Source organism: Podarcis gaigeae, assembly GCF_964106915.1.
Source record: "Podarcis gaigeae genome assembly, chromosome: 11".
Taxonomy (NCBI): domain Eukaryota; kingdom Metazoa; phylum Chordata; class Lepidosauria; order Squamata; family Lacertidae; genus Podarcis; species Podarcis gaigeae.
This window is the reverse complement of record NC_139687.1, coordinates 47,888,933-48,113,969: the sequence shown is the minus strand read 5'-3', so window position 1 is coordinate 48,113,969 and position 225,037 is coordinate 47,888,933. Positions and strand designations below refer to the sequence as shown.

The window sequence follows — 225,037 nt, the reverse complement described above, 5'->3', positions numbered from 1 at the left end:
TCGAAAGCACGTCAAAGTCAAGTAGATAACCTCTCCGGCGGGAAGGTAAACGGCGTTTCTGTGCACTGCTCTGATTCACCAGAAGCAGCTTAGTCATGCTGGCCACATGACCCGGAAGCTGTACGCCAGCTACCTCGGCCAATAAAGCGAGATGAGCGCCGCAACCCCAGTCGGTCATGACTGGACCTAATGGTCAGGGGTCCCTTTAACTTTACCTTTAAACAAACTACAGTCTCAGGAATAGAGTGGATCCTGAAAACACACCTCCCAGGGGTCAAAGGTTAGGGTGCATCTTTAGCATTCACTGAAAACCGTATAGCAAAGGTGGGAGAGAATTCTACAACTTTGGGGCTGCCCTAGAGAATGCATACCATCACGATTTCAGCTGGACATCCTGGAATTACAGAAGCCACCCCAGCTTCTGATTGGATGTCCCATTTCTTGGTCCGGCACTCTGGTGTGAGTCCCACAAGAATTCGGGAGCAAAAAACTAGCATCCCAATATCGATCAGTGGGATGTTGGAGGGTATGAGAATGCCAGCTCTTGGGCCACCCCTCTCTTGGAACTGCTGAGATGGTGGAACCTTCTGCATGCTAAGCAAAAGAACCTGGAACCTTCTGCATGCTAAGCAAAAGAACCTGGAACCTTCTGCATGCTAAGCAAATGCTATACCTGAGACACTGAGCTATGTCTCTTTCATACTATCCTATGGCCCATGGAATGCTCATAGGATTATAGCCTAAATATTTTATCATGTGTTAACTGGATGTTGTTTTATCTTCTTCTCTTTTTACCAGTTATGCATTTTACTGCTGTTGCAGTAAAATGCAACACCTCAAGTGCCACAATTAACTAACAATTACGCTAATTATCCTGCGATAAAGGGATATCCATTTTGGATCAAAACACAGGGACACTGGCAGAAGCGTTTTGAGGTAACAGGTTTCTGTTACAGAAGCTGTGACATTTCTTTCCCCATATTGCTGCTCAGGCATGACTATGAGCGCAGTAATTAGGCCCTGCTAGGATTCAAGATTTCTCTAAGCAAGTGCATCTGCCAAATCATAGAAAAGAAAAGGATGCAATGCATAGCACAAAAATAAATTGGAGCAACATGACAAAAATAGAGCAAATAATTACAGACAAATGACATCAAAGGTCATATGAACAAAAATATAATATTTCTAAAACTGTGGATAGGGAGAAAAAAATATCCATCTCTCATTATATTAAGGCCTGGCGGCTACCCAATGAAACTAATGGGCAGTAATCGATTCTGAACAGACACACATCCAGTGTAATCCACAGCCACAAGTCTTGATGGCAGCCACTTACTTGTTGTTGTTGTTTAGTCGTTTAATCATGTCCAACTCTTCGTGACCCCATGGACCAGAGCACGCCAGGCACTCCTGTCTTCCACTGCCTCCCGCAGTTTGGTCAGACTCATGTTGGTAGCTTCGAGAACACTGTCCAACCATCTCATCCTCTGTTGTCCCCTTTTTCTTGTGCCCTCCATCTTTCCCAACATCAGAGTCTTTTCCAGGTAGTCTTTTCTTCTCATGAGGTGGCCACAGTATTGGAGCCTCAGCTTCAGGATCTGTCCTTCCAGTGAGCACTCAGGGCTGATTTCCTTAAGAAAGGATAGGTTTGATCTTCTTGCAGTCCATGGGACTCTCAAGAGTCTCCTCCAGCACCATAATTCAAAAGCATCAATTCTTCGGCGATCAGCCTTCTTTATGGTCCAGCTCTCACTTCCATACATCACTACTGGTTGTGCATATCTACTCAGAAGTAAGTCTGTGGAAGTAATGCTCTGCCACCACAGTCAGAGGAAGTATGCTTCTGAAAACCGCAGAAAGGCGAGCATGGTGTTGCCCTCAGGTAGTGCCCTTGAGTTTGCCACAGGCATCCGGTTAGCAACTGTGAGAACAGGATGCTGTGGCTGGATGAGACTTTGGCCTGATTCAGCAAGTTCTTCTAAAGTCCAGCGGGGAAGGAGTGGTAATCTCAGCTAAGTGTATATAGTAGCCAAACTTGCAGTCTTTAAGCGGAAATTGTGTTTACAGAATCTGCATTCATTTCTGGCTTATCATTGGTCCAGGATTTAAATGTTATCTGAATGTGTTTTGCAGTATCCATATCGCCCTATTGTTAGCATCATCTCAAATGCCATGTGATCCAAGCCCCAAGTTGCAAGCATTTTCTCGTTACATTATCATATCCACAGCTTCCCCCCGTTGTCATTCCAAATTCAATTTCATTGCCCTAATTATACTTCATTGTAACAGCTCTCAAAACTAAAAGCATCAAATTAGAGATTGCCATTTATCCTTCTTATTTAGCACTGTTAGAAACACAGTCTAGGTTGATATTGTGTATGTCTGCTTTCCTTTTTCACCCAAAACCACTTTGATCAATTTCATTTATTTTTTTTAGTCACAACCAAATATGATTTTTATTTTTTTTTAATAATATTTTTTATTAGTTTTATATAATACAGAAAAAAGAATAAAGAACGTATTATAAAAGTAAAAAAGAAAGGTTACAAATTTTTCTTACTCCTTTTTCCAAATCTGTTGGACTTCCCCACGTCCTCCCAACCCTGCATTCTCTGTAATGTATAACGTCTGCAATTTGTTAACTTGTTTCAATACTTATTATATCTTCCTTTTTATCATGTTACCCAATTTCAAATGTATTATAACCCAAATCATGTACATTTTCATTTTAACACAATAAAGTTGTTTCATTATTCTATCTCTGACTCCTTGTACCTTAATTTCCATTTCTTTAATTTAACATTACTGAAGCTAGAGTTTCCTAGAGGGTGCGTTTTTTAACATTCATACAACTTATAATGTTTTTCCAAATAGTCTTTAAATTTTCTCCAATCCTCCTCGAATGTTTCTTCTCCCAAGTCTCAGATTCTGCCAGTCATTTCGGCCAGTTCCATATAGTCCATCAACTGTGTGTGCCATTCCTCCAGTGTGGGTAAATCTTGCGTCTTCCAATATTTTGCAATCAGAATCCTTGCTGCTGTAGTAGCATACATAAAAAAAGTTCTGTCCTTCTTAAACACTCTCCGGTCCACCATGCCCAGAAGGAAGGCCTCTGGTTTCTTAGGTAAGGTAAATCTCAGTACCTTTTTTAGTTCATTATGGATCATTTCCCAGAAGGCCTTCACTTTCGGGCAGGTCCACCAGAGGTGAAAGAATGTCCCTTCCGCCTCTTTACATTTCCAGCATTTATTATCAGACAGGTGATATATCTTAGCAAGCTTGACTGGGGTCATGTACCACCGGTATATCATTTTCATAATGTTTTCCTTCAAGGCACTACATGCCGTAAATTTCATTCCGGTGTTCCATAACCTTTCCCAGTCTTCAAACATAATGTTATGCCCCAAATCCTGCGCCCACTTTATCATGGCGGATTTGACTGTCTCATCCTGAGTATTCCATTTAAGCAGCAGGTTATACATTCTCGAAAGTAGTTTACTTTTTGGTTCTAACAATTCTGTCTCTAGTTTCGATTTTTCCACCTGGAATCCAACCTTCTTATCTACTTTGAAGACCTCTTGAATTTGTGCATAATGCAACCAATCTCGCACCTTGTTTTTTAGTTTTTCCAAGCTCTGCAACCTCCAATTGTCTCCAATCTTTTCAATGATTTCCCCATATTTAGGCCAATTGGCTTCCATATTAGGTCTCTTACGTGCCTTGGCCTCCACCGGTGAGAGCCACCTCGGAGTCTTACTCTCCAATAAGTCTTTATATTTTGTCCAGACCATTAAAATTGCTCTCCTGACAATGTGGTTTTTAAACAATTTGTGCACTTTAACCTTGTCATACCACAAATATGCATGCCACCCAAAAGCATTGTCAAACCCTTCCAGATCTAGGACGTCAGTGTTTTCCAGTAAAATCCAATCTTTCAACCAGCAGAAGGCTGCAGCTTCGTAATATAACCTCAAGTCTGGCAGGGCAAATCCCCCTCTTTCTTTCGCATCAGTTAGTATCTTAAACTTTATTCGGGGCTTTTTGCCCTGCCAAACAAACTTAGAAATATCCCTCTGCCACTTACCAAAACATTCCACCTTGTCCACGACCTGTAGGGTCTGAAACAAAAATAGCATTTTTGGCAATACATTCATCTTTATAGCTGCTATTCGGCCCAACAAGGAAAGTTTCAATCTTGACCATGTTTCCAAATCTCTTTTGATTTCTAACCAACATTTCTCGTAGTTATCCTTAAACAAATTCAAATTTTTGGAGGTCAGATACACCCCTAGGTATTTTACTTTTTTAACCACATTTAATTCTGTTTCCTTCACAAACTCATCTGTTTCTGTACTTGTCAAATTTTTTGCTATAACCTTAGTTTTTTGCTTGTTCAGCTTAAATCCCGCCACCCGACCAAAGTCCGAAATTAATTCTAACACTCTTTTAGTACTAGAGACAGGCTCCTGCAATGTTAATACCAGGTCATCTGCAAATGCTTTCAATTTATATTGTTTCACTCCAACCTCAATTCCCTGTACCAACCGGTCCTTTCTAATCATGTTCAATAGCACCTCCAGAACTGAAATAAACAATAGGGTGGATAGGGGGCACCCCTGCCGTGTCCCTTTTTCAATTTTAAACTCCTCTGTCACCACATTGTTTACTATCAATTTCGCTTTTTGTTCTGAATATATTGCTTCTATTCCATTTTCAAACCCCCGCCCCACTCCCATCCCTTCCAAATTTTTCTTCATAAACATCCAGGAAATATTATCAAAGGCTTTCTCCGCATCAATAAAAATTAACACCGCTCTAGTGTTTAGATTTGTTTGTAAAAGTTCCAAAATGTCGATAATGTTTCTTGTGTTGCCAAACAAATGCCTACCAGGGAGAAAGCCAGCCTGGTCTTTATGGATCACTTCATTAAGCACTTTTTTAAACCTACTTGCCAAAATGTCTGCAAAAATTTTGTAATCCACATTTAGGAGTGAGATGGGGCGGTAGTTCTTCAGCTGAGTCTTTTCAGTTTCTAGTTTGGGTATCAATGTGATGAAGGCTTCTTTCCACGTTTCCGGTGCCTTCCTCCCCTCCATAATCTGGTTACAAACCTCCAACAAAGGCTGTATCAAATAGTCTTTCAAAACCTTATAGTATTTGGAGGTAAGTCCGTCGGGGCCTGGAGATTTGCCTAATTGGAGGTTCTGAATGGCACTTTCAATTTCTTGCTGTGTGATATTACTATTCAGGGTTGTTCTCATTTCCTGAGGTATTTTCTGTAATCCGTTGGTTTTAAGAAATTGATCCACCTCCGAATCTTTCTGTGGCCCTTGTGAATAAAGTTCTTTGAAATATCTCTGGAAGCACTTTCTAATTTCCTCGGGTTTCTGAACCATTCTCCCTTCAATCTCTAGATTTGTAACAGTATTAAGTTTTTGTCTCTTTTTCAACTGCCATGCTAGCAGTTTCCCACACTTATTTGCTGATTCAAAGGATCTTTGTTTCATTTGTTTAATTTTCCATTCCACCTCTTGATTTATCAGTTTCAAATATTGTGCTTGGAAGAATTTCACTTCTCTCAGCACCCCCTTCGACTTTGGCCTAGATCTTAATTTTTTCTCTCCATCTCTTATTTTTTCCAATATCTTCTCCTTCTTTTCATTCCAGAATTTTTTCTTGATCGTATTTTGTTGTATTAGAAACCCTCTCATGACTGCTTTACTTGCGTCCCAGATTATTCTTTTTTCCACAGTAGTATTTAAATTTATCTCAAAATAGTCCTTTAAAGTTTTTTGGGCCTTCTTAACAATCTTCTCGTCCCTTAATAAGGTGTCATTCATTTTCCATCTGAAGGATCCGGTTGTATTTAGTCTCAATTCCATTTTCAAAGCATTATGGTCGGAGCAGGTTTTTGGGCAGATTTCCACCTTTCTAGTCTTGGGTGCCAGTCCTCTAGTTATCCATATTTGGTCGATTCATGTCCATGTCAGATGAGCTTCAGAAAAGAAAGTCCCTTCTTTTCCTAGGGGGTTCTTAACCCTCCATATGTCAATTAAGTCCACATTGTCAGTCATTTCAAAAAAAGTTTTAGGTAGTCTGCCATCTTTCGTTATGTTAGCACTTTGCGACTTATCCATATTTACAGACACAACCCCATTCATGTCACCCATCATGATGATGTTGTTATAGTCTAAGTAGTCCAGCATAATCTCATGCAGCTTCCTGAAAAATTCCGATTTTCCTTCATTTGGGGCGTATATTCCTAATATCAGAAATTTTTCTCCTTGTGTCTGAATTTCAATCGCCAAAATTCTGCCGTGTTCATCTTTAAATAAGAATTTCGGTGACAGGCTCTCCTTTGCATATATCACCACACCTCTTTTCTTCACTTTATCCGAAGAGATAAATTCTTGGCCTAGTCTTTTATTAATTAACACTTTTCTGTGGAGCCTTGTCACATGCGTTTCTTGCAGGCAAATAATGTCCAAATGTTCTTTTTTCAAAATATGAAATACTTTTCTTCTTTTTTCCAGAGAATTTCCGCCATTTATATTCCAACTAAGAAGCTGCAGCGACATCCTGGTCTAATTGGTGGGTCTACAATGGGGTGTCTAGGCTTCCCTCCGATCCCGGAGGTGGTAATGTTGGTCCAGATCCAGGCGGTGTAGGCTTTGGAGATGGTCCCGGTGGTGGTGGAGGCCAAGAAGCTGCAGCTCCTTTCTGGAGGTCCTCCTCGTGGTCGTGTAGGAACTTCTGTTGGTCCTCCGGTGTTTTAATTCTTACTTTCCTTCCTTTGTAAGTAAATGATAGTCCTTGCGGAAACTCCCACCTATAAGGGATTGTGTTATATCTCAACAATTTGGTCAAATCTATATAAGTAGTCCTAAGGTCCAAAAGGTGTTTAGGTATGTCTCTGTAAATTTCAGCCTTTTTTCCTTCTATCTCCAAAGATTTTTTGAAGTGTAGGCCTAGTATCTTGTCTCTTTCCTCTCTCGATCTCAAAATAACCAAACAGTCTCTGGACTTGTCCTTCTTTATCAATTTTCCCAGTCTAAAGGCAGTCACAATTTTAAAGTCCTTATCTTCCTCTATCCCCCAGAATTTGGAGAACAAAAGTGTTAAAAATCCCTGTAGGTTTCCTTCCTCCAATTCTGGGATAGCCCTTAATCTGAGATTATTTTCCTTACTTTTCAATTCAACCAATGACAGGTAGGCTTGTTGTTCCCCTACCTGTCTTTTCAGAGGCCTTACTTCCCCCCTAATCTCATCAACCTTTTTGTTCGCCTGTTCTGCTTTTTGACAAGCTTCCACCGCAAGCTTATAATTTTCAGTCGTTGCTCCTTGTAATTTTTCAATTGCCTGGGTATGATGGGAAACTTGCTCAGATAATTTAGTGATAGAGGATGTAGCTTGGTCAATTTTTGATGATTGGTTGTCCACTTTTTGATTTAAAATTCCAAGTTGTTCCAAGATTTGCTTCAGGACTATTTCAGATCCTCCAGTTGCCATATCTTCTGCAGCAGGCTCTGCAGCAGGCTCTTCAAATTCCACCTCCTGTGCTGTCAGCACAGTTGGGACGGATGATCTTCGTTGATGAGATAGGGTTGTTTGAACAAGTTGCCCTGGTTTCTTTTCTTTCTCTTTAGCTTTAGCTGCTCTTGTTCTCCCTGTGCCACTCATTCCACACCTGCCTCTGTTCAAGGTCAAATTTTCTTTTGTTTCATAAGTTAGACAAAGTCCAGAGTGTAAACAATTTAACCACAGAGAATCACAATAAAGTACAGTTCCCAGGCCTCTATATCTCCACAATCCTCTAGGTGGGGGTATTTCAAAGTTTCAAGGAGGGAGAGAACTCTTGTCCGCCATTGAAGTTCTTATATTCCCTATGTTAAGTCTTTGATAGTTCCAGAGCACAAAAGGAAGTTTCCACAGGCTTTCTTTGTCTTAAAGAGAAGCCACAAGGTGTCAAGAAGGGTCCCAGCAACAATGTTTAAACGTTAATGTCTCAGTCTGTGTTAAGCTCCAATAACAGTATCAGCAGTTTGACAGCTCTCCTTTGCACACTGACAGCCCGATCGCTGGGTTGTCTCTTTTAACTCCACATAGCTCAAAATTAGGAAGAAGGTCCCAAAAATAGAATCCACAACTTTTACAGAAATTTCCTGCTTGTCTTTTCGCTACAAAGTCTGTCAAATACACCCTCGTTTTACTTTTACAGTCCCCTTTCAGCGCTTCAGCACTCTTCTGCGCAATTGCTTTAATCTGGTTAGCAGGATCGGGAGACGGACTTCCTGTTACTCGCCTCCCGTTTTCAGCCGAATTTCAACCAAATTCCCAAATTTTCCGATGTTTAGTTCCCCTTACTCACGGGTATGTAGCAGCCAATTTTGATGTTTTCAAGAAGAAAGGTCGGCACTCATCAGCAGCAGCAGCGCGGCTTTGCATCCACGAAAAGAGCGATGAACTCACAGCGCCGCTCCCCCTTTCGCGTTCCGGAGCCCCTTACGGAGCCCCTTCTTCGTTTCCGGGGGGGCTTTGGGCGCCCGCCGAGTCCCACGGCCGCAGGCTCGCTCTGCCTGCGGTTTTTCTTAACGGGTCTCCGCTTTGCCGTAGCGGACGACCCTTTTTCGCGGAGCCCCTCTTCACCAGGTAAAGAGGACCGCCATTGCTATTTTGCGCCGCCTCCGGAAGTCCCACTTTGATCAATTTCAAACACTGCCTACTGCAACAAATCTGTTGAAGGCTGCCAGCTATAACATCCGAAGGTGCAAACTTCAATTTAGTTACAAAATAGGGGTGAGATTTATCAGCCAAAGCCCCACGCAGGAACTTCTGCTTGTGCAAAGGGGCTTTCTCCCCTCTCCCCCCTGCATGCACCCCAAAATTGGCTTGGGGAGATTGGGAGAACCCCTGGAACTGTGTATGGGGGAAGAAGAGGGGAGGTTGTTCCATCTGGCAAGCCAAAAAATGCTACTCTTGATAGAATAAGCAGCACAGTGCAAATTTGAATCCACCCCTCTGTCGTATCGCTATCTATGGACTCAGCTACATTAGTAAAAAAATCAACACTTTGAATGCGTTATAAACATGCAACACCAGATGGCACCAGAGAGCAAAAAAAATTCTATGCAATTTTTACAAAGCTTTCCCCCCCTTTGTTATAACGATTTAATTTCTGACTTATTTATTGTGGCTTTTCATGTGTGTAGATCCATCCTATATCTATCTATATGTATAAATAAAGTATGATATTAAGGGTTGTATTCAACACTAGTCCACTGGAATTAATGAACCCAAGTTAGTCATATCCATTAACCTCAATGGGTCTACTCTGAGCAGGACAAGCATTGAATACTTCCTAAGTATGCTAATCGTTAGCAACATGGGTGTTACTCAAAACACGAAGGAAAGTGGGGTGTTCTAAGTGACACCCCGCATTACATTGGTACTTCTGGTTAAGTACTTAATTCATTCCGGAGGTCCATTCTTCACCTGAAACTGTCTTTACCTGAAGCACCACTTTAGCTAATGGGGCCTCCTGCTGCCGCCACACCGCTGGAGCCCGATTCTGTTCTTATCCTGAAGCAAAGTTCTTAACCTGAAGCACTATTTCTGGGTTAGTGGAGTGTGTAACCTGAAGCGTATGTAACCTGAAGCGTATGTAACCCAAGGTACCACTGTAAGTTCCAAAAGTCGCCATAGATGATATGCTGCTTATTCTGCTCCTTTTTCTTCAGCAGCTGAAAGTTGTTTCTAGCCTCTCCCACAGATATATTTACTTGTTCACGTCTCTAATTACCCACGTGACAGTGTGAAAAGGTAACACTGAAGTTTAAAAGGGAAAGAAGTAAACATATTGTGGATTGTTCACAATCCTGTCTTGATGTGTGTATTTATAACCAAAAGGTCAGCAGAAGAAACTGTAAGGTCCTCCCTCAGGTCCATGAGGACAGGCTTAGACCAACAACATGTACTCACCTTTCTGAGTGATCAATTTTTATATATACTATATTTTAGAAGATTCCTGTTCCATAAAACCAGCATTTCCAGTTTCATTAAAATCTACAAAAGAAACAAGCACTTCCTAGCTCCACGGAACTTTCTGTTCTTCCATTCAGCAAAAGACTTCATTCAGCAAAACATAGCCCCCAAGACGCTGGCTACAAAATATAACCTGACAGCATTAAATGCCTTGGGTGTGTTTTTAATTAAGCATACCAACTAATAAGACAGAATTGACACACAGGTTCTTGCTACCAGATTGGGATCAGATAAGGATCCTTAATATCTGGACAGTATCAGCCTAGCTCAGGATATAGTGAATATTTTCTCCAGTGTCACTATGGACTCATTGCTAAAACTGTGTTTATGGAAGACAATCTTACTCGGCTACGAGTGATCGCCAAATAAGAAGAAGATAGTGAATAACATTAGAGTCCCTTTACAACTCAAGCAGAAAGACAGACATAAGATAGGACCCTCTTCTAAGGTATAGATGCTGCGAGATCTCAGTCTCAGTTTGTAGGTTTAATAATAAAAACGGCAACTAGCTCACTGCCATGTTTTTAGAACCAGCTGTGTAAAATATGTGACAGCTTAAGTACCAGTTGTGTGGTTGCAAACAGGAGCCTGGAGTTTTGTAGGCTACAGGGCTTGGAAAGAATGTATGTATGGTAAGCATGGGGGCCTGATTTATAGCACAGAAAATCAAGCCAGCTGAGGATCATCATGTTTGCAGAACACTTTATGCCCACACAACGTAACACTTCAGAGAGAAACGAAATGCACTCACACCACCAGGACAAAGAAGTTGAGCTAAGGACTGAACTAGACATTCACTTAATCCATAGCATACACTTTGTTTTTCCTAAAGAAATTACAGGCAAGGCCTGGTTCTTACTGGGAGGGCAGTGGGCATTAGAAGCCTTTGAAAAAGTCCCTGTGGGGATTCTCCCCTGCCCCAAGACTCCTTGTGACAAAGGAGCAGGGCTGATCTCCAAATCATGATGGGGGAAAGAAGAGATAAGCCTTTCCTCCCTGCATATAGACTTCCCGTTGACTCCTTCTCTCCCACTCCTGTAATTGCTTATTCCTTTATTTAAAGTCCCCGTAGGCTAGTGGCCAGGGGACTTGTCAACCCTGAACCTACTGACAGTCAATCTCAGTCAAGATTTAAGGAAACTACAGCAGTCACGAAATTAAAAGACGCCTGCTTCTTGGGAGAAAAGCAATGACAAACTTAGCATCTTAAAAAGCAGAGACATCACCTTGCCAACAAAGGTCCGTATAGTTAAAGCTATGGTTTTCCCAAGTAATGATGCATGGAAGTGAGAGCTGGACCATAAAGAAGGCTGATTGCCGAAGAATTGATGCTTTTGAATTCTGGTGCTGGAGGAGACTCTTGAGTGTCCCATGGACTGCAAGAAGATCAAACCTCTCCATTCTGAAGGAAATCAGCCCTGAGTGCTCACTGGAAGGACAGATCCTGAAGCTGAGGCTCCAATACTTTGGCCACCTCACGAGAAGAGAAGACTCCCTGGAAAAGACCCTGATGTTGGGAAAGATTGAGGACACAAGGAGAAGGGGACGGCAGAGGACGAGATGGTTGGACAGTGTTCTCGAAGCTGCCAGCATGAGTCTGACCAAACTGCGGGAGGCAGTGGAAGACAGGAGTGCCTGGCGTGCTCTGGTCAAAGGGGTCACTAAGAGTCGGACATGACTAAACGACTAAACAACAACGACAGCAACAACCAATCTGGTGCCCTCTAGATTCCCACCAGCCCAATTCTTAGCAAAAGTATTTCCTGCTCAATGTGAGGTCAGGTGAGGGGCTGCCACAGGCGGCCCCATCCCAGTGACATAACCTAAGAGTGCCTGAAGAAGGCCCCTATTGTGTGCAAACAAGCCCCAGTGAATTCAGTACGACTGTTTAATTAAGCACAACAAAAACAGTACATGATAAATGTAGTCCAAAGCTGAATTGGGCTGTCTGAAGAAAAGCACATATAACCACGTCCTCTTAAAGCAGGCTGCATTTATGGAGTAGGTTTCTACTCCACACATAATGAGGTTTGGTCCAAGTGTGAAATCAAATATGAACGTGTTTGTGACTTACAATAATTTAATCCAATTCGTAGCTTGAACCTGAATAGATAAGCACGGCATTACAGAGCGAGAGCAAGGTATGGCATGACTAGCTACCCCATAATCTGCACCGAAGTTGCTGAAGGGCAGGATTAATGAATGTAGTCATTCCAGTTCTCCCCTTTGTTTTTCTGCTTCTAAATCCTTCCAGGGTAAGGCAAGATGTAATATGCAGATGTTCTGGAACCTGGAAAAGAATGGAACAAATATGACAAGATAATTTCCAGTAAGATATGCATTGAAAATAGATACTTCTCAGAAGATGTTTTTCTGAGAAAAACTGAGCATATTCTTTTTCTCACACCGATAGGAAAAGAAGGCCACTTCATAGAACTTTCTCCAAAGAATCTTCATCCTATTTTTTGTGACGGCCACAATCTCCCCTCCGCAATGCCCCATAATGATGTCCCATCCAGGTGAAGGATGAAAAATGGTGGCCAGGGTACCAACACAGGGCTGGTGAAATCCATCTGGGATATTCCAGGATGTGCCTCGTGCAATTCCATTGGAACTTTATGTCATCCATGAGGAGGAACCACAATTTCCATGCCCAAAAAAATGTAGTCATCAACTCTCTATGCCTGGGTCCAAAAGGAATGAAAGGTATCCTTCAGGATTATGTTCTAGTCAGCTCTATAACTTGTAATGCATATCCTAGACAGGATAGGATCCTGCCTAGTATATGTTCTAATCTGGAAAGTCTTCACTAGGGTCCACTCCAGATGTTCCAACAACCATACTCTTCCCCCAGTGCACTCTTCAATAGGGGCTGAGTCCAGGAGTGGTAGTCTGCTCAGAGCATCAGCACTGCCATATTGACGGCCCATCCTGTAACTCCATTGTTGTCATTGTGTAAGTACTGTACTATGCTTCACTCTTTCTGCAAAATATTTTTTGATTGGTCTCCTCCCTCCCCCCCCCCCCGTCTCTGAAATACTCTTGTGTAGAGAGGTGCTCTTCATCATTTCGATCTGTGTTGAGAGTGTCATCAATCCATGTCTTTCTTTAAGAGGTTTTTCACAGCCCTTGGAACTTTGCTGGGTGCTGATGAAACTCCACTGGACAATCTATTGCATTAGTACCACCCCCTTTGGGTATTTATGGGCTTATGGTCTTCCTTATCTGCTGGTAAACCTGGTACATGTCAAATTCACTCAGTTGTTGGCCTTCTCCCATCACTGTAAAATGGGGCGCTTGTCTGAACTTAAAGCCTTGATTGAATATGACTTTATAAATATGGATACAACCAAGAGGGCGAACTAGGGATACTATGCATGTTGCCCATTCAAAAACCACATCGGGGAGATGATGCGTTGCTATTCTAATTTCTCCAGCTCTGTTTTTGTTTTCTGTTGGAGGGCATATGGAATTCCTCTGGCTTTTTGAGGAAAATGTGGGCTGGCTGAGCTTCTGGATCTATATCCTGGCCTTCACTCCCCTCAAGGTACTCAAGCCCTCTTGGTAGGACCTGATAATTCCTGCTAGAGCTGGAACTTTCTGAGCATCTAATGTCAGGGCCTGGTTGGATGAGGAGGAGAGCTGGGAGCCACCAGCCCAAGAACCCCCCAGCGAGAGCTCCAAAGAGGACATCTTAGGGCCTGGAGTCTAGTGGTGGGACACTGAGGAGCAGTCAGCAGAAGAGACGAGCTGGGAGGTGACAGAAGCAGAAGACTTGAGCGATCAAGGACTGTCAGGAGGAGGGCCTTCCAGGACTGAATTAGAAGCTGAGAGTCACAGTGTGCGTGCAGACAATCTCAATCCTGTTTATCTCTTCCCCCTCTTGAGGAGGGTCCTACACTTTGCTGAGTAGAACGGTATGTCCCATTGCACAAATGGAAATCTTTGCACTAACAAAGCACAGTAGTTGAATACTGCCAGGATATTCTATACAGCTTCAGTTTTCTGAGTGCTTACACTGTACAATTATGCTCCATAAATAAATTAACCATGATTTCATTTTAAAACCTCACAAAGCTGGAGAAACAAAGATACCTCATTTTACCCTGACAAAATCCACTACATCTACTACTGCTAACAGGATTAAGAATCAGGTTTCAGAACATGGATTTCTGAAATTACACTGTGTAATTAAGCCCATATGTCATGTTCCTAATCTTTTCATCCTTGAGGTGGAGGACAAACATTTATGCAAAACAAAATTGCTCCATTAGGAAAGGCTGCCTGAAGTCCTAACCAGCCGTGATATTTTGTGACAAGGAGGGCTTGCTACATAAAACCTTCCAAATTGCTTGAAATTGGGTGATTAGCTCATCCTCTCCCAGCTTTCTTATTTGCTGGAAGAACAGATACAGCACAATAAAGGAAAATAATAGTATATGTGATCTACGTCGAACATGCATGTTTCTTGCAAGAGGCAGAGAAAGTGGAGCAGCTGGTTGCTAATCACTTTAATTCTGAGAACGACAGCCTGTTGGACTTACTAATCATTGCTTCAGAGATGCCAAGAGATCCAACAATGTTAGTAAAAAAAAACAAACAAAGGGAGAACTGGATGCACACAATGGACACATTAACACTACCTGGCCTCAGCCTAGACGGCAGTGCAAACACCACTTAGCTTCCGAGAATGAAGGCCTTCTGAGATTTCCATCCTCAAAGCTTTGTAACAAACACCTTGGGAACAGAATCGTTTTTATCAGAGGCGCAAGCTGAACGGATGAAGGCACAAGCTGAAATGTTTTACTATAAGAAATTAAAATTCCTGTTTTGTTAGTCTCTATGATAAATATATGATTTTAGTGCTTATCTGCATACGACCAGGATCTGGAAGAAACTTGCTTAAAGTGCTGCTTGATACCATCACCCCCCCCCCATTGAAGCTGAGCAATATATTTGCTAAAACCCTTGAATATCAACTTATTCCGCCATCTGGCAATGTTCCAGGAAAAACATATTTATCTGCATTGTAATTTCCTCTTTGAATCTAATTTTCCAGCTTGTCAAATTAAAAATGATAATTTTCCTTGTTTAGGTCAGAGGAACCCCCCCCCCCCACACACACACTTTAAGCCAGGAACTGATGGCTGATACTAAATATATAAGGAAATGTAAGTTTACATCAAGTTTCTTGTGAGAGTTGTGTGCAAGCTCAGGATTTGACCTGTTCATTTTCATAAACAGGCTATCTATATTATTCCACAGTCAGTCGTTTGGGTTTATGAAAAACAGACACTGGGCCTTCTGCCACCATCAAGTTTGGCAGTGGAAGCCTTTGAGTTCTAAGGGCCATAGGCATGCTCAGCCCAATCTGCAGGATTGGTGGCAGTTTCATGGCCGTTTCTGCTTTTGTGGGATTGGGGAGGCTAGATGAATTTGCTTCTCCTTTCCTCTAGGTCTAAGATCAGTTCCACAGTGGGCTAAGGCAGAAAGTGGAAGCCAGGCATTCTGGCTACAGCAGGCAAGGCTGAGAATATCCTTACGGCCATGATAAAATCAGCACAATAAGTTTGGCAGGAGGTCATCACCAGTTTTAGTGGGGCTAAGGAGATTTGCCTCGCACTTTCACTAGCCTCTGGGCTCAGACAGAAAAAATGTCTGAGATGCCAGTGCTGTAATTACAAAACTAGACATTACTTTAGACTTGGGGCAATTGCTGCAAACAGAAAACATGTGCCTAACTCCATCCCTTTTCCTCTGTGGAATGTACCCATACAACATAGCTTGACCTCAAGGCTGAAGCTCTATGAAGTAATGCAGAGGAGGAGGAGGAGGGAAGCAGATTGTGTGGTTACCACATAATGTCTTGTTTGTTTATTACATTCATATACCAGGCTTCCTCCGTGGAGCTGTCTCCATTTATGCTTGTATGGTAACTTCCAACCCAATATAATGAAAATAATAAAAAATGCATTATAGCAAGGGAAATTGCTTTGCAAAAATGTGTATAGTAGGGGGAACTGCTTGCTAAAGTGTGTATGTTAGGAGAAAGTAACCGGTGGATTTTTTTTATTTTAAATGCAAGCGGATATGGAAATGTGGTGAATCAAACTCAAGATTTAAGAAATGGAAAGAAACCCATGCCTAGCTCAGTAAGATTTTAAAAGATAAAGGTAAAAGACCCCTGACAGTTAAGTCCAGTGGTGAACAACTCTGGGGTTGCGGTGCTCATCTCACTTTACTGGCCAAGGGAGCCGGCGTTTGTCTGCAGACAGTTTTTCCAGGTCATGTGGCCAGCATGACTAAGCCACTTCTGGTGAAACCAGAGGAGTGCACGTAAACACCGTTTACCTTCCTGCCGGAGCAGTACCTATTTATCTACTTGCATGTTTATGTGCTTTTGAACTGCTAGGTTGGCAGGAGCTGGGACCGAGCAACGGGAGCTCACCCTGTCGCAGGGATTTGAACTGCCGACCTTCCGATCAGCAAGCCCTAAGCTCAGTGGTTTGGACCACAGCGCCATCCGTGTCCCCAATAAGATTTACTTCTGGCTAAATATGTATGGGACAGAAGACTTCATTCAGAGTAACATTCTAGCTCTGTACCACTTAGGGGAGTGGGAGACTTATAAGAAATAGGAACTGCAGTAAACCTTTCCAGTCTCATCATGAAGAAATATATTTTAGCTGTTTCTTGTAATGCTAACTGCTACACCCTGGGGTAAAATGGTTCTGTAAAGTAATGCATTTAGTGTTCAAAACTGAGTTCTCCTGCAATATAGTTTTAAGTGACAAATACACGAAATAAACTTGTTTCCCTGAACTAGTGTTTCACTAAAACTGTATGTTCTGGATCTAAAAGTTACTTGAGGTGAACTGCCCTGAGCTAATAACAAGAACTGCTGCATCAAGGACATTCATTATATAAGGTTAGGTTAGGTTTATTGACTTCCTGAAGCAATTTACAGGCAAGTAAAAAATACAATAATGAAACCACAGTAGCAGATTTAGCAGCACAATATAATGTCGGATTGGTGTTGCCCAACTGCCCAGGAAAATAACATTAAAACATATTTGCCTGGTAAACAATGCACTGGAATGTATACAGATCCAGCAGCTCAGGACACATGGAAGCAGTAGGGCAACACCACAACACCTTTGAATGGACTAAACCCAGGGTACATGCGCTTCAGGGTACATATGCTTCAGGTTACAGACTCCGCTAACCCAGAAATATTACCTCGGGTTAAGAACTTTACTTCAGGATGAGAACAGAAATCATGCAGCGGCAGTGAAGTGGCAGCGGGAGGCCTCATTAGCTAAAGTGGTGCTTCAGGTTAAGAACAGTTTCAGGTTAAGAACAGACCTCCAGAACGAATTAAGTTTTTAACCTAAGGTACCACTGTATGTGGATGTGAGCTGAATTTGTAACAAAATCCCCCCCCACATGATGCCATGTGGATGGCTGCATACAAGACTGTAATAATAATAATAATAATAATAATAATAATAATAATAATAATAATAATAATTTATTATTTATACCCCACCCATCTGGCTGGGTTTCCTCAGCCACTCTGGGCAGCTCCCAATCAAGTGTTAAAAACAATACAGCGTTAAATATTTAAAACTTCAGATGTCTTTTAAAGATAGGATAGCTGCTTATTTCCTTCACATCTGCAGGGAGGGTGTTCCACAGGGTGGGCACCACTACCGAGAAGGCCCTCTGCCTGGTTCCCTGTAACCTCACTTCTCGCAATGAGGGAACCGCCAGAAGGCCCTCGGCACTGGATCTCAGTGTTCGGGCTGAACGATGGGGGTGGAGACGCTCCTTCAGGTATCCAGGACCAAGGCCGTTTAGGGCTTTAAAGGTCAACATGAACACTTTGAATTGTGCTCGGAAACGTACTGGGAGCCAATGCAGATCTCTCAGGACCGGTGTTATGTGGTCCCGGTGGCCACTCCCAGTCTAGCTGCCGCATTCTGGATTAATTGCAGTTTCCGGGTCACCTTCAAAGGTAGCCCCACATGTGTACATGTGTTTGTCTCAGAAGACAACTTTCTGTTTGGTAACTGTATTAAAAAACGTATGTAAAGTTTATAGAAACCAACAAGAAGCCAGAGTAAATACAAGAAGTGCTAAGAGCTTTTTCAACCATGGTGATGACACTAGCTAAAGACACCTGAAGTCTGGTTGGTTGTAGAGACTGTAAAAAACTCCAGCAATTCATCTGTGTTGTTCCTTTTTCACATTGATCGTTACAGCCTTAATCAGGACTGCAATGGGGAAACCGGCTAGTCAGAGAATTATAAAGTAACACATTGATTTGCTATTTGCTCTCAGGAAGTAACTGGCTTCAAGTTTAAAGCAATTCCTATTGCCATATCTGAAGCAGAACCATCCATTATTGCATAAAGGTTATAGCAATGGGTTTTGGCACTCAAATGCTCCCCTGTTTCAGCTCCACTTGGTACTGCCAATGGATCTGATGAAACAGCATCCTTTAGAGGTTCACTGACCTTTTGTTTTAAAATCAAAGCAAAACTTGTACTAATTACTTGAGACATCAGCACTACCCTAAAGGAGTTTTCCATAATTATTCCAGATGACAGCGTCAAAACTTGAATGTTTAAGTTAATATTAATGAAAGCATAAAATGGTTAGCATCCACTGGAAGGTAGTGATTGGCATGCAAAAGTACTGAGTGATACCTCCAGTGAGAAGCTGTGTAGTATAGTGAGTGGACTAGGATCTGGGAGATCAGGGTTCAAATCTCTATCCAGCTATGAAGGTCACTGGGTGACCTTCAGCCAGACACAGTCTCTTAGCCTCATCTTCTGCACAGAATTGTTGCGAAGATAAAATGAGCAGAGAAAGAGCAGCTTACACCATCTTGAGCGCCCTGGAAGAAAGGTGAGATATAAAGGCCTTGTTTGACCCAAACAGTGTTAAGGTTTCTCTTCCTGGCTTGGATGATATTTATGACTCAATTTTGAAATCTAAAGGTATCTCCGCTGCAATTAAAGGAAGAAGAAGAGATAAGATCCCAAATCTTGATGCAAGTAATAAATTAATGGAGGACTGTTTTTTAAAATGATTAGCAAAATTATTTAGGGGATGAAACTAGAGAGAACAAATCAGAGAGTGTGGCTGATAAATTTGAAATTAGAAGGATTTTATATTAGGGAACACACAGAGAAGGTTCATTCTCTGGCTTGTTCTCTCTTTCTTACAAGCTTTAGTTGAAACTGGTTTTCCTTTGGCCCTTTCTTCCTCTATCCAGCAGCATCTTTCGAGAAGGCATGCTGGCTTGGTATTTTGGGGAGATAAATATATTCCTTCTAGTAAAAGTGTGACCATAGGTGCTAGAGGGCCGTGGAAATTTGTGTCCTGGGCTTTTCAGATTCAACTACCCATGTACTGGGACGTGGGTGGCACTGTGGGTTAAACCACAGAGCCTAGGGCTTGCCATTCAGAAGGTCGGCGGTTCAAATCCCCACGACGGGGTGCGCTCCCGTTGTTCGGTCCCTGCTCCTGCCAACCTAGCAGTCCAAAAGCACATAAACGTGCAAGTAGATAAATAGGTACCACTCCGGCGGGAAGGTAAACGGCGTTTCCGTGCGCTGCTCTGGTTCGCCAGAAGTGGCTTAGTCATGCTGGCCACATGACCCGGAAGCTCCACATTTCCATGTCAGTTTGCCAGGTTTTTGTAAAACAAATCCTCATGAAAATTCATCAGTATTTTAGTGTGAATTGCTCATAATGTACACAATTGTTATGCAATTCTGACAAATATGTTGTTGTTGTTTAGTCGTGTCCGACTCTTCGTGACCCCATGGACCAGAGAACGCCAGGCACCTCTGACCTCCACTGCCTCCCGCAGTTTGGTCTTACATTCCAGGTTCCTATGCAATATTTTTCTTTACAGCATTGGACTTTCCTTTCGCTTCCAGGCATATCCGCAACTGAGCGTCCTTTCGGCTTTGGCCCAGCCGCTTCATCAGCTCTGGATCTACTTGTACTTGCCCTCCGCTCTTCCCCAGTAGCATGTTGGACGCCTTCCGACCTGAGGGGCTCATCTTCCAGCGTCATAACTTTTATATGCCTGTTGTCCTGTTGTCTTTGTCCATGGAGTTTTCTTGGCAGGGATACTGGAGTGGCTTGCCGGTTCCTCCTCCAGGTGGATCACGTTTGGTCAAAACTCTCCACTATGACCTGTTCATCTTGGGTGCCCTGCTCGGCATAGTTCATAGCTTCTCTGAGTTCTTCAAGCCCCTTCGCCACGGCTTGAAGAACTCAGAGAAGCTATGAAATATGCCGAGCAGGGCACCCAAGATGAACAGGTCATAGTGGAGAGTTTTGACCAAACGTGATCCACCTGGAGGAGGAACCGGCAAGACATTTTTATATGCATTTTCACGGCTATATGCATTTATATGCACACTTTACCCTAGTGTATGCGGGGTTTTTTTTTCATATTACACATCTGCACTGAGAACTGCACTGCAAAATTCATTGAAGTGCAACTTTTTAAGAATGGCTGCCATTTGGTTGACGCATTGTTTCAGGAAGTGTGAATATATTCATTTTTGAATGTGAACTGAGTTGAATTTCTCCCGTTTCTCATGGGAAGTCATATAAACACTCCACAATGAAACCAGAATGGATGCAGGATGAAGGCTGATTGTCGTATGATCAGTGAAGACCAGATGTAGTCTTACCTTTGCGTAAGCTTTCTGGAAGCAAATAATAATAAATGCCCATCTGAAAGAGCCCAAAGTCACACTCGGAGCTTTATGGATCTGTTAAAGTGAACCTTTGTGGCAAATTTGGAGGTTTCATCTTCGGAGATGAAAGCTGAAGAAGGAAGCAAAACTAATTTCGGTAAGACTAATGATCTCTGGGGGATTCAGTCCATTCCCTCAAAAGCAATTTCACTTCCCAAGTCTGCGATGTTATGGGCATTGCTGCATTAGACTGCAAGGACTTACTATCCCTTGTTTTTAGAATGTGGAGCCAACCTTTCTACATAAAACAACTAAGGACAATTTAATAACAGACTCTGCCCACCCAGAACGCACACACAAAGCCAAAGTGAAGCTGCCACTGTGCCATTTCTTAGAACCCTTGAATCAAGTAAAGCAGGTCCTAAAGAAAAGCAAGGGAGGTAAATTGGGGCATTTTAACTATAAGTAGTTTCATAAATGCTAAATCGCCAATGGGGAGGGGGGACTGGGGCATAGCAAGACATAAAAGAGCACACAAATATTTTTCTGCATTGACAATTAATTTCTAAAATACTTATTGTGGTTATGCTGGTTTTAAAGTCTGCTAGCAAGATTAAAGGAGGCTTAAAGTAGCCCTTTGTCCATGCAGTTTTCTTGGCAGGGATACTGGAGTGGCTTGCCGGTTCCTGCTCCAGGTGGATCACGTTTGGTCAAAACTCTCCACTATGACCTGTCCATCTTGGGTGGCCCTGCACAGCAAAGCTCATAGCTCCTCTGAGTTATTCAAGCCCCTTCGCCATGGCAAGGCAGTGATCTGTGAAGGTGCTGGAGCAGACTCTTGAAAGTCCCATCGACTGCAAGAAGATCAAACCTATCCATGCTGAAGGAAATCAGCCCTGAGTGTTCACTGGAAGGACAGATCCTGAAGCCGAGGCTCCAATACTTTGGCCACTTCATGAGAAGAGAAGACTCCCTGGAAAAGACCCTGATGTTGGGAAAGATGGAGGGCACAAGAAGAAGGGGACAACAGAGGATGAGATGGTTGGACAGTGTTCTCAAAGCTACCAGCATGAGTTTGACCAAACTGCAGGAGGCAGTGGAAGACAGGAGTGCCTGGGATGCTCTGGTCCATGGGGCCAAGAAGAGTAGGACACAACTAAACGACTAAACAACAACAAAGTAGCCCTTGCTTGGTCAGTTAGAATGTCGAATCTGCACTGGGTCAGAATGCTCATCAGCATTATTCATCATCTTTCCTGAGCTTTGACAGCATTGCTAGATCTGTCAGCTGGGAAAGAGTGCAGTGCTGTCTGTAAACCAATTTGATTCCTTTGCCTCTAAGGGTCGACCATTCAAATAGAGGGCTACACCTCTCCTGTGGGCAGAGCCACCAGCTTGCAAGAGTGCCTCCTCCTGCCCCAGTGAGGAAATCTGTCCACTGCCGTTGCTTTGCACTGCTAAAATGGGCATGGACTTGGCACAGAGTCAGTGAAGAATTATAGCTGTCAAAACATTGATGAAATTATTCACTGCCTGTGAAGCAGCACTTTTTGTTTCTAGAGGAACATATGGGCTTTCATCCTGCCCAAGGGTGTTTCTGTGCCAAAGTAAAGGCGGTCCTTGGCTCGAGGCTGCAATTACGAAAGTAGCAAGGCTTTGTCACTGCCATTGTAAAATGGATCCACCCTAGGGGTGAAAGCACATTGTGGAGATCACACAAAGTTACAGAAAGAGGAGGTGTGTGAAGGTGGTATTGCATGCCTTCCAACTTTTGTCTGATGGAAATACGGACGTCCTAAGGAAAAATGGGACATTCTGGGATCAAATCAGGAACCAGGACGGCTTCTGTAAATGTCCCTGGAAAAGAGGGACACTTGGAGGTGCTGGTATTGTACCACTCAACCTCGCTGGTGCTTTGGTAAAGCACCAAAAACAGGTGCAGAGAGGCTTCTGTTCTTGAGGTTTCATTAAGAGGCTAAAGTATACATGGTCAGTTAAAGTGAATTCCATCTGGGTTGCAGTGCAAACATGAGCTGATAAGCTTAGCAGAGCCAAGCAGAGACAGGGACAAAGGTGTGTCCCTATCAGGCCAGTAGCTGGGTACCAAGACAGGAAGATGAGGCTCCAGTGAGCAGAGGCAGGAGATATGGTCAAGATCTAGGCAGCAACATGGCCAGAGGCATCTGGTGAGTTTACAGCCCCGACATACACTCTTACAAGGTGTATGTCAGAACCCACAAGTGTGTCCACAACCCACACATTTAGCTACGCCGTGCAAGAGGCTTAGGGCTTTTTACTGGTGTTAAATGTGCCTGTGTTGTGGCTATGGGTATCTTCCCTTGATGTTATATCCATAAGGTCAGGGATTAGAAATGAGCACCTTTCATATGAAAGTTAACAATACCTACAAGACTAACTGGTTGTCTTCCTTAATCATGACTTTTGGGAAGAAGTTTCCATTGTCTGTGCAGAACCCCATTGTTTCCTACAGGTGATAATTAAACTTGACTGGTAACGCAGGATTAGTGGACTGATTGTTACTTTAGGTACTAAGACGTCAGGATATTTACACATGTCTTCCAGCTCATGTTTAAGGTAAGAACCAGTACCAAGGTTAAAATAGGTCATAATGGGATAAAATAGATCATAATCATTTTATATACTCATGCCAGCTTCACTGAAGCCATGATTTACATCAATAAACCACACAAAAAGTTCAACTTGGCACCCATCATGACTGTGTTTGCAGCCACTGGTTGGCTAATGAGCTGTGCTGAGCAATTTGGAAGTGTGGGTGCCTGTTTTCTATTTTATTTTGATAATGTAATTTACTATTCTTAGCTCTCCCCCCCCTTACTTTTGTCATCTTTCAAGTGTTATTTTACCTTCTGCAAACAGCTCTGGGCTTACAGGAAAGCAGCCTATAAAAGAGGACAAGGTATATAAGCAACTTGAGCAGAGATCCCAAGCCATGTGAGTATTTGGGCAGGCAGCTCTGAGCCTTAGGAGCATGGCTTACCTGTGATGAATTGCACACGTAACCCAGGAAGAAATGCAAAGGATGGCAAGTCTTCCCTTAGGTTATAATCAGCCCATCAAAACTGTAACTAGGAGTTAGAAAAAGTCATTCATGTAAAATAATTAGTTTGGAAGGATTTTTTTAAAAACCTCATTACATTGTCTCTTATGACTAATGATGTATGTGTCTGATCCAAAAAGACAAAATAATTACAGGAGCTAATAGAAAATGTATTACTTTAGGTATAACACATTCCATTTTTGTGACTTGCAAGAGACAGGAAAATCCAGCATTTCATCGCTAGCGTGCTGGGCACAGAACATGGGCTAAACTTTCTTTTATGATCTACTTGGGCAACAAATACATTTTATAAACCATGGATGAGGAACATGTGGTCATTCAGATACTACTGGACTACAATTCCTATCATGCTGGCCATTGGCCATGCCACCTGGAGCTGATGGGAGATGGAGTCCAACAACCTTGTGGAGGGCCACAGATTCCCCCATCTTTGTTATAAATGTACAAATACGCAATCTCTTGCTGCAAGGAACAGCTTTTAAATACCACCGCTCCTTTGATTTCCCCCATGCATGCCGAAATGTTACTTGGGCTTCATGGGGAGATGTGGAGGAAGGCACTTGGAAGCAAGCTGGACTCACCAAATTGCTATTTGGCACTTAGTACCTACAACTTAGAGAGAGAACAAATGTCAAACAATGAACATTGTTTAAAAACTGGCACTGCTAACATTTCAGTGAACTGGTAACCTTTCCCTCCGCCATAAATCCCTCAAACTTTCCAATCTTAAACAGTGCTTTGGGATGGAACGCAAGTGAAAACTTGCAAAACTGTCATGGGAAGACATCAATTTTGTTTCATAATACTTTTGTTTGTAGGCATATGGAAAGCACGCTATTATTAGGTTTCTTTCTTCTGTGCCACTGCAGATTCCCCTAAATGGTTTCACAATTCTTTGCTCATCCTCTTATGCTTATGATCCCCTATTCCACTCAACACCCTACAAATGTGACACAAAAATTATTTTTCGAGCTCTGGCAGATGTTTGTATTTCTTCCGTATTTCAATTACCTTCAGAAGCTGTGGAAGGTCACAGCAGCAGTTATTTGTGGAGGTTAGCTTGATAGCAATATCTGGATTAGCTCTATGCCAAAAGGTGGGTAGAACTGAATCTTCTCATAATATATGTATTTAGCCCAGGGATGGGGAATCTGCAGCCCTCTAAATATACTTGGACTTCAGTTCCCATACTTCCTGACCCTTGGCCATGCTGACTGGGGCTGATGGGAGTTGGAGTTCCTGAAGGTCTCTGAACATCTCAGGAAAAGTTGTGCTTCTTAGAGTTCTGCAGCTGCCTACCAAAGTAGGATTTATGCTACACGGATGGCCCTGAAAGTTGTGCTGAAGCAAACACTGCCAGATTCTTGCCTGTTGCATTAACAAGTTAAATACGGTATATCAAAAGCTGCAGTTGTGCAATGTTCTGAAATACTTTTACGTTGGGATTGCATATAATCCTGCCTTGTACAGAGTCAGAGACCATTGGTCTAGCTAAGGAAATTCTAAAGGGCTTTGAGAAAGAAGCAGAAAAATGGAAGCCTCTTTCACAGGGGAAAAACTTTTGAAAAATTAGAGGACATTTATCATCAGAACACTACCATAAGCATCTAGCAGAAACTGGGATTTTCTACATGGGCTGGTTAACATTCATTGCCTCCAAGTGACTAATGAATAGAAATGGACCAGGCTCTGGGAAATGCTCCAGCCTTGAGCAAGAGACAGTTGTACCATTTCTGAGCCAAGCCCAAAACCTTGAGTGGAATTAGGCAAAAGCCCTATAAACACAAAGAAGTTACTATTGCAAAAGCCCTAACAAATTGAAAGTAGTTACTATTTGCATCATCTTCATCAAATTCTCTGCCCAACCCACCAACTTGCAAGAGTGAATTTATACTGGTTTTTGAAGCACCAAACTCTGTCTTCTGCTCTATCAGGCTAGAAGCTGAAAATAGTTCCCATGAAATAATCCTCAGGACCATTCAGTGTCTATAATGAACAATCTATTCCTGTGATGGAGGTCAGTAAGCGATTCACTTTTCATACCCAGGTCCCGTAGCCGCATTTTCAGGGAGAAGACCTAGGGGTACCAACAGTAAGTATTTAAAAAATAAACCATGCTCTGCCAGATAACCAATACAGTGAAGTAACACACACAGAGAGGCACACCAAATTTTGCCAGACCCAGGGCTTTACCCTTGAAACACTAGGTGCGACCTTAATTCCACACCCGAATCATCAATCTTCCCTAAGTTCATATCTGATTCACTAGGTTTTGTCCTGTTCCCACCTGCCTTGGATCTATCCCTGGCATAGCCCAGTAAGTCAATATTTGTTTTGTTTTAAACAACAACAGGCACGGCAATATTTCCAGCTACTTCTATTGTACCAGGACATAACACAAGACATAACACAAGCAAGCTGACATATGCCAGTAGGTCAGAATCCAGCCCTCAATGATGGTATTAACATCACTTCAACCCCCAGCCCCAGCCCATCCTTTCTATTATGTTTGTTACAACATAAATCCAATCTTAACCAAATTTACTCAGAGATAGTAAATTGACTTCAGTAATACTTATTTCCAGAAGTCTTTCAGACTGCAGATCATGCTTCTTAATGTCTATTGATTCTCTCCCCCATGAAGCTGTGTAGTGCACTTAGCAATAGTTACATGCAAGCAGGAATTTATTTATTTTTTAACCCCTCTCTCATCCCATTTCTTCAGAAAATGCAAAACAGTTAAATGGGATTTCCAGCAGCCCAGAATATAATAAACTCCACAAATACTTAGCTTCAACAATACTATAGATTCCAAGACATTTGATGAACCAAAATTTCTTCATGGCAACCCTGTAGGTAAAATTGCACACAAGATATAGAGCTACCATTAAAAACAACCTTATGTATTGATGTGCTCTCCTTCCCTGCAGCATCAAATTAACCTGTGCTGTGATGACATCATGTGGGACCTTTCCCCTTCCATGCTCCTCTACTGGTGGAGTAAGACACGGTGCAATGGCAGCATGCAACATACAGAGTGTATTGATACTACAGAGAATTTATCATACCCTTTATAGTTCCACCTATAACTACCAAGCTAAAAACACATTGTTAGAACACTTAGGACCCCTCCAGACTCTCTCTCTGCACGCGCGCGCACACACACACAGTATTATGCAACATGCCATTGATGTAATAATAGTGCAGATTTATCTACACACCATCCCACTTTATTAGTTGTTCCGAGATGCTTCCCCATTGTTAGGCCCTCCAGACAGCAAAAATGTGGCTCCTTGTAGCACAACAAAAGTGGTACAAAAAAACCCCAAAAAAATCCACCCAGAAGAAACATTTGTGGTACAAAAAGTGCCTGAGATACACCCCAAAGCTGCAGGGCATGCACCAATTAGATAGCCAACTTGATACCATCATAAGCACAATTTATCATACATGCACAATAAAGAGAATATTGAGGGGCCATTAATGCTGGTAGTATATTTAGATATATTTTAGCGAAGAGCCATCAGGATCCAGGATTCAAAATGCAAGTTGTTAGGCAATGCTTAAGCAAGAAAGTTATAGTCAATAGTTTCTCTTAACAAAACTGAATAAGATGCATTAAGCAAAATGATATGATTCACCCTCACCCATTAGTGATATATCTCTACATCTATATTTAGATGTAACACAGACACACACAAATCTTCTACAGAACAGTATAAGAGACGCTGCTTCTTTCTAGCCTTTTCTTTCCACCTGAGCAAAGTTTAACCATTCCTTACATGCTCCTAGAATCAAGTCTATCTGTACCCTCAAAACAACCTCTGATATCGGGGGAAGGATTGTGTGAGAGCAATATTCTCCTGAAAACATTTCTCAGCCTGGATATGCTTCTGCCTCCCAGCCAATTTCTATTATGTAGTTTCTGACATCAAGTACCGGAATATATTCCCAGGCGCCTGAGCAAATTACCATTCTCTTCGTTAAACCAACTTTGTTTGCATTCCCTTGGCAGTTGCAAATGCAAACATGGTTGCTCCCTAGACTCGTTCTTTCGGTTTGCTGTAGTCCAGGATTCTTCCTGCCGGCTCTGCACAGTCCAAGTCCATACCTGCTCACAGGTGGATAGATAGATAGATAGATAGATGTATGTGTGTGTATACTTTTATATTATATATGTGTGTGTGTATAAATATATATATATATATATATATATGCAGGTTTTGGTGTCCTCGGGTGTCTTCCCGTGTAAAAGTTGGGGTGTCTAGGCGACGTTTCGACGAGGTCTCACTCGTCATCTTCAACGACGAGTTGTGACCTCGTCGAAACGTCGCCTAGACACCCCAACTTTTACACGGGAAGACACCCGAGGACACCAAAACCTGCATTCCTGTACCCGTGAAAATCTACGAAAGCAAATATATATATATATATATATATATATATATATATATTACTGTATCGACTAATATATATTATAATATGTATTATAATATATATTAGGAAAGACTAATATTTTATATATATATATATGCGCAAAAGCAATTCGTGCTCTAGGACTGACCCCACCGCACTCAAAATTAAAGTAACTAAAGCAGAGACATCACCTTGTCAACAAAGGTCCGTATAGTTAAAGCTATGGTTTTCCCAGTAGTGATGTATGGAAGTGAGAGCTGGACCGTCAAGAAGGCTGATCGCCGAAGAATGGAGAGACCTGGTCTGAACATGGAGAGACCTGGTCTGAACAAAGACATTGGATTCTTATCTCATTATACATGACAAAGCCATTTTTGTCATTATACATGACAAAGCCATTTTTGTTATTATACATGACAAAGCCATTTTTCACCTTCTCACCCCTTGCTTTTTCCTGTAAGACCTATTGCAGTCGTTAAGAGTCGTCAACAGGCTCATCACAGCTATCTGCCAATCACCCATTCCCACCACCCTTCTGAGTAATACCCCTCCCCACCTTCTCACTATATAGAAGGGTCTGGAAACTTCTGTTTCAGTGTATCTGAAGAAGTGTGCATGCACACGAAAGTTCATACCAAGAACTAACTTAGTTGGTCTTTAAGGTGCTACTGGAAGGAATTTTTTTTGTTTTGACTATGGCAGACCAACACGGCTACCTATCTGTAGCCGAAGAATTGATGCTTTTGAATTCTGGTGCTGGAGGAGACTCTTGAGAGTGCCATGGACTGCAAGAAGATCAAACCTATCCATTCTGAAGGAAATCAGCCCTGAGTGCTCCCTGGAAGGACAGATCCTGAAGCTGATGCTCCAATACTTTGGCCACCTCATGAGAAGAAGAGACTCCCTGGAAAAGACCCTGATGTTGGGAAAGATGGGGGGCACAAGGAGAAGGGGACGACAGAGGACGAGATGGTTGGACGGTGTTCTCGAAGTTACCAGCATGAGTTTGACCAAACTGCGGGAGGCGGTGGAGGACAGGAATGCCTGGCGTGCTCTGGTCCATGGGGTCACGAAGAGTCGGACACGACTAAACAACTAAGCAACAACAACAAATATATATATAATATAAATATAAATTATAATAAATATACGCAAAAGCAATTCGTGCTCCAGAACTGACCCCACCGCACTCGAAAATAAAGTAACTAAATAAATAAATCAAGGAGCTTCACTCGTCCCGCCCTCGCGCACACATGCCATCAAATCGCGCATGCGCTCTCGGCCCAAAGGCTCGTCCCTTTAAACTGCCAGTTGGCGGGAAATGTTTTCGGCGCCGCTAAGCGACTCCTTTCCCGACTCCCCGCTGCGCACGCGCGCCCTCGCTCCTCCCGCCGCCTCCTCCCGGCCGAGCGGGTCGCCATGGTGACGGGACGCGGAGCTGCGCTCCAGGAGGCCTCGAGCCCAGTCGGGCGAGGAGCCGGGACTGCTCGCGGCCATGACGGACATCCTGTGCGATTGGCTGAACAGAGAAGTGAAGCTCTCGCGGGCAGTGAGTGAGTGCGGGAGCCTCCTTGCAGGGCTAAGGCGGGCGGGGAAGCCCCGGGAGGTGCGGGGCTCCGGCTTCCAGTGTTCCTCTCAGGCGGGCAGGCGCTTCGTTTCGGCTCGCCTGAGGGAACTTCGCCCCCCTCCATAAACCAGATTCCCCCCCCCCCCAACCCTAGACGCGTGGAGACTTTTCTTCTTGCTCTTGTTCTTGTTGTTTAGTCCCTCGTGAGAGAAATGGCCCCTTGCACATGCTCAGGAGCACGGTTTTGCTGCTGATTCATTTGCTTCCCCCACAGACATTTCATAGAAGGGGAGCCATGCGGGTCATCTAGTCCGACCTGCTGCAATGCAGGAGTTTACATCTAAACATGCCATTAACGCCTTGCCTCCCTAATGTAATGCCCAATGTGGGGCTCAAACCCACAAACCTGAAATGGGAGTCTCATGCGCTACTGGCTGAGCTACCCCTGGTTATTGCAGATTCTACATATTTCTCTGTCTCATGAAATCTGCTAACCGCTTGATTGTATGGGGTGGGTGGGTGGAAACCTCAAAGTGGTTTACAAGAGAGAGAAAACAATAAAATTGCCAATAAAAAAATTACCAATTAGTAATAAAAGGGGTGGGGGGAATGACAGACGCAATTAAAAAAAAACATGCATAGGTTAGACTAAAATGAATTAAAACTCACACCAGCTTTCTAAACATCTGGGTAGATGTGTATAAATAAAAATATTTTTGGCAGGCAGCAAAAAGCATACAGTACAGGGAAGGTGCCTGTTTGGTGTCTAGAGGCAGGGAGTTACAAAGTTTCAGCACTGTCGCACTAAACCATTGCATTCTTACAGATGTGGTGTGGGTATTTATATACCCAGGGCAGGTAGCAGAGTAGTAAGAAACAAACAAACAAACAAAAGTACTTCAGCAATAACAACAAAAGACTAATGCAGCATACAAACAAGCAAATTTAAACAGCATGAGCCCATTCAAAACAGACAGTATGATCAAACTGCTTTAAGTTTAAAGTGCTTGCATTAGTAGTTCTCATTTTTCCTTCACTGAAAAATAGGTACCAGGAGGACTCACCTTTCTGACTGCCTTTGCATGACAGAATTGCACAAGGAGCAGCTATTCTGTTGGTGGAAATAGCTTTCACCCAAGTAACAAAAAAGTTATTACTGATGTTAATAACTGTGCTAGAGTACCAATATGCCCAAGCAGGGTTGGTGGGAGTGGGATGGGTTTAGCCAGGGGAGGCAGTAATATTAAGTGTCAATAGTAATAACTAATAGTAGCAAATAACCTGTATGGCACTTGGAGGGATTCCATCCAGCTTGGTTGTCTTCCTTGATTTTGAAACGGGGGTCTTGAAACACTGGGGATTTTGAAATGTTTTGTGAGCATTTGTATCAATTCTGAGAGTCTAGAATGATCAGAGGGATTTGTTTTTAGATATGGTACATTTGGGGGAAAATGCAATGAAATCAAGGGAGACCAGGCTTTGGTTAAAAATGAAATGACAGTAATACTTTATGGAGAGCAGTAAGAGTTGTAATATGTCAACAAGCAGCTTCTCCTAATTTGAACTTGTAATGCCAGACAAGACATATAGAAGTTCCCTTGTTTCCATGTAACTATGATGCAGCCCAGGAAAGCCCCACTCCTGAATTGTACATTGGGTTGCATGAACAGAATGGCTGGTGTTTTCCACACCGTAATGATCGTTTGCTCATCCAGTATGTGCAAAAAGACATATCATGGCCTCAGTGTGGTTTTGTTAAAAGAACTAGAGCACCGTATTTGAGGGAGGGACTGTTTTCTAACCTAGGAATGGGTGGACCTGCAGCCCTCCAGATGTTGCTAGACTGCAATTCCCATCATCCCTGACCCTTGGCTGGGGTTGATGGGAATTGGACTCCAATAAATCTGGAGCACCATGGGTTTCCCATCACTGCAAATTATACTATTAACAGGTCCATAGAAGGTTGTAACTGCTTTGGTCATCTATCTCCCACTGCTCCCCCTCTTTGTTATCCTCCTGCTTCCGTGGCAAGTTGGGAAAGGCAGAGCAGCAGGGTGGGACGGGGAGCAGGGGCTATTTCTTTTCTTGTTTCCTTGGACCTTTTCTCTAGGTTGGCAATCCTACATTCCTGAGTGCTCTGTTCAAAATAAAGAAGGCTGCCAACTCAAGTTATTTGGCTCAAGAACCTTTTGACTGACTTATTGGGCAGAAGATAGCTGGAAAAATATTATTTAGTTATTTTAGTGCAGCCTTACAAAAACTGTGGGTAGCAGGTGTGATCTTCTCTTTGCTCATACACAAAGGAATTCCTCTTCCCCTGAGAGCACCTGCTGTGACGCATGCAAGCATTATCAAAAAAGAAGTTGCAAGTGTGTTTTCTTCTTCAGTTTGTTCATGTGCAAATCAATGCACTTCTGATTGATTGAATCAGTTCTAATTGATTCAAACTCATAACTATTATTATTTTTTTTAAAAAAATAGGTAGCAGCTTCCCAAATAACCTTGTGTTTTGTGACCTGTCTACTTTACATTACTACCTCCACATTTTTCGGCAGTCCTAGGAAAGCAGTGGATGGTGTTCATTCTGAGTTACACAACACACCTCTAAAGCTCCCATGTGGCAATGATTTCCATCACCAGAGACTCTTCTGCAGTTTCAAGGGACACAAATCTGTCAAATTTCCTCAATTAACAAGGACTCTGGAGTACAGACAGTCCTTGTAGATATATGTTTATCCCGTTGTTCCTACTATTTGATCTACAAATGGCTTTCCTCTAGAGAAAAATATCATCCACACAGAGAGATGAAATGCCTCTAATGAGAGGCTGAACTACCAGATTTCTAGAGCTCTTTAGGTTGTGGGAGAGGCGATTATAAACTCTCAAATTACCATTGTATCTCAAGGCTTCTTCATATTGCAAGTTGGGGTTGTCTTACTCTTCCCAGAAGAAGAAGCATCTTGAAACGCAGAGAATTTAAGAAATTATTACAGCTTACTTTTAAGTTAGAACTTAAAAGAGGCAATAGAGAACTGCTGCTGTTTTAATAATTTACTGTAGGTTGAAGCCAACTAAATAATACTCAAAGTAGACCCATTGAAATAATTGGTTGTGACTGAAGTCAATTGGCTTGAATGAGTACCGGTATATTTTATTTATTATTATTTATTAATTTTGTATACCACCCTTCATCTGAAGATCACAGGGTGGTTTACAACATAAAAATACAAAATGAGAACACAAAATACATAATAAAATAAAAACAAACCAATGAACCCTTCCCACAGACACATGCTGAATATTACTTAGTCAGGAGCAACTCTTCATTTTTAAAATTTGTTTCATTAGGGCCAATTCATGCATTAAGGCTTCTAGGGCAGGCCTGCACAAGTGTCAGTAATCCCCAGAGCATATCTGTGCAATCTGTGGTACACCAAGTCAGTGACCCATCAGGGGTTGATAACCACCCTATCCTTTATGCTGCCTGCCTGGGCCTGAAAAAAGCCCAGGCAGGCAGCATAAAGTGTCATTAAGTGCTTCACAGGCCACAATGTGTGGGTAATAGACTTGGTGGGTCATGCAGGTACAGGCCTGATTTTGATGGTGGAAGCACCTTGGTGAGGTGGATCATGTGGTTTCATCCCATGCTAGCTGAAACCTGGCTTGAGAAAAGGCAATGTTGACTTCTCTGTGTAGATCAGAGGTGGGAAACCTGTGGCCTTCCAGGTGTTGTTGGACTCCAACTCTGATATGTCCCCTTCCAGCATGGTCAATGGTCAGGGAAGATGGTAGTTGTAGCTCAGCAACATATTGAGGGTCACCGGTTAGCCGCTTCTGATCTGGATGTTACTGCAACTGCATGGGAGGAAGTCACAGGAAAGTTACTGGCACTTCATGGTGGTAACATATGAATCAGCCCTTAGGTCTGAACAAATGGAGGGGGAAAAACCTTTCCTTTTTCTCTTTAAAAATAAACCAGAAATGGAGTCTTTTGCCCAGGAGTTTTCTTCAGGGTACCTCATCGGAGAACTTCTCAACAAGTTTGAACTCCAGGATGACTTTGCTCAGTTTTCGCAAAGCAGGTTAGTAGATGGTACATGCACAACATCAAATGGTTAACATAGTAGGTTAAGTGGTGGCTCCAAGTCCTGGGGTAGGGGGCTTAAGCAAGGTGCCCTCAGAAGGGGAATCCTACCTCCTTGCCTGTTGCCACTGACGATGCATTAGCTTTCTCCCTCTGGGACCAATCTGCATCACTGCTCAATACAAGAGGGAGAGCCAGGGTTGTTGCTCCTCCACGTTCCTGCCTCTGCTTGCGTACTTGAAGATAGGTAGAGAGCAGGCAGTGGCAGAAAGGAGAAGGACCAGGAGGGCCAAGGGACCTTGGATGTTTGACATAAGACTTAGACATCTGCCTGACAACCCTGATTGCTGATGCCAGTCCAAATAGAGTAAGATGACAGCTGGTGTAAAATTCAGTCGTCCCCCCCCCCCCAACTCATCTTAGGAATACTGAAGGCATATGGGGGTCTGCAGGTATGCATGGGTTAGCCCCTCCCACTTGATGACAGCATGTGCCTCCCAGCTGACACGTGATTGACTCAATCTCAAGGCCATCTATTCACACAGAGTTTCCAATTCTGGAGATGGGAAGGTATGTTGCTGCCATACACTTTAGTGTAGAGGTGGTGGGGCCAGCATATTTCTGCAGGCCCCTTCATGCATTCAGAAACAAATGCCTGAATAGGGATATTGTTTATTGCTAAAAGGTAACTAATGATGTTTGGCCAACAGTCCTAGGCAACTACATTTCCCACTTGGAAAAGGAGAGGAAGGATGTAGCCATGTTTACATATTTCATCCAGCACTTCCCCGTGTGCCTGTTATATATACTTGTTGAATGATGATTTCCATGCTCCCAAGAAAGCTTATCAAAACCCAGACAGATACGATAAGAAACTGGGATGGGTTCCATAGCTCAGTGAGTGCATGCTTTCCATGTAGAAGGTCCTGGGGTCCAACTCAGGTATCTCTAATTTAAAAACCTATTTAATGTATCAGGGTTAGGCCACATCTCTGCCTTAGACCTTGGAGAATGGTGGCCAGAGTAATTAATGTTGGGGTAAGGCTGCAACCCTAATCCCACTTACCTGGGAGCAAGCCTCATTTGATTCAGTAGGACTTACTTCTGAGTAGACAAAATTGGATTACCTTGTAAATGGACCAATAGTTTGATTCAGTACAAGGCAGTTTCATATGCTCAAAATCTTTAGGTTTCAAAATGTGGTCACCCAAATGTTTTGATCTGTTCCTAATGATAATTTTGTTTAGCTCTATCTCTCTATAAATGAACATGCCTTTTGAAGAATGCTGGGCTTTGGGATCAGTTTTTGGGAAGATTTTCACATTTCAAAGGAAACAGAACCTTATATATAATTGCAGAGTCTGTTTACGTTTTCAGGCTTGCCAGTGCGAAACTTAACAACTTTTCTCGCATGGAGCCCACCCTTCAACTCCTGGGCGTGCAGTTTGACCAGAATGTGGCCCGAAACATCATGACAGAGCAGCATGGAGCTGCCACCAAACTGATCTACCAATTGTATGTGGCTCTAGAGAAAAAGAAAAAAGCAGGACTCACTGGAGTTGCCATGGATGCAATGAGACCCTCAGCTCCCGCAAAGCTCAAGAGCGTGGGAACTGAAATGTATCGAGAGGTGAGCTTGTTGAGATAAAAACACCTTTCCCAATAGAGAAGCAGAACATCACATGTGACTATACCTGTCAGATATATACCTATGACACGAGAGATCAAAATAGAATTCCTGTAAACTAAATTTCTGTTTTGTCTACTGAATACTGCAGGGACTTAATTGATGGGAGTTGTAGTCCAGCACCACTTTCAAGACACATATTGGCTACCTCTGCTCTAGAGGTTACTCTAAATTCGCTTTCACCAAACTAATAGCCACTTTAAGAACTCTCTGATCTCTTTGCTTCACATTGACCCATCAGGTATCTGCATAGTTCCTTGCATTTTCAGACTCACAACAAATAGCTTTGGCCATTCGTTCCTGGTTTCTATCTTGGCAAGCTGAAACTGGGCAAAAGGCCCAGAAGGCTAAATAAGGAGATCAGAGCTGTAAATCTTTCAGAACATATGTTCCATCCTCACACATACATCCTCACTCTGTATAAGCTGGCTGTACTACCATAAGGGCAAGAATAACTTTAAATTAGCTACATATTTCAGGCTAAATCTACACTGAGGTAGCTGGCATTCCTTTTCACTTGCAAACCTTCTCTTTGATTTAGTTTTGCTCAGAGTGGGTTTGATTTAAATCAAATCGATTTAAAATACGATTTAAACCACTAGTCAGTAAGACTTGATTTAAATCACTTTTTTTTTTTTTTTACAGAAAGGCATTCCTGCTGGTATAATCTTAATATTTACAATCAGATGAAGGTTTCATTTTTGGAATAATGAATCTTCAAAGTTGTTTTTACAGTTATGTCAAAAATTACTGATTTGTTTATACTATTAGAAATATATAGACAGATAATTATGAAATTATTGTGAGGTTTAGTAAGTTAACTGTTTATATTTGGACAACTTTTCTCCTGTACTTTATTGGAAGGAGAAAAATAATCATTTCCTTAATAACAATTTAAACAATTTTTTAAACTAAAACAATAACATTATAGCATATGTCTCCATGTTTGTTAACTGATGTGATTAAACTTTTTTTTAAAACTTAGACTGATTTCCAGCACACATGAAAACCAAAACAAATCCTTATTTCCTAATGGCCTTTGGACTATAATACAACTTAAATAGAAAACTATCTTTAGAAAGATTTTTTTCCTCCAAAAGCATTTTATTTTAAAAATCCAATTTAAATTAAAAAAAAAAAATTTAAATTAAAAAAAAAATCTGATTTAAATAATAAAAAATGATTTTTTAATTTTTTTAAAAAAATCATTGGCTTTTATGCTCCCTGGTTTTGCTTCATGAAGTATTTCATTTACGTTGATCTGAGCTGCTTCACTAAACAATAATTTAACAGATACTTTCATCAGATTGATGGATACTTGACAAAGCTTTCTGAAAAAATGTAGCCTTGAGCCAGCAAGGGAGAATTCATGTGTAGAAGCAGGCATTCATGCATGTGCCCCTCTCTGGAGCCATGTCCACAAATAGGTGTAGTGCTCAGGGTTTCTAACCTGATCCAACAGCTTTAGGTGTGTGTTAGCTAGTAGCTAAGCCGAAGCGCTGATCAGCAATCAGTGCTTACTTAACCACCCATTCCTGGTCAATGCACCACCATTAATTGAATTCTCTAATCATTTGCTCAATAGCATCCCAGGAAACAGATAAAAACTAGGATTGTAACTGAAGCAAATCAATCTGTTTGTTGGTGTACGGTGCTTCATTGGAGGAATATTATAATCTTCATATAGCAAATGGTGATATGAGGAAATAGGAATAAAATAAATCAGTGTAATGCAATATAGCAATGTAATACTTTTAGAAAAAACAGGTTTTAAATGTCCTAAGGATTTGGCCACCTTCTAACTTCCTCTAGCCCAACTAGTTGTGAAATTGAATTTCTAAATTCTCTCACATATTTACATTTTGGAAGAGCTACTCATCCAGGCCTGCAGCTGGGCAAAAGCATGCTAAGCAGAGTTGAATAGGGAGCAAGCAGAGAGTGAAAATGATTCCGTGAAGCACCTTTTATATTGAACAGGAACTGTATCTGGAAGATGGAATTTCTCATCTTTTATATCAATGTAATTACTTATGTAGGTGAGCTTACATAAAATGTCGATTGCAGATTACAATAATCTAAGCATAACTGGAAACCTTACTTCTTCTCCACCTAGAGTATGTGCGCCCTCATGCATTCCAGTGCTTGCTTTCCAAAACAGCTCAGTAATGCCATGATTCCATGTATGTTTGGGCACCAAGGCTGTCGTCTTCTTCACATTCCTTAACAGCACATTATGCTGATGGCATGAAATTTCCTTCTAATCATATTGTCATCCAAGATGTCAAAATCTCACACGGCTGTCACTGAGAAGCAGCAAATATTTCCAAGCACAGCTAATTTTTTTCCATTCCTGTCATCACCATGGCTGCCAGTTAAAAAAGAGTAAGACTTAGCAGATTCGCTGATTTAGCAGAAATCAAAGGTGGTGGCTACCACCTTTAGTTCTGCAGATTACAAACAATAGTGCTTGGACCATATTGGCTGGCAGTGGATGCTGTTAATCTGGACATTGCTAGCTCTGCAAAACTATGAAATACAGCAAACAGTATTAGGGATGGGGGAGAAATTTGACTTGATTCACATTTAAAGGTAAACCTACCCAGTTCACACTTTCTTAAACAATGTGGAGATGCAGCCATCCTTTACAAATTCCACTCCTCTGAATTTTTGCAGTACAGTTCTTAGGCAAAGTAATGTGTAAAAAAATGCAGATTTTAGGGTAGACTGTGTATTAAAAATGCATATATTAACTGCACATACTAAAAGGTGTTATATAATGGGAAATGTGTACATTTGGGGAAATTGCATACAAACATGCATATATTAGGAGAAATTTACACTAAGATGCTGGTGAATTTTCACAAGCCCTTCCCTTTTTTATTTAAAAAAAATGCAAACTGATGTGGAAATGTGGAGAACTGAAGTTTGGTAAAAGGAGAAACTGAAATCAGTGGATTCACTCATCCCTGTAGCTGTGAGTTAAGGGACGCGGGTGATGCTGTGGGTTAAACCACAGAGGCTAGGACTTGCTGACCAGAAGATCAGCGGTTCGAATCGCTGCGACGGGGTGAGCTCCCGTTGCTCGGTCCCTGCTCCTGCCCACCTAGCAGTTCGAAAGCACGTCAAAGTGCAAGTAGATAAATACCGGCGGGAAGGTAAACAGCGTTTCCCTCTGCTGCTCTGGTTCACCAGAAGCGGCTTGGTCATGCTGGCCACATGACCCGGAAGCTGTACGCCTGCTCCCTCAGCCAATAAAGTGAGATGAGCGCCGCAACCCCAGAGTCGGCCACAACTGGAACTAATGGTCAGGGGTCCCTTTACCTTTTATCCAAAACTAGGCCAAGATAAACTATGTTTCAGACATGTAAAAAGCTGTCCTAATTTGACCAGGGCTTAGAGGTAGAGCATTTGCCTTGCATGTAATTCAGGCCCTGGTATCTCTAGTTAAAAGAAGCTGGCAGGAGGGGATGTGAAGAACTTTTCTTTGCCTGAGAACTTAAGAGATCTGCTGCCAGTCAGAGTAGGCAATGCTTGGTTAGGTGGAGAAAAAGTTATGTCTAAGTATAAGGAGTTTACTATGACTCAATGCGGTATATAAAGATTTCTTCAAATCTTTTGGAAAATCTTCTCATTTCAGCGCCTTAAATGTCTAGTGCCACGTCAGGTAGATTTGACACTGCAGCAGATTTCAGACAACTTTCACAGCAAAGCCAAGGACCTCGAAAGTCAGATAGCCCGGATGCAGTTTGTGGAGCAACAGCAAGCAAAGAAAATTCAGGCGGAAAAAATCGTTGAACAATTTGAAAATGTGAGAAGCCTTTTTATAAAAACCTCAAAGCTGCAGGAAATGTTTGTGCATTGTTTTATGCTTAAGCCTATGAATTTTCCCGCCAGCTGCATCAAACACAATGGGAATTATTTCTAAGTAAATGAGGATTGTGTTGTATATATAATAGAAAGCTAATGGAGTTAAATAGTAGTGTTTTCATTTAATTCAGCTAGAACTGGTTCCGTTTGCCCCACAAAGCCTGTAGTATAGCGCTGAATCGGAGCGGAAAGCAATTGGGTTTTCGGAGGATTGCAGTTTGTTCCGATTTAGCACTAAAGAGTGTGTTTTCTAGGGGAAAGTAGTGGGTTAAAGGCAAAACCAATGGGGCTCTTGCCTAGAAAGCACGGGACAAGCATAAAACCTCTTGGACCCATGCTTTCCAGGCACAGGACAAGTAAAAGTGCGGACGATCCCTTAGTTTCATTTGTATATCACTGAAGGTGATGCTGGAGTGTCATTCCAGTGCTTGGGGATGGGATTCAGGTTGCTTTTGAAGTATATGAATCCTAGACTGCAGGGGGCTTTAATAGCAAGCACCAGTGCCTTGCATTTAGCCTGGCAGCAAATTGGCAACTAATGCAGTTCTTGCAAAGCTGGCTGAATAGGTTATTGTCTCCCAATAGGAGGGACACAAGCTGCAGCATGCAACACTGTTAACTTCCATTTTGCCTTCAAGAGCAGTCTCCTGCAGAACATATTAAAGCAACTGACTCCAGAACAGGGGTGGGCAAACCTTTTTCCACCCAAGGCCAACATTTCCTGGATAAATTTGCACTAAATCTTCTTGGCTATCACGTTGGCAGTGGCTGTAGGTAGACTTCAGTGGGAGGTCAAGAATGTGGTCTGTTGCCATTTTTGCAAAAGAAGCAAAATGTTATGCTGAATTCCATTGCGTTCCATTTTTGTTTGAAATCCAGTTATGTTCCTCAGCAAATGATCATATGGAACAACTAATTGCCCTGAGTGGGGATATGCATCTCTTTGGGTGTCAAAAGACACATTCAGTCAGTTTAATGGGGCACAAATGGCCAGTGGAGTGGAGATACATATCTGCAGTGGTTGCGAGTGTGGAAAGTTGCTTCTAGGCATAAGTCTTCTTCCTGAATTTGGGTGTTTTTTTTTTTACCTTTGGTCAAATACCATCCCCCCACACACTTTTCAAGCTTTGCACATCCATGCAAAAACTCTTTACCTACTCCCATTTTATTTGAATCATTTACTTAACAATATGCCTCAATAACAGTTTTATCTAGGGCATCATCATTTGGAATAAGACACCAGTCCAAAGCAATTGGGTTTAGGCTTTCAGTCGCTCCACCCCCCCCCACCCCTGCTACTTTGAACACTGACAGGGGAGGCTATTTCAAATGCAACATTTCACGATTCCTGAAATAGGTTTTAGCCTGAAGCTTGACTTCTGAACATTAGAAAATGAATCCTGCTGTGATAAATCATGTTATTTAGCTTCAGTTTCTATGGGAAATTTAAAAAGGTGTTTTTATAAATAGCAATTTTTCAACTTATGCTGAGTCACACTTCCAGTGCACTTGCATGAGGTGGCAGACTACTTTTCAATTACATCTTCATTATAGCTGTTCAGCTTGTTACTCTGTGATTATTAAAGTAAATAGGACCGGCACCAGGTTTTGAGGGGGCATGTGCCAAAGTGCTAGCTTGTGGGGCCCCCTGTGTAGGTATAGCTGCCATTATTATGGGTAGCTTAGAGCCACCATTTTCAGTTTTCTCCAAGCTGTCTCACCCGAGGAGTACAAAGTAGCTGTCAGCTAACAGTGGGCCCTGTGTTAAGACTAGGAACCCACTGGGGCACTCAGACCCTGGTGATTGCCTGAGGATGCTGCATATTGCCACCAAGTGTGAAAATCATGTATGTTGTGAGGAATGTGTCATCCCACATCCAGCAGCAAGTTCCTCCTGTGTGACATGGTAGGATGTCTTATCGCAGTCTGGGTAGCACTTGACAAACAGGAGGCAGGGCTCTGTGTGACTTGCACTACCCTGCGGCCCATCATTTGCTTGCAGAGAAGCCGCCCCTGGGGATGCTCATTAGTAAAACATCTGCTTTGCATTTAGAAGGTCCAAGGTTCCATTCCCAGCATCTCCAGGTAGGGCTGGGAGAGACTCCTGTCCCATATCCTAGAGAGCCACTGCCAGTCAGTGCAGATAGTACTGAGCTAGATAGACCAGTGGTCTGATTCCGTATAAGGGAGTTTCCTATGTTCTTATGTAACAAATAGGGACATGGGTGGCACTGTGGTCTAAACCACTGAGCCTCTTGGGCTTGCCGATCAGAAGGTCAGCGGTTTGAATCCCCATGATGGGGTCAGCTCCCGTTGCTTTGTTCCAGCTCCTGCCAACCTAGCAGTTTGAAAGCACACCAGTGCAAGCAGAAAAATAGGTACTGCAGTGGTGGGAAGGTAAACAGCGTTCCCATGCACTCTGGTTTCCGTCACGTTGTTCCATTGCACCAGAAGCGGTTTAGTCATGCTGGCCACATGACCCGGAAAGCTGTCTGCGGACAAATGCCAGCTCCCTTGGCCTGAAAGCAAGATGAACGTCACAACCCCATAGTCACCTTTGACTGGACTTAACTGTCCAGGGTTCCAACATGTAACAAATGCCAAATGGTAAGAAATGGCGAACTTATTTGAGATGCTGTTTATAGTGATTACAAGGCCTTTAACTTCTCATAATATCTCATTTTCTTTTTGCTTTGGTTTTTTTAAAAAAAACAAAAAAGCTCCCATTATTTACTCCTCCCAATTTTGTAATATGTTTGTGACCTTTGTGTGGGCAGAAAGTGACTCTAAAATGATAGTGCTTTGTGGGTAATTAATACTTACTTAACAGTCAGTAGCCAGTTTTAAATAGCTCATTACCTTCTCATTGGATATTTAGAAAATGGTAGAAAATCGAAGGCAGCATGAAATAATGGCTAAAATTCAAGCAGCAATTATCCAGATTCCCAAACCAGTACTGCAGCGCCCCGTCAAGGCAATTGAAGACCAAAAGATTATGAGAAGGAGGAAGGAAGCAGAGGTAAGTTCTGAACTTTTTAGAACTGGAAATTAAAAAATCATAGGCAGAGAAATGCACTAAGTATTCATTGCTCTGGCACTGCATCCCAAATGCCTCCACTTGGAAACAAAGTTTGCTTAATGAGATTCGGAGGGGGGAAAGTATTTGTAGAATTATCAGTTATGTATCTATGGAATCAATCATCCATTGTGTATCATGATGTCTGAAGAATGCGTGCATGTCTTTGTAAGTGGAATTCTGGTAGAATAGCTCCTGGGAAGGGGCTTGGGGACCCTGAAGGTGTGTGGCCTTTGAGCTGAAGAAAATGCCTCCCCTGTGTTGCAGGGTATTGAACAAAACGAAGGAGATTCAGATGTGCCTACTTATTTTTCAGATCACCTATGCAGAAATTAAGAAGTTTGAAAAGCAGATGAAGAAAGAGAGTGGTATGCCTACCAGGCTCACTGAGAGGTAATGTTTGGAACAAGTGACTTCTGGGTAGACTTGCTGTTCCATGTGGAAACTGAAGCAAGTGAGGGTCTCCCAGTCTTGAAGCTGCCAGTCACCTGGTTAATAAGCATTCTTTCTAGGCAAATAGCTTGTCATGCAGATGGGCAGATAAAATGTGTCGGAAGTTACTGCACTGACATTAAATTCTGCTTGCTGGAAACATTGCCTTCTTCGTTTTAATTTTTTGTTGGAAGTACTTTATATTGACTTGTGGTTTATTATACACATGCCTTTTCACGTGCTATTGGAGTGATATGTACAGTTTAAGAATCTTGGTATATATTTCCACTCCAGAGTGTCTTGGGGTTCCTAAAGCAATTGTAGGACTTCAAATGAAAACATTTCTGTCCACTTTCTCCACTCCAGATATCCTGCTACACCCCTTACTTGCATTTTTTGTAAATTAAAACTCCCAATTGCTGTTTCCTTTCTCAAAGGGGAGTTGTTCTAGCTTCATGATAATTTTGGTTGGCATTTTCTGAACCTTTTCCAGCCCAACAACATTTTTTTTTTGAGGTGTGTTGACCAGAACTGGATTCCAAGTGCACTAACTATAATTGGAAATATTATTTTCAGTTCCTTTCCTAATGATCACCGATGTGGAATTTGCATCTTTCAAAGCTGCCACACTCTGGTTCACCATTTTCAATTACCATTTTCACCAAGATCCTAATATTTTCTTCATGGCCAGTCTCTCACCAGTTCAGACCCCATTAGGATGTATGTGAAGTTAGGACAGTTTGTCCCAATGCATGGTACATCACATTACACTTGCTTACAGTGAATTGCATTTGGCATTTTACTGACCATTCACCCAGTTTGGAGAGAACCTTCTCGAGCTCTCTGCAATCCTTTTCTGTTCTTGTCACCCTGAGCAATTTATTATTATGAACAAAGTTAGTCGCTTAATTGCTCATCCCTTACTCCAGAGACCAATACTGAACACTGAGAGACCTCAGGTGTTACATCCTTCCACTGTGAGAACCTGCTCTCTAATTCCTGTTATTTAAGCATTTACTGATCCATAAGACGACCTGTCCTTTTATCCCATGACTATTAAACTTACTCAGGAGTCTTCAGCCAGCGATTTTATCAAAAGCTTTCTGAAAGTCATGTGTGCTCCATTGGATCACTCCATCCACTTTCATTGCCTAATCCTAACCCTCTCTTCCATTTGGAAGTCTGAACCATTTTCAGTAGCATCCCTTAGTGATGACTTATCCTGAACTTCAACAGTAAATGCCTTTCCCCCAAATATACTTTTTTAAAAGCTGTTCTGCCAATAGATTTTATGCACCAGCAGTTCAGGTTCTATACATGTTCAAGTGCAGCAAATGGATCATAGGGCAGCTATGCTGATCTTCTTTTTTATATACTGCCCTTTGGTCATATTCCCAGGACAATTTCCAAAAAGAATTAAACAATTAAAATTAAAATCCAAAACCCCCCTGAATCATCTATAAGAGCCAGAAACTGTATGAAATAGTCAAAGAGCTAAATACCCTCTCTTCTCTCCATCACCTACCTGCCCACTTCATGGTTGTTCCAATCTGGATTGTGTGTCCTCACCCCAGCACCCAGCACATCCCCTATATAGTAAACAAAAAACCCCAAGCGTGTAAAGGCCAGACACATGATTAGCATTGCATCTAGTTTCACGCTTGAGCACCATGGGACAGCAGCTGCCTCCTTTTTGTTGAATGTTCTCCTTTTAGCACTTTCGAAAGAGTGGTAGGGAAGTAAAATAGAGAGAGCCCAGGCTCCCAGTGTTGGGATACTGCCGGGGAGACGGGGGCATCAGGCAAGCCCCCAGCTGGCTCCAGCCACCGGCCGGCAGCCGGGCGATCACCGGTTCCCGGAACAGCATCAATCAATCAATCAATCAATCAATCAGTGACTCAAGCCTCAGTAGCCTTCTGAAGCTACCAAGCACGCTAATTAGCAATACAAAAGCCATATACAAAATGGAAGTTCCCAGTAGACTGTGCTGGAAGTAAACAGGCATGTGACACACAACAGTCATGCCTTTACCTTTTAAGGTGGAATGGAACTATGTCCTAACACCCAGAACTTTAAAGTCCTAAAGACTTTGGAGGAAGATAGAAGCATGTAAGTAAAAAACAGATGCTCCTCCTTTCTTTAAACAGTTTCTGCCACCATCGCAAAGTGGTTGCGGCATTCCTATAGGTCTCCTGGGTCTTCTCACCTCAAAGTGCCTCCCTTCTGAAGAAGGGCGCCACATCTGTGACATAGAACCCTTCCTCAGAGCAAGGCATTATGGGGGCAAGATGGCCCTGGAGAGCCATAGGAGGCTGAAGCTGCAAAAGTGGAGAGGTGCTTCCTGAAATGCTCTGATTCCACACACAAACACCATGCAACTCTATAAAGCTCCGTGAAAGGATTGACAGCACTGTGAAAATCATTGACAATAGTCACAACATTTGATGAGACAGATTGGTGGCAATTCCTTTGTGCCTTATATAACACCTGACGCCCCCAATTATTATTTTAGCATGGTGCATTCGGCAGTGCCTTCACAGGAACTGGATACAACTCCAGCCATCACTGACCTGTTGAACACCTACTCAGATGATGAATATATCAGGAAAATTCAGAAACGTCTTGAGGAGGATACCTTTGCCCGCGAACAACGAGAGAAAAGACGACGGAAGATGTTAAGGGAGCAATTAATAGCCCATGAAGCACAAGAAGTGAGTTAGATGTACTGCTTTCTCAGATTTTTGGGTTACACACTGACAAAGTGGCAGCGAGTTATCAGTTTGTGCTAAGATACACAACTATCATAGTGAGGCCCATTAGTGGAGGAAATTTTGTAGTTGGGCATTTTTAGGGAATGGCAGGACACTGACAAGTTTGCACCGGGAAAGGGGCTGGACTCTGACTTGGGAGTGGGGGTCAGTGATTTGCGGGGAACTGTACCAGCCAAGAGGCAAGAGTTGGAAGGAGGGGAAGCTTCAGAGCTGCATGGTGGAGCACAGGATGCATCAGAAGAGGAGGGAGAGGCAGGCCAGGCAAGTTGCTTCTCCACCCTCTCCTGCTCCACTGTCTCCCAGAACCAGGAGGGGATTGAAAAGGGATGAGCAGAGGAAGGTTGCACACAGGCATAGTCTCTGGCTGCTTGTGCGCAGCCGGTCGGGGGAAGATACATAAGCTGGTGGATGGGGACTAGCCCCCTGTTGCTGCCACTGCTCCATAGAGCGCAAACCTGGGAATAGTGTGTGTAAACACCCAGAGCTATAGAAGCAACGCTATATTTGACAATAAAGAGTTAACTACCTGCTGTGTGTATTCCTTTGGCTGGGAAGCATCCTTGACAGCCATAGTTTTTATGGAGTCCAACCAAAACTGCAAACAAGCCTTCTTGTTTTCAGAGCTCCTCATCAGGCTTGATGTTGAGCAAAATGGTAGCAAAAAAAAAAAGCTGACATGATGCTGAAACTTCAAAGGGCAGCAGTTGTAGCAGTTTTCAGACTACATGCAGGGGCTCCTACTTAGCACTTAGTAATCTAATGTGCAGTGCAAAGTCATGCGTGATTATTTGGAAGCAGGTCCCACTCAGTTCAATTGAGTTTACTCGCAAGTAAGTGAATTTAGGCCCTACCATGGATTTTCAGGTTGTTCTTTTGCTTTTTTCATACATAGCAAGGGGTGGAAGTAGTTAAACATACTACCGTAGGTTGCTTTTTAATTTTATTTCAGGAGGCATATAGAGAAGAGCAGCTCATCAACCGGCTAATGAGACAATCCCAGCAAGAGCGGAGGATCGCTGTGCAACTGCTGCACGTGCGGCACGAGAAAGAAGTGATGTGGCAGAACAGGATTTACAGAGAAAAGCAGTTTGAAGAGAGACGGCTCAAAGAATTCCAAGAAGCTCTTGACAGAGAGGAGGTAAACATTCATTATTTTCTCCTCCATCGTCGTCATCTTTTTTTTAAAAAAAGAAACCTCTTGGTCTGTCTTGTCTCTTACATTTGCCATTGCATTTATTCCGACTTGAATTTGCCTTCAAGATGCTTTGGAGGTATATGGTTAAAGGGCTCCAACTTGTTGCCAAAGAAACCCACGTAATCAGCAGAATAGAAGGACACAGAAAATGGCTGAATGTTAGTGCTTGGTGGAAGCGGAAGGTTATCAACTCCTCCAATATATACCAGTTTCCCTTAGGCTGGGAAGCAACTTTGTAAGCCTGGCCAGAACATTATTTTCTTAGTCTACTGCCATAATTAGAAGATGCAAGGCCGGAACAAAATAATAATAATAATAATAATAATAATAATAATAATAATAATAATACAGCAAAGCCGTTTATTTATCTTTTTTGCAAGCATGAGCTGTTGTAACATATATGCATACTAAGTGTTAGGTTTGGTTGCATTCTAATGCAGCTTGAAAGTGCTGAGAATGGTGTGCACTGTGGATGTGAATGCATTCATCTTGTGCTGCCAGGTGGAGATTTGTCCCATGTAGGGGTTACGGCTAATTTACAGAGTGCACATAGCAGTACAATGGTACCTTGGGTTACATACGCTTCAGGTTACATACGCTTCAGGTTACAGACTCCGCTAACCCAGAAATAGTTCTTCAGGTTAAGAACTTTGCTTCAGGATGAGAACAGAAATTGTGCTCCGGCAGCGCGGCGACAGCAGGAGGCCCCATTAGCTAAAGTGGTGCTTCAGGTTAAGAACGGACCTCCGGAACGAATTAAGTACATAACTAGAGTTTTCACTGTACTATGTTTGTATGTGTTGGCTTCTAGTCATCACTGTGCAGGCAAACAAACAGCCCAGGCTTCTCCCTGAGCTCCCTATTGGCTTGCTCCTCCCCTTTTCCCTAATAGTAATAAGCAGCAATGTGCAGTGTTGGGAAAACAGGTCAGCAATCCGGCCCCGCTGTGCTAGTCACTAATGCACCACACCAATCTTTGCCATCTCACAGTGATAAAGTAAGCTGCTCAAACCCACAGCCACTGAAATTCTGCAGCACTCCTCAAATTAGGCATTAAGAGAGAAAATGTTTGCAGTGGAAGGAAGTCACATGAGATCACATGGATCATGAAATTTGCATGACATTCTGCTTACTTTTTTTGCCCAACTCCTTTTAGGCTCTTGCGAAGCAAGAGAAAATTGAGCAGGAGGAACAGGCCCTGAAAGAAAGACAGCTGCATGCAATGCTTGCTGCCAAAAGAGCTGAAGATCGCTATAAGAAGCACTATTCAATTTGTTGGGAAGTGGTTGAGCAAATCATTGACTTATCAACTAAAATAGGAGAATATCGAACGCTGACAAACAAGTAAGTTGTTGTATCCTGGTGGGACTTGGTTTGGTTTACCCCCACTGAACTGGGGAAAGTAAATGTTTGACACTCATTCCAAAGCTGCAGAAATAGATTGTTCTTCATTAGGAGCCCCAAGAGTTTGGACAGTAAAGCAGCCAAGACACCACAGGCAGAACAATCTGCAACCAAGTCCAAACACTTACTAATTCAGGATGGGTAGCCCTCCAGATCCTTTTGGACTTCATCTCCCACCATCCCTCACCATTGGCCAAGCTGACTGGGGCAGGTGGGAGTTGGAGTCCAGCAACATCTGGAGGGCTACAGATTCGCCATCATTGACCTAGGTGATATCATTAGTCATTTAATTTTTTTAAAAGAAAAAAATATCCTGTACATTTAATTATGTAAGAAACCAGTATATTTGTAACTTTGTGATTTGCTCTTTCTTTGTTATGCAGTTCATGTTTCTCATAATAGTTTGGCTGTAAAAAGAAAGCCATTTTGCAAGTTTATCTCCTATTAATTAATTTATTTAAAAAATGTACATATCACAGAGGTTTACCACAGACATACATTGAACCATGTAATAAAGACCATATACACATTTTAAAATCAGCTGTTGCAGAAGGATAGTATGTTCATTGTCAGTGTAAGCATGGCAGCATAGGGAAGTTTTCAACAGGTTCTTTAAAGTTCAAACAGAAGGTTCCTTCTGAAACTTTATCGGCAGAGTCTTCCAGAAGACTAGGCCAATGACACTAGAGGCTCAGTTTCTTGTTGCTGTCAAATGAGTCTCGCCAATTTGGAGGACAGTGAATGACGCTCCTGCAGATGATCTCAGTGATCAAGGTGGGATATAATGGTTCATGCAGTCTGTAAGAGACCCTGAGTTGTTCAGGGCTTAAATTAATTAAAAGTCCTTAATGCACGTCGTTGAATCTTACTTGGCTGCAGTTGGGCCAGTGCAGATGTTTTCTACAATGGTGTCTCATGTTGTCAGCCATGTTCCCCCATCAGCACTTTTGCTTCTTCATTCTGCACCAACCAGAGCTTCCAAACCAGGCCCAAGGGCAGCCCCACATAGAGCCTTTTTAGAGTAATCCAGCCTCTAAGTTATCAACACATGAGCTACTCCTTTCTAGGAACTGGCAAACCAGACAGAACTGATAAGAAGCATTCCTAGCCACAGAACACACTTGGGTTTAGTTTAGCATTACATCTGAACCTGGGCTTGTGGTTTGTCTTGCTCCAGACAAACCATGAGCTACAGTCAAGGTTTGTTCTTGGCTTGCTGCCACTCATGGTTTGTCTGTGAAAGGCAGACCATGAGCCTAGATTCACATGTAATGCTAAGCCAAAGCATGGCTCAGCTCCAGGAAGCATTGGCAGCAGGAAAACTAAAGGAGGAGTGAAGTGTGTCAATGCATGCCTGTGCGTACTCACTTTGGCTTGGTAATAAATGGGAACCACGTTGAATTCTGTTCTCTTCAGAGTACAGTGGTATCTCGGGTTACATACGCTTCAGGTTACATACGCTTGAGGTTACAGACTCTGCTAACCCAGAAATAGTACCTCAGGTTAAGAACTTTGCTTCAGGATGAGAACAGAAATTGCGCGGTGGCAGCAGCGGGAGGCCCTATTAGCTAAAGTGGTGCTTCAGGTTAAGAACAGTTTCAGCTTAAGAACGGACCTCCGGAACAAATTAAGTACTTAACCCGAGGTACCACTGTAGTTCATATTTTAATTTATTCTTTCTTTGCGTTGCCTATTTGATGTTGCTATTGAGCCATGTAATTCTTAGAAAGCATGCTTTAATCGATCTGACCACAGATTTATTAATATATATGTATATATATTTGCTTGATTTCCTCAGCTTAATCCCAATAAAGCTGATGCGTGACTGGAAAGAGCTATTCTTAAAAGGAAAACCGATTTATGAGCAAGCTGAGATTGAAATGCCCTTGCCAGATGAACCAACTCCAGGACAATTAGTAGAACTGGACAAAATGAATTTACTAGATGAAAAAGATTATGATGAATATAAGGTACTCCCAACTGACATGGCCTAGTGGAAGAAAATGCAGCTCGTTAAAATCATTGCTCGTGACTGCCACCTTTTGTCCATGATGCTGCATAGATTTCATATAGTAGTTTATATTAGTTTAGCCCACGTAGTTAAATGTACTAAATAATCTGTCTTTCTGGGATTAGGCAATACTTTGAATTGTTGCCATTTTGGAAGGCTGTGCTGTCATCAACTGTTTTGCTGTTTGACACACAAATGCAGTAACCTCAATATGCAGGATCACCACACATTTGTGAGAAGTGAGTTACATAGCTGTTATTTCAGCAGAAGTTAAACTGTAGTACATTCCACTGTGCTAGAAAATGTAACATAAAGGAGTCCACAAAATCTAATGTGAAATAAACACCACGTCTGTCACAGAATGAGTAGTCTTATTTCATACAACAGAATTGGTATCTGATAAAAAGGTGGATTAGTTTTTTCTAGCCAGATTCCTGGTATTTTGAGATCAGCTTATTTCAATATCATTACTTTTTATATAAGGCAATTCTGAGAAAGAGCTTTTATCATTATCATCTCTATGCAGGAATCTTAAGAAGAGAAATTATAGCTAAGTACATAATGTTTCTTTCTCTCCTTAGTTTCAAAAGCGGACTATGATTATATAATTGAACTCTGAATATATGTATCTTATGATACAATTTTTTTTTCAAAATACAGTCAATCTCCAAATGCCATTGTTACCAATTTGGCTGCATTGAGGGAGAAAATAACCTTTTTTTCCCTGGGTTTGGATCTACTAGCTTATTTGAGTCTATGCAGTACCATCTTTGAAAATAGTCTCTGTGTGTAATAGAGGTTTTTTTAAAATCTTGTTTGGGAAACTAATACCACATTTAAATGTTCTCTTTGTGCCCACATCCTGAACCAATTTATTTTGGTACATTTTATTTTCTACTTAGTAAGTCTTCATTAGGAGTTTGTGTGATGGCTGCCTCAACAACACAAAGCATGTTAGTTCTTTCTTTTAGGTTTTAACACATGTAAGTGAAAGTTGTTGTTCATAATAGGTTGTATATCTGAAAAGGGATTTCCTTTGAAGAACAAAGACTGTTCTCTTCACTTAACATCAACACCACAGTAGTGTTGGCTATCATTAAATTGCCCCACAGAAATCAAGTGGTACATTTCCTTTATTTTCAGTGTGTTTGGCTTGTAGATTTAAGCTCAGTCCTTAGGATACCAGTACACTATGGTCATAGAATCATAAGGTGGCAATTGAGCTAAGTTTTACTCATAGCAGACCCATTGAAATTACTGAACACAACTAGGTTCAGCCTAATCCGTCTACTTTGAGTAAAACTTAGTTGAATACTACCCATAGAGTTGGGCTAGAGACCAAGCCCCTTATTGGTGTAAGAAATCCCAGGGTTTGAGCATCCTCAACAATCTCTGCTTAAAGATCTCCAGTGGTGGAGAGCCAACCACCCCTCTAGATAGCTGGTTCCACTGTGAAACCTCTCTTGTAGTCAAAGATGTTTCTCCAAATGTCTATTGAGGGAGGGATGGGGAACCTGTGGCCCTCTTGATGTTGTTTGACTACAACTATCATCATCCCTGGCTATTGGCCAAACCGTCTGGGGCTGATGGAAGTTGAAGGCCAACAACTCTTCCTATAAGTGGAGAAGGACTGTAGCTCAAGAGCTCATGCTTTGCATGGCAAAGGTTCCAGATTCCATCTTTGGCATCTCCGGGTGGGGAAGTCTGAAGTCTGAAGTCACAGAGAGCTGCTGCTCCTTAGCACAGAAAATTCTAAGTTACACTGGGTCAATAACCTAACTCTGTGTTTCTGTCCTGTTGTACAGCTGTGCTGTACATCACAGAATGTGTTTATAGCCCTTATCAAATAAGAGTGTTCTGCTGAAATAAAAGTGTGGTTTTGTGCCATGTGTAATCTTGATACCACAGACTCTATACTTAAAAATAGAGTTTTGAAGCCAAATTTTAGTGACCGAATCTGAAGAAAAAAGACTGCAAGAGGCACTCACACCTGGTGCCTAATTAATCTGCAGTTTTAAAAGAAAAAATTATGGTCTTAAACTGTTATTTAAACTTGATATTTTTTTAGTGCTGCTATTTTAGTTTTTGCTGCGCTTTAAATTTTGTATTCAGTTACATCTTTTTCTCCAAAAGCAGTTTCATAATGTAACATAAGAGGAGCTCTGCTGGATGGATCAATCCAAAGGCCCAGTTAGCATTCTGTTTCCATAGTGGACAACCAGAATTCCTGCAGGAAGCACACACTGGATATGCCTGCAAGAGCAACCTCCTATTTATGTTCCCCAGCAACTAGTTTTTACAGGCCTACTGCCCTGATTCATAATTTTGCTTAAGCTCCTAATCTGCAGGATGACCCTGGTGGCTGTGTTATTTTTTGCTGTATTATGCAGAGTTATTTCACTAAGATGTATATAAATCTCATTTTACATAGTCAGGCCAGTGGTACATTTAGTCTACAGTTAAGGGTAGCATATTGGACACAGACCAGCTGTCACCTCAAACACAGCTCTTGACTTTTTCTCTCCACCTCATCACCCTAGAACTTGGAATGCTGTAGATCAGGGATGGGAAACCTTGGCCCTCCAAATGTTGGTGGGTCTACAACTACTATCTCTGTCCATTGGCCATGCTTTCTGGGACTGATGAGAGATGGAGTCCAGCAACATCTGGAAGCTCACACGTTCCCCATCCCTGATGTAGTTCAGTCTTGGAGCTCTTATGCACTTTATGGCAGCTCTGCTATCCTTTTTATTGATTCTTTGTTTCCAAGGTAGATGTGCTTCTTCCATTCTTTCAGCTTGGGCAGCTGCTCTGAATGGAAATACCTCCTTTTTTAGAATTTTGGGGGAGTTCCATTCAATACCCTTGAAACATGCAAACTCCACAGTGACAGGGCACAGTCAACAATGTCTCATTGCCTCTTTGTATGACAGATGCAAGTAGGTATGGACTGCTCATCAGTTGTAGAGTTTCATGAAAGCATGTGATCTGGACATGGGAAGAACTCATTCCACATTATAGCATATTTCACCTCCAAAGTACTGGTTCCCATGCTTCCAGTTGTGTACTTAAGCACAAACTGGGAGCAGAGGAGATGTCCTATGAAAACACACCCTTGTCTGCCTCCCCCAAATGCTCCTTTCCATCATCCTCTGTCTCCAATAGCTCTTCTCCTTCCCTGGTCTCAGCCAAGGAGATAAGCGGTGAGTTCACTTATCTAAAACCTTGCCTTGAATTGCTTTGAGAAAATAAGTGGCTTTCTCAGGTTACGATAAGGCAAGCTACAACTCTGATGTGTGCAGAAGAAGAAACCACAGAGTTGTACAATATGGACAAGATAATGGCCCAGTGTGGAAGATCTCCATGCCATCTCAACCAGGAAACGGTGACTCAGTGCTGGTTGATATGCTTCTCCACACACTCTTCCTCCTTCTCCGGCTGTTGTGCACCAGCTTTGCCACAAAGATCCTGGCTTGTATTCAGCCAAAATTCCCAGTTACATCCAAACCTGGGAATTGTGGCATAACATAGGCTAACAGCCAAGAAAATAGGGTGTTACTTGGATTTGTTAACTGACATTAAGGTAGAGTTTCCCAGTTGAGATGCATTCTGGCATAATACAAGCCAGGTTTTTAGACCAGTATCAGCACACAGTGAGGGGAAGCAGGCTATGAAGAGGACTCTCTTTCCTCATACTCCCCCCCCCCCTCTTCTTTCCATATACTCAAAGTCAAATAGTTACTCCTGTTTTGGGTAAAATACAGTTTGCCTTTTCTTTAGAACCAGCAAACTCTGATTTTAAACTTACCTATCAAATCACTATTAGAAACTACAGTTTGAAGCTGGTTTCCAAATCCTGGCTTGAGGGGAAAGCACAACATTATAGTTTGTTGTTTAAGGCAAACAATGGTTTGGAGAATCAGAAATGTTATGGATGAACTGGTCAGGCATGAAAACTGAAAGTGGGGCCTTTTAGCCTGTGTATGCAGTTTAGTAAAATAAGCCTTCTAAGGGAACTGAAAAGCAACATACTGTCAATACGTGTCTTGAAGTTATAGTAGAGAGCTCACCCTCCATGTCTCTCCCCCCCCCCCCCCATTTCCAGAGGGGTGGCCATGTTAGTCTGTTCGGGGGGGGGAGTAACAATTATTATAGAATAAGCTATCATGGTTGAGATGGCCAACATGGTGCTCTCCAGATATTATTAAAGCCAACTTTAATCTGCCTAGATATTGTGGCCAATGGTCAGGGATGATGGGATATGTAATCCAAAAACATCAGTAGAGCACCACATAGACTACACTTTGATTAGAGTCTGCTTCAATAAATGCATGAACTAGTATCTTAAGTTGTTAGCTATGTAGATGTGTGTCTGGATGCAGAAAGAAAGAAAAATCAGTAAATTCAGAGGGGAAAGGAAATAATATTTTTCATTCATTTCTACTGACTTCACTGCTTGCATTTCCCTCCACCACACACATGTGAATATATGCCTGCCAGCTTAGACAACACTTTATACATTTCATGAAGTAGGGTTTATACTTTATTTCATGTTCACCCCCTGAAATGTGGTCTTGGATTGTAAAGTAATTTGCTTTCCTATGCTTGTTGAAATCAAAAATTGTATTCGTATTTACACGAGTTGAATCTTCATCAGTTTAGGTGTAGGAAACAGTAACTTCGTATTCACTATCTAGTATGTCTGAGTACATGTAGTTCATCCTTCAAAAGGAGTTACAATTAAAATAGATAGTTAGACAATCATACATCAGAGGCATCACTTGGGTTTTAGAGACAAAAGCATAAAACTATTTAGCTGTTGCCTGTAGTGTGTGTGTGTGCTAGTAACTCTAACAGGAAGAAAATCAGGCACATGATTTCAATTTGTAGTTGCAGGACCACATTTTTAATAGCCTGAGGGCCAACAACACATGAGGCAGAAATTCTGTGACTGGGTCTCCAAATTTTTATTTACAGACTTATTCAAAGAACCATGTTTCTGTCGAGGTTTGTGCTAATTTTATTAAGGAGGGAACAATGGGGAGTGAAGGGTTAAATCCTCCATTCCCAATTTTTCTATAATCTGTGTTACCTACCTGCACACCACAAAGATGCTATCAGTCCCACTGGAGGAGGCTACAAATTAGTCATGCATTACTGTAAACCATCATGATGATTTGCGTATAGAGAGACCTCAAAAACTTTATCAGCCCCAGCTTGTATATATTTACTCAGATGGAAGTTATCTCTGGTTCATTGGGTCTCATTTACACATAGGTGTGTCTAGAATTGCAATCTTAATTGGCACCCCACTTTTTTCTTTTACTGCAGCACTGGATGGAAAATGTGCACCGTTTTATTTTGTAATTTGTCTTGTTACAGAAAATGATTGAGGAGTGGTACCCACCTGAAGATATCAGAGCAAATAAACCTCCACCGGGTAACCCAATACTGGGCTATATCATTCATAGACTGTTGGGACTCTTCTATCCTCCGGAGCCGGAACCACCTCCACCTGTATTGTCCCCATTTCCAATCAAGGGGTGCATTTTGGGAAAACACTTCAGTGGGAAAACCACCTGCTTAAAGTTCTTGGAAGAAGGTATGGCTGTTGCTTGCTCCACATCCTTCTTCCTACTTTCTGACTTGATTCATTTTTGCGTTCATGCTTTCTTTGTGGCCAACTGAACTCCCAGCAAAAATTAGTGAGATGCAGTAAAGCATAATTTGACTTGGTAAGCACAGTCCAAGGAAAGTTAACTGCACTTAGGAGCCACTAAAAAGAGCAGAATTAAGTCATTGATGAGACAAATGAAACTACTATTACTCCCAAATCCAGTTTGCATATGAAAGGGCTGGGCTGTTCCCTGCTCACTTTGGGGAGAAGCAAGCCATAATCTGTGGCTTAGCATGATGTCCAAACCAGGGCTCATGGCTGGTTTTGTTCTAATGAAGCATAATCAGTAAGTCAAATATTGACTGTATACCACAGTTCCTTGGGAGCAAAGCAAACAATTATTCCTAGTTTGTGGTTTGTTTTCAGTAGGGATATGGGAGAAATGGTATTCCGTTTGCATTTAGAGGCAAATGTACGCCATTTGTACTTTCTGAAACAATGTGCGTATTGAAACACAGCCATCCTTTGAAATTTGCACTTCTCCAGATTTTGCTTGGCTTCGCCAGCCAAGAAATGCATATATACGTACAAGATTTAGTGAAATTAACATACAAAAATCACACACTAATGTTGAGAACTGAATTTAAGATGGGGAAAATAGTAAAAGGGAAGAAACCAAAGTTGCCAGATTTGTCTCTCCCTAGTTTCCACCCAGCATGAGCCAGGAGGAGCAGGGCAGCTCAGAGTGGAAATGATTTGTTCATGCATGGTAAGTCACAATTTGTGACTTATTATCATGACACGTAGATGTGCTTCAAATTTCCTAATAGCGCAGTATCCCAACAGTCGCATATGAACTGTTCTGGGTCTCCACAGCTGCCTTATACTGAACCAGACCTCTGGTTTATCTTTTTCTTGTTTCATCTGCACTGGCAGGAGCTCTCTAAGGAAGGGGCTTTGTATTTCCCCAACACCCTGACATTAAAATGGCAAGAGAGGCCAAGCTTTATATCCGAGACCTTGGTCATTCAAAGCATGTGCTCTACAACTCCCCATGGTATGTTTATAGGTTCAGGTCCATCAATGGAGAATAACTTAGAACACAGTGGCCAAGAATGTCTCCATCAGGAGTGAGTGAGGATTCCTTAAGAGAATATCTGTGCTGCTTTTGATAAAACCACATAGAATTCATGTGATACCGTTGAATAGTATGGATGTAAGAAAGCAGCAGTTTCTATTCTGGCCTGTAGTCATCACAACCTGCACTGTTTCCATTCTTTCCACCAAATGCTATGTTATCTGTCTTGTTGTCCGCTATCTAAAATGAGTCACCTAACTTATGTAACTATTTATGTAGCTTACATTCATTTCAGTGTAAAGGAAATGTCAAAACTGTGTTTAAAAGGGTTCATTGATTGCATATCCTTCGATGAAAAATCCTGATTGTATTTGCTTGACTGATTTTCATACCTGACCACAGACAAACACACTAACAGCAGCAGTTTCTGTTTCCTTCTCTGTCTGCATCAGAATTCTCTGGTGTCCTTATTCACTAGTATTCTCATCTGGTGTTCTAAAATCTAAGCCTATATCAGCTGGGTTCTCTCTGTGTCAGTTTGCAATATCCAGGTGATGTCAATTGATAAATTGATCACAGAGGCAATCCGGGCCTCCAATGAGAATGAGCCAGGAAATGATTTTAGTCCTCTTCAAGCCGAATTGGAAGTGCCTACTAGGAATCAGATTGAAGTAAGTCTTTATTTGTTGTGGAGCAATAAACTGCTGCCTAATTAAATTAGTGCTTCTTCCAAAAGGGTGTTTGCTGTATCAGTCTGTAGTGGCACCAATTCTCAGGAGGAGGTGGGAAGTTGGCATATGGCACTCTAAGGCAGGGATAAGGAATTTCTGACCCTTCAGATGTTTTTGCACTCCTACTCCCATCAGCCTTAGCCAGTATCACCAATGGTCAGGGATGATGGGATATATAGCAGGGCACATAGGTTCAGGTGACTTTAATGCATGGTGGCAGTATTTATTATTTATTTGCTTGTTAAAGTTATTACTCCCCCTCATAAACTAATTTTTCTGGGTGATTCACTGAGCAATAAAAATATAAAAATCCACCCACCCACCCACACTAATACTATACAATCAAATACAACACCAGAATCCAGTAAAACAAAATAGCTATAATCAGACACAGAATAAATTTAATGGCAACCGCTATTAAGTAACTTAATCATGCAGAGAAGCAAACAACTTCCTGGAGCTAAGGCACATTTCTAACAACCATACAAATCTTTGGTCCCTTCTTGTTCACATATGTCACTAAAGCAAGGGATGTTGAAGAAAAGGATCCAGTAGTTCTGTCTGACCAGCAACCTCTGCACTAAGACTAATGGCCAGCTTCCATCTATATAATGGGAGCATGATAGGTGGGAACTGCCTGGTTTCTCTGGGAAATGGAGAGGGATTCTCATTCACTTGCTTCTGCAAAATTATTTGTAATTCCTTTCCTTCTGAGGCTAAATGGCCTTTTGGAATAGAAATGTATCATGTGGTCCTGTTTTGAATTCTCCGTACAATAATTCTGTATGTAGTTCTCAACACAAGAAAGTTATTCATAGAATCCTATGATTGTAGAACTGGAAGGGACCCCAAAGGTCATCCAGTCCAACCCTCTGCAATGCAGGAATTGCTGCTTAAGAATCCCTGACGGATGAGCAACTAAGATGGGGTTTGCAGTACCTTCAATATGCAGCAAAGCTGAAGAGTATCAGACAAGCAAAGCAGGACACGGTAGAGATGTATAGAATTAAAAACAGCACCTAGAGACATTTGTCTCCTTATGCCAGGACTGATGGTCACCCTGCGATACTGATAAACAGAAGCTTCAGGATATCAGAAAAGAAGTGCTTTTTCACACAACACATAATGTATGGAACGGAACATAAAGTTCTTGATGCTGGTCACCTATTTAGGATTGAAGCCTAACTCCACTTAGGTGGGAATGAGCCCCGGTTGGTTTCAACAGGACTAATACTTCTGAGCACATATACAGTGGTACCTCAGTTTAAGTACTTAATTTGTTCCGGAGGTCCGTACTTAACCTGAAACTGTTCTTAACGTGAAGCACCACTTTAGCTAATGGGGCCTCCTGCTGCTGCCGCGCCGCTGGAACACAATTTCTGTTCTCATCCTGAAGCAAAGTACTTAACCTGAAGCACTATTTCTGAGGTAGCAGAGTCTGTAACCTGAAGCGTATGTAACCCGAGGTACCACTGTAGTTAGGATTGTGCTGCTTTGTAACGGAATGAGGCAAATTCTTGAAGTCAGTTCTACAGGCAGCTCTTAGTCATGGCAATTATGCCCCGAAACAGCATGCTTGATGCTCAGGACAAATACTGTAACAGGGGAGGTCTGCTACCTTTGTGCCCTGCTTGTGAGCTTCCCCCCTCTAGCCAGTGTGGGAAGCCAATTGCTGCACAAGATGGAATTTTGATCTGATCTGGCAGGTCTCTTGTTGTGTTTGTGGAGTCAGTGGTGTTGTCAGGGCAGGGCTTTGGGACAGAGGCCACATTTTGAAGTAAGTGAAATAATGTATGCAGTAATCTAAAGAGGGGCTCCATGTAAGTTCTTGAAGTCTGGTGCTTTCAGTTATCTATTTGTGCCTCCTGTTTAGAGCAGCCTTTCTCAACCTTGGGTCCCCAGATGTTGTTAGACTACAACTCCCATCATCCCTGACTGCTGGCCCTTCTCACTAGGGATGATGGGAGTTCTAGTTCAACAACATCTGGGGACCCATGGTAGAGAAAGTCTGGTTTAGAGTATTATATTAAATTTATTTATTTATTCCTTTTAATCACCCCCCCCCAAAAAAACCTACTCCTGTGTCACAATAGGAAAATAAAAAGCTAATGGAGAGTTTGCTTGTTTTATCAAAAAGGTCCTGAAAGCAGCTTCCAGGGCTTCAATAACATTAGCATATGACTTACTACAGGATGTGAAAGTCGATGAGACACCTGAGGTCGATGAAGGTAAAGGTAAAAATAAAAATCTCCATTAAAATTTAAATCATTGTTAAATCTCACTGAAATCAGAGGGCAAAAACAAAACAAGCTTGCCTTGCATTTTGCTCTGTACTTAACATTACAGTGCTTTTCATGGTTTTATATTTTTGTCTTATTTCTGGTTTGTTGATCACAAAAAAATGATGATAACGATAATGTCCCCCCCGCCTTTCAAACTGTTTCCTTTCACCTTAGAGTTCTGCCTTTGCAACAGCCCTTTTGGTGCAGAGCTGTTGCATGTTTTGTTTTGTTTTTTGTTTTGTTTATTATTGTTGTTGTTGTTGTTGTTGTTACTATTTTGTGCATGCATTTTTACAGCTTATATATGCATCATATAGTATTCATCATTATCTAGCATCCCTGGACTTGCCAATCCATCTCTCCATGGCATTCTAGGTAGTCTTTTTATTAAATTTATTTACAACATAAACACATAACAAAGAACAATTAACAGTGGTATATAATCAATGCCAGTTTGCAGTGGAAATAACATGCAACATGGGTGGACAAAAAACTACCTAGAATGCCACCGTTCTGGGTGGACAAAAGGCTACATAGAATGGTAGCGAGATGACTCTGTTTAGGGCTCCCATTATTATAACTTTTTCATCACTATAATCTAATAATTTATCTTCCAATTTTTGATAGAAGTCTGCCTTTTTTATCATTTGGTGTGTATATTCCCACCACCAATATCTTTTCTTGTTGATTATGTACCACTGTTAATAATTTCTGATGGCTTCCCTGTAAGAATTCTAGGAATGTGGTTTGTAAGTTGCTGAGAAAAGCTCTCAGTTTGAGAGTTATAGCATCAGCTCTTCAAGGAACTGCAAATCCCAGGCTCCCTGGGAAGAGACAATAACTGCCAACTGACTGAGACTGCAGTGTGGCAGGCACCCCCCAGGGCCCACTACCCTTTCTCTGACACTAGCATCTGGAGCACAGGGCAGAACGAAGAAAAGGAGCAGAACTGGGAACTCCCTAGAGTACATCTGAGTGGGCATAGTTCATGATGAATTACAGGTGCCAGACCCATTGCAATGGGCATGCTGACAGGGGTTGTTTGTCAGTACCTGGCAAAAAAGGAACAGCAAAACGTACAAGCGGGGGGGGGGGGGAATAGCTGCTATGTTGCTTAGATTCCCTGCTTTTCTTCTGAGTTTGTGGAGCTGTCCAGCACCATTGGCAAAACAGCAGGGAGCTGTCCAGCCATTAACTGGAACTGCTAGGCAGCAAGTCACAGTTTTTGTAGCTTACCTGGCTATGTTTGTGGATCTTCCTTCTGGGACCCATAGATGCAATGTCCCATGCTGCCAGACTTACATTGTACCTTCGGGTTTGGGCTTCAACTGGCAGTGATTGTGGAGGGTCTTGAGCAGGAATGTGAGATCCTTCATGATGCAACTGGTCACCCAGTTCTTCAGGCTTCCAAAGTAGGTTATCTTCCAGTGTGGTTGTCGCAGGACCAACCAAAACATTCTGCTGCCTGAGGAAGGAAAGAGGCTGTACCAATGATGCAGTAACTCAGTAATACAGTACACCAGGCATAAAAGTAAAACGAAAGAAAGATTGTAAAATAGTTAGGGTAGCTTATAATGAGTCATCACATAAGGACAGACTTGTGAGGTGAGGTATCAAAGGTGATTATGAGGGACTGCCCCAAACTGCAAATAGGCATCAATTCCACATTAATTGCTGGAAGATAAGGTCATGCAGAAGCAGGCTTTGGTTTTATAGCATACTTTGGAGAAATGGATTGATTTTGTTGGCAAAATTATTGAAGGGACCTTTTCCCATGGCTATTGTAAGGTTCTAGCACAGTGAATGCTTGTTTGACGGACTATTGCTAATACTATAAATGTCATCTAAAAATTGTACTCATTTTGCTGTTCCTAGAACCTGTGGAACAATCACCTTCCGTTCAAATGATTGAACAAGAGAAGATGAGTGATGTTGAGGATGACCTATCCAAAGTATGCACTTGATTTTTTTTAATTAAAAAAATCCTTTCTATATAGATAAAAAGGTTGAGCCTGACAAATCCATGACTTTAGATTTTTGCTGGCTCATTTCTGTGTTACATTTGTGCTGCTGGAATTTGTTGAATGATCGGGTATTGTTTATTTACAGTATTCATTTGAATCTGGAGTGGGGTTTTTTTTTTGGAGTAGTATGTTTGTTTTATGCTGTGTTTTATTACAGCATTAACTACTTCAATATTGTTGGAGAAATGGGGAGCAAAGAAATTGCCTGTGGTGTACACACAATTTGTTTTGGCTCATTCATTTGTCCCCCTGCAGGTTTTTGAGGTACTACAAATCCCTGCAAATTCTGTTTACTCAATTGTGGGATTGAGTGTGAACACCTCAGGAGGCAATACCTCTGCAAAAAGCACTCTCAAATAAAACTAGTTTTTTTAGTCTCAACAAGTGTTTTATTTATAAAACAAAAACCACCCAGCAATTTACCACTACCTTTCTTGGTTTTGCTGACTATGCTGGGGACTGTAGCTCAGCAATAGTGCACATAAATTTGTTTTCAGAAGCCTTTCCTAAAGTGCCCTGCATTTTGAAAGGGGCTTTACCTGTCCCACACATATATGACATCGGGTGCAGGATAGGAGGGTGCGGCCTGGAAGAAATGGCCTCATAGGCCAAGTGAGGATGCCCACAGGTTCGCTACCTCTGTGCCAAGTTCTCAGGTTGCATCCCTGGTAGAGCAAATTTACCCAGAATCTTTCCAAGAGTTTTCTGAATATCTGAACTCACCAGTATCTCATCCTTTAATTGTCCATTTCTCCAGGTCAGGGCTGGGCAACTTTTTTGGCTCATGGGCAAGATCTTTATCTGGTCCTACCCCCTTGGGCTAGCATGACTACCCACCTGTCAATCACATGGTGTCATTCTGTGACATGTGCTTAGCAGGTGGGTTGCCCTACCCACTTACATTTCAAAATCCCTCATGCACTATTTTCCTGCTCAATTATATTTTGCTGTCGCAAGCCATTTCAGCCTAAGTAGCAGTTTTGATCCCAGCCTTAATCATATGTTTCCATTGACAGTTTCATTGACGCTAATGGGAGCTTCTCCCCAGGTAAATAGTGGAGATTTAAATGGGGGAGATATGGATTTGAACTGCAGTGAGGGGCAAAAGGTTGAAGCCTGTCTACCCTCCTCCTCAGCCAGGGTTCCAGTGTGGGCCATTTGTAAAAGAAAAGTCCTGCACTCATGGGCAAAACATGTGATTGACCTCACATGTAGCTTGGCCCTTGGTTTTCATATAATTTTTGTTTTCAGGTGAGCTGGAGATGGTCATTGAATGGGTGCCAGAAGTTAAGCCAGGGGTAGGAACCAAACCAGGGGCGCTGAGCTAATGGTTCGGGACCAGGAAACAAGCAGAGAGCAATGAAAGACCTATCATTTCCTAGGCAAAGTTCCAGCCTTAACATGAAGTCTTTTTAGCCTTTCTTGTAGAGGATAGTCAGTGGCTGGCCTGGGAGAACATAGAGTTATACCAGGGGTAGGCAGCCTAAGGCCTGGGGGCCAGATGCAGCCCAATCGTTTTCTCAATCCAGCCCACGGATGGTGTGGGAATCAGCATGTTTTTACATGAGTAGAATGTGTCCTTTTATGTAAAATGCATCTCTGGGTTATTTGTGGGACCTGCCTGGTGTTTTTACATGAGTGGAATGTGTGCTTTTATTTAAAATGCATCTCTGGGTTATTTGTGGGGCATAGGAATTCATTCATTCCCCCCCCCAAAAAAATATAGTCTGGCCCCCCACAAGGTCTGAGGGACAGTGGGCCAGCCCATGACTGAAAAAGGTTGCTGACCCCTGATTTATATAGTCACTGGGGACATTTTTTCTGACTGGGAATAGAAAGAGCAGGGCAGGAACAATTCTGACTAGGAATCAAAACCGAGTCAAAGGGTCTAAGCTCCTCCCCATGCAATTTTCCTGCTTTGGCACCCCCACTCCACCTCACAAGCTATTTTCAAAAGGAAAACCAGTCATGCAAGTGCAAACCATAGAAATACATATAGTTTGGCCTTAAGTTGTTTAGAAATAACCTCAGTAACATCAGGTTGGCCTGTCTTAACCAAATGACTTGCTCTCCATTGAAGTTAGAGAACTTCAGTTACAAATAGGTGTGTTTCTATTCCTCTAATCAAATTAATGTACAATTGCCAAGGTTTCCTCTCCTTGTTTAAATTTCTCCCATAAAATTCCACAGCTTTCGATTCGCGCTCAGCTTGGTGGAGCAGCAGAGAGCTTATTAAAGAAAGGAAAAAGCATTCCAGATGAATTGCTAGTTGGCATCATGGTGGAGGCTATTAGGTATGGAATAGATGACTCTGCATGACTCTATTTGAATGTGGTTAAATGTGTCTGTTGTTAGGGTCAGCCTTTGCCATCATTACGATGAAGAGTAAATTGCTCTGGTAATAACCACTCATTAAAATAATTGAGCCTATTTCTAGAGGGAGATGCTATTCATCACCCCAGGAAGAGCAACCTTATTTGCCATGCACATATAGATCAGAAAGCATTACAGTTAATGCTCACTGAATAGCTTTCATCTTTCCCTATGCCCCTTAAAATAAAAGTTAGGAGCATGTATCCATGCAAAATTCTACATGATATTAAGCAGACCTGAAATACTTGGTGTAAATACCAGGGAAGGGTCTGTTGTATCCATGCAATTTATAATTTTTTCTTGATTTTCTCTTGGGGTTTTTCTTGTCTATTTAGACAGGGGTTTTTTTTCTGTGAAGAGGTTTCAGGGCATTGCAGACACCACAGCCAGTGATTTTTGAACAAGCTTGATTTATTAGATTTTTATTCCTATGTTATTTTTATTTTCTGATAGGCAAAAGCTGTAGTCGAGCCTATCTTGTGGAGTCTTTTTAGCACAGAGATGCACAATATGTGACCCACAAAGACAAATGCAATCCTTCAGCCCAATATTGCGGCCTTCTAGGTACCTGACAACACCCCTAGGGGCTTGCCATCCCTAGTAACCAGCAAAAGGTTTACTGAGTACCTAGAGGGATCCGTTCAGCTTTGCAGATCACAAGTTGTACAGGTACAAGACCTTTAAATACCCCTTTCAGTTTCTTGTACCTGTACAATGAAGCCAGTGTGCTTTATATATGTTCAGGGGTTAACTATTAGTGCACTTGGAGAAGCTATGTCATGGAATCATAGAGTTTGAAAGAACCATGCTAGCCGGTGTATGTAATGGGTTAAAAAGGCATTCTGAAAAGCAGTCATGGGAGGTTGCTAGTGGGTGTTGGTGGTAAGAGGCTGCTTAACCACCACCCCTGCCTCCAGCTTCTAGTCTACCTGCAAGGTGTGCAATGTCCATATGGGGATGGTCTATTTGTAACCCTAGTAACACCCCTTTTCAGGGAACAGGGTATAGCGTAGCCTTACTTCATTTGGGTTTAATGGTCATATTTCTAAAGAATACGAAGTATAAAATGTTATAGCCAATGGACTACAGTAAAAATAGCCTTTGCCACCTTCTCACGTTCAATTCCCTCACTTGGTGTGAGACACAAGAATATGTTTTCATCATCTTGTGAATGTAACTGAAGTGTATAGTTGATTGTACTCTTCAGTTATCTTGGCCTGGTGAAGAATCACCTGCTGACCATGCTGTACATGGGGAGCACAAGCCATAGCAGGCACCCTTGTTTGGGCTAGTTGGGCCAATAATCGGACCTGATAGAAGGCAGTTTTCTATGCACGAGATGTAATCTCCTCTGCCTTTGCATGTATACCAGCCATTCAAAAGACTTTGCTAGATTAGATTTCTTCTAATCTATTAGACTCCCCAAAAGAGAAATTTGGACTAGCACTACAAATGTGGCAATGCTGAGTCGACAAAGAAGTTGATTTGGGTGTTTGGCATCTGTGTTCATGGAATGAAAATCAGTTCAGGAGACCACACAGCAGAAAACAGTAGTCTTTCCATGTGGTTTGTTTTTAGCCTTGGCTCAGCTGAAATGTTCTTTCTCCTTCCCCACCTTTTCTTTTCAGACATCTTTATTTCAGTCCATATTCTTCTAGAACGCTTTTGAAATATTTAAATCTGCCCCTTCTAGGATCTAAGAACTGCAGAGGAAAATTATTTGAGTGCTGGAACAATGGTTATAATCTTCCGAATGTGCTTAACTTTGGTTCTGCTTTTCCTTTAGCCGACTGCCACCAGAAAGCGGCTGGATCTTGGATGGATTTCCGATGACACTGAATCAGGCCAAACTGCTTGAAAAGGCACTGACAAGGCGAGATCCTGACCAGACAGAAGCAATGGCTAAAAACTTTAAACCTGTGTTGGTTCCAGATCCATCAGCTCTAAAAGAGCCACCTGTGCACCCACCTGCTCTTGACTTTGCTATGTTGCTTGAAGTTTCAGACGACACTGTGCTGAACCGGGTGGCATTTGTCAAGCGTAAGTTTAAAGTTCAATGCATGCAATTAAGGCACAAACCCGTACTGACAGATTCACATAACTGTTAATTGCTGCTATTGCACAATGGCCTATTGCCTATGCATTTGTGGTTACGGCTTTGTCTGTAGATTTGTGGTTGAAGACCGGAGATGGCACATCCATGGCATTAGATATTCTTATGGATCCACCAAGACCCTCACCAATTTTCAAGTCATCTGTGGGCACTGGCAGAGGAAGGGGGGTGCGGTAAGTGCAGCCCGCGTCAGGTGTCATCCCGGGGTGGGTGTGTGACATCACTGCATCACTCCCCTGGGATGCTCAGCGCAGGTGGCACCCCCCGGGATGCTAGCCCCGTCCAGGTGCTGCAGCAGCTAGCTCCTCCTCTGTTTGTAGGGTGTGCGTGGGAAGTTTGTGAACCACTGGAACAGACAGCAAATGCACTCCAAAAATCTTACCTCCCAGTGGGACCTGTAACAAATGTTGCGGGGTATCCTCACATCTCAAAAAGAGTGTCCTGTTCATTGTGCCAGCCAGCCAGCCAGCCAGCCAGCCAGCCATGCATTCTTTCAATACACTCAATTTATCCCCACCTAGGGTCTCCCCCCCCCACCCCATTACACAGCTGGAACATAATCCAGGGGTCAGCAAGGTTTACTTTGCCTGGGCCAGATCGGTCCCGTGGAGATCCTTCGCGCCCATGATTTTCGGCGTCTACGCAGATGTGATTTCTGACGCTGTGGAAGCAAGTCCATGCACCGGTTTAGCACAGTGCGCTGGGACTCACTGAGCAGGCAGCTCAGTTCTGGGGTGGCTTGTGAGCCAGTTAAATGGCCTCCGTGGCTGACCCCTGACACAATCCATTCTAAGAGTCACATCTGTTGCTCCCACTTTTGTCTCTAGCCTCACGCACCACTGCTTGTGAGATATTGCTTACAAGGGAATGTTGCCCTTGAGGTAAATAAGGTTCCTCATTCCTGCTTTAAGCATTCTTTCTTTCTTTCTCTCCCCCCCCCCCCGCTCTTTTGTAAACACTGGTGTGTGTCGTCGTCCCCCCCCCCAGCATGCCAATACCTTGCTCATCAACGTTCCTCAGTAAGCTAGTTTTGTCTGAAAAAATTCCCCCACTCTTGCCTTAAACCGTGTACTATCAAAGCATTGTCCCTGGAAATTTCCTTCCCAAAATTGTTATTTTTTATATATTTTGCTGAACAGCCGACTCCCATCAAGGCAGGCCAAGAGAAGGTGATCAAGTTTCAGAAGTTCAATTCCATGACGCAGAAAAAGATGATTCTGTGAGGAGCCAGATGCAGCACAGGTGAGTCAGTTACAGTCAATATGAGAGTCCTGTCAGATTTAGACTAAAGGTCCATTTAGTGTAACATCCTGTTTTCACAGCTGCCAACTAGAGACCTGTGGGAAGCCTGAAGGCAGGACCTAAGTGCTGTAGGACCTCCTCAGTTATGAGTCTCCTCAACTGGTATACTGAGGCATATTTCCTTAGACACTAGTAGTGGAACATAGCCCTATCCTCCACTAATTTATACAGTCTTTTATAGCCACCTAAGATAATGGCCATCAGAGAACACATGGGAGTGGATCCTATAGTTCAGGGGTAGTCAACATAAAGGTAAAGGTAAAGGGACCCCTGACCATTAGGTCCAGTTGTGACCGACTCTGGGGTTGCGGCGCTCATCTCGAGGGAGCCGGCATACAGCTTCCAGGTCATGTGGCCAGCAGGTCATCTGGCGAACCAGAGCAGCGCACGGAAACGCTGTTTACCTTCCCACCGGAGTGGTACCTATTTATCTACTTGCACTTTGACGTGCTTTCGAACTGCAAGGTTGGCAGGAGCAGGGACCGAACAACAGGAGCTCACCCTGTTGCGGGGATTCGAACTGCCAACCTTCTGATCGGCAAGTCCTAGGCTCTGTGGTTTAACCCACAGCGCCACCCGCATCCCTGAAGTCAACATGGTGCCCTCCATAAGTTGTTGGACCACAGCTCCCATCAGTGCTAGTCAGCCCTTGCCATTATGGCCAGTAGCTGCAAATTATGGGAATTCTAGTCTGAAAACTTCTATCAGGCACCACAGTGACTATCCCTGCCATTATTTAACTGTGCTGTGTGAAGAAGCACTTACTTTTGCCTGTCCCAAATTGTCCAATATTCAGCTTCTACTTTCTCCACGGCAGACGTAATCCACCCTCGCCACCTTGCCCTTCTCCCAAATTTGCCCAGCTGCTTAAATTGCTTGTTATTTTGGCTTGACACTTTGCCTCCTCTCTTGCCCATGGAACAAAATGAGTAAACAGCCCCTGTGTGGTATAGTGAGCAAAGTATCAGACTAGGACTAGAGAGAACCAGCTTGAAGTCCACACTCAGCCGTGAAGCTCCCGGGCAGAGAAATTGTACTTGGCCCAACTTCCTGGATGAGCATCAGAATCCACAGAACTAGTAGATAAATACCAGATGAGGAATCTGATAATATGCCATTTCACCAGTGTTTTAGGGACATTCTGCTGGGACTATCAATAGGCATTAAGTCGTTTTTATTTATTTTTTATTTTGGGATTTTGAAAGCTTCTCTAAGACCTGATTTGTGTGTGATTCTGATTTCACAGAATTATAGGTTTCCTGGAGACATGGCCCAAGCTAGAAAACTGGTATTCTGAGCAGCAAAATATATTAATAAAGGTCAATGCAGAGACAGAGGAGAATCTGATGTGTCAAAGGGTAAAAGAAATTATAACGGAAGAAATTGTTAAAATCCAAAATAAAAGTAAGTAATGCTATTCCAGTGCTTAGATGAATGTTTACAAATACAAATATTTACATATTTAAAGGCTTCCAATAATCTGGCTGAATTTTTTTCATGTAATGGGATAAAGAAATAGTCCACAGTCTGGCAATGAATACCCTTCCCTCATATCTTTACTTCCCCAGACCTTTGGGATATAACTAGCTGGGGGCAGAGAAGAAATTCAATTCAGTTTGCATTTAAAGGCAAGCCCACCTAATTTGCTGTTTCTGAAACAGTAAGTGAACTGAAACACAGCTGCTTTTCTCTGAATTTTGCACCACAGTTCGCCAAGCAATATACACAAAAATGCATATCCTAGGATGGAGTGCACATAAAATAGATATATTAGTGAAAAGGAAACAAGGATGAATTATGCTAGGGAAGATTGCTTTGCCAAAATTATTAAGCAAAATTGCGTACAAAAATGTGTACGTTAGGAGAAATTCCCTGACAGAGTTTCATGAAGACTTTTTTAAAAATGCAAATTGATTTGGAGAATTTAACTTAAGATTAGAAGAATGGAGAAGTTAAGAAGAACTGAAATTGAAAGATTCACCCATCCCTATAAATAGTTCATAATCTGATTCAAGCAAGGTGTACCAAGATGATTGATTGATTGATTGATTGATTGATTAAAAAGTGTTAAATACACAATACCCATGCAGCAGGGAACCTCAACTGGTTATTCACACACCATTTCCCCCTCACCAAAGGCATGAATAAACAAGGGTGCTTTTAAATGTTGGTGGAACGATGTCAGTGCTGCAGACAAGCACAACTCCATCAAGAGGGAGTTCCATGAAGCCGCCACAAAGAAGGCCAAGTTTGTTACCATTGCAAATTGAGCAATGCTCCCCCCTGTATCTTAAAACTCAAGCCATCGGGTATTAGGGAAGGGGCTCTTGCAGGTAACTACACCTCAAGACACTCAGGGCTTTCAATATTAACCCCCAAAACTTGAATTGCCAGAGATCCCACAATGCATTCGGATTCAGTTTGATGCAATCCCACTCTGTTGCCCTGCTTAATGAATGGGCGGCTGCATTCCATCCCAGCTTCCAGACCATCTTCAAGGGCAGCCTTGTGGTGGAGTGCATTGCAGTAATCTAGCAGTGAGCAAATCCCTGGAGTTTATGCATTGTATCCATTGCCTTCGACATCCTGGGGAATAACTTTCTCAAGTTGCGTACCAACAATGTGGCAGAGAGATAAAGATGTACGGGTTTGTTGTTGATTTGTATGTGTTTTGCTGCTGAAGGAAAAGAAGAGGAAAAAAGAGAGGCTGAAAGACTGCAAGCGCTAGAAGCTGCCAAGCCTTTGCCACAAGAAGAGGTTCCAGCAGTCACGGTAGAAAAGGTGGAGGAACCAGCCCCTGCTCCTTCTCCAGAAGTGCTGGAGCCGCCACCTGCGGCACCTAAAGGTTGGTGGTGAATCATATAAATACACTGTAAATCAATCATGAATTCAGGAACCATAAAATGAGCTGAGAACTCTTTTTTTAAAAAAAAGTGACAAACTGTAACTTCTTTCTTTATACAGTGCTGCCTCGCAAGACGAAATTAATTCGTTCCGCGAGTTGCTTTGTCTTGCGATTTTTTCGTCTTGCGGAGCGCAGATTCCCTGGGTATTAACGGCTTTAAGAAAAAGGAAGCCAACCCGCAATACGTTTTCATCTTGCGAAGCAAGCCCAGGAACCATAAAATGAGCTGAGAACTCTTTTTTTTTAAAAAAGTGACAAACTGTAACTTCTTTCTTTATACAGTGCTGCCTCGCAAGACGAAATTAATTCGTTCCGCGAGTTGCTTTGTCTTGCGATTTTTTTGTCTTGCGGAGCGCAGATTCCCTGGGTATTAACGGCTTTAAGAAAAAGGAAGCCAACCCGCAATACGTTTTCATCTTGCGAAGCAAGCCCATAGGGAAATTCGTCTTGCGAAGCAACTCAAGAAATGAAAAGTCTTGCGCGTTTTTCGTCTAGCGAGGCATTCGTCTTGTGGAGCACCACTGTAGAACTTGCACACAAGCAAAAGAAATTCTGCTGGTCTTAACAGAAATCCTTTGGGCTTTTCTTCCTCAGCTATTTAGCCTACAGAATAACTTCCTTTCAGTTTGAATTTCACTCTAGGTGAAATCCAGGGGTGACATAGGGGTGGGGGAACCCTTTCTGAGCTATTTCACCCCTCGCTTTGAAACTATTTGGGACTGCCTCTGAAATTCTGCCTGCTGCTAAATTTGAAGCTCATCTGGGAGCTCCTTCCTAAGCAAAAGACTGTGAAGGATTTCATGGCAGATGAAAGTTTAGTGATCTCTACTTGAACTGATGTAATATTTTACCTCTACTGACCTTCTAGATCATGTGACTGGTCTGTTAATATCTTCTTGTATGTGCAACAAACAGGCTCTAAATGTCACAGATATAACAAGCACAGGTGCAAAATCTTAAGTCATGCTTGGAGTAGAAATCGATGAATTTTCAGGAAAACCAAAAAAGATTCTGTAAGTCTAGCGACGTTTATTCTGCAAGTGTTTTACATCGATTTCAGCAGCCTTACTCTCAGTATAAGTTAGTTGGGTATCTCTTTCTATAATTAAGCTGAGCAGAAACAAGCAGTTCACATGTAAGTAGCCATTGGACCAAATCCATGTGAATGACTTTCCCTGCTGTAGCCAAGTGTGTGATATGCTTGAGTATGGACAATGTTTTTTGTGGCCTGTTATGGCTGACACTTTCCTGATCTCTTACTGTGACTAAGAGGTTTGGAGTGAGCTGCCAATACATTTCCTCCTGCCCCCCCAACCCCTGCCTTCTCTTGTGCCTCTTCCCACTGGCCTTCCCTACCCCCACCCCAACAGCCTTAGTTAGGGGAATGGTGTGATTTTGTGGGAAATGCCTTCTCCATTATTAAGGGCGAAGGTTCTGCTGAGAACCTTTGGCTCAGCTCTAGAGCTACATCTGCACCAGCCCTGACAAGATTACCTCTTAACCAGGGTTTGCAAATTAGCATCACGCTCTGCTTTCAGACCCCGGTTATTGTTAACCCTTGTGAAAGTTGGGGCAGATGTAACCTCTAATTAAGGCATTGTGGGAAATTTAGGAGCAGATGATTGTGATAGAGGCAAAGGTGCCCTTAATCTCACAGCCTGCTCCTGATCTCATAACCATGTTTAGAGATCTGGAACGCTAAATGTGTGCCGGAGCTGTGAGTTGAAACAGCTGCATATGCACACACTTTCTCAAACACATCAAATTTCTGAAGTGGTGGCTGGGGAGGAGAAATGGTCTTACAGAAGACTTGCAAAAGCCTTCTGAGCATGCACAGACATTCCATTCTCAAAAGGAACTTTGGGGAGTGGAGTTTCAAAATAAAGACCTGCAATTTCCCAAGTTACTAATGCATGCTCTGAACATGCTCAGAAGTCTTCACTTCAGAGTGAGGAACTCCTTAGGACTGGTGGAAGTTGGGGACAACCTGTGGTCCTATGGAAAGGGCCATAACCCAGTGGTAGAGCATCTCCTTTGTATGCAGGAGATCCCAGATTGAATCCCTGGCATCTGCAGCTAGGGTTGGGCATGTCCCTTCCAGAACCCCTGGAGTCAGTGCAGACAATAATGAGCTGGATGGACCAGTTAGGAAGCTTCTTTTATTCCTATGTTCCTCCACATGCTGTTGGACTACAATTCCCACCATCCCTGGTCATTTACCATGTTGGCAGGGGCTGATGGGAATTGAGAGTTCAATAGCAGCTGAAAAGCCACATGTTCCCCACCCCTGGCTTAGGATTAACAGCCCTTGGGTTACCCTGGCGTGGGGGACTACAGCTTTCTATTCCTCTTGCTCAATGAGGAATAGGGGGAGGAGAGAGAAAGCCACACTTTTTAGAGTTCACATGTGCTGAAGTAGCTTAGAAGAAGCCTTCAACCTTAGCTGCAGTAGCTGCTGTCCCTCTGTCACCATCACCATCACCCTCCTGCAGTTTGTAAAAGTGTGAAAAGCAGGCAGTGGGAGGGAAGCAGGCAGGTGAGAGAAGCTGAGCATCACAAGCAAAGGTGAAATTTGAAGTTGGTCTTGGCTCATAATGGCTAGCAAGATGTTTTCAAAGCCAGAGCATGGGGGTTTCCACTTCCAAACAAACCCCTCTCCCATCCCTCTCCACCCCTGCAAAGAAGTGTGGTTCTGCACTGACGTGGCTCAGTTAACATGTGCCAGAATGTTTGTCTGATACATATGGATTTTCTCTACAGATTCCCCCCCAGGAGAGTCGCCTAAGAAGGGTAAAAAAGGAAAGAAAGATAAAGGAGACAAAGGAAAAGAAGGTAAACCAGGTAAAGCATGGATTTATTTAATTTTTACAGCACTCTTTTGCTGACAGCCACAAATGACAGCTGATTTCACTTTCACCTTCTCCTCTTCCTCCAAAAGCATCTTGGCAAGTTTTGATTAGGCAGGGGAAACATTTTGGTTGGCAAAGGGAAGACATTCTCAAACCTGAAGCCTGACCTTTCCCTGATATATACTGTAGGGCACCTTGAATGATATATAATATACTTATAAAATGTCCATCAGTCAAAGGCATTCAGGGAAATCAACCAATGTTTGTTACTCACAACCTATTAAAGTAGTCCTAGGTAAAATACGGTGTGTTTATATTTAAGGCACTCCACGAGGGAAAGAGAAAGGGAAGACCGCTCCAGCTTCAGCTGAAGATGTACCGCCTCCCCCTCCTATAGAGCTACCTCGAATTAAACCAGGATCAGATGAATGGGTTTACGTCGATGAGCCGCTTCCTCAAGTATGGCAGTCCAAAATCAGCATTGCATTATGGTGGTCTTCCTTCCTTCCTTCCCCACCCTCACCTTTGCCTTGATGTTTTGAATGGCTTCCAATGCCATGGTAAACATAAAATGGAAAAGTTTTTTTTGCAAAACTGGCTGGCCAATTCTTGAGATAGGGAGAGTCATATGCACTGCAGCCTCCCCACAGGTCGCTGTAGAAGGCAAGAAAAGTCTTAAAGCAAAGTTATTGGGTTGGATTTAATGTCATGCTACAACAGATGTTCTGTCAGCATAAACATTTCAGCTTGTCAGATGGAACAATTCCCCTTTCCTCCCCCTGTGTGCTTTTCTGGGGGTTCTCCTGGCTCCCCCTGGGCCAATTTGAGGGGGGGTGGAGAAAGCCCCATTGCACAAGATGAGGCTTGTTAGATGAATCCCATCCATGGTGGTTACGGATTTGAGTTAGGAGGAGGAATTTTAAAAGTGCAAAATAAGTAAAAGCATTTATTAGTATCCTCCTGCCCAATTTCCAAGGCGTTTAGACATATATCCTCCATAACACCATTTGAGATAGTTTACTGAAAGACAGAAATTGGCTGAAGGCCACCCAGTGAGCTTGGAGATTTGAAATGAGGGCGTTCCCTTCCCATTCATAACACTTTGCCTATAGCATGACACTGGCTCTAGCCAAGAGTGTGGCTGTGTCAAGCATAGGATCAGCAATGACATGGCAAGAAGGCATGGAAGTTGAGGTAAGAGAAGAAAATAAAATAAAAAGATAGAATATGGTGCAATCACTTAATATACCCCCTTCCTGACAGCATTTTAGTTAGGCAGCCCATTGGTTTGCACATAAAACCAATGTCTTTTAAACCTTAACAGGAGGTGCCTGAATTTTTAGTTCCTTATTGGGAAACGGTGGAGAAAACCTATAAGAATAACATCAAAGCCACACTTCGATGCCTCAGAGGTGAACAGCATGTCATCATTCATTATCTGTCACATGCTAGGTAAGCCAGGGGGATTTTATGACTCAATGATATGCACTGTTCCTGCCACCATCTTTCATTTATTGAACCTTTGGCTTCTTCTCATTTTGTTGTGCACAGAAATCATTTCAGGGAATTCTTAACACGCCCCGACCACAAGCAAGAGTTTGTGACTCAGTGGCAAGCCGATTATAACTCAGTGGCTGATGACCTGTGGGAAGACGATGAAACGAAAGAGGAGCTGCATCAAAGGGTTACTGTAAGTGGCATCTGAAAGTGTTGGATTACTTGCTGAGCTTTGTCAATCTGGATCTTGCCCTGAAGTAAACAAGAGTGCAGAGAAAACAGACTGTAATTCTCAAGTGCCTAACTCTTGAAGTCTCTGGTGTTTTATCAGATAGAGAACAGGCAAATCTGTCAATTTTGATTTTGCTCAGTTTCTCACTTTCCCTATCTGAATTTCAATTGGACACATTCCTGCATCAGTTTCTTTCTTTCTTTTTTTTGAGGATTGTAAAAACCAGTTTGCAAGCATTTTAGTGTGTATTTCTTCTAATGCATCCATTTTTGTATGCAATTTTGCTGAATACGATAATGCATTGCATAGTATAATTATTAGAATGCATTGTACATTATTTTTATTAATATATGCATTTTTATGTATACTTTCCCCACAATATGCACATTTTGGGAGGCTTCTTTTTGCCTGGAAAACTGCATGTGAATATCAAAGAATAGCTGCATTTGAGTTCACATATTGCTTTAGATGCCTGGGAAAGGTGTCCTACAATCAGAGGAGCACTGCGGCTCTCCAGTAGGAAGAGGAAATATTTGAGGCTCATCTCCTGACTTTGGTGTGATATATCTGGGATGCCTGTACACTGGGGTGGAGAACCTGTAGTACTCCAGCAGTTATTGGGCTCCAGCTCCTGTCAGCCCCAGCCAGAATGGAGAATGGTCAGAGATAATGGGAGTTGTAGTCCAATATCTGGAGGGCCACAGGTTTCCCACTCTTGCTGTGCACCTTTTGCCTAAGACCTACAGAGTCTGCATGCATAGATGCAAAAGTTCTTGTGGCACAAGAGCAAATGCCATTTTCAGTATACTTTTAGAAATTTTACTTGGCTGTGTCATTTCCATCAGTGCATTTTTGCTGTTTGCAAGACAGGCATGAAATCGTCACGTCAGATGATTAGACGTTAGGTGCATGAGAGCTTACATTGCAATACTGAGGAAGTATGAGACTTTAACTTGAAATTAAATAGCAAGAGAATCGGGACTAGAAATCCAGCCCTACCACATGACATACCCAAAGCTTATCTCCAAAGGCACATAGCTAATGTGGCTGCTGACCACAACACCTGTTTAAGTTACTGGGAAGAGAAATTTATGGTATCCTCTTCTCTGGCAGCTCAGTGACTCAGGCAATAGAGTAATGGAAAACTGAGTGGCATAAAAGGAGTAAAACCTGAAGCTTGGTTTGGTTCAGGGGGATATTTTTGCTTCTTGTGGTAGAAGGCACCTGCTTTTTCTTAAGAAAAAAAAAATTCTCAGCCCTCATTCATAAACCACTGAGATGAAAGCCATTAAGATAAAAGTCACATCCATCAATATCTGAATGGGAAACTAAGTTATACAAATGTGCAGTGATATGAAAATTTACAGGCTACATGTTTATGAAAGAAGAGAGACAACAGTATAATAATCTTATTCCAAACTGGCATAGCTTCATTATTTACTGAGAAAGTTTTCAATAGATCGCAACAAACTGCCATAGTAATGTCACTATTTATGGCAAGTGTGGGAAGCCTTTGGCCCTCCAGATGTTGCTAAACTACAACTCCCCCCACCCCTGACCATTGGCCATGCTTGCTGAGGCTGATGGGAGTTGTAGTTCAGCAACATCTGGAAGGCCAAAGACTGCCCATGACAACACCTGGAGGGCACCCTATTGGCTAACCCTGGTGTGGGGCTTCATTTAGAGACTCATGTGTGAACTGGAACTAAATATCAAAAATGTACTTAACTGACGTTTTTATTTGTGTTGTGTTTTGGCAAAGCATTTTTGATGTTTTGGTACTTTTCATTTTTCATCTTTTCAGGACCTAAGAGATCGTCTGTGGGATATCTGTGAAAACAGAAGAGATGAAGCTGAGCAAGAGCGTAATGATATCATGAGCGATGGCTGGCTGCCAGACCGATTGGCACTTCTGATGAACCACATCTTTTCACTTATGCAGGTCTAGCAATATTGTTGGTGTATTTTTTTTTATAGTCTAAATGGGGGAGGGGCTGACTTTTACACCGATGTGTGTTTTGAAGCTATAACCTAACTAGGCCATTAGCGAAACATATTTAGCTACTCTATGGCTACGAGCAGCATCCTCTGCTGTGCAAATTGAAGAGTTAAGGTCTGGTAAGCTGCTCATTGCTTGTATTCTCATTGTGCTGCTGGATCCAGATCTAGGGATGTAAGAAGGCATCTTCTCCCATTCTGCCTATGTTTGTCATATGCAGCATCGTTTCCATTCATCTGTAGTTTGTCTTCCTCCAAAACCTATGTTATTTGTCTCACCGTCCACTGTAGCAAAACATTACTATCTTATTCCACCCCATTCATTTTAGTGCAAAAGTGGGGGAAATGCAATCAGTTAGGTATTGTTTGGGGACTGAAAGCAACAACAGTGGCAAATACCAATTGCATTCACTGGATTATGGGAAGCAAACACCAGCAATTTCCGATGCCATTTCTGCTTTCATCAGAATTCCCTAGCATTTGTATTCATGCATCAGTGTTTATGCAGCTTGAGACTGGTTTGTTTATTTAACAAAATTTGTGTTGCACTTAGCTTATAAGTCTCCAAGCAGTTTACCAAAAAGGAAAAAAGTTGGGAAATGAAATTCAGATCATCATCGCTGTGCAAATCAGCTTGCATTCCAGAATTCATTCTATGTAGTGCAAGGCCAAACTGGTTGCTGGTTCGTAGCTTTTGGCTCAGTTCTTTCTCATTTTGCTCTGCCTTCCTTTGCTTTGCCCTTGTCTTGCTTTTGCTTCACTTTGTCTAGCCTTGCCATGATCCCAGGACTTGACCCTCTGGCTTGGCAGTAGATGGATCTGACAATAGAGCTAAAGAGCACGAGGCCTAAACCTTTGACCTGGTGTGCCTTTCCTCACAATTGGATAGCAACACTCATGTTGATTGGTTTGGGGTTCCCCCCTCCCGACACACACACCTTTGAGACTGTGGCTTGGTGAATTTTCCCATGAAAACACAGCACCGTTTTTGCTTTTCAGTTATATATTTAGAGGCTTCTGTTCTAATAATAAATCAAAAGTATGACAGGTGCATAATGCTTTTTGCCTGCACTTTGAAGGAAGAGATGCTCTGAACTTGCCAAAATCCGCCTGGCACAACTGTTCATTTATAGACTGAAAGTAAGGAGTTTGCATAAATGTGACGTAGGGCCAAAGCAGATCTTACAGGGCCACCATTCACATGTGAGACATAGAAAGCAGGAAAAAGAACATATTGGAAAAGGGAGCTGAACCTGCTTGCTGTGCTTTATCTCAATGGCTCTACATCCTCCTCCATTTCCAGCTGTGATAGCAGAAATAAACAAGGAAGGGAGAAAAAGTGGAGCAACAGGGAACATAAAACATAGGAGGAAGAAGGTTCAGCACCTCCCATTTGCTCTGCTTTTACAAGCAGATCCACCTCCTGCTTTATATGTGAATGGGACAGACACATATGTGAATGGGCCAGTATCACGTTTATATGTGGGGAAGATCATAGCTCAGTGGTAGAGCGTCTGCTTTGCATGCAGAAGGTCCTAGGTTCAATCCCCAGCATCTCCAGTTAAGACTGGGAGGGAGCTCTGCCTGAATTCCTGGAGAGCCCCTGGCAGTCAGTGTGGACAATACTGAGTTAGATGGACCAATGGTCAACTCAGCATAAGGCAGCTTCCTATATTCCTCTGTGTGAATGGGCCAGCATGGCGCATTGTTTGGCCCTTTTTTTCTGAGCAGAAGAGTGACTTCTAGGGCCATTGTAGTTATCCTTTGTTACCTGGCCCTTAACCTGAGGTAAGAGAATGGGAGCAGGCCAACGGATTGCACATGCTCTCCCCTTTCACATTCAGATTTGCCTCCCCACCCTCTGCTAAGTTCCAACCATGGCTAGTCATTAGGTTTCCCCCATGCCAACCTTGATTAGCACAAACTAGGGTTCATTCCTCACCAGGGTTTGAAGGTGGCTGCAAGTGGGGTTAGTAGCAAACCCTGGTTAGCAGTAACCCTGGTTAAAGTCAGTGCACAACAAGGCATGTTTTAGATTGATGGTGGGGAGAATTAACATGGGCAATGAGAAGCAAAGGGATAGGGATAGGAGAGTACAGTCTTTTGGAGAAACCCTCAACCACAGTTTCCAAAAGTTCCTCAAGTTTCTGGGGGAAGGAATGCAACAGTTACAACTGTATAGTTCTGGCATAGCGAAGGACTTTCTTGGTTGTTGTTAAAGAGAACATTAGGATTCTTTGGCTCAAGCTAGAGAAGGAAAAGCAATACCCCCATATCTCTTCCTCAAATTTGCCCCATAAAATCCAGTTGTGAAAAAACACATAATGGGATATCATTGCATCACATAACACTTTGAAGTTACAAGTGAAAGGGTGGAAATATGTGGCTGCTGCACACTCATGGTTTATCCTCAGTTGTGTCTTTAGTATGCTTGGTCCTAAAATTATTTAAATATTGGGTCCATTCTTAGAATCTATCCCCCTCCCCACTCCCCCCGCTATAGCATTTTGATGTTTTAGGAACTGCTTTGTGAATTATCCATGGAGATAAGGTGTCAGGAAATACTTGAATAATTTCTTGTTTTGTTTTCCTGGTATATCATGAAGAACGAACTGGACCGTTTCCAGGATACCAAGAGGCTTTTGCATGACTACTATAGAGGGATGGAAGGCAAAATTCCAACGGAGACCAGCAATGAGTTTGCCAGAATACCTTTGATAGATCTAATTGATAAAGAACAACCCACGGAAGAGGCCAAGACTAGAATGTACATTTAAAATTGTGGTATTGTAATAATCACTGAATTTGGGGGGAGGAGAAAGGAATGGAGAATATAACTGATTTGGGAATAGAGTAAGCTAGGCACATGAATGGGGAAGTGTAAATAGTCAACAGTAGTCAACCCCACACCTCTCATTCAAAAGATTCCAGGTTTAATCTCTTGGCATTTGCAGTTGCAAAAAGGGATCTTAGATAGCAGATATTGGTAAATACTTCTGGTCAAGACCTTGGAGAGCTGTTGTTGCTGGTCAAAGCAAGCAACAGTGAGCTAGATTGACCATTGGTCTGATCTTGTGTAAAGTGGCTTCTTATGTTCTGATAGTACACCTGTGAGAAAAATGAAAGGTGACAGCTTTAGGTATTATGGTTGTAGTGAAGTAAATAGTTACACTCTTTGTGTAATCAACATAACTGTGAATTCATAAGAATTAAAAGTCCGGAGAGAGGGCAGGCGCATGTATCCTATACTTACCCTCTCCACCTATCATGAATATATGCACACTGCACACTCATGCACAATGCAGTGAGGTGTGTGCACATTCACAAACACACAAAATACCTATGCTTTGCTCCTGGACACTCACCGGGTTGCTAAAGTGCAAATTCAAACCCGGATCCGATCACCAAATGAACACAGGTGCTTGTGCAAATGCTTGCATAAAGACAGAATACCAAGCAGACACCTTTCCCTAAGCTCAGATCTCTCACCTTGCAAGCCAAGGGTCAACACTCTCTTGCTGCCCTCTCTTTCTCCCCATGGCATGAGTTCCCTGGAAGGAGGGATTGGTTGTTATGCCACTCTGGGAACTGTAGCTTTGTGAGGGGCATAGGGAGTCTCCTAATACCTCTCAGAACCCTTACAGTTTCCAGGATTCTTTGGGGGAAGCCATGACTGTTTAACGCAGTATAAAACTTCTTTCTTTCAATGTAAGGTACAGATATGGCCTAGGTTTTACAAGTGCCATCAGGGAACGAGAGTAAGATTTGGGTTCCTTCCCAAATCACCTCCAACAGTACAGGCAGGATGTTGAGTGTACACCTTACATAGATGAGTATGGGTCACTATCCATCCACTTTAAAAAAAGAGGAAAGGGATAGATAATTTGGCAGGGACTTCACCCATCTATGTGCCTTGGTTTATACTAAATGTCCTACACATAATGGGAGAATGTTGAAACTTGAGGTTTGTCCCATGCACCATTTCTATGCAGAATGTAAACAAGAGGCCTGCATGGGAAACAGCTTGTAATTTTTTGTATGAGACCTTTATAATGAACAGAAATATTCTCTTACAGAGCAAATATACAAGTTTAAGTTTTGAGAAATGCAGAAGTAAATCTGTTGCCTCTCTCTCATTCTCTCTTTCTCTGTTTTAAGAATTCCTCTGAGTGTTCACAGAGCTGCTTCTCCAGAACCAAAGGACAAGATGAAAGCAATTCCAGTCAAGATCAAGGAGGATGTGTTTTCTGAAAGCATAATCTTTAATTTTGCCCCAGAAGAAAAACAGATTACTGAGATGTGGCACAATATTGTAGCCACAATATCCAACATGGTAAGAAAAGCCACAAGTATTAAAAGAGTTCAAACAGAGATCTGGATACAGCCATTAAGAATGTAAAAAGAGCTTGCTGGATCAGGCCTGTAGGAAACCCGCACTCAGGAAATTCTGCAATTTCCAACATTGGGCATCCTGCCTCCGACCATGGAGGCAATTGGGAAGCATCCTGATAAATGTTTTGCTGACTCCAGTGCAAGATTACTGCAGTGTTCTCTCTTTAAGGATTCCCCTGAAGACAGAAACTCTGATTTGTGCAAATTTTCACAGTTTTAATTGGGCATTCTTACCTATGATATAAATGTGCTAGCACTATTCAGAGAATCCCTTCAATATCTCAAAAAAGCATCTCTATAGAGAATTTGGTGATAAAAAAATTATTTGATATTTGATCAGTTACTTACATGATGAAACAGTGTGAAAGTCAAATTCATCACGGAACAGCTGTAGTTATCCCCCCCCCCCCCTAAATCATACATAAATGATTTTTTACTTGGCTGCAGAGATCCCATGAGTGGAATGCTGCTGAGAGGAAACTCTCACTGGCAGAAGGGGAAGGGGAGGCAATTTTCACTGATTCCCCTTGAAGCCCCATGCACCTCTTCGAAAATATGCAGAAGGTTGGTGAGCCTTTCAAAGCAGCGCAAGTATAAACAGCAAAAACCGGTCTTCTCTCCCCACTCTCACCATCAGCAGGAGCCCCCACTGGATTGAAGACGCTTCCATTCATGGAAGAGCAAGTCTGTATCCATGCCCTGTGCTGTATGTTTCTCTGTCTCTTATTTAGGTAAGGGATAGCCAAATATTCCCCAAATATTTATTGGACTCTGGCTCCCATCAGCCTCAGCCAACACTGCCAAAGGACAGAGATTATGGGAGTTGGAGTCCACAAAGCCTGCAGATCATCCATAATCTAGATAATGTGCATTTGTGACGGATGGTCTGTCTTATTTATTTTATTTATTTATTAGGTTCATATACCACCCTTCATCAAAAAAAGATAAAACCACAAATGTGTCGTTAAAACAAAAACAACAAAACAATAGCCCCCTCTCCCACAAACACATTTAAAAGGCTGTAGAATATTAATCAGCCAAAGGCCTGATTGAAGAGGAACGTTGTTGCCTAGCACTTAAATATATATAATGAAGGCGCCAGACGAACCTCCCTGAGGAGAGCATTACACAACGGGGAGCCACTGCAGAAAAGGCCCCGTTCTCGTGTTGCCACCCTCCGAACCTCACATGGAGGAGGCACATGAAGAAGGACCTCAGATTATGAACACAGAGTTGAGTTGGTTTATATGGGGAGAGGCAGTTCTTATATAAGCCCTATGGGTTTCATCCCTTACATGAGCAGAAGGCTCTTCTCTTATTTCAAGGGGGCGTCTCCAGTATCTGCCCATTCATTCTGTGGTTGAAGGCTTCATGCTACAGCCTGTGCCTTTCCAAAATGTTGTAAGAGCAGAAGAAGAGTATGGGAGCAGTTATATTAGATTCCCACCAACCACCTGGAGCAACTTGGGGACTGGAAGGAGAAAGTTCAGAAGCAACCGCATGATCTCTGGATCCCAACCTATAGAGAAGTAATAGTTTATAATGTTAAGTGGTCTGTTTCATAATGACATGCTGGTTATTGACAATCATGAAGCAACGATCGTTTTGTTCAAAATACTCTTGCTGCTTTTTTACTTAAGTGTGACCCTTTAAAATTAAGGTTACAGCTGAAATACAAGCAAAAGAGGCGGAGGAAGAAAAAGAACGGCTTCAGCAAGAAATGAAAGAAAAAGAGCGCCAAAAATCTTCCCAAGCAGAAAAGAAGGGGAAAGAAGGGAAAGGGAAAAAAGGGAAAGGAGGAAAGGAAGCCAAAGGTGGAAAGGATGCCAAAGGAGGGAAAGGAGGGAAAGATGCCAAAGGAAAGGAAGGCAAAGATGCCAAAGGCAAGAAAGGAAAAAAGAAAGGTAAATCAGATGCAAGGTAAAAGAGAGAGAGGGTTATGGATTAATACAATTGTGTTTGATCATTAAAAAAAAATTTTTTTTTTTACATGCCCAGCAAAACAGAGGAGGGGAGTTAAGGTATAACCCTTACTGGAGCCTATACACACATTGGTCCCCCTTTTCAGGAGTTAGTTCAGGGACAGGGAACCTGTGGCTGCTCACATGTTGCTGGACTACAACTCCCACAATCCCAGGGGTGTAGGAAAGGGGGTACAAGTGGTGTGGTCCACCGTGGGTGTCATCCTTGAGGGGGGTGACAAAATGGCACACCACAGGGGGAGGCACTCACCGTGGGGCCTGGCCTGCAGTGTGCCCGAGCCACGCGTCTCTCCTGGGAGTGATGCGGTGGCTTGGGGCCCCGCGCTGCCCGAAATGGCAGTGTGGGGCTTGCGTCTGCCAGGCGGCCTCTGTGGACAGCATGCCGCAGCACCCCATGCACGGATCACCCCGCCCCCGTGGGTGGATCACCCCATGGGTGGATCATCCTCTTGGGTGGATCGCCCCGCCCCCACCGCTCCAAGTGCCAGAGCAGCTAGCTGCGCCCCTGCACAATCCCCAACTATTTGCCATGCTGACAGGGACAGATGGGAGTTGGAGTCCAACAACTAAAGCAGTCAGGTTCTGGTCTAGAAACGACATCTAAAATTAAGGTAATCTACAAGCTCTAACTATGCTTCACTACTGTATTGGAATACAGTATACATAGGAGATGTATTGCTTAATGCATGGTTTTATTATGGCTGTCAATTTTCCCTGTGTATTATTAACAATTGGTTGCAAGCTCACTGTGGCTGAAAAACAGCATACAAATGTAATAAACAGTAACTTCTGAAGGGTCGCAGGTTCCCCACTCCTAAATTAGGCTGTACCCAAAGATCTTTCCTGGTCTGTTGTCAGAGAGAAGTCTTACAGTTCAAAAAGCAAAGCCAAAAAGGCAGCATTTGACACTTGATGCTATAGATGAACACTGTTTGGTATTTTGGCATTTTGTATCTTGTCATATTATGGGACGTGGGTGGTGCTGTGGGTTAAACCGCAGAGCCTAGGACTTGCCAATCAGAAGGTCAGCAGTACGAATCCCCGTGACGGGGTGAGCTCCCGTTGCTTGGTCCCTGCTCCTGCCAACCTAGCAGTTTGAAAGCACATCAATGTGCAACTAGATAAATAGGTACTGCTCCAGCGGGAAGGTAAACGGCATTTCCGTGCACTGCTCTGGTTCGCCAGAAGCGGCTTAGTCATGCTGGCCGCATGACCCGGAAGCTGTATGCCGGCTCCCTCAGCCAGTAAAGCGAGATGAGCGTCGCAACCCCAGAGTCGGTCACGACTGGACCTAATGGTCAGGGGTCCCTTTACCTTTACCTTATCTTGTCATGTTACACTGTTGTGGTATACAGAGTCAAACCATTTGTCCATCTAGCTCTTTACAATGTCAGACAGGGCCTATCTGGAGATGCCAGGGTTTGACCCTGGAACCTTTGGCATGGAAACCATTGAACTGTGCTGCTTCCCAAATGGGCATCCATGCCATCTGACCAAAGCAGCAGCAGTAAGGGCAGCTGGGGAATCAGGGAGAGAGGTTTGCCAAGGACCATTTCAAGGAAGAAGGGAAGCCCAGGACGATGGTGTATCGTTACCCCTCACCCTTCCTTTTATCCTCACCATCACCATGTGAGGGTGGGAGCCTGAGAAAGACCCTGGGCCACCCAGGAAGCCTCGTGGTTGGGTGGGGATTTGAACCCAGGTCTCCCCAGTCCCAGTCTGATGCTGCGATTGCTATGCCACACTACATAATGATCAAGTGAAGCTGTCTCTTGTTGCCTCTAATTTCAGATCCTGTTTCTGAAATGTTGAGAAGTTCAGTTTTACCTACATTTTGAGTTGCGTTCATTTTGTGAAATGCCCTGTAAGGCTAACAGTAGTGTAAGCATTATGCATACAGAAATTTGTAAAAATACGTGCTTCTCCTTGCAGCCTCTCATTCTCCACCAGAGCCAACGCCAACACCAATTCCTTTATCCCCGGAGGAACTGAAGAAGCTAGAACTGAGGCTTAAAATGAAGCAGGAATATTTTGCTGCGCTGGAGCATGAAGGTATGCATTAAATTTCAATCAGGTAAATTCAGAAACAGCTCCACATTTGCAATTTAGGGAATGCTTAAGCTGGAAAATAGTGGGAAAGAAAGACCTCGGATTGCTTTCAATATTCAAAATGCTACAGCAGTATTGGCTTGAACGTGTTGTGGGCATTACGCTTAACCATTTTTAACACTATCCATTATTTACTGCCAATAACCCTGGATAAGATTTGAAACCTAGTGAAACCATGTTGCAGGTTGGTAAACTAGGCCTTCCTCCAGGAAGGTGTATATAATATGACATTGGATAAACTTGCTTGTTATCGCCTTGTTACCTGAGAAACTGGGGGGGGGGGCGGGGAAAACCACCATAACCATGGTTTGCTTGCTGCAGCTGAAATATTTAAGCATCGATAATGAAATCCATGGTTTGCAAAACCATTTCAACCCATGATTTCACATCACACTTGCAACGTTTAAGTATTAAACGATATAATGCTAACTAATTAACTAACAACGGTTAAGGGAAACTAATTTTGGCAGTAGCTTCAAGGCAGACAACTAGTAGAAGTGAATGACCACAAATATATTTATCCAATTATTAAGACAATTTTAACCCACCATTCACTGGATGACCTCATGGTGGAATTATTTAAAGCAGCAGCAAGCCAACAAAATGAGAAGTAAAGTATATAGAATAATTAAAAAAAATACTCAAACATAAAGCCACAACCGTAAAGCAATGAAACTAGCATCCTGAGCAAGACCAGGCAAACTCATTTTAATCTGGCGCCAGAATGTCAGCCGTGTTGGTGCCTATCAAACTTATGGGGTGAGGCCATTACACAATTGTGGAGCAATTAGGTGACTTTAAAAGCAGATTAGTGGGGGGCCTGCTGGTCATGGAGTAAGCAGCAGAAACTGAGAGCTCCCAGATAAAATATTTTTAAAAAATTCTCGCTTTCTATTTATTTATTTATTATTATTACTTTGTTTAAAATAATATAATAAAATAATAATGCAGATTAGACAAATTCCTGGATGTTAAGGCTGTCCATGGCTGCTTGTCACTAATGGTGGATATATGCTATCTACATGATCCAAAGCATTGTGCCCTAGAATAGTGGGGAACAACTGTGGGAGACGGCTATGGTGTCCATGTCTTGCTTGAGGCTCACTGTAGGCATCTGGTTGGCTGCAGTGGAAATAGGCTGCTGGAAAAGATTAGCTTTTGGTCTCAACCAGCAAGTCTCTTCTGTTCTTCACACGGCTCTTACTTAGAGTAGCCCAGCTTTTGTAGACCCATCGGATCAGACTGCCAGTTTCCCAAATAATGCCTAAACCTAACGCTTGATTGCCAGACCTGTAAAACAGTGTTTGTATTCTTACTTGTTCTTAAACAATTTCTTAAAACAGCGGAGGCTGCAAAATCTCGGCTTGAGCTGTTGAAAGCCAAAGCACTCGCCTTCACTGAAGATCTGCAAACGAAAGCAGAAGTAACATACAGGAATATGGAAAAATGGCTTGGGGAGAGGTTCTTGGCTGAAATGGCAAGGTAATGGTTAATTTTGATGAAAGCATTAGAACAATGGAATCATTGAACTGTAGATTTGGAAGGGACCCCAAGGTAATGTGGGAGGCTTTAGGAGGAAAGAGGAATTTCACGCAAGCCTCTATAGGAGCAGGTGAGTTCAGGTTGGAGTTGCACAGAGGCGCACTCAAGGGCAATCTGGGTATTCTATTATATTCAAAAAATTCCTTATATTCTCCTTCATTTGTCTACATGGAAGAAACCCTGCCTGATCTTGATGTATATACTCATTTAGTATATTTTTCAATCTGTTAGCTAATACGTTTGCAAACAACTTGTAATCATTGTTTAACAGAGAAATAGGCCTATAGTTTTTAATTTGCAGCAAATCTGAATCTTGTTTTGGGATTACTGTAATATAGACCTCTTTCCATGTTTCTGGGATTTCACCTGTAATCAACTCAAGGCCAGTTTGGTGCCCTTGCCTGGCATCTGCCACCACCTCGCTGCTCCCCCTTCTTCTCTCAATAAGCAACATTTCTTCAGAGAAGCGATTACTGTGGCTCTGTGTCACACCAGACAAGCTGCTCCTGCTTAAGCTTTTTAACACCTCTGCCACTGTTTCTTAAATGTGTATCCTTACAGTGTCGACAAATTAACCGAGGTTGCCCGCCACCACATTGAAACCTCTACTAAGATCCAGTATGAATTAGTTCTGGAAGGGGTAGAGTTTTACATTAACGGTGATGTCAAAGTCTTTCCAGATCCTCTTCCTCCACCTCGCCCTCCATCGGTGGAAATGCCTACAAATGGTACTTTAACTATTTCGCAGCTTAGCACGCTTCATAAGCAGTTTCTGCAGGTGGCACCTAAAGGTAAGAAATCACCTTGTTTTCAAAAAGTTATTTATTTATCATTTATTTCCCCAAAGTATTTGTATCCTGTTCTTCACACACACACACACACAAACACCAAGGCTTACACACAGAGTGGCTTACAGCGATCAAAAACAAGATGATCTCTGCCATTAAATACTGACTTGAGATTTAAAGCTACTAACAGTTTTATATCCCTGCTAGCAGTAATTCTGGAACTTCTTTCAGTGGTGTGTTCCAGTATATGGAAATGCCTCTTTCAATTATAATTAAGTGCAGCATCAAAACACTCATGTGCCATGTAGGTTACCTCACACATTAACAGTCCTATCCTATACATCAGGCTTCCTCAAACTTGCCCTCCAGATGCTTTTGAGACTACAGTTCCCATCATCGCTGACCACTGGTCCTGCTAGCTAGGGATCATGGGAGTTGTAGGCCAAAAACATCTGGAGGGCCAAGTTTAAGGAAGCCTGCTATACATCATGGGTCACCAGTGTGGGGCTTTCCCCGGTGCCTACAATGCCCCATCCTCTGCCAATCCTCCTTCTTAAATTACTCTGGAAAGACGCCTTCCTTAGCCAATATAAGACTTCTTACAGTCGATTTGTGGCACTAGGAGCAATTGGGGCAGCAGTATTACAATTGATGAGGGGAGAGCTGTGGCCTGCATGTTGCACCCACATCAGTTTATTCACTTTGCAAGTGTGCCCACAGGACCAAGAAGTTTGGCAACCCCTGCTGTACATGTTTACTTGGGAGAAAGCCCTACTTTATCTTATCTAAATTTATCTTATCTTATCTTATCTTATCTTTAGCGCTTGCTCCCAGGAAAGTTTGAGTAGGATTCCTAGCTACATTTAGAACAGTAAATGCTTTTCAAAAAGGTTGTTAATTGAGCATTCTTCCTGATTTGCTTTGCACAGTGTGTGCAGGGAGGTTAGGCGACATCAGCCTGGAAGCAGGCTGTAAAATGTGCTTTTTCTGAACACGTAGTTATGCTCTTACATATTGCATTAGCATCAAAACATCTATCCCTGCCTTCTTCCCAAAGGAGGCTGTGGTCTATTAAATGGTTTCCTAACTCAGTGCCCTCCAGATGTTTTGGACCATAATTTCTATCATCCCTGATAGAAATATGGCTGGAGCTGACAAGATGAAACTAGTTGGGGAAGGCTGGTCTGTAGCAAGCTATCTAGAGTAAAGGTAAAGGGACCCCTGACCATTAGGTCCAGTCATGACCGACTCTGGGGTTGCAGTACTTATCTCGCTTTATTGGCTGAGGGAGCCGGCGTACAGTTTCCAGCTCATGTGGCCAGCATGACTAAGCCGCTTCTGGCGAACCAGAGCAGTGCATGGAAACACCGTTTACCTTCCCGCCGGAGCGGTACCTATTTACCTACTTGCACTTTTTGGTGTGCTTTCAAACTGCTAGGTTGGCAGGAGCAAGGACCGAGCAACGGGAGCTCACCCCGTCGCGGGGATTCGAACCACTGACCTTCTGATCTGCAAGTCCTAGGCTCTGTGGTTTAACCCACAGCGCCACCCGCGCTATCTGGAGTAGCCAGATGCAAAAGCGGGCAGGTGTCCTGCACCTTTTGATAGTTGTGAGGAAGGGAGAATTTCTGTAGCTATAGTTCACCATGCAAGCTGCACTTGCTGAAAATTCCCTCTTCCACTCAACTATTAAAAAGTTCAGGAGCCTTGTCCTTGTTTGTATCTGGCCCAGCCTAAAGCTATCAGGGGGTAGATATTTAGTATCGGTCAAAGACAGCCTTGCCACTCCCCACGCCAAGCCTTGTTGATATAATCTCAGCTCTAGATTTGTTTGCATAGAGGTCCTTCTCCTCCTTGTTTGCCTCCAACTTGATACAGGGTGTAATACACTGCTGTACCATCTGAACTAGGAATAAGAGATCTTCTGACATTTTTATATGTAAAAACACTATATGCCTTTGCAAACCCCTTCAAAAGTACTGCATGAACAAGCAGAAAGGATTTTTAGAGCTTTGCTCTACAAATTTGTAGTATCATATAGGAAGTCAGCAGAAAAAAGGGAAGCGGTAGAAGGAAACTTACATGCTGTATAACAAATAGTATTTTGACTCAGAATCAACCAATATCTGTGGCTTCAGAGTACTTTTAGCCACAAAAGGAAGATTAGATCATACAGAGAAGCTTAGCTAGCAACATGGAAAGCACCCAGATTTGCTTAAGAAGCCAACGGCCTTGTTACTGATTCTTCCTATAGGAAAGAAAATGGCATTAAGTGGAACATTGACTATCTTAATAACGTGTTTTTTTCCTCAGGACATTTCCATTGCCTAGGAAAGATAACCCTTCTGGCCTCTTACAGAGCACAGTTGCAGCAATCAATACTCTTGGGTTTTTTGCTTTGCCGTTGGTTTTCAGTTTGATACTGAACACACTTTTAATTAGAATTGGGTGGACTTGTTTGCAGTGGAGTCTATTAACTCCTCCTGCCCCCAGGATTGATTTGGATTGGAGTCGGTACTTATGAGCAAAAGTGGAGAGTGCTTGGGAAATTGTCTTTTTCTGAGAGTTTGAAATGGTGGAGACATTATGGTTGGACAAACCAATAGAGTGGCTAAGGTATTAAAGGAAATCCAGCCATGTGTTCAAAGGTGCATTGTCTGGTGCATTGTCTTAAAAAGGCGGCACTGAAGAGCACCAGCCACTCTCCTGCAGTCTTCAAACACCATTAACTGATGACTGCTGCTGCTTCAGAAATGGTGGAGGGAGTGCTCTCTCTCCCCTGCACCAACCTCCACCTACAGCAGCAAAATGGGGGGGGGGGGGGTTTCAGGGGGGGCTCTTGTTCTTCCTAGCCTCACCTCTTTTCCTTCCTTTCTTCTTCCCTACCATCCCTGACACCTGGAATGTTGGGGGAGGTAGTTCCTGTGAGCAACTAACGTTGTCTAGCACTCTGTGAAAATTGCACTCCCCAGTGTTCAAGGCACAGAGTAGGGATGAGGTGGAACAGAGATAGGAGGAGGGAAAGGGAGAGTTCCTGGCTGTGTTGCTTTTGCTGCTGGATCAGCAGTCATATGGGTAGAAGGGAATTCTACAGTTGAGGTTAAAACCTGAGCCGGAGAAGAATTTGGAGGTTTTAGGGCTTGCCTCATTTTTAAGGTGAACCTAATGAGTTGTTGAGGTTCATATTCATAGGTTTGGTAATGTGTCTGTCTGTGACTTACTTCCAAGTATGTGATCTTAGCCACTTAGGCTACTTATTCATGCCTATCTTTAGTTGTGTGCAACCACAATAATAATGCATCCTAATACTGAGTTATATTTAAAATATTTATAGCCATAGCAGCACTGAAACAATTTAAAAGCAAGAATATAACTCCAGGCATCCAAAAACAACCAGGAAAGAATCACCAGTTTCAACAAATATGGCTGTCAAAGTACCCTTGGCTAAAACATGATAGTGAGAGGGGCACCATGTACTGTGCTTTGTGTCGGAAACATAACGTGGATTTAGGGGAGAAAACACACAATTTTTGTTCTGGGACTGATGACTTTGTACTTGAATTAGTCAACGACCACCACAACAGTGAAGCTCATGCATGGGCTACCTGTATGGAAGCAGCCAGTGGCTCTGTCCCAGACACAGCTACCACCGAGCAGATGTTAAAGAGCATGAGCAAAACAACCTTAGGAAGAATAGAAAACCTTTTCAGAACATGCCACGCCATTGCCAAAACTGGACGCCCCATCACAGACCTGGACTGGATGTGTAAACTGGATGATATGAAAGGAGTGGATATTGGTTCCATATTTAGAAATGACAAGGCAGCAAGGATCTTTATTCATTTCATTGCTGAAGTGGAACGAAGAGCCTTGAAAGAGAAATTAGAAAAATGCAAGTTCTTCTCGCTCATTAGTGATGGCGTTACAGACAGCACAATAAGAGAAGCTGCCCTGGTGTACGTACGTTTTGCACTCCAAGGGAAGATCCACTGCCAGATTGTTGGAGTTCAGTCAGTAGACAAACGTGATGCAGCTGCTGTGAAGAATGCCATTGTGCAAACATTACAGACCAGTTTACAGCTCAATTTGCCAAGCCAAGACTGGGCAAGAAAACTTGTTGGCTTCGGAAGTGGTGGTGGAGACATTATGGTTGGACAAAGCAATGGGGTAGCTAAACTGTTAAAAGAAATCCAGCCATGTGTTCAGAGTGTGCATTGCCTCGTGCATCACCTTGAAATAGCTTACAAGGCAGCACTGAAAAGCACCCAACTATACACCATTCTAACAGAGCTCTTGCAAAACATGTACTACTATTATAACTCTCCACTGAACAAGAACGACCTCAAGCTAGTCTATGAAGATCTCAATCTGAGAACATCCATTCCTTCTCGAATTGGTGGTTCACGATGGCTTCTTCGCCTACAGGCAGCTCTTCAGATCCTTCTGAAAGGATACCCAGCATTTGTCCTACACATGAGTAAGGTAAAGGCTCTTTAAAACCAAGCATGATTTGAAGAAATAATAAGTGAAAACTTGTGTTTGGTCATTGCTCTACTGACTTGTTTTTCTTGCATCCAGGTAGAAGAAGAACCATGTTCCTCAAATCACCAGAAAGCCAAAGGCCTCTTAAAGCTTCTTCTGAAAACAGACATTGTCAAGTTTTCTCACTTTTTGCTTGATGTCATTAACGTCCTCAACATCCTCTCCCGCGTCGCCCAGGATCAGAACTCTTCCATCGCAGATGTGTTCGCAACAAGCCAGTCAACACTGGAAACACTCCAAATGTATCGAGCAAGGTTGTATATGCTTAACTAAAACTGTATATTAACTGGATGTATCCAGATCAAAGGCACACAGTACATTTGTTAAATGTAATATTTTTTCAGATCGGGGCCAAGGGAGCGTCTGGTGGAAGCCATCACACATTTTCATGGTCACCAGCTTGTAGGGGATGGTGACATATCAGCCATCCGGATAGAATTAATAAGCAATCTTTTGAAGCAGCTGCGTGATTGCTTCTGTGATGCTAGCGAAGATGTTTTGAGAGCAAGTGCTATTGGAAGTTTTAAGATGTGGCCAGACAAAATCGAACCAGGTACAGAAAACCAGACTACAGCCAAAGGGATTGTTTCTTTCCGAAATGCATGGGTGGTTTGTTTGCTCTTAAAATTAATATTCAACCTCTTGCAGAATTTGGTGAAGTGGAAGTGTCTGTCTTGACGAAGTATTATGAGCCGGTCCTGGAATGTGCCAGCGTGAAGGTTTATGAAGTAGAGACCGAATGGAACATGTTAAAAGCAGAGCTGTATAATAGGTAAAATAAATACCTATAAATAACAAGCAGGACATGAAATTCAAACAAATTTTCTGAATATGTCAGTGGGCAAAACACATTTAGTAACAGTTGTTATCCTTTTTAGATATCAGAGCATCCGGAGATTGACGTGGGAAGCAGTGAACACAGATTATTCTCATAAATATCCAAACATCTTGACGCTGGTAGATCTTGTCTTAACGCTACCTGCCAGTTCTGACGAGGCGGCACGAGGCTTCTCTCAGATGAAACTTACAATGATGAGGCTACGTTCTAAGCTGGTGTTTGAAAGCATGACCGATCGCATGGTCATTCTGATGAATTCTCCAGATATCAAGAAGTTTGACCCCCAAAAGGCTATCCAGTTGTGGAATATTTCCTCACAAAGGAATAGGAGACTACAGGCTGAGCAGGGTGTGGTCAACCCTGAGACACCAGATTGTTCATCTGACTCTGAATGGGAAAGGGAAAGGGAAAGCTCATTTGGAAGCTATTAGATGTGAAACACTCTCTCCAGCTGTCTCCTCAAATATTTTTAATAATGTGCGTTGACTTTTCCTTTCCTTTTTCTTTTTTCTTTGGTAACTATTTACTGGACAATTTTTATTTATTTATTCAACCAAAATTTATATACTGCTTGATTATAATGAAACATCTAAGAGCACATATAATGTGTCATGAAACTAACACATACATTGAGATGGGAAGGGAGAGAAATAAGAAGTATGTCTTTTGGAAAAGCTGTATATATTTCTTATCAAATTGCTAGCTATTGTCAGAATATGCTTATCGGGTATTTCTTTTGAAATATGTGGTATTGGATTGACATATGAAATTATCAAGTATCATTTTTGTCTATATATGTGTGTGTGTGTGTGTGTGTGTGTGTGTGTGTGTGTGTGTGGTTCGTTTTTATAAATTGAAGTGTACGCTCTTGACTCCTTGATGGAACTTCATAGTCTTCCTTCTTTCTGTTAAGCTGCAATTAAATTGATTTTAATTTATCACTGTCTTTCTAAGCGCTTGGAATTTTCCAATATATTTATAGCAAGTGTTTAGGAACATTATGATTCTGGCTAGATACTGAACAATGAAAACAATAATTTGAAATGACTGTTTATTATCCTGTATTGTATTACAGAAATTATTTTATCCCTGTTATGGTTATTATGGATAAGCAATTATTTGTACTGTTTTTTCCTGACATCTGATTTCCTGTTCATTTTCATTCTTCTGGAGATTTGACATGTAAAAATAATTGCCTGTGGGAGGGAAATAAGGGTTGATTCCCTCAATAATTTGGACTTCCAAAATTGTTCCAAAGAGTCACAGTATTCACTCATGCATTTCTTCATTCTTAATTGCTGCAACTGTTCTACTTAGTGTTTAACTGGATTAAAAACCAGCAATGGAAGAGAACACTTTTTATCAAACGCCTAACTACAAAGGATGCCAAGACACTTAATTTTTCTTATTTGCAAAATAACAAGAGAAAAGAAGAGATGAGACTTTCAGTGCCAGCAGAAACATGCAGAATGAAATATCTTTCTAGTAAAAATAAGTTGAGGATATTGCCTCCTTTACACATCAAGGATATCACCTGCGGATAAGACATCTTAAATGTTCCTGGTTCTAGAAGGTATCACAGCATCATCTCTTGTACCTTGATGCTTTCAGATTCAATACCTGCAGCCATAGATGTAGAACGCCACTACTTTTGAATGCATGCGTAGCTTGATTAACTGGTTGACCAATGTAGAGCTTGCTAAAAGTAGACATGGCCCAAGAGGTCATTGTGCATTATCTAGCAGCAGTAAAGGAACAAACCCATTTCCCTTTTCCCTCCATAGTCACTACTTGGCAGAGGTAGCTAAGAAGACAGAGAAGAATCCATGGGGCACAAATTGCATGGGTGCCCCCATACCTTTGTTTTTCAACTTGTTCCGCATAGTGAACGTCCAACAAATACTGGTTTCCACTTAGATGCACTGTAGTCAAATGACTGTAGAGAAATACATTCTTAAAATTTATGATTTTAAAAGCGCATACTTTTAACACATTTTAAAATCTATAACATTTTTGTGGATGACAGTAATAGTACCCAATTCATTATCATTTCTCTCACGAAATCATTGCATTGCTTTTTGCATTGGGTGGAAATCCACTATTATAATTCTTAAGTTGTTATTCTATAAACTGCTTGGCTCAAGAGTCTATCCGTAGTTTCTAAAAGCTGTGCTGCATGGGAGCTTCTCTTTTTAAAAAATAGAAATAAGTTTACATTATTTACTTGTAGCAGCTTGTATTCCTCTGCAGACATCTCATACTTCCTCTAAGGATCCACTGTACACATTGCCAGCTTTCAACTTTAATTATATGAAATGACAACTTGCCTAATTTGGATCAGATCTCCCCCAACTTTATTTCATGTATATCCCACTTTTCCTCCAAGGAGGTCAAGGCCTCCTTCCGCTTTAATCCCCCCAGTGTGGTGGGTTAAGCTAAGACTGGCCCAATGTCACTCAAGTCATCTTCATAGTTGAATGGGATTTGAACCCAGTTCTCCCTGGAGTTAGGCTGGCACTCTAGCCACTACAACAAACCCCCTGGGCTCATGACAAAACATAGGCTGCTGGCTGCAGTATCTAACTGGCAGCAGGCCACATTTGACTTGCTGGGTCACAAGCCAAGACCATTTTGATCAGAATTGTCTGCACTAACTGGCAGAACCTGGGACCTTCTGTATGCAAAGCAGATGATCTATCACAGAGCTGTGGGTCTTCCCCAAATGGCCACCCACAATGCAGAATAATGCGATTTTCATAAGCTGCACATTCTGCAGTTCAAGTACTGTCTCAGGTGCCTATAAGAAAAAACATGCGGGCAAGCAGCTCAATCCTACATATGCCTGCTTGGAAGTCGGAAGTCAATGGCAATGTATTCAGCCTACTCTCCAAATAGTTGTGCACAGGATTTGCCTTTAAGCATGGCTGCATTTCATACAAGTTCCCATCATTGGCTTCGTACCTCTGCAATGGATCAGGCAAAACAAAAACAAAGAAAAGACTGCTTGTTTGCATTACAAAGTCAGGAAAGACTCAAATTAATTTGCACCGTGCTATACATACATTTTCCTATCTGATTTTAAGAACCAATTATCCTGCAGTTCTAAAGAAAAAAGAAATTAGAATCGTAGACACAGTGAATGTTCATTGACACACTGGGGCTTACTCCTGAGTAAACATGCGTAGGATTGTGCTTTCAGTTTCTTATTGTATTATTATTGAGTAAATTGTACAGCATGTATGGCTACACATAGAATTTTTGACCAAAAAAAGCCATGCTGCGGTGTGGAAGTGCAATTACAGTGTGCAATTACAGTCTTTGTGTAATTAGGAGATAAAAACGAGAGGTAGATGTGATATGCCTCAGCAGGAAAAGTCAGATTTTAAGATTACAACAGATTTTAAACTGTTCATAAAAGTCCCAATGTGATACTTTTCTTTTGTCATTTGTCTAGGTTTAATACCAAGTAAAACATTCATTGACATTGTTTATGACTTGATTACTTTGAATCTTGGCTCAAATTCGCTTCCTGATGCTTGGCTACACCTCTCCATTTATGATGTGAGTGCTCACTGTGTCCGCTATTCCTGTGATTTTTGACAGTCACTTGCTGAGTTGACTAGATGTACAATTGAGATGCTTACAATTTTAAATGGATGCTTACATTGCTAGAATAGGATACGTGTCTTTATTATAGAATTTATAGCCTTTGGGGGCTAACGGCCTTACAATTAAAAAAGAAAGAGGTAAAATACAGCAAAAACATTTTTAAATGTAACTACATTAGCCATCCACAAAACAATAAAATGTAGTTAGCATAAAAAGAATGACTATGGAAGCAAAACAGATTGCACTGCATACATCTCTTTTGTTTACGAAATTGATCAGGTACACAACAGTACTAGTGAATAAACCCAGCTTGTTATCTGCAAGGATATATTCCTGGCTGCCGTGTCAATTTGTTGTAGCCGCTGAAAATTTCTTCCTCCCAAAATCCAATACTTGGAGGCAAAATTGAGGAGGCTTGTTGAAATCATAGAATTGGAAAGGACCCAAGGGTCATACTAGTCCAATCCACTGCACAGCAGAAACCTTAGCTAAAGCATACATGACAGATGGCCATTCCACCTCTGCTTAAAAACCCTCAAGGAAGGAGAGTCCACAACTTCTCGTGGGAGCCCATTCTGCTGTCAAACAACTCTTGCCACCAGAAAGTTCTTCCTGATGTTTCGTCGGAATCTCCTTTCCTTTAACTTGAATCTATTGGTTTTGGTCCTACCCTCTGGAGCAGGAGAAAACAAGCTTGTTCCATCTTCTATTTTGGCAGCCCTTTAGATATTTGAAGATGGCTATTGTATCTCCTCTCAGTCTCCTGTTTTCCAGGCTAAACATACCCAACTCCCTCAGCCATTCCTCATAAGGCTTGGTTTCCAGACCCTTGATCATCTTGGTCAACCTCCCCTGCACATTTTGCAGCTTGTCAACATCCTTCTTCAGAATTCATTTTGTCAGTTTTGGCCCAATTCTCCAATTTTCTAAGGGTCATCCTGAATCCTGATTCTGTCTTCTGCAGCATTAGCTACCCCTCCCAGTTTGGTGTCACCTGCAAATTTGATCATCCCCTCAATTCCTTCATCCGTCATTTATAAAGACGGTGAACAACAACGAGCCCAGAACAGAACCCTGTGGCACCCCTCATCACTTTTCCCAGGATGACAAGGAACCTTTAGTGAGCACTCTTTGAGTTCAGTCAGTCAACCAGCTTCAAATACACGTCTGCATTCAAATGCTACCTTGCTTTCTGCTGGAGCACTGTCTCGTGTCACAAAGCAGAAGTCCTGTGTTGAGACGAGGCATTAAAATGTCTCTTTTGAAAAAAGTTCCCTGCAATTGATGCCATGGACTATATTTCTGCCCAGTCTCAGCTTTCTGTTTGGGGAGCAGTCAGTGATTTTGAAGCCAAAGGATTCTTCTGTCTGTATAAGATACACAGTCCATAAAATCGCCCTGCCCTTAGTTATCCATTCCACTTACTTGTACTATGTTAAGTAAACTTGTGTATTTTTGGATGTTGCAGTTGCAGGGCCTGGCAGCAGCGTTAACAGTGGACTCAGACACTGTGGACTGGCGTATATTCTTGCAAGCAGCTTCCCAGCCTTGGCCTCTGCCCTCAGTGACGGAGCTTCTTGAAACCCTGCAGAGATTCCAGGATGTGGATGTGGATGGATCGGGCTTTGTCACAGAGGAAGAATATGATCAGGTCCCAATTCTTTCTTCTCTCAAGTTCTATTTTTGTGGCTGTGGGTCCCAATGAAACAAGCAGCCAGCCAGCCAGTCTTCACACCCTGTGGGCCACAAGCCCTGATTTGGGGTGGAGGGAAAATTCAGTTCCATTCACATTTAAAGCCCAGTTTACCAAATTTTCACAATATGGAAGCCAAATCACGGGCTTCCTTCAAAACTCGTTCTTATCTGAATTTTGCAGTGCCATGCTACAAGCACACAGTGTTCGCAGACATGCATACACCAGGGGGAAATGTGCAAAAATATCAAGGTATTGGTGAAAATAGCATAGCAAAATGTATTCTGTTAGGAGACATTGTTTGCAAAGATGTGGACATTAGTCAAAGCTGCATACAGAAATGTGTTTTTTTGGAAGAAATTTGCTCTAAAGTGCTAATGAAGTTTCGTGAGGATTTTAAAAAAAACCAAACACAAATTGTTTCAGAAATGTGGAGACTAAACTTAAGATAGTAAAAATGAGAAGTGGAGAGAACCAAAACTGGCAGCTCCTTCTGCCCCTCGTCATTCATGCACCAATGTGGTTTTTAATTTCATTTTAGCCAACACAGGCCCATCCACCACACGTCCTAACTGTAAGGCCAGTGTACCAACTTCAGAGCAAGCCTCTCTGAACACAGTGAGACTTCTTTCCAAGTAGACATGCATAGGACTGTGTTGTAAAAGTGGCATGTGGTTCACATAGGCTGGCATGTGTGCGTGAAACGAATCAGAAGTGCATGTCAGCTTCAAAACATTTCATAAATTAAATTACTTCAAATTAAACATTTCATACCAAATTATTTTAGGTCAGTTTCATGTGGTGCTCCCTTGCCTTTCCTTCAGAAGTGCATGATGTGGCTGGGGTAGGGTTCTGTAGAGTACCTATCATCCTAGCACTGTAGTAATTTATAACAAATAGGTTGGTTTTGCATTCCCGGGAGTGAGGAGCATTATTGCATTCCTTGTAAGATTTATCATAGTCATCCCAAAAGGCTAATTCCTGCATCTTCTCCCAAGATCTTTTGACCCATGGGAGGGAACAGCTTAGTGGATGTGAGGAAAAGTGGGTCTGGAGGGACAGATGAGATGCTAAGTCCTGTCTCCCGCTCCCCCACCTTTCTGCACTCAGCTTCCTAGGTGCCAACCCTGGGCAGCTAATGGCTCATGCCTGTGTTTGCTGCTCTCTGCTGCCATTATTCAATGGCAGTACAAAGGCAACTTTTCACTAGAAGAAGGAAAAGCAAACCTCCATCATGTGGCAACACATTTCACCAGAAAAAGGAAAAGAAACAGTCGCCACTAGGGATGGAAAAACCACAAAGAGATGCTGCTCTCAATATTTCACCCACCTACGCAGAGTTGTGGTATTTTGCTCAGCAGCAAAGAGACTAAAAACATACCAACAGCTCCAGAGTCAACACAGGAAGCTAGGTAGAACATCCTTTGGTTCAGTATCTGGTATCAGTTCTCTGATCTTTGGGCTGGTAAATCTGAGCGAAACAAGAAAAATGTGTAAGTGATGTTGTTTTTGAGCAAAAATGTTTTTTTAAAATCTAAATCCACCCATAAAATTTGGTTACTTCCCAGTTGAAATCCCACAAAAGTCCATGAGGCTAAAATAATATGAACAGGGTTTTCTAGCTTACTGGGGCTGTGAATGGAGTTGTGGTGCTTCTGTTCCCAGATATTGACAAGAAAAAGAATGTTTTTATATACTGAAGATATATACTGAAGTTATATACTGGGTTTTGCCTCCCACGTTAAGTATAATCTATAGACTTGCAAAGAACCCTTCTGACATAAGTAGCTTTCAAGTCAACTGCTTTCGTTTTCACCATAGAACAGATTGATGCTGGAGACAAACTGTAGTCAGGTTTTCTTTTCAGAGACTTGAAAGTGTTATACCAAGCAGACGCATCTTTTCCTGTGGTGTAAACATTCATTTCTTGGGTCAGAGAAGTCTGAAACACTGCAAAACTTCTAAATGAACATGATACAGGAATGAGTGTGCACACACCATTCGCAAAAATGCCTCCATGATACCCCCTTCAGCTCCACTGCCGCAGCCAGTGACGAATCACAGTTTCTGGGCCTAGGACAAGCTTGTAACAGGGCCCCAAATCCCCACGTCTGCTTTGAAAAATAGGGTTGATTTGTACCCTTCAGCTTCTTTAGGTCCCTTTGATTAAGCCTATTGCCCAATGCATACCTGATTTGTGTTTATTGCCATAGTTGACCATATAGCATGTATGGACATAGCTTTTCCACAACTACTCTGTAGTCCAGGCAACACAAGGCAAAAGTTGGGTGTGAAGAGGACAGTGGAAGAAGAAACTACAGAATATGGGTATAGTTGAGAGGCATGTTGGGGTAATGCAGGGGGAGATGCTAAAGAAAAAGCTTTCTCCACTTAGAGGAAGGAAAGGGAATCTGAAGCACACATCCCAGATGTTGCTGGACTAGCACTCCCATCATCCCTGACTGCAGGCCATGTCGGCTGGGGCTGATGGGAGATGGATTCCAGCTGCTCTACACACTGTTCCTTGCCCTGGGATCTAGAGCTAGTCCTTCTATGTGCTCTGGAAACCAGATGCCTAGCTCATTTACTCACATAAGTTTTACAGGCTCCAGAACGCATCAACAGCATTGGCTTCCATTTCCATGGAGGTTTCAACATCCCTGATGAGTGATGGCTGCCCGCCCTTCCTGATGCCACATTTTGGTGGCCACAATCTGCACAGTATACGCATGGTGGAAGGAAAGCACTCTGGGACACAGTTCTTCAGTGAGCGTGTCACATAGAGCGCCATACCGCTCTCCTGCCTCTTGAACTGTGCATTGCAGGGCCAAGCTAGAAGAGAATGCAATTCACACAATTAGCAGTTGTGTGGAGGGCTTTTTGAAAGCAAATTGCAACAGCGGAAGCCCAGATCCAAGTTGGGACTTTGGTGTGGGGGGCAGGCAGGGCCCTAACCCTTCACCTCCTGTTGCAGTCTTGATCTGTATTGAACCTCCTATGCTTGCTACTTGCATTTAGGACTGAGCTATAATTCACTCCAGTGGGAACTTTCCCTCCAATCCTAATAGCAGGGCAAGAAGGGAGCGAGAGGGACCTTAATTGGGAACACAGCAAGGGATTACAGTTTCCCACTGTCCAACACAAGGATTCAGGATGATTTTTTAAAAGCCATTCATGCAACTGCAAATTGTGTGAATGGTGTCTTGTCAAAGTTTGTACCCCAGAGTTTCCTGTACAAGTGCTTTCTTTTGTGCTTTTCTCTCATACACCACCCCCCAATAACACCTGGTCTCTCCTTACTATGGTGTGAGCCCCTCCCTCCTGTTGCCAGTCAGCTAGTACAGTCAGCTCTTCTTGCCTCATGCCTAGGAAACGCCAACAAAACTAAGAAACTTGCAAGACATCATTGCAGTCATACATACATACATACATACATATGCACAACCACTACATTCTAAAACTTGTAGTTTGAGAGACAGCAAGAGCACATCGTGTACATGCTCCATTGGCTCACTGTTCAGAATGTTGCCTGTTCTGCTCTAACATTCTTCAGAACTGCACCAGCAATCATGACGAGATTTAGATGGCTGATAATATAGCGTGCCTAAACATTCTTCAATAACAGCTGCTAAGGCTTAGTTTTCCTCTTATGGTAACTGGCTTGCATCCTGGGTCAGGCATCCTCCCTAGGCCCCTGTGCAAGGAGGTCTGTCTGCAGATTACTGCTGGAGGAGTAGTAGATGAAGAAGTGGCCCCATTTCATCTAAAACCAGCCACTGCAACTTTCTTTTTATCCTCCTCAGCTGTTGATTTTTTTTCCTGATTTGCTTCTAGAACCAGAATGACTGACTCATATTTTGAAACACAAGAATGTTTCATTTAATGAGTCATTGAAGTCTTGCTGTTGCTGTATGTGACCTAGCATGGAAATCAATTTTTGCTGCCTTTTTAAGTACAGTTTTCCCCTCCCTGGAATATATCCTGCTGTTACATGTTGGTTTTGATAAATACCTGCACCAGAAAAGGAATGTGCATGTGTATTAACACACATATATACACACACACAGTTATAGATCTGTGCACACAAACATGTTAAAAAAATTAATCATAAAATCAATTATATATATCTGCACTCAAAGGATATATATCTATTCTAGAGTTGAACAGATGAGCCTTGAGAGAGATTGGCATGGTAGTCATTAGCAACAATGATTAAGTGACTGTGTGACCTTAGCAACAGCAGTGCCTCCATATCTGCCTAATAAGCCTTAATACTCAATAGCAGTTAAAAGCAAGCTATTGCCTTGAAACTCAGCCTGCAGATTTCCTGGAGGTATCTGGTTACTTTGGGAAACAGGATACTAGACTAAATGGGTCTTTGATTGGATCCTCCTGGGCTTTTATATTAAGTTCTTAAATTGTCCAAAGAGGGTCATGAATAATAACCGTTCTTTGGGTTGTATCCAAGTAAATCATTGCACGTGCAGAATGACATCTGTGAACGCAACAGAACTTCTCCTCCCTTTCCTCCTTTCATGCACCCTGGCAACACCCCCAGATAAGCCCCAGACCAAATTTGAGTGGCATATGGGGGGAAGAGAGGAAGGGGAAATTCTGTTGAAACTTGTAAAAGTTGTCCCATGTGCATGCAATGATTTGGTTGGATAGAACATTTTATGTCCAGGTGACCAGAATGGTGAGAAGTATAGAAATCAAGTCCTATGAGGAAAGATATTAAGATGGAATAAGGAATGGTAGTTGTATTTAAATATCTGAAGAGCTGCCGCATGGTAGACAAGACTTGTTCTTAGTTGCTCCAGAGAACATGACTGGAACCAGCAGGTTAGCAGAGAAGCAGATTTGGCTAAACGTTCAGCGAAACGTCATAATTGTAAGAGTTGTTCAGCAGTGGAACAGACTACCTTGGTATGTGGTGGTGGGTTATCCTTTGCTGGAGATATCTGAACAGAGGTTGAAAAGACCATTTCTCAGAGATGCTTATAGTTTTTGCCTTTTGCATTGTGGATCCTGCAGTAATCAAGCAGTTTGGGCTAGTTGACCTACACAATCCCTTTCAACTGTATGGTTCTGTCATTCCAGGTCGGTCTGTGGTTTAAAGGCAGTGAAGATTTACCCGTTCCAGAAAGCCCCACAGAACCTTTTCCATTTAACCGCCAGGAGCACCTTATAAAGGTAAGTGTAAAAAAGGCTGCAAGCCAAACTGAAGTTAAGCACAGTTAAGACCAGCCATTTCAATGTCTGGGAAATCTCAATTAAAAAAAAGCTCAACAATTTTGCCACCCCCCCCCCCAAAAAAAGCTGAACTTTGCCACCATCCAAGATCTCAGGCAGAAATGTCCTGGGTCTGTTATCTGGAGATACTATGAATTCAACCTGGGACGTTCTACATGTAAAATGAGTGCTCAATCACTGAACCATTTGCCTTCTCCATTCTGGTCAGGCGGTGGTATTTAACTTATATGTACACCTCTTGCCACCAAAATAATAATAATCTGTTCACTGTAAGAAGCACAATGAAGGTGGCCCTTTTTTTCTGCCGAGCTGTGAGATCCTTCATCAGGATTGGCTTCCTTAAGAGGAAAGAGAGCATTGCAAACTTACCTCTGGGAAAATATTTTTCTCTAAAAAATGACAGACTATGTTTCACATCTGTGAGGCTTAAATCTGTTTTTAATCAGCTTCTTATCTGAGGGTAATAGTTTGCACTGACTGGGATGCATATTGGGTTTTGATTCCAAGTTCTTTCCTGAATTGACAACCTACATGTCTGACACAAAAAGCCCTGGAGAGGATCAAAGGGCCTTCTATCCTATATTTTTACACTTTGTTTCTCAAAAAATAAAAAAGACTGCCCATTGGTTAGGAAGGGCCATAACTCAGTGGTAGAGCATATGTCTTGCAGTCAGAATGTGCGAGGTAAAACCCCTGCTGTCCCCTGCAGGATCTAGGAAAGCTGTCTGAGACCCCAGAGAGCTGGTGTCACTACAGTACAGACTTTGATCGAATAGTGATGTGGTTCCTTTGTTCTTTGTGTAATTGTATAACACAAAACTGACAGAACTAACACACAAGGTAGCCCAGCCATACAGGCAGAAAGCTAAGCCAGCCATATGGCCAGACATTTTAAGATTTGTTGCAGAATTTCCCCCCTTAGTTTTTTATACATTCCTGGTTGCAGTGGCAACCACATTGCCCCACCTGAATGGAAAGTGGACTTCAGTATGAAAACACCCAACGCAAAATTGCTGCAAGTCACTACATGCACATTACAACCACACGAAGTTTTCCCAGTGCAGAGATGTTCCTCATTGCTGAAAGACTTGCAAAGTGGTTCGGACATTGCATAGATTATTCTCATACAATATCCTCTACATCAATTAACTGAAGCATGTTTCTTTTACAGTTTTTCTTTTCTTTATTTGCTGATCCTGAAAAAGACCCTCCTCAGCTAAACTACACGGAGATGCTCCTTTATTTTGCATCCGATCCTGATTCTGTCGATGGTGTCTATCGGGCCCTAAGTGTTGCAACAGGGACACATATTCACAGGAAAAAGCAGGAACTCCCTCCTGTGCCCCAACGGGTAAATGTGCTGTTGATCTTGACAATAATTTAGCATTTGCTGGTGACAATTTAATTTCTTATTCCTTAAAGCTGGGCTGTTACATTGTTTTCATTTCAGTCTACATTGACTGCACCAAACTGAAATGAGAATGCTAATTCTGCAGATTTTTCACTTAATCACCCTTTCTGTTCTGTGTTGTTTCCAAACTTACACCTCAGTCTGGAGTTGCCATCTTCTGCTCACTCACTTTCTCTAGAGAATCAAGATGGTGTTATTGCTGATGCCATTGCATCCTGATGATTCCTGTGCAGTCCCTCCCATTCTCCACTTTTTAGAAAATTGAAATGCAGTTTGTTCAGTCAGCCTGTCCATTGTGGACTGGTAAAGTGCTGTGGAGGCTTTTCAGGGCCGTAAATGCCTTTAATTAAAATCTGCTTGCAAGCTCTGCCACTCTTTGGACTTTTCCTGCGGCATGTGGCAGTAGCATTGTTGTTCAGCCTGATATTTCTAATCAGATTAGTATAATAGAGTACATGCCTTTCTTCAGGAACCAGTGAGAATCTCAGTTCTGCAATGCAGGCTAAGCTTTTCTCAATAGACTTCCCAGCAAACTTACAAAACTACAGTTCTTAGGATCCTCACCAGTTAAACCATTTAAAAACTAGTATAGATTTCTAGTGATAGTGTCAGTCTTGAATGTCCTCCCTAAAGAAGTGAATTAGACCCTGGCATTACAAATTCACACTTGTCTGAATTTTGCAATGCAGCTCTACAAACACGCAATATTTATGAAAATGCATACCGTATTTTTTGCCCTATAGGATGCACGTTTTCTCCTCCAAAAATGAAGGGGAAATGTGTGTGCATCCTATGGGGCGAATGCAGGCTTTCGCTGAAGCCTGGAGAGCGAGAGGGGTCGGTGCGCACCGACCCCTCTTGCTCTCCAGGCTTCGCGCAGCTCTCCGCAAGCCGTGGGAGCCCGGCGCTGTGCTCCCACGGCTTGCGAAGAGTTGCCTGTTCTGGGGGCTGGGGTCAGGGGAAGCTCGGGCTTCCCTGCGCCTGGGGGGGAAATAATCTGTTTTCCCTTTATTCCCCCCCCCAAAAAAAAACTAGGTGCGCCTTATGGGATGGTTCGTCCTATAGGGCGAAAAATACAGTATATCAGGGGAAAATATGTATATTTCGTGAAAAAAATAATATGTTAGTGAAAAAGGCATGCAAAAATTTATTATATCAGGGGAAATTGCTCCCAAAATGTGCACATTAGCCAAAACTCCTTATAAAACCTTGTTAATAGGAGACATTTGCATAAAATTCTAATGAATTTTTATGAAGGCTATCACAAATTGTAGCAGAAGGTGGCAAACTGAATTTAAGATTAGAAAAATGAGAAACAGAGAGAACTGAAATTGACAGTTCCTTCCTCCCTTAGTGGCCACCAAGCTTAATCATCTGATCATTAGCAAAGCTATTCCAATCTGTCACACTTTCCGTCCCCAGTATGTTCCTTCTTCTGAGCAGCTGATAACAAGTGACGGACAGGATGAGCAGGAAGAGGAGGAGGCTGCTGAGGAAGGTGAAGAGGAAGAAGAAGAGAAGGAAAAAGAAGACGGAGCTGAGTCTTTCACCAATGAAGGAAACATTTCTCTGGATACACTACTCAAAGTGTTTCAGCATGAAACAAACAAAGCTGCCGACAACCACAGATTTAGTGGTTATATGAAGCCAGAGGATACTTATGAGGTTGGTTAACTAGCGAAAGGGTCCATTGCTTGTTTAATTAATCTAGTGTCCTACTCTCATCCAGAAGCTCGTTGCAGTTACCGTGACACTTATTACAGTTTTAAAGATTAAGCAGGATTGCTTAACTTTCATCAACCAATAGCAGCCCAGTCAGAACGGCCTTCTGCTGCTTCTGAAACATGACCAGACTAGGGCTCTCTTGGGACCTCCAGAGATGGGGAGATCCATAAATATAGGAAACTACACAATCCAGTGTGTGTGTGTGTGTGTGTGTGTGTGTGTGTGTGTGTGTGCCATGTAAGATTACACAGAGTTCTAAGTATCAGGTTGTCAAACGCTCACCACGGACAGCCAGCTGGAAGCCCCTCAGGCTGATTTTGTGAGGAAGGGCAAGGTGTTAAATACATAGACTTTAGTCTACCAATTTTAACCAAATTTAATCAAGATGTAGTAAGAGAGTTTCCTCACATTTTTTACTTTTAAGGAAAATAGCACAGTTCAATGTGCCCTGAAAAAAGTTGTCTCTCTCCACGGATGTCTCATGCAATGGCCTTTGATCTGAGTGTACAGTATAGCAGCTAGCATTGTGAGACTAGAAGTTACCAGTTCCCTGAACTTGAGCACAGGCAAGCCACAGCCTCAGACTCCTACCTGCAGCATGGGGATAATGCTATGGACCTAACAGACCTATTGTAAAGAGCACTGGGATAATGCTTGTGAAGCAGTTACCATCCTTATGACCATCCTCATGGCCAAGTGTTAGACATTTGAAGCACTCTCTATAGTTGCTAAATATTTCATGGAGCCTGACTGCCCAACTGTTGCATAGCAAAATAGAGTCACAGCCCCCCAGGCCACTGTCAGTAGAACAGAGCAGTCCCTGTGGCCATAAAGGATGTCCATCTCTGCCTTGCAGAAATGGTTTGCCCAGCATCACAGTGACTTCCTAGGAGGGAGGGTAGCTTGCCATCACAGCCAATCTGGTGGTCCTATCAGTGTGCCCAATCTTCCCATTGCCTTGTTCTTCCCCTTGCTGGTAATCTGCAGCAATGCTGCTGCCAGGAAGCCAGTGTTGAGGCTCTGTCCCACTAGGTGAGCTGATTCTGATTGTTGCTTTCCAAATGGCTACACATTCCTAATACAGTAAGCCGTTTATTATGTTCCCTTGAAGCATTTCATTAAGGTATACCGGGATCTTGGCTCCGAAGATCTGACGCCCATCCCAGTGGCGCTTCTTTTGCAGCACCCCTTCATTCAAGACTTGATTAACAGCTACCAGCAGTACAAGCTTCACGTAAGTATCTATTTCCCTGTAAGTACACGGGGATCCGGAATGTCTTGTCGTTTTTGCATTCAGGAAATACAAAGTGCTGTGAAGTGAAAACAGACCTCTTCATTTACAGAGTCTCTATATACAATTGTAACAACCGTTTTGCTTGGAACAGGGAAGAGAGGGCATTTACTGGGGCTATGCTGAATGTTCTGCAACAGGCAACTCAAAATTGGCACATGGTTTGGTGGCCCACTTGTTCCCTTGGTTGTTGTTTCTCAGTGCCATTGGCCGTCCTCCGCTTCCTCATTTGCCCTCGCTGACCTTCTGTGTAGCTGACGGTCGTAATCAGCACTTGTACCATTCTTGATACCATCTTATCAGATAATAGCGTTGTGCCATCATTGACAACATTCATATGAGTTATCGCTGCTCAGTTAAATTAAATGGCAACGAGGGCAAATGTGGCATTTAAAAACCACAAATATTTTTGCAGAGGGTGTCCAGAATTTCCCAAAACAGGAGAAAAGGTCTCGGTCAGGGAGGGGGAGGTCAGAATATACTCATTTGGATGTATACTTGATGGTCATTGGATGTATTCTGGAAACACACATACAAAGAAGCATGTCCTTTTCCCACACACTTTCTCATCAAAGATGGAGGTGCATATTCACCCACTGGGCATTCATCTCTACTTTCATGAGGACTGGAGATCAATATATGTATCTCCCTCCCCCATATTATAAAATTTCATCCCTTGCTGCTTCTAGAAAATATTTAAAATAACCTTGAAGAGAACAGCTGCTAGGGAACCCTACATCATCTCCAAATTTTGCATGCATGATATATGGAACAGGAAGCTATGAATCAACCTCCACCTTCCTCACTCTGTATCTCCTTATACTTACTGCTGATAAATGGTGTCAATCTAACAAGTTATTTATATTATTTTGGTGTCCTTGAGCTTGGGAGGGATCAAGGGTTTTCTTTAGGTTGGGGAAGCCCACTATGACAAAGTGTTGAAAACACCTCATCCTAGATAGCCCCAAAGCCTGCAACTAGTCCTGCATGCTGGCAGTCAGGTTCAAGGGTGAATGTCTTTACATCAGGTTCCAAGGTGACAGGGATTCTGCACCCACCTCTCCCAAGACTCATCGAATAAACAGCAAAAACAAAACAAAACAGGTTTCTTTTCAAGAAGAATAAAACTGCACAAAAACAAACCCCATAGAGCTGTGTTATTCTGAGATCACTTGTGAGATAAAAGGAGCAGAAGCTAACGGGTGTGGTTTATAAAGCGGCATCTCCACTTCTGAAGCTGATAGGGAACCAGAGGATAAAGCAGCGACATGTTGCTGAGTAATGGCACACGTTGCTCCTTTGTGGATGAAGTGCTTGCTTCTAAGCAAGACTTCGCAGCTTGTGACCCAGCCTAGAAGCGATGTAGTTGTGGCCTTGCTGGCTGGCCTGGGGCTTGGCAGATCCCAGGCTTTTGAAGTCCCAGGCAGCCACCACAACTATTTATTACCCCATATTGAATATTGCTATCTATGTGCATGGCACTTTGCAGAGGGCAAGCATGACTTGCTTCCGCCCCAAGGGGCTTATCGTCCAAGGTAGATGCAGGGAAACAGCAGAGGAAGGTGGGAAATGGAGTCTTAGGTGGGCAGAGGAAGAGCAGGGGCAGAGGAAGGGGGTGGTGGGGGTGGGCTGCCCCGGGTGTCATCACTGAGAGGGGTGACATTCAGCACGCTGCCCGCCCATGACTCCCAAGACTACCCTGAGCCATCGGGGAAGGGGCGGAGCTGCGCCGCATTGCCGGCGGCCTTCCTCCCTTCCCCCTTTTTTTGACAGCTCGGGGAAGGCTTGGGAGCTGCGGGCAGGCAGCGAGCCATTGCCACCTGCTCCCGGGCTGTTTCCTGGGGTGGGGTCCTCTCCCGAGCTGTCGAAGAGGGAAGGGAGAAAGGCCGCCGGCAAGGTGGCACAGCTCCCTCCCTCCCCACCCAGGAAGCAGTCCGCCATGGGCACCTCACTCCACCCCCCATGGGCAGCTCGCTCTGCCCCCATAGGCAGCGCACCCCTGGAATGCTCGCCTGGCCCCCGTGGCCCTGCCCCTGGGTGCACAGCATCCCGGAGAAGCTAGCACCGACTCTGAGCAAAAGTAAACTAGGAGGTGCATCAAGCCCCATGTTGGGCTACTTTTTGCCTTGGTGGGTCACAGTCTGTGCAGGCTTTTAAGTATAGAGACAAAGGATTCTAAACTAGTTAACCATGCAGTTTATAATTATTAGTGGTAGTAATGCTGGTGGTGGTGATGATTTTTTTGTATCCCACCCATCTGAGTGGGTTAACCCAGCCACTCTGGGCAGCTTCCAACAGAATATACAATATACAAATATTGTATATAATTTTCCTGTACATCCAAATTCTTAGATTGTCCATATTACACAATTGCTTCATTGGATACAACTCGTTCTTTTTATCGTATGTCATTATTGCACTCCAGATGCAATTCAAGACAGCTGGTCACTTGTAGTTCAACCTTTAATTCTTTTTTCTCTCTCCATTGCTTTGGTCAGTACAACAGACCTTCCTTGTTATATATCTGTGTTCCAGATCATTTTGCAATAATGGCCCAAACCTCTTTGGTTTCTGAGGAATCAAGTGTATCCTGTATAGTACAGGCAAATAATTGTATTTAAGCAAGTTTAATTGTTTGAGATTTCACAGCAGGGCAAGTCTGATTTTTCACTAATGTGCCTATTTATTGGGGTTTGGAAGATAAGCTAATGAAATGTTGATTGTATGTATCTGTCTCTTCTAGCATCCTTGAACTGATAATGATTTACAGCCCTCCATTGGCTAACATTTTCCTTTTATGTTATTAGTACCATTTGCTTCATTTACTAGTAACTACAGTGCTATGAATGCAGAGGTTTTGCATGGGATCTAAGCAGCATGAAACGCTTCTATAGCTGGAGTGCGGCATTTCTGCTGCAATCACTGGGTATATCTATGGGCTCATCCAGACTTGCCCTTGCCCCTCTACTTTACCCCTGGGAAACCCCATCTTTACTGCAGAACCAGAGCAAACATCAATTGGGATTTCTCCGGATTGACACCTGAGACAATTTATTGCCTAAAGAGTGGGTATTCCCAAGGAAAGCAGTGGAACAAGTTCAAAACCCCTCAGAATCTTGCCTAGAAAGTGTAAAACAAATGGAAAACCACTTGGACTCATACTTTCTAGGCATGGGACAAGTGGAAGTGTGGGTGAACCCTATATAACAACAACAACAACAATATCAATAATAATAATAATAATAATAATAACCCTTCCATCTGGATGGGTTGCCCCAGCCACTTTGGGTGGCTCCCAACAGAATATTAAAAACACAATAAAACATCACACATTAAAGAAAAACACCCGATACAGGGCTCCCTTCAGATGCCTTCTAAAAGTCAGGTAGTTGTTTACCTCTTTGACATATGATGGGAGGACATTCCACAGTGTGGGTACCACTACTGAGAAGACCCCCTGCCTGGTTCACTGTAAACTTCACTTCTCTTTCTGTTTCTCCAACACTCTCTCCCCCCCCCCCCATTTTTTAAAAATGGAAATGCCCCCTGGTACAACCCACTTCTAAATCAAGTCACAACCCACAAGTATAAGCAAAATAGGGTTGCATCCAAATTTGGTCCTACTCAGAGTAGATCTGTTGAAATTAAGGAACTTAAACTAGTTGTGGACATTAATTTGAATGGATCCACTCTGAGCAGGACTAACTTTGAATACAATAGATAGTTCTATTTCAGCCCTTGGCTAATGGCATCACTCTTCTTTTAATGATATTGCTTTCATCTTGATACGGAGATACAACTCAGGGAAGCGTGTCCTCCTACTGCTGAACATTGAGGCACTCCTGATAAGCCCTCCAAGATCCCCAGGGTTCCCTGGAGCTGAGTGGGGAGAAACAACAGATCTCGTGGAAATTTCTTAATCCCTTCCTTCTGGGAGCTGTGAATCACTCTGAAGGTTGTTGCAATTCCTCATTCTTAAGGGGCAGTTCCTTGAAGTGGCATTTTTCTTTGAAATCAATTCCTCTCAGTTCTGAGTCACAACCTTTAGAGAGAGAGAGAGAGAGAGAGAGAGAGAGAGAGAGAGAGAGAGAGAGAATTCACTGTTCTGTTCTTTCTGTGTGTCAGAAGTAGAATTTCTTGTGCAGGTACTGATTAATAGATACTGGTGTGCAAAATCACCTGGACGATAAGCTTGCCCGGGGCACACATCTGATGAAGGGTTAGTAAGAAATCAGTTGTACTCTTTTGTATCATTTCTAGCAAATTTCTGTGGTGCTGCATGACAAACACACGCACACAGTTCACATGCCCAGTTCTTTCTGTTCCACTTACTCAGTGTACAATAGACTCTGGAGCTTTCGATTTGTCACCCAGATGCATCCACACCCCTCTTCCTCTGCTCTTTTCCTTTGCTCTTGCATCCACAAAGCCATCCTCTCTTTTCAGGGCTTGCCCAACACATTTTGCTCCCTGAGATAAAGCAGCAAATGGTTCTTCCCCCTTGCCAGCAACTCAAGGTGCATAGTACTAGGGACAGATGGGCAGTCTCCAGTTTATACCTAGACCTTGCCTTTGGTGTGCCCCCTCCAACGAGTTATGGAGAACGGCAACATGTGAACGGCCCTTTTCAGTGGTGGCTCCTCCATTGTGGGATCCTCTCCCTAGAAAAGTATTCCTGGCACCATCATTATCAACTTCCAGGCACCAGGCTGAGACGTTCCTGTTTACCCAGGACATTCCCCCCCCCCTCCACTTTACTGGGATCATATTCTATTATGACCCTGCCTGTTTGGTGTTCATCATTCAGGGTAGGGTAGCATTTATCCTTGTTTATAATATTGTGGGATGAGCACTTACAGTCAGTAATGTTGTTTTATGCCTTTGGGTGTTTGTTTTCCATTCTTGTGGGTGTATGCTTTTCTTTTCTTCTTACAATTGTAAGTTGCTTCAAGACTTTTCTTTAATTTTGCACATAGTTTAGAAAACAAAACACAATAGGGAGAACTATTGAATCACATATTGATGGATAGTAGATATAAAAAATATAAGTGACTAGTATATCTTATACTTCACATGAGCTAAAAAGAAGGGGAAAGGTGGGGTGTGCATCAATATAACTCTGCAAAAATCATATCATTTTTACATATTCCATATATCTGCCTAGGCTGCTGTCAAGGAGTGTGGCAGCCATGCCCTATTCATAACTTCAAAAATATCTTGCCAAACTGCCCAAAAGGCTTCTGGCTTATTCCTACCAGACAAGTCTTACATGCCATGTAAGCATTTCCTGTATAGCTATATTCTTGATGTTAGTCCACCCTTTCCCAGTGTTGGTTCTTCCACTTCTGAACCATGGTAGTTCATTCCAAAGGCACTAATAAAAATAATAATAGTGGCTTCAGTTTTATTTCCTCATTTCTGCTGTCAAACATTGATAATAGCGTCAGCTGGAGTGTAGGTTGAACAGATTCTCTAAGACTATTCCTTTAGATTTTTTTGTAGTAAGATAATAATAATAATAAATAAATAAATAATAATAATACCCAGGCAGAGGCAGTGCTGTAGCCCTCTTAGAGCAGTCGTTCCCCTTTCCGTTCCCAAGATCTAAGCCTACATCCCTTCCCTCCCCATTCCATGAACATGGCTCCTGACACACAAGCCAGCCTGCTGCATCCTTTGCCTCTTCCTACTCAGCCTCCCCCTTGAATTTTCAAACCCACACCAACCTTTTTGGCAGGCCAGGCCTCCCAGCGCCCAGCAATGGAGCTTGACCTCGTGCTCCAGGCCAGGTTACTTCTCCACTTTCCATCCCGCCGCCTTTGTGGCCACCCCCTTCTGTGATTCATGTGCATTGTTATTTTATTGGCCTGTGCAATTCTCCACTGGAGCCCACCCTGTGCTCATCACGTGAGCCTTCGGTTCTGCACCCAGAGAAAGTGGTTGGATCCAGCAACTACCACCCCCAGGAGGAGTTTTGGTTGGTTGTTTTTTTCCCTTTTGTTTACCTGTTTGTTTTTTTACAGACAATTTACGGGCCAACTGGAATGCCCACATGGCCCAAGTTCAATCTGGCAAAGTGGAGCAGATGGAGCACACTGATGGCTGTGCTCAAAGGGGGCAAATAATAGGATTTACCCTCACAAGTAACAACTTCTAAAATATGAACTAACAAAGGTAGAGTTATTGGCTGGTTGTTGCACACGACAGCCTGTTTCTGTTTTGTTTTGTTTTGTTTTGACATCGTGAACGTACAAAATTGTGACATCGTGAAATTAATATTATTGGTGGAGGAAATGCACGTTGGTTTGGAATTCAGGTAATATAGAACCTAGATAAAATAGAATCTTATAACTCTGATTCATAACTACTTTTCTAGTTGTAAGCCTTTACATTGTATTTGGAGTAAGGTGATTTGTGTCCTTGGAGTACTACGGTATGTGTGTATAATTCTGTACCAATAACCATTCTGTATTACCCAAATCATTTTTGGTAATAGAGAATGTTGATAACTTGTGATTTTGTAAAAGGGGGTGCAGCCATGTTACTTTAATAAATTATATGTTGCTAGCATTATTTGAAAAGTTTTCAAATACCTCTTAGGTGTATTCCAGTGATCCTTACTCCAATGCTAAGTTTCCTACCATAGAGGAAACTTTTTTGCTAGTTTTCCATTAGTTAAGTATTAGACTGAGTGTTACGTATTAGTTAAGTATTAGTCTGTGTGTTAAGTATTAGTTAAGTATTAGCCTGAGTGTTAAGTATTAGTTAAGTATTATCTATTCTTTATGTAGATCAACATGTCTATTTTTGATTGCTGAATAAGAGGACCTACTTCAGTAACCTTCAGCAGTCAGCTGGCTGTATAGCGACTTCCTTCTAACTTATTCTTTTCTTATTCCTGTAGGATTTTAAATTGATGCTGCAGACAGCGGACCAAGCACATCCAAGTGATGGAGATACCGCTGTCATCCCAAGTTAAAATATTATGGGGTGGGGAGGCTCTCTAATACAACAAAAGCATTTCCAAATGCTTTCCTGAATTTTGGGGGTTGATCCTTGCTCTGTTGTGGAACTCTTTACTTCAATTAGCATAGTAATGTTTTGTATTCACTCTATTTTAAATAAAAGTCTATTTCAGCAATACAATGCTAATGTGATCTTAAATGCTCGGGGCCAGAGCCATTTCACATGTTATACAATGATAAAAAACCCAGGTGAGCCCGGCTTTGTCAGGATATAAATAAAAAAAATTATTATTATTATTATTGGTGGGGAACTGCAAGGAAGCCTGGCTTCCTAATGAGTCATTAGTATTCATAAGAGTAATAGTTACTGATTTATATACCACTGGGTTGCTTGCCATTAAAAGCGTAAGAACAATTTTAAATATATAGCCACCCAATGAAACCATTTCATCAAAACGTTAAAATAAACATTCACATTTATCAAAAAGTACAATAAACATGCCAGCTAAAACAGTATAACATTTAAAACAGTTGCCCAAAAAAGCAATTAAAACAGGAGGCTCAAGCCCAGAGATCAAGGGAATGCTTGTGTGCCAATACCAATGGGGTAGCGTTTCACAACACCGATGCCACTAGTGAAAAAGCCCACCTCTGTCCTACCAGTTGGCATCTGTCTGTCTCAGGAGATAATGGAGGAGGGTGCCTTTGTAGGTGAGGTCAAGCTGTTGGACAGTTACAGCACCAGTTCTGGTTGTAGAGTGCAGGAGAGACATGATTTGTTCGAGCTGGGGCAGATGAAGGCATCCAGTTGTGTTGCTGCAGATGCGCCATGGCATTTCTTCTCTCTGCGGTCCTCCCAGCAGTCATTCCTCCTCTGGTCATTGCTATAGACGCACAACCTGACTTATTTTCTTACTGTGATCATCTGCAAGGGATTCCCAGACGGCGGGGTTAATGTTGCCAGTCCACATGCCATGTTTGCAAACATCTTTGTAACACAGAGTTGGTCCGCCAGCAGGCCTGGTGCCTGAAGCCGTGTCTTTCTGCTACAGTCAAAATGAAGAAGGGGGGGGGAGGTATTCACTTAGGACCACCCAGTATTCTAAAATTAGTTTTTATCCAAGAGGTGGCAGAAAAAGCACAAAAGTGGTTTCTCGGAGTTGGGCCCCACTTGTGGAGAGTGGAAGGGTGAAACCAAACTGCTTGCACTGGTTGTTGGGTCAGCCACACTTTGCACATAACGGATGGATATTAAAACTCACATCATCCACGTCTGTGTTCTGTGTTTTTGAGCCCAGCTTGTCCCCTGAGCCCAGCTTTCCTCCATCTTCAGTGCTTAAATGAGAAAAGTATCTGTTTTTGCAATGATTTGGTAATCGTCTTGCTGATTTGGCCCTGCCCTGTGATTCTCTTTTTGTTTCAAAGGTGAAGATCAAATTCAGAAGGTTATATTTATCCTCATGGGTTTTTTTTAAAATTCAATTTTCTTTGTATGTCCAACAGCTTTTTATTTTACTGTGGGTACTTATGGGAGAACTCTCACCCGAGCTCAGATCGGATTGGTTCAGACTAAATGAATCCATTCAGTGTCCATTCAGATGATAGATGGACACTACTGGATTTCGCCCCATGGTTTGTCATTTATGGCTTTAAATTGGGGCAGAAACCACATTGTTCTCCATTCTGCTTCATTCAGCTGTACCCCTAAGCCAAGACTCCCAGACCATCTTCAGAACTTCACCACATTTGCTTTAAACCATCAAATTAGAAATGCTGGAAGTGACACCTCTCATTGCCTTCAAATTGTGCAGTTTCTCAAAAAAAAAAAAAGTAAGTTATTGCGCTCACATCCTCCTTATGGGCTTCCTGTGGGCTTCTGGTTGAACACTGTGAAACCCAAATCCTGAACTAGAAAGGCCATTGATCCAGAAGGCTCCTGTTCAAATGTGACCCCAATTTCCTCAAGAGGACCACAGCAAAAAACCTGGCCTGGGCTCCCTCATTTTTCCTTCCACACACACTTCCAGAACTAGAAGACCTGGTGTTTTATTAAATTTTGCTCTAATTCAGGTTTGCACCAGAACTTCAATCTTCTTTTAAATGCTACTAGATTCCTTGCTCTAGCTTGAAAGCGGGACAGGTACAGACTGGCCTACTTTGATCTAAGGATGTAACAATTCTCAGCCATAAGATGACCTACGGTAATTCAGATCTGAAATGGTAGATAAATGTTGTCCTCATTCTGAATGTGGCTGTGATGTGGCAGTTCATAGCCATACAATGACCTAATTTACATCAGATATAACTAGAAATTGTTGTCCTCTGACTCTGGCTGTGCATGAAACAAGTTTCCTGCTCTCCCCGCTTCCTTGCTTTCTTCTGCCATCACCAGTCCTCTCACTTTTAACACTGGCAATAATCAATTTTTATAAAGCAATGTATAGTTTTTATTTTATTTTAAATTATATTTATATCCTGTAATTCCTCCCAGGAGCTCAAGTTGCTGTACAGTGGTACCTTGGGTTACAGATGCTTCAGGTTACATTCGCTTCAGGCTAACCCAGAAATAGTACCTCGGGTTAAGAACTTTGCTTCAGGATGAGAACAGAAATCGTGCTCCAGCGGCGAGGCGGCAGCGGGAGGCCCCATTACCTAAAGTGGTACCTCAGGTTAAGAACAATTTCAGGTTAAGAATGGACCTCCAGAATGAATTAAGTTCTTAACCCGAGGTACCACTGTATATGGTCCGCCCCCCCCCACACACACATTTTATCCTCACAACAACCCTGTGATCTTCCTGGTTCTGGTCCTGACACTCTACTAGGGATGGGTGAATTTCGATTTCTCTCTGTTTCTCATTTCCCCCCATCTTAAATTCACGTAGAGGAACCTTTCTGACATGATGGGCCAGATCTTTATCACACACCCATGCCAACTTGGACAGGTTTGTGGGACATCCACCTGTCAACCACCTGGCATCATACTGACATCAGGTGACCAAAAGCTGGGTGTTCCCAGCCACCTGTCAAAGTTGACCAGCAGGGGTCGGGCAAAGGGTCTTCAGACCAATGCAGCCACCAGGATTGCACTCTCAGCTGACCAAGTAGAAGGCCCAATCCTACTAGCAGCAGAGGTCGGCCTCACCAGCGCATTCTGAAGCAGACTCCTGCAGCCAGCTGGACTGAGCTCTACCCTTGATGTCACTCTCAGGAGCTGGAGTCATGTGCAGGGTCAGCAATAAAACAATAAAGCACCCGATGTCAATGAAGTCAACTCTTTATTCAAAGAAACAAAGCAAATCACAGCAACTCTTAGGTCTGGCTCCAATGACGCAAGGCTGAAGGTCTCCACCTTCCCATTGCTGTCTAAAGCTCCTTCCCAGTTCCTTCCCCAGCAGCCTAAGGCTCCATCACCTTGTCTCTCTTTGCTCCACATTCTTCCTTTCTCTGCATGCTCTGGAAGACGATGGGGGAGAGGAGCTGGTCGCAGCAGGAGGGGGAGAAGCTGCCTTTCCTTGACTATGCAGCCCTCCTTTCCTGCCTGCTAAACTTGATGGCCGGTTTATAGGCCAGAAGCGCACCTTGTATATACTTCTGATTCCACTGAATAATCTTCCCCTGCAATGGTGTGTCTGGCATCATCACTGTATAGCTTATGCTCTGTGCTGAAGTTGCACACAACAGGTCTTTGACACCTGAGATTCATCTCTTTCAGGGCCCACCCTAATCTGATAGCGAATTGTTTTAATTGATTTTAATATTGAATTTTAGTATTGTCGTAACACGCCCTGGGACCTTATGACAAAGAGCAGGTAAGAAATCCAACTGATGAATAATAAAACAAAAAACAATGATATATGCTATTTTCCCATTGAAAAGTGCCTTCCCGCCGTGGATTTTACCTGTGTATCTTTTCCCCAGGAGGAATGACATGCAGTTGGGAAATGCCGCAAGCAGAAAGTCCCTCTTCCTGTCTTCCACAGTGACTTCATTGTTGTTGTTTGGGGGGTGGCAGGTTAAATCTAAAAAAGAGAATCAGAAAACTACATGGAGCATAGTGTAGCTTTGTAGCACTGTCCTCAGATAAGTGAATCAAAGTTTTGAAAAAGTTTCATTCTCAAACTTCAGGACATCTGAAACAAAGTACAGCTTGTTTTTCTCTATCACCCATAACATCTATCTAATTTTAATCTCTGCCAGCCCAGCTTTAAGACTGCTTATAGGTGTGTGTGTGTGTGTGTGTGTGTGTGTGTGTGTGTGTGTGTGTCTTTCTGTGTGCGAGTGCACGCACAGAATGTGACACACTTCTCTGTGGTTGATACTTTTGTTTGCAATTGCCTTACCAAAAGAACCACTGGCGCTTATTAGCAACATTATACAGACAAGTGCAGGGTAAAAGCGAGTGACTGTGGCTTATATGTTTCTCATGTAGAGCAGAATTCGTTCCTCAGCGTGCATTTCATCGGCTAAGGGGGCAGGGAGGCAGAGAGCACCAGTTTTCTTAGAGGCATTTCAGGTAACTAGGAGTCTTCAGAATTGTTTTAAGTCAATGTGCAGAAGTCAGCACACCTCACCTCACCAGCTATGTTCATTTCTTCTCCCTGCCCATTGTTTCTCTCTATTTTCATCCACCATCACCCTAAGACTCCTCCCCCAACTCCCCTCCCCCATGTCTTCAGGATCTCTCCTTTCCTATCTCACTCTTCAGCTTTCTACCCAGTCTATGGGCTTTGCTTTCATATTTCGCTTTTGCATGTGAATAAATCATCGGGACGCGGGTGGCACTGTGGGTTAAACCACAGAGCCTAGGGCTTGCTGATCAGAAGGTCGGCAGTTCGAATCCCCGCAATGGGGTGAGTTCCCGTTGCTCGGTCCCAGCTCCTGCCAACCTAGCAGTTCGAAAGCACATCCAAGTGCAAGTAGATAAATAGGTACCACTCCGGCGGGAAGGTAAACAGCGTTTCCCTGCGCTGCTCTGGTTCGCCAGAAGCGGCTTAGTCATGCTGGCCACATGACCCGGAAGCTGTATGCCGGCTTTCTTGGCCAATAAAGCGAGATGAGCGCCACAATCCCAGAGTCGGTCACGACTGGACCTAATGGCCAGGGGTCTCTTTACCTTTAAATCATCAGGAAAGATGAAGAGGGTGGTGTGTGTGTGTGTGTGTGCGCGCGCGCGCATGTGTATTGCTCGATATACCACATCACTCTGCGACATTATTAAGCATGTGGGGTAATTTCAGCAGAACTGCATGCAAGAGACAAAAGTGCCATGTTAAGGCAGTTATCCTTAGCAAGAGGTATCCTCTGCCAGTTTTAAATCACAGATCCAGACATGTTTGCATCAAAGACAAAGGCAACAAGCTTCTACCATATTGGTTTCCCTATGCTTGGAAAACCCCTTCCCTGGGCACCAGTATTAACTGCAAAACAGGAAGAAATGTCTGTGAAGTGATGCCCATCTAGAATTATTTCAATACTGAGAGCACCATACATTTTTTTGGGGGGGGGACTGACAGCAGCTAACCCCAAACCCACCAATTCTTGACGCAGTAAATGGAAAACCAAAACTACCTAATAGGAGCTGACATAGGAGATGCTTCCACGTACGAGAATTTCCTTGGGAAAGTCCTCTGTCTCTGCGGTGGCACCCAGACTCCTTATACTCATAGTGTTTTGGTTCCTTTCTCATCTTTAGGCTGCTTGTTCTCTCCTTTTTGGGAGTCAGCGATTCACTTTATAGTTTACATGTGATTAAGTGGCCACACTTCTCTTGAACTGCAGCACTTCAAGTTAATGCACAGGTGGAAAGTTGTATCTTTGAACACTCGTCTGCAGCAGAAAGTGGTGGTAGGAAAGCTTTCCCTGGACAAAAAAAAAAAAAATCCCATTCCTCCCCCCAAACTTGATGACAGCTTTCTATAGCTTTTATAGCTTTCTATGTGTGGTGTGAGGGACACGGGTGGCTCTGTGGATTAAACCACAGAGCCTAGGGCTTGCTGATCAGAAGGTCAGCAGTTTGAATCCCCGCGACGGGGTGAGCTCCCGTTGCTCAGTCCCTGCTCCTGCCAACCTAGCAGTTTGAAAGCACGTCAAAGTGCAAGTAGATAAATAGGTACCGCTCCAGCGTGAAGGTAAAAGGCGTTTCCATGCGCTGCTCTGGTTCACCAGAAGGGGCTTAGTCATGCTGGCCACATGACCCGGAAACTGGCTCTCTTGGCCAATAGAGTGAGATGAGCGCCTCAACCCCAGAGTCAGCCTCAACTGGACCTAATGATCAGGGGTCCCTTTACCCTTTACCTTTATGTGTGATGTATCAGTTAGAGTTTCACACCAGGACCTGGAAAACCAGAGTTCAAATCCCCACCCCTCAGCCATGAAGCTCACTGGGCACCCTTGGGTTGGTTACTGGCCACTATAGACTGTTTTGGAAATTTGCTTGTTCACTTTGCATTTGGATATCTCATAATTTTTGCACAGTGGTTCCTGAGATCGAAGGATGGCTTTTTGTCTATATTTGGATACAATTCAATGCCATTTTGAATCAAAATGGTGGACAGAACCTTTCAAAACTGCATTGATTGTAAACACTGCACTGAGGTTTTAGTTTTCCGGTGTCTGTGTCTGCACAGATGCAATTCCCAGCGTCTGTGCATGTGTAAACACAATTTCCGGCGTCTGCACATGCGCAGACACAATTTCCAGCACCACAGAAGTGAGTCCCTGCACCGCACTGCACTGGTTTAGCGCACTGTGTGGTGGCTCAGTTTGGAGGCAGCTCATGGGCCAGTTAAATGACTCCCATGGGCTGCTTGTGGCCCATGGGCCTTAGGTTGCTGACCCCTGGTTTATTGTATAGTTTGCATTCTGTTCTTAAGGGGCCGTCTCCAGAAAGTGGTGTTGGGCGGTGAGTGTTTGGATCCCTGGGCTCTCACTTGTGGGTGCCTCAGCGTTCTGTCCTCTCTCCCATGCTTTTTAATATCTATATGAAGCCGCTGGGAGAGATCATCAGGGGGTTTGGACTGGGTGTTCATCAGTATGCAGATGATGTCCAGCTCTACCTCTCTTTTAAATCAGAACCAGTGAAGACGGTGAAGGTCCTGTGTGAGTGCCTGGAGGCGGTTGGAGGATGGATGGCTGCTAACAGTTTGAGGTTAAATCTTGACAAGACAGAAGTACTGTTTTGGGGGGACAGGGGGCGGGCGGGTGTGGAGGACTTCCTGGTCCTGAATGGGGTAACTCTGCCCCTGAAGTACCAGGTGTGCAGCCTGGGAGTCATTTTGGACTCACAGCTGTCCATGGAGGCACAGGCTAATTCTGTGTCCAGGGCAGCTGTCTACCAGCTCCACCTGGTACGCAGGCTGAGACCCTACCTGCCCGCGGACTGTCTTGCCCGAGTGGTGCATGCTCTAGTTATCTCCCGCTTGGACTACTGCAATGCACTCTATGTGGGGCTACCATTGAAGGTGACTCGGAAACTGCAATTAATCCAGAATGCGGCAGCTAGACTGGTGACTGGGAGTGGCCGCCGAGACCATATTACACCAGTCCTGAAAGACCTTCATTGGCTCCCAGTATGTTTCCAAGCACAATTCAAAGTGTTGGTGCTGACCTTTAAAGCCCTAAACGGCCTCGGCCCAGTACACTTCAAGGAGCGTCTCCACCCCCATCGTTCAGCCTGGACACTGAGGTCCAGCTCCAAGGGCCTTCTGGCAGTTCCCTCCCTGCGAGAAGTAAAGTTACAGGGAACCAGGCAGAGGACCTTCTCGGTAGTGGCACCCACCCTGGGGAACACCCTCCCACCAGATGTCAAGGAAATAAAGAACACTCTGACTTTTAGAAGACATCTGAAGGCAGCCCTGTTTAGGGAAGTTTTTGATATTTGATGTTTTATCGTTTTTTTTTTATTCTGTGGGAGCTGCCCAGAGTGGGCAAGGTATGTATGTATGTATGTATGTATGTATGTATGTATGTTTGTTTAATAACTCCAAGACCAGACCTAAAAAAAAAGAAAGAAGAATATTGGTCTGGTTTCTGAGGATTCTGTCGATGTTCTTTCTATCTTTGGACCACCTTTTTTATTCCTATTTAAACTTTCTTTCTTAAGATACCAATGCAGTTGGGCAATGAATTACTGGAGGACAGGAGCTTCAAGTGGGCGAAACTGCTTTGCTTATGCAGCAATATTTGTCATGGTTTCATAAACACAAACCAAAAGCAACACAGCAGCTGTGACTTTGGAAAGTTACAGAAGGCTAAGCAAATGTGGGTATTAAAAAAATAAAATAAACAGAATTACCCCTTAAATGCACCTACCTACCTACCTACCTACCTACTAACTATTTATTTATTTATTTATTTATTTATTTGCCAGTGCATCCATTGGCCTACGCTGCAGAACTTAGCTCCGCTCCTGTCTTGACCCTGGAATTTATGATCTGCCTCTAGCGCAGAACCAGGAGGTGATGCTAAAGCTACGGGCGTGAATATGTAGACTGTGGTGGTATCTTTTCATCTGATTTCCCTCTACAAGAACACGCTCCTTGGTTTCCTGTTTCGCTCTGTGCCCATTTGTCTCTGTGTTCATGTTTCCCCCTGCCTGTGGTTTGCCTTATCAAAGGCTTCTCTCTAAGAGCGAGGATATAAAATAGCAAGCAAAGCTGTTTCTCCGCCTTTGTCTCTCTTTCACAGAAACAGGGGAGAGAAGAATGTGAAGTCAGGATGGCCGTTGCAAGCCCGGCGCTGTGTGCTTTCTTCTTCATTCTTTTTCCTGCCGTTGCTGCTGAAAGTGGCCTGGAAGACTATGCAGGCTCTGGTGAGTCATCTCATGCTTCTCTCTAAAGCGCGGAATAATTCCGAAATTCAAAATTCAGAGGATGGCGGTGTTTCAGTTTCCATGTTGCTCTGGAAACTGTGAATTCGGTGGGCTCACCTTTAAATGTGGATGGAATTGGATTGCTTCCTCCATCCCTACTCTAGAAAGTTGTATGTATGACTTCACTCTAGTATGCCATTCCTGCCCCACTTGGTAGCCCCCCTGCTCATTCTAATTGGTGGGGCCTGGACTTCCACCCACTGGGAAGGAAAGGAATCCAGTCACCCAAAATGTAACTATTAACGAATTTTGTATATTAAGCTGTAACTTATCCCAGTGGTCAGTGCTATTTTTCTGGGAAAAGAGGTGTCGGAACTCACCATGAATGCCTCCCTTGTTATCTTTATAATGCCAATGGTACCCACCTGAGAGGTGCTGGAACTGAGTTCCTGTGAGTTCCAGTTGGGGGGAGCCCTGCCAATGGTATATTTGGCTATGCCAAGCTGCCACAGAGTGGTCAGATTTGGGGCAAAACCCTCTAATCCCCACAAATAGGGCACACAGTTTTTTCCCTCCTTGACAGTATAACTTTCATGGTGTTCACACACTGACATTCAGCAAATATACAATCCCAGCACAAAAGTCAAGCTGTGCAAATAAACATGGGTACACTCTTTTACCCAAACAGTGGTCCATGTGTAGAGACATTTGTGTTCAGTGCAAAATGTGAACAAGCCTTCTGGTACTGTACTTGTTTTACCCTGGAGTTCTGCCAGAAAAGACCAGAGTTCAGCACTTCATGAATAAGCATTCATCGAAAGCTCCAGCCTTCTAGCTGAAAAGCTGCCTAGTCAGACCAGCCTTTCTAAAGAGTCAGGAACCTGCAGCCTCACAGGTTTAATTGGACTTGAGCTCCCATCAGCTCCAGCCAACATGGCCAAGGCTCAGGGGTGATGGGGTTCTGGAGGGCCACAGGAAAGAATTAGCGGCAGCCAAAATTCCCATGACTTTATTTAACCTCCTTGATAACCTGAATTCATGTCATCCTTGTTAAGACTGTTGTTGTTGTTTAGTCATTTAGTCGTGTCCGACCCTTCGTGACCCCATGGACCAGAGCACACCAGGCACTCCTGTCTTCCACTGCCTCCTGCAGTTTGGTCAAACTCATGTTGGTAGCTTTGAGAACACTGTCCAACCATCTTGTCCTCTGTCGTCCCCTTCTCCTTGTGCCCCCCATCTTTCCCAACATCAGGGTCTTTTCCAGGGAGTCTTCTCTTCTCATGAGGTGGCCAAAGTATTGGAGCCTCAGCTTCAGGATCTGTCCTTCCAGTGAGCAGTCAGGGCTGATTTCCTTCAGAATGGAGAGGTTTGATCTTCTTGCAGTCCATGGGACTCTCAAGAGTCTCCTCCAGCACCATAATTCAAAAGCATCAATTCTTCGGCAATCAGCCTTCTTTATGGTCCAGCTCTCACTTCCATACATCACTACTGGGAAAACCATAGCTTTAACTATATGGACCTTTGTTGGCAAGGTGATGTCTCTGCTTTTTAACCAGGTGCAAATGAGTACAGATCTCCTTGTATCTATGATAGTTATATCAAAGGGCCAAACTAGATGTAGTATTTCCAAAAGAAATTGCCGTTACGCTTATTTATTTTGCAAGAAAATAGCTGGTGCAGGGGAGTCTGAGCTGGATTGGGTGTGGAGATGGAGGCTTAACTTAGGGGTGGGGATCCTGTGGCTCACCAAATGTCATTGGACCCCAGCTGCCATAAGCCCCAGCCATAAACCCAACTGGAGGGATGCAAGTTTCCCAACCCTGCTTGAATCTTTTTCCCACCCACTTCCGCTGTCCCAATCCATCTTGGCCCCACACCAACTATTTGTTGTTTTACATCAGCTGCATAAGGGCAACTAAGTAGGTGGCAAATTCTAGACCCAATTCAGATGGACACCGTGTCCAATTTGGCCCAAGGAGGTGCAGATGTCTCATCCCTTGCTAAGGCTGTAGGTCCTGGTACAGCTTGGTCTGAAATGCCAAGTCCTCCTTTTCTTGTGTGCCATGCTATGCTGCAACTGGTGAGTTGCCCTTGATTTGTCATGAAGTGCACAATTCACAAGCAATGCAGGTTGCTCCCAGGTCAGACTATAGGCTGATCTAGCCTGGTGTTGTGTATACCAGCTATGGGTGAATGAATCTATCCGCTTCGATATTGCCCTGTTTCTAATTTTTCCTTTCTAAAATTGATTTCTCCACATTCCCGACGAAATTTGTCAATTATTTGTCATCATTGCTTTTAAAAAAATCCTCATGAAAATTCATCAGCATTTTAGTGCTCCTGATGAACACATTTTTCTATGCAGTTTTGACACAACTCTGTGCAAGCAGTTTCACCTAATACAGTGCATTTCAAAATAATATATGACCTGTATGCACATTTTTATCAAATATATGCATTTTAATGCTCACATTTTCTTACTACGTGCACTTTTGTGCATATTGGTTGAAGATCAGCTTTGAAAAATTCAAGGAAGTGTGACTTTCGAAGGATATTTGTGTTTTGGTTCACCTATTGGTTCTAGAAGTCTGAATTAAGTTATTTCTCATTCAAATGCAATCAAAATCAACTTTCTCTCCCATTCCCACTGGCTGCAGCTCTCAAGGGACTTCTCTGGCTGAGGTCTTACCTGCTTCCTTTTAACAAGCAATGCCGCTGTCATAACCTGGGACCTGCTTACCATGCTGCTTCGGCCAAAATCCCACCTTCCAATGAGGATCCCAGGCCCCTTCTGTATCTGGTCACCATAGCACCTATCCAGAGGTGGGGACCCTGTGGGAGCCAAAGTCCCATCAGACTACAGATCTCTTCAGCCCTGGACAGCTTAGCCCAGGCTTTCTCAACCTCGGCCCTCCAGATGTTTTTGGCCTACAGCTCCCATGATCCCTAGCTAGCAGTACCAGTGGTGAGGGATGATGGGAATTGTAGTCTCTAAACATTTGGAGGGCCAAGGTTGAGGAAGCCTGGCTTAGCCAATGGTCAGGGATGATGGGAAGTGTAGCCCAACCACATCTGAAGGGCCTCAGGTTCTCCACCCCTTTCTCAAAGCTTTCAAATTAAATTAGAGGTAGGGAACCTGTGGCTCTCCAGATGTTCATCTCCTATCATTCCCAGCCAGCATGGTCAATAAGTAGACAGAGGTGATGAGAACGGCCTTTAATGAAAGGAGGTAGCATTATTTTATTTTTGGAATATGTATTTAGGATGTTTTTAAGGAAAGGGGCTTTAACTGCGCTGCACTGTGTTTACAATCTGTAGTTTAATAAATTAGTTTTTATACTGTTTTAATTCTCTATCATTTTAATTCTATATAAAACAGTTTTATACTCTTTTAATTCTATAATAGCTTAATTGCTTTTTGTATTTCATCCATGTTGTTTTAATTTTTGAAAGCTGTCTTCAGTCCATGTCTGGCAAAAGGGCAGAATGTAAATACGGTAATGGTTGTCAGCATCAGAATGGGGATGTGCTTCTCACTTAAACTATGGTATAAATGTTTCTATTTACACATGACAGCCTTGTACATCAAGTCACCTGTGGATCCTAAAAACAGTTCTGCTGCATAGGAAACCATAAAACAACCTATTATTGAAAAAACAATTGAGCAAACTTTGCTGGAAATTCACATGAGCTAGCATTGAAGGTTTCGAGCAAAGTGAGCGAAGTGTCCACAAAAACCTACCTTCCAGCCATACGTAAGCGGCTTCTCCTAACACCTCTCACACGTCTTTACCATGTGGTGCTGAACTTCTTAATGCTGTGAATTAAAAGATGATCAACAGTGCTGTGCAATCGTTCTAGGAAACATGCAAACAAAAGGTGTAGTGCAATGACAATGAGTCATTGAAAAAATATCTGTTGTTGAAAGTTCCCTTTCTACTCTCAAGTGCCTCTTCTAGAGGGAACGCGTTGGCTAAGAGAGAAGTGACCATGCACCCCGCATCCTACCCAAAGCTGGCGCCCTCCAGATATTTTAGACTACAATTCCCATCATCCGTAGCAATCGGCCATACTGACTGGGGATGATGGGAATTTCAGTCCAGAACATCTGGAGGACACGAAGGTAGGCTGTATCAGAGGATTGTCCTCTAGTTCAGTGTTTCCCAACCTTGTGCCTCCAGCTGTTTTTGAACTACAACTCCCATCATCCCTGACTAGCAAGACCAGTGGCAAGGGATGATGGGAATTGTAGTCCAAAAACAGCTGGAGGCACAAGGTTGGGAAACACTGCTCTAGTTGAAGGACTGTCAGGGGATTTAGATTTACCAGTCCAAGTCTGGTTTGAACATAAAGAAGCATAAGAAGCAAGAACAGGAGGCACTTTGAAATTACCCCAAGGGGTGGCAAGCAGACAGAGGAAGCGCTCAGTTTCCCCCACTAGGGTAAGATGTATTGTATTCCTTAGAATCTTCAGAAAGATTTGCTTTGAATGACTAGGCTTAGAGTTGCCATATCTGAATGAGTCATGCCAGACAAATCTCATTTCTTTTATTGTTAGAGTTACAAGTTTGGTGGATCAGGGGAATGCTGTGGGCATAATGGGTCTTGATTTCAGTGCGGCTTTTGACAAAGTCCCCCATGATATAAATTATATTATTTTTATAAATTAGTGTTTATACCTACAACTTAGCACATGCAAATTAAATGCACATTAGTGCCTTGGCCCTTTTTTCTTTTTTCTTGGCAGTGCATAAGCAGCTATCCACACCACCTCCCAGCCTAGCCCCTTTTCAGCAAGCAAGCAGTAAAAATTGCATTTATGTATTTATTAAAATATGCATTTCCCACACTTTTTTAAAAAAAAGAGTACAAAAAATTAAGAAGAGATAGGACTGCAGAAAGAGTGAATTGGGTAGACTTGTCTTTAAATGTGAACTGAGCTGGATTTCATCCCCATCTCCAGCTGTGTGCCTATGCTGAATGCTAACAACACCCTCCACTCCCGCCGCCCCATACCATGGAATTTGGCGGGGCTGGGAAGGGTTAAGCACAGATGCCGGCACACAAGATTTCATGTTAGCTCAGCAAAGGCTCAAGGCAAACATGTGATTCTGCCAAGATTCAGGCAATCTGGTCAGAGGGCAACCTTGGCCCCCTGCAATCTCAATGGATATTTCTCAGCTTCCCACCACCACCATCTATAAGAAGGTAAATACAAAATGGAACCATGGACCATCAGAGAATGCAAACAGAAGGGGGAGGGGGGCTGAACTCAAAAACTAAAACATTAACTGTATATTATCAGTGCATTCCTTAAGAAGTACTTACAACTTGTCAGACTGTAGTCTGCAGCATTCCTTTTATACCCTTCTCTCCTCAGGCACCTGTTCAGAAAGTGAAATGGACATGAACTTCACGTGCGTCGTTCGAATACTAGCGATCAAAAAAAATATCTTGCTTTGCAACATCACGAAGACTGGGATGAACCTGAGTGAGGCTAACGCTCAGTTTACTCTGTAAGAAGCTTTCCAGTGCATTAAAATGTGATTACTTTTCTGTAATAATTCCTGAATCAAATTATCTTAATAATTCAATGTTCCAGTGGACCTTCTTAGAATTTCTTGATCTTGACAGTTCATCAAGAAGAATTAATCCAGCATTAGATGCTACCGCAAGGATGTGCAATAATGTTTGAAGCAGTGTTGCCATACGTCTGGTAAATCCTGGACATGTCCTCTTTTTTGGGGGGCAACATGATTCTCTGGGGGATTTTTACATTTTAAAGGAAATTTAAAAGGATTGAGAAATATCCTCTGACAACTACCTAAACAAGAGATTCCCCAACACCACATCCAACACTGTGGTGCAAGGAGTGTGCTGAAATCCTCTCCTATTCTGTATATTTAGGACCGTTAGGTTGATTGTCAGTTTCCAAAAACAGAGTCATGAATTGTCATGTTTTCATAGCATTTGAAAGCTTCAACTATTTCATTTCAGCCCTAATATCCTTCACAGGTATGGGGAAAAAACCTCCAGTTGCTTAATGGAGAGCCAGCTGCAAGGCAAATGTCCTTTCGAAAATGTTGAATTATTTAATCCCGTGGAAGTTTGCTTGAGCGTGACGACGATACAGCAATGTGTGGAATGCCAGACCTTGAAAGCAAGAGAAATCAGTGAGCTCCTTCCCAATGTTATCATGTGCATGATTTAGACTTGTTTGCAATTTTTATACCTAACAGTTACCTCTTCCAAGCCCACACTTCACCAGCGTGTTCACAAGAATATCATGGGGGACTTTGTCAAAAGCCGTACTGAAATCAAGACACATTATGCCCACATAATTCCCCTGATCCCTGATGCACACTGCCAATACATATAGCACAAATAAACACTCCATAGGCTCATGACCAGTTGAGAACTGTCACTTCCAACGCTACTAGGCTTTGCCATATCTGAATGTAGTCCCACATAACCACTTGTTGCATGAACGTTGGCTGTAGATTCACATTCACATTCCATCTCCTTTGCACAAAATCTGGAAATATGCAGTCTTCAGAAAGATTTGCTTTGAATGACTAAGACCCAGTATGGATTTCCTCAAAAATGAGTCATGCCAGACAAATCTCATTTCTTTTATTGTTAGAGTTACAAGTTTGGTGGATCAGGGGAATGCTGTGGGCATAATGGGTCTTGATTTCAGTGCGGCTTTTGACAAAGTCCCCCATGATATAAATTATATTATTTTTATAAATTAGTGTTTATACCTACAACTTAGCACATGCAAATTAAATGCACATTAGTGCCTTGGCCCTTTTTTCTTTTTTCTTGATTTCAGTGAGGTTTTTGACAAAGTCCCCCAAGATATTCCTGCAAAGACGCTGGTCAAGTGTGGGCTTGGAAGAGGTAAACTGTTAGGTAGATTTGCAGCTGGTTGACCCAACCCAAAGAGTGCTCATTAATGGTTCCTCGTCATTCTGGAAAAAAGTGACAAGTGGGGTGCCACAGCATTCTGTCCTAGGTGAGTTGTTGTTCAAAGGCTTTCTGAACAACTTGGACAACGGAATTGAGGGGGTGCTCATCAAATTTGCAGATGAAAACAAACTGGGAGGGGTAGGTAATGCTGCAGAAAACAGAATCAGGATTCAAAATGACCTTAATAGATTGGGAAACTGGGCCCCAACTAACTGAATGAATTTCAATAGGGACAGATCTCAGGTTCTACACTTAGGCAGGAATGACCAGCTGCACAAATATAAGATGGGGGGCACCTGGCTTAGCAACAGTACATGTGAAAAGGATCTAGGGATCTTAGCAGACCACAGGTTTCACAAGAGTCAAAAGTGTGATGCAGTAGCAAAAAAACAAAAGCAAAAGGATAATGCTATCCTAGGCTGCATCAACAGACATATAGTGTATTGATCCAGGGAAGTTATAGTCTTGTTCTGTTCTGCCTTGGTCAGACCACACAGAGAATACTGTGTCCAGTTCTGGGAGCGAGAATTTAAGAAAGCTATTGACAAGCTGGAACGTGTGCAGAGGTTGGCAGTTAAGATGATCAAGGGTCTGGAAACCAAGCCTTATGAGGTTCAGGATACTACCAGAAGAGGCCTATAAAGTTATATGGATTAATAGGTGCAAACAGTTGGGTAAACCTAAAGCACCATACTCTGTGGAGTTTCCTGGAAATAAGTTCCACTATGTTCATTGAGGCTTATTCCCAAGTGAATGTGTACCTGAAAGATTATTGATGGATCAATCCATCAACCTCTGATGGATGATTTAGATGGATTGGGTCCGGCATCACTTTCATTGCATGTGTGTGCCAGTATCCATACCCAGCAGAGTTACATCTCAATGCAGCTCCTTCCTTGGAAGCATCTTCAGGGTTGAAGGTACACACAGTAGACCACAAACACTCATGGAAGCCATGAAGATTCAGATTACTTGATGGGCATAAAAGCATATTGGTAGCAAATATATATAGACATTCACCACTGCTGTGGTCACGGCATGCGTAGAGCCCAACAAGAGTCTCTCTTCTTCTCTCACTGCAAGGCGCAAGCAAGAGACTCACAACAAGTTACAACAAGTTACACAGAACCATTGTTATTGGTACTTCCTGTCACACTACACATGTCCACAGAACAGCTCCCACATAAAATGTCCTTGCATAAACAAAACAATCTCAGCCTTCTGCTGCTTCTTGAAACTATTTCTTTTTTCTCCTCTGTTGTCTTTCACACACACAGAATATCCAACAAGTGCCACGTGCCTCATACACCCTACTGATCACTAACACTCCTCAGGTGAGGACCTCCTGCAAATGCCATCTTATCAGGAGGTCTGTTCTGCACAATATAGGAAACAGGCCTTTGGTGTTGTGGTACGTGCCTTTTGGAATTCTCTCCCATTAAACATTAGACAGGCGCCATCTCTGTTGTCTTTTTGGTGCCAACTGAAGACCTTCATCTTCCAACAAGTCTCCTTACTAGAGAACTTTCTCAGTCCGCTTCCATACCAGAATTCTTTTTAGATTTCTATGTTCTCATTTACAGTTAAACCTGAAGCACCATTTGACTTAGGAATTATCTACGAAGATGAGGCAGATGAGTATTCCATTAATTTCTCAACTCCACACAATGGATGGTATCTTGAGGGACATCTAACGCATGAACTAGCATACCGGCAGCAAAACAAACACTGGACTGTGAGTAAGAATGTGTCATTTCAATTGACCATAAGTGTGCTCTTTCCATTTTCAGTTCTGTATGTGTCAAAAACAGATAATATTTGAGATCTGTCTTTTAGTTGAAAGCTACATGCAGTTAGATCCAGAAAAAGTTAGTTGCACTTTGTTCCCATTATAATAAACAAGATTGGAGTTAGTCATCATGGCTAATTTTTCAAATTGTTGTCAATGAATAAAAAAAGTGGCTAAATTGCAATGCAATCCTCTGGCTCCGGCCGGGGAGGGCAGGGTACAAATAAATAGATAAATAAATGATGACGATGATGATTATGTATAACTGCTCAGGAGTAAGTCCTATTTAATTCAATGAACCTTAGGCCAATGTGTTTATAGGGTTGTGGGTGTGCTCTGGATGTAACCTGTGAAAAATATCCACTGCCTTATATATCCACAGTGGAATAATTTATGTAGAAAGTGGACTCCTTAATTTAACCCCGTAGGTGAGGGAGTTGTAAGCAGGTAGTAGAAATGGTTGAAATCAATTTGGAAAAATTATTTAACATACACTAGGAGAAAACCAGTAAATGTATTTCAGCTTATGAGAGGTGCAAGCCTAACCCACAAATGATATTAAAGGGAAACCAGAAGTACTTTACAGTGGTACCTCGGGTTACATACGCTTCAGGTTACAGACTCCGCTAACTCAGAAATAGTGCTTCAGGTTAAGAACTTTGCTTCAGGATAAGAACAGAAATCGTGTTCTGGCGGCACGGCAGCAGAAGGCCCCATTAGCTAAAGTGGTGCTTCAGTTTAAGAACAGTTTCAGGTTAAGAACGGACTTCCGGAACGAATTAAGTACTAACCCGAGGTACCACTGTATACATAAATTAATTGTGGGGAATGGAAAATACAAGGAACGGTGTAAGCAGGGTAGGGTGGGATTAGGATACAATTATATGGAAGTGTGAAACAATTAAAGCATCAGGGAAAGAGGCTATTACATAGAAGGGTTACAGATGTGAAAATTGAAATCAACTACAATTTAACTATTGCTTTAGCATACACTGGACCACTTAAATCCCTCCAGTCAAGGCTTCTAAAGCTATGACATTAAACACATTCACTGAACGCCAGAGCACTTATTTGTGACTGAGCAGTGCCAAGGCCTGGTTAAAACAAGCCTTGTGAAATTTGTATTCCAGGTCTGTCCCTCTGTTGGTTCTCAGATGGTAGACCTGTGCTCTATCTATGGGTGGAACTGGCATCCAAACAATGTCTTCTGATTCACTGCTGAAACCCTGAATTCTTTCCCTGGCTCCCTTCATGTCCTCCAGGCCTTCATTCATTGCACTGCTGCTACAACCAACTTCACAGCCCTTTCCCCATTGCATTTCTCTAAAAAAACCAAAACATTCAATGCCACATTCCCTTCAATAATATGAGTAGAACAATACAGGGGTATTTTTCAGGGCTGGTGTAACCCACACTTTCTCAGCCACTCTCTCATACAGGACGTGGGGTCAGCTCACATAAATACGGGGACCAAATCAAATTCTCTTCCATCCGTCCCTATAATCTGGATTCCAATAAAACAGCTTTGGAATGGGCTGTTGTTCCCACTGCCAGAAGGCTTCTCTTAGGCAGGAAGCTTTGAGGTAAATAAATGTTTCACTATGTGCAAAAGCTTGGAAACCTACTGGTTCTCAAAGCGATTTTTGTTTCCTGACTTTTTGATAAGCAAAAATTTATTCCCCCTTTTTAGTCCAGACAGACCGAATCCCTGACATTAAAATTTCTGGCAAAGGAATTTCAGCTGGGAACATATGAGATGAAAGCCCGGTCAAAGCCCAATGGCAAATATTTCAAGGGCACGTGGAGTGAATGGAGCTCTTCGAAATCCTTCGAAACTGCAGCAAAAAGTAAGTACAGACTTTTGCTTCACTGCAAACCAAAGTGCATCACGTGTAAGTATCTCATTACAAATATATGTTAAATGTAACGACACATCCAGTAAAGAGCTTCATTGCCGTTCAGTTCGTAAAATTCTGATTGGAGCTTGAGACCGGGGGGGGGGGGAGCCTTGTTGCATAAATTATCACTGATCTCCATACCTCAGGGGCTTAGACAAAATCATGGACGATAAAGCTATCGGTGGTCCTTGTAGCCATGTTCTCCCACCCTCTGAATACTAGTTGCTGAGCGTCCAATAACCCCTACCCCAACAGTTTAAAAGTCCACAGATTGTTTAATTAGCCAAAGGCATGGGAGAAGAGGAACTTTTTTTGGCCTGGCACCTAAAAAATGTGGTGGAGCTAATACAACATCCTCAGGCTGGCATCTGTACTGCACCAACCTCCCCAACGCCTTGATCCCCCATCCTGGTAAACAGGTCAGCAAGGCAAAATGGGAAAGTCCTGAGCGTAGGTGGGTAGAGACACTGGCGGAGATTGACTAAGATCTACTACCTGAGACCATGGTCTCCTTGTGGCTAATGGGACGGTTGGCCATGCGGTCCATTAGACTCCCTCAACAAAATGGCGGTTGCACTGGATCAAGACAAAAGGCTTTAAGCATTAGCACCTGAGCAAGAATGTGCCTGATATGGATTTATTCTTGAATGTAGAAAGCCGTGGCAATTGAGTGTGACATTTTACACCACAATTCTCTCACAGTTTCTCCTCAGAGATGAGTAGCTCTAGGGGGCAATTTTTTGCGGGGAAATGGCATGGTTCCTGATCCCTCCTGCAGTTTCTGTTTCAAAGGCAAAACCATTGGATAGGTGATGAAGTATTGAACATACGTCCAACATTCCTCAGAAAATAGGGACATTCTATTGTTAGGCCTGGGGCCTAGCAGAATCGTATTGTCTGCCAGAGGCATCTAGTCTAAACCCCTGCAATGCAGGTGTTATGTAGTGAAGTTTCACCCTGGGCCAGCAGGGGGATACTGTAGATAGTTTTCACTCAGGTCCACGTCAGTTATTTTAGGCGGGAAACTCTGGGTTGTTGTTGTTACAATGTTGACAGCCGGCTGCCTATAAAAGCAGGCCGGCTGAGCTGTTTGCTAGTCAGTTCTATTCCAGCTTACAAAATAAAGAGCTGCTTTGGAGAAATCGCTGTGTCGTCTGCTATGTCAACCCACAACCTAACAGCAGGTATATTTTGTCCAACTTGGGGCTCGAACCCACAACCCTGAGATTAAAAATCTCATGCTCTACCAAGAAGCAGAGCAACAGGTCACAACGGAGGTCTTATTTCAGCCTAGATAAAGTGAGGACCTGAGGCAGGACATGAACAGGTTGGAGGTCTGGCACTGGACAGGTATGGAGGGCAGCTGAGGAACTAGCTGGGAGGGAAAGACTTTATAGCACCTAATGTGATGTCAGCTGGCAGTACTTAAGCTGCGACTGTAGCCTAGAGAGTTCCTTTGTCCCTATAGGCCTAGCCTGGCTGCTGAGAGCTGGTAGCACAGGAAGTAATGTTGTCTGCAACAAGTTCTGGTTCAAAACACACATCCTTGGCATACATGTTTAGTGTCATATCTAGTTTGGTTCTCAGTCATCATCATCATCGTCGTCTATAAGCCTGTTTGGTTTTTGTTTTCTCAGGTTATAATAGCAACATTAGAGAGGTGACTGCATCCATTTTATGCTTCATTGCGCTCTTCGCTGTGATCGCTCTGATCCCAATACTTTGGAAAAACAGGTAATCCTAAACACTCTTCATCAAAAGACTGGTCCTAAGAACACAATTCACTTCTGGAATTTCCTCCCATGCAAACCTTCATGTTGTGAAACCTTCATGTTGTGACGTTGCAAAAAGCAGAAAACATGGAGTCAGTACAAACTAACGGCTGTTTCAGACATGAAGTTCATTGTAGCTACAATAACTGCAAACCCAGAAATGTAATGAGAGGTGCTTCTCAAAAGAGATGTGTTACCATAAGGAGGTGGTCTTGTGCACCGGCTCTCAATTCCTATACTAGTAAGGGTAAAGGTAAAGGGGACCCCTGACCATTAGGTCCAGTCATGACCGACTCTGGGGTTGCGCACTCATCTCGCTCTATAGGCCGAGGGAGCTGGCGTTTGTCCGCAGACAGCTTCCGGGTCATGTGGCCAGCATGACTAAGCCACTTCTGGCGAACCAGAGCAGCGCACAGAAATGCCATTTACCTTCCCGCCGGACCGGTACCTATTTATCTACTTGCACTTTGACATGCTTTCGAACTGCTAGGTTGGCAGGAGCAGGGACCGAACAATGGGAGCTCACCCTGTCGCAGGGATTTGAACTGCTGACCTTCTGATCGGCAAGTCCTAGGCTCTGTGGTTTAACCTATACTAGTACAGGTGGACAAATCACAGCAAGCAGTTGGGGGTTGGCATAGTTGACTGCTGGCCAGGACTGTTTTGTGTGGAAGAACTTCCACAGATGGTCCAACCACTAACTGTGCAATGCACAAGGGGTTTAGGATATGGCATAACCAGGGTTTCACTGGTACAAGGGAGCCTACACTGGCAAAAATATCCCCAACTTTTAACTCAGGGGCTGCCTAATGAGCAGAACCCACCGCCAATCTGTCTGGTGCAACATCCCTAAAAGTGGCATGCCAGGATGAGTTTGCTCAAAATATATCTCCAGTGGATTGTAGACACTGGGTTTTCCATCCACATCTGAAAGTTTCATTGGTAGAATCCAGTATAGAATAAGATATTCAGTAAGAGGTTAGGCCTGCAATGTTCCTCACTGAGGAAAAGCGACTCTCCAATGGAGCTGCCCAAAAGATGTTCCCAGCAGGTTCTACTGCCACAGAATTTTATGGATTTAGAAAGCTGGGAACAACATTTCCATGGAGGGCTGTTGGTGTTCTTCATGGCTCATTCACAAGCAATGTTGTAAGAATGTTCGTCATCACTTCCTTTATGGCGTTATCTCTTCTTTTTTCCAGAATAAAGCCTGCTGTGTGGCCCACCCTCCCTAACCACAAGAAAACTTTGGATAAACTCTGCCACAAACTAAGAAAGGTTGGTGCTTTTGCCTCCTCTCATTGCAGGATAGTAGAAACTAGTACCATCAAGTCCTTAGCAGTTTTGTGTGGCAGGATGGGGGTTGGGGCGGATTTTCTCCCATTATCAGTTTTCTTCCTTGTAAAAATTGCCTTTTCTTTATTGGCTATATTTAAAAAAAAAACCAAAAAGATTCATATACCTCTTAATTGATGAAAGCTTTCAAGCCATTTATATAAAACAATATAAAATATGGATGTGGGAAAAATCAAACTTTAAAAACAAGTAGATCCGAAGTATATCAAAACGTAGATAATATTTGCAGTTTTAAAACTGATATGTATAATAAAACTACATGTCTGGGTAGGCTTCCTGTCAGCTTTGGTGGAAGTGCAGTGGCAGAAGTGCAAGATTAGTTCAACCACTGCACTCTCTGGTCTCTCCACTGCCTCACTCTTCCAATAAGCACTGTATTGGGGCTGATTGGAGTCCAGGCATATTAAGCAAATTAGGATTAAAAGATATGTGTATTTGGAGAAACGCATACTGAAGTCCTGACGAATTTTCATAAGGGTTGGTTTTTGTTGTTGTTGTTCTTGCAAACTGATGCAGGAATGTAAGAATGAGAAAATGAAAGACAGCACAATCAACAGACTTGCCTTTCCCCAGCCACAGCAGTGACGCCCTTATTCCGATTCCATAAAGGAGAGCTCTTAGGGCTAGGAAAGTATCTCACAAACCTTTACTTTCCAATGGAGGAGGTTTCATGTGGTTTCTCAGGCTGTGGTACTTCCCACATAGGAAATTTACCGCCTGCGAAGCTCTTTCACCCTGAACTGGGTGGGTGGTCTTCTTCGTCACTCTCTCCCAGCCCTCATTTCCTATCCATAAAATGTGGGAAACAGAAAATGAATAATGGCTTGTTCATTTTGAGGATGAACTAGAGGAGGGCCCAGAACCGCTCAGCACTTGGGAAGTTCTCTCAGTAGAAACGATTATTGTTTATTTCAGCTGTTTAAGTGGAATGCATGCCGAGAGCTCAAAGTGCAGTCTCGTTTACCCTGAGCAGTAAATCTGCCAAGAGGGCCAGTGTTACAATCTCTGAACAGGCTGGGAGGACACAGCTTGCCAGTGGCGTAGCATGGGTTGTCAGCACCCAGGGCAAGGCAAGTAATTTGCGCCCCCTAACCCATGGATTTGTGCCCCCTAACCCGTGGATTTGTGCCCCCTAACCCTAACCCCCAGATGTTGTGCCCGGTGCGGCCGGCCCCCCCTGCACCCCCCATGCTACGCCACTGCAGCTTGCCTGAGGCGGCCCATCAGTGCCGGATTTACGTATAAGCTAAACAAGCTATAGCTTAGGGCCCCACTCTCTTGGGAGCCCCCAAACAAATTTAAAGGGGGAAAAACTGGATGCACATTTCCAAAATACAAGCTGAAAAACAAATAAAATAAAACCTACATGCAGCAACAATGTTTGGTTTGGTTTGGTTTGGTTTGGTTTGGTTTGGTTTGGTTTGGTTTTGTGTTGTGTAGGCCCCTCTTTGTTATGTACAAATGGCTTTAGATACCTATTAGGTCCAACAAAATGAACTGGACTCATTGGCAGGTTTTGAATAAACATACACAAATTTATTATTGGTAACATATAGATAGATAAATTAAGGATCTTTAAAATTTTATAATATGCAGAGAATAACTCGTGTTGAAAAAACAGAGAGAGGAGCTGAGGGAAGTCTGGGGGGGTGGGGGGTTTCTTTTATGGAGGGGTGGGTTAAATAGGGGGGAAATGAGGATGACATGTTTTTGATAAATTGTTATGTTGAAATTCCTAACAAATATATATATATATTTTAAAAAGATACCTATTAGGTCCATAAATCACCATATAGCATATATTCAACACAAAAAACAGCGACAAATTGTTGTTGACAGTTGACAGCGGGACATATAAAGGACCCCATTACCTTCAGTAGCTTAGGGCCTCATCAAACCTAATCCGGCCCTGCTGTCCATAGAGGCCTACTCATGCCGTAGACTCAGAAGGCAGAATGCTGAGGTGGTAGAATGACCTGCTCCTTCAAGTTAAAAACTCCCAACAAATTATAAATCCATACACCAGTCAAAGCCCACTGTGCCATGAGATGTTAGTTTCCATTTGCACACAGTTTTGTTTTGCTTTCACATCTAGAAGTAGCATTCTCCACCTGTAGTCTGAAGTGGTGCAGTCCATTCTCTCTCTTTTTCATATTAATTTTTATTAGATTTTTCAAAGGTTTTAACAAATTTACATCACAAAAAACTATAACAGTCACTTATATTTTTCTTTTTGACTTCCCACCCCTCCCCTGTCACATGAAATATCCCCGTATCCTGGTAGAATTCCGAAGTAAGCTTCTTCAGTCCCGAGAGTTTGGAATACGTCCCCATCCATAAGGTGGATAGCATTCGGGCCAAGTCAGAACGTTTGCTGCTTGCCTGGGATTTTGATGTTCCAGAAAAGATGGGGAGAGGACTGGAACAAAAGAACCTTGTTCATATCAACCATGGGTGGCTGAAACTGCCTCTGGCATATGAAGGAATGTGGCCGGCTGAGACACTGGATAAGCATGTGGACAGAAGACTCCTCGCTCCTGAGGATGACACATTAATCAATGCCAACCCATACGAGAAAGGTGGTATTGGAGACCAAGATGGCGGTAGTGATGCTCTCCTCAACCATGCCAGTTCTACGCATCCCGCTGCTATCCTGCCTGGACCTGAGTCTGATAACAACTGTCTTCAAGCTTACGCAGATGTAACAGTTCCAAATAAAGAAGACGCCTATGTCACAATGGCGAGTTTTTTCGAAAACAAGGGGAATTTTCAAAACTAGCAGTTCTGGCACATGGCATGATTGGGCTCTCCAAGTATCATTTTTGGGCATTGACCAGATCAGTGAGAAGATTACACCAGTCTTGAAGTTAGCCACTAGCCTGGTAACCATAGGTGACTCGGAATTCCATGCCGGCGAGTGCTCCCTGCATGGAAACCTTGGGGGTTGCTCAAGGAAATAAGTCTTGTTGTCAGTGTCCAGCTTCTGTCAGCCATCAGCAAGCGACTTTTCACAGAATCATAGAATTGCAGAGTTGGAATTGCGAGGGTCATCTAATCCAACCCCCTGCAATGCAGGAATCCTGCCCGCAGCCATCCCTGGGTGGGCTCGAACCTTTTTCCAGGCTAGTAACTTTTGTGGACTTGTTTGCAAGGCTGAATTACATGACCTGGTTTTCCATGCTGGCATCTCTTGCCCTGCCCTGACTCTGAAGTTTGCTGCTCAGCTTTGTAATTGAGGTGGGCCAGGGACAGGTTCTGGTTTTCTCATCATTGTAGCAACACTGGGAAGCTGCACCAGCAGAACCACCGCCTGCTTCAAAGCTCTTGAATGAAAAAGTACTATAGGTCAGGTGGGATCTGAAAAACCTATATTTTAGCCTAGCCTCCAGTCTTAGGCAGCAGTGCTTCCAAATACCAGGAGGGGAAAATGTTCTTGTGCTCAGGTTATGCTTGCAGGTTTCCCCCAGGCACCTGGTTGGCTCATCAGAACAGGATATTGGATTCAATGGGCCACAGGGCCTGATCCAGCAGGTCTTCTTGTGTTCTTATGTCTGCATTTAGCTATTTCCCTAAGGTCAAGTTGTCTGTTGCTGTAAACACGAGTCACTGAAAATATTTTCTTCTGAGCAATGCAGTAAAAATGCTCTGGAAAGAACAGGTACTTACAATAGTAAGTTTGTCAGTTTTTTCAATGGAGACTTGCCAGAATAAGGGCTGCATTCTAAAATCATTGATGTGTACAAAACACTGGGATGTTTGCAGAGATTTCATTAAACCCAGACAAGTTTGCACCTCCAGAATATTGGATCGCACCGCTTTGGAGCTTTTAGGACACCAATTGGCTGTATCCACCACCTCAATTGACTTTTGTGAAGAAACAGCCGAAAAGTTGCACAAGAGCACGTTCGTCGAAATGGGGTTTCCATGGGAGAGGCTGCCAATGATTTGTACACACTCGGGGGGGGGGGGTTTAGCCTTGCTGCAAAAATCCAGTTCTCCAGTAATCCTGAAAAGAGTGGCTGACAGTAGAAATATTTTTGATCTTTTAACAGCTCTATTCCAAATCGGTCTGGCACATGTCATGCTGTTGAATTGTGTAGGATTTTTATTATTATTATTGCAAAGGTGGCTCCTGGCTGATCAACATAGCTCTGATAGATGGATCTGCCCTTTATTAATTTGTCTAATCCTCTTAAGAACACAAGAACAGCCCTGATGGATCCGGCCAGTGGCCCATCTAGTTCACCATGTTGTTCTCATAGTGGCTAAACAGGTGCCTGCAAGCAGAACCTAAGCGCAACAGTTCTTAGTGGTTGGCATCGCAACTTCGGCAATGAATTCTGTGTATGAATTGTGTGTTGTGTGAATAACTCTTGGTTACATATGTTACTTCACCGGTGCATTTTATATGTACTGGTTGATACAGCTATCAATTCATTGCCTGCTACTGTAGCAACAGTTAAAACTTGAATTCTGTCATGAATTGCTGCTTATTTTCTCACAAGGCCAAGGATCCGGGAGGCTGACAGTGCAAACCAGTGCGTATCTGCTCAGCCACATTCCAAACATTTGCTGTTTACTGATGATACAGATAGGTAGCCGTGTTGGTCTGCCATAGTCAAAACAAAAAAAAATCCTTCCAGTAGCACCTTAAAGACCAACTAAGTCAGTTCTTGGTATGAGCTTTCGTGTGCATGCACACTTCTTCAGATAACTCAGATGACTTAGTTGGTCTTTAAGGTGCTACTGGAAGGAATTTTTTTTGTTTTTACTGATGATACGTTTTTGCTGCTGAAGATTTTGCTGAAAATGTATTGGGTTGGATATAAAGATTACTGTGTGGTTTTTATTGCAGCGTATTGATATTCTTTCTGATTTTATGGGCCAGAAGGGGCACATTCAGCTTCTAATATATATGTGTTTGTGTTTGTGTGTGTATATAAACATAAACACACAGACGCACCCGGACGTATACAGATATGCTAGAATTTGCTAGAATGTATATGTGCTCATCTTTCTACCAGTGAAAAAGGTCTCAGGCATTTGAAAATGTTTTACATTATTTTTTTTATGTATGTTTGAAAATGAAAATGAAGTAAACTCTTGGCGTCAGTGTTACCCAGTGAATGCAGTTTTAATTCATATGCACTTGACATTACTAAGGAGCACCAGAAGCGGTTTTTTCTTTCTCTCCTCCCTGCCTCACTGAAAGGCAATGAGTCATCCTACCAACAGCCCGTTTAATTGTTTTGCTGACATACTGGACCATAAAAATCTGTATAAATCCAGGGACTTTGGAAGCAAGGGGGTCACGTAGATTTCTGAGCCAAAGCAGATTCCATATGCAAAAGGAGAAATGGCAGGTAAAAACCAAAAGATGCACTCTGGCAAGGATTTCATCACTCGTCTTTTTTACTTCAGGTGCCCATCTTCCTGGGGGGAAACTAATTGTGGCTTCAGCAATCAGAGTGGGTTGCATTTCAACACTGGCTTTGCTTTAGCAGAAAGTACTTCTGCTTGCAAGGGATGCGGGTGGCGCTGTGGGTTAAACCACAGAGCCTAGGACTTGCTGATCAGTAGGTCAGTGGTTCGAATCCCCGTGATGGGGGACCCTTTGTTCGGTCCCTGCTCCTGCCAATTTAACAGTTTGAAAGCACATAAAAGTGCAAGTAGATAAATAGGTACCACTGCGGCGGGAAGGTAAATGGCGTTTCCATGCACTGCTCTGGTTCGCCAGAAGTGGCTTAGTCATGCTAGCCACATGACCCGGAAGCTATACGCCGGCTCCTTCAGCCAGTAAAGCGAGATGAGCGCCGCAATCCCAGAGTCAGCCACGACTGGACCTAATGGTCAGGGGTCCCTTTGCCTTTACCTACTTCTGCTTGCACAAGTCGAAGCACCCCATTTTTACCATTCTGCCCTCCACTCACCTACCACAAACCTGTGCATCAGTCTCCATGCTGACAAGTGGGTCCCCCACAATCCTCAGGAACAGCTTTTCAGTGGAAAGGGAAATTAAGTGGGTATGAGGGATCAACAAAATTCGGGTGCCCGGCCTTGTTCATGCACAAAGTCAGGAGTGGGGAACCACAAATGCAGCCCTCCAAGCTTTTCTATCTGGCCCTCACATTCTCCCCAGTCCTCACACCCCTCTCCTCAGACCAGACCCCTCACTGGGCTTGCTTCCAACCCAGGTGTTTTTTGCCTGGATGAAAATGTCCTTCAGCTCTGATAACGCCTCTTGCTTGTCTAACTAGAGCAGGGGTCAGCAACCTATTTCAGCCGTGGGCCGGTCCACTGTCCCTCAGACCTCGTGGGGGGGCCGGACTATATTGGGGGGGGATGAACAAATTCCTATGCCCCACAAATAACCCAGAGATACATTTTAAATAAAAGCACACATTCTACTCTTGTAAAAACACACTGATTCCTGGACCATCTGCGGGCCAGATTGAGAAGGCGAATGGGCCACATCCGGCCCTCGGGCCTTAGGTTGCCTACCCCTGGACTAGAGGATATAGAGGGTTGTGTGAATGTGTGTGCAGACTCTAGCCTGCTGCATACAAAGGTAACTTCTTCACTTGTTGCTCCACCCACTTTTGCCTCTGGCTCCACCCACCACTGCCATGTGGGCCCCCTGGAAGGTTGGCCAGAAGGGAGTGTGGCCCTGGGGAGTGTGAAAAAGCTTCCTCGCCCCTGCACTAAGGCAAAACCAATCTTTGGATGCAACCCAGCATTCCCAACCTTGTGTTTGCTGAACAATGTACAGGGAGGAATTTCAGGTGTGATGCTTCCCCACCCACCACTTTTCTTCCTGCAACCCCTCCCCAGATATTGCTTCCCCCTCTTATTACTGATCTCAGAGCCTGACTGAGGGGGTAGTAATGAGGCTAGGAAACTGGGGGCAAGGAAAGGAGTTGAGGAAAAGCAGCAGGTGGAGGAAGGGCTTATCATCCCTGACTCAAGCAGTACTTCTGTCCTCCTGACCCCTGTTCACATTTGTTACATTAGGAATCCCTGTTTGCTGAAACGAAAAGCACAGTTCCTCAGTGAGATCAGTCTTCGCAAAATAATAGGCGCGGTGATAATTTTGGCTATTGCTTCTTCTAATTCACTCCTAGGAATGGTGCAGCTGGTTACTGCTCTAAATACAGCAGCACTGTCCTGTATATGATGAGGCTTAGGAGATGTTTACAATGACAACAGCAGCAGCAGCACTTTGCATTACAATAACAAAATCAGATTTTCCAAGCGTTTTTCATCATCACAATGAAGTAGACATCTGTGTCTATTGAAGCGCTGACACCTGCGTAATAGTTCATAAATTCTTCTGGTGTAACCTAAAGTAGAGGAATTGTAAAGGAAAAAAATTAATATCTTCATTTGTCTCGCCTTGTCTTACCACAGACAAGAAATTGCTCCACATGGAATATGTATTGATGCCTTTCCCTCCAGATGTTTTGGACTATAACTCCCATCATCCCTCACCACTGAGTCCTCCTGTCTGGAACCAATGGAGGTTGTAGTCCAACTACATCTAGAAGGCATCTGGTTTTCAGAAGGAACCTTATCAGAAAGGGGGAAATGCGGAGTCCATGACAGCAGAAAATAAAAAGCTGAACATGAGATGGGAATTCCCATTATGGAGTCCTTCTTTCCCTTTCCCTACAGGAAAGAACACCTCATGAGGGTCATCCAGCTATTATTTGCAATGGAAGGCCTTATTAGTAAAAGGCACATTGAGCAAGCAGATGCGTTGATCCTCCTTAGAGTCCCAGGGCACTGGAACATAGAAAACAGTTGTGTTGAAGGATAATGGTAAAAAAAAGTGGGATGTAAAAGCCATAGGAATTTTGCATGTTAAGGCGTACAAACACAAAGGTTGTCTCCTCCACTTCTGCTCACTGGTCAAACCCCCACGGAGTTCACATATCCCATTCCCACCCCCACCCCCATCCGACTAATGTTCATGAAAGAGCAAGGGTATAAGAAGAGCTTGCTGGATCAGGCCCATCTAGTCCAGCATCCTGTTCTCGCAGCAGCCAGCCAGATGCCTGTGAAAAACCTGCACGCAGGACCAGAAAGCAATAGCTTCCGCCTGTGGTTTCCAGCAACTGGAATTCAGAAGCCAGTCAGCATCCATCTGCATCATGGCTAGTAAAGGTAAAGGTAAAGGGACCCCTGGCCATTAGGTCCAGTCGTGACCGACTCTGGGGTTGCAGCGCTCATCTCGCTTTATTGGCCGAGGGAGCCGGCGTACAGCTTCCGGGTCATGTGGCCAGCATGACTAAGCCGCTTCTGGTGAACCAGAGCAGCGCACGGAAACGCCGTTTACCTTCCTGCTGGAGCGGTACCTATTTATCTACTTGCACTTTGATGTGCTTTTGAACTGCTAGGTTGGCTGGAGCTGGGACCGAGCATCGGGAGCTCACCCCATCGCGGGATTCGAACCACCAACCTTCTGGTTGGCAAGTCCTAGGCGCTGTGGTTTAACCCACAGCGCCACCCTTTAACCCACAGCGCCACCCATCATGGCTAGTAGCTATGCCTAATTTTCTGCACTGTGTGTAATTATTGTGCCAACTGTCTTGTTCTTTAAAGCAAAACCCTTAAATGTTACAAAGGCGCCACCTTTCTGTCAACCTGCAATATTTCACTTGCCTGTCCATCTTTATCATAAGGCGAATCAAAGTTATCCAGAAACAGCCTGAAAACTTGCTCTTCAGACCATTCCCCATTCTGGTACTTGGGATGGTGTTTTGCATTGTAGACTCCTCGTAAATCTTCAATGGTGACAATCCCATCCCCGGTCTTGTCTAGCTTTCGAAAGGCTTGCATGATGACTTCTTTTCTTGCGTTAGACATGGGAGGCTTTAAAACAACAACACCAACAAATGAACATAGTAAAGTCATTGGATCGTCACCCATGTCCAGCAGGGTCTTTGTACCGACCAACGCTATTACTGTAATAAAAATATCGGCAGATTGGCTGCATTTCCTTTAATGTGTTCATAGGGCTTTGGGTCACCAAAAGGAAGGTTGCAGGACCCATTTGATCATAAAGGACTTATATCCTGCTTTATAGACCTGGGATAAATGATAGAAAGGATAGGAATGCCGATTCACCATTGGAAGACTGTGTTCATAAAATCAGAGGGGTTGCCATCTGCAGGAAAAGCAACATAGTTGTATGGTACCTCACAGACTAATATATTTATTACGGTATAATCATTTGTGATCAGGGTTTTAAATTGTACGGAGAGACTTCGTGAGTACAGGAAGTTCAGAGGTTTGCCCTCCAACTTGTGGAGGCCACTCTCAGCCCCACTTTCCCCCCACAAGGGGGGAAATGTAATACCAGAAGGAGGCTAGTTTGCATACAGTTAGATGGGCAGGCATAAAATCCTGTTCACATGACAACCAAGCAGTGTTTGAGGCAGAATATAAGCCTCACTTCTCTCTCTCCCCCCCCCCCCCAAATTCTGACTGTGAAATGTTAAAGTGTGGCTTATATTCGCGACCTTATGGTATGCAGCCAGGAGAGCATGGCAAACAGCACCAGGAGTGTGGCAAAGCAGCGCCCGCCCTGTGCATAGTCCCCGTCTTCCCCCAAGGCCGCCGCCAACGCAGCACAGCCCCCCCTCCCCAGTATGCAGCCAGGAGCAGCAAGGAAGGGAGCAGCTTATATTTGGGTATTTTCCCTTTTTTTTCTCCCCTCCTCCAATTTTAAAGGTGCGATTTATATTCGGGTGTGGCTTATATTCGAGCCAATACGGTAGCTATTGCCTGTTTCACATGTAATGGGAAGCCATTGTTAACATTAACCAAAGTTTATAAGCCAACAACAAACCATGGCCTATGTGTGTGGTTTGTTTGTGACTAATAAACCATGGTTAAGCTGCTGAACAGAGTCCAGGTGATCACAGTAAGCCATTGTTTATTAAACAATGGTTAAATTATATTTTTGTTACACTTAAGACCAGTGCTTTTTCCAAAAAATGTTTAGAGGTACTCTCATTTTCCTGCTTATATTCAAATACTGCCCCTCAATGAGGCCAAACTTAGATTCACAAAATGCTTAGGGGCACGAGCCCCGCTGTGTCCCACCAGAAAAAAAGCACTGCTTAAGATGCGGGTGGTGCTGTGGGTTAAACCACAGAGCCTAGGACTTGCCGATCAGAAGGTTAGCGGTTCGAATCCCGGCGATGGGGCGAGCTCCCATTGCTTGGTCCCTGCTCCTGCCAACCTAGCAGTTTGAAAGTATGTCAAAGTGCAAGTAGATAAATAGGTACTGCTCCAGCGGGAAGGTAAACAGCATTTCCGTGCGCTGCTCTGGTTCTCCAGAAGCGGCTTAGTCATGCCAGCCACATGACCCGGAAGCTGTACGCCAGCTCCCTCAGCCAATAAAGCGAGATGAGCGCCTCAACCCCAGAGTCGGCCATGATTGGACCTAATGGTCAGGGGTCTCTTTACCTTTACCTTTAAGACCTTTTTGCACTAAAGTTACCATTCTATATTTCTATGACACAGAAAGCATTTCTTTTAAAAATAAAATAAAATAAAATAGCTTTACCCTTAATGTTATGAGAAATTCATCAAAGTCTATTGTTCCACTCCCATCTTTATCAAAGATCTTGAAGATCTTTTCAGCTTCGTCTTTGTCAATCATCACAGCGTAATCATTGAGGCCTTTCAAGAACTCTTTGAAATCGATAGTCCTGCTGTTGTCATCATCCATGATTCGAAAGACCCTGAAGAAAAGAAGGGCCACTTTGAAGAAAAGAGTAATAAAATAAAAGAGGATGGAAGAGGAATAGAGAGCAGACACTGATATCAAGAAGTTAGGACACAGGCATTCAAGAGAAAAGAAACAACACAATCCTTTTTCATCCAGTAGGGCAGCTCAGTCAGCTCCTATGTAAAAATAAATAAATGTGTAGCATTCATCTGAACTGTTTCCATTCCATCCTCCCTCTCTCTTTCTCCTTTTGTGTCATGCCTTTTAGATTACAAAGGACCTGTCTTGTTCTAACTGTATATAAGTCATTCACGGAGCCCTATCGGCCAAAGACTAGCATACCAATAAGTAAATCTGGACTCTGTTTTCAGATATTGCAAATGAAATGTGCAGCTTCAAGTCCTATAGTCCCCCAAATAGTTAATAGTTAATGTTATTTCTAAGGTTCAAGGCAGTTGCTTGAGTTTGCTACAGAAAAAAAGCCTACTTTCATTGCTTTAACTCATCATCAGTACTTCTGTGCTGTTATTGACAATCATGCATTTTATGCTGCCTTTTGCAAGCTACAGTTGAATAGTTTTGCCCTAAGTGATGCTGTTAGGGGCCTATGACTTTCCTTCCCTCATTCCTCATTTTCCAAGCCCTCTTACCATTGCCTTCAGCCCATTTCTGCAATGCAGGGGGGTTGGACTAGATAACTCACTGGGTCCCTTCCAACTCTACAGTTATTGTCAGGACTGCCGCTAGGTCCCAGCTCACAGAGGACCAACGCCCAGTGGATATTATATACAAAAGTCTTTATTGAAGTTTAGTTTCCATTTCCAAGCTCTGGGCGCGCAGGCCCACGTCTTAACGCTAGACCGGCTAAGTCCCCTCTGACTCACTGCTCCACCCACACCAGTTTAAGATTCTAGCCCGGCTCCACCTCTTGCGCTGCTCTTTCCTGCGTTGGGTCCTTCTGCCCTCTGGGGTTCCCTCCTTCCTGGACTCCTCTGACGCGGAGCCTCCTGAGTCTTGCCCCTCCCTCCGGCGGGCTTTAGGACCTGGCTCCCTTCCCGGGCTCCCCGCTGTGCCGCGCTCCTGTACATTTGAACTTGGCGCGCGCGCCCAGCCGGTGACTTTCCTTCTGACCGTTTCCCCGCTTCCTGATGTGGGTGTTGCCAAACCTGACTCCTCTCCTCCCTCTGGTGGTGAGGACACTGGTCCCGACTCCTGGGACTCCCCCTCCCCACTGCGCTCTGGTGGAGACGCTGGCCCTGATCTCCAGCTGCTGTTCAGGGACTCCCCGCTGGCCCCTCCCTCTTGAGGTTTCTCCCTTGGAATCTCCCTTGCTCTGGCCACCGGCGCTCCCTTCTGTGAGTCCTCCGATTCGCTAGAGAGGCTTGTGGAATAACTCTGGCCACTGTCACTGCCTGCGCCCCCCTCGTACTCCTCCTCCTCACTCTCCATTTGCTCCCCCTCCTGTGTCTCTCCTTCTGAACCCCTGACAGTTATATTTAACATTACGTGAGTTCATGAGCTGTGAAGTGAATTCAGGTGTAATGAGGCCCCTGCAGCCTTCAACTGGTTCAGGTAAGTATTTTCTCTTTCTTGACAGTTTGGCTGCCTCATAACATCAGTGCTTGAGGGCCTCTTGAAACAGAACACGGAAATCCAAATGTCTATTAAGCAAGGCCAGCTGTGCTTCAGTAATCTCCTGGCCTACAGAAGAATGTCGGCTGGTTTAATAATTTACCTCATGAACTCATTTTACCTGGCGAGGCCTTTGATGCCAGCAGAGCCCCTTGCTAGGCACTGAAGGCGAAGTCTCTCGATTGGATCTGTAGTTTTGGCAAGGTCTCTTTTGGCCCGGATTGCCATCTCCCGGTCGTGTCTTGCTGTGCCGGGCATCTAGGAGAGAAAAAAATGGCAAAAATGTTGGCAACCCTACTCATAAGAAGGAGCTTCATTTACTAGAGTGAAGATGTTCTGTTTGTATGTCCACAAAAAGGGCATATACATATCTGAGTCTGGTTGCAAAGGCTTTTGCAAGGGGAGTTTTAAAAATAAAACAGAATGGATGAATGTAAAAATGCAATGGATGAATTCTGAGATGCAATGTGTGAGTCAGTCAACTGAAGAAAAGGATTCAGTCACAATATTCGGCCACTTTTCCAGAATGTATAAGTTTTGTAGAATTTTATGTGCGTCGTTTGTCAGGCTTGGAGGGCGGCTTCCTCAAACCTGGCCGTGTCTCTGCAGCAACGGAGGTTCGGTGAATAGTAATTTACAAAGTATACAACCAGAGCTTCCGAATGTTTGCTTGAAAATGACTCCTCCTATATTTCACTGAAGCTTATTACCAAATCTGTGCATTATGTTGCAGCCTAAATGATTTAGCATCTCTTCACTTGGGAAATCTCTCATTTGGCAGAGGACAGATCTGGCATAGATCTTTTCCCATCCATCATCAAGATTCCCTTTGCTAAATAATCCAGAATATAAATCTCTGTGTGTGTTGGAGTGAAAAGAAAAGGAGGATTTCTTCAAAGTGTGTATGTACAACTCAAGAATGTTTTCAAAATATGCAAAATATGTTCTGCTGTTATATCTAGCTAGCGTGAAATGTAGATTTCTTTTTTCCCCAAAACAGCCAATTAATGAATTCTCAGAAATGGTTTTGCAACCCTCTGATAGGATCAGTCCAAAAGGTCATTGTGCTAAATGGGAATTTCAACCTTCCCTTGAGAAGAAATACAAAGATCTACTAAGAACATAGTACAAACATATTAGGTTTTGAATGATGCACACATTTTTTCCTCAGTGTAGCAACACATCTTAGACTTGGAAACCCAAGATGCTGCTGTAAGTAGTATTTAAAAAGTGGAAATCTTCTCCAAAATGCTAATTAATAATATATACATATAATTTATAGGTTAAGATAGCCCCCCCCAAACAGAAATGGACTGGACTGGCAGCTGAACCTTACTTCAACACTGGTGATGGAGCATCCTCCTCCACAAAACCTCAGGCAGTAGACCAAACAAGGGGTGCCAGGGCAAACCATTTGGGAATAGAAAGGGGGGTTTTCTACCCTGACTCAAAACAAAACATAATATTGATCTCCCCACTTTCATGTGGGATTTCTGTGTTCCACAGACTCTTTTCACAGCACATTTAAAAACATCTTTCTTTTTTTACTATGTCCCTAGTCCATGTCAACTTCATTGTCAGCATACTCTCTAAGTTTGTCAAATAATAATAATATTATAATAATTTATTACTTATACTCCGACCATCTGGCTGGGCCTCCTCAGTCACTCTGGGCAGCTTCCAACAGGATATTGAAAACACAATAAAGCATCAAACATTAAAAACTTCCCATAACAGGGCTGCCTTCAGAGATCTTCTAAAAGTCAGATAGTAGTTTATTTCCTTGATATCTGGTGGGAGGGCATTCCACAGGGAGGGCCCCACTACTGAGAAGGCCCTCTGCCTGGTCCTCTCTCATATATTTCTCTCTGCTTAATTTCTCCTTGGCCCAATCTTTTTCATATTGTGGAAGTCTCATTTTTCGTTTGTCTCTTGTATATTTTTTTAAAAATATTTATATTGTTCTTTTTTCTTTATACGTTTCTTGGACAAGACTTTTCTGACAAAACGTTTAATGTTTAAAAAGAAAGTACCATACTTTTCCGTGTATAAGACTAGGTTTTTTTACTTTAAAATAAGGTAAAAAATCTGGGGGCATCTTATACACGGAGAATGCATATGCCCATTTTCTAAATTTGGGGTCCCCAAAAGTAGGGGATGTCTTATACATGGGTGCGTCTTATACACCGAAAAATACAGTAGTTTCCAAAGGGATTGTGAATATAATCCTGTGGCAATTTTTAAAAGAAAAGAAAAATGTTCAAAGCACTTCTGCACCTAAGAAACTTAACAACAACCCCATCCTTTTTTGTTGGGGTCAGGGGTTGATTTGGGCCGAGATGTTCCTTTACTGAGCTTGGCTGGCCTCCACTTGCAGATTGATGCCAGCATCATTCCACTGCTGCTAAGATCCTGCTTCCATCCACTGAAGTTGCAGGTGGATCAAAGGCAGCCAGTGGAAAGCCCTGAAATAGGATGTTTAGGGGTAGGGGTGAGAGCAGCTGAGTTGCCCCGGGATCCATTGGATCTCTAGCAGGCCCCACTGCTATCACAAGACAGCATCAGGCCTGAACTGGGTTCAATCACTATGCCAGCTTCAGATTGGTGCAGCAACCTGCCTGACCAGCTTCCACCACTACATTAACCCATGCCAAGTGAGGATTGTACCCTAAGAAAGAAACATGGGAAGTAGTCCTATTCTGAGGCAGGCCTTCGGTCCATCTGGCCTAAGATTGGCTACTCTGGCCGTCACTCTTCAAATGAAAATGCCAAGGATTGAACAGGGGAACTTTTGCATGCAGTGCATGTGCCCTATCACTGAACCTCCTCTATAACAATTTGTTGTTAGTCTTTCTGGTGTCACAGTTTCTTTGTTGACTTTGCCTATACATGTCTATTCAGAAGGAGTTATATGGGACTTGCTCCCACATGCATGTACATATAGGACTGCAGCTTCAATGGCCACAAAAGGCTATTAAACTTCTTCAAATGGAGACATTCAAAAGCTGTGTGAGAGAGGCTTGGTGTTGCTTCCTTTTAAAAGGTTTTGTTTCCTAGTCAATTGTTCCGTGGAGACTTTATTAAAGAGCATGGCCACCTATGAAGGCATTTCAAAATGAGTGGCAAATAAAATAAAACTACTTATGGCCTTCACGTTATGATACTTCTGCTTTTAGAATGTGCATAGCTTTGAACACTGATGGATTTGCAGGAAATGTAGTATATAAATTAATTGATTAGGACTACAACTGGAAAGGGACGCGGGTGGAGCTGTGGGTAAAACCTCAGTGCCTAGGACTTGCCGATCATCAGGTCGGCGGTTCAAATCCCCGCAGCGGGGTGCGCCCCCGTCGTTCGGTCCCAGCGCCTGCCAACCTAGCAGTTTGAAAGCACCCCCGGGCACAAGTAGATAAATAGGAACCGCTTAATAGCGGGAAGGTAAATGGCGTTTCCGTGTGCGGCGCTGGCTCGCCAGATGCAGCTTGTCACGCTGGCCACGTGACCCGGAAGTGTCTTCGGACAGCGCTGGCCCCCGGCCTCTTAAGTGAGATGGGCGCACAACCCTAGAGTCGGACACGACTAGCCCGTACGGGCAGGGGTAACTTTACCTTTACCTTTACAACTGGAATAGGGGCGCGGGTGGCGCTGTGGGTTAAACCACAGAGCCTAGGACTTGCCGATCAGAAGGTTGGCAGTTCGAATCCCCGCAACGGGGTGAGCTCTCTTTGCTCGGTCCCTGCTCCTGCCAACCTAGCAGTTCGAAAGCACATCAAAGTGCAAGTAGATAAATAGGTACCGCTCCGGCGGGAAGGTAAACAGCGTTTCCGTGCACTGCTCTGGTTCGCCAGAAGCAGCTTAGTCATGCTGGCCACATGATCTGGAAGCTGTACGCTGGCTCCCTCAGCCAGTAAAGCGAGATGAGCACCGCAACCCCAGAGTCGGCCATGATTGGACCTAATGGTCAGGGGTCCCTTTACCTTACAACTGGAATAACATGGCCTCCAAGTATACGTAAGTCAGCCATTCCTCCTTTATGTTTTGGCTCAGATGCACTAAAAAAAAAAGTTCTAGAAAGTAGATCCTTACATGAGCCATCTCACTTAATATGGCACAATTGTGCATGCCTTCACTTCTGATGTTTGTCCTCAACATCTGTTATCCATAGAGGTGCTGCCATTGAACATGGATGTTCCATTTAGTCATCATAGCTAATAAAGCCATTTAAAGTTAGTGGGCATCAGCATATCTTGTGGCAGTGAATTCCGTAAGCGAATCAAAGTTGAGGAATACAGGAGCTGCTCAAAGAGGCACCAGCTCTTAGTCAGCATGGTGGGGCAGCATCTTGGGAACTGATGGCATGCTATAAATAAGTGAGTCTTATCTCAGTGATTTGGGAACAGTGCATTAATAACCCAGTTATGATCCAGTTGAAAAGAACCAGATTCATCGTCCTATGCACCTCGGGTTACATACGCTTCAGGTTACAGACTCCGCTAACCCAGAAATATTACCTCAGGTTAAGAACTTTACTTCAGGATAAGAACAGAAATCGTGCAGTGGCGGCACAGCGGCAGCAGAAGGCCCCATTAGCTAAAGTGGTGCTTCAGGTTAAGAACAGTTTCAGGTTAAGTACAGACCTCCGGAACAAATTAAGTACTTAACCTGAGGTACCACTGTATAACAGCCGAAAACACATAGATGGCTATTGCTTGAAAGCAAAACTGTTTTGTCGAAAGAACCCAGTGGGAAGCTGCTGGCCTTGGCTGCAACCATTTTTACTGTTCCAGCACAGTCTCTCTTTTTGCACTGGCATGGAGAAAATCCCAAGTTGTGAGAAATCTCTTCCAAACACCTTTCTACATAATGCTGCACAACCCCTGGACTCAACAGCCCTTCGAACACCAAGTCTGATTTAGACAGATGGTCGATCAGGATGAACAGCTGCCTTTGCTTTGTCCCCCAACAGTAAGTCTGGTCTTAAATGAGGAAGCAGAAATGGGCAAGGTGGAAAAAGTCTTTCTTTACACAGAATAACCCTGTGTACTTTCTTGTGCATTGATTTCCAAAAACATGCCATAAATCTCCAACTACATGGTCATATTTATTTACTGCTAATTCGACAGACAGCCTGTTTGTTGCATTTTATTGTGTTTTGTCTATTGTATTTTCAATCTGGTCTTCACTGCTTTGCAGGCCTTTGAGCCCAAAAGCAGAATACCAAGTTTAATAATAATTTGGTGGTAAAAAAAGTAGAGATAAGCACACTCACAAACTCTGAAGGCAACATGAGGAGGTCCCATTCAAACCCAGCTTGGTTTCCTCCCCTAGCACTAGAACCAGATCAGTTCTTCCTCCAATTTTGTTCACAGAGCTTATTCTTTAAATATAAACAGCTTCCTGGCCCCGAAAGCATACCCTACTATATGCACCAACTTTTAAAATAGGCAGTATCTTTAAAAAGTAAAGAGCAGGGGAAAGCTGGATTATATCAACCTAAATTAAAGGATACTCTTCCTGAGCCAATCAATAAAGGAATGAAGAAAAAAACCATTTACCTTTAATTTGTTACCTGTTGCTCCTAACCTGAAACTACAGACGCTCCCTTGTACAGTTTGGGGAAAGTGGGCCTGTCTCTTCCTAGCATCTCTTCCCGCCCCTTGTCTACACCTCCCCCTTCTGATTGGACAGACTGTAGTAATTAATGCAGAACCATGGAGAGCACCGAAGGGTGACTGGAAGACTGGAGTGTCCGTCCATCTCAGATTACTTGTTTACATAGTGCTACCCTGCCTAGAGTTTATCACCTTGTTTCCACGGAGACATGGCTTGCTGTGAAAGGCCTAGCGCAACCTGCCAGGGATTTCATTGTTCCTGCAGCTTGCAATGCTCCTCCCAGCCCTCTCCCTTCACTTTGGCTTTGCTGTATTAAGGAAGAAAACGCTTTCTCTGAAACACAGGGGCAAAGCAGCAGAACAGAAGCCCTTGTGTGCTTTTTGCAAGAAATGTAGTATTGTGCTCAGGCACAGAGAGAGCTGGAGAGGTTTAAATGATGTATCCACTGCAATCAGACTGAACAAGTGTACAGAAGTACAGAAACTTAACACTGCTCCTTAGCACATTCCATATCTTACGTGGAAGTGCTTTCTTCCCCATGGGATGTCTGTCGGTAGCGAGTGTGTACAAGTCCAAATTTAGTACAATAGAGCAAAACACAATAGTTTCAGCAATGTAAAAAATGAGTTGAAAGTGAGCTTCTTAAATGATATACAGTCGTACCTTGGTTTTCGGACAGCTTAGTTCTGGAACGTTTTGGCTCCTGAACACTGCAAACCTGGAAGTGACTGCTCTGGTTTGCAAACTATTTTTGGAAGCCGAACGTCCGACGGGGCTTCCGCGGTTCCAATTGGCTGCAGGAGCTTTGATTTCTGAATGTTTCGGAAGTCGAACAAACTTCCGGAACGGATTCCATTTGACTTCCAAGGTACGACTGTATTTGTCTGGTACCAGTATGGCAAAGGGAACACTACAGATTCTTAAGAATTTACTGAGCTTGAAACATTGACAACTTCCAGAATACTCCTGGGAAGCAACAGGCGCAAGGAGAGAGAGGAAGAAAGGGTATTTAAAAATTTCAGTGTTAAGAGGTGGATATAGGTACTCTAAGAGCAGAAGAAGAGCCTTCAGGTCAATGGCCCATTTGTCTAGCGTCCTGGTCCCACAATGGCTGACCAGATGCCCATGCAAGCAGGATTCAAGCCCAAGAACACCCTAGTGGTCCCAGGCCCTAAAGAAGTTAGATTGGCTTCAACCAGAGCCAGGGCCTTTTCAACTCTGGCTCTGGCCTGGTGGAACGCTCTGCCTCATGAGACCAGGGCCCTGCAGGATCTGATTTCTTTCCGCAGGGCCTGTAAGACAGAATTGTTCCGCCTGGCCTTTGGCTTGGAGCCAATTTGATTCCCCCCCCCTCTCTCTCTTTTTCCCTCCTCTTTCTTTCTTTTCCTTCTCCTGCGATGAGGCTACATTTTAATATTTTAATGTTCCATTATTTTAATGTTGTATTTTATTTTTGTTTTTAAGTTGTAATCATTCATCTTGTTTTTATTATTGCTTGTAAGCCGCTCTGAGCCCGGCCTTGGCTGGGGAGGGCGGGGTATAAATAAAAAAATATTATTATTATTATTATTATTAAGAGAATTCTCCCCTCCTGTGGTTTCAAGCAACTGGTATTCAGAAGTATTGCTCCCTCCAGCAGTGAACGCAGAACACAGCCATTATGGCTATTTATAGCCATTGACAGCCCTCTCCTCCATGAATTTGTCTAATCCTCTTTTAAAGCCACCCAAATTGGTGTCCATCACTGCCACATGTGGGAGAAAGTTCTGCAGTTTGCACTACCCTGAATCTTTCATGCCCATGATTTCTAGCATTATGAGGGAGAAAAACTTTTCTCTATCCGTGGTCTCCACGCCATGCATAATTTTAAGTTTTAGTGGAATTCTGGAAAGTTTTTAGGTAACAAGTGACTCATAAGATGTAATAAATAATAATAATACTTTCATTTCTTAAAGTATTTAAATCTTGAAGGAAATGTTAGCATGAGAATAGCAAAAATAAAAATTGATTATAGGTTGTCACCTGAATCACCTATTAGACTTGATGGGAATCTTTACTCCCCTAAAACAATGCTTATTTCACTATTACTTTGGCTCCCAAAATATAAGCAGTAAGAATGAACAGTGGCTGGTATTCAACAAAGTTTTACTCAGAGTAGACCCATTGAAATTACTGGCCTAAATTTAGACACGTTCATTAATCTCAGTGGGTCTACTGAGTAAAACATGAATACCATCCAATATTTGTCTGGTGATATTTTCAACACCCTTCACCTTGCAAGCATACTAGAAGAAGAAGAAGAGGAGTTTGGATTTGATATCCCGCCTTTCACTCCCTTTAAGGAGTCTAGAAGATATTCATGTTACAAATGACATTCAGATAGGTATTCTTTGGAAGCATAATGAATAAGTCTCATTTTTTAAGAGTTTGTCTTAACACTTCCAGTCATAACGGAAGAAATATATACACCTGCTAATTATGACAAGCATATCCACATTTGTGTGAAGATTCTCTTTGAATACTGACAGCTATATACCCGAACTGCAGAAAATGTGATCTTCAAAACAGCTACAGTGTTACCTTGGTTCCCGAACGGCTTGGCTCCCGAACAAATTGGTTCCTGAACACAAACCCGGAAGTAAGTGTTTCAGTTTGCGAATGTTTTTCGGAAGCCGAATATCCCCCGCAGCTTCTGATCGAGTGCAGGAAGCCGCACCTTGGTTTCCGAACGGTTTTGGGAGTCGAACGGACTTTCAGAACGGATTAAGTTCAAGAACCAAGGTACCACTGTATTCTTTTTTAAACAGACAAATCAGCAATGTAGGTGGGGCTTAAGTTGAATTTATCTATACTATTTGGTTTATCAATAGGACCTTTTTTTTTTATTAGGACAGCAAATACGTTCATCCTATTTCTTTTTTCAAGGAAAAAACAAAAAAAGTGCATGGATCCTGTTCATGAATACGACTCTCATTGCATTTTAAGACTATATGCTCTGCTAATTTACTGAATTTTCTGTATTCAGTCTTGATAACCTTTCTGGCATTTCACAATTACACAGCAAACACTGAGAACGGAAGCATGATGTAATAAAGTTAATTTTAATTTCAACCAATATACAGCATTACATTTTAATTTATTAAGATAGTGATTCATATATCCCTTGTTAGATATAAATAATTATACACTGGCAGCAAATATACATCTCACTGTTCATGACTCCAAATCCTAATGCTGTTTACATAGCAGTTATTCCTGTTCCCAATAGGAGAGCAACATGTACCTTAACCATGAATGAGGCATTAACAGGGAAATAAATCAGTGACAGTAGCAAAGACAAGTGTTGCATGATTGCAGAAGCTAAGAAAACTGTATTCTCGCTTATCTGAGTTGAAACAAGAAATCTAAAAATTCTTATAAACACATTAAGTGTAAGGTTCCAGAAAAATATCACAAGTTCAAAAAAATTGGTCAGCATCACAAATATGTACACCACCATAGAATCTCAACACAGTCACATCCAAGTACCACTAGAATTTTTAGAAACTGTGACTTGAAAAACTACATTCCTGTGCATTATTCTGTTTGGTGGCCTGTTCTGCTACCACCAGTGTAGATAGAGAGCTCTAAGCAAATGCAAGAATGTTTTCAAAACTTAGGTTTTGGTTTGTAGTTCCACAGCGGTGTATAAAGAGGAAGACACTAGAATCTTGGAAATATTAGCATCATGCAGTTTAAGTCTCAGGGACATCACCCAAGCATTCTTGGCCTCACTCTGCAAGTGACCTCAGACACAGGGCTGCCTTAGTATCACTGCCCCCCCCAAGCCCCAGGCAGCTCCAGTGAGACACAGTGTGTTTCGCAATAATGTCAGTTCATCTCACTTGTATTGAAAATCATCCCATATCAACCAGTTTCAGCAGGACTTGCCCACCTTGAAGATCTCCAGTAAACCTCTGCTTACCTTCCAAAACTTGAGAGGTAAACTACAATTTGGCATTTCACCCATCATCATCCAAATCAAGTACCAGGGAGCTTTCAGAAGTATCAATGCATGTGTTTTCTTATAACAATGTTTCCATCAGTTGAAAGTTGAGTTGGGGAACCTGTGGCTCTCCAGATGTTGATGGGCCCCCAATCTGCATCAGCCCCAGGTAGCAAAACTATTGCTCAGGGGTGAAGGGGCTTGTCCAGCAACACCTGGAGGGTTAAAGGCTTCACACCCTTGTTCAAAAGAAATGAACTATTAAAAAATGACATCTCTGGTGCAATATTTCATATATCCCCAATATCAGTTTGCTGATTAGCACTAGTTAACACAACATCATTAAAAGTCCCAGCATTTTCAACACGTGAAAATCCTTTTTAATATCATAATCCATTATGTTTTCCATCAGTGTTTTGGAGAAATGAAACATTTAGGGCTTTTTATATTAAAAATATAGCTTAAAAATATGTTCTGTGCCATGTTTAATGGATTATACAAACTTAGGATATATGAGGAGTCCACTGATTTTCAAAGAAGTGCATGCACTGGGATTCAGCATCAGACCATTTATTGGATCAAATTCCAACATTTATGAAAGTGAAATCACAGTTACCGGTAATGGAAGAGACAGATAACATGCTTTCAACGGTCATTCACTTTCAACATATACATTACTTAAATGACACTTCACTGAAGCTACTGTGAATCACATTAACACTGATTTCACGCACCCCCCCCAAAAAAAAACCCTAAATCCTAAAATGCTTAACTAAAATGTTATACGAGACATGGATAAATACCACTACTGTTCCCCCACTTCGTTCCTTGTAACATCTGTGCATGACATCACATAGTCGTGCCATGCCTTGTCCTCGTGGCCAAGAGCCAATGATGCAAGGCAGGACTGGAGCAATGCTCAGTATGGCATCACACATGCTTTGTTTAGGTATGAAGAAGGAGAAAGCAGCAGAGTCTACCCATGCCTAATAACATCTAGTTTAAGGACTGCAATCCTGCAGTGTTAGGCTCCTTAAGTCCTATCAAAATCAATGGAATTTGAACAGCCTGTCTGCAGGATTACAGCCATGCTATTCAATATACAAAGCTCTCAAATCCTTTGCTTTCCTAAAATACCCAAGGGTCTTGTAATAAGTTAAAAAGCTCCTCCTCATATATGAAACATGCTGGTAAGAAAGAGTGGATATCTGTCCTCGTAGCTTTACAATATATGGTCACGGCCAACCATTAGCCTTCATTTTAAGAAAGCAAGCAAGTGCAGTCCTACTATGTGTCTTCTCAAAAAGTAAACCCTATTGGGTTCAAGGGGACTTATTCCCAGGTGTCCTACGATACTGGCAAACATCCCTCAAAATGACATTTGCTTTTTATTTCCTCCAGCCCCATTTACAGTCACATATTTCCACCCAGCACTGATGAAGCCCGTTATGTAACGCATTCGCTGGCGTTTCCTGACAGACATTTCTGTTTGGGAAGAGGAAGCATTTTTTCTTTTGCAGTGAAAATCTGCGCTGAGTGCAAAAAGCACATGTATCATGAAAATGTGGATTCCTTGTAAAAGGCAAAAGAACTAGGTTGCCACTAGTGCTGTTCACTATTAAGGAATCTTACTCTGCAGAGAAGTTCACTTCTTCAAAAGGAAAGGTGCGGTTTCATACACTTCAAGAACTATTTGAACAGTGCATTATTTTTGAAGTGATGAATTTGCCTCCAGTAGAAATTAACACTTTGCACAGACAGAGCCACTAAGTGTGGTTTAGCTGAAATAGATTTTTATCTGCAGCTATTATACATAAAATCTCTGGTATATTTTTTCCTCTTCATTAAGCATGTGCCAGTATCTATGAATTTAAGTCAGTGCTAGTGAACATTTAAGATTCTATTGGATCTTTCCTATCATGCATGCTAATACCATTCAAATGCATATAAGGCTGACAGAAATCATTCTCGATTCAGATGGTTGATGTGCAGGCATTCCAGATGATGAAGGTATTTTGCAGAGATTTGCCCTTAAACCTCTCCAGCTTTTCCCAAATTTGAGGTGAAGGCCAGTCAATGATAGTCTATGACCTGACCAGAGTGGCTTCTTTAATCACGCCCATGGTTTGAATTGAAGGTAGGCCATGCAATTGCATCAAGCTATGACCAAGTTGCACTTACAATGACCCAGCTGCACTGTGATATTTTTTTAAAGGGCAACATCCTTCAAAAAAAAAAAAGGTAACAAAGGAAAGGGGACAGAAAGAAAACCCAAATAACCTTCAACATGTAAGAATGGTAACTCCAGCTGAGCCCTACATTTGTTTATTTAAAACTGAATCTACAGTGACGATTGACAGACTGAGAATTATTTCCCTGATTCAATTGTAAAAGACCCAACAGAACGCCTTTTTGTATCAGTGGCTGCCTACACACAAGTGAATCCAGGAGAGGATTCTAAGCAAAATCAAGACAAGGGCTTCCAGTTCAGAGCAGATCATACCCAGAATAAGACTGATCCCCAATGGCTCACTGCCTAGCATCCCATTCCCACCCTCCAAATCCCTTCATATCCTTCCCTTCTGGGTCACTCTCTCTGTTGCCATACTGCTCTCTACCTATGGCTCACAATTCCCATATTATGGGGGGGGGGGGGGCGGTATTCAAGGAGCAGGCAGAGAAGATGGGCAAGGCACAGCTGAGGTGGTTCCAGTTTCAGAAGCCAATGCTCTAGCCCAGCACATACTGGGCAATTAATTACACAAAGTGCATTTTTAAGGGGGGAAAGTTTCTTATTTCCCACATTCTGTTTTCTGTTTGTAAAGTGAGGTCATGTTGGTTGCAGAATGCATTACTGAAAGGACATTCACCACAGCAATGGATGCAAGACTGTTGGTTTAGACATCGTCAAATATTCTGCTTCGCGACATCGACAGGTATCTTCCCCCAGGCTGGTACCTGTAGAATATATAAAGAAACTATATGAAGAACATGTGTTAAACAACTGTAAGTTAGGAAACCTGAAAAGGAAGAACAAGCTATAATCTCTAAAAAATTATGCTCTAATTTTGCCTTATAAAAGATCCTAAATATAAGTTAGAATATAATGATGGCTGGAGAGAAAGAATAAGATATTTATAATTATGTGATCCCTTTGTATTTATTGCTGAATTTCTCACCTTCCTGAATCGGAGTCGAGAGGATCGTCACCAACTGAGTCAGCATTAAAGTCCAGAGGTTCGGCATCTTGAAGAAGCTCAACTCTGTCCCTTTCATTCCTTCCATTTGATCGGGTGTACTTAGAAGCTACTGCTGAAAGAAGAAAAATATTTTTAAACAAACAAACAAACAAATGGTACTGTCAATACGCCATCAGGGTTTCCAAAGCTTAGAGCAAATGGCTTTGAGGGGTTAAGAGCAGTTTTTTTCTCTTCTTCTTCAAAATGAGAATGTGTATTTTCCAAAATCAGCACAGCATATCAACTGGCTTTAAGGCAGCACTCAGCACTGGTGATTAAACTTATTTAATGATTTTCAAACTTGATTCCAAGTTGCTCATATCCAAGTCTCATCAAAATCTCTAGGAGGCAGACTAATCCACGTGTAACTGATTGCGGGACCGGAACCAAAATACAGAAGACTAGCCATGATCCTCAGATAAATAAAGAGGTGGTCAGGCCTGAACTAGCAGGTCACTCCTCACTTAAGAAAGGGAAGAGATCATTTGCCAGGAAAGAGGTAAAAATGCTCTTGGCTCGGTTGCATGACGTTAATACAGAATGTACAAGCGAGGAAAAAAGCTAGCAGGCAATGGCCCTATCTGGGCTATCCATTGAAAGCAGTATCACACCACTTTAAACAGTCAAACTTCCCCCCAAGAACAGTGTTAACTATACTTTCCAAAGGTGCTGAGAGTTGTTAAGAGACCTCTACTTCTCTCATAGAGCAACAATTCTCAAAGTTCCCTAGGAAGAGGGAATTGTGGCTCGGGGGGGGGGGGGGCATAGAGGTCTCTTAATGACTCGGTACCCATTACAAACTAGTTACCCGGATTCTTTGGAGGAAGCTATGTTTGTTTAAAGTGCTAGGATGCTGGTTACACAATGGATAGTAGATGCAGCCTAATTTACTGCAGTGCTGGAAAGTACCTAAATCTGAAATAAAGAGGAGCAGCATAATACCAGTACTACTTCTGTTAAGCAAAAGCCATGGCAAACAAGATAAGCTCTTACATCTAGTTGTATTAGTCTCTGTGAAGCTAGACTCTTTTTGGTCTGCTTGAACATTTCTGTTTCTAGAAGAATCTTCACGGTTGTTCCCATAGCGTTCTTTCCACTCCTGGTCAAAAACAAAACAAACCAAACACATACAACAGATTGTATACATCCTCTAACACATGTAATAGCAGAATAATGTTGTTTGACAATTATTCTTATTGCAATGATATTAAATCACTCTCTCCAATCTTCTGAAATCTTTATAGATCTCCGGGATCCTTATTAGAGATTAGTGGAAAGACTGGCCAGCATAACAGAGGGGTAGACCTGCCTGCTACAAGTCTAAAGCCTTTCCTGTTCCTTAAGTAGGTCTGTGGTTGAACTCTGTGGGGCACAACTTCAGCTGATAAAAAATAGCACCGCCTTATTTTAAACCACAAAAGGTGAGCAACTGATGTTCTACGCAGAATTCAAGTTTCAAATGTGCAGTAATAACCTGGTGCACTCCTAAATAATATAACCAAGGCAACAATCTTATACAAAGCTAGGCATGCCATCAAGGATAAGGCTACCTATGACTCTAAACCACAATGGCTATGTTCTACCTCCAGTGTCAGAATCTGCACACTTCTAAATACCAGTTGATGGGGAGTGTCAACTGGAGAGAGTACTGTTGCACTCAGGTCCTGCTTGCAGGCTTTCCTTGACATCTGATTGGCCACTGTGAGAACTAGGCAGGACCCTGGCCTGAGCCATCAGGGCTCTTAGGTTTTTAAGTTTAACTCTGCACGTAATTGTACTGTGTTTCAATTCTGACGCTGCCTCTTACTGACTAGGGAAAAATAATGAGCTGTTCATATATACCCTTCTCCTGTTTTCACCATCTTCCTGTCTTTGCCGTTTTCTTTTTTCTAAAGAGAGAGAAAATACTTTCATTTACTTTTTATTCCTCTGTAGATTTAATCTGAACTTGTACTTTTTTTTTACTTATTTCTATGGATTCATATAAACTTACAGAATTTCAAACAACAATGCTCTGTCCTAGGTGGTTTTTGCTGTTTTTTCACTTTAACAGTGAAAAACGACAATCAGAGAAATGGGGGTAGGGGGTGGGAGAGAGAAAACACAAACTTTTATAAAATTCACTTTTTCCTAAACTGCACTTAATGCTTCATATGGTCCTGCACCTTTGAGTTCCAGTGCACAATATACTCATTTTTCCATTAATGCATTATCCGCCTGTCTTCCTTCCCCGACTAACAAAATTAGATAATTCAATCATGCACAGAATGTTTCAATTTTGCAGTAGCCCTGAAAAGTCGTTGGTTTATCTTTCTTTTCTCCCAATTTTGAGAGATGCTAGCAGAGGTGCATATATAGTATTAGGTGCCATATTAAGTTACATTCCTAACCTCGCTTGTGTGGGAGTAAACTTTATTGAATTCAGTAGGACTCACTTCTGACTTGACATGGTTTGGACAGTGGTAATAGCTTCCAACTATTTCCCTACAGTCGCTTACAACAGTTAAAAAAATAAAAAACTATAAAATATTTTTTCTTCTTTTTACCTCTTCTGATTAACTCTTTTCCTTCATCAATTAAGTCCGAAGTCATCTCATTGTCTCCCATGAACTGCTGGAATCCCAAAAGATTCAAACATCGAGTTCCTAAACTGATAAAAGCGGGGGTGGAGTTATTTCCATTGCCAAAAAATAAAAGCATAGATATCAGCCGCAAGGTGAGATGTGACCTACTGCCTTTTTGGGGGGTTGACTTCAAAATTGTTTTGACCTCAATCCTAGGGTGAGATTGGAAGGCAGCTGAGCTTATGACTTCTTTTTCCTGACCCCATCTCTGCTCTCTCAGCCAGAAAAAGAATAATATAATGAATGAAGGGGGGGGACTCCTATGTTAACATGAATGAAAAAGCACTAGGTGACCCTTGGGGTTCCTTCCAACTCCACAATTCTAAAAAATGTGATTTGGGAAATGTGATCCCCTAACTGTTTCTCACTTCTAAAACGGAAATGAACATAAATTAAGTGAACATATATGGTGCATGTGGGGAAACTGTGGGGTTTTTGGGGGGAAATCTGAAATCCAGTTGAATATTAAGAAATGAAAGGTGAGATCCTTTAAAATCCTTAAAATAAATTTTATGCTGAAGTGTCTGTACCAAGAGCCATCATCAACTTATGAATACCTACAATAGAATGCAACTGCTTGAGTCACAATTCGTAAAATATGGGAGAGGACACCAGTTATGGGGTAGGTAGAGTATAAAAGTAAAGGTAAAAGGACCTCTGACCACTAGGTCCAGTCGTGACCGACTCTGGGGTTGCGGTGCTCATCTCACTTTATTGGCCAAGGGAGCCGGCGTACAGCTTCCGCGTCATGTGGCCAGCATGACCAAGCCACTTCTGGCGAACCAGAGCAGCGCACGGAAATGCCATTTACCTTCCTGCTGGAGCAGTACCTATTTATCTACTTGCACTTTGACGTGCTTTCGAACTGCTAGGTTGGCAGGAGCTGGGACCGAGCAACGGGAGCTCACCCCGTCGCGGGGATTCAAACCGTCGACCTTCTGATTGGCAAGTCCTAGGTTCTGTGGTTTAACCACAGCGCCACCCGCGTCTCTAGGTAGAGTATAGTTTGCTCTAAATTCTATGGTACAAATTCATTCTGGTCACTTATTACCTGACTATGAGCTTGTCTTGCATCCTATCTTTTTCTACCCACGCTAACTCAAGAGGCTTACTCTGCTGGTAAACACTAAGCCTGCTATCATAAATGAACTTAACTGGAAGCAGTGTTACAAAAACAAAGGAGCATGGGCGACTAAGCACTTGAAGGTTGATGCTAACAAAGAAGGTTGGTATTTCTATTACTGTGCAAGGATGGCACCTGTTTAATTAAGTTTTCCCAACCTTTTTGGAAACACCCAAATATACGGGTGAAGGAATGGATTAGCCATTTCAAATATCCCAACAAACAAAATAAATCTGAATTACTTGTTACTTACCTAAAGTAAGTAGCAACACAAAGAATGACAACCAGCATGGGATAATAGATATAAAATCCATCTGCAATGAAGGACAACACTTTCATGGATCCCATAATCTGGAAGGCAAAAAGCAACAGAGGTTTAATATGGCGATTTTGAGCACTGTTCAGGTGTTTTCGTTACTGCAACTTTTAGGCATTAGAACTTATATTGTACTAATATACATCATGCATATATTCCATCCTTCCTATGAAAATCACAGGGCAGGTTACCCTTCAAATTAAATCCACAGCCAACAAAAGCAAACAAAGCAGTAACAAAATCAGTAATTAAAACCCCAGATTGCCAGTGTAATTAGAGCTATGATAGGCTAACAAATATCCTTCAAAGGCTTGGGCTAACAGGTATGTTTTTACTTGGCGCAACAGTGCTAACAATGCTGGTACCTGTTGTGCAATTCCATAATTGGGACATTGTAGTACTACTTAGCAGCTACTTACCAAAGAACAAAACTGGATGATAATTTCCCACACATGACAACCAGCAAGGTTGTTGGTTTTATGGTCTACCTCTTCATGATCTTGTACCAATAGAATCAACTGGAATGGGAGGTCTGATGCCCATTTTAAATAGACCAACTCAAAGTACTATTTTTTAAAAAATATCTTTTTTATTAAAGATTTCTTGGTTTGCAATAGTGTGTGCAATGCCTCTTTTTTAAAGTTACATTTTCTACAGCTCAGTTTCATTTGTTGAGACATTAGCGTTAGATTAGGAAGAAAAGGGGGGTGGAGGGGGCCATGGTGGGTGATTAACTTTTTTAACAGATAGCTTTTAGATACAGATCTAACAACTTGCTCTGTGCTACCACCTGTTGGCAGAAAAGTGGCATGTTCTGTTTCCATGGCAGTCCCGATGCAGTTCAAGGAGCTTCTGCTAACTACTCAATGCCTCAAGTAGGTGGGGGCTGCATATTTCATTGCAATGACCTTGATCTGCTGCAAGTGCCATTTCATTATTCAGTTTAGACTCAAGCTGTGTGCAACAAAGGTGCACAGAGGGGTGCTTTTGGTAGTTACTGTCAAACCACAGAACTCTAGAACTAGAATACTTTCTTTTGTGGGGGCTGACCTTCAAGCAGGAAGGATAAGCTGCCATGGAGCCATTTTGCACATAGTATTTTATTGCACTGGTTTTTATTAAGAATTGGCAGGCTAGAAATCTATGATTATGCTAGGTGCCTAATTAAATGCAACAAAAAGGGGTAGAGCAATCCAAATCATTGCACTGGACTTGGTGTTTGTGTTTATATTTATGTTTATAGGCATTCCTCCACCCAACTCTGCTGGCCTCTTGCCAGCCACTAACAATGGAGTGAGGCCAGCATCACTTTGCTAATAAAGGGCTCTCTCTCATGCTATCCAGGACAGGTGTGCCGCTGGGAGATCCTTCCAGGTGGCATTCCAGAGGTGGGGAGCGGCTGAGCTAGCTCAGGATCTATTCAGCTGCCTTTGTGTGGTAAGACCTGGGTGGATGCAGAGATCATCCTCCCACTGCCCCATATTTCATTCTGCCACTATGTACAGCAGGGCTGTGTGCAAGGTCCTGTTGCTCCAAAAAGCCCCACAAGTCAGTGGCTGGGCTTTGGATTGTAGCTGTAAGTTCTTCCCAGTTAATTCAATGGAAGAGTTGGGCTTCTATTGAGATTAATGGGATTCAAGAGCTTCACCGTGGATGTATGTAATATTATGTAATGTAATGTAATATGCCAGTTACTGCTAGCAGAAACAATGTCCAGCGTAGAGGTACACATATTTGAACTAAAGATGAGCTTCTATCTGGTATAAAGCAGCCAAAAGAGAAGTCAGATAAAACTCAACAAAGCTGAAATCTTGAGCTGAAATCAACAATATCTAATTGCAGCATTCTTCTTGTGCAATGGACTTCCACGTGTGCAAAAGGAATTTTCCAAGCTTCTCCTTCCCAGTGGGGAGACCTTCCAGAGCAGGATGGGTGTGTGCGCAGGAGGCAGGAAAGGACAGGCAGAACATCACTTCCGGAAAGTTGACTCTTACCCAATGAAACTTTCATTTTTGGCAAAACACTTTCAACTTTGATCTGTGAACACCATTTAACATCTACTGTTGGAACGCATTGCAAGACATATTCTGTTTACTTACAGATGTATATGCAGTTGGCTGTTCTAAACTCTTTGCAATTGTTGAATCCATATGAGTCAAGCCCAAGAAATTCAGACACAGTGGAGGAGTCAAACGGCAAAACAGCCTGCATGAAAAGAGTTGGCAATTGGCAATTTTCTTCTGCATTTGGCATCTCCATCTTCCTTCCACATTACTAAGATCTTATCAACCAATGCTAACTATCAAAACATCTAGGAGCTGTATCTATATTTTTCATGTATACCCATTGCATGTTTTGAGTACTCTTTGTCATAGATTCTTTCAATGCTAAGTAGTAAACAAAATAGCCAACATTTGTATCTGTTCAACATGCAATTGTCACCAACTATCAGCATTCATATATTGGCGTGGGAATCTATTTGGTTAGTTGGCCTGATGTCTAATTGAGGTCAGGACACTCATTTTCCTTTCCATGGAACTTTATGGATCCTGGTGATCAGTTGATTGGCATCGCCTGCAAATCCTACTTTTAGCAGGAAGCTGTGTCTTCACCTGTCTCACATCTGACATCATACATGACATCTAGTGTAGGACAGGTGGGTGTGGCTTGGCCAAAATGGTATCATGGGCTAAATGGGAAGGCCTGGCAGACCTAATTAGGCTAATGGACAAGAGACTTCCCAACACTGATATACTATATTTGAGGTGAATCCAAATCAAGGAAGATAGTGTTCTCTGAATGTACCTGGGTTATTAACTAAGTATGTTATAGTGTAATTTTTGCATTGCCTCACCTCTAACTATTTAAAGCTATCCAAGAAATGCATTAATTAACTACTCACATGCCACTGAAAAGCAAACTATATGCATCCGTCTGATGGTGAGAAGCTAAATAGTAATAGTTGAATACACGGATCCTGAAGACAGTAGAATAAACACAGATACTGAGGAAAAAGATGGTCAAGAAACAAGCCATCTGCAAAACAGACAAAGATTGCATTCACAGTCAGGTAAGTATAATCTGATTTGTTAGCTGCTTTATAAACTGATCATGCATTCTTTATACAAAGAGTTATAGCATGAGAACAGACTGCAAATGCATAGGTGTGAATAACACTGTTTGCACGGTGCACAAAACAAGGGCCTACCAATGACATGCTCTTTGGACTTATTCATACTTCTACAGATGTATCTTGGATCCCAAATGCCCTGGAACTTGGACATTTTTGCTCCCGAATGCCACAAACCCGGAAGTGATTGTTCTGGTTTGCAAACGTTCTTTTGGAACCCGAACAGGAGCTTCCTGCAGCCAATCAGAAGCTGCGATTTGGTTTTCAAACATTTTGGAAGTCAAACAGACTTCTGGAACAGATTTTGTTTGACTTCCAGGGTACAACTGTATATTTCTCTGCAAGGCCACAAGTCACTGTACTTGATTGCATGGAGAAAAGTTAGTGAGAATAAGCCTGTACCATGGGATCAGCTGCCAATCAGCTGCATGACCATTCTACTTTTTCCGCCCAAAAGAAACAGCTATGAGATTACTATGTACAGACATTTCCTTACATGGGGGTAACATTCCTGTACCACACATATACATGAAATCACTTATTGTGAGGAACACCATCTGAAAAGCCAAACTCCACCCACAAAAATCCCCCGAACTCCACCACAATTGCTCCCTCCAAACGTCCTTTCTCAAACTCCAACTCTAAAACTATCAGAAGATACAAGCATTTAAGAAACAAGCAAACTACTCTAGAAGTCCCAAATGTCATTAAGAGTTGATAAACTGACCTCTATGTAGAAATAGTTGTAATTCTTCTCTGCCAGTTTTATGAAGACTGCAAACAGAGACAGAACTGGCCTTGTGCTGAAGAACGTGCATTCCGACCATACGACAATGATAGAAAATGTGGCCAAAATAATTGCAAGGATTCTGTGAAACCATGGCCTCAGCAGACACTCCCAGTACCACTCTGGAAAAATATACACGATTACTGAAGAGGTTATTAAACGAGGAAATAGCAAGGGAAGGAAATGTAAAAATCATTTCAAAGCAGCTCATTTCCTCTAACAGCCGCTGTAGAAATGAATAACTACTATTATGATGAGAAAGAGGACTTTAAGTTGGGTACAGGAGAAATGAACAGACATCCTTTTCTCTCACAGCCTATTGTAACTGCTTGTGTGTGCACTGCTGGCGCAGGTTGGAGTGATATGAGCAGTGTGCTGTGATGGACTTTAGCTTTTACTATTTGTTTTCTAGCATTTTATATCCTATAATATGCAGAACAACACTTACCAACAGTTGGTGTATAAAGATACCGAGCAATCTTGTTTTCAGGTTCTTGAGATGGAAAAGTATGAACAAACTGATGAGTTGCACTGGTTTCATTTTTTGCCACATCCTCCAGGTAAAAGGCTTGCTCTAAAAGAATTCTCCACTGGACCTGCGTACGACGATGCCTTTGAACAGAATAAATTACCTACGGAAATAAAAACAACATTCTAATTATCTATGGCAATAGTTCCAGGGTGGCAGAAGAGAGATGAATAAACAGAACAAATGGCTCAAATATTCCACCAAGTAAGGAAAATACTACTTCCTTAAAAATGCACATTTTATTATTCTATTGCCTTACTCATATATCTCAAAGCGATGTACCACACACTAATGCACACACCAAACTAAAACTGAAAACAGTTTCCCATGCACAGCAGTGTCTATGGCCACCAGTTACGTCTTATGAATTCACAGTCCAAAGTTGCAAAGTAGAATTTGTGACATGCCATTAAACCAGAGACTTCTCTTTCACTGTCAATTTTTTTGGATTTATTAGTCTTTGATTAATTTTCTACTGCCTCCCCTGCAGCACAAGTTCTTTAAACCGCATTGGAAATATTAAAAAAAAAATCAATTATTGGTTCAGATGCACACCAGCTCTATTAGAAAAACAAACTCTTTTGGAATGAGTATACAAACCACGTTAGTTGACTGCAGATGTCTGCACATGTGGATTAACCTAGAAATGGAATAGCTCTACATAAATTTAATACACATGTTTCAGTTAAGCTATCTAGTTACCTGCTTATGAAGTTTAGCCAGGTTTTTCTCTGTCGGATAAGTATTGGGCCTTTCTTCAAAGTCTTCATAGTCATCCATATTCCTACCCATTCTTTCCTGATACTCAACAGGACACTGAAATGAAAAGATAATAGTCTCAACACATATTAACAGCACTACACATCACCACAGCAAAGCTAGCCTGAAACCCTCATAAGAAGCAGCTGAAAGGACACTCACATCCTTCCTTTTTCTAAGCCAAGACTTTCCAGCCAGAAAGAGAGTAGGGGTTGCCTCTCATCTTCTCCTTCTGACCCTCTAAAGTGGCAACAGGAGCCAGAATAGCTCCCTGTGGAAGAGTGTGTGTTAGCACCATTTCAGCCAGAGAAATTGCTGTGATGAGTGCTGCAGCACTCTTCTTGGCTACAAGTGTTTGCAGCTGAGATGGGGTAGTAGCAGGTAACAGCGATGCAACAGCTTTTTTGTGACTTGATTTTTGCTGCAAAAGCTGTTGGGAGAGGGACAGAATATTAAATCAATAAATGGAAAAACTCTACCTTCCATTCTTCCACACATTTTCCATGTATCCCAATTGCCCCAAACCACTGCTGCTTCTAGGGGGGGGGGGGGGGCTGTAGTTTAAACCACAGAGCCTAGGACTTGCCGATCAGAAGGTCGGCGGTTCGAATCTCCGCGACGGGGTGAGCTCCCATTGCTCAGTCCCTGCTCCTGCCAACCTAGCAGTTTGAAAGCGCATCAAAAGTGCAAGTCGATAAATAGGTACCGCTCTGGCGGGAAGGTAAACGACATTTCCGTGCACTGCTCTGGTTCACCAGAAGTGGCTTAGTCATGTTGGCCACATGACCCGGAAGCTGTACGCCGGCTCCCTCGGCCAATAAAGCGAGATGAGCGCCGCAACTGGACCTAACGGTCAGGGGTCCCTTTACCTTTACTGTTGCTTCTGCACCATGATTGATTGATTGATTTAGGACAGACCCCAGCCAGTCAAGCTGACAATGTCATGGCATAAAGGAAAGAGGAGGGAGCAAACTCCTTGGCCAGGCAACTAGGCTGACAAGCCTTGCCATGCTGAGTGGTATTTTCATTACCCATGATAAAACGTGATATTCAATAATATTGCAAAGATCAATTTGTTACCTTCTTTAATATTGTGTCCACACATTTTCTCAAAGGGTGGTTGTATTTGAAGCTTTCATTAACTTTGCGAACCTCCTATTTAAAAGAGAGACCAGAAACACTTTTTTAAAGTATAAGGTGTAGTTGAGTCCCCACCACCACTTTCAATTCATGTGCAATTCAGCAAGATGCAATGCTGCTAAAGTTAAAAATATTTTTGAAAATAAGATTGCAGTAGGACTTCTATCAAACTGCCAGCAATGCATTCTTATTTATGACTTCATTTCATCCTGGCGGCAAAAAGTGGTGGAAAAAATGATGGAGAAGATGGGCAGGGGGAGATGGGGGAAGACACAACTTGTCTGCTTTTGGCTTATGAAACAAACTGGAATATCAAACCATCGGGGAGCAGGGAATTCCCCTTGCATAAGCAAAGCATAGGATATAATCTGAGATATTTTGTGACTTTTTTGCTCTAATGTACCTTAAACTCCAAAGCAAATGAGGGTCTTATCTACCATCCACACGTAGGTTGCAGAATTAACTTGCCTCCATTATATCCTCCAAGTTTTCTTCTGCATCTGCCTTCTCAGTCATCAGTTTAGCAGCCTTGAAATAAGTCTTCATAAGAAGATAACCTTTCTTTGCTCCATTCCAGTGAGAGCGTGGAATTTCAACCAGGCCATACCCCAACAGCAGCACCAAAAGGAAAAGGCCCCAGGTGTTGGCAGCAGCTATTCCAATTGTCTGAAGTTGACTCCTAACATAGAAATAAGTACTAATGATCTTTATGCAAACAAAGCTCACTCATATATTTAAAAATAGAAATTCACTCTCTCCCCTTTATTTTTTAATTTAGATATACATTTCTTTTGCAGATGACCCTCATTATGTGTGAAGCATTAAATCAGAGATGGGGACCCTTTTGCACACTAGGCCTGCCATCATTGTTGATTTGATCTGTGAGATAGTTTCCCACCAGCTGTGTCCACCTGCTCCACACTTTAATAATAATAATAATAATAATAATAATAATAATAATAATAATAATAATTAATACCCCACCCATGTCATATGTAAGCCACAGACTTAGAGGAACAATTAGGAGCCTTATAATGCGTTTTTGAGTGTTCTTTTGTTTCTGGCTTGAATTGCCACTCTTTGAATTTGGCAATGCAAGCCCTGCTTGGATTGGTTCTACTTGCAAACATGATTGGAGCTCCTGAGTGGAGTCGATCCCTGCTGAAAACAGAGCATGCCGTCAGCACTGAAATGAAATTTCAGGGGCAAGGGGAGTGACAAAACTTTGGCAATGCCCCAATTAGCTTTTGGTTCCCAGTCTGACAATTTCTGAAAAAAACCAATTTTATGAAAATACTATATGTATTTCACTATATGTGACATAAAATATGTCCTCTAAATATAACCCCATAACATAGATTTAAATCAACTTTGTACTAAAACAAAATCTTCAATATATAAAGATATAAAAGTGTATAGCAAATCTTACCATTGCAGGTTGAACTTTGGATTTATAGCCACATATATTAAGAATGCTCCAAATATCAGAAGGTATGTCCCATAGTAGATTGCATTTTCAATTAGTGCTGTTTTAATCTTTCCAGTAATGGAAAAGCCTCCTGACCTAGCATATGACTGCATAAAGGGTAACAGAATCCTAGAAACAAACAACAAAATTAATGAACAAAACCATTTCATCTTACCTATCCACTATTCATTTGTTAGCATAACATGCCTGAAACAAAACATAACTGTAGGCCTGGGAAAAACAGTGGCCATAACTTCTGAAATCTGATGGACTACATCTCCCATCTGCCCCAGCCAGCATGGTCAGGGATGTTGAGAGCTGTAGTCCAGCAACATCTGCAGGGCACTATATTGGCTAACCCTGGATTAAAGTAACCAAAAGTTCTACATTGAATGGTCAGCCACCTAGTACTACATATTAAACAATACTAAACAAAATGTTGTTCCTTTGAATGTATTCATTTGAGCTGTTCAAATATTCCAGAAGTTTCTCCAGTTCCTTACCATGTTAAGAACTGTGATGTCCAGTATACCACCCGCCAAAATATTGGCATGATTCCATCAGGAATATAACTCCATGGTTTGAAACATTCATGTTTTCTGTAAAGAAAGAAGGGCAGATTTAAGTATAACAAAGAAGAAAGCATCGGGGTTTTTTCTCCTAAAGTCATGTTTAGTTGTTTCAAAAAAAGATTATGTTATTGCAAAGTAACATTAATTATTTTGTTCAGAAAATCACAAATTAGTCAGAAATGGAACACTGTGATATTCAGAAATCCATGCTGCTTTGTTTTTTTTTAAAAAACCCAGAAACAACAATCATAGAAGCCCTTTTAAAAAGGCCGAAGTAATTCACATAATGGGCACTATTTAAAAATCATGAAAGCAATACATGCAAATTAAATTGATTTCTCTGAGTCAAGCTGAAGCTCAGAGTAACATCTTGGCTATAATTATTCCATCATCACACATGAATGCAAATTTCCACCCTTCTCAATATGGGTTATACATCATAACTTTTGGATTACTCAGACTTTACAATGATTCTTTAACTTCAATCTTCTTCCTAAAATGCATGCCTATGATGTTTCATACAGCAGAGGGGGAATCAGAGAAGAAATTTGGTTCACAGTGATCCAGTGCCTTTCTGGCTTCCCACAGGTTTGCAGGTAATCTTACTGGCCAACTAAACCTACAAGCAACTGATGTCAATGATGTGCCAAAGGCTTTGCAGGCTATAAAGACTGCCTTCCCCCCACTATATATCCCATCACAATCATTAAGAATGGCATTTTGCCGCCTAGATCTCTTAGGTGCAGAGCATTTTCAGTAGCTACTCCACAAACTACAAACTGACTCTTCCTAGAGGGACACCAAGATAATCTTAGGCATTTGTGAAATGCTATGTGATACCTTTCCACTTTAAGATGTGGTAGTTAGGAAATAAGCCAGGGGAAGAGGGAAGGGATACTCTGACTAAACGTTCCCCCCCCATCCAAATTTTCCAGTTAGAGCAGTACTTGAAATAATACAACTTCTAAAGCACAACCAGATTTTAAAATGCATAGAAACCTTTTAAAATGAGAGGTTTACCCTTTTCTCATTTGTATACTGGTGAGTGCCCATGCCACACAGAAACTGAACTTTAGAAAAGAGTAGATCTTTTACTTGTTTCATAAAGTAACTAAGGCATTTTCTAGTCACAGAAAAGAAGTAGTTTAAGATTGCTGCGCATAAGAACATAAGTACCTTGGAGCGGGAGTAGTGTATGAAACATTACTGGTGGTACTTTCAGGTGGACTAGAATTCAGATTAACCTTGCATCGATTGTATATAGTCTAGAGGACAACAACAAAAAGAGTCAGCCATTAGAGAAAAGTGAAATGATATTTCTGGGTGGGGGGAAGGTTATAAAGAAGTCTGCTAATTTAGTTGCATATTTAAATCTAATACAGGCAACTCTCCATTTATGCATGTTCTATTTGCACGTGACCATGCACACATGCAGTGTTGGGATCCCGGAAACATCTTGGAGAGGAGTCCTAGCTTGTGAGTAGACTTTTCCCAGAGGACATCCTCTTCAGGCTATGGGGAGGGTCTTCTCGCAAGAAGGCTTCCCCACCTAACTGCTGACATGTGTGGTGGCGCAGCAGCAGTCGCTTCCCCACCCATCAACTGTGTGAGAGACACAACGTCCGTCCGCTCACACACCAGAGCCAGGGGGACAGGATGGCTCTCACACAGCTGATGGGTGGGGAAGGTTCTTTCCTCACTCATCAGCTGAGCTGATACAGGCAACTCCCCATTTTACGCGACTTCGCATATGCGCATGGGGGTTCGGAATGTAACCTCCATGTAAATGGGGAGTCACCTGTACTCATTTTCACCATAAGGTCACATAAATTAGCTTTACTTATAATGCACCATTTCCAGGTATTTAATATGCAGCCATGTATTAGCATAGAACAGGCAAAGGTAAACTTGACACTCCAGATGTTTTGAGACTACAATTCCCATCATCCCTGACCCCTGGTCCTGTTAGCTAGGGGTGATGGGAGCTGTAGTCCCAAAACATATGGAGGGCCGAGTTTGCCTATGCCTGGCATAGAAGGAATCCACTGATCAGAGCAGCAGAGTAAGGGTCTGCATGTCCAGACCCGGTCCTGTTTACTGTGAATCATAACCATCAGCAGTCATACTCATGCTGGGGAAACCTCCTACATGCAAGCTACTTGTCAGAATGGGGAGGGCCTCAAGATGGGTCAAGGCCTTAATATAGGCCATGAGTGGCATTTCTAGGACCAAGAGAGCAGCTGTGCTCCTCTAGTGCTAGTTCAAATTAGTCCTGGCAAAAAGAGGGTAATGAGAGCTTCAAAGAGGTAGGGCTGGGGAAAGCTGGTGAGTTGTGCCTCATTTTAACCACTGTAACTTTTGTGGCATACAAGCTACAAAAGGGCTGGGGGGCTGTAAATACCAACGATCAAAATGGAGCCAAGCTCAAATTTAATTCTAGACAGAGCAATGGCATATAGTGGATGTCCAAATCTTCACTCACTTTTTATTTTTAATTGTTTCCAATATTGCCTGCTGACAAAGGATTATTTTGAAAATCAAAGCTTTTATGCAACTTGATACAACTTTTTATAAGCATCAGTACTGGCCACGTAATAAAAGAAAATCTGCCACTCCTACCTAGAACACTTTATGCATAATAATCAACTTTCATACAAAGTGGGGAAATAAAATGAAATTCCTTACCGTTGTGACATCCAAAGGCAATATAAATACTATGAGAAAACAGAGGTGCCAAGCAAGTAGGGTAGCTACAATCACAAGCTTGTGTTGTTTTTTGAAGTCTCCATACCGATGTAGTATGATTAATGCCAGAAAGAAGACAACTACTATCTCAATGCCCAAAGCTGCACCACTCATTATTGTCCGTTGACTCCAACCAGGTCGTATAGCTCATCTATAATAATGTCATAGCTATAATAAAAACAAACAACGTTTAATTAAGTTCTCTGGTCGATGATTTGCAATAAACATCCTGGCTGCATTGAGAACACAACTTGGATTAATAGGTATGAATGAACCATATGGCCATGCATGCAATCACTTTGCTACTCCCTTCACACAAACAAACATTGAAGTCTCCCGTTACCTATAAGTTCCCTGTTTTATCAGAACCAGAAAATTATGATTAACAGCTTTAGATATTAAGCCGACTGCAAACCATGGCTTAATATCCTGGCTTGTTCTGTACCTGTTAATCATCACTGTGTGCACCCACCACAAAATACAGGTCTACTTTGAACCTAGCTATATTGTAGCATTTCAGATGAAATGCTAAGGAAATGAAGAGCTGATGGCCATAAATACATCAAAGTATCCCAAAACCCTTTACAGTCAGTAGATTTCATTGTTTGCCTAGTATTTAGTTTTGGACCACAATCTAAAGTGCTTTTTTTTTTTTAGGCTTAACTCATAGCTCTTGCCAATTTGACTTTGGGATGTGTATGATTGTGCTCTTAATCTGCATCTTGGCTGTTAATTCTCCCCCACGCTGCTTTACAGCACTTTAATTTGATTTCAAGTCACTTACATTATGATGAAACAGTAATAATGCCTTCAGAATGGCATTAGTAGCCTTTAAGTGCAATTTAAGTCTCTAAAAACACTCACCCTGGCTATGGAAGTATGTTTGAAAATAAGCAGCATCACTAGAAGTCCCCTTCTGTACATGTTTATTCTACGTGGCTTGGGGCACATAAGTGAAGTACCTTGCAATTCCCTGTCAGCTGAAGGAGTGGCCAATTTAAATGATAGCAAGGCAGAACAGAAGGAACATGCACTCTCTCCCAGTTTCTTACTCAAACCCACTTATTTTTAAGCTGTTTTTCTTCCAGCAAGGCTACTTCCTGTTTAATAGCCCAGCTAGAGGGAAAAAGGCTTTCTAAAAAGCAAGAGGGTTGTATAGGTTCAAATTCTCAGCATGGTGTGCTCCAATCATTCCTCACCCCTTTATTTGGATTGTGGAAATAGACTTTATTCTATGTTCAGAATGTTGCCATCATATCCAGGTTGGCCCCCAAAATGCTGTATAAACCTGAGTGGCTAACCTGTGGTCACCCAGATGTTGTTGAATAACAGCTCTCATCAGCTTCAGCCAACATGGCCAACAACCAGAGATATTAGCCCAACAACATCTGACAGGCCACAGGTTAGTCATCCCTACTCAGAACTTCAACACTGCAGACATACATGAGAACGGAAAGAGTGGGAAATAGTTCACCTAAAGTGTAATGCAGGTTGAAGGCAGTACTGGAAGCTACAAAGAAAGCAATTCTGGACAATTTCCATAATTAAAATATGGTGTCCAAACATTTTCCAAACAGCTTCAGACCAGGATACCTAAAGAACTGCTTCCCACCACAGTAGCATGTTTACTCTCTGAGATTGTCTGAAGAGGCCCTATCACATATCCTGTTAATATCTGAGGCTCATTTGACAAGAATGTGTAGTAAGGCTTTCCCTGTTGCTGTGCTCAGGTATCAGAATGCTTCAGGAGATCCATTTGGCTCCCTTCCCAGTGATATTCTGATCAAGACAGATAACCTTTGGTCTTTTAAGATGCTTCGATTTCTGTTCCTGACTTTTTGCCTGTTGTTATTTGCTTTAGATTTGCGGTGGGTTTTGCGTTTCTTTTTAATGTTTACATTTTATCGAATTTTTCAACAGCCCAAAGTTGCTTCCACCTGTCAAAGCTTATTAAGTCATTATGCAATGACTGCAAATTGCAGTTATATAAACAAGGCATACTTGGGTTTACAAAGGCAGAATGGACATGAAATATTAAAGTCTGGTAACATATTTTTACCATTTTTACAGCACAAGGAAAAGGTGATGTGAAAATGCTAAAAATATATTAACAGCTTTCACAATGGGATGTGTTCAGTGAAGGTTAAGTGATTGAAAGCTTTCTGAATTGTTGGGTGAAGGTTTCAACACTCCTTACCTGTATATATTCTTTCCATGCTTGTGAAAAGGGGGTATCATACACACACATGAAAAAAATGCTGAAATTAGACTATTCCCATTCTTTTATTTCTGTTCTGTATTTAACAACTAGCCTGCCAAGCTATAGGCAACCATGAATTCCATAGAAGTGCGTGAGCAGCTGTTTGGCAGAGGAAAAGACAGATTGCTTCATCCTCCTTCTGCCAGCAGGCCAGACAGAAAGCAATTTTGTTTACTAGCTTGCATTTACTGCCTGGGGAGAAGGGGATTCTGCTTCTCCAGTAAGAAAAGGCAGGCAACTAGCCTATTGGTCGACTAGGGAAAAGGTGCAAGGCAGCTTTATTTATCAGGCTGTTTTAGTCCCCTCTGGACTTCCAATATGAAACGTTTAAACTGAAACATCAAATTCCATGAGACCAAGGCAGCAATCCAAAGGGGCATATTTATCCACTTTTCATATGCATGTCCAATTTCCTGCCTTCACACAAGTTTGCCTTTCAGAAGATGCTCCTTAAGTTTCTCTGATCTGGGGAAAGGACTTTTCAAAGGGAGCATTTCCCTCCTTTGTGCCAGAACCTCTCCTTTAAAAATTCACTAATGTTTAGGTTAGCTTTTCTCCAATGTACACAGAGAGAGCTTTTACATGGGAAGAACTACGGGGGAAATAATAGGACCCACTTCCCCTAGTGCCTGAAGTGGTAAAGTTAGAATTTGACCTAATGCTTTGTAGGACAATCTTCTATGCTTGGCCTAGGCAAGCTACAGAAAGAGGGAGTGGATTGTGTGGCAGCAGAATAAGCTGTGCTATTTCGGAGTACTGATAAAGGAAATGTCATTTTTAAGAGATCCATCATGCTATTATGTATCCCGCTACAACTAAAAAGTTAAAAGCACCATGGATAAAAGTTCAAGCTTACCCTGCATACCTGCTCCACTAGTTTTCTACTTGTGGGAAGCTGGTGCCAAACTTTTTGCTCTGATTTCATTTGAACCACATCAGCGAGGCTGATCAGTGGGGTCTTGTCTTCTGGGCAGCCCAGGACCTCCATACACACTGCCCAGGCTTGTGCCCCAGAGAGGTCACTTAAGTGCTGCTAATTGGGGGGGGGGGGGATTGGGTTATTGGCGGGTGTTATCAGGTTATTGATCTTATTTTGATTTTATATATTGTGATCTTTTCTGTGAACCGCCCTGAAACCTCTGAGTATAGGGCGGTACATAAATTCAATAAATAAAATAAATAAAAATAAAATAATGCTGCTGTTTGACTTCATCCCTGGAGAAGCACTCCATTGTCTCTCAAGACAGATATATTATACAGACAATATATTATTACTATTACTATTACTATTCACCCTTCATCCTAAGTCCACAGGGCGGTTTGCAGCATAAAACGGAGTGGGGGGGAGCATTCAGAAATTCAGCAGGCAAGAGGCACAACCCATTTTGCTGCAGAGTGGCTGGTGTGTCCTCATTTTTACCTATTAGAACTGTTCTCTCTGTTGCAAAGGCTGTCAGGAGACAATACATACCTTACAGATGTTCGCTACCAGAATTTAGAGTGGCCATACACCTATTGTTTTGTCGTTGTTGTTATATTTAGATTTACGTAGCACCAGTCAATCTGAAGATCAGAGGGCGATTTACAAGAGTACAAATTGAAAACACAAAATACACAACAAACAACAACAACGCCCCCCCTCCCCTAAGCACAGTGTTTTTTACACCTGACTCACTCTTTCTGGCCCACATTCTCAGGACCACGAAGACCAGGCAGTGAAGCGGTGCCCCGAAGCCGCCCACCCACAGGGAGAAAGCAGCCTGAGCGGGTGGCAGCCTCCGCCGCTATGATGGAGGGGGCAAATCAGGGTCCCGCTTAAGACTCGTGGCATCTGTTTTCCAAATTTGGGGAGAAACGTCTCTTCCCACCTGGGGAACTTACTCAGCGCTGACGGGGCGAGGCCTCTCCCGGCTCCATCGTCCGCCGCTCGCCTCTCAGCTGAGCCACTTGCGGGGCTCCGGCCTCCGCCAGGTTACCGCGCGACGAAGCGGCCCCGTCTCCCGAGTCGGCTTCCCCTCACAGCAGGCTCCCGCGTCTTTCGGCGGACTCTCCTCAGGCACCAGGCCCGGCTCTCGTCAGCGGAGCAGTAAAGCCGGCTGCCGGCAGAGCCACGGCCGCGCCTGACATTTCCTGTTTCGCCCAATGACTCGCCGCCGTCGCCGCCGCCTTCTCGTCACGACTCGGCCTCAAGCCCGTGAGGAAGTATGGGTAAACGGGAGAGAGAGGAGAAAAAAAAATCAACCCACACAAATATACATGAGGGGAAAAAAAAACCCTTTCACAGCACGGGACTACAACACCCAGGAGCCATTGCGGGAGCTCCCCTGCTGTGCGCATGCGCAAGGAGTCTTACGGACCGTTCGGTTATGTAATAGGACTACAATGCCCAGGAGCCATCGCGAAAGCTGTTGTTGTTGATGCCGTACCTATTTGGTTTACTACGGCTGCAGCAGCCCTAAGCGCGCTTACTTGAGTGTAAGCCCCATCTGAAGTGAACGTGGCTTGCTTGTAAGGTGTGCACCGGGTGGCCGAGTGTCATAGATGCTTGAGTTGACATTCCAGCATTGCAGGGGGTTGGACTAGATGACCCTTGGGGATGCCTTCCAACTTTACAGATATAGATCCTATGAGCATTTAACCTGGCAGGAAGCCTTGCGTGATATGCATGGGAGACTGCACTGCTATTCCTTACTTTCAAGCTGAATGCCAAAAGTGCATCTTCAGCAAAAGCTAAAGATCTGTATGGCAAGAGCATTTTGTTGTTGTTTAGTCGTTTAGTCGTGTCTGACTCTTCGTGACCCCCTGGACCAGAGCACGCCAGGCACTTCTGTCTTCCACTGCCTCCCGCAATTTGATCAGACTCATGTTTGTAGCTTCAAGAACACTGTCCAACCATCTCGTCCTCTGTCGTCCCCTTCTCCTCGTGCCCTCCATCTTTCCCAACATCAGGGTCTTTTCCAGGGAGTCTTCTCTTCTCTTGAGGTGGCCAAAGTATTGGAGTCTCAGCTTCAGGATCTGTCCTTCCAGTGAGCACTCAGGGTTGATTTCCTTCAGAATGGAGAGGTTTGATCTTCTTGCAGTCCATGGCACTCTCAAGAGTCTCCTCCAGCACCATAATTCAAAAGCATCAATTCTTTGTGGGAAGAGCATATTTATATTTATATTTAAAAAAAACATGCCTTATTGTTGCTGGGGAGCAGGGACACATATGGCAGCCCATTGGTTTTGTTTGTTTAACCTTTTAACAGATAGCAAAGCAGAAATGCGTTCCAAAGCTCTTTCCACCGCAAGGTACTACAACTCCCAGAAATCATTGCGGCAGCCGGGAGAACGTTGGCCCTGGCGGGTTGAGCGCGCGAGCTTCTGTTGCTGAGATTTCCGGAGCTGCGGGGACCTGGGTTTTGCTGCGATCGGTGTTGCAACCGGCACTGCAGCGCAAGGCGCGGGAGCCAGGAAAGTGGAGGGATCGGGGATCCCAGCTCTCGGTGCATCATCGCTTCCGAGCGCCATGCACAGGTAAAGGCGGATAGGTAGGGGAGCGGATGCAGAGAAATATCAAGGGCGAGCAGATCCCGCCGAAAGCTTAAAGCAGCTTGCGCGCGCTTTTGCCTTTCCTTCCTCCGCTAGGTTCTTCCAGTTAAAGGCTGCAGCCGTCCACACACAGGATAGAGTAGTCCAGCTGCAAAGTGTAAGCCTGTATGCATAGGATCGGGCTGCAATTCATTTGCGGATTGTACCATCCCGCCCACACTCTGCTATTTCTGTAAACACGTTAGCTTCTCTAGATTGATAGCATCCATAAACATCCCTGTTTAAAGTCCTGTCATTCTCTGCAGTCTGCAAGTGCACAAAAGCTAGACTGCCGTAGAGTGCTACTGGTCACACTTCAGAGGTGTTGCATTGCCACTGAGTGCCAAAGCTTGGTCAGGTTTTTAGAAAACAACGACAATAAATGTTTATCTGTACCTAAAGCTTAATGGTTGTGTGGCTGCTCTGTATGCTTTCCTTCTCCCCTTTTCTTACACACCAGTGGAAAATGTGCATATGGGAATCTGCTCAGCAAAATAATAATAATTAGGAACAGATTGTGGGGGACCCTCTAAACCCTGGAAATTAATAAATGGTAGGATTTTAATGATTTGGGATGTGAAGGGAGAAATATAAACTGCAGAGGAATACCTAAGCTAGCTCATGCAAAACAACTTGGCCAAGCTAGGGCCATTAAGAAACAATACAAGGCTATTGAGGGCCATTGGCAATGCAAGAGAACTGCCCTCCCCCCTGCCCTGAGTTGTGAAGGGGGGGGGGTTGGAAGGTTGCCAGGGTTACTGTGTGTTTGAGGTGACAGGGAAAAGGGAGCAAGTGGTTCTGGGAAGAAGGCTGGGATCCATGTTGGGCAGGCTGGCTGCATGCTGGCTTGGAAAGATGCTTGGCTTGGTCTCCAGGGCTGCACTGCTGTGGGGTATCAAGCCTCTCTTGAAATGACCATGCTGTAAGATCTGGATTCCCTCCATGCAGACTGAAGGTATAAATAGGTGAATAAACCATATTTCTTAAAGCTACAACAGTCTCTGTTGTCTCACTTCTCCAAAGGACCACGAACCCTGGGTGAGTACCTGGAACCCCATGGTCTCTTGCTACCGCAAGGCACCCGACTTTTGTAACAATACAAAAATACTTTGTGTGTGTGTCAGAGGCCTCAGAACACCTGTCTAAGGTGTCTGTGCAGTAGCTGTAAGCACAAACCCTTGATTCCATTTCTTCAGGAACTACATGTTATGGGGATCATGCATACATGTATGTTGGTGTGTGCTGTCATATGTTACCTCCTGTGTGAAATGAAATGGATGTTCTCATGTACTCAGGCCTACTGCATAATTGCATGGGATGCTGTTTTATACTGAGTCATCCCTTTTAGCCTCTATTGCATGGGTAGGCAAACTAAGGCCGGGGGCCAGATCCAGCCCAATTGCCTTCTAAATCCGGCCTGTGGACAGTCTGGGAACCAGCGTGTTTTTACATGAGTAGAATGTGTCCTTTTATTTAAAATGCACCTCTGGGTTATTTGTGGGACCTGCCTTGTGTTTTTACATGAGCAGAATTGGTGTTTTTATTTAAAATGCCTCTCTGAGTTATTTGTGGGGCATAGGAATTTGTTCATTTTTTTTTCATAATATAGTCCTGCCCCCCCCCCCCCCAAGGTCTGAGGGACAGTGGACTGAAAAAGTTTGCTGACCCCTGCTCTACTGCAACAGACAGCAATTCTCCAAAGTTCTCAAACACAAGCTTTTCTCAGTCCTGTGTCCTGAAGTCCCCTTAGCTGGAGATGCCAGGGTTTGAACTCAGAAATATCCAGGGTTAAAGACCATATTGCACCACTAACACATCCCTCCCTCATCCATCTATGAGTTCTGTCCAGCAACTCAGTCAATGCAAGGGCTGTTCTTGAGACATGTGAAACAAGTCATCAAAAGGCAAAAAGGGTGATTCCCTCCTATTCAAAGCAAGTCCAACTATTGACTTGCTAGCTGAATGCCATATTGTGCAGTATTCAATGGGTTTGTTTTTTGGTGAGCAGGCAGCCCAACAGTTTTTCAGGCTGTCTAGGACATGTGTAAATGACCTGTCTAGTTTCATACAGTTCTAAAAAATGGATCCCTATTATCTGCTCCCACCACCATCTCGGCCAGTCCCTCTGGTACACCCAGTTTGCACAAGCAGTAAAGTCCTCATTGCCATATTTTGAAGAGCAAAAAAGAGGATGCTATGATGACTCATTTTAAATACCCCTACTATCTGTAGGCTATAGAAGCTGTGATATATTGTTGAGGGGGGCAGGAGAAGAGATGAGGAAAGCAAGTCTTTAGTCATCAGTTATGTCTGTGTCTCATGCCGAAAGAGAAGACATATCCTAGAAAATTACGATTAATTTGACCACCATGGCTGGGATATTTGACCACCGTGGCTGGAATGTGTGACCACTAGCCTCCAGGAGAAGACCACATTTCTCTTTCATGCAATTTTAGAAAACTATAATTTCAGAGGATATCTCTATAGCTCCTTTTTCTGCCTGTGTTGACATGTCTGCTGAATTGCAACCATGGCTTGATACTAAGAGTGTGTCAGTCTGTGTCTGGGCCTTTTTATTTCTTGCAGGAGACATCTCCAGGAAATTCCAGATTCAGGCAGCAACGTCAGGGCTGGTTTCACATGGGGATGGGATCCCAGCAAGACTTCGGAGCTGCTCTCGGGCATGGGAGTGTCTGTTCTTAAGGATAAGCTAGGCAACGAGAACACCCCCCAGGAACTGCTCATGTGCGTGGGACCACCCGCAAAACGGCAGAAAGTGAAGGAAAAGGAATTTACTATTGCCCGCAGACCTAGGCTGCTTCGAGAGGCAGGAGCAGGTAAAATGCGATAACAACAATACATATTCAAGATATAGCTAATTGGTAATGTTAAAGATTAAATGGATGCAAACCTTGCTAAATAAATAAAAGAAGTTGTTCTCGATTTTGTTAATTGCAATACATCTAATGTTTTAATTATTTAATTATTAAGTATGTGTTTTTATTCTTTTTAAAGGAAGATTTTGTATTATTTTATGTCAACTGCTTTTGATTAAGCAGCATATAAATCTTGTTAAATAAATACATTTACAGAGCCCTTGGGTGTGTGTGTGTGTGTGTGTGTGTGTGTGTGTGTGTGTGTGTGAATAGGCTAAGGAGTGTAGGAGATCTTCACAGTTTGTGTGTTTTAACAGTATGAAATGTCTTTATTTTAAAGCTTTTAGCCTTAATAACAGTGTCCCCATTTACATTTTATGTATGGTATCTGTTTTCCCAAACCTCTGCACACAGGAGTCTCTTGGGATTCATTGCCTGATGAACTGCTTCTGGGAATTTTCTCCTATCTGTCCTTGACTGATCTGCTGAAAGTTCCACAGGTTTGCCGGAGGTGGCATCGCCTTTCGTAAGTGCTGGCTGAATACTTAACTCGTATTATTTATTTTTGAATTTATGCCCCAACTTTCTAATAATAATAATAATAATAATACACAAGTCAGTAGAGAGTGACTGACTGGTATTGCTGCTAGCCAGTAGGGAATGCTTGCAGGGGCTGAGACCCAAGAATATCTGTTGGACCGCAAGTTCCCCATCTCTGCTTTAGTGCCTGAAAGAGGGCGTGCTCAGTATGCAAACAAAAACTCTAGAACTCAACCAGAATGGGAGAGCAGTGATCTACTTCCATCAGAAGTTTTAAGCAGTGAAGAGGAAGCCAGAGCTTTGCTATCAGAATTAGGCTGCAATCCTTAAACTAGGGAGTGAACCCCAATAGACACAACGAGGCTCAACGTCTGAGTAAATATGAAGAGGATGCTGTTTCAAGAGCTTGCTAATGGCAACACCTGCCGAAGCTTCCAGTTTGTTTTCTAACCACCCCACAATTTTCCTCCTTTAGGATTGACGAGTCACTCTGGCAGACTCTTGACCTCGCAGGAAAGAATCTGCGGCCAGGTGTGATTGGCCATCTGCTGCCATTGGGTATAACTGCCTTCCGTTGTCCAAGGTCCTGTGTTGGCAACCCTTTGTTCAAAACAAGCAGGTAATGCTGTTCCAAATCCTCCTTTTCCCCCATTTTCTTGCCTTGTATTCAGGCCTGTGCTACCTACTCTCTTGCAAAATCATCATCATCATCATCATCTTTTATTTATACCCCGCCCTCCCCAGCCAAGACCGGGCTCAGGGCAGCTAACACCAAATATAAAACAATTGATTGAAATACAACTTAAAAAACAAGATTAAAATACAACATTAAAATGCAGCCTCATTTCAGCAGAAACTCAAAAACTTTTTCTGGGATGAAAACGTCAAGTCTTCACCAAGGCTAACTATCCAGACTGGTCCTACGTGGGCCAGAAAAAAGCCAGGGAAGTCCCCAAGTTGGAGTTCCGTCACAGAAGGAAAAGGAAAAAAGAAAGAGGGGGAGGGGATCAAGTTAATTCCAAGCCAAAAGCCAGGCAGAACAACTCTGTCTTACAGGCCCTGCGGAAAGAAATCAGATCCTGCAGGGCCCTGGTCTCATGAGACAGAGCGTTCCACCAGGCCGGAGCCAGTGTTGAAAAGGCCCTGGCTCTGGTTGAGGCTAATCCGACTTCCTTAGGGCCCAGGACCTCTAGGGTGTTGCTATTTATGGACCTTAAGGTCCTCCGTGGGGCATACTGGGAGAGGTGGTCCCGAAGGTACAAGGGTCCTAGGCTATAATAGCATAAAACCATAATAGTAGTTATATTCTACTACACCGGGAGCCTTAAGAGAGCTTGTCTACATTTTGACACTGAGAACCAGTGTAGCATTTTGTGTTGGATGAGATAGTGACTGGCCCAAGGTCACCAGGGAGCTTCATGGACTGTTTGAATCTCCCTGGCCTTTGTCCCAAACTCTGACTACTGCACTACATTAATTGATGTTTCTAGATTAATGGTATTTCAATATTAATATGCATTAGCTTGTTGGGTGGCTCATTTTGAATCTTTTCATTGTGGACCCCACATTGCTTTATGCAGCAAAATGAGCTAGTGAAGGCCTGAGATCAGGATTCTGTATTCTACTGAGAAGAATACACCACTTCAGATTGCAAAGAGGGTGTGTGTGTGTCTTCTTTTTTGATTATATTTTAAAACTGCATTCTAAAACTCATTTTGCTTTTCCCCATCTCCCTGCTTCTCCCTTTCTTTTGTAGACCTCTTCGGGTACAGCATCTAGACCTGTCGAATTGTACAATAAAAGTTGGAGATCTCCAAAGTATTCTGTGCAGGTGCCAGGAGCTACAGAACCTCAGCTTGGAAGGCCTTGAGCTTTCTGATGATATAATTAAGTGAGTGGGCCAAAAACCAATCTTTTAACCTTTTTGCACAAGTAGACCTTACCAAATAAATCTGTGCTCTTGGGATTGCTGCATTTCAGGCACACAAGAGTTAATAGATGAAAGCCCCCAAAACCCAGGAAGTATACAAGAATGTGGACCAAAAAGAAGAAGAAATGTATTTCAAAGATGCTAAAACAATGGAGTAGTTTATTGTTGAATGTACCCAACACATTTTGGCAATAATGGCTTATTGTCTCACTTGTGTACAGACTGTTCCCAAGATCTGTGTTTCAAAAAATCTTGCAGGGCCAAAACCTTTCAAGTTTTTGAAAAACAGGCTAAGCCAAGCTTGGGAAATTGTAGTTAGCTTAAACTATGGTTTGTTTAGGAGTTAGGATCAGAAACCATAGTTTAACCAAGAGTTCCTTTGAGGACATTCCCATCTCTTCATCATTGTTGTGCCCCAGTAATGGAGGAGAGTGGAGAGCATGAGAGCTCAAAGCTCATAGTTCATTACTATAGCACTAAACTGCCTTATGTAGAAATCAACCAGTGTTTGCCTATATCACGGGTGGGCAACTGTTTCTCTGTTGAGCACTCCCCTCTTTAGAAGGGGAGAAGTCAGAGCCAAAAGTGAATGGGCACCTCTTTCTGCACCCGGTCTTTTCACCTGCTCCTTCCTCTGTACCCAGCAAGCTGCCAGGCCAGAGAAAGATCACACTCACAGATCTGAACTGCCAGCTTGCAGAGGGCTTTGGAAATATTCTGGCTTCAGAACATTGTAAAAAAGGTAAAGGGACCCCTGACCATTAGGTCCAGTCGTGGCTGACTCTGGGGTTGCGGCGCTCATCTCGCTTTATTGGCCGAGGGAGCCGGTGTACAGCTTCCAGGTCATGTGGCCAGCATGACTAAGCTGCTTCTGGCGAACCAGAGCAGCGCACGGAAACGCCGTTTACCTTCCCGCCGGAGTGGTACCTATTTATCTACTTGCACTTTGACGTGCTTTTGAACTTCTAGGTTGGCAGGAGCAAGGACCGAGCAACGGGAGCTCACGATTCGAACCAGCAACCTTCTGATCAGAACATTGTAGTTAATGCTTAAAAATGTTTCCATGTGAAGGAGTGCAGTGTGGACATTGGAAGGTATATCATCAGCCTCTTGCAGTTTTCCCTACTGCTCCCGCAGGTGCTGGTGTGGAGACTGGCTTTGTGCACAGGCAGTTTAATGTCTTATTTCTTCTCACCTTTCAGAAATATAGCACACAACCCCTGTTTGGTGCGACTAAACCTGTCTGGATGCTCTGGGTTCTCTGCAGAAGCCTTGGAGACAATGCTGGACAGTTGCCCCAGGTAGTAAAAGTTCATTGACTTATGCAAGAAGCAACAGTAGATTTAGCACTGGCACGATGCAGACAAACTGGATATAGCAGAAACTCTTAACCAAGAAATCTGTTTTCACTCTTCTGTCGTTCTGCTGAGCCATAAAATGAGTGTTAAATAGTTTTTTGTATACAGTGGTACCTCGGGTTAAGTACTTAATTTGTTCTGGAGGCCCATACTTAACCTGAAACTGTTCTTAACCTGAAGCACCACTTTAGCAAATGGGGCCTCCTGCTGCCACCGCGCCGCCGGAGCATTTCTGTTCTCATCCTGAAGCAAAGTTCTTAACCTAAAGCACTATTTCTGGGTTAGCGGAGTCTGTAACCTGAAGCATATGGAACCTGAAGCATATGTAACCTGAGGTACCACTGTAGACTGTTCTTGCTTATTTCTGCAAAGTTTTCTGCAAATTTTATTTCTGCAAATTAGTTTTTACTCGACCTGTTTGTTCCTTTAAAGAAATAAGTTTCATTAAAGGCCTTCAACATATAATACAATATAAACCAAACAAAGCTAACATCTAAAAAGAGCAGAATAATAAAAAGGAAAAGAGGACACCCACCCAACTTGTTTGCTCTGAATAGTCGACACTTAGTTCTGATTAGGCTTGTTCATTCACTTTCCTGGCAATGGACATTTCATCCACTTATTGGTAGGAACAAATTAGCCCATTTCTCTGTAAGCTTAAGAGCAAATGCAGCTTTAACATCTGGTATTACTGGGGTAAGAGGGATTCTCATTTGCCTTAACAACATGACAGTGTCCTGGAACATAGGAGGCAGCTTTATACATAGCCTGGCAGTTTATCCATCTAGATTAATGCTACCTACACTGACTGGCAGCAGCTGTCCAGAATATCAGACTGGTTTCCCCCCAACCGTCCTTGGAAATGTTGAGGCTTGGTCCTTCTGAAAGCCCACAAGCAGGACAGGAAAGTGATAGCCCTCTCCTTTTGTTTGTAAGCAACAATTTGGAGACATGCTGCCTCTGATCCTATAGGTGAAAAGCCATCCTGAATAATAGCCCTTGACAGCTTTCTCCTCCGTGAATTTGTCTCATGTCCTTTTGAAGCCATCAGATTAGTGGCCATCAACATGTCTTATGACTGAATTGTGTGCCTTCATTATGTGTGGGGAACACTTTCTATTGATAAACTTTGTTGTATAAACCAGGGTGTGTATTTTTTTAAAAAAAGTTAAGATTTCCATTTATATCGTGTTTGGGTTTTTGTTTCTTTCTGGCACCTAGAAAATGGATAGTGAAGTTGTGTCCCTCCAGTCTTTTTCTAGATTACAATTTCCACCATCCCTGACCATTGGCATTGCTGGCTGGGCCTGATGGGAGTTGGGAGTCCAGAACATCTATCTGGAAGGCCACAGATCCCCCCACCATAATAAACAAATAATAAATGAACATGTGTCTTGAAAGTAATGTTTTCTCAACTTGTACACAGGTTGGAAGAGCTGAACTTGGCCTGGTGTGACTTCACAGTTGATCACGTGAAAGCAGCAGTCAGCCACATTTCTCCAACGGTAACACAGCTGAACCTCAGTGGATACAGACAGAATCTACTGATGCCAGGTGAGAGGCCAGTTTCGGCTTGAAACTAGCTTGCTCGAGTAACCTACCATCCACACTTGGAAGCCAGCCGTGTGAATAACTCTAGTCTTCTATTACAGTAAATTTTGGGAATGAAGCAAACTTGCAAGAAGAAACGTTTTAAGATAATATGAAATGTATGCCTACAGCTGCAGAAACAAGAGTATCGAAATGCGTAACTTTAAGGCATTTTTATCTCTAGGCAAAAACTGTACTGCCTGTTGATGTGTGATGACCAGATTGCATTTGATTTTTCATTTCAGATATCAAAACATTAACTGAGAGGTGTTCCAGTCTAGTCCATTTAGATTTAAGGTAAGAATTTGAGTGTTAACAACACACACACACACAGCCCCATAGTTGTGTCTCTGAAGTCCTGTGCTAAGGAATAAATCAAGGTCATCAACACAAGGATTTCTGCTAGTGCAATGGGACTTTCCTGTGCCCTCCCCTGATTTGCTCCAGAGGGTTGGGGGAACCCATAGAACAAATTTATGGGTTATGCAGTCAGCAGAGAATGTTCCACTGTGCAAAAGTAGAAACCATTGCACCAACAGAATGTTTACATAGCGCTACTTTCGGTGCAGCCCAGTAGTACTACAGTCATACCTTGGATCTCGAACACCTTGCAGCTCAAACGTTTTGGTTCCTGGACGCCGCAAACCCAGAAGTGAGTGCTCCAGTTTGCGAACTTTTTTGGAAGCCCAACGTCCGACGCGACTTCTGATTGAGTGCAGGAAGCTCCTGCAGCCAATTGGAAGCTACGCCTTGGTGGTCGAACATTTTTGGAAGTCGAATGGGCTTCCGGAACAGATTCCAACCAAGGTACGACTGTATTTTGAGTCAAATCATGTACCAAGTCTGAGTAGTAGAACAGGCTAAGGGCTGCATGGACTTGGGGTTCAACCCACAATGGTCTGTATGTCAAAGTGGGTGTGCACATTTAAAATAACATTCTGTTTTGAAAGTGACAGATCGGGGGGGTTCACAAAAACCTTTCAGCTGTCCAGATTTACAGCAGGGGACTCATGGGGAGTGATAAGTAAAAACCTGTTTTCCCCCAAATTTTCTTTTTTTAAAAAAAAGGAATAGACAGATTTGTGAGGCCACAAAAAAACACTGGCATCACAGGAGGGGAATGGAAGCAAATGCCTGCAAGTTCCTGTGTGAGATTGGGAGGGGTGGCCAACGCAACTGTTTCTAAGCAGGCAGCGAGTGCCAGTCTTGCTGCTCAAAGCAACTGTGGACCCTCTCTTCTCCAAAGGAAATCTCCTATTTCCATCATCTCCCAAAAATCTGCATGAGAGCATACACAGCATGAGGAACTTTTAAATGGGGATTATTTTGGACATAGGAAGTGTCTTCTTGTGATGCCCACTTGCTCCAAGCCACCTTTTAAATGGATGAGAGGTTGCCCTTTAGTGATAGAGTGCCCTCCATAAAACGTCAGCTCCCATAGACCTCCCTTCTTCCAAGCAGTCTCCATAAATTCAGTTTCTGTACAGTACTTGGGATAACTGGAAACTAGTCTGCAAAACTATGATTGTGCTAAATATGTTCCTTTGTTATTCTGCTAGCCTGCCAAGCTTATATATGCAGAGGCTGGAGTTCTTAAATCAGTTGCTGTTTTTTATTACAGTGACAGTGTTATGTTGAAGCCCGATTGCTTTCAGTATTTCCACCATCTGGCGTCTCTTGAACACCTGGGTCTTAGTCGATGCTATCAGATACCTCCTGCAGCCCTACTGTGAGTAATGTTAACTACTTCAAGTCAATAAAAGCAGAAGGTGTTATTCAACTAAGTTTGAGTATACCCAGTGAAAATAGACTGCTCCATCCTTTCATGCAAGCCATATCTGCCCCCCGCTTCCCACAATATTTGCGCTTTCTCTTCGTTCTAGCTTATCAGGGACATCTCACCATTGAAAGGGCTGCTCATCACCTTAAATCTTTGCTGCCAACGTTTATTTCCTAGCCTGTTGCACCTCACCTTTTCCTGAGTTGTTTTATATCTTAAATAGTATAAGACTGTGTTATTAAGGAACATGTAACAAGTTAAGAAAAGGGTGTCCATAGGCTTGTTAGGAGTGCATAAGTGCGTTCTGCCATTATTTAGCATAGTGGGATCCAGTTCTCGTTGGCATGTCGTCCTCCAAATTTCCACTTCGTTAGCAAAGCCCAAGCCACAAGGTACATATTCATTGGTTTGCATGCCTAGTAATGTTGTTCGACAGATGGATGTTGGAGTTTCTGTAGCTTTGCTAACCTGTGAACCGCCTCCTGTTATGTGGCAACCAGAAATCTCGGTTTCTGCCTAAGGGGCTTCTTGTTCATTTTAAGAGGGGAGGAGAATGAATATTCACCTCTCAGTAACATATATATTAACCAAGCTGGTTACAAGGAATGGGGATGCTGCAGAGCAGGGTGGGTTTGGGGTATCTTGCCATCCTCCTGTCTTTCTTTGTTTTTGGCAGAGTATGACATGTGCTGCTGTACCCTTAATTCAACCCCCAAGATCACAAACTCCAGAAACACTGCAAAGCATTTGCTTGGGCAAGAACCCCCTTCTCATGCAACCTATTCTGTCATCTGGTAGTAAAATGGACCTTAGGCAAGGATGGTTAGGGGCACAGCCTTTGCTGTACGGCTCATGCTGCCACTGTATTTCAGATCTGACGAATTGCATTTTCCAGTTCCCTGTGGTTCTGTTCACTTAACTTTCCTTTTTTTGTTGTTGTTATAGTGAACTTGGTGACATAGCCACACTCAAAACACTCCAGGTTTTTGGAATAGTGACTGCCAGCTCCCTTCAACTCTTGAAGGCAACACTTCCTCGCCTAAAGATCAACGTCTCCCATTTTACACCTATTGCAAGGCCAACCGTTGGTTGTAAAAGGAACGAACAGATTTGGGGGATCCAATGCAGACTGAGCTTGAAAAGTCCAGTTGGTTTTTAAAATGGCTTGAAAGACATTTTTAGCTACTACCAAGAGCTGTGATGCATCCTCGAAGGACGGTTGAGTTCATAGGTTGTGTTTTAATCTTGTTTTATTTTGTGACACGCGCTGCAGTTCACAACTTTCTAAATGGACTTAGATCAGTTTGTGTGCAAGCGCTGTCAATCATACTTCTGCTGAACTGTATTAAAAACCTGCTAATTATGTACAAATAGTTGACATTAAGCAACATGAACCCCATGCTTTTCGAAACACTATTGAAAAACAAGCTAAGTGTGATTTTTAAATATTAAAACGCTCAAAAATTTTATATACTGTTTCAGCTCTATAGCTAAACTACTCCTGTGGCAATTTTATCAATGGTCTCACACACAACTGCACTCTTGTAAGAAGGTGGCTTCAAGTTCTTGAAACTACCATTTTCAGAGGTTCTCCCCTCTTTTCTGGTTGAGATGATATATTGATCTGAGCTAGAGAATATTTGGAGGGACTGGGGGGTAGTCTGTAGTTCTAACTGGCACTAGCATTTCTTACTGTGTTCAACCTTTTTCTCTGTGTGGAAAGTTAACTGAAGCCAACTTTGGAGGAGAACTGTGCACACAATCCCAATATAGTCTTAGGTGAAAGAATAGCAGGCTCTGTTAAATAAAATAAAATGGAAAGTAATGATGGAAGGCCTTTAAAACCATGTGAGATGAAACTTTACTGGCAATAATGCGAATATGTACTTTGAAGTTCGTGCTTGGAATAAGGCATTTAGCTGAACTATTTAATTCAATGCACCACTGAGATTTATGTTGCTCACTCCTCACTCATCCTTTGAAGTGTAATAGCTGTCAAATAGCCAACACTACTGCTCTTCTTTCTTAAGAGAGAGGAGTTAGTGCTGTGTTCACTCTTCATATGCTTTATAATTCCTCAGAATGTGTTTATCTGTTTCCTAAATTCACAGATACACTGGGGCTATTTAAATCTTAGTCAGTGTTCAGTGATGGCAGTTGAACATCACATTATAGAAGAAAAAACATTCCACAATTGCACAGATATGTGGCTACTCTCTTTCCCTGCCTCCAAAATGAATAACGAAGATGTGGGAGGTAAAACTGAAAAGCAGTGGGCAGTGTTAGCATTTTCTTTAAGATCTATTTGTTCTCCCCAATCTAGACCAATCTGTGTAGAATACTTTTAATTGTATACTTTATACTGACAATTGATGAAGAATCACTATAGGGGTGGTTTTTCCCCCACTAGTAGCACTGACAAGTACATAATTTCAGTAGTAAAAGCAACTTTCACATTTAAGATAGTGCTATTGGGATTCATAAGGAACTGCATAGGTTTGTGTTTTTACCTTGTATTTTCATGTGAACTGCTCTGAAATTTACAGATGAAGGACAGTATTCTATCTATATCTACATCTGTATCTATATCTATATATATATATGGCCAAGAACACTGTCTAACAAGTATTGGAGATTTACATCTGAAGTGGTATTCAAGCATCAGAGACACATAAAATACTTCCAAAACACTAGCTCACCTTTATTACATTAATTGCTATCCACCTCATACATTATTTCTCAGTAACACCAAATATCAACACCTTTATTTAGTAAGATGCGGAATCCTGGTTAAAATATTAACAGGAACACTTTAGTCCAGGATGCTAGAATTAGACCATTTTAGGAGGGGATAGGTTGGCTTTCATACTTGCACACATTTCACATATAAAATTGCCTTATCAGCTCCCTTAACACCAAACAATTTATACAGAAATACATCTTTAAATAGCTTGAATTGTCTTTCTAAAGATTGTCTTGTTTTTATGAACATTCTTCACCCCCTGTTCCCATTAGAGCCAAAGTACATGTTAAGCTGTGAGACCTGTGATTGATCTGGATTTTTGTGTGTGTGCATTTTTTAATCACACCAAATATAGCCATGGTGGTTATAATTAGAGCAGTCCAACAGGGAACCAACACCACAACTGCCCACACCGCTTTCACATGCTATATCCTACTTTGCAGGGCAAAAGGGGGGTGGGGGAATAAACAGATGAGCCTGTACTGTAACCTGTATTTCCCCATTTCTTGGAACCAGATTTGTTGCATCTAGTCATCAGAACAAAGTAAGTGGATCCACTTCACAAGCAAACAATTTGGAAGGGTGGCGCTAGCACAAAGTACAGTCTCTTTCAAGCAAGGCTCAACACAAATTGTGGCTCATGTCCTACCTCTGTTCTTATACCATGCAGCACTCCTTTCCAAAGATTTCTTTTTTAAACTAGAGGGGAGATAAGAGGTCAAAAAGCACCTCCACGCACACAGGAAAGTGCCCATGATTTGTAGCAGGAAATGCTCTAAGCATAACCTGCCGCCACATTCTCAAGTCCACAGGTACCTTTTCAATGGCTACTATCCCCACTCCCCATAATAATGATTTTTTTGGCTTAGGGAGGGGGTTGGCTGAAAGAGGAGTGGTTGATAAAGTTCAGGGTAAACCCCCAATAAGCTCACTAAAACAAAAACCCACACCTTATGATTTTATAAATGTTTGACACAGACACTCAAAAAACTCTAGTACAATGCTTGCCTGTCACAAACCAAGACCAGTAGAGGGCACCCAGGAACACTTCAAATGTGCAATAATAGTATAGTATTTTATTTTATCATCTGTGCAAATTCACAGTTCAGATCACCCCGAAGGACAGCTACCATTTGATCTTTTTTCCGTTTGAAGGTCTGCATTACATTTAAACTATTGTTTTTGGCTAATAGGTTTGAGTAAGCAATTTCCCTTGCTTACAACTTTGTAAGCTTCTTGCCTAAGTACTTGTCTTTATATAAAACACTTTAAAGACTTCATCACTTTGGCACGGTAGAAGATAATAGAGTATTTTATTTGGAGAGCCATGATCTATTTGCCTCATGGGTACAGAATCCCCACACAGCCCTGCTTCCCCATCCCTTCACTTTATGTGTATTGGCAGTGGGACAGAACACAGGAAACATGGGATATGTGCATATGTAGGGGAAGGCTCTGGTGAGACCTATCAGAATTTTTCAAGTACAGGCATTAGCCCCATGGTGTGGGTTGATCATGCTCCAAGTTTAGTCATTTAAAATTTAGATCGAGAAGTTCATAAAACAGTTGCAATCTCGGTGGACGAATTTCACAGCTTTCTCCATTTCAAATTATTACAGCACCTTTTCACATTCTGTGGTTACTATTCCCCATCTTAAATTGATTTACTTGGAAGCAGGTTCCACTGAATTCAGTGGACCCACTACATTTCCAAACAATCTGTAAAGCCCCAGCCGTACCAATACAGATCACTGGATACTTCGACTGATGGGAAATTTTGTACAATACATATTTTAAGTGGGAGCTTTCAAGACTCCATTAAGTTCTTCACAGTGCAGTTTAAGGAGCTAGTATAATGGCGTCACTTTTTCTTTTCTTAAAAGGTGGCCTTGTAAAATAGACTTACACCATCTTTTCAAAACTGCTTCTGAACTTTAACTTTTGATGTTACGTTCTGAAGACATAAGGTTATTTGAACTTCTTATTGTGTACTTTAAACAGGCCTCATCATTTACCTGACTCACGCCGAGGGTTCATTACCACTATTTGAAATGTAAACAGTGAATGCATTGGGCAGTATTCTCAAAAAACTGCACTGTGCATGGGTTTAGTAGCATCAACCAATAAACTACACAATACACTACTGAATACCGTGTTTGCAGATAATCATATGGCTAGTTCAAAGAAACAATGGTGTGTAGTTAGCTCTAAGTCACAGTTCTACGGTTTGTAATGCCTTATCTACATAGCAGAAGAGCATGAGTTCCAGCAATGTGAAATTTGCTCAAATTGGTCACAATCATGTAATTTAAAAAACACTGGATACAGGCTGCATTGAAAAATGAGTACTTTTCAAAATGTCCAAGTATTTCCTCAATGCACAAGTGGAGTTTCTCCCCCCCCCCCCCCGTTGTACCCATTTCATAAAGCATTCAGTGTCTTACAAACTGCATTTTAAAAAGGAATGGTATGTATTTTCACTAATTAGCCCTGGTAAGCAGGGGACTTATTTGTGCGGGAAGGGATGGCAGAAAAGCATCCTTCTGACATGGCTGGGAGGCTTTGTAATTTGCCTTGTCACTTGGCTATGACATTGCTCACGCTCTTCCCCCAGCAAAAACGGGGCTTCAGCATGGACCACAGGAACTTCTCCCTTCCGGTCTACTCCTGGGTCATAACTTAGAGGCCCAATCAGGAACCCAGACAGTGCCAAATTAAATAAATGGAAGTTCAAGACCGAGTGCCAAAAATCATTACTATATGCTTTCTGGTGGGGAAATTTATCACAAATCTACCATAACACATTTTTCAAAACACAGCTGAAACTGTTGGCAAGCCAGATTTTCAACAGGTAGTGGGGATAATCTCAAGTGAGTTTTATTCTTGCTATTGAACAGGTGGACAATCTGTGGCCCTCCAGATGTTGCTGGTCCCAGCCAGGGCTGATGGAAGTTGCAGTCCAGCAACATCTGGAAAGCCATAGGTTCCTCATATAGAAAGTAGGCACAACATCAAACTGGTGAGTTTGGGGAGCTTAGACACAAGATGCTGGGTTTATGGTACTGAACTGTAGAAAAACTAAAGCAATGGAAACCATTACAATCAAACATGACCAATCAGAAAAGTAAAATTCTTGGGTGTATACAAAAGGGTTACTTTTGGGTAGCTAAATTCAAAAACTGACCTAACCTTTTTGCTTAATTACTTTTAACATAATTTGCTTTTAGAAACCAATGAAATACATATGGGGGAGGGGGGAATCAAGGCATTTTGCAGAATCAGTACTAAATAGCTACTACAGAACTGTACAGTTTATTAACACCAACTTGTTCCAAGCCCTGTCTTAGGTTTTAAAGTATCCTGCCAGATTCATTAAGATTTTGAAGAGTCGCGATTTTGCTGGCTTCACAAACACTGGTTTTCCAAGAATTACTCATCCGAAAGGAATGAAAAGCCGTTTCAATTGTTGTTTCCCAATGTCTGTCTATATGAAAGAGCAAGTTTCACATTTGAAATGAGGCAGCATCCCTTCTTTGAATTGTGAGTAGTTCAAACTTTGTCTTCATTCGTCTAGCAAAACAGTACGCAGTGCATCTTCTGTATTGATCAATATTGACGCTATTGCTCCATCATTAAATTCAAATGAAGTTCCTCCATCTACAACCATACAGGCATCCCAGCAACGAGAGCGAATGCAAACTCTGAAAATACATTTAAAGAACACTACTACAGACCTACAAATCAAGCAAACAGTTTCATTTACAATGGGAGCTAGAAGGAATACACTATTTTACAAAAGTCATGCTTGAGTAATTTTATCACTATTAATCTCTACACTATTGGAAGTAAAATCAGGTCATACCTACTTAACCAATTAAAAATGAAAATCCATTTACTGGTATGCTAGTTTTAAGATCTCATCTGTCAAATGACACCCTACTCAGCTGCCCAATTTAACCAACAGCAAAATACAGATACTATGTCAGAATCGTATTCCACAAATGTGCATTTGTTCCTAATAACTTATCTTTAAACTTGGGGGGGGGGGCTGTTGAAAAGCTTAATGCTTCAGGATGTGTAGAAAGGAAAGCAGTATTAAATAAAGCTTCCAACCGTTGAGGGATTCATGACTGGTTCACATACATGTACATGCATTTGGGATGAGCAACAGTATTAAACCTGCAGACTGAAAGTCCCTCTGAACTAATGCAAAGTAAGATCACACCATGCTGGCTGGGACTGATAGGAGACTAACAACATCTGGAGGGCCACAGGCTTCCCATCCCTGCTTTAAAACATTAAACCATATTAATATCTAATAATATAATTACTATTCTGTGTTTTGGATGAGGGGAGGGAACCCTGGTGTAAAAACTATTCCATCAGAAACACCAGGAAGGTATTTTCTGCTTCTCTATAGCTAAGCTAAAATGAAGGAAAGATAATACTGGCAAAAATATTTTTTTTTTTTGGGGGGGGGGGGAGGCAAGATTATAGGATAAAGCTAATGTTAACAGCCCTGCCTTTAGACTTGCTAGGCAGAGCTACCCACTCTAAAATGGCCTTCTCCAAAGATGCAGGAAGACAAGATCTGACCAACACAATTAGGAAGGAAAGATCCATGGAATGGTATACTATGAGTTAAGGAAACTCTAGATTTAACTTTTAAAACAGTATTTATTCCTCACGATTTCAAAGATGCAATGGGTCACCTTGATGCTTACTGGATAGCCGCGTCAGTCAAACTGGGAACCATGATTATGATATGGTAAAATGAAATAAAAAATCCATTTCAATCACAGGATTGAAAGTAGGATTCCTATTCTCTGAAAAACTGTAGTTACATATTTTGTCACAATCTTGAATTTAAACCAAACACCTGCAGTCAATACTTACTTTGAAGCAAAACCCCGTTGTCGACTACTTGAAAAAACGCGGTTTGAAATAGGTTCCCGTATACTAAAAAACATCTTGGGTTCCTCTGGACTGTACAGTAGTGATTCATTATATCCATTTGTTACTGAAAGCACACAGATTAGATAATCAGCTTCTGCACGTGTGTGAAGCAATAAATAGTAAGTTCTCAAATCAGCTGAGCTTTTAATGGCTAGACTTTTGTTTTTTAAATAACAAATGACTTACACTCCTATTCTGAAAGATTTGTGAAAATATATTTGCCTGCATATTCTATTTTCACTCTAATTATGAGGATTTTAAAAACTGTTAGCCTGTCCTATCGAAGAACTGAGTAACATTAGATGTGAAAGCTAAATACATAATATAATGTCCATTTCTACAATTCTGAAAAACAAAGTCCTGTGCAAAAGTTAAAAGGAAACATTTTGCCCATAAGCTCAGAAACTATGATAAAGTCAAATATACCTTTCTGTACAAGTTCCTTGTTCAATGGAAGCCTTAAGCTGTCATAACTTTTAGCTGTTGAAAAAAAAGGAAGAATTAGACACAATTCTTCTATTAGATACAATTATCTTTTGCATTTGCTGGTCAATAGTTATGGTGCTGGTAACTCACCAATCTTAAGGATTTCTTCCACAGCCTGATTTGCTACCTTGTTGATATTAAAAGACCTACAAACAGAAATAAAAACAAGGATTTTATTATACAGTATTTTTATATGGCTTCCCACCAACAAATGTTCTTTGGGTAGCTTACTGAATAATATTAGGATACATTTAAAATGCAACAAAAACTGAATTTTACTGTCCAAAAAAGCTTTGCACCAGTAAAATAAATAAATAAAATCATTAGCAGCTCAGATTAAAAGTTGTTTTTAAAGCCCTTCATCTGACACTGAAAAGATCACAGATGAAGTGCCAGGTGACCCCTCTTGGAGGCTATAATGTAGCTAGGATGCTACCATGGAGAAGATCTTCTCCCCAGTTGCCACCTGCTTCCTTTCACTTGGCAGGGACACATGGAGCAGGGCTTCTGAATAGAATATTCAGATACAGGAAGTATTTATGTGGAAGAAGGTACTTCTTAAGGACCTGGACTAGCTCCAGCTGGGAGACTTCCCAAACCTTTCTCTAGCATTCTCTACTGTCTTAAATGTAGAGGATTTTAAAAACTGGGAGCCAATTTCTAGCTGAAAAGCAGGAGAGAAAAAATACTTGCATAACCTCAATGGAACAGATTTTATGTCAACTGGAAGCAACACTAACATTTCCTTTCAACTCCTTACTACAACTTCTGACTTCAAACAAACCCTAAACTTGAAATCTCCTAAACACTGGAAAGTATCAACCCAACAGGAATTTGAGCAGCGCACAGAAACGCCGTTTACCTTCCCGCCAGAGTGGTACCTATTTATCTACTTGCACTTGGACATGCTTTCGAACTGCTAGGTTGCATGGGAAGCATTCAAGCATCCTCACCTTAATTTTGAAGAACTACAGTCCCAGAGGTGTACCATGTATTGGCATTCAAATTGGTTATTTGTCTACACATGTAGCACACTCTAACATTATTACAGAATTTAGAGACTAAAACCACAATTTAATGAATCACATAACTTTGGATACCCATTTTTAAAATTACCACCATCCCATTTTCTGTTTCCCTAACAACAGTAGCCACCAGTCCTGCATTAACAAAGTGCTTTGGAAGCTGGAATTTCAAAAGAAGCCACAATTTAGCATGGGGAAGTTGCATCCTTTGCAAAGGAAAAAAAAAACCTGCTTGGCACCCAGAAGCCAAACAACTCAACACAATACATGTCAACTCAAAATTAAGATTCATTGGATTTAATGGATCTAATTTCCAGGCAAGTTGGTATAGAATTGCAGCTTGATAGAACTCAAGTGTACTTGATCATTTCATGAGCTAGTTCTCAATTTCTTCAAGGTGGTACAACAATCTTCTATGAAAATGTGTTTACTCATTTACTCCTATTGGAAAAGCCAAAGAACTAACATTTTAAGGCTACACCAAACTTACCAGGCTTTTGATCCTGTTCCAGTGCATATGTTGAGACCTGAGCTCTTTTGTTTCTCCCATGGACCACCATCAACTGATATTTCATAGTAAGAGGCCCTATGAAGGGAGAATTTAAAACTGGGTTTGCAGGACTTATAGTTCACCCTGAATGAGACAGAACACAGCCCCACATCAGGCACGTACCAATCTAAAAGGGCAATTTCAAACATGGCTGAAAATTTCACATTAAATTTAGTACAGCAGTTCTTTAATGAAGCAAGACGGTTGATTTTTGATTGGTAAGTTTTCATCAATTTTCAAAAATACAGCAAATTGTTAGTAAGATAGCAAGCCATTTTGAAAGCCTTTTAGAATTTTCTACCTTAATTCTGTGGGTTCATCTGTAATTAATAGGACAGGGTATAAGTATTTCCCACACTGCAGCATTAGTGCACACAGCTTTAGTAATTTCTACCCATATGTATGTGCCATCGAAATCAAAAAGGAATTTTAAGACTGAACTGCAAGTAATAGAATTTGTGCCTGCAACTTGTATACCTCTGGCCCTCCAAATACTGCTGGGCTACAGCTCCCATCAGTTTTCTCCACTAACTATGATGGCTGGAGCGGATGAGAGCTAGAATCCAGACACTTCTGGTGCAGCATGGGTTCTCCACCCGCAGTTTTGCTTTTCCAAACTATTCATTTTACTTAAACCAAGGCTAGTCAACATGATGCCTTCAACATATTGTTAGGCAATGACTCCCAGCAGCCCCAGCAAGCGTTGCTTATGGTCAGAGATGAGGGGAGCTGTAGTCCAACAGAATCTGAAGACTGGAAAGTATCAACACTGGAAAGTATCAAACTGGCTACCAACAACCTAATACTCAATTTGGCATCTAAACAGATATTTCTACCACACTTCCCTACTACACTTCCCAAATTTACACCCCATAAAATATAAAATGTCTACCATGCCTAACATTCACCTTTTCATCCACCACTTGACCAAGCAATCCCATTCCATGATCATCATTCAGTCATCTCCACACACCTCAAATTCTCAACTCACAAAACACTTATGGGCCTGCTCATTCAAAACTCTTCAATAATCCCCATTATTAGATGGAACTGGTAGTAGTGCTCCCATGCTTAATCCCTTCCAGCAAGGGAAAAGGAATGATCTCCACAATCTTCCATGCCCTTCTGCTTAATATTCTTTTGGGGGGAGGGGAAGCAGCAAGCTTCAATTCTCCTTTCCTACATAAAACATACTGTGTTAGGAAGCATGAAGCAAGGAAGAACTGAAAGATGAAAAACTGTCAGCAATTAAGAGAAATAGGTCACAGTTTTGAACACTATGATTAAAAATCATTTCCCCATTTTTACTAATTACATACAAGGTGTTATATGTTTTAGACAGTAACATGCAGAGAGGTCTTGTCATACACTGTGGAAATGGGGGGGGGTGATAAATAGTTAGTGTACTATTAGAAAACCCTTCAGGTTGTTTTACAGTTTGAGCCAGTTACAAAAAATGGTTGGAGTCAGTCATAAACAATGAAGATCAGAACTTCAATAACATATGCTTGACATGCAAGATGATACACTACATGCAGGAAAAGAATCCAAAGTCAAATTTGTGTGTCCAAATAAGTCCTCTTGAAACATGATAGGAAAATATATATGTAGAACTATGCTGCTTTCTCACAGATTTGGGAAATTGCAGAAATGTATAATTTGGATCCAGTAATTAAGTCTGAATATATTTGCATACATTATTACAAACAGAAGGGAAAAAAGGATATTGAAGTTTACAAGCAGTCCCAAACAAAAATGCTTATGATTCTAGCATACCTGGATGAGAGAGATTCTCCAATAAACACTTCATTTAATGATCTCACTGGCAAGAGGTGTGGTTCAGATATCTGAGACCCTGCAAATATAGGCAAATCAGTATCAGTACTGACAGGCTAACAGGATAAGCATCACCAGAAACCAAAACGGTAAGATTATTATAGAGGTTTGTGTGAATAGACACAGGTATGGAAGACTACCAGGAGCAAAATAAAGAGGTTCTTGATGTACACACTTGATGTGAAAGAACTCATTGTACAAAAGTCTGGCTATTCATTTACTGAAGAGGGCCTTGCACTTAATCGACGAGTTACCTTCTATTCTGAACATGTTTCTCTTACATATTTGAGATTAGCATTAACATCACAAGATTGAACAAAAGATCATTGCACACCAGTGAGTGGATTATATTTTAGGATTGAAACTATACTCACTTTGATCCTGAAATCTTCCATTAACATGGGCCCTGCTGTGCTGTTCTTGACTCAGCTGCTGTTCATGCAAGTCAACAGGGACAGGGTTAATGCCAGTCCCTTCAAGATATAAACGGATTCGTTGCCGCCACTGCCATCTTTAAAAAGGAGAAAATAGCACAAGAATCAAACAAACTGAAATGTATGGCAATTTTTCTGTATGAATCAATAGTTCAAGAAAATAAAATCTTTACTGGGCCAACCAAAATGTTACAAAATACAATGTAAGCTTTTAAACTCTAAAACTTACAAGACAATGTGGGGGAAGTTATCAGACATTCAACAGAGACCATTCCAGGGCTTAGGTTTTTTAGTGCAGGAGATCCCAGGCTAGCTGTCAGCAAGCCCTGCTTCCAAGAGCCATCAGGAGTTTGTATGTTGTCAGATGTGGGCAAAGTCTGAGGGAAACAGTCTTGTGGGCCAAATAAGGACTAGTGTCCAGCCTAATTAGGCCCATAAGCTGGAAATTCCCTGACCCTGAAATAGAGGGTTCCCCATCTCTCAAATCAACAACTAGTTGTAACTCAGTTCTGCCTCTGCCCCTAGGTGAAACAGAAAAGTTCTTTTGGTGAATATAAAGGTATAAAGAGAACCTGGGTAGTCCCTGATAATATCACCTAAAGGTGATATTATCTTATCACCTAACTTATCTCTACCTCTGTTTATTGCACACAACAATAAAGTTTATTTTTATTGTTTTATTGATTATTGATCAAGTTATTTTTAAATTTAATATTTATCTTTACTGATTTTCATTACATACAGAACTTAGTAACATCAAACAAAAACAAGTCCCAACTTCATTTATAAGATCACATTGCAGAAAGTCACCCTATTTAATTAACCAGTTTTATGGTAGTGGTGTTCAAGCTATACATATTAAGTAAAGGTAAAGGTACCCCTGCCCGTATGGGCCAGTCGTGTCCGACTCTAGGGTTGTGCGCCCATCTCACTTAAGAGGCCGGGGGCCAGTGCTGTCCGCAGGCACTTCCGGGTCACGTGGCCAGCGTGACGAAGCTGCTCTGGCGAGCCAGCACCAGCGCAGCACACGGAAACGCTGTTTACCATCCCGCTATAAAGCGGTACCTATTTATCTATTTGCACTTAGGGGTGCTTTCGAACTGCTAGGTGGGCAGGAGCTGGGACCACAGACGGGAGCTCACCCCGCCGACCATACGATCAGCAAGTCCTAGGCGCTGATCGTATTAAACCAGTTGATAAAAAACAAAACCCATTCCCATTCATTCTATATGAAGGTATTATGACTGGTATAAAGTTAATGAGAAATCTGTGTCCCTCCAAACGTTGCTAGGCTACAATTCCCATCCGTCTTGGCTACTGGTCATGTAGGTTAGGGCTGAGGGAATTTGAGTCCAGAAGCATTTGGAGGGCCACAGGTTTCCCATCCTTGGCTATAAAGATATCTGCAGTATCTTATGCTTCAGAATTAAATGCCTATTATTGTGTGTGTCAACAGTAAATGTTCCAAAACATGAACATCTAAAATTTGCCTTGCCGGACAGTGATTCTTGCACACCGATCAGCAATAGCTATGATGAAATCATTAGTGTCAGATATCTCTCTATAGTTTTACTCAGCTGATCTTCTAAAATATGTCCATGCAGCATAACTAAATGCTGAGTCTCCAAGAGATTGGAATGAATCAGTGGCAGAGTTTCATGCTCCAGCACCGGGGGTCGGAGAGCAGGCGGGGGCATGGCTGGCGCGCGTCCCGGGGGGCATGGCACGCTGCTCACAGGTGGGAGGGCAGCCATGATGGCACCCCACCGGGATTGCGCTGCCGGGGGCGGTGCGCTCCCCCTGCACCCCTCTTCCTCCACCAGTGGATTGAATATCCTCCCATCTAACTCAACATGAACAAGACCACTCAAACATCAATGCAGGTTGTCAGAAGGCATGTGAACCAGGAAATCTTGGTAGCCTAGCAAGGTGCTCACCACAAAGTGAAGGATCGCTTTCTTTTCCCATCCTCCTGAACAAACTGAGCTGTAATACTGGAAAAGGGGAGGAAGAACTCACTATCATTTAAAGCTATTTACAAGAGGGACCTGTTCAGCATTCCAGTCATGTCCTCCTCCACCACGCTCCATTCCACTCCCACATGCCTTTACAGATTCTTGGAATTCTGTGATCACTGAGCATGCTTAGTCCTCCTTAGGCTGTTTTAGGGTTTCTGTTCTTGCTGTTTTAAATCACACACGCACACCAATTCTTTTGTATTTTAGCCAATTCCAGGCTTCCTTTAAGTGTGTTGATAGCTCCCTCTTATTTGTCAGTGACCTGTATTGTCTATAATCCTGCTGGGCACTTACCAGCTGAGTTCACTTTCAGGAGTTACCGTATATCTACTGTTATGTGTACCTAACAGTTTGCACAAAAGAATCAGATCTTGCTTTAAGGCAGGCTTCAAGAAAGGAAGGTCTGCTGTTGATAAATTGTATGAATGTTAAGCAGCAAATTCAGTATTATAGTACTAGTACAGAAAGGTCTATAAATGTATACACTCTATGTTTTAAATGCATTTTAATTTATAATTTAATTTATATACCATCCTTCATTCAAAGATCACAGAGTGGTTTAAAACATAAAAACACAAAATGATAAAAACAATACAATAATCAGCACAAGACCTGGCTGAGTATAAATGTTTTTGCACCACTTTGATATGGACTGCAGACTCAATAAATTCTAGGGATGTGTAGTGGCCCCTTGAATCTGAACATTAAAAAAAAAATCTGCATCCGTATAACTCCTTCGGCTTTAATCTGTGCTCCCAGTTCCAAGCCATTCTGTATAAAACGGAAATGTGTGACTGTTTCACAAATCACACTAAGTACTGTTTTGGACACATTGGTTCCCACATTGATGCAGAGCTGGAACAAATGGTCTTCAGGTCTGTTCCCTACTATAGCTGTATTAATACAAAACATTACATTTCTTTAAAACAACTGTCTAGAGAAACGTAAGCTCTAACCTACCTGAACTCACCACGATAGAGTTTCTGTAGGGCATCTGGAAATGAGTGTGTATATCGTACAGGTAAACACAAATGGCCTTCAGATCTGAATATAACATAACAAGGCGAGAATAAGGCATGAAATCACAGTATTCTGTTACCTCCTTCAGGCAAAGATCTGTTCCCTCTTACCCATTCTAAAAAAAGGGAATAAGTAATACAATACTGGATTACATTATTGTAGCTAACTGGGCAATTTTCACTTTTAGACAGCATTCTATGCAAGATATGCCTAGGCACTCTATTTTCCAACAATTGTTGTTCATGTATTGAAGTGACTAAAAACAACAAAATGGCTGCCATGGAGGCATAACGCTAAATGAGAGAGTGTACAATCATGGTGAAGCCTTTCACATAATTGTGTTTCCACATGAGAAAAGGATTAACCTGTTGAAATTCTGCCTAGAAAATAAGCAGGGAAAGTGTGTTAAATGGGAGGGGGAAACAGCAGCTCCTTAGGGTCCCAAGGATTCATATTGTGGGCTTTCTAAACAACTCATTTATCAATCACTGCTCTGACTTCACTCATTGGCTAAAAGCACTGACAGGCAGAAGCAGCCAGGCTTGCTCATTTTACAGAAATCACTTAGAAGTGTACCTACACATTTTGCTTTATAACTTTCTTTGTAGGAGGTTTAAAGTCTTGCTATGTTTTAAAATGAAAGCTAAGGCCCTGCCTGGGGACAACAATGGAGACCTTTGCAGGCACCATGGCACCTGTGGGCACCAGTCTGGCAATCCCTGATCTACAGTCATAGTTAGCATACTACACAATAGCCCAGTTAAAATATATCCTAAATTAGCAGGACAGTATAGTTAAAATTCAATTTCTGTCCATGCTACTCTTACCTAACTTTGACCATTTATACCCATGCAGAAGTCACAAATATGCAATCAATTTTGTGAGAAATAAGGAAAAACTGTGAATAATGTACATAATAAACTGGCAAAGGAAGTCACTGTATGCATATCAATGACATAAAATGCCCCACATGGCACTCACAGGCCACTAGACTTTTAATGATGCGGTTTACAATATGACAAGGTATCTGTAAGTCTTAGGCTCACCTATCTGGGTCTGTGTTTATTCCAATAACTGGTTTTAACCGGTCCAACACCTTACTGGCTGCCAAAAGCATTGTGCCATCACCTAGATGAAAAATAGTTTGAGATCAGATTACTTTTACATAAGATTTAAATATTCCAATGGAAGCATCAAGTACAGAGAACTTTGTGCTCAAACTTTTAAACCATTATTGTATAAAATTAAGAGTGAAAATAGATTCTGATGCGGAACTCAATTTGCCATAAGGAAATTATACCTTTGAAGAAAAAGAAAAACAGGTGCACAAAGCCTAGGTAACAACCTCTACAGAATGTTTCATAATTTGTACACAGGCAATGAGTGTTTTGTGCAAGGGTTACATTCCAGACCCCTGCGTGTGTTGACACTAAATCAACTTTATTCTGGTAGTTCAGGTTAAGACTTATTTATTGATAAGCCAACTGATCAATTCTTCATATTGCTAAACAATTATTCCCGCAAGTTTGTTGTAATTCAAAATACCCATCCCCACTCACAAGTTAATACCTCCTGCTGCTACAACAGCATCTGCCCACCGAACTGTCTCTTCATCATATTCTCTGCGCTTCACAAGTCGGACCTCAATCTTCTCATTCCTGAAGATTTATGGAAATGCAAGTGATTATTAGTCAGGTTTGAAGGGCTTAAAAGGAATGCAAACTGTCAAGTTAAAAAGCTAGTTTATATAACTTTGATAATGACCTCAGGAAAGGGAAGCAAAACACACCACAAGTATGAATATTGGGTTATTGTGACTTTTTATATAGGATCTGATTGTTACTATTAATGTTTGATGTTTTATTATGATTTTTTTATGTATGTTGGAAGCCGCCAGAGTGGCCAGGGCAACCCAGCCAGATGGACGGGGTATAAATAAAAAAATATTATTATTATTAGTCCCATGGAAGATAACTATCACTTGCATCAAACTCTACTTACCAGTTCCCTGAAAACTTCTAATTATTTTACACCAGGAACAGCTGGCTTGTGTCACTTCAGATACTGATAGACTACATCCCACCTTCCCTGTCTATCAGCCATGCTTGCTGTGGCTGAAGGGAGTTGGAGACCAACAACTTCAAGGCCAACAGGCTAACTACTCTTGATTTACATAGAAGGGGTTTTGCTATAATGCTTCCCTTTCATTACCTTCCACTGCTAAATCTGATGTACTAACACAGAATTATGTATCAAAAGTTTTGGGGCTGTTATTCAGGAAGAGCTCAACCTAGTGTCAGCAAAACCTGTAGTGTAAACTGTAGTTAAAATTGTAGTTACACTATTGATGACTTTAATTATCTTTTGAATGCTTTTTAAACACCTGCTTCTAACCATCTTTTAGTAATTGTAGGGGTTTTTGTGTAAACCACTTGGAGGTTTTATGACAATCAATGAGTGTGTGTGTGTGTGTGTGTGTGTGTGTGTGTGTGTGTGTTGTTGAAAGAAAAAAACAAACAAAAACAGTTTGTGGTTGTTACTATGTTGTTCAACTGAAAACTAACTCAAAAGTGAGACTGCCGGTTATGTTCTACTGATTACAAGGTCAGTCAAAAACTCAACAATATCCTACTGTTGTCCAGTTTGGTTAAATGATGCAACAATAGCTTTGAATGCACACTGACACTTGTGTATGCAGAGAACTGTATACAGATAACCTTTGCACATCTTTTTCAACAGAGAAAATAAGAGCCCTGTGGGATGAAGCCTAACGCTATTCTGGTCCAGGACTCTGTTCTCACAGTAGCCAAACAGATGGCCATGGGAAGACCACAAGCAGAACCTCAGTGCAACAGCGCTCTCCCCTCCTGCGATTCCCAGAAACTGGTATTCAAAGCAATACAGTAGGGGTAGAATATATCCACTGGTGGCTTTTTAAAAAGGATTAGATAAATTAATAGAAATAAAGCTATTCAAGTTGGTGGCAACCACAACCTATTGTGGGAGCAAATTCCATGATTTAACTATGTGCTATGTGAAGTATTTTCTTTTTTTGATCCTGGATCTCCCAATATTCAGCTTCACTGTATGTCCCTGAGTTCTAGTATTATGGGGAAAGAATAATTTTGCTCTCTCCATTTTATCCACACCAAGTGTAATTTTATACACCATTATCATAAGTTTATACATCATTATCATGTCCCCTCAAACATGCCTTTCTCTAAACTAAAATGCCCCAACTATCTTGTCTGAACTACGAGAAACTTCTGAAACTGAATGTGGAGGGCTGCTAACAGAAAAAGAAGCAAAGAGTCAGTTTTCTCTTTCTTTTATATATACAGTCCCCTTCATATGTATTAGGGCTGGATGATAAATCACCTCAAACTGTCCATATTTTGATATCAATTTCATACTTTTTGACCTGGGAATATATCGTGAATCATGATGTCTGTGTTTATGTGTGCTATGCAAAAATCACAATGTGGGAAAAACTGTGAAGCCAGCCAATGCTTCTCTCAACTCCTGCAGCCCGTTAACTCTGCCAGCTCAGCTCTCCCCTGCCTCCTGCAGGGTGCAGCAAATCAAAAGAGCAGGCACCAGCAAAAACCATGATGCAGGAAAAACCATAGAGCCTGCCAATGCCTCCACACAGCTCCATCCTTTTTTCAGACATTGTGATATATCGGTATATTGTGAAGTTTAGCTGGTGATATATCATGATGTTGAAAATCAGATATCGCCCAGCCCAAATATGTATAAAAATGGTTTACTGGATCAGAGTAATTATAATTTCATATACTGGGCATTAGAATTATGTGCCAAACTCCTAGAACCTCTGCTCTCTGAAATTATTTATTATATTATTTATTTTTATTATAATCATTATTATTGATACATACCCTTACCTTAAACTATCTACTACATGCTCCACATTTTTTGTATGAATCCGATGTCGCTCCAGTAGTCCACTGTAATTAGAGCCTTTTAATGCAAGCTGTGAAAGACAAAAATCAAAATCTAACGAAGTTGGCAGTAATTTTCTAAGCATGTGAAAAGAGTATGTAAACAGCTAAGCTTGAAAAAGCTAAATTTATTTATGGAAAATTGGAACTGTCAGAAACATGAAAATGGTTTATTCTCTAAAACCAAGCAAGCGAGAAAGTATTTAAATGTTGCTCAAAATTCAGAATCTGCATATAAGCATGTGGAACACTACCATTTTAATGAAAAGTTCCAGTATACAATTCTATTCTACCAGCCATATGCATTCTGACATACCATTCAACCAGTGTTAGAAACTCAAATATATGAGCTAGGTGCAAAATGGCATCTTAAACCAGGGTTATAGTTGCCAAAACGGAATGCCTAGTTGCCATTTGGGGACATTTTCAATACGACTTTTTGGTTCCTGAAATTCATTCTGATTGTGCAGATAAAATATAACAAATAGTATTATATAGGATGTGTTGTTAGTGTGTGAAAACAGCCAAGATCCGAGGCATGCACCTCCAGATCATTTGGTCACAAGTGGTCAATAGCCAGGTACAAAATGCGCCTGGTGAATTTCAAACGCTGCAATCAACTACTGTATAATAAGATATAACCTAAAATAAGTTTTACTAAGAGTTCTGAAGAAGAGAAGATGTGTTTGGATTTGATGTCCCGCCTTTCACTCCCCTTCAGGAGCTTACATTCTCCTTTCCCTTCCTCCCCCACAACAAACACTCTGTGAGGTGAGTGGGGCTGAGAGACTTCAGAGAAGTGTGACTAGCCCAAGGTCACCCAGCAGCTGCATGTGGAGGAGCAGAGACGCGAACCCGGTTCCCCAGATTACGAGACTACCACTCTTAACCACTACACCACACTGGCTCTCCAGTTCTGAATTGGGATGAAATGAGAGCAGCAGTTTAGAACAAATTAGGAGCAGTATCTGCTGTCATGGTGCATTATAGCATCGGACTGGCAACTGTTTCTAGTCACTAAAGAAGCTTGGCTTTGTTATTTCTCTATCTACTACCTGGCAAGAAGATACCGCACGAAAAGCACGATGACACCATACTGAAAGAGGCACTCTGTGTACCCATACTATTGCCAACTTTTAAAAAGTTCTTACTCCTGTGGTTGTGTATTTTGAGGTCTTTGTCCTCTAGTAAGAAAATTAAATTTATGGCCACCACTGGCAAGCCTTTCTGGGGACCACTGAATATACACAAAAAAATATTTAAGTAAATTTTTATCCCAGTATAACTCTTAGAAAAGTGCCCAAGGTGACAAAATGATTGAAAATAAGGAAAACATCAGCAATTAAACCACTAAATGCTTAAGAAAACTTGTAGAGAGTAGGGAGAAAACTTGTAGAAAGTTAGGAGTTTCACATGCATCAAAGAATAAAAAAAGAGAAACATCCAGGGATGCCTGCAAGATTGCACAAAAATATTTCTGTTTGCACAACATGACTTCTTTTTCTCCTCTGCTGCAGCATTCTGAGCACCCGAAAAATCAGCTCCAGAAAAGCCACCACCAGATTTTGGAGGAGCATGTATGGAGGAAAGAGGAAGTCTGTTCATGTGCCACTGAGTGTCACCCAAAACAAAATATAAAATAAAATCAAGTAAGTCACCGAGCTTACAGAAGAGGGAAACAAAATATGCCTAAATTCGTTTTTACGAATGTCACCATCTTTTGTGAGCACACTTCATTGTAATTCTCCTTAGCCTTCAGAATTTTGGCCTGCCAGCCTGTTTACTTGATTGCAATTCTCAGCAGGTTTCAATCTGCTTACAAATACTTGCTTGAATAAACTGAGAATTTTGTCCGAATTCTCTCAATACTGCATGTTTAAAGTAAGTTATATTCTTAAAATACAAGCTGTACATGTTACAAACATATAGTGACAGCACATAGGTCTGTGGGAAGGTGAATGAAAAGCTGCCACTTAATTTTGTCTTAGCTCTGTAAGTGTTCATTAGAGTACAACATGCAACAGAGTACAATGAACACCAGGGCAGGAACTAAACTGAAAAGACAGGAACAGAACCACCTGTTTCCTTCATGGCACATCTATTTTCTCTAAAAATCCAGCAAATGTATCACACTATACTCAGTGGGGAGATGAGCAAAAAGCCACATAGCAGCGAGTTGTATAAACAAGGCGAGAATGAAATGGAACCATGTAACTACCGTATTTTTCGCTCTATAAGACGCACTAGACCACAAGACGCACCTAGTTTTTGGAGGAGGAAAACAAGAAAAAAAATATTCTGAATCCCAGAAGCCAGAACAGCAAGAGGGATCGCTGCGCAGAGAAAGCAGTGATTCCTCTTGCTGTTCTGGCTTCTGGGATAGATGCGCAGCCTGCATTCACTCCATAAGACGCACATACATTCCCCCTTACTTTTTAGGAGGGAAAAAGTGAGTCTTATAGAGCAAAAAATACGGTAAATGAACCAATCTCTAAATTAATCCTTCCACAGGAATACCCCAACAGAAGTAACACACATACTACATTACATTCTCAATTGTTTTCGGCCCAACTAAAGAAGATTGGCAAGTTAAATTAAAGGAATATGCTGAAATGGCAAAATTGACAATGAAACTATGTTGATAAATAACAGAACCAAGGAAGGGACTAGAGGCAAGTCAATTTGTTTTGTTTTTGTACTGTTGTTGTTTTTATTTTTGGAAAATTAGTAAAATGTTATAAAAAACAACAACATTCTCAATTGTTTTAAAAAAGAATTTTAGTGACCATAAAAATTCTGAACAAAAAAGGGTGTGTGATAATGTGATGCTAATGACCAATACCAAGATGGTCTACCAGGCCAGCTGCTGTGGACAACTTACACCCGCCAGGAGCGATGCCTCAGTGCCTTCCAAATGCACTGTGTCAGGAAGATTTTGGGCATCACATGGCAGGACATTCCACAACCTTGTGTCCAGCACCTTTGTTTAAAGAGAGTTGCCATGACAATAGTTTGAAGATCAAGTCAATTCATGTACGTCAAAGATTCCAAAGATTGTCATTTCAGAGGTCAGTTTCTCAAACAAACCACACAATGAAATGAATTTTGTTCAGTGAAAATATTGCTTCACTTGAAAATGATGTCTTCAAAGAGCCTGAACGTTGGATTGTCCTGTCAGAAGACAATGTAAACACTCATTATCACAATCTTTTTCATGAACTGCGTATGTCCAAACCAAAGTAAACTCACAGTGTTAAGAATGTCCTGGCAGAAACAAACTCCAGAAAGGAAAGATCTATAAGAGAGTTCCAATCTTTCTGTAATCTATCCTATCATGTTCTGCTTTTAAGATGCTCAAGTAGGGACACAAGTGGAAAATTTGCAAGAAACCAAATCAGCAAGGTTAGCAAAGATTTTAAAATATTAGTTTACAGTGATGCTACATGCCAAGACAAATAAAATAAAATATGGAGCCTCTGTTCTTTTGCATAGTGTAGACTCCAGACGTATTTTTTAAAATCACCTTTTTTCTTTGCTTATTAGGTCTGCATCTGCAACATTATTTGAGCAAAGTTAACAAGATAAAAGGGCACAATGTAAAAAACCAATCACAATATGTGCAAAGAACTGAACTAAGGTAACTTAAGAGCAAAAAGCCTGTGATATTCTGAGATACATCAAAATACCAAAAATATCACTGGTGAATATGCTATGGAAGCACACTCACTATGTTTGCACTACATATATGAACTTCTTACCAGGATGGGATTTGCAGTCCAATTTACAGTACTGATTGGCTGGCCAATATATCAAGCAAAAAAACCGCAAGCCCTTCCCACCTAAAAGTTTATTTAGAAGGGCTGGGAGAGTGCTTAAAAAAATTTTTTTAATGCTTCAAACAAGTTTTTGAACAGCCACAAAGCCAGGTACTTGCAACCCCTCAAAGCAGAACAGTCCATTGAAGGATAGGGATGATTAGAATAAGAAAAACTGGAATGTTTGACAATAACCAGTTGAGAGGCTAAGCATTCAGAGAAGTACACCAGAAAATAACAAATACACCCCTACGAAATTGGCTAAGAAATTGTATGAGGAACATGCAAGGTAGGAAGAAAAACTCTGTGCTTCTCTGTTAGTATGATGCAAGATAAGGAAAATATGTAAAGAGAAAACCACTGAGAACAATGAATACGGCAAACATTTCATAAGATAATGCAAAGAAGACTACAACAGTGTTCAAAGAAGTTACTTTTGTATCTACTTGCCGGGAACTGAATATACAAAAGTGTTTCACATCAGTAAGAGAATTTCTAAGGCTGTGGGAAAAGAAAGCCTAAGAGATTTTGCCAACTGGCAGAATCAGAGCAGAATGAATATCACTGATTAAGAACTACTGTTTCCAAAGCCAAGGCAGCCTCTGAAGAGAATAGAATTTGAGGAGTTATACTACTTTAAAGGGCTGCCACCACAATCCCCTCTGCTGCCATCTCAAAAGCAGAGCAAGACTAGAATGACAAGAGCAAGCTTAATGGCACCATATTTCCTACAAAGAAGCCAGTCCTTGGCTCCATAGCAGCCAGTAACTGAAGACTGTGTGAGAGTACTGCTCTATAGCAAGCCACTTATTTTGTAGAAACAAATTGTTTTGGAGCTCACAGAAAAGCAGTAGTCAAGCAACTGGAAAACCTAAAATTTCCAATTTCAAAGCAGTAGAAGCTGCTAGCAAATGACGTGGCAGAACAGTTTTATATGACAAAAGGCCTGTTCACCGAGGTGGGCACTGTGTATGAACCTCCGCAATCCTATGCATGTTTTTTAAACATTTTGATTCTGCTGTTCATTTAAAAAGTATCACACGGATAAGACAGTCTGTGTTCCCAGGCTTAGAATGTAAAACACAAGACACAAAGGGGAAAGCATTAGGAGGGAGGCGGAAAAAATAAGTTAGGCCTATTAAAGACAGATAAATGTGTATACATTTACACACTTAATTATAAACAGTGTGCATTAGCCTATTATACAGGATGCCGTTTCCTGGGAATAAAGGGCTGGATCCTAGTGCTCCCAGTATCAAGTCCACAGTGTAGTACAAGAGTTCCCAAACAGCGAAGCTTCGTGCAGGTAGTCAGCAGTATGTCTGTAAAAGTACAATTAAAATCACCCAGCATCTAGCATAGTGCATTACAATTGCTACAACAAAACAAAAAAATCCTTCCAGTAGCACCTTAAAGACCAACTAAGTGAGTTCTAGGTATGAGCTTTCGTGTGCATGCACACTTCTTCAGGTCTTTAAGGTGCTACTGGAAGGAATTTTTTGTTTTGACTATGGCAGACCTATCTGTAACAATTGCTACAACAGACAGGGAAGGGGGAAATCATTAAGTGGTCTGCAAAGACTCTCAGCAATTTCCAAATGGTCCATGGGGGGGAGGGGAGCCTGAGAACCATTGCTAAAGTATATGACTAGTTATGTGACATTTATCATGCTTGACCATGCTTCTTCAGATACTTAGAAAAGCACACTTTAACCCTAATAGAGGGCCACTTATTCAGTGTTGAGATATTATAATAGTTTAGCATATTATGATTTAATTCTGACAAGCTATTATTTTTAAGCCTTCGTTTTTATCCATTCTGATCAGAAGATATTATTTAGGAAACCTAATGGTCATAACAATATATATTTCATAAAGAATGAACCAGGAAGCCTCGCTGACACTGCTGGAAGTTTCATGAATACAGAGTCTCTAGAGCAGTTCGATAGCTCATTCTGTATACTGACGCGAACCAAGCTGCTCTCAATTTTTTTTCCCTAACATGTAAACCCCACCTTCCCCCTAGCAATCTGATCATTGTTAAAGTGCCTAAAATTGTTAAAATAATTCGTGCCCTGCTCGCAGACTCACTGTACAAAAGAAAGGACATAATACATTAGATGAAAAAGGGAAACAAGACAGAAAGTGGGTCAATCAGGAAAAAAGCAGGATGAACAGCTGTGTCTTTATAGATAATATAGCTGGAATTATCAGATTACTGGCTAACAACATAGTGAATCTGGCCTGTGATATAATTTTGCGTGGGTGGAATGAATCTTTGTCAGCAGCATACAGTAGTCTATGACTGCTATAGAGGAGGTGTGCTGAGATGGCATGAGGTAGTAAATGTATTACATATACTATCCTTATGTGATCAATTATCTCTTTTATAGCCTCAAAGTATATATTTAAGGCAGAAGGGTGAAAGACAGCACTATACACACATCAGGAGTATGCAACAGTTCATTTAACTTGCCTTCCCTTCAGAGCCAATAATTTTAGCCTCACATGGCTGCAAGTTAGGTAGTTGGACTGGGGCTGAGTGCTGCCAAAATAGATGGTACTTTCCTGAAGAGTAAATAATCATGATGAATCTGTGTTAGCAGTCACTGCCATGTGAACTTGTGGGTGTGGAAACATGTATAACTGCCACTTCCCTTAATCAAGTGATTCTGTATTAAAAGTCTTGATCTTTCGAAGCCCAAGCGCTGGCCAGATAAAACACCTATTTTCTTAGTAGTAAAAGTTATTAGATGCATCAAAGAGCAAATAGCTGATGGTACTATCATAATGTTGTGAATACTGACAATATCCTTGGAATAAATAAATCTGTATGCAATTAACCAAATAATAGATGGCAGCATAAGGCCAAATAGCACAAGTGTTAATATTCTCTGGTCATTTTTTTTCCTTTTGTTATATTAACCCTCAGATGCAGCCTTGAGTAGATAAAACCAGGAACAAAAGGATGAGGTCTTTTCCGTATTAACTCATTTTCTGCCCCAGTTGTACACATGCCCTCCCAAAAAGTTGTAAGGGGGGAAAAGATGGGCAACCATATCCAAATGCAGTGGTACCTCAGGATGCGAACGGGATCCATTCTGAAGCCCCGTTCACATCCTGAAGCGAACGCAACCTGCGACTGCACGTGCCACGATTTGCCGCTTCCGCACATGCGTGTGACGTCATTTTGACAGTCTGCGCATGTGCGAGCGGTGAAACCCGGAAATAACACATTCCATTACTTCCGGGTCGCCGCAGAGCACAACCCGAAAGCGCTCAACCTGAAGCAACTTCAACCCGAGGTATGACTGTATAAGTTTGGCCCTCCCCTTCTTGGAAAAGGTGCAAGGGTGGTACTCCAAATTGTTTTGGTAGTTAGGAATTTGAACTCTGAACCACTCATCCCAAAAGTGTTCTCTGCCAAATTCTTGTACACTTAATGGGCAGACACATTTTTATTTGTTTCTCAAGTTAAACTGATTTATGGTAAGCATATAGATCATGGCTCTGGAACTTGTGTCCTTTCAGATGTTGCTGAACTACAATCTGACCATACTGGTTGGGGCAGATGGAGCTGGAATACAACAAATTTGGAGGGCCACAGCTTTCCCATTATTGATGTAGTAGAAGATGGCTTCATTCAAATTATACCTGTTGATACTTCACAGTCACTATAATAAGGAGGGAGTCAGTTTGGGTGGTCCCCGCTACATTTATGCTTCTTTCATACTGAGTTGGTAGGTAGAATAAACAGGCAATCACCAAATACTGTTACTAAAAAGGAACTCCTCCCCAGCCACACACCAGCTTGACAAATTGCCACTACTACAAACCACAAAACAGTTGTTGATTGGGTGCTGTTTGGGGTGTTAAGTATCTGCCGCCAAAAGTCACCTCCCTGTGCTAACTTACCTGGTTATCAGAGAAAGAGTGTGTGTTCATGTCAAGGTCTGGCTTATACATGCACAAAGATGAGGCTGCCTACTGGACTGCAAACACCAAGACTTATTGTGGTATAAACTTTTGTGCACTACAGTGGTGCCTCGCAAGACGAAATTAATTCATTCCGCGAGTTGCTTCGTCTTGCGGAGCGCGGATTCCCCGGGGTATTAACAGCTTTAAGAAAAAGGAAGCAAACCCGCAAGACGTTTTCATCTTGCGAAGCAAGCCCATAGGGAAATTCGTCTTGCGAAGCACCTCGAAAAACGGAAAACCCTTTCGTCTAGTGAGTTTTTCGTCTTGCGAGGCATTTGTCTTACGGGGCACCACTGTAAACCCATATTCAAGCAGATGCAGTTAAGTGGGCTTGCTCAATGAAAGCACGTGCTACATCTGTTTGTATCTATGGCCTCTTTTTCTTGTATGGACACAACCTCTTCCCAACTTTTTCGCTTTAAGGGGAATATTCAGCACATACATAGCCTGCATTTCTCCCACCCGTGGAAGTCAAGGCCATAACGGTTTCCAGGTGACATAGCTGTCAACGTTTCCCCTTTTTTAAGGGAACTTCCCTTATTCTGAATAGGATTCCTCGCAAGAAAAGGGAAAAGTTGAAAGCTATGCCAGGTGGTCTCCCATCCAGCCTGAATAGCTCAGCTGGTGCGTGTGTGGTGCTGATAACGCCAAGGTTGCCGGTTCGATCCCCTTAAGGGACAACTGCACATTCCCTGCATTGCAGGGGGTTGGACTAGATGACCCTTGGGGTTCCCTCCCAACTCTGCCATTCTATGATCTCGGGTCATTTGCAGGCCGAAAGGGGAGATTTAAACACGCGACCCCCAAGCACCTCCACTCACCAGCTGCTTGAGGTCCTCCTCGGAGAGCCCCGCGTACCGGTACCGCTGCTGCTCGAACTCGTAGCGGGTCGTCTTGGCCACCACCACCACCCGGGCCGGGCGGAACCCGACGCCGCTTCCCGACCGCGAAGGGAGCTCCGAGGAAGAAGCATCCGAGCTGAGGCAGCGCTGCGAGGCGGACGGAGGGGACGGAGGCGGCGGCGAAGACCCTCGCCCCGCCAGCGCTAACGGCTGAGAGGGGAGCCCGGACGCGGCGAAGGCGGCGGCGGCGGCTGAAGCCACCGACGCGGCCAGGCGGGCTGCGCTGGGCGCTAAGGCGAGGTGGCTGTGAGGCGGCGGCGGGGCAGGCGGCTGGTGCCTCCGGGAAGGCTTGAGCAAGGCGCGGAGGGCGGCGGAGGGACTGCCGCCGCTCAGGTAGCTCGGGAGGCAGGTCATAGCCCGGGCTCGCGGGATTCCTGCTGGAGCCGCCGCGGCCGCCACAACCACCACAGCCGCGAGGCAGGCGAAGGGACAGAGCGGCGACCTTCCCTCGCCTCAGGTTTTTGCGCCACAAGAGCGCGGCGCGCGCTCGGAAGAGTGGCAGGGGAGGGGTGAGGAAAAGCAACACACAAGCACGCACGCACAACCCCGCCCCATTCTGTTCAGCGCGCGCCGCCTGACGCACGGACGCGTCCAACGTGAGCGCTCCGACCCTCCAGGCGTAAAGGGGAGGGGGTGTTGGTGAGCGGGAGGGAAGGGACACTGTGCGCAGGCGCCGCGATCCCGCTCGCTCGCGCTCTCTCTCTCTCTCTCCCCTCCCCTTTTTTACCACAGAAGTAAAACATCGCGCTCCCCCTTCGACGTCGACTCGCTTTCTGCGCCTGCGCAGCCGTCGCCCAATCCAGAAAACGCCCATTGGTTGCTGGCTCCTCTGAGCGACGTTATAGCCGCGCGAGGTACAAACGGGCTCGAGGGCTTCCTGCCGCGCTTGACCAATAGGAAATGCTCTTGCCCAGAACGCGCCGGCAGTTAGGAAAGGGATAAAGCGGGGAAGATTGGGGAAGGGGAAGGCGGCCGGTGGACGCCGTGAGCTGCCCGGTTCCACCTTGCAGCAGGAAGCTGCCGCCTTTATACAAACTATTGATCTCCCTTGGTCTATCACCTAACTCAGTACAGTATTGCATGCACGGACTGGCAGCAGCTCTGCAGGGCTTCACACACGGAGAAGGGAGGTTGTTCACTGAAAGAAGGAGGGAGACGCTCACAACCCAGAGCCAATTGTGATTGGATCAAATCCCTTCCAGCCCTGAAAGCTAGGACCGACATAAAGGATCACTGAAATACACCAAGCCTAGGGTGGGTGGGCTGTTTGGAGGCTATGCAAAATCTAGCAGCCAGCAGTGCTATCCTACAAATTGGCTGATGGTGCGCAAGGGTGTGTGGAACCATGAGTTACTTGCAGGAACAGTGTACAAAACTCGTTTTGATATTATTATTATTTTTAATCCCCTGGACATATATTTCCAGACACAATAAAAGTATACATTTATCATAAGCAACAGCCAAGCACTCAGTTTATTAGCACTGTACATTTCCTACCTAAGAGCTATTTTTACAAGATAAAAATTCCTTCCAGTAGCACCTGATTTTAAAGAAAAAAAACATTGTGGCTACAATCCTGAAAATGTGTTCAGTTTAATTATATCGTTCATGCTACTGTATAAACAAAGCACACATTCAACAACCCTGCTGGTGATTTAAAAGGTGACTAAATCTGGGCTGGATGAAAAATGCCACTTCACAATCTGAAAGGCCAGAACAAATTGAAGCTGTAACTTGCCATAGTTACAGTGATAAAAAGAGAGTCTGCCAACATTCTGGAGCAAAGAGAAATGTATGCCATAGGTCATTTGCTCATAATTCTTTTTAAAACTGCCTACCGAAGTTAAACAAATATCAACCAAGCAAAGGTGGAGCTCAAAAAAGTGATCTGTTGGCTTAAAACCAAGGGGAGAAGATTGTGCAATTAACCTTCATTTTCTGTATCCCTGTGATCATCTATCTTAATGTGTGTGTGTGTTTTTAAAAAGGAATACTTTCACACACTGTTAAAACTGAAAGAGGAAGGAAATGGGATTACAGCAAGGAGGGAAAGCAAGTTTTAACCATTGGAATGCATAAGCAATATGTTGCTGTTTTTCAAAATTACCAAGAGCATTCTTAGAGTCATCTGATGAGCTGGTGGAGATGAGACAAATGTTGCTCAGTAGCAGGGCAGGTGACAGGTTTTATACTACTGAAGGCCTCCAATACAGCCATACTCTGCCAGAGTTTGGAACCCAAGCAGAAGCATATTAGTGGTACCTCGGGTTACATACGCTTCAGGTTACAGACTCCGCTAACCCAGAAATATTATCTCAGGTTAAGAACTTTGCTTCAGGATGAGAACAGAAATCATGCTCCGGCGGCACGGTGGCAGCAGGAGGCCCCATTAGCTAAAATGGTGCTTCAGGTTGAGAACAGTTTCAGGTTAAGAACGGACCTCCAGAACAAATTAAGTACTTAACCAGAGGTACCACTGTATTGTTATACATTGGGTTTATATCCCATCTTCTGCAAGGAGCCCAGGGCAGCAAACAGATACACAATTTAAAAACAAAAACATTCTAAAACAGTTAAAACACTCTTTAAAAAACCAATTACAATTAAAGACACCTAAAAGCAGTTACAGATGAAAACTTTATTCCATCCAATGATCTTGGGTTTGCCAGGAAAAATATTCTTCAGCCACCAACTGATGGCTGAAAGTTAATACAGTAGTAGAGACAGGTGAACCTCACTAAGGAGGGTCTATTGGGGAAGGATTTTTTTTAGGAATAGTGGCTAAAATAGTGACTCGGACATCTGGTCCACCTAGTTTAGTATTATCTACACCAGGGTTGGGAACCTTCTCAGCCTGAGGTGGTGAGAGAGTAAGCACCCTCACGGGTCAC

General features: G+C 42.5%; 6 protein-coding genes across 18 annotated transcripts; 3 read left to right on the top strand and 3 right to left on the bottom strand.

The window, feature by feature from the left end:
- The first annotated feature begins 29,656 nt into the window (after positions 1-29,656).
- On the top strand, positions 29,657-115,700 carry SPEF2 (sperm flagellar 2). Of its 4 annotated transcripts, XM_083702541.1 has the most exons (38): positions 29,678-29,837; positions 33,831-33,933; positions 35,313-35,565; positions 39,260-39,430; positions 42,368-42,508; positions 42,882-42,958; positions 45,510-45,708; positions 46,718-46,906; positions 48,120-48,307; positions 50,166-50,337; positions 55,761-55,980; positions 57,611-57,744; positions 59,942-60,038; positions 61,962-62,038; positions 64,301-64,404; positions 66,270-66,523; positions 67,736-67,838; positions 69,145-69,302; positions 70,582-70,743; positions 73,564-73,644; positions 73,975-74,111; positions 74,977-75,104; positions 75,204-75,342; positions 77,186-77,323; positions 79,986-80,146; positions 81,538-81,712; positions 83,432-83,675; positions 85,686-85,805; positions 87,206-87,344; positions 87,966-88,195; positions 97,027-97,133; positions 98,650-98,832; positions 103,975-104,067; positions 105,299-105,478; positions 106,961-107,203; positions 108,375-108,497; positions 114,578-114,728; positions 115,459-115,700. In XM_083702541.1, exons 1-37 carry the CDS (start codon positions 29,780-29,782, stop codon positions 114,677-114,679), a joined length of 5,583 nt encoding a protein of 1,860 aa, XP_083558667.1. In that variant the 5' UTR covers positions 29,678-29,779; the 3' UTR covers positions 114,680-114,728; positions 115,459-115,700. The 4 variants fall into 4 exon arrangements, with proteins under 4 accessions (XP_083558666.1, XP_083558667.1, XP_083558668.1 ...); XM_083702542.1 differs by lacking the exon at positions 114,578-114,728; XM_083702540.1 differs by lacking the exons at positions 97,027-97,133; positions 98,650-98,832; positions 103,975-104,067; ... (3 more) ...; positions 114,578-114,728; positions 115,459-115,700 and adding exons at positions 91,527-92,674; positions 92,771-92,988; positions 93,079-93,287; positions 93,383-93,506; positions 93,613-94,507 and having other exon boundaries at positions 29,657-29,837; positions 59,942-60,032.
- Positions 115,701-124,201: 8,501 nt separating this feature from the next.
- On the top strand, positions 124,202-142,705 carry IL7R (interleukin 7 receptor). Of its 2 annotated transcripts, XM_083702850.1 has the most exons (8): positions 124,202-124,330; positions 129,711-129,846; positions 130,346-130,503; positions 132,886-133,037; positions 134,782-134,938; positions 136,627-136,723; positions 137,964-138,039; positions 140,402-142,705. In XM_083702850.1, the coding sequence occupies exons 1-8, from the start codon at positions 124,237-124,239 to the stop codon at positions 140,894-140,896; spliced, it is 1,365 nt and encodes a 454-aa protein (XP_083558976.1). In that variant the 5' UTR covers positions 124,202-124,236; the 3' UTR covers positions 140,897-142,705. The 2 variants fall into 2 exon arrangements, with proteins under 2 accessions (XP_083558976.1, XP_083558977.1); XM_083702851.1 differs by lacking the exon at positions 124,202-124,330 and having other exon boundaries at positions 129,771-129,873.
- Positions 142,706-143,232: 527 nt separating this feature from the next.
- CAPSL (calcyphosine like) lies at positions 143,233-156,234 on the bottom strand. 3 transcript variants are annotated; one of them, XM_083702972.1, is made up of 6 exons: positions 156,044-156,234; positions 152,119-152,169; positions 150,609-150,745; positions 148,691-148,868; positions 146,779-146,988; positions 143,233-145,457 (listed from the first exon to the last, which is right to left on the bottom strand). In XM_083702972.1, the coding sequence occupies exons 3-6, from the start codon at positions 150,743-150,745 to the stop codon at positions 145,356-145,358; spliced, it is 627 nt and encodes a 208-aa protein (XP_083559098.1). In that variant the 5' UTR covers positions 152,119-152,169; positions 156,044-156,234; the 3' UTR covers positions 143,233-145,355. The 3 variants fall into 3 exon arrangements, with proteins under 3 accessions (XP_083559098.1, XP_083559099.1, XP_083559097.1); XM_083702973.1 differs by lacking the exon at positions 156,044-156,234 and adding an exon at positions 155,757-155,921 and having other exon boundaries at positions 152,119-152,164; XM_083702971.1 differs by lacking the exon at positions 152,119-152,169 and having other exon boundaries at positions 156,043-156,232.
- A 2,946-nt stretch (positions 156,235-159,180) lies between these two features.
- Positions 159,181-183,109, bottom strand: LMBRD2 (LMBR1 domain containing 2). 2 transcript variants are annotated; one of them, XM_083703545.1, is made up of 18 exons: positions 182,659-183,109; positions 178,458-178,685; positions 176,949-177,037; positions 175,704-175,799; positions 175,162-175,329; positions 174,201-174,411; positions 173,673-173,747; positions 172,536-172,649; positions 171,753-171,936; positions 171,245-171,426; positions 170,290-170,423; positions 169,487-169,592; positions 167,325-167,422; positions 165,871-165,974; positions 165,167-165,213; positions 164,318-164,423; positions 163,265-163,397; positions 159,181-163,043 (listed from the first exon to the last, which is right to left on the bottom strand). In XM_083703545.1, exons 2-18 carry the CDS (start codon positions 178,629-178,631, stop codon positions 162,983-162,985), a joined length of 2,082 nt encoding a protein of 693 aa, XP_083559671.1. In that variant the 5' UTR covers positions 178,632-178,685; positions 182,659-183,109; the 3' UTR covers positions 159,181-162,982. The 2 variants fall into 2 exon arrangements, with proteins under 2 accessions (XP_083559671.1, XP_083559672.1); XM_083703546.1 differs by having other exon boundaries at positions 163,265-163,394; positions 182,659-183,105.
- Positions 183,110-184,076: 967 nt separating this feature from the next.
- On the top strand, positions 184,077-198,106 carry SKP2 (S-phase kinase associated protein 2). 2 transcript variants are annotated; one of them, XM_083703633.1, is made up of 10 exons: positions 184,077-184,293; positions 186,934-187,184; positions 187,641-187,749; positions 188,239-188,382; positions 189,520-189,654; positions 190,896-190,994; positions 192,478-192,605; positions 192,887-192,938; positions 194,263-194,370; positions 195,367-198,106. In XM_083703633.1, exons 1-10 carry the CDS (start codon positions 184,286-184,288, stop codon positions 195,578-195,580), a joined length of 1,248 nt encoding a protein of 415 aa, XP_083559759.1. In that variant the 5' UTR covers positions 184,077-184,285; the 3' UTR covers positions 195,581-198,106. The 2 variants fall into 2 exon arrangements, with proteins under 2 accessions (XP_083559759.1, XP_083559758.1); XM_083703632.1 differs by having other exon boundaries at positions 184,079-184,293; positions 187,638-187,749.
- NADK2 (NAD kinase 2, mitochondrial) lies at positions 197,099-222,773 on the bottom strand. 5 transcript variants are annotated; one of them, XM_083703598.1, is made up of 12 exons: positions 222,066-222,773; positions 213,395-213,483; positions 211,059-211,147; positions 210,536-210,617; positions 209,430-209,513; positions 206,392-206,528; positions 205,958-206,036; positions 204,122-204,265; positions 202,697-202,752; positions 202,547-202,600; positions 202,061-202,184; positions 197,099-200,865 (listed from the first exon to the last, which is right to left on the bottom strand). In XM_083703598.1, the coding sequence occupies exons 1-12, from the start codon at positions 222,498-222,500 to the stop codon at positions 200,727-200,729; spliced, it is 1,512 nt and encodes a 503-aa protein (XP_083559724.1). In that variant the 5' UTR covers positions 222,501-222,773; the 3' UTR covers positions 197,099-200,726. The 5 variants fall into 5 exon arrangements, with proteins under 5 accessions (XP_083559724.1, XP_083559725.1, XP_083559728.1 ...); XM_083703599.1 differs by having other exon boundaries at positions 204,122-204,217; positions 222,066-222,725; XM_083703602.1 differs by having other exon boundaries at positions 204,122-204,217; positions 213,389-213,483; positions 222,066-222,646.
- Positions 222,774-225,037: the final 2,264 nt, after the last annotated feature.

What these genes read in the sequence shown, in the direction of transcription:
- IL7R (XM_083702850.1), top strand. Translation starts at nt 124,237, where the DNA reads ATGGCCGTTGCAAGCCCGGCGCTGTGTGCTTTCTTCTTCATTCTTTTT. An exon ending in GCTAACGCTCAGTTTACTCT is followed by an intron (nt 129,847 to 130,345) that starts GTAAGAAGCTTT and finishes TATCCTTCACAG; the next exon opens with GTATGGGGAAAAAACCTCCA. An exon ending in CTTCGAAACTGCAGCAAAAA is followed by an intron (nt 134,939 to 136,626) that starts GTAAGTACAGAC and finishes TTGTTTTCTCAG; the next exon opens with GTTATAATAGCAACATTAGA.
- LMBRD2 (XM_083703545.1), bottom strand. Translation starts at nt 178,631, where the DNA reads ATGAGTGGTGCAGCTTTGGGCATTGAGATAGTAGTTGTCTTCTTTCTG. An exon ending in TGCCTTTGGATGTCACAACG is followed by an intron (nt 177,038 to 178,457) that starts GTAAGGAATTTC and finishes GTTGTCCTCTAG; the next exon opens with ACTATATACAATCGATGCAA. An exon ending in TGGCTAAACTTCATAAGCAG is followed by an intron (nt 171,937 to 172,535) that starts GTAACTAGATAG and finishes TTATTTCCGTAG; the next exon opens with GTAATTTATTCTGTTCAAAG.
- NADK2 (XM_083703598.1), bottom strand. Translation starts at nt 222,500, where the DNA reads ATGACCTGCCTCCCGAGCTACCTGAGCGGCGGCAGTCCCTCCGCCGCC. An exon ending in ATAAACACAGACCCAGATAG is followed by an intron (nt 209,514 to 210,535) that starts GTGAGCCTAAGA and finishes TGTTATATTCAG; the next exon opens with ATCTGAAGGCCATTTGTGTT. An exon ending in GGAACAGGATCAAAAGCCTG is followed by an intron (nt 202,753 to 204,121) that starts GTAAGTTTGGTG and finishes TTCTGTTTGTAG; the next exon opens with GTCTTTTAATATCAACAAGG.
- SKP2 (XM_083703632.1), top strand. An exon ending in CTTTCTGATGATATAATTAA is followed by an intron (nt 189,655 to 190,895) that starts GTGAGTGGGCCA and finishes CTCACCTTTCAG; the next exon opens with AAATATAGCACACAACCCCT. An exon ending in ATGCTGGACAGTTGCCCCAG is followed by an intron (nt 190,995 to 192,477) that starts GTAGTAAAAGTT and finishes ACTTGTACACAG; the next exon opens with GTTGGAAGAGCTGAACTTGG.
- SPEF2 (XM_083702539.1), top strand. Translation starts at nt 29,780, where the DNA reads ATGACGGACATCCTGTGCGATTGGCTGAACAGAGAAGTGAAGCTCTCG. An exon ending in TGCTGCGCTGGAGCATGAAG is followed by an intron (nt 85,806 to 87,205) that starts GTATGCATTAAA and finishes TTCTTAAAACAG; the next exon opens with CGGAGGCTGCAAAATCTCGG. An exon ending in GCCAGACAAAATCGAACCAG is followed by an intron (nt 93,288 to 93,382) that starts GTACAGAAAACC and finishes AACCTCTTGCAG; the next exon opens with AATTTGGTGAAGTGGAAGTG.
- CAPSL (XM_083702972.1), bottom strand. Translation starts at nt 150,745, where the DNA reads ATGCCCGGCACAGCAAGACACGACCGGGAGATGGCAATCCGGGCCAAA. An exon ending in AATTTCTCATAACATTAAGG is followed by an intron (nt 146,989 to 148,690) that starts GTAAAGCTATTT and finishes GTTGTTTTAAAG; the next exon opens with CCTCCCATGTCTAACGCAAG. An exon ending in CTTATGATAAAGATGGACAG is followed by an intron (nt 145,458 to 146,778) that starts GCAAGTGAAATA and finishes CCTCTACTTTAG; the next exon opens with GTTACACCAGAAGAATTTAT.